Source organism: Cygnus olor, chromosome 5 (assembly GCF_009769625.2).
Source record: "Cygnus olor isolate bCygOlo1 chromosome 5, bCygOlo1.pri.v2, whole genome shotgun sequence".
In the NCBI taxonomy this organism is placed as follows: domain Eukaryota; kingdom Metazoa; phylum Chordata; class Aves; order Anseriformes; family Anatidae; genus Cygnus; species Cygnus olor.
In genome coordinates this window covers 49132139-49383204 of record NC_049173.1, presented here as the reverse complement: position 1 = coordinate 49383204, position 251066 = coordinate 49132139, and the positions used below count along the sequence as shown (strand labels likewise).

At 40.7% G+C, this 251066-nt stretch overlaps 3 protein-coding genes and 2 long non-coding RNA genes across 11 annotated transcripts; 2 read left to right on the top strand and 3 right to left on the bottom strand.

Annotated features, from left to right (window-relative positions):
- Positions 1-18642: 18642 nt before the first annotated feature.
- On the bottom strand, positions 18643-34164 carry LOC121071484. 2 transcript variants are annotated; one of them, XR_005820628.1, is made up of 3 exons: positions 34002-34164; positions 25726-25899; positions 18643-18754 (listed from the first exon to the last, which is right to left on the bottom strand). It is a non-coding gene; the product is annotated as an uncharacterized LOC121071484 (long non-coding RNA). The 2 variants fall into 2 exon arrangements; XR_005820627.1 differs by lacking the exon at positions 34002-34164 and adding an exon at positions 29397-29562.
- Positions 29403-45949, top strand: ELF5 (E74 like ETS transcription factor 5). Of its 2 annotated transcripts, XM_040559755.1 has the most exons (7): positions 29403-29547; positions 33522-33648; positions 39903-40136; positions 41772-41822; positions 43409-43555; positions 44604-44799; positions 45418-45949. In XM_040559755.1, the coding sequence occupies exons 2-7, from the start codon at positions 33525-33527 to the stop codon at positions 45512-45514; spliced, it is 849 nt and encodes a 282-aa protein (XP_040415689.1). In that variant the 5' UTR covers positions 29403-29547; positions 33522-33524; the 3' UTR covers positions 45515-45949. The 2 variants fall into 2 exon arrangements, with proteins under 2 accessions (XP_040415689.1, XP_040415690.1); XM_040559756.1 differs by lacking the exon at positions 43409-43555.
- A 14891-nt stretch (positions 45950-60840) lies between these two features.
- On the bottom strand, positions 60841-80556 carry CAT (catalase). 2 transcript variants are annotated; one of them, XM_040560377.1, is made up of 13 exons: positions 80112-80556; positions 75697-75868; positions 74648-74758; positions 73030-73160; positions 72048-72152; positions 71050-71175; positions 69411-69602; positions 68229-68381; positions 66760-66898; positions 65075-65205; positions 64347-64454; positions 63620-63706; positions 60841-63177 (listed from the first exon to the last, which is right to left on the bottom strand). In XM_040560377.1, exons 1-13 carry the CDS (start codon positions 80175-80177, stop codon positions 63112-63114), a joined length of 1587 nt encoding a protein of 528 aa, XP_040416311.1. In that variant the 5' UTR covers positions 80178-80556; the 3' UTR covers positions 60841-63111. The 2 variants fall into 2 exon arrangements, with proteins under 2 accessions (XP_040416311.1, XP_040416312.1); XM_040560378.1 differs by lacking the exon at positions 80112-80556 and adding an exon at positions 79794-79970.
- A 4091-nt stretch (positions 80557-84647) lies between these two features.
- Positions 84648-246233, top strand: ABTB2 (ankyrin repeat and BTB domain containing 2). Of its 4 annotated transcripts, XM_040560375.1 has the most exons (18): positions 84648-84744; positions 88011-88163; positions 193020-193166; positions 195865-196075; positions 221803-221955; positions 227221-227386; positions 230899-230988; positions 231479-231580; positions 233191-233287; positions 234500-234635; positions 236514-236740; positions 237464-237642; positions 238702-238807; positions 238913-239015; positions 239694-239784; positions 241589-241657; positions 242515-242628; positions 243976-246233. In XM_040560375.1, exons 4-18 carry the CDS (start codon positions 195885-195887, stop codon positions 244171-244173), a joined length of 2022 nt encoding a protein of 673 aa, XP_040416309.1. In that variant the 5' UTR covers positions 84648-84744; positions 88011-88163; positions 193020-193166; positions 195865-195884; the 3' UTR covers positions 244174-246233. The 4 variants fall into 4 exon arrangements, with proteins under 4 accessions (XP_040416309.1, XP_040416310.1, XP_040416308.1 ...); XM_040560376.1 differs by lacking the exons at positions 84648-84744; positions 88011-88163 and adding an exon at positions 100446-100479; XM_040560374.1 differs by lacking the exons at positions 84648-84744; positions 88011-88163 and adding an exon at positions 101457-101589.
- LOC121071745 lies at positions 172082-173337 on the bottom strand. The gene is made up of 2 exons (XR_005820747.1): positions 172970-173337; positions 172082-172268 (listed from the first exon to the last, which is right to left on the bottom strand). It is a non-coding gene; the product is annotated as an uncharacterized LOC121071745 (long non-coding RNA).
- Positions 246234-251066: the final 4833 nt, after the last annotated feature.

Here is a 251066-nt window from a genome sequence, read left to right as displayed (position 1 = left end):
TCATTCTTAATAGTGTATATTTTTCCAAGAAATTAAAAAAAAAAAAAAAGAGAGAGAGAAAATAATACTTTGTATTCATAGTAAAAACTGTTTCTGCTTTTTCTTTGGAACATTTATGTTTGAACCAATGACTGATCAACTGGCCATTGAGTTAAGGATGTGCTATTTACCACTACCAATAAAATACATCCAAATTCAGACAGTTTAAAGCTCGTTGGCAAATAGCAGTCCACATAATAGACTCCACAATGTGGAGCTGCATTTCCTGCAGCTTTCTTGTGCACTGAGCATTCTCCATTTCCAAGGTTCACAGGGCTTTGCCAGCAGCTAACAAGGGCTATTCCAGTCCGCGTTCACCCTTCTGAAAAGACACATTTTCTGTGAGTCCCACATTAGGCCCAGCAGCTACTCTCAGTTCTGTGGAGCTAAAGGTTTCAGTCCTGGGCTTAGCCACAGGACACCCAATGCTGAGACACCTGCCTGCACTTCATGTTTAAAAAAAAATAAATAATAGAAACCATACATGAGAAACAGAATTAGAAGAACATTATTAACATTGTGACAAGTTAAGCAGCACTGTACTTAAGACAGACAAAATGGTATTCCTTCGAAGTGAAGCTAACCAATATTATGTATTCAGGGAGTGGCCCTGAGCTGTATTTGCTGCACATGAATCAAACTTGCTCTGAAAACTTGTATTCATTTCCTCATGAGTTTTCTTACAGTGTTCATCCTCATGGTATTTGAGGTATTATAGCAACACATTTATTTATAATGTAAATAAACATTTAATACATGTACATTAGTGTATTGCATTATATTAATGCATTAGCACTAATATTACAGTATTAGCACCAAAACATTTATCTTTATGCTGCCCTAGCAAAGTGAGAAGGTAATAACTTACTATCCCTATTTTAATAGGGAATCCTAAAAAGATCAAGGTAAAGGTGTTTAATAATTCACAGTATCCATTCTGAGATGCCTAAGAACCATGTATTTATATCACTTAGTATTCTACAGCTATGTAAAGTACTGAAAGCACACTCCCATTCACTTCCATTTCAGATCTTAGCACTCAACAGTTTTGCAAATCACATTCCCTTTCTCCAAGAAGACAGACTTTTTTTTTTTTTTTCCATGAACAAACAGTGACTTCAGTCTAGAAAACAGCTCAAGCATTTTGTCTGGATTTTTCCAAACATATTCAACCTAAAGCAAAACCCATTACAGCTCCGGTGGTTACCATTTGAATAAATTATAAGTTAAGGCAGTAACAATGAGGAGCTAGGCAATGGCCACAACAGAGTATCAGCTTTCCGTACGATTCTGTGAAGGTTCAGTTTCTAAACCTATACAGCTATGTATGCTAATATTTCTTCAGCTTCCTCACAATCCCTGAGCCGTCAGACAGACCCCAACATGCTGTAAACCTGAACTGATGAACTGGAAGTAACTGAGTAACAAAGCTGTTTGGTTTTGGACGTCCTCCTGATGAGAAGTCCTGCAAATCCAAGCATGCCTCAAAAGGGGTACTGGACATCCTGATGAAAACAGGGGTAAAAATGAGGCCCCTCAAGTTCCTCTCCCAGAAAAGCCAGCTGCCAACCAAAAAGACCACATAAGCACCACTTTCCCTGCTCTTGAGGCAGAGCCCCTGTCTTGATCCTTCAGTCTCCTTTCCACTCAGGGCAGCTTCAGGCATGGACATTTTCTCAGAAACTCTACAGTGGTTCCTGTTATTTTGCCAGTCCAAAGCTAAAGAAGAGGCAAAACTGTTATTTGAAGGACTTGCAGGAAAAATATGCAAGAATCTTTGCAAGGATCACTGCAATTCTGTCCATGGTCTGAGAGAAAGATTCTGGGATAAAAAACATAGAACCTGAACTAAGCAACAGAATGGGGACGGTATAGAAACTAAAATAAATAAATAAATAGATAAAATAAATAACATGTTAAGCTTTCCTTGGAAAAGATAAGGGTAACAAAGGACTAAAATGAACCAGCAGGGCAAATAGAATGGCTTACACAAACACTGAAGGAAAAATGCAAATCCTAGAGAGAATATAGTCTTATTATTAATTATGTGTTTGTTTCGGCCTCCTCAGTGTGCAGGTCAAACCAACTCAATGTAACAGTGCAGTGGCATCCAGCCACTCCTTTGTGCAAGAGCTTCTATTGTTGCTCACACTGGTGGGAGTAAACTGGTATGAGAAATGGGGAGAGAGACATTAAAATTAATAAATGTCTGTGGCAAATAAAGATGTATAGAACTGAGGAGACCATTAAATCCAGTGCAGCATCTGTTTTGTTTTGCAACTCATTTGAAAGAACAAAGGGAACATTTTGTAAGGAGTCACCTGGACCAATTGATAAGAAAACATTTATAAGACTTAAAAGCCATGTTTTCTGCCCATGTGAACCAATGCAGTTCCATGGACCTCTGTAAGATTTTGACAATATGTATCCAACAGCATTTGTAAATATAGTCCTGTGCATTGCCTGTTCAGGAGTCAATAATCATGTCTTCTCTGTTTATTCATATAAACAGTTTCATTTTTTCAGTGGTGTTTCCTCTTATAGGAAATTATGGACATAGGTAATCATTTATTTATAACAGATGGTTATATGCATCAAAGGGGGTGAAGAACTATTGAATAAGTGTTTTATCATTAAAATTTCTGAGCCCAAATAGGAATTATTGTGAGGCTATACCAACTGTGGAATGCTTTGTCAGAGAAAAAGCTTCATAACTTTATGCAATAGTAGGTGTTAAGAAACAACAGGCAGGGCAAAATGGCCTAATGGGTCTTTTCTATCTGTTGTGGTTTCAATCCCTTAGCAAACACCTTGATGCTGCTGGGAACAAAACAAATCAAAACCTTTGATTTTAAGAACATAAAACTATCTTTCGCTGAATGCAAGCACACAGTAATGCACAAAGGAGCACAAATACGGCAAGATAAACTTTTAGTAGGGCTAAAATACTTTTCCTGTTACATTCACAACCCAGACATAGTAAAACCACAGGGGCCAGGAGAGGCACAGCCATTCCTACGTGTTGTGCCTCACTTTCCCAAAGTGTGGTGAATATAGAAGGATGTTTTTGCTAGGACAATTTGTAAATAGAAGTCACAGCGTAGTCCTACTAGAGCCACTGATTTAAGAGACATTGGAACCGGAGCACAATCAGAGAGCTCAGAAGAGCTCTTAAATCGTGTGGACACCTTGTCTCAGCTACAGAGAAGAAAAAGTGGGTATAAGCACTGTAGAATGGCTGGACAAATGTTCAAGTTCATTCCTGCATATAGATGACTATTTGACGTAGTCAAACGTAGTATTTGATGTAGGCATTTTATATACAACATATAATGTCACACCTCTTAGGAAACCTACACATGGTAAGTCCCAGCTGCAGAATTCTGATTCGAACCCTATTTCTTTTCAGTTGAAACTTTTTCTAATTTAAGAGTGTTAGATTTTGTAAGAAGCTCACTGGGGGCTTTGCAAATCTATGAGGAATCTACATGGTTTGAGTATTCCCAAACTTAAAAGCTGTTCAGAGGAGAAAATTTAATTTGAGTTGATCTCCAGCAGAGAGATACATGGAGCATGTGTGGTTTCTTTATGCTCTGGGAAAGCAGAAGATTAAAAAGTAAGGACAACAGGCTGCCAAAAAAAAAAAAAAAAAAAGTTATATGTCATAAGGACAGATCGAGGAGCCTATAAAATAACGAAAAGTGATAGCAGCAGTTATGTGAAAATTTAAATTGTTCACACTGTAATCAGCTACTTTTCAATGCAGTCACCCTTGTAAGCCACATGGGGTGACAAAATGAAACAGTGATGAGGAGTCAAGGACATCCCTAGACACAAACACCCATGTGCAGATTTAAAGCCCAAGCAGTTCAAGAACAGGGCAGCACAACAAAGGTCCTAACCTGTGGGGTGGGGGGGGAGTTTGGGGTGCAGGGTGTCTGACTGTGAGATTATGGATTTGATTAGTTACAAGGAATTTATAGCACCAATGCTGCTCCCTTGGATTGCTCAACTAGGAATACACCCAGCAGAGACCCAGTGCAGCATGAATATGTGGGTGACCAAGTTCTTCAACACGAGCTTCTCACTCTTTTTGACATTGAAGAGTAATAATATTCTGTATGAGTGCATTTTCATGCATGTCTGCATGCATGTGGTTGAGCATTACATGACTGAATGACTGAGGAGGGGATAAAGTAAGAATCTTATTATGCATATGTCTGTCTTGGTGCATAAATGTGAGCTGAGTGCATTCAGATGGGTACATTCATGTATTTGGGAAGGGCTAGTAAAAAGGCCTCCAAGATTTCAGCCTTTAGAGACAGGGAGTGTACGCATCTGCCGTAAGGCAAAGTTGGAATAGCTGAACAGAAGCGAATGAAGGGATCTAAGACCTGCATATGTACAAAGGACATCAAAAACCCAAATCTTCATGGTTCAAGTTAGCCTTAGGAATCTTACTTGAACAGATCTTTTGGGGACATTTCAAAGCAGGCAGCTTACCTGCAAGATAGCACGATGTGTGAATAGTTCATAAACTATCCTCTAATCTTTGTGATGATGACAGGATTTCCTTCCCCAGCATCAGTCAGGGAATGAGGGTTAAGCCTTGGACACAGCTATAGCAGCCAAACCTTTCCAAACCAGTTTATCCTAACTCCTGTATCTACACAATGCTCAGTGCCCGTGAGATGCAAATATCAGGTTTATGATTAACTGTGTTAAAATTCCATGGAACTGCAAGTACTTTTATTTGTTTGTATAATGAAATTGAAACAGTGCACCCTTTTCTTACTAAACTTCAGCTTTGCTAACAGATAAAAAGAAAGGTGAAACTTTCAGTAGATTTATGCGCCATATCCTTATATGCCCCCAAGAGGTTCCTTCACCTCCCGTAGCTAGACGCACCAGTATGCTACCTGAAAGGGAATATGCATGTTCAATATATGCACGACCAGGGGAAATACTATTCTATTTGACATGGAGGACTTAGTCTGAGCAGATATTTTACACCAACTTCAGATAAAATCAGCTGGTTCGCAGTACAAAATTTGCCCATGTTAAACCACAGATCAGATACTTTTTTTTTTTTTTTTTTTAAAGCAGGACATGCATAAGACTTCAGAGGCCTGAATTATTCTTCTGGGTTCTGCCACAGCCTTTGAGCAATGTCTCTCTGGGTCTATCTAGTCTGTGCTGCTAATGAGGTAACTCTTCAAGTGATGGAGGTCTATGAAGATAAACACATTCCTGTCTGTGGGACATTCCAAGGTAGAGTGATATTCACTTCATTGCCTAGCGATGAAGACTATGCAGAGGTGAGTGGCATCCCATACATGAAGGTCTTGCAAATACCAGAATAAAGTACAAGCAGTAATTACACCGATTAAGCTTGAGATGCCCAAAAATTTAGCCTTTGTCCTCAGAGTTATGCTGCATTAGTCTTTGAGATGGGCTGCCCATGTGTGAAAGCTGTATTATTCAGACACCTTTTACTCTGAGAAGATCTCACTTTTCTAATCCTTGTATTTGGCAGGTTATGACATATGGCATGAACCCAGCTGAAAGTACAAATACATTCTTTTTGCCAGGGGAAGGGGCCAATTTTATTCAGGTATGTAGTTGTTTGATCCGCAAGCACCGAAGAGCTGCATTTGCCTTTTACAAACCAGGCTGTTAAATCCTGGAAAGTGACCATGTGAACAGTATCCCAGGTACTGCAGTGAGGCGCATTGGCATGAAGCTGGTACTTCATCATCCCTGTGCAGGGTTACTATGTTACTTTGCATTACTCAGAATTAATTACTTGAATTATTTAAAAGAAAAACCTTCTCCCAGGTTTCTCCCATGCCCTTTCTGAAATGGCTTTTAGCAGCTGGCATGGTGCATCTGTGGGAGGAAAGAATGAGAAAAATTGGAGTGACTTTAGTAGGACTCATTCTCATTCTGTGGCTTGCAAACTAGACTCAGTGACCCACAGCAACACAGCCCTGAATTTCAAAGGAGTGAGTCTCTCCCCGAGCTGCTCCCTGTTCTTCTAGTAAGCCAGCGAAAGCCTTGGAGCTGGAATTGTGATCTTTAGGAAACTCCATCACTGGTCTCATGCCCTGTGGCCAATCCTTCTACTTACATGCAGTTTCAACAGGAGAACTCTACAAGCTTATCTTGTGTGAAAACAATTCTATTTAAGTGTGAGGACATATTGGCAGGTAGTGATGCCTGCTGGAATCACCCTAGTAGTGGGAGTTTGAAGGGATGCAAGACACGGACTCCTGATGGCTCTTGAACAGGAGACATTTATTGCCCTTTTTCACTACTACATATACTTTCCCCGTAGCCCCACGTGCTGTCCACGCGCCCGAATCTGTCATACAATTGGTTAGAGACCCTCAGACACGCGCCTCGAGCCAGCCAGCAATTGGCCACTGCCCAAAGCTCATCTTTAACACTGTAGCCAATTTACTTTATCTCGACCTTGCTCAAGTTTTTGGTTCTACCGCTGTTTTCCTCATTATCTCTAATTCAGGGATGTGTGAAACAGCGCAAAGCTCCCTGTGAATTCCTTTTCCACAGGAGCTGATCCCCCAAAAGAGTGAAGTGAGCCTACTGGTGATTTAGCAGGCAGGTGGCCTCACCATGCACCCACCCACATACACACATTGCAGAAATGCCTCTCAGAAGGATACCTGAAAGAAGTACCTATGGAGCAGCCACATCCAGAAGAACAGACCTAGTCTTTATGGGGATTTCTGTATTAGGAGATTGCACTTTTGCAACTAAAATGAACTGTCTGTTCTGTCATTACAGCCAATGACATATTTAGCTATTGGCCTTGATGATCTATTCAAAATGGCGACTGACAACATGCTCACCTCTGAGCACTCTTGGGTATGGTCAGAAAGCACACAACAAGCATGTTCTTGGATCACAATGCAGCTAGCACAGGAAATTTTGTTAATATGCCTAGGACTTGCAAAAGAAGAAGAGAGACAAGAGAGGAGAGAGAAGAAAGAGGGAGAAAGAAGGAAAAAGAATGTATTTTCAACTTATGGACTGTATAGGAAGTGGAACAGTTGCTTTCTATATTTCTTTTCTATCACAATACATTTGGGTGTATTTATTTCATAGGATAATTCTGGTTGGAAAGGACCTCAGTAGGTCTCTAGTCCAAGCTCCTGCTGAATACATTGTCAGCTAAGAGATCAGACCAGGCTGATACAGGCTTTAGGACTATGTTTAGCCATCTAAATGAGTTCCTTAATCAATCAGGTGTATTTCATGTATTGAAACTACTACTAAAAGTACCATTGTAACTAGTCTAGTATCTAGATTAGTTATAAGTGCCCCTTATGGTGGTATTTGTACCATTTTCTTTGCAAGACTACTAAGTGGTTTATCAAAATCTGTCAAGAAGCTTATCCTAGCCACTTCACTTTTGACCTGCTCATGTTCATCCATATGCTCCAGTTATAACCCACCGTCACATTCCTCTTGCCATGCTACTTGGAGCTACTTTCATCTCCTAAACTATACATCACATCCCTATTCTCATCTCCAATAATGTTAGATGCAAAGGCACTGAGGCTCCTTGAAACAAACTGTACATAGGGGTGCAAGTTAGAAGAAAGCAGTAGTGTCCTAGCATAAAATATTTGGTCTGCAAGTTCTAAGTCGGGAACTTAATTTTCTTATTTGCTGACACCGAATTAATTGTTATGAAGAAAATTATGAGAAAGATGGAGAGAAAGGAAGGGAAAGGCCTGCAGTCATCTATTAGGCCCCATTTAATATCTATTAGCCTTTCTTTGAGATACAAGGTGAAAACCACAATCTGTGTAAAACAAAGGACACTTTAACAACACCATTCAGATCAGATTTCATTCATTTAGAAATACAAATGAATATAAATATATGAATACCACATATATATTATTTTGACTGAAGTCTGAACAGAAGTGGCCATTTGCAACATTTGGAAGTGAATCAAAACTACACAAGTTCTTTTGTAGAGATCCTAGAGCTGATAGGAAGACTTCAGTTGATACAAAATTCTGTAAGAGGAAATTATTTGCTGTGCACTTGTGACATTGTACTCTCTAACACTTAGGCTAACAGATCTGAGAATTCAACTTCATTGCTATTTCAAATGCCCTCTTAACCCAGAACCATATTCACAGTCACGGGTTTCATGTCTTGATGTATTGGAAGCCGAGGAAGAAGTCAGAAGAGTACAGTAGTACTCTCATGAAACTCAGTTCAGCCTTGTGGTGCATTTTCCTGTTTAAAATCAGCTCCTCCTAACTAATATCCAATGGTGTCACTGCAAATAGCTACATCACCTAGCATTTTCAAATTGTTTCAACTGAAAATTTTATAGACAGATGTGTCCCTTGGACAGAGCTGTGCAAATAACAAATCTCGTATAAGAAAGGACAATAAATCATGACTCTGGTGACTCACTGCCTGTATAGAGGATGGAAAATGAAAGGGTAAGTCCTTGAATAAGAACTGCCTGAGATCTGAGTGAGACCAGTTACTGAGATAATTAGCCGATGGATGTGAGATGAAAGCCAAAGTCTTTTCATTTATACATTAATGAACCAGAAGATCAAAGACCTTGGCTAGGCCTATAACCACGACTGCAACATTGGCTTGCTATGCAATAATGAACTCATTATTACCTGCTTTCATAAATTACCTGTGGTAGACTATTTTATTTTTAATACTGTACATAAAGCACAAAAACAACTACAGTGTTATTTTAGAATATTTTAATTGCTAAGCATGCACTTTTTGTGTAATGAGAGCATTCATCCCTTCAGCTGATTCCTGCTGCCAGCTCTGTTCTTCCCTTGGAAATTTCCTGACAGGTGACAAACCTATTTTGTGGAAGAAAGGGGAATGTAGTGACCAAAATACCAATGTGAACTTAAAGTAAGAAGCATCAGTTAAGAGAAACCTGAAAATCTACCTCAGAGGGAGGAAAAACAGATCAATGTGCTAGGATTTCACAAGACCAAGAAAAGTAAATATTCTAATACTTAACTTCATGCTATCATTTTGTGCCAGTATATTTCTACCATTTATCGTATCAGGGAAAGATATGCCTGGACCCATGATTGCAGAGTTGATGTTTAGCTTGGATGATTGTGTATTTAAGGCTACGGGGTTTATCTTGGGAAATCTGGAGCGTATTTCTCTTTCCGCCATAGATTTTCTGCAAGACTATGGGCAGGTTATATGATACCTGTGTTTCAGGTCCAGACCTGTGAAATAGTATCATTTCATACAGATGCTGGGAGAATAAGTCTATGAATGTTTGCAATCTGTATTTGAGAAAAGCTTATAAATACACATCTGATTGAAACTTTTAGATAAAATCCCAGTAGTTCATGAAGGAAGTTGTGAATCAACAGTAAGACATGATATGGAGAACAGCTTTGTCACAAATGGGCAAGTTATTATGTGGGCATGTTAGTATATGCCCTCTTTTAAAGGGCATAGAAAAGAAAGGTATTTTATCTGTCGGCAAAATTTCTGATGCAAAGAAGATACCATCAAATTTATTTATGACCTGCTCAGAAGATCTGACTCTCTGGTGAGAAGTGTAAGCCCAGAAGATTGAGCCATCTGTTGCTACAGCAACACAAAGCAATTATTCACTGCTCTGGGACATAGGGTAAACCTGACATTGATTTTTTTTCCTCCCCTCTAAATTTTTTACTTAATGATTTACCTTCAAGAAGGTGACCCAGTGATTCACCACTCAGGTGAAAATAAGGGTGGATGAAGCCCCCGCATCGAACAGTTTGTTCAAATTTTTTTTTTACTTGGACATTATCCACAAGCTAACATTTTTCCCAGTGCTTCATTATTTTGAACTGGTCTGCAAACTTTGTCAACCCCCACATTTCTCACCAACTATTCACCAAAGCTTTTGTTTCCAGCATGGCTATTCATAATGTCTTATTCATTCTGTGACCTCAGTAACATGTTATGGTTGTTTTTCTCCCTAACTGGATGACTTGTGAACCCACAAAGATCTCTCAAGATGGCTGCAGGAATACTTCCACTGAAAGTACTTGTGCGTGTCAGAGCATGTCATTGCAGAGGTGCAGCTGGATGGATGTTTATGGCTGTCCTTATTTCACAAACACTATAGTAAACAAAATGTCAAGCCAAACACAAAGACCAGCAAGTACAGTCCAGGGGTGTTATTAAAACATACATTCTCAGAGCTCTTTGAATCGCTCTTCCAGGTTCCCTTGAGAAAGGCATGGAGAGAAACTCATCATTGCTTCACTAATATTCAGGACTGGTATGATACAGTTTTGTTGGCTCTTATGCCCTAGAGAGAAAAAGGGATGTGGCTGAAAGACCTTCAGCTGGATGCATTACCCCAGGAAATGCCCACAGCCTCTGAAAAGGGTGCATCAGCCACAGCAGTCTCAGGGTGCCAAGGGGCAGTGTCATTGCCAGCGCTGGCGTGGCAAAGTGCCTGAGACTCCAACTCCACCCTTGAAAATCTTTCCTCAGGACTTTAGTGGTGGACGAAACCTTGGCCTGGGCATTGAGTCCTTTTTGGTAATTAAATAGTGTTTACCATAGTGTCTATGGTTTTAAAAGAAGCACTCTCTAATACCCAGTACCCGAACCTAAATGCAGAGGACAAAGTCAGAAGGTGTGTGCTGTCATCCTCAAGAACAGCAGGTAGTGCTAGCCCGGTGATCAATACTGGTCTGATCAGCACCTCACCAGCAGCAGTGCCCATCTAAGCCACGTAGCTGGAGGCTATCTGGAAGCTCCATTCTTGTTTTGTTACTTTGGCTCTCATAAACTCTGGGTCACAGCAGTCCCTTGGTAACCTTTGGGAGGCAGAGTCCGCTCCTTGCTTTGAGGGTCCTGCTTCACCTCCACTGAGCGATAGCTTTTGGAGTTGAGATAGAACTAAGACATTAGAACAACCTACCACTCCCTTCGTCAGGGCAAGACTATCTTCGTTATATTAAATGAGTTTATGAATCAGCAAAATCAGTCTCTCTCAGTAACTTTTGGCCCATTAATCACTTGTGCTATTGCTAAAACTCAGAAGTCCAAATGGGCTGCACCAGACCAAACAACAGAGCTACCCTTCCTTCCCCTCTGCCCCTGGTATAGGGAGGAAGCAGGATCTCCAGACCCCTCCTAAAACTCAATGTTACCTTTGCTTTTTACTGCCCATGCCTGAGATCAGAAACAAGAGATACATTCTTTTCGTCTGAAAAGAAAGTACCACAATACCTTGCTATCATTTGGTGTGCCAGCATATCTGTGTCCACTTGTAATTAAGATGTCTAAGGAAGGGCAGCACAATTTCAAACTGTTGGCCTCTTGACAAGATAAAAAGCACTCTTTGCTGGATTAATTCTCCTGCACTCATACTTTATTAGCAATTTGCATTCCTGCATCATGAGCAAGCATTTCCCACAGCCCTGCTGTCCCATCCCCATCAGAATTCTGTTTCCAAATCAATTTTCACACTCTAGGGTAGTGGAGTTGGGTCACCTCCCAAACATCGTTCCCAGCCAAACAGCTCTGAATGGGAAAAAGGTATCCATTTAGCTGCAAGTACTCAGAAGTCTTTCCTCTTGGCTAGGGGATCAGATGAGAGCTTAAATTCTTGCAACAATTTTCTTTCATCTCTAAATGCATCCTACCTTCAAGGTAGCTGGAGAGTGAAGGTAAGTCCACCTTTACAGTTTGGTTCCAAAACAAAGGCAAATTTTATGTAGGAAAAGACCAAACGGAAAGTGTCTTTTCAGTCTATACTAACAAGCAGATTTTGAGCCACTGGTATGGTCATCATTTAACCTTGAAGTATTTGACACAAACATGCAATGGCTCTACCACTGTAGTTACAACTATGGGAGGATTTTTTTCTCTCTCTCTTTTTCCTTAACAGTGGATCCGTACAAGAAGATTATAGTATCTAGGCGTTTGAATAATAGTATCTCAAAACAGATAAACTGACACATCTCTAAAGCATTAGGGGATATTAAGAAGGACAGCTCTCAAGATGCATGCAGCCAGTCACCATTCATGCACATGGACAATCTGTGGAAGAGCTATTTATGGCACAATGGCTTGTCAGTGAGGAAAATAAATAGCAAAACCCATTGCAACTGAAATTTCTACAATGACAAAAAAATAATAAACAGGCTGCAAAAACTATATCATCTTAAAAACTGAAGATTGAAATCAACATTATTTGATTTTTTTTCACTAAAAGGTTGAAAGAAAAGGAAGTAGAATGGAATTTCAGTTCATCCTTCCGGCAAAAGTCCTAACTGTTTTTCAGATGGTGCTTGATCTATAGATGAAAGGAACTATGTGAATTAGCAGCACTTGACAGGAGAAGAAAGGACTTAGTTATGTGTATTTGGATTGATACAGTTGTTTGGTCTCACCATGCTTTTCTTTAAGCATTTTTTTCCCTTCTGAAGTTTAGTATTGTTACAGAACCCCAAAATAGCACTCTAAGGTCACAAGCTAAAGCCCAGGCATACCTGTTCAACATTGCCACTGACTCACAGTGTGCCTTGGGCAAGTGTCTGTCTAATTTCATGAGGAGGTGAACAGGAGAGTAATAATTCTCAATCTTATAAAATACTTTAAGAACTTCCTACAAAAAATAATAATATTAATAATAAAAAAGCTCTGCAGCTATAATTTCTGACCTGCCTCCCTCCCAGCCTAGTAACATCAGCAGAGCAAGGCATATAAACGCTATAGAAAAGTAATTCCCCCCACCCACCATCTATTTAAATGAAATGTTTGAACCTACACCCACCCCTTCCTGACACTGGGTTAATCATTGAGCCACTTAGCAGGTGCATCTCCTTAACGTCTCCAATAACACATTATTAGAGGGGGCTGGATATCAGTTAAACATATGGAGAGGGAGAAAGAAAAAGAGGAAAAACCTTACAGCAAACTACATGCTTTACTATTTCATGAGTTTTCTTAAAATGCGCTCCACAGAAAAGGAAGAAGTGAGGGCTATGGAGAGCTGTGGGCAGGCTGAGGGTGCTTGCAGTGGAAGATCAGGGCTGCAGCTGGCTCTGCAGCCCCCATCAAGCAGCCAGTGACTCTGGCACACTTGAGGGTTGTCAGGTTCGAGGGATAAGTCAGGTTCCTTGTGGATCAGTTGCTTTACTGTTTTGTGCAGTGTCACTTCATACATCTAAAGTGAGAGACCATGTCATGGGACACTGTTAACTTTGTATAGTTTTTATAGCCTTTTATAGAGATAGTGAAGCCTTTACAACTTCCTTTGCTGGCCGCCTTCCTGGCATTAGGTAAAATGGAAGCCACGAGAGCTCTCTGGTGAGCTGCTCAGGGTGAGCCACGGTGCCTTGGCTCTGGCCAACGTAAGGTCGGAGTTTGCCCTCAGCAGGTGGTGGGGCGGGCGATGGGGACAGCCCGGTGTCAAGGCGAGGGCAGCGAGTGCTCTGGAAATCGCGGGATGCAGATGCTGTAATATCAGCTTTGTTTCCTGTTTGACTCAGCCTTTGTTTTTAATTTGGCATGTCATCCACTTGTTTACAGTGATACAGACCTGGTCTGGAGAAACCAATAAGCGATTTCCAAAGAGCTAACGCATTCCATCACGGGTCACAATCCCATGCCTGATTAAATACATCGTGCCCTCTAACAGTCGTGCTGGTGTGTGGAAACACACCTGGTTTCTTGGTTTGCTTGTCTCAGGCAGTGCCGTAAAGGTGAATACATATGGCAGTAACAAAGGATTGGGATGGACTGATGCAATGTGATTGGACTTGGTTGCAATATCACAGTTTTGCAATGAAGCATAAGGTTTTGAAGAAATTCCAGACTCCAAACATCCTGTAAGGCAGTCATACACAACTGCAGCATGCACAACTGGCCAAAGGCAGTCACCCAGTGTAATGCATAGAGGGTGACAACAGTGTGGGCAGAAACGGAACAAGAGATGCAGAGGGGCTAATATGGCTAGGTATTGAATGACGGATTGAACAAAAACCACCTCAGGACAAGGGAAAGAGCACCATCTTGTGGAGAACAAGCCAAAATTGAAAGGAATGGTTCTGGTCTTCATTGTCACCTTCCCGCAAACAACGAAGGAGCTACTGTAACCTCTAACTTTGCAAATCTCTGGGAACTCCTAACTTACTCTTCACAGAAGATCGGATCTGTCTTGCTTGGTGTACGTAATCTGTGCAATTCATGACATAAGAATCATACAGATAAAAATGAGTCTGTGAGTCTGGGAAACTCGGAGTTTAAGGACGGCTTTGATTTAAGTTCCCAAGCAGAATCAGATTCAGCTATGACAAAAACATTGGCTTTAAACAACATTAGGGTTTCACTTTAAGTCCAAAAATGCAAACTGTCTGGACTCAACCTGTTGCGATTCTGTACCAGCCCATACACATTCACTGTTTGCTCTCAGAAATACATCTCTGAGTCTCTGTCTTCATATGGGTTTTAGCATTCCTCCTTTCCCCGGTCAGAGAAGTTTCCTGTCTTCATTTGTTAAGGCAACCAACTTCTTGAAAAGGGGGAAGTCAGAAAGAGAGTCTTTATAAGCAGTAAGACCAAGAAATCCTGGTTGCCTATGGATCTGGGTTTCTGTCATACTTCTCAAAACCAGTGTGGGCTGTGCCTCTGAGATTCCCACAGCAGGGAATATAGATTTGTCTCAAGTGTATTCTCTCCTACTTAGTAGCTGTTGCAACCCTTCCCGTGGGTCGTCTTTTACTGAGGGCACTGAAGGGTCTCCCACCTTTCCTCACCTGACTACTTCTATACAACCTGCGATGTTCCTGGCATGACTACTCTTCAGTCAAATTTAGTTAAAACTGGCTAATAGCTTAAACAGGCATGAGGAGACATGGAAAGATGTACATGCATTTGCACATACACTGGCTTTCTTAGGAAACAAGGCTGAAAAGAAATGCCTAATGTGCATTAGCTCATCTCATTGTTTTGCAATGAATGGATCTCAGTCCTGTGTTTGCAGAGTATTTCTGCAACAGCAACATAACAACAGAAAAATACCAAGCCTCTAAACCTATTTGCTACACAACTAATTCAGTAGAATTAAGAATAATTAAGTGCAACATTCAGCAGAATGAATCTGATGAGTTACAGTTCAGGTCAAGAGTCAATTCCAGTAACTCTGTGATTTGGAATTAAAAAATAAAAAATAAAAAAAAAATTACCAGTATTTTAAGACTTTGATATTGGGTCAGCAAACATCATTTAATGTTTTTGTAGTAGAGAAGATCCAGGGGACACCTGAAAAGAAACTCAAAAATCAGCAGCTTTGGGAATTACATTAGAGGTAGACTGTGCTGAGTCTTTAAGTTGTTTCATAAAATAGGGTCATGGGTTCCTTTCGCTCATCTGATCTGAACAGCATTTAGCTGTCTTGCACTAATGGAGCATATAAGAAGTCGAGTAGAGAATTGTGTAATTTAGTGGGAGATGACTGTCAAGTTTGTGTAAAGTGGTTTCTTCCAAGCTACTTTATTTTTGCTCACCTTGTTAAAGAAATAAGATACATGCTATCCAGGAGAGACCCGATAACAGCAACAGATCCTATACCCTCACAGAGCAGTTGAAGGGAGAGGATTAATTCTCTTTCAGGAATAATTGAATGTCACATAGAAAATATATAAGCAACTACAGAGTTTATGACGCTTGTCTTTGATAAAATGACTGCTACTGCTACCCGCTATTGAATGTGCTGATAAATGTTATATATCCTACATTGGATATACAATATCACATCTGTGTGTAAATACAGTCACCAAAATTGCATAAACAGCCATGACAAATAAATATATGTTTGGCCAAGCTGTCTATCTCACTGTCTTGCCATGTTTACCATGCTGGAAACCACTTGGTAGTGTTCACAGTTCAGACAACAGACATCTGCATTCTTTTAAAATCTGCCCTCTGATCCATTGTAGGGATGTTTCTTTTGCACTTATGTATTCTTTCATTACCAAGTCAAGACCTCTGTGGGTTTTTTTAACTGACTGAATATGAAAATCACTTCAGTGGATGGAATATTCTCCTAACTTGAGAGTCACCCAGAACATTGTTTGCTATAAGAAACTGTGTATCCATCCTGGTATTGTCACACAGTTTTGAATGAAGTAGAGCTTCTCACTGTCTGATTTGATCAAAAATGTTATTTCCAGTAATATTCTAAGGCATTGTATTTTCAAAAAATATTTCAATTTTACAGAAGGGAAATTTCTGGTGGAAAAAATGTTGCCCTGTCAGATTCCTCACCAGCATTGCATGCAAGTGCTTATCAGAAAATGCAATGACTAGTATCTAAAAAAAAGATCTCCTAACCTCTGCCTAGAAACTTGGATCTTGCTTCTCAACAAGGAGCCATAAAGAGGGGGTTTAGCCCATGAGCTACATTCCTCACTGACAGCTCCTACCTGCTTGCGAAGGCAGCGTACACCTGCCCACGTAGCCTCCACTTCGTCCCCCAGTCAGCAACTGCATATTCCAAAGAGAAATTTCCCAAAGGAGTAGTGAACTCAGACCTAGACCCACTGCTAAGGGAAGCACAGACTCACAGTGACTGCATCTGTTGTATCAGTCCAGCCTGCTCCTTGCAGCCTGGGACCCAAGCCTGCCCAAGCACCAGCCTGATAGTACAGGCTATGAAATCCATGCCTGATTGATACTCTGGACACAAACCACCCCATACCACTGATGAGTACTGACAAAAAGACTGGGGTGAGCTCAGCTGATGAACGATTCTCTGGCATGTATTCCACAAGAGAGGAAGGAACAGTTACTCAAAGTTAAAATGACTGAGAGATACATTTAATGTACCTGTCTTGCTCCTTCACGCATCACTGTGGATTCCAGACATGCATGTATCCTTCAAGAGTCTCTCTCTTATTCTTCTCCTGTATTTTGGTTGTTTTTAATGGAAGTAGACTTTAAATAAACAAACAACATTTTTCCACCCTGCAGTCACACAAAAAGACTTCATAAGTTAAAGATCAACTGTGTCTTGGTTTAAAACTACAAAGACTGAGATTTGTATGTAACCGTCTTATGGTCTATGGACTATTTCCTAATTGCATGCTTTATTGAAAATTTTCTGCTTGAAGTGAGTTTGAGGCTTCCCAGTGACCAAAGTCATATAATTCTTTCCTTGATCATGCTTTTATTCTTCTGTTTGTTCTTTGTCTTTTTGTTTTCCTAATGAGCTCTTAAGAGGGATGATTGCAAAATGACTGTATATGTCTTATGTAAGGCTACTGCAGGCAGTCAATTGATGCTATTTGTAACCAAGTGATACAGACGTGTAACCTGTTTCAGACCAGGGTTCCATTTTGTGAAGTATTTACAAACTGACATTTATATATATAAATCACAGACAGAAATTTAATGGAAGCATACTCAAACTTCAAAAAATATACAACTGTGCCTGGAATCTAGAACACCTCACAGGGGCCGGAATGAGCAGAAAAGAGTCTTTGCCATTAATAAGTCTCCTCCATCTTTATTCTTGTTTAGTAGGTAATTCTAAACAGGATTTTTTTAACCCATGGGGGCAAACTGTACTATCCAAACATGGTTTATGCTGAGGTCTTTCAACATTCTCCTCTAAAAAACATTGTATATGGGTGACTATTGTACTCACTTCAGGAATAATATTGCAATGACAGCTGAACCAGATAGATGCTACCTATCTTCCTTTAATTAACCATATGTATATCTTAAAGGTTTTAATTTATCTTAATGCAAATCACACTCTAAAATTTACCTCTTCAGGTGACTTGGTGAATGAGGACTGCAGTCAGCTTAACAATAAAGACTTCTTCCAGGCAAAATAGACGAACTAAAGGACTGTTCCTGTTTGAAAACTGAAATGCCTATTAAAAATTCTTATGATGCTGGAGATTCCTCCAAAGAAATATTGTTCACAGGTTTACATGAAAAAGAAATAGCACAAATAATAGTGTGAACTACTGATTAAGCAAGAAGGATGAATGGTCCTTCTGGCTGTATAGCTTACGTTATTGGTCATTGCAAAAGTACTACCTGATATCAACTGTATCCTCATTCTGTAAGCTGTGTCTAACCTATAGGACCACTAATGCTGTTCTAACACAGACTCTGAGATGTCCCAAAGGGGAAATTGAAGTTTTGAAAACAGCACTGCAAACCCCCTCCAGCAAAGGTGAACAAAGGCACTTTTCTCATTTTCTGTGCACACACATAGAAGAGCAATTCCCCATTGTTCCCTGCGTCTGCCCTTCCTGGGCACCTCATCTGCAGCTCCCCCCTTCCAGAAATGTACGGAGACATATTACAAGCAAATGTTCTCAAAGCATGACAACTGATTACTATCTGACTTGGCCTTGGTACAGCCTGAGCGTGTTAGGACCCGACAGTATTTCAATATTGTAAATGGAGTTGGACATGAAGTGAGGACGTGCCTTCTAAGCTTCTTCACTAGAAGTTGGCTTGGGAGAGATCTGTAAGCCGACATAATGGAAAACTAATAGGAGTGGTAATAGGAGTGGCATACCATTCCTAGCTGAGGTCCATGTAAAAAGAAAAACAGCAATGGTTGCAGAAACTAACATGAGTTTTGTTAGCTCCCAGTTCAGCTCCCCGACTTTCTGGCTGACCTCTGACTGTCATTTGTCTATCAAGAAATGTAGAGGTGAATCAGTTAAGTGCGTGAAGTCAATGTGTATATGCTAAAGCATGTTAAAGTTTCAATTCGGTGCCCTCATATAGCCCTAAATCAGTGTAACTTAATCCTGAAGATTCAGTAAGATAATGATGTTTAACTTTCCTTTTGGCAAGAACAATCTAACCTACCCTAGATTTCAGTTCATTATCCATCATATTTTTGCAGAGCTGTAGTCACATAGTCTTGAATGCTGATCCCTTCAGATCTGTTAAACAAGTCCAGGTCAAATCTAATGACTAATTGGACATGAGATAGCCAAAAGTGTGATTGCTGTTGGCAGTCAGTGGAACAGCCCTGCCCTAGTGCTAGGGCATGACAGAGGATGCTGCACTGCTCTCATTTTTCGTGTGAATGAAAAACCTTTATCGTTTGTAGTAGTTGAAGTTTGAACAACACTTTTTACAGAACTGAAGGTGTTTGGGGCGTTTTGGCCACTTTCCAGGTGTCTGAAATAGTATGGCAATGGACTATTTGGGGAAGCTGAGGGACATTCTTTGTTGGTGTTTTTTAAGAAGAGGTTGAACAAAGAATTGTCAGGAGTTATCTAGATGTTGATTCTGCCTCAAAACAGAAGAATGGACTGGACTGGAGATTCCCAGGGTTTCTAGGCGGGTCTTGCTATGTCTTCTGTCACTTTTTTCTCTGCTTCCTCATTTCTGCACTCATACGGTTCCATTCCTGTTGTTCTCCACAAACTTGCTCCCTTGCTTGTTCTCTTTCTCTCCTCTTTGATCAGAAACATAGTTCCCAGGCTCCATTTTTAGTGCTGATGTGCCTCATTAGTGAGGAATGCTTCAGTGGCTGGGATAATTTGATTTTCTGAGTTCTCCCTCAGTCCTAAAATGCTTGATTATAAACCTTCGTTTCTTGTCCTAATCTTGCGTGGAGTTCTGTGTGCTAGTAAGTATATGCTATATTTCACAGAGCATCTAAGTCTCAGCAAAGCAATCCCTTAAATACATCACTTTAAAACAGCAAAGTATTTTAACAGAAGAAACTATAATAAGAGAAAAATACATTGATCAATTTTTAAACAACTTCTTTGAAACAGTTTTACATGGAAAAAAATGGTAACGTATGTTCCTGTGTTAATGCTGTAGGATAAAGAGCAAAAGGATGAGCACTGCTGAGCTTCCAGTGAGTGTGGGATGCTTTATAAAAATATAAACTAATGGTTTTCTTGAAGAACAACAGAAATATGCTACTGATATAGAAACATCATTTTTTAAATCATGGATTTGCTTGACATCAAAATTCATTGCCCAACACCTAAGCTAAGGCAAGGACTGGCTCCCCTGATGCTTTTGCAAAATCCTGAGCAGCACCACAGTGATAATCTTTCCAGGATGTTTCCCTGCTTGCAGAAGTGGCTGAAAAGCCACTGACCTACCTGCTCATTGTAAATTGGAGCACCTAAACTCAGCATATTAACACTTCCTCTGATCCATTTCCTGTCATGCACAGAAAACTTTGCAGCATGCCCCTGCTGAAGTCATTCCTCCATCGCTCACTAACCCAACATTTACAGATTTTCCACCAAGTTCCCCTAAGTTCAGATATGAATATAGACCTCTAATGACGAAAGGAAGCCCAAATGCCCCCTCCCCAATGCCTCTTCACTGTCCATCCAGATAATGCACATATACTTCTGGGACGTGTGAAGGGTTAAAGATTATTCTTCATCCACAACAACGTGCCATTTATCCCCTAATCCTTCATGCTTAATTCCTGAAATGTCAAAAGCATTGTTTGAGCCAACAACACTGGCAGCATTAAGCTTTCTTTTCTGCGCAGAGTGCCTGAGAAACAACAGACAAAAGTTTTCATTTCTTTCTGGAAGCCGCCTAGTTAAGGGTTAGTTTCATCTGGCTGTGGCACTGATAGCTTACAAGGTCATTTGAAGGAGAAACTCAACATAGTGAAGCACTGAAACAGGCTCAAGTGATCTCTGCAAATATCGAGGGAAACACACTGCACTTCTGTACACCAGGACATACTGCTACTCCTATTTTCAGGATTAAACTGAAGCGAAAGTTCAAATGTTTGTATTTATCCAAATAAATACATGGCAAGACAAGAAGCCAAGCAGAGGTGTTCTTGTTGCTGGATGCTTTCTTTGGTCCCTGGGCTCTACTTCAAGCCCAAAGGACCTCAGTAGTCTGCTGAGCTTCCAGGCCATAGTCTGAAAGGACTCTTGAAGCAATGCTTTCTTCCAAGGAACTAGCGTGCAATATGAGTGGTATAGCAGTTTAGAAAGAATAAATTCCCCCGATTACAAGAGGCCTACCTATCTGACCCACCATCTAGAAAAGATAATTTGGCCAGGAGTAACATTGCTCTGTTGCTGTTCATAGAAGAGCCTTTGTACTTGTAAGAGTGAATTTGTCCTTCCCATACACAGAAAAGGGTTCATTTAGCTGGAACTGTGAACAGCTCTTTGGCTGAGAGATGCCCATCTTTCTGGTTGCTAAAATACGTGTGCTGCCTTTGCAGGCAGTGGCAAAGGCACGCACAGGTGTGTAGCAATTAAGAGGTTACTTTACTGTGCTTTTCAGTTTCAAGGATTAAGAAACAGGCTCAAACACTTTTTGAAGTTTCATCTTTCATTGAATCCCTTAATCCCTCCAAGCTTGGCACCATTTCTCACTCATTTGTTTATATTTTAATCTAAAGTTTCTCGCTTGAGAACTACATTGACCTTTTGTCTAAACCCGAGGCTGTGAGTGATGGTGCAGCTGGGATTTTTGTTACAGCTTTTCCAGATGCTTCTCACGACTTGGGGGGAGAGCAGGGAGCCTGCACACGAGCACTGCGTGAGGCTGGTCACATCCATGGCTGCTGATTTTAGCTTTGCAAGTTGTGTCACTGGACCTGAATGCTCATGAGCCAACAGACAAAGCAGTCATAGAAAGTGAAGGATGTGACACTGAGGGATCAATACCTGAGCAAATGTCATCAATCCTTGTGGGTTAGATAACCGTTATGTTTTAAAGAGATACTAATTAGAACTATTAAAATATGTAAACATTTATACCGGGCTAGCAAAGGGCTAGATCTCATGTTTCACCCATTCCCATTCAACAAAAGCTTATCTTTTTGGTTCACTACAGGCATGTGAGAGAGAAAACTGATTTGCACAAACAGCAAGCATGGGGAGGAGACACAGCTCAAAACACCTCTGTGATCCACAGGCAAATGGCGCTCTCAGACCAGCCTAACCCGTAAGTTACTGATGTCTTGCCTCATCAGCTCCTAAGGGAGCAGCAAAGATGTCTCTGGCCCTCTGTCACCACCACCACCCACCACCCCACCCCGAGCAGCACAGTGAAGTTGGTGGCTGGCTGTGTCCCCCACTGTGTATTTGCTGGGGATGACAGAAAGACCCTTGCACGTCCCACCAGAGGCTCTGATGCCCTGGAGTCTGCAGCATGAACCCAGAGGCTACGCGTGCAGCACAATGTGCCCTGGCAGCCTGCTGTTGGGATGGAAGCCCACTGCCACGCTGCGTCCTCATTAAGGCTGTGTCAGTGTCCACTCAGGCCCGGCTTAAAGTGTTTCATTTGGTGCATAAAGAAATAAAATATTTCATTGGTACATGAAATGTTCATTAGTACTTTACGTACATTTCATTTGGTACAAAATTCTTAGAGGCTCTGTTCCTCTCTTGACTTAGGTGAGGAGTAATGCAAAACTAGACTGAAATACACAGGGGAGGAAAAGGTTCAGCTTCCTTGCTGCTACTTTAATAGGATATTGCATTCTTCGAGATGTGTCTTAAGAATGAGGATGACCATCAGTGATCCCTAAAAGGGAACATGTTCCACAGCAGGGCTGGCTGTGGAATTTGCTGCTGCAGGAGGTTATCGTGGGGCAAATGGGGCAGCTGGGCTTCAACAACTGCAGCAGCGTGAGTAACCATGGCAGTTATGCAAAGAAGGGCAGCAATAAATGTTTTTGAACCTCATGGCTCATAGCATCAGCTGATGACTTGTGAGAGTCAAGAGGGGAATTTTTTTCCCAACTCTCAGAATTGGCTGGGTGCTTTCTGCAGGGCTTCCCCTTCCCAAGATATATTTACTGCCCTTCCCTCTGCTTTGTTCTGGCTCAGTAGATTCAGGATAAGAGATGTGATCTCTTCCAGGCTCTGCTTTGTGCCAGGGTAGTTAGCATACAACATTTCCCTGTACTTTCCCATAAAGACTAATAATAATTTGATCATATAGCACCTTTCACTCAGAAGTTTCACAAAGTGACTACCACAAAATCCCACAGTTGTCATGCCAAAATAGAACACAGACTCACAGATTTTACTCAAAAGATATCCAAAATCCTCATTTCTAACAGCTGTATTTTTCAGCCACAAAAACACCAGGTTCCACGCTCAATCCTTACCCTCACTAGGGCCCACAGGGTCACCCTTCCTCACCCACCATGCTGGAGGCACCCAAACCCACCAACATCTCCAGAACTTGCCTATCAGCCAAGCTGACCTCAGGGCAAACTGCCTTTCAGTCCTGTGGTGCTGGGACTAGGACACAAGATGCAGGATCTGCCACTGAAATTCTGCCTCTGCCTAAGGACCCTATGTCTGTTATTGCTTATGAGACAGCCATGCTGTAGCTCACTGTTCTTTTAATCAGTCTAATTGAGAGGATTTCAAACTGCATGGACTAATTCATTAATTCATTAAGCTGCAATAATTCCCTGGGCCAAAGCATGAGGAGGATTGCTTTACAGTCCTACAATTAAGGCACTGACCTTAAATAAAGAAAGGGGACAACTCAAGCTTATAAAGCTTAAGATTCTACAAGATGTGAAGACGTGCAACTTTTTACACTTACCTAAAGCACCACGTTAATGAATGTGGCCCTTCTAGGCTCTGTCAATAGGAAAGGAAATTTGTGCCTGTCTTAAAAATTATTAAATATGTTGTCTGAGGACACAGATTTTTTAAAACAAGGAATCTACTGTGTATGTGCATGCCTTCACAACAACCTTCCTTAGTGTCCCACAGTTTTCAGTCAGAGAGGTGAAAATTTTTTTCAGAGGACACAAAATGAGGAATGTATATACGTGACTGTTCCTAGATCAGAATAAATTTGAGATCCTGAGGTAGGATGGCTTTCAGATAAGTCTAGACATCTCCTGTATAGACCTCTACATGAACGTTGGCCACCTAGACCTCCAAGAGAAATAGGCACTTTTATTTCACCTTGTAGAGGTTTTATGGACCTTGTTAACAAATGAAAGGTATTTAAGAAGGATGATCATTTTTATAGCACTGAATTGAGCTCTACTACTGTTTTCCAACCCCTAAGCTGTCTCAGACTGATCTATACCATTGTTCCCTAACCCCTCCAAGTCTGTAGGGGAATTCCCATCATATTTTAAAGGTCAAAGACACACCCTTGATTTTTCTTCCCTTTAAAAAACAGCAGAAGGTTGTGTAAGTGTGTGACCCTCAATTCTGTGGACATGAGAGAAATGTCTCTCTCTCTACCTGACATTCCTTAGCAGGGATTCTGTTGTTAGATGGAGCAGCTGCCCACTTATAGCATCTAAAACTGGAAGGTGGCTAATGTATTTAGAATGGGGGCTAAAAGGAGAAATGTTTCATCATCCTGGTGAGCTGAGATCAGTCCATGGTCCTGCTTCCTTTCTGTCAAGCAAGAGGGGCCAAAGCAGAAGAGAAAGGAACAACTTCTCCCATGGTGTGGAAAATCCCATTTCTTGAGTCACGAAGTGCACAAAGACATTTCTTCATTAAAGTGAATCCAGCACAGCAGTCATTGCTACAGAGAAGTCAAAATCATGCTGCTGAACTGTCTGGAAAACCAATGTTTCTGTTCTGGCCTGTCTTCAGCTATGAACCTGTCACCAGTTCTAAACTTAAAGGCCCAGGTGCTGCCTAGTCTTCACCACCAAGTCTCTAGTCAGGCTTTGTTTTTCTCAATATTTATTTATGCCACCAGTTTTGATTCTAACGTTGAAAACATTCAACTATGGCTTCTCACAAAAAATCTTTTAGAGCAGAAAATGTGCAGAACGTGAATTTTTAACATACAGCAATCATCCCAGCTAATGCCAAGGAGATTGTTAGAGCTTCCATCATTCTCCAACCCTACCCTGTTTGGTGAAGATCTCTAGGATACAAGGGAATGGTATGTCAGAGGAAATGCTGGAAACTTGGGGTGTTCTGCAGCTTTGTTTAAAGATGTTACTAACTGTATCATCACTAATAGACTCGTCTGTCTCTAGTCAGTAGTACTGGCTCAGGGATTACATAGACAAGAACATGGAAAATTGGTACCTTTTTAGGAGACTGTGAAAACTTGCTGGAGATCAGCATATGCTATAAAACCAACCAAAACCTGGATAACTAACTGTTCATGCCTCTGGTCAATGCTGAGAACCACGGTGTTATCAGAAATGAGATAGTCTGGGCATATCTACCTATGGTCTGATCACATTTTGGTTGCAGTGCTGCAGAAGGTAAACACACTGAATCACTGTCAGGAATCAGCAGATCATGGCAGGAATACATTGAGGCTTGGAGTAGGTTTAGAAACACAGGAATGTGAAAAAATCTAAAATTCTGGGTTTTTTTGTTTGTTTGTTTGTTTTCCCCTATTGATCTGATCATCAGGCTCTAGCTCCTTAGGGAGCTGTATACTGAACTAGTGCAAGTTAGTCTCTTTTGCACGTGACTGTGCACATAATCAGTGGCTGGCTCTTTCTCTGAATTGCCCTCCCCATGGGTGGCCATGGAACAGATTCACAGAGTCATGTCAACTGTCTGAACACCACATCTGTGGCAGCCTAGGTGCCTAAGAAATTCAATACACAATCACATCACAGCAATATCCCAGTAATATTAAAATCTACTTGCATACCTAGATTCTTTGAACATTGTTACTTACCCTCACTGCAAACGTCAGGGCGGGATCCCTGACGGCGGCTCATGGTGGGGTTGCACACTTGAGGAGGCAGTGATGCAATATTTATTTAATGTATTTCATGCATGTTGCTAAACCTCCAGATGTTTGTTTCTCTTACAGTTCTTCAGAAGTATGTCAGAATCTGTGAGGGCATCTCTGTGAGAGACAAAAAGCTTTAATTAATATAGTCAGTCCATCACTGAGTTAAATAGGATTTTTTTTCCAATAAAAGTATTTCCAGATAGATATCTCAGAAACTTCTGCATATTCTTGGAAAATTGGCATGATTCTTGTTTGGAGGATCTACATATGCAGGGATAAAGATGTGATACAGTGTGTTCATAACATCCTCTGCTGTGACTGGGCAGCTGACATTGACTTGTTTGGTGTTGGTCGGTTCTGAATGGAGGAAACAAAGTTAATCATAGGGGTTTTTTTTTGCTGGTGTAGCTGGAAGAAAAAAAATTATTTTCATGTACTGTAAGTATTATCCCTTTAAAAGAGCCCTCCAAGCTGTTCCAAGAAATCTCATCCATTGTGTTAACTGTAAATGTGCATTTAATGCCTATCTTTCATTTTAGAGACTGGTTGTGTGATTTTTTTTCTAATGTACTCTCTGTTATATTGTCACTTAACCTTAATGTTGCCTCTCTTTTAAAAATGCTGATAGAAGCCTTTTCTCTTACCTTGCTCATTTTGATGTCTGCTATGGAAAAAGACACTCAGATTAGTTTTGTATCAGGATGAAAGAAACCATGAAGTCATTATGGTCTCAGATATGCTGAGTAGAGCTGATAAGGGCCTTTTCACTGATATTTGGTATCTCATTGGTACTTGGATGTTTCCGTTGACATTTTGACTGGAAGTCTGAAGGAAAAACTGATGAAGGGAAGGCTTTCTTTGCTACAGGCAATGCAGACCTCACTGGGATGGGCTGTGGTGCCTGGGAGATGTATGACCCAAGGTGCACAAAATTAGACCATGCTAACGTAGAGATGTGTTCATTGCACCCTCCGTTATGGCAGGGCAGCTGGTCCTATGTTGTTTGGTGTTCATTATTTCAGAGTGGAAGAAACAGAGTTATTCAAGGTTATGCTGCCATAGCTGAAAGAAAAAACTAGGTTAGTATTTACGGTTAGCATTATCATTCTTGTTTCACCCGCACACTTTCCAGACCATCTAATATAAGTCAAAGTCTCCGTGGAGTCACTCAGATGATTGCAAGAGATAAAAAATAATAATGGGCCATAAACTGAGGGAATATCAGGCGAACCCAGCTTAATAGACTGTGAACAAAGTTCATTGTAGCCAGTGGAAATCTAAGCTGCATTTGGATCAGAAACATCTCACTGTGGAAATCTTTAGTGTCCGTTTGCACTTGTCAGCAATACTTCTCTGATCAGTCTGCAAAGCTCTGTGAGTGGCACTTTTATTAAAAATTGTGAAAGATGGTGTCATGGACTAATCCAATAATAACTTCTTCCTGCTACTCTCAGGAGCCCAGTCAATCTTATTTAAACCTGCAAAGTCTTTGTTCATGTGCTGAGTGCCCAGGCTCAGGCAGTTCAGTGCAAGACAAAGTACACAGCACGGACCAGTGCTGCCTTGAGAATTCAGCAGTGCAGAGACAAGTATGCCTTCACAACAGCATCAAGAGAGAAGTCTTTTTCTACACCCTTGCAAACTGAGTTGATTTTAATTATTTTATTTTTGTTGAAGGGAAAGAGAAGTAAAATAATCTTTTCTTTTTTTTTGTGGCTCTTTTCTTTGGGATATACTAATCATACTGTGTTTACACAGCCTTTCAGATCTCTTTGTTATTTGACACAGTAAATATCACTCCTTCTTTATAGGGCTATTGATGTTTATAAGGTTAGCAAGAATTTCCTGTCAGGATGAACTCAAAGTCTGTATTCTGCTGTATCAATGCAAAAGCCACACTGCAGGAACCCAGACCATTGCTCTGGACAAACTGATTAGCTATGGCACAACCTCATTTATTTGGCTTTACACATGTGGTGGGCTGGGTTTCTGAAAAGATCTGCTTGTGATGGAGCTGTCACAGTACATAAGCATCTTCCCCACTGGAAGAAGCAAATTTGAGCATTTGGCCATTTTTAAAGAAATGTGGAGGAAGATGGAAGAAAGGTGAGAAGGAAATAAATTTAAAAAAAAAAATGGCGAGAGATAAATAATCTAGTCAGCTAAAAAAAAAAAAAAAAAAAAAAAAAAAGCAGGAGAAGAAAATAAGCAAGAAGAAAAGAGCAGGGCCCCATGAGAGCCCTCAGACCAAGCCCCAGTGATGTTCCTGTGTAGCTGAAGTCAAGCATGCCAGTACATCGTGCTGCCCTGACCTGGCTGGCCGGGACACTGCCTTTGGGTGGCCGCCACCAGCCCCACCAGCAGTGTGTCCTGGTATGCCATACCCCTCTGCACTGGGGAGATGCAGCGTGACGCTCTCTCTGAGTCACTTCTGCCTGCCTTCACACATGCAACAGCGCTGCCTTGCACCAGGGCCACCTCTCCGTAGGGCCACAGCGCGCAGCTCCCTTCCCTCGCAGCAAGACATGCGCAGGAGCAGCAGCATGAAGCTGGGGAGGCTCCCTGACACCACAGTAATGGGGCAAGTAAGTGCCTTTGCTTGGAGCAGGAGCATAAAAGACAAGCAGAAGACTAAACCAAAGGGATCCTGGGAGCTAATGCCACAGTATTTGTCTCATTTAATGTCTCCCCCTCTCCTCCCTGAATGAGGATTCTAGCTGAGGAGTTTCTGAAGACAGGAAAACCTTAGTCAAATGCCCACCTAAAACATAAAAGAAAAGGTATTTTCAGTATTAGAAATAGCACCTGTCAGAAGAACTGAGGTGTCATACTTGCCTAAATCTTTAACTCAAGCTGTTTACGAAGGCATCCTCAAGAGACTACTAATTAACGTGGAGCTCAGGGGCACAAAAATATTTTGATCTAGGCTGACCAAAGCTCTTCCTCATTTATATTTAAAAGAAGTGTCCTTTTATATTAGATGTGCTCATTTTATTTTCCAATTCATTCTCTCCACTGTCAGTGTCTCTGATCTGTTGCTTCTAATAATGCCAAGCATCCTCCTCATGAAAATTCAAATCACTTTGCAGTCATTTAAGACCTAAAGGTAGCTGCACCTCGGCTAGAGCCCAGTAGGTTTTCGTGGATCTCAGAGGCACTGTGAGATGTACCAGGCAGAGATGTTGCTTGGCATCAGGTGAACAACGTCCTTCCTCTAACACTGTCAATGGTTTGCTCCATGATTTTAAGCCAGCCTCTTTGCTGCATCCTGGTCCTTGTCAGAAGTAAATGGTGATGATGCCACTTCCCCAGGCTTTGAGATCTCTGAGCATAATGCAATAGTCCTTCCTACATGCTAAGGATGTAAAAGAAAGAGTGAAAGAGTCTCCTCAGTTCAAGTAGTTACACACACCAGGTTTGCTTAAGGTGGTCCAAGAGTCAGACTTACATAAATCAACACTAGAGAAGCAGAAAAAAACAATACAGAATAAAGGTAAACTTTCTGCACTTCAGAATGTTTCTTTCTCCCCCATTCTCTGGGTTGTGTTATACTATATATTATCACTGTCATCAAAAGGGGTGTGTATAAGAACTTGAAAAACCAAACAAACCTGTCTGTAAGGTGTTCCGTATATCACAGTCCTGCAGGTGGCTTTATTTCCAAAGTGCCGGGCTGTGCTGCTGTTAAAGCCTCCTGCTCCCCCTTGCTCCCAAGACCTTCTGGATTTAGCTGCTGCATCAGGAGTAAGCGCCTGCCTACAAGTAAGCTCCATTTCTTTATTGAAGTCTCTGTTTTCAAAAGGGCTGTCAGCTGCCAAGGTGGTTTTGCTGTGATGATTTATCAGGCACCCAACTGATGTACTGCCTGCCATTCCTATTTGTGTATCACCTGTTTTCTCAATGATAAACAATTGACTTTGGTTTAATGAATTAATAGAGGAGACATGCATGAACCCCAACAAATGCTTTTTAATAAATTAACGATCCAGACCTGTCTCATTAAACCAAAAGAGAATGTTTGTAATGTGACAGCTAATTAATTGCTTCTTCCAACCAGGCACCAGCTGGAGCAAAACCAATTTTGTAAAGCCCTCCTGTTGTTTAAACAGACTGCCTCTTCCCCTTTCTGTGTCCCAAAAGTGTATTTAAGCAGATACGTATGTGTGTACATAAGCAGCACCAGCTAATAGTGAAATACTATTTGACGTGACCCACACCAATATCCTGTTTGCATAAATATTTAAAAAGAGATTACCTTTGCTAATGATATTAAGAATTAACATTATTTTCTGGAACATTCATAGCTCTATATAGGAGTAACAGTACAAACTGCATATGGGTAACAGGATTTTTCCTTCCTAAATGGCTTTTGCTGCCTGTCACAGCATGTGGTCTAGCCTGTAGGTGGGACATGGCACTGACAGCTTTGCACCACACTTGTGAGTCCAGGTCCAGTCCTCAGCAGGGACTGAGGCTGCCCATCCACTTCACAAAATTAGTTTTCCAGTTTGGACAAACAGGTTTTCTTCACAGTAAAGTATGAAACCAAGCATGTGCTGAGTTCTGAACTTTCCCAGATCCAGTGGCTTTGGCTCTGTTTCAGATTCCCCTTCACTTGTAATAGTTCATCCATCTTCCCAAGTATCATTTACCTTGTGCAAATCGACTTTCCACCTCGGAAAAAATCACCATGAAAATTCACAAGCAAGGCACTAAATCTACTAAACTGTCATTACCATTTGGACAGTAATAATGCAAATACTAATAACTTCATCCTTTTCTAGCTAAATCTTACCCAGATGGAGAAATGATTATAGCCTTGCAATGTAACATATTATTTTATCTAAGCCTTCACTATTTCCAACTATTTTTTTTTCCACTAAAAGCAATAGCCTAAAAAAGTCAAAGTCAAATGAGAAATGATTTGTACCACAGAGAATGTGTTGAATTCACCTTCCTCTCACATTTTTTCACTTCAGTTTCAAGCAAAAGTAACTCTTAAACTTGGGAAACTGTCAGAAAGAAATTATTTTTTGCTGACAAGCAGTAGAAATAAACAGTGAAATTCTGTCCTTGATGAATATGAGGGGAAAACTGTCTTGAGTAGGACTGGGATTTCACTCCAGACATTTCTCTGTGTGAAACCTTATTTGTGGGCAGGCAGGTATGGAGAGTTGTGGAGATGCTTTGAACTGGTTATCTTGGCAATCATTTTTAAAACACGTCTCACCAATTATCTGCAGGGATATTCTATTCACTTCTCCAAAACTGCAGTTGGCTTTCGGGGGTTTATTTCTGCCTACTCAGTTGGTACTGGGGTATATTCACAGCCGGCTGCTCATTGTGCTGCCTGGGGGGTGACAGTTGCAGGGAAACAGGGTATGCTGGCTGCCAAGGGCATGGTTGGGAAGATCATTGTCACTACACGTGTCCTGGAGGTCTCTACCTTTTGCTGCAGTGCCAGACCGGGATCATTGACTGCACAGATGTAGGTACGTCTCTGGCAACGTCCAGAATTACAGAAGTGGGCTATCAGTCACTTGTAGTTCTCCCTCCCTTCTTCGCCGTTCTGTTTCTATCCAGCTCTTCTGCGTGTGTCTGTCCTGCCACCCCTTGGTGAGGAATGAGAGGTGAAATTCTTCTGTTGAAGTTTGTGAAAAAAATTTGCATTGATTTCAAGAGAATCAGAATTGATTTTCTGCTGTGTCAAACACTAATTTCCTTTTGCACAGGTAGTAAGCATGAATAGCTGTCAAATCCCTTGTTTTACAGAGACACTTGTGTCAATACACTGGCACCACAGTACAGAATGCTTGGCTTCTTTCTACCAGACACTGTGAATTTTGGAATTCTGGGTATCGTTAGCCAGCATCATCTCATGCCAGTAATGGAATTAAGCATAAACGCAACTGAAGAAAAAAGTTAAATAAGCACTTTGTGCTTCTTTTCTTTTGGATTATATTCTGCAGCAATTCAGAATGCCACTGTTTTGACTTTCTAAATTATTTGTGAACAGATATGACATTGGGAACCTTTCTCTGTGTGGGCCAGTAACTCAAATGAATAAAAAAAACATATCATAAACTCTAATATTAAATTCTGGCAATCCTGCTACACCTGAGACAGGACATGGTAGACTCATATGGATCGCTTTGCATGAATTCGGCAAAATTCCATATTGCTCACTGAATATATGGGGTTCATCCAAAAGCACAATTATAAATATATACATACATATATATATGTATGTGTATATATATATATGCAGGAGCTATTCCACACTAAATCCTTTGGCAGAGATGCACAGAGGAGAGACTCTTTGGATACATTCACTAAAATGATTAATGGTTTTAATCCTCATACATTCTATTCATAATGATATGATTAAGTGGAAATGTAATGTTTTTGAAATACTACTTTGCCCTACATCTAAATTCCTGTATATCAAAAGATTTCAGAAGCCTCCTAAATGTTTCCACATTCCATATCTCATCAGTACATCACATACATTATGATAGGACTTATCTTTCAATTCTGTAATTTATCTGTGAATACTTTTGAATCCTTCACATTTTCTCACTATATGCAGCTATTTGGACATCTTTGGATTTGGGGTTGATCTCTAAGACTATATTATCCTATTAACTAGCTCAGGTGTCTTACTGCTAGAAATTACCCAAGCTGGAATTAGTTATGAAAGGCAGAAGCAGCTTAGGTCTGAAGAAAAGAGCCAAACTGGCTTGAGCAGTTTTGTCTGAACTCTGAAAGGCAAGAGCCAAAATCAGGTCCATTTATGTATTCACAGCAGCTAGTCCATGGAACAATTCCTGTCTCTCCCAGAAAAGAAACTAGGACATAAAGTGCTGTGGATTTAAATTCCACTTCATTCTTTCCTTCACATCTCTCAAACGATCACCATTTCTACTAAGCTGTATATGAGGTAGTCCAGGGTTTTTGGTATCATGAGTCTCAGCCACGAAGAACAGCAAAATGCATATGTGTGTACTTGCATGTATATATGTGATACATGCATAAAGGAGGGGAGTGGACCACAAATTCTCTTCTTCTGTACCAACTTTAGTTCATGTCATAGATAATGCTTTTTTTCATCTCTTTCACTGAAATATAACCAGTTCTCTGTTACTTTACTCTGCAGTTGTCTCACTTTTGGTGCAAGAATCATCTTCCCTGAAGCGTGCAACCTCTGAAATAGTTTCCCAATTTTCCACATAAATTTTCAGTTTCTAATCTTCTTTGAAAGTGCATTTCTTTCTCAGACCTTGTTAATCTCCTCACACTCTACACTGGCTGACATTTGTGGCAGTGTCTTATGGACACAGGGAGCATCCTTACGGCTGGAATGATGTTTTTCATCATGGGGCACTGTATAGAGACTTGCTCAAATATTTTTACCACTGATCTCATTAAATCATAATGTTAATCATAATCTTATTTTATGGTTTATCCTTCACTCCCTAGGAATGTGTGATTCCAATCATCTTTACTGTAAAACTACCTATGGTGTGTTTGTCAGCTGCATTGCTCTTAAATTTCTTAGCTCCTTTAACTGCAGGTTTCAGAAGGTAATCATTAGCTTTGGTTGAAGTTTACCTGATGGTGGCCAATGGTACATCACAGATCTATATATCCACAACAAGGAAATAATGCCTGTCAACACATAAAGTAGGTTCTTAATACTATCTTTTCATCTTCAACTAATGTATTAATATCTCAAGGTGATGCTGGATTCAGTAACCCACAGCACGTTTCTGTCAAACACAATGGTTTGTGATCCCCTGATGTCTTGGACAGAGTTATTTGGGACAACTGAAGATGGCTATCCCACCTGTGATCATCAGACAGGTATGTAGACAGACTCCAGTTGAAAAGAATGTGCAATATCAAAAATTTATGGCTGGTTTGAATTTAATTTAGTTCAATTCTAATCATGTAGCAAACAGGCTGAGCCCACTATTATACCCTTTCTTTTTTCTAGTCTGACTAACCTAAAGCTTATAACTAGCCATGCAAGATAAAGGAATAACATTAACCAGTAGCAGTTTTAGTTCTACAGTGCTTTGTGTTTCAGTGATGTTTTCCCCTCTTGTGGCAAGGTGATACACATAATGCAACCAGGAACTCCCAAAGGACAGTTTGGTGCATTAACTGGGGCAGGGAAGTATGGGCTATGCATAGAGAACTATGCAGTTCTCTACCTGTGCATTTGGAAAGCCCGTTCTGCTCCAGGCCACGCATCTCACATGGGCATCCCAGCTGTCCGAAGGAACTCATTCCAAACCTTCTCCCTTTGAAACAGTTGCTTTAAACTCCTAAACAGTGCTGATACTCTTCTCTGCACTCAGGCTAAATCATTCAACAGGCTCTGGAAAGAAAGGTAGCACAACCCAGTCACGTTACTGAGCCAAACTTGTGGCTAAGGAAGATTTATGGTTTTATGCAGTATTTTTCTCTTACAAAGCTATTTTTGTCCTTTTAAATGAGAACACTGTTGGTCTTAAGGAAAAGTCCTTTCCTGCCAAGGCACAGTTGGAGTAATAAAGAAAAAACTTTCCACATGGCTTCTCCTGGTGCTAATCCATGACCATTGAGGACTTAGTGTTTTGCTTCAATATTGCTGAATTTGTCCATTCAATGTTTGTGTGACGTATGAGGTAGAACATAAATCTTGCTTCAACTAAATGTCTGTATTCAAAGCCCTGCAGAAATTGAATTTTTATTCAAATATATAGAGAGATAGAGAGTTTTAATATTAGTTTTCATTCCAATTTAGAATGCAATTCTAAAGTACATTTGAAATGACAAAAGTCACAGAAAGTATTCTGTTTAAAATTTAAATTGCATTTCAAAGTACCTCATGCAATTCAATTTACTTTTGGATCAGTCACAATAATTCTTCTTATTTTGCCTTGATTTTTACTTTAGATTTGCCTGCTATTGCATCCTCTTTCTCTTTTTCTTTTTTTTTTTTCAACAACAAAACAAAACAAAAAAAAAACTGAAATTGAAATAATCCCAAGGGGAGTTCTCATACCAGCAGATCAGCATTTGCCAAGGGCAAAGCAGCTCTTCAGAGTCATTTTGACAACTTCCAGTGTTCCTGCTGTGTGATCCCTGGTTATCAGTGCAAGCTCTGTGACTCTGCAGCTGCTCAGCTCAGCATTCACGCAGGTGAACAGCAGTGCAGTGTGCGTACCCTGCAGTTGTGTTAAACCAAGCTCCACCTGGAGCTAAGCGCAAAGCTTCCTCAGCTCTAAGATGCAGCGTCCTGTGCAGCAATCAGGTCAGGCTCCCTCTTGCTAAGCAAAGCTGAGCTGGGGAGATAATTAGCCTTTGCTGACCATGGTAAAAGCTACATTTCCTTCTCCGCATGTTTGTTATTGCTCAATTTTTGACGTTTTTAGGCTTTCCATACACTCTTGATGCTTACAATAATTTCTTTCCTGTACCAAATTTCAGCCGACCTTGTAGAACCTGTGAGCCCTCTTATGTTTTCCTTCGTTTCTTCCACAGCAGCCAGGGAGCACACTGAACATGTCTAATACACAGAAATAAAACCACTCCCGCAGTGCCACCAGCTTTGCCCAGGCAGTCCTAGGGCAGCCAGAGAAGGACGTAGGTCAGCACAACGCTCAGCCCGCACTGCCTTCTCATCACAGTAACAGGCTGAAGGACTGGGATCCATGCGTCTCTTGAAAACCTGCTTTGTACTCACTAGAAGCAAAGTATAAGGTCAAGTTTAAACACATTCCACATGGAAATATGTTATTAATGTACAGAACTATGTATAAACCACATATATATTTGGATAAAAGGGATGGCAAGTCTGCCTCGAGAGTCAGATGAAGATCACTGATTTACAGCCTATAGCTGGGCTCAGCTCCTGTGCTAAGCAGGACACTAGTATTTTTATGTACAAGCCTAAATTAATATATGTACAAGTCCAAGTAAAATATTTTCTCTGAAAATGTGAAAATGTTCCTGCAAACCCGAGCAGAGAGAGGACCCTGGCTTAGTGGGACCTTCGGTCTGGGACAGGCAGCCATCCTCATGTTCCCAGGAGGAGAACTGCAGGGTCAGTCACCCTTTACACATCCCACATTGGTCATTTTAGTGTTTTCATTTTCTGGCAAGCAGGACATATCAGGATTTGTATTTTAGGGGGCATCTTTTTTGTTTTATACAAAGTGGAGGAAGCTAAAATCTGTGACACTAAAATATTGTGTAATTTTCATTTCTTTTCTTCATTTTCCAGCACTTAAGTGCTGGAAATTAATATAGAAATATCAATATAGGGAAAATAATATATAAATAATATATAAAATGTACAGAAATTCTGTCTCCAAAAATTAAAACAAGTCTAAATGAAATATACCTTTTCCAACTGACAACAAGGTGGGCCAAAATGTATAGGAGTGATCTGTCTGCCTTATATTACAAATGGGCTATATATAAACTGGCTGTGATGCATCCACCCAGTTTTGTTATGGCTAAAAGCAGTATTTCCCCACTGTAAGCACACACATGACATCGGCTTGTATATGCCATGCAGAGATCAGTGCATCCCAGGACAACTGGGGCAGCTGTCTTTTACTTGGCCTGTGCTCCTGAACCTGCCTGAGACTTCGTGCCTTCCCCAGCTTTGCTTGTCACCACCGATAAATAGCAGGAGGCTCATTTTCGCAGTGCAGCCTCAGTGGGGCACATGAACGAAGCCCACGAACTGAAGTTGCAGCCCAGGGAGATAATGTCTGCAAATGCCATTCCCCAGAAGCTGTTACTGGCCAGCACAATGGGGTTCCAATATTCAGGTTTAAGGAGAACCATGGTAAAATAGCCAATATAATGGAATGGGCAGTGGAAATCACCTCAAAATGGTGTAAAGGGCAAGGTGTGAATCCCAGGCTCTCTTCTTCACCATCCTCCTTCCAGGTACCCTCCTTTAGGTAAGCTCCTGGCAGGCCCCTGCCACCGAGGGAGCTACCTGTCCCCTCCTCTCCTGCTGGAGGGCTTTCCCCTTGCGCTTTTGCACGGTGGTATGAAATTCTACCTGTCCCTTTCTTTTTCACTAAAAGAAAACCTGAAAATCTCTCAGAGAGGTTTTGTCTTTGGCTGACCTTTTCTTCCAGCAGGGTGTTCGAAGTGGCACGGTACCTTGGTCACGTCCATCGCCAAGCAGGGGAAGCTCCCCTGAATGCTTAGCTCAGATGTAAGAACCAAAAGGCAAGAGCACATGCAAATAGGACAGCTTGGTGTCAGCACGTTTTGAATGCTCATCATATACATTAGTGCTTCATAGAGCCCTGGAATATTCCAAAAAATATCTGAGCCTTCCCAAAGCCAAAGCAAACAAGGAAATGAGACCAGATGAGTGCTGCTCCATGAAAGAAACATGCTGTGGCATTTATATTGCCAGAAAAGCTGATGTTTATCACAGTCACGTCAAAGTTTCAAGACCAATGACCAAAATATTTCAAGATTATTCAGTCTACCTGTGGAATGGCACAATAAACAGTCGTGCTTTTCTGTCATGATATGATTCTATGAAAAGAAGAGCCATCAAACACTTGCAGACAGACAGACAGTGCCGTCACCTTGTCATTCGGCTGCTTATTGCAGACAAATGCAGCAAAAGGGTCTGGGATCGCTCGCTGCCGCAGCTCACGGCTCAGCCTGGGAAACCCAGGGCTGGATTCACGCCCATTCCCACAGCGAGGCCCCTCCGCAGCCCGCTCTGCCTAGCTGGGGACCTGGTGGTGCTCCAGGTTTCCTAAGGGGGCTGGAGGCTGTTGGCACAGGATTAAAAAAAAAAAAAAAAAAAAAAGTCTACCTGGTCCAGAAAGGGATCGATTCAGCCTTCTGCTTCTCTTGAGCAGCCTCTACAGTTGGGATTCTTGTAGAGCTCAAGCTTGATTTTGAAGTGATTTTTTTTTTTTTTTTTTTTTTTGCTGGCAGAAGCCCTGTGAGCCTGGTGTTTCCAGCACTCCCATTCTCCCCCAAGGAAGCCTCCAGCCTCTGACACAGCCAGGTGTGTGCACTCCGCAGGGCTCGGAGGAGCTGATCCAATGTCAAGCTCACCAGATTTCCCTTTTAAATAAGGAGCTGAATAAAATCTCAGATTCAAATATCCTCGAGCGATGGGGCCCAAAAGCCAGACCCAGATCTTCTGCCCACCTCTTTGCTTTACCGGGATGTCACAGTAGCATCTCAGGGTTTAAAACACAGCACTCAGGATTACATTAATTCTGTATGTGCATACAGATGAAGATATTTATAGCATGGGAATGATTCATGAAAGCAACCACAAATTCCCCTATAAACTTTTAGGACTTATAATTAGAAGTATTAATTATTTTACAGAAGCCCACGTAGGATGCAAGATCCATATTTCAGTTATTCTGTCACAATTTCAAACCCTTTGAATTAATTTCACTGTGGAAACTCTTCCAGCCTATTTGCATCACTTTGCACTCTGAACTGGTTGTCTAGACAAATGACAGGTACAATCCACCTTGCTTGCAGTGCTATCATAACCTAATTTGAATTACGATGTCATACAAGCAGTGCCTAGAATCAAAAGTTCAGGATTCATTTGAAAATGAATTAATGAAAAAAGGATGGCTAGACTAAGAAATCGTGAAATATAAGTCCAGAATAAGATGCTATGAGAGGTAAAAATAAACTAAACTATTTCTGCTTCCATTGTACTACTTTCATTCACATGATATTTGATTGCTCTCCTGCTGTTATTTACTGTTCTGTAACAAGGCTACTTCAAGAGCATATGAAATAATACAGATAATATATTCAAAATCAATTTAGAGCCCCTAAATTGATAGGCTCTGAAATCAATAATCTCTCAAAGCTGGTGTTCCTGCAACTGATTAAGAATCTCACCTGAGAGAAATTGCTAGCCATCCTTAAAAGCTTTAAAATAAGAGAAGCAAACAGAATAATGAATGAATGAAAATAAAGACTCCAAGATGTGCACCTGAAATCTGTTCTCCCAAACTTTATCTCAGTGGATACAGAACGGACACAGTCTTGCCCTTGCCTATATTTCTAGTCACCTGAAAAAGGTAGAAGCATCTGACAGGAGGAAATTGTAAGCTCAGACCTTTGCATGTAATAGTCTAGCTCCCAGAGAGAAAAAAAAAATGTTTTTTACAGACTGCCCATCACTACATGCCCAGCTACTTCAATAATACAAGCCTGTGTTTTTATTTGTAGAGAAAAAAGTGTGAGTCACAGATTATGCTTGTTAGCTGCAGCATAGGGGTTTATCACACCAGACCAAGATTTTACATCAGGAATACTTAAGATAAGTTGTTCTAGAAAAAAAAAAAAAAAAGTGTATCGTAAATACATACATATTTCTACACGTTCGCCTGGTACCTGCATTGCTGAGGAGAGATACCTGCTAATTTAATTGGCAAAGTAGCTGCAGGTTTCAATTCCCTGGCAATTTTACTGAGAAGCTCTTTCACGCTTCCCCTTACCTGTCAGAAACGTTTCTCCAGTGGAAGGCGTGTTAAGAGTAATGCATTTTTCAGTTTCTAACCTAACAAAAAGTATTCCCTACTGCAACATTAACAACATCATTTTAGATTAAAGGAGTGAAGGAACTTGCTGGAATTATGAGAAAAGCAAGCAACAAATGAATGGCATTTACCTATCTGCCATGGAGCACAGTCGGTTGTCATCGAAGGAGAGTACCTCAACACCTGAGACAAAAGGTTAGCTCAGTCTAGGAATGCATCACTCATTTTTATCACACACTGCCAAGTTCTCACAAATTCTGTACTCTGACCTTTTCATACTTTTAATTGCTTTTTTAAAAGGTGTGTTATCTTTCTTTGTACGTGTAAACAGTTTCTCTCAATATGCCTGACAATTAATAACAATATTTGTGTGACAACAGGAGACAGTAAAATGCACAAGGCAGGTCCTGATGTTTTCTGAAGGAATAGGGAAGGAAGTCTGCAGTCAGAAGACAAGAAGGAAGAGGGATCAGTTTTGCCTGAAACATGCTTACTAAAATGAAGTGCACAATGAGCTTTGCATTGCAATGTTCCCCTTTCTTGCCAAATATGTTGCAGATTCTGATTCTTTCTGGACATCCATCCACCCGGAGTACTGGAGTAAGCACAACGTCTGTGAGTGGTTGCAGTTTTGCTGTGACCAGTACAAACTAGATGCCAACTGCATTTCCTTTTCCCATTTTAATATCAACGGCTTACAGCTGTGCAACATGACCCAGGAAGAGTTCCTGGATGCTGCAGGCATTTGTGGCGAATACTTGTATTTCATCTTACAGAATATCAGGACACACGGTTAGTGTTCCAGAAACCAAATGCAAAAGAAAAAGCATTGTATTTTTGTGTGAGTTTCATGCTAGCAGAAAATGTGGGATTCATAGCCTCCAGAACTGAAGGGTGGCAAAACAAAGGGCTGCTTAGGCGCCGTGCTGAGCTCAACCTGCACTGTCCTGGGAGGGGTTACATCCACACTGCATATAGAAAGACACAGTGCATATTTATTCCTGCAACCCAAAATACTGAAGGTTGCTCTGCTTCTCAGAAAGTAAGCAAGATTTGGCTTCTTGGGGTTATTTTGCCCAGAGAAGTTGTGGATCCTTGGAAATGTTCAAGGCCAGGCTGGATGGGGCTTTGAGCAGCCTGCTTTAGTGGGAGGTATCCCTGCCTGTGGCAGGGGGGTGGAACTGGGTGATCCTTGAGGTCCCTTCCAGCCCAAACCATTCTAAGATTTTATGCACTGCAAACCCACCTAGTTACTACTAGGCTCCACGATGCTCTTGAATACAAACAATTTTGCTGTTTTCAACCTTATCTTGGAAGATTTATCACTGCTTAAATGAATTTAAGTTCAAAAACTGTCTAAGCTATGGATGGTTTTGTCTAAGTGAAATAGAATTAAAACCTCTGCTGCAGGTACCCTTCCTCTACATACATTATTTTCCACAGGTTAATAAGTGGACGTGTCATGCCAGGGTACTTCTACCAGGGTTCAAGGAAGGAAATTCAGGAAGGAAATCTGCCCTGGCAGATGAGGCATTGAGGGGCATTTGCACAGCTTGGAGCCCTCAGGGGCTCAAGCCTGAGGCTGGGCAGAAGAAGATTATTAAATGCAGGAGATAAGGATGTCGTTAGAGGAATTAAAGAATACAGAGCTGGGAAGAAAAGCTCATTAAGAAAATTAACATTTTGTATTCAGTGCTGAGATTGAACAGTTGAGTGTAAATGAAGTACAACAGACTCTGCATTGCACGGGCACAAACGCCTGTGAGGAAAGGCACTACATGGCCCAGTAATGGGACTCTGCCGCAACATACTCTGGCCATGGAGCAAACTACACCTGCACAAGCAGGCTTAACTCTATCATCTTCCCAGTTTTGTGTGCCAGACTCCTCAACACAGATTAAGTTCCTTGAATGCAGATTTGTACGTGCTATGCACTTATTTATGGGCTGTGAATGTAATGACCCATTTACAAAGGCGACAGTGTCCTGCTAATGCAGACAAGTGCCAGCCCTGTAAAGATCTGATCGCCAGCAACAGAGATGATCTTTACTGAGGGGAAGGATGCAGGGAAGACTGCAGGAGAAGTTTTAAATGGACAAGGGGCTGAATGAGGAAGAACTGATCCAAGTGCAAGGAAGCTGCAAGTGAGCTTTGGAGATACGAGCAGAGACAGAGATGTGATGCAAATAGTATGAAAAAAAAAAAAAAGATGATAAAAATAGGCATAGGAAGACCAGTGGGAAAGACAAATCATTTTAGCAGCAGAGAAACTGAAAAATTATTTCATGGTTTTATAGTCTGTACTTTCTATAATTTTACTCTGAGCTATAATCACAAGCAATGGTGCAACTTGGCTTTAAATTTCAGTTCAGTCATTGATCTTCTGCAGAAAAGAACTGAGCACTGGATTATGTTTTTCCCTCACAGGCATATCCTTTTTCACTGATGTAGAAGAAACAAAGCCAACCAACAAGGACTGTAAGTAAACTTGCTTGTACACACTAAGCTCCATTCAACCGGAAACACGCGGTGTATTCAAAGATTAGCAATATTCAGCAGTTCAAGAGATTTCTAAAACTGAGAAAATCCAGGCCATTTATTCCTACTCAATGCCTTTCCTGAAACACTTGCAGCATGCAGAGAAGTAAATGGTAACAGATCCCAACATTTCTGAACTGGTATTTTCAAGGGAAGTAGGATCCCAGGAGCCTTTGATATTTCACTGAGGCTGCAAGCCATGCACCGAGCAGAGCAAAGCTGTTCTTCCGTGCACAGATTCCCAAAGGGCAGAAGCAAGGCTCCATTCGCATGAGAATACTGTGAATTTCTGAGGGAAGTGGCACAGTTGGCACAGTAACACACAGTCATAATTATGGATCCCGCTGGATCCTAACCACAGCCAAGCTGGCTGTCCATCTGCTGAGAAGGCAAACAGGTATGCTAGTAAGAAAATCAGGTGTCTGACTACCTCTAAGCACAGTCAGAATATTTTGTGATCACTCAGTTCTGACCATGACCTGCTTTAATAATTCCCAGTCAGCTCTGGGGAATTAGTGTTTCTGGCTGGATTTACTAGTGTTTCCCACTAGGATTTAGGCAACGTTGGATGCTCCATCAGCGAAACCCTTGAGCCAGTAAAAGAATACTGAGCATGCTCACTGACACGAAAGACTCCAGTGAAAAGCAGCAGTCAGAAAAAATATACTCCAGGAAAACTTCTTACAAATTCTAGCTGATGCTCTTTTGGGTCACCAGCAGATTCTGAATAAGCTATGAAACCTTCATAGCTAAAAGCATAACTCTTTCAGTTTCAGATAGTCTCGCATGTACTTAGATGGTTTGCTTCCACCTTTCAATGCATACTATTGTTGGACATGCAGCAAAATGGACTCCAGGTAGACAGCTCTTAGAAACATAAGAAGATAGTAACAACATAAAACTGTGTTTCTTCTTCACAAAAGTTCCCCTATTTTGGTACTTTTAGCCCACTACTATTTATCCAGTGAAATAAATTTGTGAACTTTCATAGGGTTTCACTGATCACCCTTCTCACTAGATGTGTACTCAACAGACAGATATTTTTACAGCCATAGTCTGCATATTACTGTTCTTAGCAGACTTTGATAATCCTTCCAGTTCGGGTCAATCAATATCCTCTTCTAGTTGTTCTCTCATCACTACAGTGTTGAGACAGACACTTCTGAAGTGTTGATTCAAGTGCTGATCACCTGTGCAAGTATATTGGCAAATATCATAATCCTCTACTAAGTGGTTTTGACCTCTCAGAACCATCACACGGCACGAAGCCATGAAATCTTCAGACTGCACATCACAGGGAACAGCCTTCATCCGTGCACACCAGGCACCCAATTCCATAAGCCTACAGAATCCAAGCATTTTGAATATAGCACTGACAAAAATTTCATGTGTGTTGTTGTGCTGCAAGCCATCCGGTTGCATTAATTATTCACCTGGATTTACCCTTGTGCTAGAGCTTTATTAAAGAGATAAAGTTAATAGCTCCCATACCCACTTTGACTTAATGTTGCGTGACATTTGAATAGGTGACCTTTTGACCAAGTTGCCACCAGACTCAGGAGTTCCTTCTTCACTTCTCACGTTATTCTGCAGTTCAGTCCCAGCGCGTGATAAGGCATGCGTGAGGGCAGGTGGCATCAACGGCCAGGAATGTCACAGTCATGGTAGAACAAGTAAGTACATATCAGAAAGTCAAAACAGGAATTAAGATTGCACAGGCCACATTGCTCTAAATCTCCAGCTCCATGTGGTTATCAAAAGAAACTTTAATGATACCACAAATAAATAGAATTTCACTGAGGTTTGGCTTTCAAGTACTGCCAGCTCTCATGATTTTATCATGAGGCTTGAGGTACTTGGCATTTTTCTTAAAGCCACATCTCTTTTTCTGTTTGTATTTCTAGCCATCTCAGTTGCAGAATGACTGGAGAACGTAAACTGAAAATAACCTAAAGGTTCTAAACACAGAAAACCAAATAAGAGACCTCAGATATTATTATAACTTCCATTATTCTTCTATTACTCCCAGGACTTTGGAGGGGCAGACTCATGGTTTTTAAAAGCTCAGGGTCTGTGTTGGGATTCGGCGTTCATTTAACTCCCGGTACCTTGATTAGCTACCACCCAACCAATCTGAAGTTAAGGCAATAGTTACATATAACAGCTATGCCTACTGATTTAGTAGAGTCCCTTTATTTATGGTATATCTGATGCCCAAAGAAGCCTCTGAATCGAGTTGAAGCAATATAGAGAAGAATCCATCAACGCTGGGAAACGCTGCAACTCCTCATACTATCATCTCATTTTTAGTCAACCCAATGTTTTTTACTATCTTTCATTTCAAACACTTCACATTAACTTGAAAAGTGCTTTAAAAGCATCAAGTTAAATACTGTGTTGAAGCTGTCAATGATGAGTGGAACAGAACCAATGAATGACAACTTAAACTGTGCAAGACAATAAAATTCCTGGAGTAGAAGACAGATACTAGCACAATAGGCATTTGAAAAGCCCTGATTTATTTTTACCTGGAGCAAGTAATGTGAATCCACTGACAGAGAGGCAATGCACTAAAATTTCCAAAGTTATATTCTGGTAAATGCAACCAGACAATGAGATTGACTACCTGGTGACAGAGTGTACTGTAAATATAATTCTGTCTTAGTACTTTGGCATGAGTAAGAAAAAATCTACTAAATAGCTGTCTTCTTCCTGTTCCAGACCTGCAGAGTTCTCATTTGTGGGAATTTGTAAGAGACCTTCTCCTTTCTCCTGAAGAAAATGGAGGCATTCTGGAATGGGAGGACAGGGGACAAGGCATTTTTCGGGTTGTTAAATCAGAAGCTCTTGCAAAGATGTGGGGACAAAGGAAGAAAAATGATAGAATGACATATGAAAAATTGAGCCGAGCTCTCCGGTGAGTTAACAGGTGGAAGGGCCCCTCACTTCAGTTGACTTCTACCTCGGCATCCATTTCTCATAACTATCCTGAAAACTCTGGTTGGGCGAATGGGGGTTGGTTACTTTCTTCCTGGTTATTCTATACGTCAGAGATAGCACCCAGTTTCCTTTATTTCTAAATAGGATCACAGGGCTAAATTTAAACTAGTACAGAGTTGTAACTCTGTCGATAGCAGTGAAGCTATCACACTTTAACTCAGCTGAGAATTTAGATTACATTTGCAAAATGACCCCACAAAATGACATTACAAAATGACCCATCTTGCTCTACCAGTAACATCAGCTGTTTCTTCCGAACTGTGGTAATCTTAGGTAAAAATACAGCCAACCAACCAAAGAAAACACTTCTTTGTATTCCTTCTATTTTTCAAAGAGTGGAAGGTATAATCCAAAGCACCTGGGAAAGCTATTGCCCTCTAAAGTCACAAAATAGCCATTTAACAGAAATAAAGACTGGAAAGAACACATTGACTCCTGTGCTGTTCTCTGACTATGAAGCCCACATAAAGAACTCCTGTAATCTGAGTTCTACTACTTTCTCCATTGCTTTTGTTTGCTTGTTTTTCCCCTGCAGATACTATTATAAAACGGGCATTTTAGAACGAGTGGACAGAAGGCTGGTATACAAGTTTGGGAAGAATGCCCATGGATGGCAGGAGAACAAGATATGAACTGCCCCGTGCTTCCACCTCAGCACAAGACATCACAGCCTGAATAGTCCAGCTGCAATGGACACCTGAGAGAGAAGTTGTCCTCTCCCTCTCTCCCCTCTGCCTGTCTGACGAATTCATTGCAGTCTGCTTCAAGAGACAGGCTACAGCAACATAAAGAGCACTTGAATTTTGGAGTCGACCTCCCCTCCGTGCTTTCTGCCAAGCACTGTCTCCTAGTAAGCCTTTAGGAATATCTTTACTGCTGCTCAAGTGACCTGCCTGTCTCCCTGTCTCAACCAGTATGATCACTGACCAGTATGAAATTCCTTGCCATCCTGCTAACATTTAAAGGAGACTCTTTATGGATATCTCCCAGTTAGTTTACTACATTTCTGAAGAATATAAAAAAGTTTCTCTTTCATTTGATAAAAATACTCTTCTAATCCATTCCACTCTGAACCACTGCATTTCTCAGATATGCTAGAAATCAATATGTTGTCCAAAATGAACAATTCAATCCCCTCTATACGCCTGGATTTAATATGCCCAGTCAACCTAGTTAACAAAGAAACACAACTCAAATCTGAAATATTTATCAAGCAGTTACCTGCTTTAGCTACTAACTCCATCTGTGCTAAGATATATAATCAATGTATACTTGGTGTATTTCTTTTTAATCTAAAAAGAGTTCACTGCAGTTGTTTATCGTTGTTCTATATTGGTGAGTTGCAACTGATCACAGTATCGGTTCTGCTATTTGGCAGAACAAATATGATTTTTATAATAAAGAATGCTGAAGGCAAATATTCACTTCTGTATAATACAAGTTCACTATCTACAAACTCTCATGCAGGGAAGCTTGAATTTTCCTGCTATGAACCTTCATGAAGGTGAATTCAAGTCACTGCTGTATTTGGAAGACGCAGTTCTGGAAAGGGTACGAGCAGGTTAGTTTTGAAATGCAAATGAATATTTGTGGAGAGATTTCTATGGAGCTTTTGCCCACATCTGTACAGAAATAGGATGAATTCTTCAAAGCATCCCATGACATACAGTTGTACATACACCAACAAAATTAATGTGCGGTGCATGCCCTCAGCTGCTCCATAGATCAACCCTACAATAAGTAAATTGGTTAGAAAGGAAGGCGGTAGGTATATGAGAATTCAATTGCGGTTTTTGAACATATCACAACTATTCAGTAGTTTTACAGGGATTGTTTCTTCCACATAATGAATTTAAGCAACAACTGTAAATCTATCAACCATTCTAGGCTTACCACAGGTGGCATTCAAGGAATTTCAATGGGGCTTTGGCCTTGCTTTCCAATGGACAGCTCTGTAGCACATTACTCTGCATAATCGCTGTTCACTGTTGAGCTCCTTTGTTCATTAACCGTAAGAGTCTTTTTCTTGCAACTCAGAAAACTATGTTATTGTTTGCAATATTAATTAGGTTTTGTGGCAAGTGTTTAAGGACTCAGATTAACAAATTAAGTACTGCTGCTGCAACCCCATTTTAGGTTGGTACCACACTACACAGGATAAGTGGGCAACAGTTGGGATAGAGGGTGGTGATTACTGACTTTAGAACCTAGATCGTGTCCCGGCTACATCTCTACCCATCAAAGGCTGCAAAATTCAGATTAGAGATGGCTATCACTGAAGTTTCTTTCAGAAGTTATCTGTTTGGAAAGACTCCTCTTCAGTTTTCCAGCCATTTGTTTATTTTTATCTCTGTAACAGCAACAGACATTCATGTTGGGAAATAACTCCCATAGGAATACAAACATGGTTTCAAGGGCATACTGTGAAAAATGCTCCAAGTTTATTGCAGCTTCCTATTTCGTAATATGGGAGATTGACTTTGCTGAAAGAAAAGTCATCAGTCACAAAGAAAACAAAGGCGCAAAACCCCACATAGAAATATTTCTCAGTCTATGACAAGGCAGAACCGGGAGATGCACATTTTTAAATATATTTTACTGCCTAAATTACACCATTGTTAGAGAACAAATATTCAGTTTAGGCTGCTAATAAAAGTCAAATATTCAGATTTTTGAAAACTAGCAGGAATTACCCGCTGTTTCCTAGTTCTGTGATGTTCTGCCACCAACACTGACAAAAACCAGCCAGGTGGCCCTCACTTTTACCACACCTGTGCCACATCAAAAGGGACATCAGCAAACCACAAGGCCCCAACATAGTTATGCAGATTTACTGAAAATATGTTCTTAAAATGTGAACGACTGTAAAATATCTACTTCTGGATTTGTATAGCTTTCTGCCAACTGCAATTTGTTAACAATGTGAATGAAATATTTAATATGCAAGACCCATGGCTTTCTTCCATTCGTGTTTCCCTAACTCATATCAGGGATACACAGAACACCTTTGGATGTTTATAAACAAATATTTATGAGCCAATAACAGAAACACTTCTACAGCCCTTCTTTTGGTGCTTTTATGTTTCAAGTAACTGCTTGATTTAAAGAGAAAAGCCACACTCACAGATGATGTCATTCACGACCCGTGCAGGCTCTAAAGCATATGCACAAAACAGCCTCTTCACACCATATGCTGGAGGCTAACACACACCTCCGGGTTAACAGTACTATAAGCCTACAAGAAGGATGCCAGAGGGAACCAAAGTCAACCTTTAAGCCAGGACACAGCAAGGCTCAGGGCTGAAGGCTCCAGTGGCTCCACATGGCAGCAGGGCCTGGCAGCCTAGGCCTGTCCCACCTCTCCCACCTGTCTGGGCCCGGGCAGCCCCAGCCCTGGGCACCTGGCATCTCCCTGGGGCCAGTCCAGGGGTCAGACACAGCCCCAGATGGCTAGGCAGCGCTGTCCGGGCAGCGCGATGGGGACAGGGACAACCAAGACTGGGTTATCACTGGGGCCCTGGACACTGCCAGTGTGAAGGGAGGCGGGGCAGGGTCAGTCAGCCTGGAGTACCCTCAGGGCCCTCATGCTACAACACTGTTCAAAAACTTTATTATGACTGACTCTCCTTTCACAGTAAGAATGAAAGTACAGAGGACATGATAACACTAATCAGAACAGTTCTCACAAAATTTAAGCCCTCATCTCAATCTCTTCCCCAAATGCCCAATCTGGGCGGTGCAGCCCAGAATGCTTTCCCCCGGCCATGAGGGAAACATGGCCGCAGAGCTTCCCTCCTGCTTGCCCTCAGTCACCCCACAGACATGGCCAACAGCGCAGAAGGCTATTTCAGATACTGTTAGCCATAAGGCTGAGCACACAGCCTAGAACTCTTTTTTTAATTTATTTTGTAAAAGGAAAAAAAAAAAAAGCCACTCCCTGAGGCCTGTTTAAGCATGGTTCAGAAAGAATGTATTAAAAAGTCTGAAAGTCTTAAAAAGACTACTGCAAATTGTCAGTGTTGTGACCAATGGTGTTGACGTAATTTATTCCAACCAAGTCTGTGTGTAATTTCAGCCAGGAACAAAAGTTGTTCAGCTGTTCCCCCACGCTCCTAAATGCAGTGTATAATCAACCACCAAAGCAACTTAATACAATCCTCCTGAAACATATAAGGCATTTGTTTCTAAGACCAAAGTAGTGTAAAAAAGATACAGCTTTATTTCTCATATGCTGCCTTCTTGTGCCACTGAAGCATCTATGCATGACACAATAAAGATCCTTAATGTCTCTAAGAGTAGAAACTGTTCAGCTATTGACATTAAAGTGCCAAGTCAAGTGTCAATTTTTTAAATCTCAAAACAGATTTCAAAACCTATTTTATTCAGAAAGAAAAGGCTGTTGATGTAGCCTACCTAGACTTCAGCAGGGCCTTTGACACAGTTTCCCATAGTATTCTCCTGGAGAAGCTGGCAGCCCACGGCCTAGACAGTCACACTCTTTGCTGAGTTAAAATTGGCTGGACGGCCAGGCCCAGAGAGTGGTGGCGAAGGGAGTGAAATCCAGCTGGTGACCCATCACCGGTGATCTTCCCTAGGGTCAGTGTTGGGGCCCATCTTCTTTAATATCTTTATTGATGATTTGGATGAGGGAATTGAGTGCACCCTCAGTAGGTTTGCAGACGATACCAAGTTGGCCAAGTTGGAGGGAAGTGTCGATCTGCCGGACAGCATAAGGGCCCTGCAGAAGGACCTCAGTTTTGGGACCCTCAGTAAAAGAAGGACATCAAGGCCATGGAGCACGCCAAGAGAAGGGCTACCAAGCTGCTGAAGGGCCTGGAACACAAGTCCTATGAGGAGCGGCTGAGGGAACTGGGGTTGTTTAGTCTAGAGAAGAGGAGGCCTAGGGGAGACCTTATTGCTCTCTACAGCTACCTGAAAGGAAGTTGTGGGGAGCAGGGCATCAGCCTCTTCTCGCAGATAACTCGTGATAGGTCTAGAGGGAATGGCCTCAAGTTGCTCCAGTGGAGGTTCAAGTTGGAAATTAGGAGACATTTCTTCTCAGAAAGAGTAATCAGGCATTGGAACAGGTTTCCCAAGGAAGTCATGGAGTCACGATCCCTGGGAGCGTTCAAGGAATAGTCGGACCTGGTGCTTAGGGACATGCTTTAGTGGGTGACATTGGTAGTAGGGTGATGGTTGGACCAGATGATCTTGGAGGTCTTTTCCAACCTTAATGATTCTATGATCATAATTAAGGCTCTCAGCCAAAAAAAATACACCAACTTTTACATCCTGATTCCCACCTAGTACTATCCTAAGCTGTCAAAAATCACAGATCTGTAAGGGAGGCACAAGCGCTGCACAGGCTTATGGTGTCTTCAGAAGCATGTAATTTTGCAGCACAGTGTCTTTGCCATTTGGAATTCTCTCTTGCAAAGCATCATCTAAGCTGAATCACAGCTTTTCAAGAAAAATCCTGCCCCCCAATTACCACTCTTAGTGACATCTGTGTTCAACCTGCATTTTGCCAGGTTGAAGCAAAAATTGAACCCATATGTCAGCCCTTCCACATGCCAGAAAAATGCCTTAGCCTATTTCAGCAGTAAATGATAAACATTTTACTAATTGAAGCACGGATTTCAAGCTGATTATGCCTCTAGACAACACATAAATAAGAGTGCAATTCTATCATTCAGGCATGATGATACCCATCACTACTTGCCTCTAACACAGTGGAAATATGGAGGCCAAGGACTTTGTTATGAACTGCAGCACCAACCAGCACTAATTGGAAGAACCTCAGCTCTCAGAGCCTGTTCTGTAAAATCCTGCCAAGTCTTAACAAATAGAGACCTGGTTCTTACTCAGCAACTTTCTGTCACAAATGGAAATACATGTATTGCATATTACTGCTTCAAGCTTGAAAAAGAATTATACTACTGCTCCATGCAGTAATGTCTTTGAAGATTCACTCTATAAGCTCGGCATATAACAAGTTTGAGCAGCCTGATCTTGAACAACGTTCTTTGAAAGGTTTAACCTTTCTCCTGGAGGCGCAAGGTGCAAAACATGCGCATGCGCTAATTGCATCACAAGTTCCAGTGAAATCCTCTCCAAAATGAGCTACAGAAGAATTAGAAAGGATTTTGTAGAACATTTCTTAATACATTTTCCACACTACATAAGTTCTCATTAAATACAAAGTAAAAATTTAACTACAATATTATTCCCTTTCTTTCTTTTGTTCTATTTTTAGTAAGCAGGCATATAACCTAATTACAGTGTTCTGCATATGTGCTGTCACTTCCCAGAATACAAAACTGGGAAAAATACTTTTTTTTTTTTTAAACCGAGATTTAATTTGGACTGAATATCAAAGTTGGAGTGACATTCTCACACTGACAATTTGCCAAATAATACGTTCTTCTTATTTAAAGAAAACATTAAAATCACTAAAAAAAAGTCTCAGAACAAAGTAGGTTGTTTATCCAGTGAAAATCCTGCAAGGGAGAATTTTCCTTCACCCTTGAGTTGACCTTTTCAGCGCTATTTATAGCGAAGAGCTTGCATACAGGTGCTGTCGCCAGTCAAATATTAGAAGAATTTTTATCTGAAATGGTAAGACAAATTAGTAGGGGAACAGACAGGAATTTATCAGCTCCAGACACACACTTGGTTGTTCTCACATCCCAAACCCTCCAAGCTATACAGTAGATCCAATAAAAGAGAAGGGTGATGAGCTTCATGCTGGTCCAGCTAACCAGATTATCAGATCAAAAGTAGGTTCGAGCCTTGACTTTCTTTGCATCTTTGAAGCAAGAGAAGTTGACATTTGCACAAATATTTGCATGGCAAGGAGAAGGAGAAAATAAAGATCTGCCTATATTTTTTCTCAGCAGTGCTCTCCCACTGAGCTTCATATTGCTGACATTATATGTCTCCAGGACTAAATTCATTCATCCCTCCCCATTACCCTCTCTCATTACCCATGTCTGCTTTTGAAATGGCACTAGTAATCACAGCTTCCATGCTCTTCACCCCAGTGGGCTTTTTTAAGACATCGTTCATACAGGGTCCTGAAGCCCAGCCAATTATTCTCTCTCATCCATGGGAAGGCAGGAACACAAAACAAGAGCAGCAAGTCTTAGTAGTACAGAAGAGCATCCACATCTTGTCTTCAAACATGCAGCATCTACAGATTCCTTTGGAGGTCTCCAGGCCACTCAAGGCATTTCCAGATCTGTGAAGAAGCTATTTCCATCTATACACATTAAAAAAAAAAGTCACCAAGTGTTTACCTCTATTACATTCTACAGCACAAAGTGCAGCTCCTGGGTTACATGCATGAGCAAGGCACAGTGCAACAGCCATCATGACATCAGAAATGAAGAACTCTTTACATAAAGCCAATCTGTGACTGTAAAACTGAAACTGGGCAATACAACCATATTCTGAGTTGTTTTGCATCACACTGAACATTCCTTACATTAAAAGGATGCATAAATCCATTTTATTTTCAGTTTATTCTTGTATTCCAGTAGAACCACTTTGTCATAAATGTGCAATTCCTCTTTTCAAGTTTCTACTAGGTATTAAAAAAATAGCCGATTTGCAATATCAGGATATTCCAGCAGAGGCCACAATTGAGCTAAAACAGCCATGTGCTAGGCAAAACTTTGGTCTCAACCAAAACTCCAGTATCTTGAACACTCGTAAATTTTTCACACGTTCCCCTACTATTTAGCTTGGAATTATTTCCTCCTTCAGTTTGAAAGACCGTTATGTGCTATGAATAAAATATAATAAATGAAAATAAAGTAATTCTTGTTAAATTTTACCATTAGGAAAACTTTTTCATATGTCATTCTCAGAACAGTTTTTTTTTTCTTATAAATAAAGCTTCACAAATTATTTAGTGTGTTTTGCTTTTAATCCAAAGCTCTTCTGAACAACTGTAAATTGCAGGAGCACTGGATGAATTTTTTTTCCAGCAGTTGCACTTTTCACCCATAGCACAAGAGAGTACTCTCCACACCAGCTTTGTGAAGACAACTTATGTGCAACCAGTGCTTACATAATAGCTGTACCAGCATGTAAAAAATGCCCTGTAATGCCTGTCACAACCAGGTTCAAGTCCACGGTGACTTGTATCTCACCTTCTCTATAGCTGTAACATCAATGAGGAAAAATTATAACTAAGGCTAAGACAAGTCTTTGCATTTCATAGGTTCAAAAATCTTATGACTAGCAGTAGGCCGCACATTGCTGTTTATCTTTAATCACCTAGACACCTATGTGAAAAGTCTTCCACTGTTGGTACTTAATCTTGAAGAAAGCAGGTAAAAGTGCAAAGTTATAGAGTTGTTTATGCAAGTTTGATTTGCAGGAATAGCAGTCGTGAGGCAGAGCTCTTGCTCCAGAATACAGCCTAGCTACTTTTTAAATTGGATTCAAGCAAGGTTGAGGCAGCCGTTTGGTCTCAAGCACTGGACATATAGAGTGCAAGAGGGCAGGATCCAAACTCAAGGTTTTAAGTGAGCAACGGACTTGCATGTCAACGTCAAGCGTAAGGCAGCTTTGAGAGTGCAATAGTGAACGTTATTGCCTGAGCAGATGTGGATTGTGGCTTTACCAGTCAGAAGGTGAAGGCAGAGAAAGAGACTAATCTAGGTACTTTGAGGCCACTCTTAAGAGGAGCCAGTGTCTTCTCAAGAGTCAGTAAGAGCATGTCCATTGCAAGTACATCCTCAGACACTGAAATATAAGACTAATTTTTGGAAGAGGGACCTTGTGAATAAAATATACATTTGAATATTGGCCATTAAAGCCACTTGCTCACAACAATGTAATTTAAGAGGTTAATAAAGGAAAATCTCATCTGATAAAAAGAAAGATACAAGAATACAAGAAGGCCACTGATTAGATAATGAATGGACTTTGTACTGTTTGTATAATGATTGCCTGAATTATATACTTCAGACTAAGCAATATTCAGCACTGACTTTTACTTGAAAACCTTCAACCCAGTACAGCCAGCCAGAACCTAAGAGATTTGTTATTAAACTATTTTCTGTTCTGGAAAGTGTGCAATCATGTTTAGAGGTCAACAGCACAAAGTGCAATTCCAGAACCATGGGAGTAAAAGTGATTTCTGAAAACTGGGATGGAAAAAAAAGAGCGAAACAGGACTCAGAATGCCACCACTTTTCTATCTTTCACAAACCATTATTCATAGAAACACACCTTAAGAAGATACAGTTAGTAGTCCTCTGTAAGTCACCACTATTGTTTCGAATAGCCTTTTAAAATTACTTGAAGTAATCTTTTAAAATATCTTCTTTAGGTAGATAAGAACATCTGATTTTGTAGAATGGCATTTGGTTTTGTACCCTGCAATAGCGCTTGGTTCTAGCGCATTAACAGTCAGCACCCCAGTAAAGTTACAATAAGAAAAAAGAGCTGCAAGTGCTTCCATTAGGTGAAGACCATTTGCACAGAACAGTATGCAAGATTGAGCAAGACTGGTATGGAGGGTTGTGGATAAGCATAGAATAAAGCCTAAGCAGTATGGATCAATGCCAGAGCAAACACGAGGAGCTGCCAAACTGTTCTGCAGCTATCTTTTATCAATCTTATCGGTACTTTTAAATAGCATATAACATAGGTTTGGATGAAAGGCTGTCTGTATTACCTCAGCAAAATATTTAATAGCTTGGTGAGATTTTACACAAGATAATCACTGTGAGGGCCAAAGAAGAAAAATGAAATGTACAAATTACAGTTATGCAACCCAACAGAAAATCATAAAGATGACAAGTAAAAGAAGTTATGGTACATGAAAAAACAGAATGAAAGTGAAATCAGCACCACCACTAGACTATCTCCTCTAAATGTCTGAAGAACAATGGAAATACAATATAGTCAATGGACATTCTAGAATATAGCCTTTATTCCAGCTACTTTGAAATTCAAGTTTTATTATTTTCCAGCAGTCATATCTTAAAATAGGAAGTCCAGGACAGAATTCCCACTGGAAGTGATATTGAAAAATTTGAATTTAAAGTGAAGTATTTTTTTCCTATAAGTTTTCTCTGAAAAATTGTATGTTTTAAGAAATGCCAGTGTTAGTGGCAAACTTCATTTTATATATAGCACCTCAGATCAATAGCTAGAAATTAGTGAAATAAGTAAATTCAGTGTCTTGAGTTGTAACACTGAATAGTAGATAGTAAGCCTTAACCTGAGAGCAAAAAGCTGAATCTATTAAAATACTGACAGATCTTAGTCAAAGTTAAGGAAGTTTTAACACCTGTGTGATGGTACTTTCATCCTGCATTCTTTATAAACTTGAACATATACACCAGTCAGATGTATAACCACTAAAAATAGCTTATAATTTATTTTAGACCTCAAGAAAGAAAGAAGCATTTAAGAAAAAAAACACTGTCAAAAGCACCTTTGACCACACAATAATATGCAATAAGTAAAGCATGGAAAAACGGCTATACATTTCTTCATTCTCTTTTCCAACTTCCCTCCACAAAGTTTGGAACATTGACAAAAACCTGTGTACAGTGTGAGAGCTATGATTAGGTAGAGCTACGTGCCTATGTGGTTTAAGTTTAATATGTGCCAATTTTGATTTTTCCTTCATCTCAGGCTACATAAATAGGAACACCAGACTTACCACCTTATTTAACTGTGTTTAACAAAGATCACAAGAAAAATGCAAGTAAGGCAAAATATGTTAGACTTCTGTTAAAGGTTACACCTTTAGGCAGAGCAACAATTGTGCAATTTAGAGCAGCACTGGTTTGGCCAGCTCACTTGCTGGAGTCTAGCACCTGCTACTTCAGCAGAGACAGTAGGGAACAGGTCATACAGACCTCTGCCCAGACAGAGGGTTAGTCATGCTGCATTTGGGCAGACATCCACTAAAGCAGTCAAAAGAAGGTGTTTGATCAAACAGCCAACTACTGTGCTTCATTTCCTTTGATCTATTATGTAAAGACAGTGTTAAGGTGAAGAAACAAAATGTTTGAGTTTTTACTTTACTGAGGAACCAAGGCTGGATATGATGTAGGAGGATGAAGTAACTGCTGTGGACTGAATAAGACAAGCTGAGGGGAAGTGAGAGACTAGCATTTGGTTTCAGGTCTTCTGGTGTTTTTTCCTCTAGACACCCTCACACAGTCTTGCACAACAGTACAGTCCAAATAAATACAAGGTTATGTCAGCTTCCACAAGAACTCAGTTACTCTCATTCACACATTTTCAATGGCCATTCCTGACAGCCACTACTCTATCAGAACCTGCAGCTGAGACACAGATAGACATCAACATCAAGCTGAGAACATGCACAGCTCCCACCTCTAGCACAGAGCCACGGAAATGCCTTAAGGCACATTACATTTCCATTCTATTTGGTAGCATTGCAACTTAGCCTGTAAACACTGCCTTCCATCACTCTTATTCCTCAGTGACTCTCACAATATACATGCACAAGGTCAAATAGATTCCTGAGACCTAAGTGCAGAAAACAGAAAAGGAACAATTCTTCCCCAGCCATTTGTTTGTAGAAGAGCATATCCACCTGTGTCGATACTGTTGACTCAGAATTGTCTAACAATGAGATTGTTACTGTCAAGGTTTATTGCACTAAAAATCAAAAGAATTCCCAGTATGGGAAAAATCTGTTTGAAATTTAAGATGTTGACATTTGAGAGGTTCCATTATAGTTTTACAGTATTTGAATTGAAACCTTGGATCCAATTTTGACTCCAGTAATTAGGTAAGATACATTCCATAATCTTGTAATGATTTAAATGAGATTGAATAAGATTAAAGTGAACATTTCAGGGTTTAAGAAATTATCAAAATAATGTCTACAAGTTCCTCTGAGAAAAGTGTAAAGTGTGTGAAGTAACCTGTGCCTTATGCTTTGTTACACAGTAATGCACTGTCACTTAAAACATGTCAGGCTGAAATTTCTAAGCTAAAATACAGCTATTTTGCTCTGGCAAGCGGGACGTAAAAGAATACTTAGCTGTATTTTTTTCATAAGGGGAAGAAAAAGTTTACCAAGCCTCTGTAGGTGACTGAAAATAAGCTTCACCACAGCTCCTGAAGGCCTGTTACTCAGAAGGCCTCTCAGAATACAACACAGATAGATTTCCAACTGTACTAGAGTTGAAGCTCGACTGGGTGGAACTTCACCATGACAAAGTTCAAGCTTTTATCTTACTAAGTCACATGGACTCTACACAGCAAGCCAGGCTGTAAAAGTGTCATCGCCAGCGAGTTAAGTATCAAGCTCCTTCACTTGCTATTTTTACACCAGTGCTTCATAGTCTGAAAGCTAACCAAAGCTAAACAATGCAAATATACAACCCTTTGCACACGCAGCGCTTTTTTTTTTTTTTTTAAGTAATCTTTAGTCTACACAGAATCAATACATGATCCACCCCTACAACTGAAATCATCCTGAGCCACGCAAGAGGAGGACGTCAGAACTTCTCACACAAGAAGTTTTCAGAGGAAAAGTACATTGGTATTTTCCTAATTGGACAAAAGAGAAAGGGAATGTGACACATGCTTTACCAGTACCTTTAGCAGCTATTTGGAAGATCATGGTAAAGCACAGATTATAAAGGTCTACCTCCGATTCTGGATCAAAGAGCTAAGTGGGAATCTACCAATTACTGAGACAAACCATGTATTTGGCAAAGTTGTTTTAGTTTTGTTTATCATCATTTAAATGGAGCTCCGCATCTTTTCCCAGTTCCGTCCAAAATGGCTGTAAGCAATTGCTTAAGTTACATCCTCCATGCCAGTTGAGTCAAGCTATGCTTGAGTACAGCTTTGTGTGTCATGACCTGTGTCATCACCACACAACTGTGAGCTTAAACCTCAGTTCCAGCTGGATTCTGGAATACTGTCAAGGAAGAAAGGTCAAGCTTTACCATAGACTGCATGTCTTCACGTAGTCTAGCATCAACAAGGGATAAGAACATGCAGCATATCACTATTGATCCCACTACTGATCCACTGCTGCAGTATTGGTTTGACATCCCCAACCCTACAGCAAACAAAACTAAGCGCAGAAAGTTTGACTTGAGGTGAAGGTATAAGTGCCTTTAAAACTTCCAGAATTAAGGTACAATAAGACTTAAATATGAGTTTTCCTTACTTGCACTGGTGTTCTGTGACAGACCATATAGTACACGTGCATCCAAGTCAGCCTCCTTTGAGTAGCTAGAACTGGGAAATAGTCACAGGGAACACATCTGTCTTCTCCCCAGACACAAGCCAGCCCACAGACAGAATGAAGACCAAATAATTAGGAGAAATGAGGGAAGTTTAAGTGAAACTCTTTTGCATTTCAAATGTGTATTACAATAAAACATTGAGAACATTGCTTTTCTTTTCACGATGGTGGTTACTGTTGATATTTCAGTTAAAAGCTTATTATCAGTGGAAAAAAAATCTATGGCACCTTCCCCCTTCCCCAGCAACCAAGTAAAGTAGGCTATAAAGGCCTGGTTGTAACACAATGAATGCATTTTTCATGACTAAGCGTTCATTGTCTGAAATTCCTATCTGTGTTGTTAAGAAAGTAGCTCTTAACACACCTGAAAATACATCATGTAAGAATGCCAAGCCTGCTAGTGAATTCCCATGCTATGTGCATCTTTGAAGTTTTCCTCACAGCAAACTTCCAAATTAAGCTATTTAAGGTCTCAAAACTAGTATTATTATTACAACCTGTTACTTTGAACCAATGCAAACGGTAAAACAGTTAAGTACCTGGAGATTCATCTCTAGCCTAGATCTATTACGTTGTTTGCAGTCAAAATATTTTCTTGACATCATGAACTGAGGCCCATAGCAACTTGTAAGAGGTAGATGTTCCTTTACATTCCTTCTCACCCAGCAATTACTTGCAGATAACAATAAAACAGTTTAAAAAGAAAGATTAATGGAACCCAAACTCAGAATATACTCAGGCACTCACAGGTAAATTGTGGTGGTTCAAGTGTTCAAACAGCCTTTTTCTCCAAGATGAGTACACATATAGCATTATTTGGCACAACACAATTGATTTCATGGATGCTAAGTCATGGTTACCTACACACTGCTTAGTAGACAGTTTCCATGAATGGCTTTCACCAGACAATGAGCTAGCTGGTTCAAGAAACGAATTCAGGTCTTAATTTTTGCAGTGTACTTGAGGCAATAACTATCTGATGCAAACCTACCTTACACTTTTGCCCAGAAAAGATGTAGTAATTCCATATACTCACTCATCTCTTGCTACAGCCTACTTCAAACACACACTGTAATTGTGGAATCTGCTATGTTCTTTGACAAGTCCTAACACTTCAAAAAACAGTCTAGGAATAAAGGGAAATGAGAAGAGGTACTCCTGAAGAAGCTTTAGTTTTCAAAACATTTCAAATTCCTTGTACTATTACAGATGTACATCTAAAAAAAATAATTGGAAGAGGTTGAGCAATTCTCTAACACGTAATTGTAAATTTTATTGCAACAACCTACTGAACAAGTATTTGATTTTACTAGAGCAGAACACAAAGTTAAAACACAAGTGAGATTGTGTTAAGTCACGTAAACACTCTTAATTCTCATAATACATAGTCATAAATGGATTTTATTACCTTGTTTACTTGAAAAATAGCATTTTATCCTTCCAGTGTTGCCTAAGCCCCCTTTAAAAAAAGATTTTACTTTATAATACCTGTCATGATCAGCTTATAATCACAAAGTGGTCAATCTTAAGTGCAACTACACCATTTGAATTAAAACAAAAGGCAGCCGCAGAGGATACATACTAACTGCCTAACCCATTCTACATCATTTCAATATTACTGCAGAAGATGTTTCCTCATTCTTCATCTTCACCTAGAGCATAGTGTTACTCTGACTTGACAGCATTCAAGTTTCTCCAGCCTAGCCTCTACTCTAAACTAGTAGAATTTACAGTAGAATTAGTGATATTGTCCAGATAACCTTTATCTGCCCATATCAGTAAAATTAAAAATACCATTTGTGTTAAACATTCTATTAAAAACTCTGCAAACCCTGTGTCACAATGCCCTTTCTACCACATGGTCAGTATGTGTATTTAGCCATTATTTTGTAAATATTACCTTACAGCATGCAATGAGGCATGAGGCACACTTTTCCTTGCCTGTGAAGCAAAAAGTAGAGCTTGGGGTGGGGTGGGGGGGGGTAAGAAAGCAACTGCAATAAAAACATTGCAAAACTGAACTTTTGGGTAATATACATATGGAAGAACAAAAAGCTGTCAGTACAGATATTTAAAAGGCTACATGGAATCCTTGAGGCACATTTTAAGTGCTTTATTTCAATGCTGCATACTTTACTGAACTATTAATAACTCTCCTTCAATAGAATTTGTGAACTGTGAAAGACTGGATGAACTTATGACAATTCTGTAAATTGCAATTGAAGATTTTAAGTGAAAAATAACAGAAGATTAATTAGCAATTAGAAGTTTAAAAAAGGCATCATGAACAAAACTCACAATATAGTAGGAAAGTAGCTTTTTCCCATTCATATGGTAATGGTCCCAGGCACTGCTTTATCAGAGATTTGAGCAGCACTCTTCTGAATACTTAGCAAGTTTTAAATTAAGTTCTGAACAGGAGTTTTGCCATGCTAAAGCTGAACAGAAGAACTTAAGTCACTGCCACTCCCTCTCCTCCCCCACTAATTCCCAGTGTCAGCCTTGAGCCCAAGGCCTTTGTGTGCAGTCAGGGTCTGTGCAGTCCAAATAGCTTGTGTTCTGAAATAAAGACCAGTTCCCCAAAACTTCAGCAGCTTCCGCACAAAGAAACCACACAAATGAAGGCATGAACTTGCTAGATTAAAATAAATTGAACACATGCTCACAAAAAAGACAATATGTAGCCCAGAGTTGTTTAAATTGTTTTATTTCAGAAATAAGACAGTATTATCCATTCAGCAGAGACCACCAAAATTAAAGATTAAGTCTTGCTTACTCTTTTCCAAGACTCATTAGGATTCCATCTGCCAGAGAAATACTCCCACCAATTCACACAGCTCTTCCAGCTCCCACCAGCCTGATCAGGCAAATAGGGCAAAATAAACTGACATTTTATTTTATTTTACTGCATCACAGATTTTTCACAATTGATCAGTAGATAGCATTCTAGCAGCTTTCTATGTTTCTATTTAGAGAAAGCACTAACAACTTTTTAATAAAAATCTGCCATCAGTTCTCATAATGCCAACCCATACTTGAAAGTCAAATCAAGAAGTATACCTATTCAAAATACAACTCAAGATAGATCCTCAAAACAATCAAATATTGATTTTTATAAATTGAAGTTGGTATACTTGCTTAAGATCTATTAGCTGGGCTCTAAAATCCTTTGTATCATCATCCTCCTTCCAATCTGAATGCTAGTGAAGCAATGTTAGCAGACAAACAAGGAAAGGAAAAGGAAGTAATGCTGTATAACTAGAATCTGGACCAGTTACACATGTGCCCTGATCTTTCTCTTTGGCAAAGGAAGAGGGAGAAGTAACAGGCAAAGTAGTTATTAAAACTTGCCAGGATTTTAGATGCATGGCAGATTGCCTGATCCTACTGAGCACAGTTCAGAAACATTTCTTGGACTGTTCGGACTAACTTCAACATATAATGGGTAGGACGGATTTTTGTCCTAGACTGCAACAGTTAGCTTGAACACTAGTTATCATCCCATAACTGGGAAACACTTTCCAAATAATTAGAGAAAAAACTGAGTGGGATTTCACCCCTTATAAAACAATAGCGTAAGCCTTGGCTTTGTTCTATGCACAAATGGTAAAGCATTCAGATGCCGACAGTGTACTTCCTTAGGCTAACACCGTACATATTCAAGTGAGATAAGACCAGAAATTACATAATTATCATTTAACTGCACTCTGAACTCTAAGTTCCAATATAAACGTTAATTTTGCTCTGGTTCATAAGACATTATTAAAAATTATACTCCAAGATCGTAGCCAAAAAATATCACTAAGCTAAAGAAACACCTTTGGATCTAAGGAGTGATTACTTTATAGTTGAAAGGTTTCCAAATTTTTTTGTACCAATTAACTAATTTAAAAGCAGTAGACAATTTTGATACATCTAAAATCAGGTTTTATACCTATATCTATCCATAGATACACGCACATTCATACAAACATAAAATTTCAATTAACGTTTAACTCTGAAAACCAACCCTGGGGCTTGACAAATAGCAACATCAGATTATAGTAGTAATAATTTCAGAAGCTAGTAGGAATAGTTTTTAAAGGTTTCTTAGCCGGAATTTGGCCAAAATAAAGATGCCCATGTATTTCAAGGTTCATTTTCCCAGACACTTTGGAAATTAGTCTTTTCCTATTTAAATTTTTGTAAACTAGAAAGGACACTTCCCCATCCCCCCCACCCCAAGGACTTGTAAGATGTAATCAGTTTTGTTGTAAAATGTATACAATTAGATCACTTGGGGCAGATATTTTTCTAAAGGGAGATGGTGATCTCTGACCCAGCACTAATATGCATGGATTTATTACCTTAAAGTATTATTAGGAATAAAACTTACATATGTTGAGATTAACTTCAGTTAAGATTAACTTCCTATTCAGCTTCATTTTTGTCATAATGAATGAGAAAGAACTGGTTTTAGTAAAATTATTGCATATGTACTTTCCTTCTGGAAGGCAAAAATTAAACTCAAAGGAAGTGTCTACAAATACCTACAGGTAACTATTTTATTAGCAATACTAAGCAATATCAGCTTTTTAATGTGAACAAGTTCATCCACAAGGATAATCACAGTATCATTAGACAAGTTCCATTGTGCGATTTAGCCAGAGTAGTTATAAAATTAAGAAAACACTTTGATTAAACTTATGTTTCTTTCTAGAAAGACTTTTTAATCAGTTTCCTTGAAGACACTGTATATTGTTAGCAAGCAGTAAAGCACTAGTGTTGAAAGGCACTAGGATTGTTAGCTAGTGTAACTTACTGTTTCCAGTACAGATACAGGCACTTAAAAGCTTAATAAATCAAGCCTGTAAAACACTGCTGTATTTGTGCAGAAGTCTGCTACATTCATTAACATCTTCAACAAGTTGTCCTGCAGTTACGTGGATACAAGATTCATAGGGTAAATCTCTGTAGCACACTTTACAAGTTGGATCTTTCTTTGGCAGACACACGAGAAGTGGCTTGTGTGTACGTCTTAATTACATCCTAAAAATGATGAGAAATATTCAGAACAAATTCCACAGAAAGTAGTCGCAGAAACTTCAGAAAGAATTGCATACTTTTAGCAACAATTTTGTTATTCTATGTAGCAAGCACAGAATCTAGGCGAGTCTCAACTTTTTTTTTTTTAAGAGTACAGAAAGTAGACGATTTGGTCTAAGGATCAACCTGAACAGCCTGCATTGCATTTACAGTTATCTTCCAGTACCTTTAAGAAACAACTAAAACAAGATCATCTTACATCACTGGTTAATCTATGTTTAATGTAGTTAGGAGTGATGCTTCCACATTTTTAGATACCACATGCATTAATTCCTCCCATTTAAATCAAATGTAGATCAAGACTGATCTCTCACTTTGGTGGATTTATGAAAGAAATGAAAAAATCCAACCCATCAAAACTCAACAACGCAAGTCATTAACATACCTTTTTCCCTGTTTCAGCATTGTATTTGTCCAGCAATGATTGAATACGGGCACCATAGTCAGGATGAACATCAGTGAAGTTTTTCACCTTAACAGGAAGAAAACGAGACAAGAACTTGATTTCTCTCCATGAGATATTCTTCAATATTTTTCATATTCCATGGCCTATAACCAGTACATATAAGGAATAGAAGGAGGAAAACACTTTTCCAAAAAAAACGTTTGAATCTGACCAGCCAGAAAGGACCAGCGAGTACAATGACTCACTGTTTCTATAGTGCCAAATAAAGAGGTCTTTCCCAGTGGAATTTTGTTTAAGTCAGGAAAGTTCCAGTTCCTCCCTGACACTCACTTTCTCTTCCTTCTCTGTAGACAAACATTATCACAGAATCATCTAGGTTGAAAGAGACCTCCAAGATCATCTAGTCCAACCTCTGACCTAACTATTGGCAGTCATCTGATTTTTGAAATACTAAGGTAAACATGACATCCCTGATGTTCAGCAATCTTATTATTTCCAGCAGCAAAAAGTCATTTTAACATGTTCTACATTTATTCCTGTAACTATGCACACATTTAAGCGTTCTGTATTCATAACTCCCGCACAAGAAAATCTAGAAGAATTCCTGATCTTCTCCATAAGCATGTTGAGATTTTGATGAAAAGTTGCTGCACTGCATGGAAGCCTGGAATGAAAAGCAACGACGAAAAATAGCTAGGCCACTTACGGCTCTCTTCTGAATGAAGAGTTGAGCGTCTTTAAGATGATCAGCAATATTTTTACACAGCCTTTGACGTTCATCCTCCTTCAGCACTTTGATATAGAAATCTCGCACCTTACAAACAGAAGCAGTTTTTAAATAGAAACAGTTTTATTTTGAAAATTCAACAGTAAGCCATTCTATGAGCAGCAGTCCATAGTACTTGGAATTCATTATTGCTGAAAAAATAGCTTTCACTTACTAGTCAGGCAACACTTAAATACAACTCCAAAGGCAGCCAATTTGCAAGTTGTTTTATCTTTTTTCTCTGGAAGCAAACCTGCTAACAACCCATTTCAAGCTTGAAATCACTGATTATCTGATTAGTTAAAAGTGTGCTGTTGGGCTCCAATTCAGGAATTGATGATCATGACGTTACATGCATATTCTAGGTTTAGTATCTGCATTCACCAGTTGCAGGAAGATTGAATGTCACTACCTCTAAATATTAACGCTCAAACATAGATGGCAGAGGTCTGTAAGAATTCGTTAACTGTCCTGTTAGCAAAAGCTCAGTTATTCATCATTATTAAACTATACAGAGATCTTTCAAACCTCTATGGTATCTGAACTTCAGGTTAGACCAAATGCTTCAGCAAAGAGATTCGTGATTGAATGCTCCTTGTTAATATTCTTTAAACAGCCTATACACTCATCTTCTGTAATAAGCAGCATAAAAGCCTCATACATCATACCTGAGACACATTATCTTCATTTGCACTATTGAAACGCTGCACATCTCCTGAAACACACGTGCGGCTCTCCTTCACAACAGGCTGATCTTCTGGACCAGTAAAACTGTTTGGATAATAGTTTGGGGCACCACCTGAGAAGTGAACACACACACGGTTGGAAGGGGGAAAAAAAGAAATCAGATGTCAGGTCTCAGGTTCATTTAGAAGACTGTGTGCTTTGCCTAAAAGAACCTAAAAATCAATTACAATTCACCTTATTAAAAACAGTTGTCAACTTTATTTCTGGTCAACATATAGCTCAAGATCAGCTGTCTTTTTTTAGCCAGTGCTTAAAAAAGCACTTACTACAAACAGAATTTACCTAAGTCTTTGGGTAAAAAACAGGCTTCATTTCAGAAATAAGGAGGTCTGGCCGTTTTCAAAACACCATTGCTGAGAATTTTAATGAAATTGTGGAGGTCATTCAAGTTTTAGTCCAAAGGCAACATAAAAGTATACTTCCATCTGCTTATTTGAAATAGTGTTAAATTGAACTACATAAGGGTCTATATTTTAAACACAATGAACTTACAAGACTTTAAAATTTTTTTTTTTTGAATCTGCTCTTGGACCAGAGTAGTCATTTTCAAGTTCCTGTTTTTAAAGTATTTCCGCCTCCTCCTTCAAGAAGTGTTAGAACCCATAGCCCCGAGGAATACATGTTTGCAGCATGAGGCATAGCTTAAGCGTATACTTGCTTATGCTTAGGTATAAATCAGTCACTATTGAACAAACACTGACAGAACACATCATGTAATAGAGGTAAAGTTAAAATTCTATTCTTGACATTTATAGTCTTGGCTTTCAGTTTCTTGGAAGTCACAAAGCAAAGCAGTTCTACTTTTTAATGAGTCTATATTTGCCTTTTTAAAAGATTTAGTCTCTTGTATGTCAGAACAGATTTTTGCCTATAAGTAAAAACGAAATAGCAATGAAGTTCCGTGAAATCAGTTATCAGGCATATTTCTTAAGTTTAAACAATTAATATTTTAGAACTTTTGAAATAAATCTCTTAACAAGTATGTTCCTAGACATAATTAAATGAACAAGCTAGGTACATAACTGAATTCATTTGACTTGGGGTATTCTGCAAGTTCCCTGACGATGACCTACCTGTAAGTTTTCAAAACACATTTTAAGCTTCACTTTGTTTAAAACTGAGTAAAACTCCATTCTTACAGGAGCTTCTTGTGTGGAGTTTACTCCACACAAATATCCAAACTGTGTTTTTCTGAAGTAATGCAAGAGATAGAGCCTTTATATATTTACATAATTGGTATGCATATACATATGTATATATACACACAAATTGCAAACAAGTATTTGTCACAAGTGACAGTTATATACATCAAATTGAAAGCCCAGTTAGGAACTATCAATTATTTGATACAAGGCAGAAGTAAGAATGAACATCCACATCCTTTTGAAACATTAAAAATGCATACAGAACGCATTCTGGAACACATTCTGTAATCCACATACATATGCTTACATAATGTTTCTCACCATGTGAAAATAAATTTTTGGCTATTAATATCTATTTAGCAAATATCTTAAATCCCCTATGAACAGAAGAAACCATACATGCTTAAGTATCATTGTATTTAAATTTAAAAAACTTAAATTTAAAGGATTTTCATTAATACCTTGATTGTCAGTCACACACATTGGTCCATCCCTCTGATAATTGGCCACACGAGCTCTGAAGGGGCAATTCACAGGAATTTGTAGATAGTTAGGTCCCAGACGATGTCTATGTGTATCAGCATACGCAAAAAGACGACCCTTTAAAAAGGCATAACAAACATTAATAGATCTCTTTCAACCTTAGACTTAAAAATTTATGAAATATGAACATCTGAAACATGGTCTAGTGGAAAGCGTCCTTGCCCATGACAGTTTGGACTTGCGCAAAGCATTTGACACTGTCCTGCATGACATCCTTGTCTATAACTGGGAGAGACACGGATTTAACAGATAGACCACTCGGTAGATAAGGAATGCCTCAAACAGTTGCAGTCAACAGCTCAACATTCAAGTGGAGACCAGTGACAAGTGGCATTTCTCAGGGATTGATATTGGGACCAGTGCTGTTTAACATCTTTGCCAGCAACACGGACAGTGGGATTGAGTGTACCCTCAGCAAATTTGCGAATGACACCACGCCAAGTTGTGTGATGCAGTCAACACACTGGAGGGAAGGGATGCCACCCAGAGGGACCTGAGACAGGCTTGAGAGGTGGGCTCGTGTAAGCAGCATGAAGTTCAACAAAACCAAGTGCAAGGTTGTGCACCTGAATCAGGGCAATCTCAAGAACATATACAGACTGGGCTGTGAATGGATTAAGAGCAGCCCTAAGGAGAAGGACTTGAGGGTGTTGATTGATGCTGGCTCACATTGAACTTCTCAACGTGTGCTTACAGTCCAGAAAGCCAACCATAACCTGGGCTGCATCAAAAGACTGGCCAACAGTTTGAGGGAGGTGATTCTCCCCTTCCACTCTACTCTCATGAGACCCCACCTGGAATACTGCAGCCTGCACTTTGGCACTCAACACAAGAAAGTCATGGACCCATTGGAGTGAGTCCAGAGGAGGGCCACAAAACTGGAATGGAGTGCTGGAGCACCTCTCCTGTGAAGACAGGCTGAGGGAGTTGGGGTTGTTTGGCCTGGAAAAAAGAAGGCTGCAAGGAGACCTTATAGTGGGCCTTCCAGTACCTAAAGGGGACCTATAAGAAAGCTGGAGAGGAACTTTTTACAAGGGTATGCAGCAAGAGGACAAGTGGTAATGGCTTTAAAGTAAAATAGGGTAGATTCAGATTAAAGGAAGAAATTCTTTCACTAGGAAGGTGATGAGGCACTGGAAGAGGCTGCCCAGAGCAGCTGTGGATACCCCATCCCTGGAAGCATTTAAGGCCAGGTTGGATGGGGCTTTGAGCAACCTGGTCTAGTGGAAGGCGTCCCTGCCCATGGCAGGGGGCTGTAATGAGATGGTTTTTAAGGTCCCTTCCAACCCAAACCATTCTATGATTCTACAAAACAGTGATAGCGATACTTTCATAAACAAGGAAATATGAGATTTTGCCTGAAAAGCATACATTGACTGTAGTTTACCTGCAGCATCTTATCAGGGCTAGGTTCAATACCAGGTGGCATGTTGTTAGGATCATATGCCATCTGTTCTACCTCTGCAAAGTAATTTACAGGATTCCTGTTCAAGACAAGCTTTCCCACAGGAATGAGAGGGTAGTCACCATGTGGCCAGATCTATAAGACATAAAGCACATGCATTAAAATAAATGTTGTATTATGTAGCTTAAATAATAAAACAGGCAAGAGCTACCTAATAGTCTCAATTGAGAGAATACATTACTGACGTCATTTCTATTTTGCTTACAAACAGCAAACATTGAGGAATGTCCAAGTCTTTTGCAATTCAGAGTATTCATGCAACTTATTTCATCACAGCATAATCTCAGCACTTGACTACTTAAATAAAATACCCACAGGCACTTGAAGAGATGCCTAGGAATGCAATATTGTAGGTGGAACTGGTAGCATGATTATTTTCGGCTACTACAAAATATAACCAGCTTAACTAGCCTTTTCTTTCTCCTCTTGGCCTAAACTTTCAAGGTCAAAATTATTTAGCCATTTCTGGGGAGCAATATTAGAAGGAAAAAATACAAGTCTGTTAGTCTTTCAACATGCCATTCTTTGGAATAGCAAATAGAAGTCTGACAAAAGACAAGACCAGCATCAGAAACTACATGATCAACAACATTCAAAACTAGCTAGCTCAGGGTGTGACTATGATCTGAGATCAGACTTTTGAAACGCAGTACAGTTGTAATCCACAAGCCCGAATCAAGCCCTAACCATATTTCACCAAGGAAGAACAACATCAGATTTTACACTATACCACAGGAATTGGATCTTATTTCCAGCTTTCTGGATTAAATACCCGAGGGAAGAACACTCAAAATTCCAGTAACTGGACATATTCCCCCCCAACCCATGCCCCAATATGTTTTACAGGTATTGGATTTCATCTCTGGAATTTCTGACTCATCCTGACCATGTAATAAACAGCACACTTAAAAAAAGCAAAGTGATAGGAATAAAAGGGACAGACCAACCGTAGTGATAGGAACTGGACCTTAAGCAGTGCTACTCTGTGGAACCTGTTTGTTTTATTTGTTTATGGATAAGCTTGTTTCTGGCATTTCCTAAATTTTGACCTCATGACCTCTTAAACAAGCTGAAATAGAATATTCACAGTTGTAGCAGCTATACCTTAGTTAAATCAAAAGGATTAAATGGAAACTTCTCTGCTTCTTCAAATGTCATAACTTGAATGTAGAAAGACCAGGATGGGTAGTTGCCATGGGCTATGGCATTGTAAAGATCACGTATTCCATAATCAGGATCAGTAGAAGCCAGCCTTCCTGCTTCCTCTACAGAAAGATTTTTGATGCCCTGATCAGTCTAAAAGCAATGAAAGAAATAGAACCAGTTATAAATGCAGAAATTACAAAAAAACATTTAAGAATGTGTTTTTAACAAGACTCAAGATCTAAGAGCATGATTGTCCATCTCCTAATCTCCAGTAATTTAAGTTCAGAGTACATTCAGTAGTACATAGTACATTCAACAGCTGCCTTCCAAATGAAAATTAGTTCTATGAAAAAATAGAAATTAGAAAGAGTCCAGATGAGGGCCACAAAGATGATCAAGAGGCTGGAGCACCTCTGTTATGAGGACAGAGAGTTGGGGTTGTTCAGCCTAGAAAAGAGAAGGCTGCAAGTAGATCATATAACGGCCTCTCAGTACCTAAAGGAGATCCTACAAGAAAGCTGGGGACATAAACTAAAAGAGGGTAGACTTCGTTTAGATAAGAAAAATTCTTTACTATGAAGGGTGATAAGGCACTGGAACAGGTTGCCCAGATAAGTTGGAAATGTTTAAGGCCAGGCTGGATGGGGCTTTGAGCAACCTGGTCTAGTGGAAGGTGTCCCTGTCCACGGCGGAGGGAGGGGGTGGAATTAGGTGATCTTTAAGGTCCCTTCCAACCCAAACCATTCCGATTCTGTGAAATAAATGTAATGCTATACCACAGAACAAGAACACGATACAGCACATCAAATAAAGATGTTTCCCCTTACAGGTGGAGTATTCCCATCTCTTCCTACAGACCACATGCCAACACAAACTGATAAAAGGGTGGCAGCTTTCAATGCTGAACACCCTACATGAACTGTATTTTTTTAAAACTTTTTTCTCCTTCCCCTTAATTTCTGACACTTTTAGCACTGAAGTCTCATTTTTATAAGTTTCTGGCACCTCAAAAGCTAAGAGCTGCTATGCAGTCCTTCTTGGTTTAACACAATGGTTTCTCAAGTCTTGCTCCAAAGGTGTGTCCAGCCTCTACAAACATCTAACAAAGTAAGAAGCTGCGTTGTCTTTAAAACTGATGGGAATTTGTTTCCAAGCAGGATGTGCTACCAAGTACTTTCTGACAAAGCCATGAAAGTTCTGTAAGCTTCAGCCACAGAGCTCTTAAGAAGTGAGGATTATACTGCGTGACTCACATACACCTTAGAAATACTGTATCAGCGTAACTCTTATACAGAAGACTAACAGGAACAATAATCAGAGCCAGAGAACTTTTACCTGAAGAAACAGCTGTTGAATCTGAACTACTCTGTAGCCATGAACATATCACACACATTAAAACATTTCTAAACAGGAACATCCTTCAGTTTGTTAGATGTATGCAACTGATGAAAAACATACACCATTTACATTTAGTCTATGCATGAAAAAAATATTTTCTGAATTAAACTAAAAATTAAATACAGAACATTCAGACAATCTTCAGGTTTTAAATTCAATAGGACGTATCTTTCCAATAGATAACTGGAGAAGAACGTACCTTCACATGAAATTTGCAGTAGACTGCCTTCCCACTAGCATTAATCAGTTTAAAAGTATGTGATCCATATCCATTCATATGACGATATCCATCAGGAATACCACGGTCACTAAACAAGAAAGACACCTAAAGAGAAGAACCCAACAATATTTGCTCATTCACCAGTTCAAATAAAGGACCATTTGAGACAAAGGTCACTTATATTCATCTGCATCACTGGAAGTCATCTTAACATGAGAAAATCCTCTAGCATGTTATAGTTTAGGTTTCTAAGACTTAATAAACAAAGACTGCTTAGGCTTTCCACACACAAGGATGTGAACTGAACTTGTGTGAAGAAGTATGGCCACATGAAACATTCATTATCGTTAACATTAATGTACAACATTAACCTATCATTCTCCTAAAAGCACAGGGCAGATAAGCATGGATAATTTAAATATACAATTTTCACCAGGTTTTAAGAAAATATCTAAAATGCAAAGTTCTGAGTAACTAATTTCTCAAGCGATAAACGTACCACCACACAAAGCTATTCAAAATGCAGCTTCCTTTAGGCTTATTACCACAAACAATGCTTGTGATACCACTTCCCAAATAGTAGTAACTAAAACGCTTCCATATGAACCCATTTTCCTTTGGAAAAGGATACAAAAGTTTAATTTTGTATTTGCCTTTTTTTTTTTTATAACATTCTTCTCTATACGCTAATATTAATATGCAGTTTGCTGTTAATCGGTATTCTCACTACTTTAATACTATGAAAGTCTACTAACTTCCCCTTCATCTCTATGTAAAATATGATTATGAAAACAAAAATCCTGCCTATTTCATAGTCTATAAAAGAAAAGGCAAAACTAGAAAAACATGCCAAGAGCATTAAAAGCTATAGAAGGCCTTTGACCTTTAGTGCTCTTAAAAGATTATGTGGAATCCAGATAAAGCAGTTTCAGTTAAAAACTTACATTGCCACAACATGATATTCAAGAGAACCTTACCTGATGCAAAGACTCGGGGCGAAGACTCCAGAAGTCCCATACCATATCTGCATCCTTCAAATGAGTCTGAGGGTTCCTCTTTTGGCTATGGATGAAGGATGGAAACTAATTTGTCAGGGGGAAGGGAGGGAAAAAAAGTTTAACTTCATTTTCCAAGTTATACAGGATATGCTAAGCAACTGCTGGTACTGAATAAGATGTACATTTTTTTTTCCCCAATACATTTTTATCTATGAAAGGAACAAGACACTGAAAGATGAGAAAGTTTTTCAATTACCATAACCTTACTGATTTGCCTCTAAAAGCAAAATATTTACAGTTACGATAAACAGGATGCTCAAAGCCAGACAATGCTTTCAACTTCTGCCTAATAAAATAAGGCAAGCACTCAGATTTCATATAAACTATTGGATATTTAAATTCAAAATGAATACAGAGATATAAAATATCATATTATAAAATATGAATTTAAGTCGTACAGAACAACTCTACTCTCATGAAAATCCCTTCTTCTTAAAGATACAAAGTACAGTTAAACTTATACTAATAATCAGATTTAATACAAAAGAATTTATAATACAGAAGAATTTATAAGCAGCTTTTCAACTTTCCTTCAAATAGCCTTGAAATTTAGAAGACATCTACAGAGTAAAATAGCTATTTCTAACACCAGTGAAGCTGAAATGACCTGAAGGTTAAAATCACAATTATTTACCTGATAGCTATTATGCAGTGACATGTGCAATAGCAAACAACTAAGCATGTGTGGTATCAAAGTACCAACATAAGTAATCAAGCATTAGCTCTTATTAAAGTTTGTTTTAAATACTACCTTATCAAATCAAAAGCCATTGGAACATCCAATGGATAGAGTTTAAGCATGTCAAAACACAAAATTTTGCTTCTCAGTGAAGCAAGAATATGATGTGAACAAACTTTTGGACTCTTTCACGAAGTACCATTGTCTTTGGTGCTTACTTACCAACATCGCATCCCGAATAAAGAAGATAGGAGTATTGTTTCCCACAAGATCCCAGTTACCCTCTTCTGTATAGAATTTCATTGCAAAGCCTCGAGGGTCACGAACTGTATCAGCTGACCCAGATTCTCCAGCTTGAAGAAACAGAAGAACACATAGAAGCGTTACAATATGAAACAAATTCTAAGCATAAAACTATGGAACTTTAGAATATGCCATAAAATCCTAGAAGAGTGTTTGGTTTTGATTTTTTTTTTTTTTAAGTCTCTTCTTTACCATGGAATTTATTATATTTGCAATAATACTTCAGGCAGTGCCTGAAGCTTCCAAAGTGTAAACAGACACCCACCCAAGCATTCGGGCCATAGTTAAAGCAAACAAGTACATCCACTCAAACCAATAAAGAGTAGAATTTGCATCATCACTAACAGACATCAGATAAGGCTGAATTGGCAAAAAGCATATTAGTTTATGTGCGTCGAATCCCATTGTGAAAGCTCTTGTTTGGAAGGTAGCAATCTAAGTAGCGTATGCAACTTATAGAAGAGTTGCAATGCTTCTAATTTTCCCCCTGCTTTACCCAAAACAATCCTTTCAGTGGGTAGATCTACACCACATCAAAAGTATCCACCATGGTACCTGATCAAAAGCATTCTAGATGTATTCAGAAACAGTTAATGCTAGCCAGCATGATGAAATAATTAAGACACTCAATCTCTTTGAAAATCATTGTTTACTACAAAATAACTAGGAAGAAACACATTCAAACATAGCAGGGAAAGGAAAGGTAACAATGCAACACCTCACTTTAGCACAGTCTGCTCATCAAGCTCAGCTGCATGCTTTTTGCCCCAACCCCCAGAGGACATTCCATGAGCACCTGAGTTTTGGTGACAGTAAAAGGCTAGTAGGCCAAAAACTGTGTCTACGTCAGCCTTGTCATCTTCCTCCCCTTCCCTTTTCTCCAAGGCTATTTCCAGAACTAAATCCTCATTAGAATTTTTTAAAACAGAATAGTAACATTCCTTTTTAAAGGTCATTTTTCTATCAGGTATAAGGTATTTCTTATAATGCATGTTTTACCTAATATCTTTTAAGATTGTCAATTCATTCATTCAGCTCTTTAGAAAAAGAAAGAAGAGTTTGTTTAGAGAAGATTGTTATTTGCCTAGAGCTTATTTTCCACACCATTCATCTCAAAGTCATTAATACAGCATAAGAGATTTCTAGTCTTCAAATTTCAAGCATAAAACTGCAGTATGCAAGTGTTGTGTTTTTTTTTTTTTTTTAAACGATCCATCCAGAAACAAAAGTAAGCTTTCCATCAGAATCAAAAATAGACTACCATTTCTTTCTTCCACATTCTAAAGGAGAAAGTACCAACAGAAGTACCTACCAACAGAAGTACCTACAGTGGGTTCTTGCCACAAGGCACAGACCCTGCTTATCATTGCTTAAGGTCTTAAAAAATTAAATGAAATTGACAGAAGAGGAATTAGGTGCCATAACATTTCAAAATATCTGAAGTACAATTTAAATGCTCTGTAATGCAAACGTATCAATATCAGTGTTAACTATTAGTACCCATGTAAAAAGATACACAATAACTTTAGAGCCTTACCAACAGTTGAGAACCGTATAGCAATTGGTGTTCTTTTTCCAATGTGTTCAAACACTTTTGCCTTACAGTACTTTGTAATATCATGAGTCACTTCAAAATAGCCAAAAGCACCTGAAAAAAGTATTCAGAAATATCAGATTATCAAGATACTTTCCTACCACTCGCAGAGCACATTATTCAGTGGTGCACGTTTGACCATAATAAAATCAAAAGAAATCGTGGAAATACACCAGTTTAAATCTATGTGCTAAATCATCCAAGAACAAAGTTCATATCACACACAACATACTACTTGCACAGCATTTCCCCCTCCCTATCCTGAACATGTTAACAGATCCTGGCAGCAATACAGGCCTTACTTCTTCTCTACAAAATAACAAACAATAACTCTGAGTGCTTTTCTGCCAAGAGTTTACATATCTCTCTCATGCATTTCTTCAATCCTGGCATGTGTTGCAGCACTGTCAGTCCATCTTTAAACCAGATGAAGCAACACAGTTATTCTTACTCCCACAGAGGAATTTTTCTGTATACGCTCACATTACAATAAGATTCAGTCCCATATTTTATGAGCTATATGTAACAAAACAGAGATGCCAGTTCCACAACTATGAAGGAACAGACAGATGAAGCAGAGAGCGCAGCAGATAGTGTAGTATTAAGAAAACCTAGTGGCTATAATTACACTTCTAGACTTTTTAAAGTGGTTTCATTGCTTTGAGCTTTGGCTTTGACCATTGGCATAAAGATTAAATTTTTCATCAAGAACAGCAAATCCATAGCATGTTAACTGCTTATTAAAACTGAATTAAAAAAAACCTTTAAAAGTCACTTTAAGCTTCACATGCTTGATCCATCTACCTTTGGGTCAAAGATACTACAGGTAGTTCTAAACTAGGCTTTACTTCCTGTTCTCACTGTTATTAGTATAACTATATTATAGATTATATTGTAATGCAATGCATCTATAACAATTGGCTATCTCTCAAAGATTTTTAAAGCCTAGTGCTGCATGAAGAAAAACACAAATAAGTATTAATGAAACATACCTGCTCCTTTTGCATGCACAACTCTTTCAGGAATCCTCTCTCTGTCAAAATGAGCCATCTCATCAGTGAAAACAACATCTTGAACCAGAAGAGGACCACGGGGCCCTACTGTCATAAGATTAAGCTTATCGCCAATTGGGTTCCCAGCACCAGTGGTCAAGACATCTGGCTTCTGAAAGTGATAAAGTCAGTATCAACACCAGAAACCGAAAATCCTCTAAGCCACGTAACACGCATATCTGGTCAACAGTTGTATCACCGGACATATGAAAGTACATTAGAAAACAGCATAAGATTCTGGAACTTGTTACAGAAATCAGAGGCACAGCTGCATCAGCACAGCCCTATGTCTGAGGCTACTTAAGAACAGCAGTTAATGCCATATATAACCATGGAATGTTTTCAATGGTTCAGAAGTTTTACTTACTAAGACTTTACCTTGCTTCAAGAAAAATATGAAGTCACAGCAATGACTAGAAGGCACACATTACTACCATCATTAGTCTGAAAGAGCCGTGATAATGACATAAGCAGGAACACCCAGGGAATCACTCCAGATTCAAACCATTGAAGGAAGAGGATTATCAGAAGCCCTACTGTAAGTAAATATCTGTCAACAGGACAGGAAACCAGAACTGTCTTTTTAAAGAAATTGCCTGAAACAGCCCACATTCATTCTTTCCCCACCCTTCCATACCATGTCTAAGTTAACCATTCTTGTAGGCTACTTAACAGCGCAGCACCTTTGTGCAGTAGGAGTGACCCTGTACTCAAAGACGACAGACACCCCAAGATAACTTCAGGAAACAACTGCTAGAATTCTGTAGCATTATTTAACTAGCGTACTCCCACTTCCTTTAAAAAAATCCAGCAGAAAAGAATTTATCTGCATCACATCTACATTCATACTCTCCCATAAGGTGACAGATCCATTTTGCTGAGTACTGCATAAAACATAGCAAGCAAAAGTACATCAGTGCTAGAGACCTGATGGCGGCAGACATCAATTTTTTCCCTGGGGCACATATATTAACTGTTAGGAGCAGGGGCAGCGTTGGTCAAGGATATTGAACAGAATTCAAGTTGGCAAGAAAAGAATAAGCAAAGAACTTGCAACAGATATTTGAGCTCAAATATTTGAGTCATACTACGGGTATTCAACACTAAATCCACATTTATACATTGCACTAAAGTGACATATATCCACATGGGATACTAGTACCGTCCCACCCTTTTCTGCCAGAAGCATCCACATAACTGAACCATGGGAAATGCACCAGGACAAACTCACTCATCCCCTCCCTTTTACAGTTTCATTAATGGAAAGGGATGGGATGGACAAAGTAACCCTTGATGAGGCATTTACTACTATCAGTGACTTCATGGGGTTCCAACTTTAATCCTGACAATCCACATTTTTCCTCAAGGGTTTTAATCCTATCACTGAACAGGCAAAATTCCAACCTGTACCTTGTGGAAGAGTATGCTGCACCCAGCTAGCCTCCAGATACTTTCCAAGAGACAACTCAGAGACAGGGGAAGAACAATTACTCACATCTACACCCAAAGCTCCGGGTGAGGTAAAGCACGCAGGAGGAGTCGTATGCCTTTGCTTAACACTGGTACATGAATAACCACATAAAAGACATTTGACAGGATAACTGCATTTCCAACGTGTTCTTACTAATATGCAGCATGTGCTAACTGACTTGAAATCACAAAATAACTAGGTCCTTTATTCTTCATTCACTAATTCATTAGCTATAAGCATATATTCAACTCCTAGACTACTTCAGGATATTTGAAATGCTAACCTACATTGGAGTTCACACAAACTTTAAAGAATGTACCCAGTTACAAACAAGAACATTACAGATGTTCAGAAATTTACAAAGTTGCCACTTAAGCTGTATTTACTGTCAAGTCGAAGAAACTTTTACTTCACTGAAAATACTATCTGTAGTTTGGCAATGGAAATAAAAGTGGAAGCTGTTCTCAATATTCTTTCCCCTACTTCTGTTCTTCCTACCTTATATTATGCTCAGTTTTAAATTGGCCAAAGAAAATGATTTCACTGCTCACTTTGAGCAGTCACCAGGGCAGATGGCACAGAAAGTTCTCTCATCCTTAGTTATGCTAAAGGTTTAACATCTCAAAATAGTATTCTAATAAACACATGTCCACAGATGAGACTAAAACAATTGTCATGATACATGAGGATTTTATACTCACATTTAAAACTCAAGTTTTAAACTTTTTGGTCAAGAAAATTTTGCTTAGGTAAACACTTAAAAAAAATCCTGCACTCTTTTTCTTTGATTTTCATTACTTTTGCCGATTAAAAGTTTCACATTTCTCAAAGACAAAAACAATATTCATTTTACCAAGAATAAATTCATCAATTTTTGGTATTGATGACCGTCATACTCATTTAAGACGAGCAAGCTCTTTGTAATGTGAGAAAAACAGATCCCACCGATGGCATCCTAAGCTTCTGCATCTTCCTCTCCACATTTCTTGTACTACCATTCATTAGACATTTCCATCCTTCCTACATGTTCTGCACATACAGAAACTTCCGCTGCATCCTCACTCCACAGCAGCCTGTGGCACTGCAACATGAAAACCCTGTGCACGGCTCAAACACCATTTATAAATTCTGCATGCTACAATTCAAAGAGAAGCAAACTTGGTGACCGGATTCTGGCACATTTTCCTAACACGACAGAGCTCTTAAGACACCCCCCCGCAGTCCACAGAGTGACATTATAAAGTCACTGATATTTATGTCCTTGTGGAGCAGCTACCTAGCTCCACCCAGTCCACTGAGGCACAGAGAAGTCACAGTGAGCTACCCTGCTCATCTGGAATTGTTTACAAATTCTGAGAAGCCCAGTAGGTTTAACTATACAGTGGTAGGGCTATAACGCATATACCTACTCCCATGACCTGCTGCTCAGCAAAGCCCTTGGTAAGGGACAGACAGCAGGAAAAAATCCACCATGTATCTTTAGTCTTAAAAAGGAGTTTTTGACTTACATATAGTTTTATAATACCTTCAGCATAATTATCCGAAGGAAAAAACCTCTGCATGTTAGTTAAAAGCTACATATGCAGCGAAGGACGAAGGCTGGTAAATACAGCCCTTCTCAAATGAACAAGCTATACTGTTGCCCAAAAACCTATTTCTTCCACAACATTAGCATATAAAACTACTAGAAATAGTAGCTAAAAATACATCTTTCTGAAACAAAGCATATCAAAAACATTTTTGTGACGAGTTTTGTAGCTGTAAAGTCTCTTGTATAGGAAAACTTTCTAAGATGTTCTTTCTAATGTTGGCATGAGAAGTACAAACACTTTTTCAACCAGTATGATATATTCCCCTTAGTTTCAGGATAATAGCATGCAGGGCACACAAAACAAGTCCATCCATGTGAGGAAGGAGAAGGAAACACATTAGTTCCAAGAACTCTCAGACTACTTCTGGATCTGAGTTTGGTGCCTGTATTTTCATATGGTTGGGAACCGCATACAGTCAAAACTTTAAGAGATGAACATGTAGATTTGAACACACTGTCACAGGAATCAAAGCCAGAAGAATTTTAGTCACAGCTGTTGTAAACACCAATACATCAAAGTGCATACTTCCAGGCATTACTGATACTTCGCACCTTATACAAGTCACTTTAAAATTCTAATAAACCGTCCCTACTTTCTATCTTTTCTATCATAAGGTCCCATGACTCCTTATGAAATACAGGCTCTGAGCTACCTCCCAATCTCCAAATTAACCTTGGCCTATATTTAAATACTGTTTCACTACAGAAAAGCTGACATCTATATAAATAATATTATCCGCTGTACAAGAAAATACTATGAAATATGGCAGAATATGACGAAGTCACAATTCACCACTAGAATAGTCTTCATACAGTACTTTTTTGGTGAAAACAAGAAAAATAAATTCGACTACAAACAAGGGGAACTGTTCTCTTAAGTAACCCTTAAGCAAACTCTTAAGTAAAGCAGCCCATTGTGTTTTATGAGATGGCTGGTCAGTATGAGCAGCACAGGGAGTATTTAAAGCCCCATACGTGTTCCTGTCAACATACGTAGTGGAAACTGACACGGCGACTTGCTGAAGAGGCACGACACCAGGCATCGCAGCGCTTACACGTTTAAGCAAGTATTTTGGTGGGCATTTACTTGGGCAGGAGGGCTCTGCTGCCGATTACACGTTCCTACGCTTTGCACCAACCTCTCGTCCCGGTGCTACTCGTAAACAAACCCCGCTGCTATTACCCCTCACTGCCTTCCCCCCAGCCCCAGCTCAATGCTGCGGGTGCCCCCCCGAGGCACCCCCCTCTCCCCTCAGGGCGCCCCGCGACCGTTACCGCCCCGCCGCCGCGCACCTGCGAGCCCCGCTGGCTCTGCCACTGCTTCAGCTGCTCCGCGGCGACGTCGCGGCCGTCAGCCATCTTGCGAGCTGCGGAGCCCCCCGAGCGGGCGGTCGAGGCGGCAGGGAATGGCGGGCGGGCGGGGCGGGGCCGGGCTCGCTCCCAGGCAGGAGGCAGCGGCAGCAACGAGGTGACCCCGCACAGCAACCCCCGCCGCACCGCGCCCCGCAGCGCCTGCGAGTAGCGGCAGCTACCGCGCCCACGCCTCTCCCCCGGCGCTGCGCCCACCCACCCCCGCCGCTCCGCCCAATAGCCCCGCGCCCGGGAGACAGCGCCAGCTCTGAGTGGCTCAGAGGGGTGTCAGTCAGAGAAGTGGGACCCCCACCCCCGCCCCCCACCCACCCCAGAGGGGGCGGGCGGATCGTGGTGCGCGAGGCGGCGACCGTTGGTGCTCTGAGGGGAGGCGGGCGGCTGCTGAGGGCTCGCTCCTTAGTCAGGCTCTAACGCGTGTAATTAGTCGCGTAGGGGTGTGTAAGCTTGATTTCTGTCACGTGTTTTTAAGGAGTCCGAGCTTTCCAAAGCTGTTGGCTGGGCAGAAGTTATTCAGCAGTGTAGAAAGTAACTGGATGAGGGCACGGAAAAACAGCGCGCTCGGGGAGTTTGTGAGGCAAGGGTTTCAGCAGGAGAAAGGCTTCTGTTGCACAATGCAAGTGCCCAGGTGCATAGTTAAATGTTCATTCTTGTATCTGTACTTCAAAGGAGGTGTAGGTGATAGTTAACATTACTCATAACTCACGTGTGCCCAATTGTAAACAGTATTTCTTCGGAGGCCTCAAGTTATAACCTAAAAAAAAACCCACTTTCACCGCTGTTACAAACAAGAAAACACCCTGGGTTATATTTACAAATGAGGTAAATACAGCCCTCCTCTCAGGCACTTGCAGTTCTGCTCCTACAGCCCTTGCGTGCTGAGCTTTCTAAACCACAGCACACAGTTGTGTCCCTTCTACTGCAACTTTAATAGCACAGGGCTCTGCCTTCATGCCTTATGGATGAACTACAGAGGATAAACGTGGTTAGCAAGGGGTTATTTTTCCTATTTGTGAGGTAAAACCTTTCAGCAAGAAGAATAATCTGTCTTCAACTACTACATTACATGACATTGGGCACTCAGAAGATGGATGAAGATCTCAGTCTAGCAATTGTTCTGTGGTCTTGCTCTTTGTGGTGCAGAGTTCTGGACGGGGCTTCAGGACCTGGACAAGTGGATGAGACTATGTAGGCACTCTAGAATCGTAAAATGTGTATCTACCTTTCCTCTTATTAGCCCTTCTCTAATGGCAATGACTGAGGGTAATCATAGTACATAGAAGAGTTGTCTAAACAAACAGAAATTACACAATTGGGGTTGCAGGAGGACTGCTTTATAAAATCAACCAAGTCAGCAAGATTTGAGTGTTTTGGTTGTTGTTTCTTCTCCCCCACCATTCTTGATAAGAATGCTGGTACAGCTCTTTTCAGAATACATATTGCAACAATGAAGCAGAGATGCTTTGTTTACCCACAGCCTGTCAGAAAGAAATGGAATGAGGAAAATGCTTATTTGCAAGATTATTTCTGTATTTTTGTCTCTTAAAAGATACATAAAAATAGTCTAGTTCATTATTTCAATCAGACAATTCTTTATCTAGTATCTACAGTTATGTGTAAGTACGTAGGGAATAGCACTAATGGTACTCCTTTTTCTCAGTGTTAAGCTCAGCAAAATCCGTTTCCTTCTTCAGCCTCACTTTGGATGTTTGTTTTTGTCTGTTTGTTTGTTTCCGTCTCTGAATCTTGCCATCTTTTCTTCTTTGACACAATACCCAACATCATAAAGAAGAGCAAGAAAGGTCACCTACGTTTCTACTATTTTTATACTAAATATACATCAAGCTACTGCATGTTCTGTGCAACTACTGATGAACTCCATGTATCAGACTTCCACTGTATTCAGAAAATCTTTGGTAAAGCTAAACCAGGAGTAAATCTACAAAGATTTCAGAAGTCTTGGTACAGTGCAGGTACATACCCTATAATATCAGCTAAAGTTTAACAACAACAACAAAGTATTCATGCTTCATTACAGGGTCTTATAGCAAACTTTATTTTCAATGCAGTAGGTCCCATTCTGCAAGTAAGATTGTAGGCCTCAGCATCAGACATTTCTGAGAACATTTAACGACCATTTCAGGTACTAATTTGGACTTAAATGGTCTTTTTCTGTAGAGTTTTTATGTTTTTAAAATTACTGTTATATTAAAAAGGTCTTTTCATAAGGACTTGATATTATGTGTTAAAATCAAGCAGTCGATATATGAGTTTGCTTAACCAGCAAAATGAGGGAAATGTGAACGTTCATGAAAATCTTCTGTTTACTTTTCACTTAAACTTTAACACCACCTGTCAACAAATCTGCGTAGATAAAGTTGTCTGATACAAACCTAGTTCAAAATAAGAGTAACTTAGAGGAAGTGCTTTTCTTTCATTCCCCATAACCCTTCTTTTTTAACTGTAATGCTAGTGTAATACATGTACTTGTATATACATACATGTGTGTATAAAGAACAAGAAGAGTTAGCTTTATTAAAATTTTATTAAAACACCTTAGCTTTATTAAAACTGAAAAACTGCATATGATATGAAAAGCCACATCCAAGGCTAACTTAAGTGTGAAAAAAGCACAACTTTTTTCTCTCATTTCATCTTATAAAAAATAATCTTCTGCCTTTTCAGTAAAGCAGTGAATATTGGTTTAAATTCCACTGGTACCTTGCTGTGGGTATGTTAATAGGTTTCCCCAACCACTGCCACCATCTGTTTTGATATTTGATTCCTGAGGCATTTTATTTGCCTGAGTAAGCCTCCTGTTATATATGCATTAAGTAAACAAACTTCAAACAATTTCAAATTAATCATCTCTATTTACCTGGGGAGACTGGTTCTCTGTTGCTGCGTGTCTTTCTGAGGCATAATCCAAACCACACTTCACCCTTAATTAAGATTTTGTGAGTTTAAAAGTCACAGTACTTAGCATTTGTATTTTGTTTTCTGTATTTAAAGTGAGTTTAAATGCAAACTGCAAGGCCAATTTCACACAGGTACACACACACAATCGTACTGTACATAAACTTCACTCCTAGTTCAGTCCTTTACACCAAAGGGAATGATCTAGAGTTAGCTGAGTAAAGGTCAGTAGTATCTGTTGATTTGCTAATTAAGTTACATAAGCACCTAAAGCTTTCATGCTACAAATATCAGCCATCTTGGATGACTGACTTGGTGCCTACCTCCAGCTTATGATTAAGGCAGAGTCGCAAATGTTCCCATGTTCTCTACAACATTTGTTGAGTAGATGTACTTGGAGTACCTCTGCTACATAGCCAGAGCATTTAACTTCAACACAGAGCATGGAGACCACTCAGACTTTTATTCTAAAGGATTAGAAAAGAGCAGCACAAGATTGTTCTTTTTAATGCTCATTTTTAATGAAGCAGATTAGTGTCTAGAATACTTATCACAGGATTGGGAGACTTAATTTCTCCCTCCTTCTACTAATGATATTCAAACTTAAATCTTTCAGAGTATCCAAACCATCTATCTAGAGAGGAGGCCTGGATATGTTCTTCACCTGTGCCATAAAGAACGAGGTCAGAAAAAAATAAAAAAAGACTGTGTTTTAGGTTTACATAATAAAAATATAGTTGATATTCTGAATGTATTTTCAATCATGAAACAAATTCATGTAGTGCATATACTCCAATTGTGAGGTAAACTATTTTAGACTCTTTAGAGTCTAACTATTTAGACTATTTGATTTTATTATTTATACTCCAATTGTAAAGTGTTAAACTATTTTAGACACTTGAAATAATAATGGGCCCTGTTCTAAATAGACAGCCTAGGGATATTTACAGTACCTTGGGAACATCTACAAATAAGTTTTCCACCAATCCTTTTCTTGTCACAACTGAGGTAAGCATCAGGGCAAGGAAAGAGCAGTGAAAGAGGAGCATATGCTGTAAGCGAATTAACTGTTTACTTACAGTACAGTGGACTGGGGAGTAGATATGGCATATACCATTATTGAAGAAAATGATTGCTATTATATTTTAGAAAACAGAGAAAATTTAGTAAAAATAACAGATCAATATCCACTGTAATATAGCAGACAGAACTCATGGGATAATATTGTCAGTCTTGATTACAAAGTCACAATACACACCCAAAACAATTTTACATGTCAAACTTGCAATTAGACATGAAGTCCATGCTATTAAAGGCCAACCACATCTGGGTGACAGGTGCTAAGATATTAGACGTAGTATATGGGGAGAAGAAGAGTCGGAATATGAGATAGGGAATAACAAACTGTCAATTTGTGTTTATACTATTAAAGTTATGTTTGAAAACATTTTACTACTTAAACTATCATGATGATAAGTTTATCATTCAGTAACTTGCATTGTATGCTGCCTTTTTTAGTTCATATTTTCAGCCATCCAATCTAATGGAAAACACTAAAGTGATCACTCACTGTGAAAGATGTAACATCTTTAGTAGAGGTGGACTTAAAGGGATGACCGAGAGAACAATATCAGTGTAAAAGGTAAGCACCTAGGAAGTAAAAGCTGGCCTATATGGGAAACACATATATTGGCCTGTCAGTTGACAGAATGAGATACTGAGATGTATAGTGGAGAGAAAATGTGGACTTCTAGAAAAACACATGTAGAAGAAAGCCAGGAAAAGGAAAATAGGAACCCCCTTTTTTTGTTTGTAATTTTCAGCCATAAGGTCTTCATTTAAACCACTAGAGAAAGAGACTAACCTCAGAGATAGAAAAGTGTGTTAGATTAGTAATAGTTTACAAGTTTCAAACTACAGGGTTTTCCTTTTTCCTCTGCTTCATAATTCTTCATAGACTGTAAAAACTTCATGATTCTGGAGCAGGCATGTCTTCAAACTTTAATACTGTATGCGGTTGGTAAAAGACAATGGACATACCAGCCCTAGAATAAAGTATTTTTTTCAACATTTTTCCAAAAAAAAAACTTTATTCATTTATATTTGTGTTTTGCAATTTCTTAATTTGCATAAGCAGTATTCCTGACCATCATTATCAAGAAGCCATGTTTCGTATTTAGTGCTGAAATGGGAGTCGCAATATACTTCTTGAGATAACTGAAATAAAGACAATTATAGGATGAGAAATGCAGCCTTTTTCACATGGTGAGACATTCAAACACATATTTATCATTTTGGATATCTCGGTTTTATATTTTTATTCCTAAAGGCTGCATTAATAAAATTATTTCACATCATATAACTACAGTTTTATTTTGTTAATGCATTTTCTTTTATTTGATTTTCTTTCAAGTTAGAACACCAATAAGTAAGCTTATGAATGTTTTCCTGCAGTTGTTCTCTGTAATGTTAGCAGCACTATATGAACCATTTACCTAACAGTAGTTGTTAAAATATATGTTTTGAAACTTGATTTTGCCCATTAATGCTTCATTCTGAAAAAGAAAAGACTTAAAGCTAGACAATGTAATGCTTTTTTCTGTTGTTAAAATCAGAAGCCCTTAAGCTTTAAAATGGGTCACCCATCCAGTGTGACAGTCACATGTATTTTGAATTAGTCAAGTACTAATTGGCTTGCTGGATGTTTGCATGTACAATACAGAGTCTTGATCTAAAAGATCTTTGATATAATAGATATAATTTTATCTGATGTCCTAATTCTGTAGAAATAAGATGATTTTTTTGTACAATGAGTAATACTATACCTGTTGGTAAGAGAGAATAAAGAGTAGGCCAAAAATCCAAGAATGTCATCATTTTACGTTAAGAATAAAATCAATGATGTCATGGAAGTTTTGAAAAACTCTGATAGTTGGATATATTTACCAATAGGACTTATAAAATTGAATTATTCTTGTTAAGATATTAAAATTGAAAAATTGTTATACAAGTATAGTTATTTACTACAGAAAATAGTTATAATATTCTATAAGCCTTAGTTGCCTACCCTTATTATACATCTGAGAGTATTGCCATGCTAAAATACATTTACATGTATACTATTGCTTAATTAAATTCATCATATTTGTTATTTAACTAGTGAGCTCTCCTGAGTTCATAATAATGTCATACCATTCAGCTGACTATAGTTAGTAGTTACCAACAAATAAGTTCTAGATGAGCTAATAACATATAATTTAAATTCACAAAACAGTATTGAGACCATGTAAGTGGCACCATCCAAATCTTGGCTTCAGGAGATAAAAATGAAATATTATCATTTCAATTAGCATCATCAATAAAATTGAAATATTATCATTAAATTCCACAGGACAATATTACCAGTTGACATGTGAAGATATATAACTACTATCATACAGTTAGTACACCATACCTTTTTTCAAAGCTACCTATCGTTTTCAAACCCCTGGACTAAAATTGCATTACAAAATCTTGGTGATATTAAGCTAAGATTTTGAAGACAGAAGGAAAAGAAAGGAGTGATTGTCTCTTTAAGAGACTGGACTAACAATGAAGAACTTATTTTCAGATTTCTGTATATACTTCTGCAGGTTAGCTCAATGTTATTCGTACTAATCTGAGGACTGATGATGATCCAATGATGTTTAACAGAACATCAAAAGTGGTCTGTACAATGACCGCAAAAAGCAAAGTAACAAAACACACTTTTATATTCCTATACATGTAAGTAAGCAAATAACATGGAGGAAGTAAAAGTAGACCTTGAATCTTTGGCCTCATTTGGTTGCTACATTGCGTAAAATGGTCTGATGTGCTTTTTCCTGCCAAAATTGTGTTTTCTTATATAAGAAAGGTTCAGAAAACATAGGTTAACTTCTCTGTACCTATATTTGTCATTTTCTTGTTTTTCTTTTTGGTTTTAGCCCTAAGATCTTCAGGATAGGTGCCAACTAATAAGGTGTACTTATAGATCATGGTTCCATAAAAAGTTGATCAGCTGATACACCTAGGTATATCTAGCGGTAGTCAACTTGGAGCTCCTGGGACTTGTGCTGCTCCTAAAGTTTAGAAACTTACTATCTGCATTGCTATAATACAGAAAGACCATACTTTAGAATACTAAATGAACTGTTTTTTCAAACCAATTGCATTTTCAGGAACTTAAAAGCAATTTAAAATGTTGGTTGCCGAGCAGCACTCAAAAATCAAGCAATTTCACTGCCAGTGAAAATTAGACGCATGATTTTGAAAATATTGGTTATATGTCCATAGCTAAATGCATCGGTATGTCTCTAGACTGGTATACAGAGATTATTTGTACAATTCATTAATGTGCCAACAACAACAACAACAAACCACCACCAACAACACCACCAACAAAACACAAATTGAAGCTGCTACTTGGATGTATGAACAGAGTTTTTGTGCCATTATATGTTACATTCTATGATACACAAGCAGAAGAAAGAACGGTTGGATGCTGGGTGAAAAATATCAGTGTAATATTTCAGATTAAATTTTAGAATTGCACGCTGCAAGTGGGAAGGTGTACCTCATAAATGCTTTGTTAAAGGGCTACAGAATGTGTACTGAATGAAAGAGGCTGCATATAAGCTTGATACTCTCAACACTGCTTTATCATCTGAGCACTCAATTTTGAAAAAAAAAAGAATCCACATTGGTGGCATTTTGAGTGCATGACTGACATTTAGGTTGTGAGGTGAACAACACCAGTAATGATGGCTGTAGGTGTAGTTCATACCTCAACTTTCAATTAATTTGGGTACTAAAACAATGTTAAGATTTGTCATCTGGTCACATATAATTCTTGATAGTGATGATTTCTGAATTTTCCTCTGAATATAGTATCATGGCTATGACTGGAACAGACAATGATATGATCATGTGAAGCTTAAGGGGGGAAAAAAATAACCAAACCAGACAGTGGAATGGCAACAAGAAAGTCAGATTTGCTGTGATCATGTGGACACTGGAAAACAGGGAGGGATGAAGAGGAAGGTATGTAGCATTTATAAAATGTGAAGTGAGAAAATGTGTCTGTCTTTGAAACCAAGAAGCAAGTAGTGAGAAATTCTCTATACATGATCTAGTCACCAAGCCAAAAATTTTTAAACCTGAGGGACTTACGTTAGACATCTGAATAACATTTAGGTGTTTGAATAAAAGTTGGACTGGTTTCTTTTTTAAGTAAATTGTGAAAATGTGAGTCTGTACAAGCGGGGATATATCAAAAGACTTACCTCGCATGTGACAAATGTACATGTGATTATTTTTTTTGTGCCAGAGTATCAGTAAGCATTTTACATATGTAATAATATAATGTGCTGACTTGATGGGTCAGTCTCCCACGGAATCACCTGGAGGTAATTGTTGCAAATTCGTAGTGAAGAGACTGCCTGCCAGGACACCATTACAGATAATATTTTCTGAGTTTAATATGCATACAGTTCACTTGTACTTTAATATGTTTTCTCTTTCTTTTTTTGACCTAAAAATACAAATACACTTTAGCATATTTTATGGAAGCTAGCTTTTCTGTTTTTTCTATCTTTTTACTGTTTCATTTTCATTGCCTTTAACCTAGCTCAGATGCTGAGTATAACTCAGATTTTTTAAGATAATTTCAATGAATTGGGGGAGAAATGCAGTTTTAAAAATCTGTTTTATTATAGGAAAATAATTGTGTCTGTCTCTTTAGTTGTCCTATTTAAGGAGTATAACAGCAATATATGTAAGATATGAGGTTTGCCCCTTGAGATGGTTGCACGTAAGAACGAAGGGAGTAATTAAGCCTAAGGTAGTAACATGCTAATTAGTATTGTTTGAACTGATAGGAGTTGTAGGCTTTCAGTTCCTTTGAAAATCTGCTTCTATTTTGGTGTGAATATTTTAACCTTTTTTTTTTTCCATTTTAAGTGGCTGTCATTCTCAGTATATTTTGCATCATAATAAGAGGAAGCTAGGGTGGAATACTAAGAACAAGTCTGTATACCATCTGCTTACATATCTTAATTTTGACAATAAGAAAGTACACAAAAAATTGCACAGTTCTTATGAGATTCACTGAAGCAAAGGGCATGGCCAGAGTGAAATGCAGCAGTGTTAGTAGCATATTAAATAAAAAATAGCTCTTCTAGCCTAGAATAATTGGTCCATCACAGTGTCTGCCATATGGCCAGCAGCTTGCTGATACCCTTTGCTCCAGCTGTCTTGTGTAATGGCAACATTTGAGTCGTTCTGATAAAAGCAGCTTTTCACATTGACTAGTTATGTATCATTATGGGTTGCAAAAATGGCTTTTTGTTGTTGTTGTTGTTGCTGTTTGAGATTTAAACAATTGCCAGGGGCTACTTCTGATTTCTGCTGAAGTAGAATAAAAAAGGCTTTGGACAAGCCCTGGACTGTTGTGACTACACATAGATGGATGAAAAATAGAGGAGTTTTTGTTTGTTTGTTTGTTTTCCTCTAAGTTTAGTTCTCTTCAGTAAAATTGACCTGTTTTCCGAGGTTTTCTATAATTTTCTATAAAGAAAATTCATTGCCTTAAATAAATTATGGAGGCATCTAATACAGTAAAAAAGCAAAATACTTCCATAACTGTAGTATTCTTTAGAGCATTCATTTAGAGATTGGGATCAATTTTTTGCATCCTAAAAATTCTCAGTTTTTGAAGGGTATGGAGAGTTATGTTTTTAAAATGTGTTCTTGTTTTATAGAAGTTGCTAGAAGGGATAATAATTATTTTGACTTATCAGTATAGAACTGGGTTGTTTCATGACATATAAGAAGTGGTGAAAGGTGTCTTGAAATTGTAATAAATTATTAGGGTGTTCTTTCTGTTTGTTTGTTTTTTTGTTTTTGTTTCCTTGGAGGTTGACTCTGAGTTACCAGCTTAATTATATTGGTATGTTTATTTCTAGCTACTAATTCTCCCTTGCACCCTGGCTAGCCCTGTAGAAGATATTTATAAGAGGTTTGCAAGCCATTTACATTGCCAGGAAATTTACAATGTAGGAAAAAAAAATATAGATAGATAGATTAACTGTTGTTACAAGCTGTTTTGTCACAAGAATGACTAGGGAAAGATTTTGGTTTTAAAAGGCTGAAATAGAAACTTAGATTGTGGTACCTAAATTAATTTTTATATTCAAAGGAAGGTATCATAACAAACAGCAGATCTCCAGCTCAGCTAAATAAGTTTATATCTAGTTATAGCAAAAGGGATAGATTATCTCCAAAATAAACACTCAACAGTTAGAAATATAACAATATTGGGAATGCACATGCAATGTCTATTCAGTGCTTTGTATGTTTTATAGTAGTCATTATATGTGTATTATTATACATGCACGTTATATTCATATGTATATGTACACATACATTATGTATGTCTTGCACTCATTATTAATTTCCTGGTCACATCTCTTTCTCCTGTTATACTGAAAACTTGGGAGAGAAATCCTCCCCCTCTTAGTTCTGATGTCTGTTGCTGGAGCAGTGTCTGCTGGTGAAGTTGCAAGTGAAGCTCTGTTTACCTATAGCATCCCTCAGATTATATATATTCTGATGAGCCAACCTTTCATTACTGAATTTCCCCAGTATTGGCTTCTAGACCCAACCTGGAAACCAAGAGATTTCTAGGGAACTTGTTTCAAGGAAGACAAAGGAGCAATAATAAATAAACTTTGCTAAAAGGATTAACTACTTAATATAGCAAATGAATTACAATAATGTAGCACAAAAAAAATAAAAATGTATATGCAATATCCTATTTATGATTTTAACAGAAAGAAGGATATCTTAGTACTGTGAATGGGTAAGATCTAAAATAACCAACACCAATGGATGACTAGCCCACTAATAATATATCTCACCCAAATTTCAGATTACAAATTGTAAAGGAACTGATATTTTCTGTCAGTAAGGGCAGTGGCACAATGTCATGAATATTAGCGCAGTATCAGAGAGACACAACATCGGGAAGATCTCTTTGTTACCTAATTTATAATGTTGGATGTATTGATAGTATTATAACAAATGGAGGTAGATAATTTTCCATACTGTCTCTGGACAGCCTACATTTTATTTCTATTTTAATTTTCTTGTACTGTGTTTTTTGAACCTGATTGGTGTTCTGTCTGTGACTGGTGAATTTCACTATTTCTACAGAATTATAGCTACTACCACCTCTTTTTTTTTTTTTTTTTTTTCCTCTTGACATTTCCTTTTGGCTTAACTTAAGCTAAACATAACTTACAAACCGTCAAACTTATAAACACCCTAAAACCATCTAAAAAGACCTGCAGTGATCTACCAGAATTCCTATGTGCTGTGTTTATGCCCATTTCCTGTTTATATTTGGGCTAAGAGCAGTTTTTATTTTGTGTTTGAACAGCACAATGGAATACGCATTTTCTCAGAATGTGTTGCCTTCATTTATTTCAAGATTTATAATCTAAAAGTGTTTGAAAAAAAAAAAAAGCTTGAAAGATATGATAACAACTGTGTAAATTAAGCCAAGTTTTCACCACCGACTACTTCCAATTCACTAACTGCGAAAACAACTATCTTTCAATAGTCCTCTGATTATCATGTTATTTGGCTGAAGAGGTTAACATTTTTTTTATTTGTTGATAATTTGATAGGGAATGGGGATTCTTTTTGTTTGTTTGTTTGTTTGTTTTTACTGTGTGCTAATATCTCTTCTGCTTGGCATTGCTTTTCATATATTTTTCTGAAAACTGGAAATAGGTTTCAAGATAAAGATGGCTGATATATCTTAATTTTCTGCCTGCACAGCAGATTCTAGAGACTTTTTACCATCTTCTTCTATATTGATTTTTTGCTCCTTTTTCTGCTTACCTGTCACAGGGATTCTAACCAATATATTGTAGTCATAAAAGGCTACATTCTACTTGGAAGTCAAGTGCAAAACATTCTCCTAAGGATAGGAAATAGACTTGTGTCTATCCCCCTGTATTTTAATACATTTGAACAAGGAGGTTTTTGTTGTGATCCAATTCTAATGGCTTATCCTATGACATCCACCCACCATTCATCATTAAATTTCATTGTTTTGTCAACATCTGATACATCTGTGATTCATCCTTTCATTGAGTGCTGATGGATCCCATACTTCATAATCCTGGCAGCAGCCCCACTCTTACTGAATCATACAGACTATTCTCCAGGTTTTTTTTCAGGAGCAGTTATTGAGATGTGCTATGCATATAGACATCATGCAGCACTGTGATACTTCCATTACGGACGATGTGTCACAGGTATGCCCTCCCCGTGACGCAGGTGGAAAAAAGGGAGTTGGTAATTATCTACCCATTGCCTACAGTGCATGTTTCATCCTGAGTGGCAATAACAAATTGGCCTGTGTCAGTGGTCTCCTTGCTGGAAAAATTTTCGTGGGTTATATGATAATAAGCCACCCTGTGTCATAACTGGAACTAGGTATATAAGGAGTTGGCCAGTGTTGTTTATTAAGGCTATGTGTTGACGAGGCAGTTCTTGAGCCAATGGTGCCAATTAGCAACTAAGTTACATGTGCATGTACTAAATGGACAGTGGGTTTTGGAATTCTATTATGTGGTTGTTTCCCTACTGTTTTTTTCACATGATTTTACATTTTGGATTAGAAGTACACATAGTCTTCTGCTGAAGCAAAACCATGGTGGTGTACACATTCAGCATCATCACAGCTATAGTAATGAGATTGTGAGATATTGTCCATTCACACAGAAACTAGGAAACAGCATACTGAAAAAGTATGAATTATGCCTTATGTAAAGTACTTTTTGGCATATAAATTCAGAAAGTTTTTGTTAGTACACTCATTAGAGCAAAAATTGTCAAAATACAAATGCCTCCTTTGATATACAGACATTAAACCTTCTCATTGAAAATGGTTTCTTAATGTTAATAGTGGGCAGTTACAATTTGGTGGCAATTTTTCACAAAATACTGGTTACTGTGCTATTATGAAGTTATTTATATAAGAAGATTTTCTGAAACTGTTACAGAATCTTTAAGAGAGGAACATGAAGATGTTACCTCTATCTGACACTTTCATGTTTCAATGGCTTACTAAAATCACAATGTTTTGTTTTCTGTTTTATTTTTCATAAAAATGCCGTTCTCAATGATTATGCTATGTGAGTTGCATTTTCACATGTGCCTTATAGATTTTAGATACAATTTTACTCACATTTTGGCTTAACTTTGGGTAATCAGTCATTCATGTACTAAACAGGCATTATGTGACATTCCCTCTGGAGTGCTTAAACTATATGACGTATATCTAAAACTGAAGAATTTACAAGATTCTGTTCTAGATTTATGCACATGTAGGCAAGATTTTCTACTGAATACTGGAAATGGCTATCATCTCCTGAGTTTATCAGAGAAAAGAAAATTAAGGATTGCAAAGGCAAAAGAGGAAGTTCTTAGCGAGGAGAGAATTCTGTAAATGAATATGTTTTGTTGTTGATTTTTTGTTTTTGTTTTCTGTTTTTCCTAATTCTAGACATTCTTAAGGTAATTATTTTGGAAATGCTGACTATGTAGTACTGATAATTATTTAGTAATTATATTGAAATCTAGATCTATTTTTTTTTCCAGAAACATGTTTGAACTTTTCTCTCCTATCTTTCAGATGATGATTATAGTGACAATACTACAACAGTCTGTCTCTTGCTTGCCCTTTGCTGCTATGCTAGCACAATGTCTTATTGACTTACCACCAAACCAAAACAGTAAATAGTTGATGGCTAGAACAGTTCCATGGAATATGGGAGAAATCAAGTTCAAATGCAAAATTTAGACAAGACTTAAACTGAGTCACGTGCCAGATGACTACCTTAGCTACTAGGTCCTTTGTGATGAGGAGGATTTCCTGGATACATCTGCACTGTCCCTTTGAATAGCTCTCTCTCACTCCTTGTCTGGGCTTCCATGGTCTAAGCTGTACAGTTCACTCCTGAGGTCTATTTGGACTCGAGGTCTCTCTGGACTTGGGTCCTCTCTGGACTAGGTGCCTTGCTGACAAAGCCCTGATATGCCTGATAGAATAGTTCAGAGACAACCACATAGACAATGTGGAGGGCGCTGCGCAAAGAGTGGCTACCTCTGCCTGACTACCCTCCAATGCCATCCCAGAAGACATCATACTTTTGTATGCCTCATACCCTGCCTTATTCCCTGCTAAAGAGAACACCACACCTAGCCTAAGTAATATGGCTCAGTTAGCAAATCTAGCTCGGAAGGGTTGCCAAGCCACCTTCTCAATTACAGCAGACAGGCTTGCATTCATGGGAAGACTCAGGCATAGCTCTGGTATGCCTGGAGATGGTCTAGAATGGGGGTGTTGCTTCCAGCACCATCAGCCTAATAATCTGTTCACAGGCTGTACAGAAGCTGACACTTCCGAATGCTGTCAGTAGTGGTAAGCAGTGCCATTTTAAATTTAAGAAAGTGAAAGCAGCATATATGTAAATTTCTGCAACATGAGTTAAAGAGCTTGTGTGATTTAGTATATATGAGTACTATATGCCCTCTTTTCAAGATCATCAGTTGCAAGGTGGCTGCGCAGCACCTCATGAACTGGCATTGGAGGGCTGGACAACTATATTCTCTTTTCCTGGCTAGCTTGGAATAAAGAAGCAGAAAAAGAATGATTTGTGGGAAGAAATGTAATGAAGGAAATTTGTCAGCTTCTCTTCCTCATAACCATTTTAGAAGATCCTAGAAGATGCTGACCACTCTTTCATGCACAGGTTAGCTAGTCTTGGGGCCTAGGCAGTGCAACAGTAAGGTGGCTAATGCCAAAGAGGAGACAAGAAGCACAGAAAGGAATGAGAGATCTAAACTTTACAGCTTCCTGGGCTCTGTTTAGTGACATTACAGTTTTGATCACTTCCAGCTAAAAGGAGAGAATGTGACTGCACTAGACACAGTAGGATGCACCTTCTGGCAAGAAGTGGCTCTGACAAGTGCACATACATTTCCATGCATGTATATGCCTGCTTGGAAACTTTTCTGTACGGATCAGAAAACACAGTGCTCCCTGGGTACAACCCCCATTCCACCCATATACATCCTACGGAATCAACATCGCAACTTACTGGAATGCAATTTATATAAACTATGTAGCAAATCTTTGCAGTGAAGTGATAATCATTGTTCCTTCTCTCTGTTCCCATTGATGCTTTCACGTGTGTTTCCTATCCACCCCCATTTCCAAGCTTCCTAATTGCAGAAGACAACTTTCCATGGTCCTGTCACTCTGACAGCCTCCCTAGGCCACACATTGCATGTTAGCAAGGGTGGGAGAGAGAAAACTCCAGGCATTGGAGAGTGTCTGGTGTAAGACAGGGTAGGCGCTATTGACCATTCAGTGTAGGGCAACCTCAAAACGTGGACAGAAACAGAGCAACTTTTAACACAAATGTATCTTCTCTCATTAACCTTCAGCCTTAACCTTTCTGTTTCTGACTGGAATACTATGATCTGTACATGATCTATAAGTAAGTTTTAAATCTCCTATTCTCATTTGAAATCACAGACTTTATCTTTGTGAAACAGATGTCTGCAGAAAGATGGGCAACAGGGAACTATGCTGTGTCTGTTTTGTCACTGTATTGTGAACAGAAAGAGGTGCTACCTCACCCAGAGGCTTGATGCTAGGGATAGGGAAAGAAACAAGATCTGTTTCTAGTTTTATAAATAGAAAGTCAGAGGCTTCACTACCATGCAATTCAGATGTTATGCTGGGCAATCCTGCAACTATTCTAAGCAGTTGCATACGCAAGGCATTGCGCACTTGTTGACTACTCCGTGAGGCAAGGCACCTTGTGCTTCTAGTGCCATATCATAGGACTTGATCTGTTTGAAACTCTGCCACAGGCAGTGCCTCATCAGTGTTCACGTGCACCCCCATTATATGGGATGTGCCAAACAGCAATTTTTCATGGAGCAATGGGAAAGCTGGTATTCATCTTTTCCTTAAGCATTCTTCATTTTGCAATGAACTGAATTAATAGACATTTGATAGACATCCTGGAGCAGTTTAAGTACAGCGTTGTGGTATTTCCATACAACCAGCCTCAAGGCGGGGCGAGTGGGTTACTGTGACACAATGAAGCCTTCCGATCCTCTAGAGTTTGGTATTCCCTAGGAAAATAAAGCTCTACATCCAACTTGAGGCAGAAGAATTTGTGCAGATGGCCTGTGCAGACTGAGATGGGTAACCCTTGTGAAGGTTTGTAAGAACCTTGTGGAATGTGATCCTGTATCAGCTAGGAAGCTGTTGCTAGACTCATATACGCCAGTACATCAATAAATACTGTAGCTGTTGTCCTAAGGTTATGAGTCATTCCAGATGAGGTAGAAGACAGTCTTAAGTTTTAGGTTTTGCCTTTGCATTTCACCTTCATTTTTCTTTAATGCTTTCAGCGTTGTTTGCCATTGTATCTAAACACTATTCTCAGCATGGTCTGATATAGTCTAGGGCATCCATTTTATAGCAGTCTTAGACGATGATACATTATTTGGTTTCCTGACTGACAAGGATTATGACAAATACAACCTTTAACTCTATCTATATGGCTTTTCTTTCTATTGACACGGTGATCATAGTGATTGACTCTTGATAAATGTTATTGTCAATACTATATTATTGACTAGTAAAAGAGAGTTGAAAATGTGAACAACGTTTCAGTACACATGTGCCAGGAAGTGTGACGCACATCCGTTACCATCTTTATATGATTTGTTCTATCAGGTGTCTAATTAGACATTAATATTACAGCCAGTGAATGGCTAAAGTAATTACTGTAATTCTAACATCCAAAGTTCATCCAAATATGTGAGTACTCTGGCATGTGGGGCCATAGCAGCCTTCTACCTATATAGGATGTGGTAGTGGAAACATGATACATGACCCTGTGGCCAGGTAACTGAGATTATTGCAACTCTCCAGGGAGTTATTTTATACTGGCAGCTAATCATGTATAGACTTGTGAGACCTGTTGTTATAGCAGAGCTTGGTATGTAGGTAATTATAAAAGTTTATCCTGGTATAAGTCTATAGCTGGATGTTAAAAAATAATAGCTGATAGAATCTGGAGAATAGCATCATTATTTGCAGCTATTTTGGTGAAGCACATAGTGTTCCATCCCTTTCACTTGATATGATTTCAGATGGTATAACACTATTCACTCCATGAACTGGTAAAAGAATGTGACTCCAATACTCCTTTTATTCTTAAAAAGTGTTTCTTTTGAAGATACCTTCATCTTTAAAATATGTGCCAATGTAAGCCAGACTGAAAGTTAAATTAACTAGAGGTATTTAAAGATGAGAGGATTCAGTGACAGTGCTAGAAATGTTAGTGAAGAGAGGAATTCTAAATGTAGACAGGAGGGCATGGCTTTGGAAAGGGGAAGTTGTGCTGAGAAGGGTTCATCTAGGTGTTCTTCACAATGTGAAAAGCAGGATTCATAGAATCACAGAATTGTTGAGGTTTTGAAGCACCTCTTGAGATCATCCAGCCTGACCCTCAAAGCAGAATCAGGTACAGTAGGTTGCCTAGGACCACATCCAGTTGAGTTTTGAATATCTCCAAGGATGAAGACTCCACAACCTCCCTGAGCTACCTGTTCCAGTGTCTGACTACCCTCACAGAAAAAAAAAAAAAAAAAAAAAAAAAAAAAAAAAAAAAAAAAAAAACCACTTTTTAATATGTTTAAGTAGATTTTTTTTTCATATTTTGGTTTGTGCCTATTGCTAATTGTTATTTTCACCAGGCACCACTGAGACAAGCTTAGTTCTGTCTCTTTTATTCTGCCTCCTTTGAGGTATCTGTGAACAAAGACCCACCCCTACCTCCTTAAGGCTAACCGGGCCCAGCTCCCTCAGCCTCTCCTCATATGACAGAAATTCCACTCCCTTAATCATCTTTGTATCCCATCATTGGACTACCTCCAGTGTGTCCATCTGTTTCTTGCACTGGGGAACCCAGAACTGGACCCAGCACTCCGGGTGTGTCTCATCAGTGCTGAGTAGAGGTGAAAGATACCCTCTCTCCACCTGCTGGCAAATCTCTTCCTAACAGGGTGCTGTTGGCGTTCATTGCCACAAGGACGCACTGCTGACTCACGTTCACTATGCTGTCCACCAGGACCCCATGCTTCTTCTATGCAAAGTTTTTTCCCAGCTGGCCAGCTACATACTGGGGCCTGGAGTTGTTCATCCCTCGATGCAGTACTTGGCACCTACCATTGATGAACTTCAAGAGATTCCTGTATGACCATTTCTTCAGTCTGTGAAGGACCCCCTGAACAGCAGCACAACCACTTGTTGTATCAATCAGTCCTTCCAGTTTTTTATCACCTGCAGACTTGCAGTACACCGCTAGTAACTGACCTCCAGCTGGAGCTTTTGATGCTGATCCCAACCCTTTAAGTCCAGCAGTTCAGTCAGTTTTCAGTCTACCTCTCTGACCACTTATCTAGGCCATACTTCATCAGTTTGCCAATGAGGATGTCATGGGAAGAAGTGTCAAAAGCTTTGGTAAAGTGAAGATGAACAACATTAGCTTCTCTTCTCTCATTCATCATGTTAGTCATTTCATCATAGAAGGCTGTCAGGTTAGTCAGGCATCATTTCCCCTTCGTAAGTCAAAGCTGGCTACTCTAAATCATTTTCTTTTCCTTATGTGTTTGCAAATGGTTTCCAGGACTGTTTGTTCCATCCACTTTCTGAGAATAAAGGTGAGGCAGACCAGTTTGTATATCTTTCAATCTTTCTTCTTGCCCTTTTTGAAGATATGAATGACATTTGTTTTCTTCCAGTCCTCAGGAACCTTCCCCCAGCCACTGTGACCTTTCACAGATAATGGAGAGTGGTCTTGCAGTGACACCAGCCAGCTCCTTCAGCACTCATGCACACACACCATCAGATCCCAAAGACCTGTGTGTGTCCAATCTATTAGATGTCCCTAACCTCATTCTCCTCTAGCTAGAGTAAGTCTTCATTACTGCAGACTTTCTCACTGGTCTCAGGGGGCTGTGATTTCTGAAGGCTGGACTTACCAGTAAAGGCATGGTTTGTGCTATAAGGTGCTGGTGTATTGAAAGTGTCCTCTGCAGACCTGATACATATGCTGGGCTCATGATTAAAACAGTATACCTGAGGAGAAAAAAAATGGAGAAGGGAACCTTTAAAGATTAATCTTTGGAATTTACTTCTTTTCATCTTTCGCTACTTTGCTTTGATACAGCTAGTCTCTCCTCTGCGTCTACATGCTTTCTAAGCTTTCACTGATAACTTTTTCACAGTATTATTAGTTGAGGATTCTTGTCTGGATATGTTTCCTTCTTATAAAATTTCCCATAACATTAAATAAACCTAAGGAAAACACTGTTGTGTGATACTTAAATTACTTGACAATCTGAATTACCAATATTAAAGAGAATATTAAATAGCATACACAGACTTGTATGGCAACATCTACTGATACATGTTACTTGTTTTTAATGTCTTCTGGAGCAGCAAAACCAAAGCTGGCCAGGTAACCTGTCTAGACAGCAGCAGCAAAACAATATTTTGTTCATATCAGGAATCTCTTCTCCTAATGCCTGTCTCTTCTCCTAATATACATATGCACAGAGATTTCACGCAAGGTTCCTTCCCCCTCTAGTTGTATTTACTACAAAGTGCAGCTTTTGAAAGTAAAAATTATTATGGGGGGATGTTCTAAATGTTTCTTATGCTTTTCATATCTGAAAATGTGTTAAAAACAGACCATATAAGATCTTAACCAATTCAGTTTTTTAAAATTGTCTTGCTTAATATTCACTATTGGTTGTAATGACTTGACTCCTTATTTCTACACAGTTAGTAATCATTTTGAATAATAGTAACTTTTCTTTCATTACAAATGATAGTAAAGCTAATCAATGCTGATTTCCTATGCTAAGCAAGCATTTCTTAAAGAAAAAATGAAGAGTGATCTTTTGGAAAGGGAAGTTCTGTTTTGACTGAGAGTCTTAAGGATATCAGTGAGGCAAGATCTGGGAGAACATGTAACATCTTTTATTAGTTTAACTGGTGCACGAGAAAAAAATAGGTAGAATTTTTTAGGCAAGAACATTTCTGTGGAATTGTTAATAGCAATTAACAATGATAATTGTTAATAGTTTTATTCTAAGCTAAATCACAGATAAAATTGTGATAGGAAGTAGGTAAGATTTGTTACCAACAAGCCTGAAGATTTCTTCAGTACAGTCTCTGTAGAAAATTTCAGTAAGTTCTAACTATCTGAAGAGTTTACACAAGAGATAGTATTATTTCTGAGAATTTTGAAGAGCAGAGGATTGGCATAAGAGTCTATGTTCTTGTAAAAAAAATATCTTTTATTCTATTATTTTGTAAATATTCTTTTTAAAATTTAAGTATTACTACCTAGTAAATTTACCTATGAATTATCAGCTACTATACTCTGAGGTTTTCACATTGTAAGCTTTGAAAAGGTGCTCTGCATCAAAATGGATGGGGAAGAACATTATTTCTTTACTTAAGAAAAAGACTCCAGTTGGGAAGGTGCACTTGATACCTCCATTATTACTTGCTAATAAAGGAGGCTGGTGAGATCAGCAGCTAACATTTAGTAATTTGCTGGAAGGGGCTCTCAGCTGCTGTTAGGCAATAAATTGAGGACCTTTGCTAGATAGAGATTTTGCTACATATAGAAAATGCACCAGATGCATGTTAGCTCTTCATCAAAGTTGCTTCGAAAATATGCAGAACATATTCCCTTACCTGCAGTAGACATTTTGGCATTTGATTTAGACCTGACATGTAATTCACCAGCCCTAGTCACGCTTCATCTGTTCTTTCTCCTCAAATGTTCTGTTGTATGGGCTCAGTCTGATCTTCAGGTATTGGGAAGCATCTTTTATCAGAGCTAGTTTATTAAAAATATTTTTTTAATCATTGCATATAAAACATAGTTAAATAGCTACATAAGGAAAATACTATCTTTTTACAGTGGAGAAAACAGAATTAGCACTTTCTTGAATAGCAATAGTAGTGTAAAAATGAAATTTCTAGCAATAACCATCAAAGTAGTTAATGTCCCGAAGAGAAGCCCAGCTGGCTGTTGGGCCTCTTGGCTAATTAACAGTCACCACCATACACAGCTGCAATAAATAAGGCTTGGAAATGGCTCCCCTGCCAGGTACTTTGGAGGTACTACTTCAGGTTTTGGTTACACCATGTTAACAGCTTTTCCGAGTGCTGTGTTGAGGATAATTGTAATGCTATTTTATGTTTTTTTCATTTTTCCCCACCGGTGGAACACTTGAGTCTTCTTTACTTCAGAGTGATTGAAATTAGGTCACATGGGACGTGCTGGTAAGGGATGGTTTTGCTGCTTGCTAGCGTGTGCATGAATGTTTTGTACCAGAACGTTGAATTTTGTTCCTGGAAAAGTAACAGATTAATATAGCTATTTTCTACTTTAAAAAGTATTGATTTGGAGTCTTTGGTACAGGTTAAATTTATTGGGACTTTACACTTACTTCGTGTTATGTTTCTTTAAATAAAATAAAGCTATTTTAAAATGATTTTGATGATATTTGCCTAGTTGCTATCTCTGTATCAGAGAAGGATGATGTTTTTTAATTCTAATTAATTCTGATGCACTTCATTATCTGAGTTCTTTAAATGAAAGAATGATGAAGAGTGTGGTGGTGTTTTTTTTGTTTGTCACGGGATTTCCACAGTTAGACATTCTAAGCCTATATTTCTAAAAGTCTTTTGATAGTTTCTCTATTCTTAACACTTCAATTTTAGAGAGATGTGATTATAAGAAAATCTGTAGAAAGCTGACTTCTACTGTCTGGAAAAAATGTAATTCCTAATGGCTGCAGTTGAAAAATATGCAAAAAGAATACAGTACTTGTCGTGTCTTATAAATCAAGATGTGCTAACTTGTTCTTATTAGTGCTTTGAGTATGTCATTTTCATTTTTTGGTATTGACTATTTGAGTTAGCCAGTATAGTAATTGTTTTCTGGAAATATAACTTAGTTTTCATAACAGTTTACAGTTCAGTTATAAACACTGTTACAGTGTTCAATTATAAACACTGAAAGCAAACTATTTCCTTTTCCTTCAGATTAAGAAAATAACTTGATTACTTCCTTCAGCTCTGTTCTTCTTTTAGCTGTTCTTGGAAGCCTATTGCAAAATTGTCTGTTTCTAATTTTATGATAGATAATTAATTAACATTGGAGAACATAGAACCTATGATGAACTTGTTCTGTCAGGGATAAATAATACATGTGAAACTGAGAAGTGCTAGTAGAGAACCCGTATTTGTCTAGTCCTCTTTTTTATTTACATATTTTTTTAAACTTCTATTCCAGAAAGTTTTGTTTTGATTGTGTTGGGAATCTTGGATTTTGAAGCTCTTACATCTCCAGTAAGGAATATCCCTTGTACCCTCGGGGGGCTTCTGTTCCATGGTTTGTCTGCTTTGGGTAAAGGTTCACGATAGCTTTGCAGTGAAGGGAGAAAAAGATTTATCAGGCAAAGTATTATTGTATAAGGAAATACTGGATATGAAATTCTAAAAGTGGCCAGTAGTGTAACTCCTAAAAAAAAAAAAAATAAAAAAATAAAAAAACCTCCCCTAATTCATGAGGGAATAAAGAAAGCAGAAGTTGCTGTGAAGTTGGATGAATTTTGTGTTTTTAAATTACTTGGACTGGTAGGAGTAACAAATTGTGTGGGAGTATTGGAGAAGTGTGATAAGGAGAAGAATAGAAGTGATTTGTAGAAATATGTCAAGCTGTACAAAACTGCACAACTGCATTTTTCTCAAATAAAAATCAAGTTCGTATTGGCCAACTGTGTAGCAGTCTTCCATGGCAATTCATGCTTGTGTTTATGATAAAAATAAGTCATAGAAAGTATATGGAACAGTAGGAATTTTAGTTTTTTTTTTTTTTTTTTTTTTTTGCAAGTGGGTATCATGGAATAAAGCACCAAGGCCTTTTAGTGTGAAAGAGATTACAGAGATGGTTCTCTCTGCCTGCTTCCTGCTCACATAGAGTTCAGCGTGAAGACAGGTGGAGGTGAAAGGGAGATGTCTATCTGACCCTAAGGGTTTGAACAAGGAATTCCCCTTGGTTTGGGGACGTGGTGGAAAGATGTAGGGGGACAGGACATGAGTGCATTGTGTGGCAAGTGAGCAATGCAACCTTAGCAGCAATGGTCTGAATGGGCCCAGACATGAGTGGGAACCTACCAAAAGTCAAGGTTAAGTTTACAGTAGTCCACGGTACATAACATACAGGGTGAAATACAGATGTGAAAGTGGAAAGAAAATGTTTTAGAAAAAGTATAGTGATTGAATGCACTGAAGGCATGAGACTTAAAACTGTGTACTTTGAATCAGTACTGCCTGGCTGTGTTGTCTTTACTGGGCTCGAAACTCTTTTATACAGTGCTTGAGCCTGAAAAATATGGCAAAAATAGTAGAGTTAGCTTTGATTTGTAAAATAACAGAGTATTAGAACCATGTCAAAAAAAATACATATTTTTGAACTATCAGTGGAGCACAAATGAAGTGTTGAAGCATTCTGATTTTGTGCTAAGTTGGAATGACTTTAAGTAGAGAATTATGTACGGCATTTTTCAGACAACATATGCTTCACGTGGATTCGTTTTTTTACAGAGAAGCCCTGAATAAACAGAGCTCACTTATAGTTGGGCTTAGATCTAAGAAAGATAAAAGAAGATGCAATGTGGAGAAAGCAGTTTGGGGGATGAACTGGTTGGAATTTCATATGCCTTTTTAATCACTTTAGCTTCTAACATGAATGGAAGCTGCTTACCCAGCAGATGGGGGGGAAAAGAAAAAAAAAAAGATTAAGTGTCTTCAAAAATTTCATTTATGTATAACAGATGTTCTGATGTATTTTTATTGACACTAAGCATATATACTGCAGTACAAAGATTCAAAACAAGATCCCACCAAAGTAAGGTGTTAAGATTTTAAGCTAGGAAATCTCTTGTATCCTAAATAGGAGCCAAGTCTGTGGACCAGTACAGTGCCAACTGGGGATGCAAATAGGTGGTCAGCAGCAGTGTCTGCTCAAAGTATCGGTCAGCTACCTCTGATGTACAAAAGCATTGGGCTTTAGGTCGGCTTGCTTACCCAGGTGTACGCAAATACGATCTTTTTCCTTCATCTATTGCAAATTCTCATTAAGTGAAAGTGTCTCTCGCTGTGAGAAGGGATTGCTGTTTCATCTGCTCCATGAGTGTGTCTGTAAGATATTTATTTCAGAGTTTTAAATGCACGTGGGCCGGGGGTGCCCGAGAAGACGCGACTCGAGCTGCCCGGCAGGGAGCGGAGCGCCTGCCCGAGCCGTGCCGCGAGGCTGCTGCCGGCGGGCGGCGCCCTCGCCCCGCGCAGCCGCTCCGCGGGGAGCCGAGCAGTGCCCGCCGGCAGCGGGCGGTCCCAGGCCGGGGCCCTGCAGACGCCGCCCAACGGCAGCGCTGGGGCCCGGCGCGCCGCCTCCAGCCCCCTCGGGCCGCCACACGGCGCGGGGACCAGCAGCAGGAGCGGGGCGAGCCCGCAGCCGCTGTCCTCGCGTCCCCTCGCCGCCCCGCCCGCCCGGCGCCATTTGCATAGCGGCCGCCCAGCTCGGCTTTGACTGGCGGAGACGCGCTCCGCCGGCGCCGCCGATTGGCGCGTCTCGGCGCAGCTCATTTGCATGCGGCGGGGCGGGGCGCCCGGCGGAGCGGCGGCGGAGAAGTTGAGCCCGAGCCGCCGCGAGTGTCCCGCCGAGCGCCCCGCGCCCCGCCGCCGCGGGCAGAAGATGGCCGGGCGCGGCCCCCCCGCGGCATGGAGGTAGCTGCCCGCACCGCTCCCGCCCGCCCTGCTGCTCGGCCGCCCGGGGGGCAGGCGGCTCCGGCTCGCTAGGGATCTGCTCCAGCCTCACCTTGTCGCGCTGCCGGCGGTTGGCTCGCCCGCCTTTCCTATGGCTGGGATATACAGCTCTACTCTGAAGACCCTGGAGGATCTGACTCTGGACTCTGGTTATGGGGCAGGGGATTCCTGCAGGTCCCTTAGTCTCTCCTCGTCCAAGTCCAACTCCCAAGCCTTCACCTCTTCTCAGCACCGAGGCAACTGGTGGTACTACTCGGGCTCCATGAACAGTAGGAATAACAGCTGGGATACAGTGAACACGGTTCTGCCGGAGGACCCGGAGGTTGCAGATATCTTTTCTAAGTGTCCTAAGCTGCCGGATCTAGAGGAGTACCCCTGGACCGATGAAGACATCGGAAAAATACTCCGAAAAGCAAAGGGAGATGGAAAGAGCAGGCCCTTTTCTCAGGAAGCTGTCAGGCGGCTCTCCCAGTTACTGAGGCGCGCCCTGATCCGCATCGCCCGGGAAGCTCAGCGCCTCAGTGTGATGCACTCCAAGTGCACCAGGTTCGAGGTGCAGAGTGCCATCAAGCTCATCCAGAGCTGGTCGCTGTCGGAAAGCTGCGTTCTGGCCACGGTCAAGGCTCTCTCCCTCTACAGCATGAGTGCTGGAGATGGACTGAGGAAGGGCAAATCGGCTAGATGTGGCCTCACCCTCTCCGTGGGGAGGTTCTTCAGGTGGATGGTGGACACTAGGATCTCGGTCAGGATTCACGAATACGCAGCCATCTCTTTAACCGCTTGCATGGAAAACCTTGTGGAAGAGATTAAGGCTAGAGTTTTGGCAAGTCAGAGCCCTGACGGAGGAGGGGAGATCTCAGCTGAAATCCTGGAGATGGTTATCAACAATGATGCTGAACTTTGGGGAGTGCTGCAACCCTACGAGCATCTCATCTGTGGGAAAAATGCTAATGGTAAGATCCAGCCCTTATGATTGCTCTTCTTCACACCAGCAAGCTTTGTAGTAAAGTAGCTGGTGTTTATGGATTTGGTTCTTCTGTTTGTTTGTCTGTCTTTTCCCCTGAATTGCGTCTTGGTAGTGGTTTGTGTGTGCATAAAGCAGATGTCTTCACCAGACAGGAATGATACTGCTTTCTTCTTAAGGTGTATCAGTTTCTAAAAGGTGCCGAGGTGATGGGAAACCAAAGCCCTAGCCCTGTTGACTTAACAGATGTCTCCTGACTTTCTACCAGCTGCTGTTTTGAGTGTTTCTTCTATAACTGGCATGTGAACAACTCCGCTGTGCTCAGAAGAAGAAATATGCGTTACAAACCACTCTCCAGAAAAACACAGTGGTTGTTTTTAAACAAAATTTACTTGGGCCTCCAACCAGTGCATAGTAAGTTATACTGACAATTTTGCAGTTTCCTCTTGAAGATGTTATTCCCACGTACAGCCTGGAGAGGGAAAACAACATTGAGATCTTTTTTTCCTTTGCGGTAGTGAAATTGAGTTTCTGAGCAAAAACTTAAAACTCCATGTTACTTAGACTTCCTTCTAGTTTAGCAGAAACCTGTGTTGTAATTACACTTGTGTAATAAATGAGAGCTTGTGCTTGGCCTGCCAAAGTGAGCATGTAGAATGGTGCCTCAGTAATGAGAATAACATAGTATTAAGATACTTACCTCTGTAATTTGTTTAGAAAGCAGACTTTTTGAGCAGTTAAGCAAATAAGCAGATAGAGGAATGTTGGCCTCTTCCAAAGAGACTGAGGAGCAATTTGAAATGCTGAAGTCTTGCTGTTTCTGCTAAGAAGCTGCACAGTTTATTTTTCATCATCACACTGAGGAGCACCATATCTTTTTTTTTTTTTCCTGGAAAATTTAGAGGAATGTGATTTCTGAAAACTACCCTGTGTACCACACAGTTTCATGGCTTTTGCTGGCCTTAGAGCTGGAATCAGGTGTTCCGTGCAGAGTACCTTCCTGGCTTAACTGTGTGCAAAACCAAGTGTCCTCTTCAAAAGATGATCTCACAGTGAGAGACAGGTAAAGGAGCAGGGTTTCTCTAAGCAGGAATGATACCTTTAGTGAATGCTGCTAATGAAACACTTAATCAGACGAGGGTTGACTCCCTTGACTTCTGCTTGCCAGGTGCATTGACTTCCTGCAGTTCCCCCCATCCGGACAATCCCGCAGCAGTTCCCATCACTAGCGGGTAGGTGCAGCGACTCTCCTCAGTGCTGTAGTGTCTCCGCAGTGAGTCAGCCTGGTTCATTGGTTACTGCGTAAGAGGATGGCTGCTTGTAAACCCTCTCTTATGTGCTCTGCCTGCACTCTGTCCCCTTGATGATATCACCAAATGTATGTGAAATAAATGCAAAGAGCCTGCGATGGGCTCTTGGTGCTGGTACAAGATGTAACAGCAGAAGTCAAACCCAGAGATCTACTTTTTGAACTACAAACTCTTTGATGCAAGACTATAAAGGAATGCCTTCTGCCAATACACTTGTCATAATCCTTTGTGTACCATTGGACTATTTGTCACCAGGTGCAAAAGTAGGACTCTGTTCCCTCTCTTGTTCCTCATCCATGGAAGCTGGAGTAAAATATTGTGGCTCTATAAAGTGAAGCATGCACTCAAGCTGTTGGCTGCTTAGTGCTTCTGCCACACAGTTTCTGTGTGTAAAATGGAGAGGAAGAGTCAGTCCCTCACAGAGCTGCTGATTTTTTTTTATTTTTATTTTTTTATTAAGAGAGATCTTTCTTGGAAAAAGTGCAATGAATGAATGGAAGCTGTTGTTCAATGGAAACACGAGTGACTGTGCAGGGAAATGCTTATAAATATTCAAAACACCAAATGGTCAGTTATGATAACGCTTGTGTGGTGTAATACCAAGCAGTCATTGGCCACAGAAGGGGTTGGCTTCTGTTGCCTCTTTTATTGTTCCTGTCTCTCAGATCAATTCTGTCAATAATTGAGTGCATTTTTTAAAGTCTGAAAATCGAATAAAGTGCACATGAAGGTATACTATGATTTCCTGTGACAGTCTGTCACTACTACTTTACCTGACAAAAGTCAGTGAATCTTCTAAATGGCTTTCCTTGTGATTGTAAGACCACAATATGGGCTCAAAAAGCTTGAAAAAACTTTATTCTTTCTTCCCATAGGAATTGTAAATTAGTAGTATTCACGTTCTCCACAGTGCTCTCAAATGATTTTGTCCTTCACATTAATTTAAATCTGAGTTAGATCTAGTGGTAAAATAACTGGTTTTGTTCCAGTAAAAGGAACAGTCTTTATTGCTTTACTGTCATCTTTGTTTCTTTTTATAGTAAGAACATTTTAGTGGAGTACTTGTAAATTCTGAACTTGGCGCGTGTTTGTTGGGTTTTGTTTTATAGTACTGAGTTTGATGCTAGAGATAAAAAGCTCTTAGAGGTTAAGTTTCAACTCCGGTCAAGCACTGCAGTCTCTGGATGAAATCCTTGGCAGTGTACTGCGCAGAAGATTGTGTTGGATTATTATAATGGACCTTTCTGGCATTAAGATCTATCAAATACAATTTTCATTATTAGATCAGGGTAGCATGCTTCCTTGGAGTCTAAGAAATAGTAAGTAAATAGATAAATCTTTGTAAATTCCCAGGAGACTGAGATTTAGACCTGGATTCCTTCTGTGATTAATCTCCCATCAAATAAAGTAGTCCAGTCACTATTCTTAACGACTTTGGAGGCTGAAAGCTTAATATTTATTATAACAAACATGTTCCAATTAACACCTGGTGTGTCAAGAGTAAAGCTTAAAACTCTGTAAATGCTTAAGGGGGATTTTATTTTTATTTTTAGACAAATAATCTGTGGTTTGTTTATTTATTTTACTCTTTCTATGAAGCTGTTCTTTAATCGACTATTTGTAGCGCCTCTGAGGTACTTTCTGCTGTTGATATGAGTTTTGACTTCATGCCTGAGACTCAATCTCTGCCTGGGAAGGAGGAATGCCATCTGAGCCTGTGGCCATAAGGAGGTCTGCGAGGCTCTCTGGGTATATGGACACCTCCAAGGGCTAAGTCTTTTTAGACAGAGTCTGGGTGACATGTTGCAAAAATAATGCAATGGAAGTTGAAAAGAAAATGAAACATCTTTAAAAGCAACAAAAATGATAAGCAGCTACTGAACAACATAGCAACTGGAATATTAAAAAAAAAAGCCATGTAACTTGGAATATATATTTTATTTTCTATTTTAAATTAGGTGGGGATGTATGACATGCCTTGGTAAAGCAAAAGTAGAGAATGCAACCAGTAGTTTCACAGGGATTTTGACATGTTTTAATTTGGAGTATCAGATTTTACTCATTTAAAACGTTTGTTGCGAGATGAGGAGAAATATGAACTTACCTAGGAAATGTGATTCTTCGATGTGATGTTCCTATATTTGACTGATGCACAGTTCATTAGAACCTGAACTGTCAACACTTCAAATGCATTTTGATATTACTGCCCTATTAACTACAGCACTTAAGTTGTACTGAACTCTCTGGTTATTGCCGAACACTACTGTGACAGCCAATACACCTGCTGTGCTATTTAATGCATCAACACATCCCGATGTTCTGTGGATATAAGTGTTGACAGATGTTGCTTGGAAAAAAAAAGGGGGGGGGATTTAACTCAATAATGCTGTTTCTTCACATACCTCTTAGCTGAAACACTTGTAAGTCTCTGTGGATAAACTAATCAACAAATTAGGCTGTTGATTGCTCAGCCAATGAGCAGTAGAAACTGAGTCTGAAATAAGCTCTATGTGTGTCTTGAGACATTTTTCTTAGAAAGGGGGCAGAGGGGTGAAAATGTATAACCTTTCCTCACAGGAAGAAAACTGATTTGGACATGTTAGAATTAGTCCAGGGATGAGTCCTCTACTCTCTGTGATACTCAACACCATGGAACAGTCTACCAAGTATCAAGTGTGGGGGTTGACTTTGGGCTTGGTATCTGACTAACATGATTTTCTTTTATATTTCTCACTGCACTAATATATCTTAAAAATTATAGCTGATTTTAACTTTGGAGGTGGGTGGGGGTTATGCCATTCTTAGCAATTACTTAGAGTGATCTAACTGGTCTGAAATAACTTTTATTTCAGTGTACTCATGGTACTGTACCAAAATCCAGCACTGAAAAAATAAATAAATCATTGACTTTTCAATAAATGTCCCTTTTGTTATCTGAACTGAACAAAGTGATGTGCTCATAAAGAGCCTCATCAATTTTAATAAGGTATCAGCTTCACAATTACTCAGAAAAACTGCATGTTGGGAAGGTGCATTTTGGGGGTGGAGAGCTGCAAATGCAATCAATAAGCTAAGCTGAGTAGAAATACAAGGTTACTATAGCTGTACCTCAGGTTGTGTGCTAATCGTTTAAAAAATCACCTCTTCTGTGTCATATCAGGGTCCAACAGAAATGCATACATCTTAAGCAGTGGTTTGAAGCTGCTTGGTTATAGCTGTGAATCACACAGCTGTGTCTAATCTCTGCTCTGGCCTCCCCTAATACCTGCTCAGTGCGCTTAGTAGATTGGGGACGGGAACTCATTTGCACCTACTGGCAGGCTAAGCAATTTTCTGTTAACGGTGCACTGGATGAAAGCTTCCAGTGGGCTGGGGACCTTTCCTGCCCGTGTTACCATGAATAAATTAAATGGCTTTGGACTGGGATGCTCTCCTGTAGCCCCCCTGATTGCATGGGGGTGAGCTCAGGTGCAGGGGGGATAAAAAGCCTTCAATCTCTCCTCTGGTACAGACAGGAAAGCGTCCTTTAGGTTTCTGGCCATCTGGCAGACCTGACAGCACAGTGGCTGAAAATCTAGAAGCCTAGAGAAAAGGTGACAAGTAATAGGATGAGAGGAAACAGTCTCAAGTTATGCTGGGGCGGTTTAGATGGGATATCAGGAAGAATTTCTTCACAGAGAGGATGATCAAGCATTGGAACGGGCTGCCCAGGGAAGTGGTGGGGTCCCCATCCGTGGAGGTATTTAAGAGACATGTGGAGGTGGCACTAAGGGGCATGGTTTAGTGATGGGTCTTGGTAGGTGGGGCTGATGGTTGGACTTGGTGATCTTGAAGGTCTTTTCCAACCTAGCTGGTTCTACAATTCTGAAATGGCTGCTCACTCTTTAGCCTGCATGTAGCACGTCTGATGCGCTGTCCCCACTGTCTCGCTTTTGCTTACTGGGTCTGGCTGAGTGCGCCGCGCTCTGCTCGCCTCGTGCATGTTGCTCACTGGGGTCCTGGGGCAGGAACATGAGAGACCTATGTGCGTGTTTCTGTGCAGATGAGCTGGTTGTAGCTACAATCTTATTTGAATTGCAGTGTCATTCGCCTCTGTACAAATGTACCTCCAGCATACCTCGTGTGCTTCTACTCCTGCATATTCAAGAGCCTGGGTTTGGATCCACAAACCCACAGGGACAAATTCTCTAAGCCTGACTGTTGGTACTTGTATATGCATGCTCTCATCTCCTACAAATGCAAACTACTGGATGCACAATTAAAAATACAAACATCTGCAGATACACATCTTGCTTATGTTGAGGGGGAGATAAAGTAGAGCTAAAATGCCTGTTATTTCTTTCTTTATAGTGGGTTTATATATATGTATGTATTTTTCATTTAGTGAAACAGACAATGTAGTAATGCTGCCTCAAATTAATCCTTCAAATTGCTGATACTACACCATGGCAATAAGATTTGGGTCCTTTCGATTCAGTTGGTTGAAGACCAAGTGTTGAAACTCCCTCAGTGTGTTACTACTACTAGCAAATGCAGATGTTTAGATTTCAAGTGGAATCAGTGTTGGTGCCAGCATATCCCTGTGAAACTGGGTAGCCAGGTCTGTGCAGAAGAAACCTCTGGAGAAAAAAGTCTGTTCCCTGCAGTGTTCAGGCTGAAGTCTGTTGCTGTTTGAGTTGCCGCAAAAGCCAGGAGTTTGAACTGCCTTTGAGACTAAGACTGATTTTTTTCCCTTGGTATGTGAAACCTGAAGTTACAACAGGGTTTTGGTTTTTCATTTCAAATGAAAAACCAAACTGCTTTAACTCAAGGTTTAGCAGTGAATGCCTGTGCAATATTTAGTGTGCTCTTGCATTTTTCTGTCTGCAGAAATGAGGAATGAGCTTTGAGTGCTCATTTTCTCAATTGTAAAATATTGTGTAGTTGATCTACATATCTTCTGTTATTGGAATAATTTAATTTAAGTTAAATTGTCTTGTCTCCTGTCTAGAAAGTCTCACAGCATAGTCTGCTATGCTTCCTCAACCATGCCACTAGAATGATCTTTTGTTTTGCTGTTGTTGTTTTGTTTTATTTTTATTTTATATATATATATACATACACGCAATATGATTTCTCATGCAATCTGAAGCCTAAGCTCAGCTAATCCAGAGAGAGCTGATGATTGTCTGTGAACTTCCCTAATTGACTTTCATCATTACAAATTTCTTCCTCTTTCTTGAGGAGATAAGCACTCGCCCAGTGTATAGTTGTTATATATATTATTCAGAAATCTTAATCCTACCTAGTTTGGGGTTTTACCAAACTTAATTTCAGTTGTAGCACAGGGAGAGAGTGAGTTTTTAATAAATCGTATTAATGGTCTTGAGGTGAGCAATCTTTTTACACTGAAAAATGTTGTTTGGGTATTAATGTTGCTGTAACACTTTTGTGTTCTGATAACTTATTTCTGCTCCTGTGCCTACTATGATTCAGTTAGTCTAGGTGGTCATCCATTTAGAGCTTCCCGCCTCATCTGTTTCATTTTTCTGTCCCTTTCACTAAACTAGCGTTACCCGTGCAGTGCATGGGTATACAACACTGAAAGGCAGATGTTTAAGCTCATAAAGCCTTGAGTTATACAAAATGCAAAAAGTAAAGTTCTGAAAATACTTGCCTAGCTGCCTACAATAGATTGTGATGTTCACTTATGCAATTACCAGGTTGCAGGGGGGCATGTGCTTAGGACTGAAGGAACTTCAGAAAGAAAGGAAGCTCAGAAGTGCTTGTTTGCACTTGGAAGCTTAAACCCAAGATCTTAATGTTGAACTTTAAGTTCATTTTTAAAAGTAATTCATCTTACTGCAATGTAAGAAAATGGAAAAATAAGGCCAAAGGAAATATTAATGTTCACTGAGTTGCTGTGTTGTCCTTAATGTAAAATATAAAATCAACAGGTGTTTATCTTGAGCAATTTGTCTGTTGTGCCGGCAGAATTTAAAAGGGAAAAAGAGGTTTTTAAATACAATGAATCCACTAGCTACACTGTGTCCAGCAAATCCCTCAGCAACCTTTATTCTCTTGAATGTTTGGAAACAAGGTCAAAGTAGTTCTTTCTTTTGCTTACATTTTAGCTCTCATTTAGTAAATGCTAAGCGTTTCAAGTCAATATATGTGGTTGTTATTTATTTATAAACATCTTTGCATCGTTACAGGCTCAGGAGTCTCTAGCTTTGCAATCTTACCCTCTGGACATTGAGGGTAAAATACCTCATGTAGTAAGGTCAACTCCACAAGTAGTCCACATAAGAAAATGTTCATTTGCTCTCTCTGAGCCATGAGAACACAGGGTGATAGATGAAATCAAAGCAATCATTTCTGATGCTCCTGTTTTAATGGGATTAACTTCCAAGTTGTTTTGAACACGTAAATATCCAACATGACATCGACATGTAAATATCCAACATGACAGAAAACCAGTACTATGGTGACTTCATAATTTCTTAATTTATAAATTGGGACAAATATTTCAACAGAACTCTGATTCCTTCCCTTAGAGAACAAGAGCTTAAAAAAAAAATACTGCTAGACGTTGTTTGGAGCATCTCTGTCAATTTAAGGACTAAGTAGTGCATTTGTGAGTGAGGGAAGCCTCTTAAATGAAGTCTTGTTGTTGCTAGTGCAGGCCTTATCAAGAGAAAGCACCAATAGAGAGAGGAAAAGACACACAAATGCTGATAGACAAAGTTAAGGTTTGTTCCTTTCACCCAGACGCATCCAGACTTGCCTTCTGTCTTAGGTCACAAATAAAGCTGGGATTGTGATCTCATTCGAGTGCTCAGGAAGTGTTTGGCTTCAGCGGGTATGGTTTGGTATGCTTGGCAACTGGAGAGAGGAGAGACCAGCACTGGGACAGGCCAGCTACGGGCAGGGCACGGCTGAGGGGTGTCACCATGTAATTAAAGTGTCTGCCTGCATTATACCTGGCTGCAGCCTGCTAGGGTGGTTGTTGCAGCTTCTGTGAGCATGGAATACGTGGGATGGAATTAGTAGTTTGAAAGTAGCTTCTGAGGGAAGGATGTGCTGTAACTGCTGTTGTCTTTAGGACTGGAAACTAAGGATCAGTCCTTTAAATACAAGTTAAGTGGAACTGTGAGCTATTAAGTCCTTGTCTATTAAAAGCTGCTTGCTTATATGTTACTTGCAAATGAAAGTCCCTCAGAATTGTAAACTTCCTTCCTCATTTGCTTGAAACCTATTATTTAATTAAGTGATTTCATGAACTGTAGTCTGGCTGATGGCTTTTCTGGTGGTCCTCTAGGAGGCACTTGTTTGGGTTGGTCATTGTTACAGTTTTAACATGAAACGTTTCTCTGAAGTGGATGCTCAGCAAAGCCCAGGTTGTGGGCTGTGACCCACAAGAATAATTACATCAGGTCATGTGGATTGTTGTGAATGTATTTAACTTGCCATTGAGTAAACGAATACTGTCTGGTGTTCTGTGTATGCATTTAACCCAGACAACTCATAGATTAGTTGTAAGCCTGAGTGCTTGTCCATCTTGTTCTGGTTGTCCTAATAGTACACCTAAACCATTTCTTAAAACTTGTTTGATGTTCACCAGCTTACTTAACCTGCTTCATGTCTGAATTGAGTGAAACACCAGTTTCTGGAGAATGCGGCAAGATTTTTCGTTCATTTGTATAATGACGTGTCAGGTCGTGGAATGATAGGGACAGTAAAAAGGAAAGCAACTGAATCATCTTGGGTCAGTGTACGTCAGTCAGAGATTTTGTGGCAGGTTTTCCTTTCTGCAAACTATGCTTTCTTACCCTGAGACTGTGTAGCTCAACTTCTTTGCACATCTTACGCACAAGTAACAAATCAGCTATTTGCCAGGCTTTCTTGGGGGGGGGGAGGGTCCTGAAAGTGAAATTGATGGCTAAGCCCTGTTGGTGGTGGTGGTTTGTTTGTTTGTTTTAGGGGGCAGCTAGAGATGTTTTGAAGGGATACTTTTTGTAACATTGTAGTGTCACAGCCTATCAGGAGGCTGCATTTGTCTCTCCTGTCCAAAAAAAATGAAAATTCTTGACATAAGCTAATTTTCCCCGTTTTTTCCATGGTTTTGCTTAAGTCATTGCTGTAGGTCTCCTGTAGTGCTACCAAAATGCTTGAGATGATTAAGAGTGTCTGTGATATAATAATGGGCTAGAAAGTAAGGACTGGAGCCAACTAAACATTTTAGACCAGCTTTTCATTTCATGCATGTAGACTTGTAACAACTGGTGAGTTTGCTAGGGGGTTATGTAAGATCAAAGTAAATGTTGTTTATGATATTTCAGGGATGAGAGGGAAGGAACACTATGGAAGACATAATCTGCTTGTCCCTTTCTTCAGTGTTTATAATACTGCAGCCCACGTTGGATACTTGTGTTACTTTCATTTCTAGCCCAATCTGCAGACTGTTGACTGGGACCTGAAAAATAAAGAAAATATGACTGGGTGTTTATGCTGGAACTTTTTCTACATTAAAAAACTAAACAGAGACCTAATTATTATTTTCTTGGCCCTCTATAAGTTCTTTTTTTTGTGGCTTTTTCTTTTTTTTTCTGTTCAAGTCCAAGATGACAGTGAATAGATTTTCTTCTAATATTTACATTTTATTGTTGTTGAATAAAGCACATTACTCTTTCAGCTGACAGCCAAGAACTGAATATTGTGAAACTGCTAAAGCAGGGAAGGTGGCCAGTTTTCTCTCTTATTCTTTCTTCAAACTATTTTGCTTTTTGTTGTTGTTCTAATAGAATTTATTATAAATTGATTTCTTGTTTGTTTTAGTTAGATGACTATCCAATATGCCATGCAGTTCAGACTGATGTCAAAACTAGTAGATTAAAGCAAAATAACAGTTTTCTAGTTGCTTTTGAACAGGTCACTCATCTTTAGCCTTGATTCCACTTGCATGATCTGCTGACAGTCCTGCAGCATTTATTGACCTCTCTCTTCCACTTGAAATAGTGCCTGTTTCAGCCATCCCTGCTGGGCGAGGAGGTGGTGTTGGGAAGTGGCACGCTTCTGAGGCTTGTGAGGAGGTGTGGTGTTTCTGCCTATGTATGCACGCAGGCGGGCAGGCAGAGAGCACCTGCCTGTGTGCCATTACATCGGAGTGCTGTCTTCAGAGGTGTCTTTTTGTTACACGTGAGCCTGACTTTCACTGAAATCAATTTGGAACTCCTTAATGCTTTCTCAAAATGTTATTCCAGTCTAAGTAACTTGCTCTTGATACTATGCGGAAGCCTGTATGGTGTATTGCTGCCATAGTTACTCCAGATTTCGGAAAATTGTGTGAGTAATACATGTGTTACCACATGCAATACCCCAGGTCTAAGCAAAACATTAAGGATGTGTGTTTATGTTGTAATAATATAAGAGATGCTATGTAACAAAATGTATTTCCTTTTTGGGGGTGGATATAATGTCTGGTTAATTGCGTACAAAATTTTGGCTTTTTAGTTTTGAATGTTATCTTTCCCCTTTTTTCCACACACACACACACACACCATTTTTGTGCTCAGCTTAGACTAAACAAAGCTGTCAGCATAAGGATCATAAAAATCTCTCCAGAGTTGAATGGATACAGTTTTGCTCTGCTCTTAGTATGCATTCTAATACTTTTATGTTTTTATTTCAAATTGATAAGGTGGCTTTGGATACTTTCACTAAAGTGATTGTTCAGTTTAGCGTGGGGGGAAGAAGATGGAAAGCTATAATAGTAAGCAACTGACACATTTTTATTAGTTGTTTTTAATAAACCATTTCCTTCTACTGTCAGTATATGAAGACATCTAAAGCTCGTCTATGTGTTTATGGATTTTATTTTTTCAAGAAGTGTTATGCAAAGTTCTCTTATACTCTGACAGTACACGTGGAAACTTCGGCTTTAGTGAGTATTGCTTTATCAGTTTTGTCTGAACTGATATGATACTTGAGAGTGATGAAAGTAAGATCAGCAAGTAGGAAAATTGTCAGAATTGCTCACGAAGAACTGCTACTGAAAGCAAGCTCAGCATCTCTATGAGAAATGCTGCTTACCTTCAAGTTTAATCTTGCAGGAGGGAAAGGAATTGTTTTGGTTAGCTTTAATGAGTCTTTGATCAGTATCTAGAATAGCAAACACTACTCATTTTCCCCCACTATTATTGGGGTTTTTCTTCTCTTGAGGCAGTAGCAGTACATCTGCAATAAGGGAAAAAAAAGTTTAAAACGTGTTATTCATCAAGAAGTTTCATGCTTCTTTTGACTTCAGTAGTGAATACTCAATACGTGATAAATCAAATTCGTGTTACTCGTGATAATGAATTGAGATGTTCAGAAAAAAATGAGCTAGATTTCTCTTAAAGCCCCATAAATTCACATTTGATTGATAATTTAGGTTTATCTATTTGATCTTGCTATGACTTTCACTGTGTAGAAAATGCAGGGAATTTCCAGTCTGAGCATTTGGCACAGACATAGTTACCTTGTTCATTGCACAACTGACTCAAAAACAGGACTCCAAACATACTCTCCTAAATCTCTTGTCAGTGTGCATAGTCACACTTTTGGCTATAACCATGTTATGACAAAGTGAGCTGTTTGTTTCCTGGGCTGTAAGTGCATGAGTAGAAGGAAAAAGGAAGGACGATTGATTTGGTTGCTGTTCTGTGTTTGCTCAGTGAAGTTACTGTGGGGGATGTTGGGAAGCTGAAAATGTTGTGTTCCTCTGAGCTTCCACAGGTCAGCTGAGAGAACGTAATGTGGACGTGAAGGGTGTCGAGCTCGGCAGTGCTGAGCACTGTGCCGCATGGTGGAAGTTCTGGAGCATCTACTCTTTATTCTTCTTTACAAGTTGTGTTTATCTCTCTGTCTTTTTGAAAAAATAAATCCAACTTCTACTGAGGAAAAACATACATTTGGAAAGATGCTGAGGACCTTGCATTTTCTCCCAGAAGGCAGTTTTGTGAATGACTTGCTTCTCCTATTGTGGCATAAGTAGAAGAAGAGAAAGGCAAGATGTCAAGGAAATGGGTAAGAGGCTTGACGGAAGGATGCAGTGTAAAGGCTGAATCACAGTACTGTGTTTGTTTACCAGTGCTGTGAAACCAGATACTTTCATTATGGAATGTGGAAGTGGCCCAGTGATTTTAGTCTGTGATTTATTACAATAGCTAAGGTATGATTTTGTGCATCACAAAAGAGTGGATTGTTTCCTAGGTGTTTGCCTGGGATCTTCCGCTGAAATCACTTGGATTCAGGCCACGTGTCTGTCTGAGGTAGTTTTGTTTTAGTGAAAACTGCAGGGCTTTACACCTCAAAGTGAGAGCAGCTTTGATGGTCGTCATGGGTAATACTTCGTTCCATGCCGGGGGCCAGTGGGATTTAAAGCATCTGTATGCTGAAGTAGTTCTGTGGATGCACCAGTGAGCAGGTGACTGCAGTGGTGTGTGCTTGTTTAATACTACGCCTTGAAAAGCATGTGTGGTTTTCCATGCCCCCCTGCAACCCATTCTGTCAGGGCAAGGCAATGCCTGATGCAGTCTTTTATGAAAGCCACTCACGGAAGATTCATGTTAACGCTGGATTTCCTGATGGAAAGCAACTCTGGAGTTGTTTCTGGCACCTTTTCCCTGTGCATATAATCTTGGCTCTCATAGTTCTGTTGCCGACGTGGAATTGCGGTTCTCGTCATAGGTTATTCTGTGGGATGGTGTGTGTGCTGCACATCAGTAGATCTGGGGAGGGGACTACTATTCTTTGGTTTTAAACAGTCCCAGTGACCTGTCACCTGCTGGAATGGAGTCATAAAACCAAGGATTTTATTATTCCTTGACAGCAGTTCAGAATATCATTTTCCTTTTATAGTATGATGATGTATACATAAGGCTGTGTGATTGTGGCATTTTTTGTTTTTCTTTTTTTTATGCGCACTGCAAGAGACCAGAACTTCCCTAAAGCAAGCAGAATTTATAAATCAAAATAAATATAATTCATTAGCCGGAAGGTAACCCTTCCCTATAGCCAAGACTTAGATAACACATATGTTATGGAAGAAGATACTAAATTGGCACAGGGCGTTTGGCCTACCACCATCTGCAAAGCCTGTACTCCAATTTTCTGCTGTTGCCATGGGCTGCAGACTCAGACAGGAAATCATGGTAGGATGGGAAAGGGTCCAAAATATACACAGCCAGTATAAGGTTTGCAGTTAAGAGAGTCAGAGAACAGGCTATCTGTTCTACTGAACAGGCAGTGCAAAGTAAAACTGGCTTGTGTGTGTGCGCGCGTGCGTACTTCAAATGTCTTTTTATGTTTTATATGCTTATTTTTGAAAGCTTGAATTTTTTCCATGTAAAGTAATGTGTATAATTTCAAATGATCCATTTATATGAGAGGCCTGATTCAAGCCGCACTTAATGGGCCACATTGGCCTGAAAGTGTAAAGCAGTGGAGAATCAGGCCCCCAACGTATGTGAAGTAGCCACACAGAGTTTTGTCTCTGCACATCAGACAAAAGAGCAGCCCCCCACATGTGGTTTGTGAAGAGACGGGGGCACAGGAGGTGTTAGGTTAGCAGAGCTGAATCACTCTTTAATGCTGTCTGTCTCACTACTGACTCCCCAAGCAGCCCAGGTTTCCTCGTCTAGTGGTTATACAAATCTAGTCCTCCGCCTTGATGCTGTGAGCTGCTGCAGTGTGCAGCAAAAAGCTTTTGCATGAGTGCTGCCAGAGACTGCCTGCATGGAGCTGTGGTCAGGCCTTTGGCCACACCAAGTGTGGAGCACATGATGGAGGAACCTCGGAGCCCTCCTGGCCAGGAAGCGCAGGACAACATAGATGAGGAGTAGCACAGAGCATCGCTGTATCTCTGAAGTATCCAGGGTCTTACTTAAGTATTGTTCTTATGTGAATCTCATTTTTTTAAAAACTTTTTAGCCATGTAGCAGCATTTCAAATATATAGCAAATCTCATTTCTCCTGATCAGTTTGTCATGCTGCATGCTTAGCATGAACAACTGTATGAGGCAAGATTCAGTGGACGATGTTGGTTTTATTTATATTATCAGATAGTTCTTCTGTATGTGCAGTACATGTGGAGGGAAGAGAAAGAAAACTCCTTAATGTCCTAAAAGTACAGCAGTCTTCAATGTAAGATATTTGGGAACATACGGCCAGTTTTCCAAAAATTACCAGTCATAATCATACCTTTTTATCTTGTTAGATAAAAGTGGAACCAAAGGAGATAGTGGATGATGCTTATGTTCAACAGCTGTAGTTGTAGAAGTAGTCAAACAAGACTCTCCTGTGTGAGTAGTTTCTAATACATGATACTGACGTGATTTTATTAATCTTGCTTCATAAATTCTTCAGTACTCTTGTCTATCATTACAGACTGCGTTTGAACAAAAGCTTTCTAGTACCTAAGGTGGCATTGTAAGGTCACATTTCATGATGGTGTACTTGAGAAGCAGTTTAGCGTGAATTTGAGGCTGTGGACCTAACATTTCAATTCGTAAAAAAAAAAAAAAAAAAAAAAAAAAAAAGAGGTTGGATTAAAGCTCCCTACATAGCTTCAGATGGAAATATACGAGTGTTTCGTGCTGGAGTCTGGGTAATACACACTTCAGTATATTTTCACAAAGTGGACACTAGGTCAGGAAAATGTTTTGGCTGCTAAGTTCTCCTGTGTCTCAGGCTTGCCTTGGAGAAATGCTGTTTTGGAGAGAAGGGGAGGATGTTATAATAATATACAATGTGACCATTTTAGAGCTTGTTTAATGTTTCTGGTACAATTCTGACAATGTTGGGGTCTGAGTAGTCACTTGGTATTATTCTGAAACATTTCTTCTACGTTATAAACCGCTAAAGGAGAAGAAAAGAGCTTTTCATCTGAAACTACTTTTTTTAATGGCAATTTCATATTCTTGGAAAAAAGAACACAGGAAAATCAGTTAGTAGGAGAATAGTGTGTAATGTCTGCCAATAAAACAAGGATGTTACAGCCTCTATGTGAAACTTGATTATGAGTAAAGATTTGAGGTAGTTGCCAGATGAAGGTAAGAGTAGACGCTTCAAAGGAAAACAATGTTTAATCCGCTTTTCATCATTTAGTATTCAGAGGTGTTGATGAATTCTTTGTGTGCAGCTTTCTGCACAAAAAGTGGATAGTGAAATTTTATTACTGGTGTTTTGAAAAGATTGGTCAACATGAATTTATCTAGAGTCCAAACAGATCATGAAAGGAGATACAGGACCTCATTTGCAAAAGAAAGTTTATTACGTTGTTTATTCTAGAGTCTTCCAAATTTGTCTGAGTTGTTATATTCCGTGAGTGACATGACATTTCTCTTTAGCAGGCTGTATGTCTCTGACCTCTGATTGGCATGAATCTAGCCTAATTCCACTATTGCCTTCTTACAACCCTGAACAGTCAGTGTCCCAGTTACTCTTAATTCTGTGTGACCACTTCGTTGGCATTTACTGTAGAGGAAAAAGAGAGTTCTGGAACACAGCCCTGATGGTCTGCTATTTCAGATAGCTACAGCTGTAGTTTAAATTTTGGCCTGCTAAAATAAAGCAGGATTGATGATAATAGCTGAGTTTGGCTGAATTGAATCCCAAGTAAGGCATCTGGATAGATCATAGAGTCAGAATTATGAATGCATTTTCTTTGAACTGTAGGTTGAAACAGGGAGTACTGGGGTGACTTGCTTTGGACAACAAACAGTTTTCTTATCTGTGATTGAGACATTAAACACAATAACTTACAGGTAATTAACTGTACTGTTTGCAACGCTTCTGGTACGCCTAAAGATTAGCGTACAACTCTTCAACTTAAGCTGCCTTGACAGATGATGGGAGAGATTCACTTCTCCATCAGTTTTTAATTTAATCTTTGTAGAGAAAATGTTCCTTAACTAAAAAATAACAATAACACTGAGTGTCATGCTAGTAGCACATTCTGGATTGACAGAATAGGATCTTAGCAAACTTTTTTTGTGGTAAAAACCTGAACTAAATCATCTTCTCACAGAGCCATCTGTGTTTTTAATTCTGACTGAAGGGAACTATGTGAGAGGCTGGTTCATTCTCCAGGCTCTTTCCGACCATAGCTCTTCTTTGGCTGTAAGAACCAATTTCTGCGTGCCTTAGTTGTGTATGTAGTCCCCTTTCAGCTGCATGGAAGAGCGAAACTATGAGCAGGAGCAAGGTGAGGTCTGCATGGTAGTATCAGACGTTGCTGGATGCAGTGGTGATGTATCTGTCAAGAATCAGACTAGACCTACCAATTAATCCCATTTAGAAATTAAATAACCTAGGAAGTGTATAACCCTGGGGAAGGGATCAATGAATATGGCAGTTTGTTTCATGACCCTGTATCTTCCTCTAGCTGATGCCTTTTTTTTTTTTTGGTGTAATATAATCTGGAAATGATTTGCTGGCCTTTTTTTTTTTTAAATAAAATCTGACTGGAGACAATTTTCAAATTGCAAACTGTCTCAGCCAAGCCATCTGCCTGAGTCTTCAGCAGTGCATTGTATTTCTGAAAAGCGTTCTAGCGAAGCCTCGTAATTCTAAAAAGTTTGAACTGATTCTACATTAAAAGAGGTGATCCAAAAAGCTGATGATGATTTACATGTGAACACTGCCAAGCATTTCTCTGATGAGAGTACATAACAAAGAAGTGCTCGAGTGATTGAGTAAGGCTGATTTGAACAATCTGTTGTGGATTATACATCTCTCTGATATTCCACAATTGTGAGAAGCTACTGTCACTTGTATTTTCAGTCTGTGTTTTGCTTAGAGGGGCAAAATCTTTTGTTGTCAAGTCCCTTAGGCCAGTGCGGGGGGGGGGGGCATACAATACTTATTGCTCAAAAATATTCATGAAGCTTTCATGGCCTAGATTTGTCTGACTTAGTCACCTACAGTAATTGTTACAAGAAAATTGTGAAGTTGTATTTGATGTTTGTCTTAATTGGGGATTGCAGGACAAATTCCATTTCGGATTTTGGGTAAGAGTGTGTATGTGAATTAATAATCAGTTGCTTTCCTAACCCGGCTGTTTTCATACCTGTTTGTAAGGAAATGACTCAGTGAACATCTGTAAAAATGTACAGTATTTGTTGTATAGGTCTGGTTCATCTGAGGACACTTTTCTCTTGTTCAGGGACAACAGGTTACTTTTCTGCGCTTGTTAAGTGATGAACAGCATGAGCCTTAAAGGACTCGTGTGGGAGTGATTTCTTTTACTTCTTGTGATTTGCTGTCGAAGAGAAATGAAGCAGTTTATATAAAGCAGCTGCTTACTTTGGAACAAAATCAGCATAACACATTAAGGAACCCATTAATCACTTAGTTTGACCTTAATTCATTATTTAAAATACTTTTTGCATCTATTGTTTGGTTGAGAATGCCAGAGATGCTAAGAAATATATTGTGTATTCAGATCTGCAGGTTAAGAGCATCAAATTAAGTTGTAATAGGGAGCAAAACCAAAGTGAATTCCTGTTGAAGTATTAGTTCTCCCTTTACTCATTTTTAGGAGTAAAAGAAGGCTGTGTAAATACCTGCACAAATAGAGCTGCTGTGAATTCTCATCTTGTCCTGTAGTTGTCATGTATAAATTTTTGTCCAGGGATAGCGGCTTCTCTTCGTTCAGTCTCTGCCAACACAAAAGCTCTCTCTTTCCAGCAAGTTTTTCGGGGGGGGGGAAGAAATAAAGCAACATCTACCTCCCCCCTCTCCTCAAAAATCCCACCTTTCTATTTACAAGATAATTTGCTCTGTATTCCGAAGTTTCATGGGGCCAAATGCTAGATGATCAACTATTAAAGCTGATTAGGTTTGAGAGGGAGGAAGGGGTCAGTAGACAATTTTTGAGAAGATTGATTTGTTCAGAGACCTGCTCTGTGATTACATAGGAGCATAACACAATCTGCTATTCCTGGAAACCAAAACGTAGTCAGAAGCACAGGATCAAGCTTTCATTCAGCTTTTAAGAAAGGTATTCAACCATCATTTTCATTTTATTGGGAGGGTACCGTCAGGTTTGTGGTGTTCCTTAATACACAGTAGTTCATAAAACTGGCAGCCTTAATTGGATGTAACAGTTAGTAGAAGCATATGGGGTGAACCAGAATGAGATCTCTTGGGTCTGAATTGCCTCTTCTCTTAAAATACGCATGGCTTGTCACAGTTAGTAGCTGAAGTCAAGAGCAATGTAGTAATAATTTTGTTTGAATAATGGCATTCATGTAGCCCTGCTAATGAGCTGTAGTTTGCTGTCTATGCTACATACAGATTGTGGACTGGACTCGGAGTTTGTTTTACATCTAGAATGACTTCTGTCTGCCATAGAGCTCATCTCAATTTACAGTGATGTAGTAGATCAGAATCTGACCTTGTAGCACGGCTTTCCCACAACTGTTGTGCAGCAATATCACAGCTGTTCGCAGACCTCTTCCAATTGGCTGCTTTGGGAGACATTATTCTTTGGCCTCAACTTCCTAATCAGCCACTCTTTGGTAACAACATTCAGACAGAGCAGGCTGTGATGTTGAAGGCATTAAGCGTTGCTTCTGCTCAAAATGTTCAGGCCTTTAATGAATAGTAGGTTTATTTTTATGGGCAGTGAATTATGAACTTCCTCCCCATCTTTTTCTCAGCTTATAACAAGTTAAGACAAAAGCGGCACTTAAGAAAGGAATGAAGTGTTTCATACCAATATATTTTGTTTTTTTGTGTGTGTGTGTGTCTTGGATACATGCTCCGTCGCATCCAGCATCCCCACTGACATCGGGGAAGTTGCACGGGCAAGCAGTTCTCAGCAAAAAAAAAAAAAAAAAATATCTTAAGTACCTTTTGCTTCATTCATCGTGAAAGTACTGCGAGCCTCTGAATTAGACCCAGGAAGGGGCGGAAGGAGGAGGAATATAAATGAATATATTGGAGCTGGTGATTGTGACTGCTCTGCATAACTACTTGGTCACATTAGAATCACTGAAATGCTGGTTAGAAGGAACTCCTGGAGGTCATCTTGTCCAACTCCCCACCCCGAGCTGGACTCCTGCCAGAGGTAGATTGAGAAATCAATGGCTTTGCCTTGCTGAACCTTGAAAGTGTCCTTACGGTAGATTCCACAGCCTCCCTGAGCAACCTGCTCACTCTTTAACAAAGAATTTTCTCCTAACGTCCGTCCTGAGCCTCCCAAGCCACAGACTGTGACCGGTGCCCTTGGGTGCACCGTTTGATACTCCTGAGAATTTGATTCCATAATTCTTATAGTTACTCTTCCGGTAGTTGTGGGCTGCCTTTAAGTTGCCTCTTAGTGTCATCATAGCCAGCATATACGAGCCCAGCTCCATCAACTTCCTCTTGCAAGCTTCTTTCTCTAGGTCCCTGACTGTCTTCAGGGAGAGATCCTCTGCTGGTCTCTGTGCAGTTTATCTGCATCCTTCTTGAGGCTGGGAGCCTAAACCAGTCACTTACAGAATGCCTTACATCATGTGTTAGTGCCACATCACCATAGATAATTTGGTATGCTGTTGTTTGTACCGGAGAAACACCCAGAAACCCTGACTTCAGAGCATGCTTGCCCTGACTTGGATGCCAGCCCTTTATTAGGCATCGTCTTCGGGCCGGAGAGCTTCCAGTGCAGCCAGACAGAAAGAAGCGTGGGAGGATTGGGGTGTTGTGGGATGTCCCTATGGCAAAGCGAGAGTGAGCCCTGGCTGCTCGGGTCTGGCTTACTGCTCCCAGCCGCTGCTGGGGCTGGGGAGTGACGTGTGCAGTGCTGCTGAGCTCCTTGGCTTGATGGACCGCAGTGGGCTAGTCTGCAACTTTATGCGTAGTGTATGGCAAAAAAGGCAGAACTTTCGGTCCGCCGGAGCACAATACTGAGACATCGCTTGCTCTAGGGAGTCTCCAAGGAGAAATGAAATCATCACTAGAGCATGAGCTTACTGCTACTGTGAGCAGTGTTTGAATTTCCTTATAGCCATTCACCCAGTTAAAACTATTTCTCATATTTTAAAGTTAAAAAAATAAAAAAGAGCTGAAGTCTCCTGAGTCACAGTCAAATACTACTACGCACTTCTTGCAGACTCCTTTAACTCTCTCAGCTGAGTTCAGCTGTAGTGTCAATATTATTTCAGTGTGTGAAAACACCAGTGTTTTCACTGTCCAGATACCTCTGCAAAATCAAGACTTTGAAGTCTGGCCATGAGGTCTCCTCCTGCCTGAGATCTAGTCTTGTGTTTTGGTGGTGGTGACTCCTTCCCCACCCCAACCGGTGTTGAAGGCACAAGCTGCCTTATCATTTTAAACTTAGGAGATGGGAAAGTGTGATCTGTTGGTTACGGCAGACTGCAGACTTAAATATGTCATCGTTCTTTCTCACTGACCTTTTTAAAGTTGCCATCACTTACGTGAGCCGTGCTTGTATGAAAACATATATAAGAATCACTGTATTCTATGCAAGTGAAGTACTGAGAAGCAAATAACTTATTTTCACTACCTACTGCTTTATGATGTGGAACATTCATGAACCAGAGACCTGTTCAATATTTCTTGTGAAAATGGGGCTTTAAACACTAGCTGCCCCTTCCTCCTTACACCACTTGCCCAGGAAAACAGGCACTGGCTCATGTCATAACCTTACATAACCCTGAAAAATAGAATGTCACCCATAAAAATGAAATTATTATTCATATATAGATTGAAGGGAGTTTTGCACCAATTAAAATAGCAATGCCACTGTGATTGTGCAAGTTTCAGTGTACCCATGCCTCTCTTTTTCCATCTTTTCAGTTTTGTTTTTGGATTATGAACTTTCAGAGAGAGAATGAGGTGGAGACCAGGACACTGAAAGTTACTCTGTATTAAGTTTGTTTTGTTCCCATGTACCCTGTGCTCTTCAATAATTAGTAAAAATAACTGATCAGACTTGTCACTTTCTCTTCCTTGAAAATGTTGAGGATTTCCTGAAACACGTTATTAAAAGAGGTTGAATGGCATTAGCCAGCAGTATTGGTTCTGGGTTTGGGTCCCCTCTGAGGCTGGCAGTATGGGACGGGAAAAAAGAATAAAGACACCTTTTCCACATGCTTACAAACTTAGAAATGTCAGCAGAGATAATTCTGACTAATAGGCTTTATTTGCCAAAGAGCTACAGACTGCAAACATGGGTATACCTGAGAAAATGGCGCGCTCTTGTCTCGAGTGGTGCAACTAAATTGAGTTTGCTAGTAGCAAGAGGAAACTTGCTCCCTACTTACAAATTCATGTCCGTCTTTCTCTAATTGAAGTAAAGCCTCTGTGAAACTGCTACCCAGAAATGACCTCACTAAGGTTGTTTGCTCAAGCTCTTGGCAATTCGTTTTGAATACTGAATGCAGTAGCCAGAGAGCAGCAAAAAACCCTATAAGCTAGAGAATAAATGAGGTGGTGTTGTCCATTATACCAAAATGTTGTCTAGCTTTTCTCTGCTTTTGATTCAATAAATTATTAAAATAGTATTTTAATGTTGCATTTATTAGTTACACCCTGCCATGTGGAGTCCGAAGAAATGGCTCCGCGTAGAATATTAAAATGCTAAGAGGTTAACTCTGTTTCAGTATTTCATGTTAACTCGAGTAACCGTAGTGGGCTACTTAAGTACAGACATTAGGGAAGAAATCCTGCACTATTCTAAGTCTGCTGCCAGAGAGTCTTTGAATTTAGGTAATTTCATGAATGCAGAGGTAGACTTTATTTTTCCTTCATCAGCTAAAATAACAATGAAGCTGAACTTGGTGTATTTATTTAATGAAACACAGGATCCTTGCCCTGATGGTTTTAATCAGTTCCCTTGCTATGTGGTAATTAGGGGGTTCTCTCACATGGTTCTGTTTTTACTTAACTCTCAGAATGTGTAGCCAGTTTAAGTTCCCAGAGATGCTTGCAACTAATGTTGCCTCATTTACATGCAGATTATCCAGAGGGGACTCTTAAATACACACTCACATAACAGAAATGCAGACTTTTTCAGCACTTTCTTATTCAGAGAACAGTGTTCTTGAGTAAAATGCTATCTTTTGTGAGCAGCTAATTCATTCCACTCTGTGGATGTGACCAGCTCTTTCATTTCTTGCACACAAGGATTCAGAAGCTGAAGAGGGCTGAGAGCCAGGATTGGCTGTTCTTTGGTGTCCCACTGGATACAGCTTTGCTAATTTAAAAGTACGTACCTAAAATCGGATTCAGACTGTAAATTGGCTATGGAGAGGTTTATTTGTAAGACAGGTCAAGAAATGGGCAGTTGCTTTCTCTGGCTACAAAGAGCACATCAGTGGAGACGAGGTTACAGCAGGCTTGTCATCTTTATGTTTAATAGGTAACTCTCTGAAAGTGACCTGAGAAATGTTCGTACGTGGGTACGGCTGCGTGCCACTTGGTCCTGGTGCTTAGGGAATCACTGGAGACCTGAGGAAGCAGAACAAATACATAGCATTTAAAGCTCTCTAAAACAGTTTCCCTGCGTAATATGTGATGTTAAAATACTAGGTGGTAGTTTGGTCTGATATAAAAGTTTTATTGGTATAAGTTTAGGCTCGCCACATTACTCAGGAAGCCACTACTGAGTTTTCAAGTCATCCAAAATGTGCGCTAGTAAAAACCTTTTATAAAGCAACACAGCATCGCACAGGCTCCATGTATGACTAGTCATCTGTGTCCTGGGATTTAGCTAGTGGAATGTTTGTGATTTGAGAGTCTCAGTTGCTGGTTTATACAGGTATACTGCTTGTAAAACCAGACAGGAGGAGGAAGCTTGTCCCAGACTTAAGCAAAGGAATTGCAGAGAAACTGCCTTTATATTATGCTGAAACCTACTAATTAAACCTTTCTCATTGCAGAACTGAGGTTTGCTGCTAATTCTTATCCCTTCACCAACATTAAGAGGGAACTTGTCAGGGTTTATCCAGCACATCGTGCTCTTAGAACTGCTGTGAAACCAGAAACACATCACATTATGGGTTTCTGGTGCCTCTTACTTTTCTTTGAATGGAAAAACCAAAATGCCTTCCCCAGAACATGACCACTGAAATGATGAAACTGAGATAGGGTAGGGCTTGAGTGTAACCATAAGAGCTTTTGGATTATGAAGAAAAAAAAATATATTTTATTGTGCCCTGTGTACATCTCAGAGTAAATTATCTGAGAGATTTAAACATTTTTGGTGTGAACAGACACAAGTCAGTATCCAGAGTGAATTGGGGTCAGGAGAGGACATGGCTAGCCTGGGCAACTGGCACATGAGCTTTGATTCCTAAATGTGAGCTTACTCCTAAACAGTTTTAAAAGTTTCTGAAACCATAATTGTGGCTAGAATTTTTTTTATTTTTATTTTTTGTTCTTCTTTAGGAATACTGCTAAATGTGCAAATGCCATCATTATAGAAATACAGTGTTAGGATGAAGGTGTGTTGTGTTCTGATTGTAGTGGTATCTCTTCTTATTTGTCTGAGAAGCTGTTTAGATTCCTACTTAACTAGGTCTCTTTCCAGGCTTGTTCCCCCACTTCTTTGATCTTGCTTGGCACTTTTTGCTTTTATTCTGTTGTCATTTTTTCTCTGTAGCTCAACTGTTCTAAAGCATAACAGCTTACAAATTTGGATACTTAAATTAGCTGCGACTTTAAAACTGAGGGGTTTCATCTTTACAGTTTTACCATAAATAACAAAATTTAAGAAATAAAAATGTGCTTTAAACAGATTTAATGGGAAAGCATATTACAATGCATTGTAAGAAACCTGTTTAACTGGTACCAATAACAGTCTACTAACAGCAGCTTAACTCTAAGCCTGCGCTTACTCTAGACACAAAACCATCACGTACACTTATAACAGATTCAGCTTTCTTTTGTGAATAAAATATGGATACATAAGTTCTTTTAAAAATGCATTTTGCTTCTAAATGCTGTAGGAGAGCTGCTGTGTGAATAGAGACTGTAGGTTGGAAGCCCATAAGGAGTTAGAGATTACAAAAAACAAACAAAAAAAACCAAAACCACAAAAACTCAGAATTCTTCTCTGCCTTCATGCCTCTCACCAAAAGAAGGGAAGGATGAGTGAGAATGAGAATTATTACCATCATACAGTAGGCAAGCACCCACTGAAAGGACTTGCTGTTCCAGTGCAGCGCTCTACCTGTGGTATGCTGTACTCTCTGTAGTGAGTTCTGTACTAGCATCCCATGAAGAGCACAGAACTGAGAAAGAAGACATGGGGCATTTCTTGCCTTCCACACAAAGGATCAGGTATTATTCCCACTTCTATGTTGTCTGAAGGGCCTGTGGGTAATCTTTGGACGCAGTCAAAATATTGGCAGATCTCTCCAGGTTTGGCCACATTGTTCGCATGCTAATGTAATGGTACATGGAGAGCTGTGTGCAGCAATAAATGTAACAAGCTATAGGCAAGTCTTGAAAATGTGGGACCTGTACTCACTGATAGGACTGTCCTGTCGGAAGAAGGAAAAAGAAAGCAGATCCCTTTGAGAGGCTGATAGAAGCTCACTAAAAGAGAAAGGGAAGTGAAAATAAGAACACTAAATGGCATAGCTTTGCTTGTTGTCAGTTTTTTCTAATGAGTGTTGCTGCTCATAGTAGAACATCATACCTGTTGTATTGATGTGACACACAAAATTTCCAAGGCCATCTTTTGAGTCAGTGTTAGAGTTGGGATTGAATTCTAGGTGTCCTGACTGTTTTAAAAGCTTTGAGCTTTTGTGCTCCTGCTGTGTCCTTTGCTGCCCAGCTGTAATTTTAGAGCTTGTGATTGCAGAGGGTAAGATGCACTCCGCACAGCACCAGTTGATGACGAGTTTCTTCAACAGTGATGTTATAACAGGATCTCCAAGCCTTCAATGATTCTACAAGACTTATCTGCTGTAAAAAATAAATAAAATAAATAAATCCTTGGTGTTTAGAATACTTTCCTCAAGTTCTTTTAACTGCTGGTTTGTTGGATGTTTTTTCTCTAGCCTTTAGGTTGGGACAGTTATCGAGGGGAGCAGTGAAAGCACAAGTAGCCGATAAACTCGAAGGATTTCTGTTCTACTCAGCAGTGGCATTTCGTCAGAAATGAATTTAGTGGATCATGATGAAATGATTTTAAGGAATACTTTTCACTGTGCTGTCACCCACATTGAGTAACATTCCCATGTTGTAGGAAGGCAAACCACTGTGCGTACTCATTACAGAAACGTGTTTGTGCAGCTCACCATAGATCATATCCAGCAACAACCTACACATTCCCGTCTGGTGACAAATGATTGCTCAGCCCTGCAGCAGTCTGACTTCTGTTTTATGATAAACTAAGGTGGCTTCCTTGTAGCAAATTATGGGAAGGTCTCTTTCTGTTTCTTTCTGAAGCACATAGTCATCTATTTTTGGATTTGGTTTGTATCACATTCAGGATGATTCTTGCTGGTTACGTCAGAAGGCGTGTCATCATGCTTTTTTTAAATATTGTACAGCTGAGTAGAATTAGGGCATACCATACACATGAGCAAAGCCTCTCTCTTTTCCCTTTCAGCTATGCTGAAAAACTGTATTAGTTCACTGTGTATTTGTACAGGTCACCAAGCATTGCAGGTAGTGTAATATGAGATGGAGAAGTTCTTGTGAAGAAGATGACACATGAGTTTCGGTATGCTGCTTCTACTTCACACCCTGCTTACAAAATATTGCAAGGACTCAAGCCAGGAGCTATAAAGTTTATTGTCATTGTAATAAGTAACTTGAGATTTTTATAAAATATCATTTGTTAGTATCTTACGAGTACTAAGTAAGCCTTGTAGCGCATTACAAAGGTAGAAAAATATTATGAAGTCAGAATAAAAAAAGGAGAACTTGAAACCTAGCAGGAGAAGTGATTTGTTTGAAGTGGCATAAAACAAAACAAAATCCTAAAACTTGTCTCTGTTGATATTGTGGTGTACCTAATGGACAGGTGTGTTGTTGGCTTAGAGCTTCTGCCAGGCTTCCTCACAAGCTCATCATGAGTTGAAATAGCTGTGACCTGCTTGTGTCACACGCTGCGCTCTCTGAGCAGTGTGGCAGCCAGTCTGAGATTGCAGCAAATGGAGGAGTTCCCAGAGCAGCCCCAGGGTTGCTTGAACTTGCAGCCCAGTGAATGAAGGCTGGGGGGGTCAGCGAAGCATCTTCAGCATTTTGTGACACTGCCAAGGAAGAAATGGGGTGCTGTCTTCCTGAAATGCGCTCTGATATCAAGTAGCTTATTAACAGATAGTCTGCTTGAGACCTGTGGACAAGTTGTGCTATGTCTAGTCCACAGAGCGTGCACAACATGTTTTAAGGAATTAGTATGATTAGAGGTCTCGCAGTAAATTGTGCTGGAGAGACAGACATGCTCTTGCAGCTGAGTTGAGAATGGGGGCCATCTTTTCAGATCAAACAAATTCCTAGTGTATCACACACACCACACGTTGGTTACAAAACTCCTTTCTATGTTGAAAATGGCAATCTCTGTTTCTTTTCAGTTCTTCCCGGAAGAAAAACTTTCATTTTGTACTGCCCAATGGTAGATGTTGAAGATGGAGGGATGTATTTGCTAGTGCATTTTGTCTTTTTATGCCTACTGCATGAGTGGGACTGTAGGCAGAGCTCTCTTTTATTTCATTAAAAAAAATACCAAAAAAAAAGGCATGAAATGGATCCTTTGTTGTGTTTATGGCTCCTTTTAGGACCAGAATGCAATTAGTGTTATGTTAAATGACAACTGTTTGAGCTTAGGTAAAAACAGGTTCTGTCATTTATCTGTTAGGAATTATATTTCTTTTAACTACAAATAGAAAAATCTGAAGACTTGAGGAAGTTCACTAGCATAACTTAAACATAAAACAAAAAAGCTACAATTTATGACTTCCAAATTGTCTCTAACTTCAGAAAATGGATCTGATGTTCATCTTAGTTACAGTAATGTATCTAAAATGAGCATCTGGACTCACATCTCTTATCTGCAATGAAACGTGTTTTAAGCAATGGCCCTTGAGACCAATAAACATCAGCTACTTAGTAAACTCAGTTATTTAAGGTAAAGGCCAAGTTCTTTATGGAAACTGAGCAACAGCAGTGTGGCAGAAAACGATTTTAGCTACCACAGTTCATTATGAAGAAATACCCATTTTAAAGTGTTTGAAAAGTAATGAAAAAGACGAAGAGAAGTGACCATCTTCATGGAGAATGTGGGGTGAGTCCTGTTAGGAAATAAGAGAATTTAGGCTGATTCCAAGGTATGGGACCATAAATTTACCTGGTTTAGTAAATTTGTTGCAACAGTCTTAAATTAGACATGCTAGAGAACAGATTTGAAATAAAATGTTTTAAGGCTCTGGAAATGTCATTGATTTATGAGTGGCTGAATTTCCTTGTTGCTAAATTTGCTCTCTTGAGAAAAATGATTCTGTGTCATTTGAAATTGTTGGTCCTGCTAGTTATGTATAAGCTGTGGGGTGGATTTATTCTCCAGTGTGCCTTGCAGATCTGGTCTAACACCTTACTGATGTTCCTACCACAAGGCAGGACAAGACTTGAGCATGCATCTCACCTCCTCCTCCCAAGTCTGCCTGGGTACCTGAGTTTTCTGCTAGGGGAAACAGGAGTTTCCAGTAGCTTTGTGGCTGTGTAATTGGGGAAATAAGACTCCAGGAGTCCCTGGAGTGGACCTGTTTTGTAGGCTAGGCATGATTTTTAAGGACCAAATTGGGCCACACTCCAATAGGGTAGTGGTTACACCAGACAGGTGAAAAACTTTCCCTATCTTTGGAATAGGTATTTGACATTCAGATTCATAGTTTCATTTTAGTTCTGCAAGGAAATGAGACAATTGTTTATAAAAGGTGGTGTTTTTCAAGCAGATGCCAATAAATAATATGGAGAGCTTAAGGAAAGGTAATTGCCTGTTATGGGGCAAAAAGTTTCATTTTCATCACTGCAAATTGAAACTGTGGTGTAGGTGGCTGCTTGCAACAGAGTCCACACTTGGCTCTGGATCTTGGCTCTAAGAACTGAGCTGGGTTCATTCTTTCCCGAGACAGGTTCTTGAGTGCAAACGATGCCCTTCTCATGTGGGCAGCAACTGCATCGTGTTGTGTTTTTGCTGTTGTTGATGTGTTTGTAGACCTAACGCAAGCAACACCTGTGTTTAGGTGGTATGTGATAGAACTTGGTAAATACAGTCTCATCCTACTCACGCATCAATCATCTAGAGTATTGCTGTCTCTTTGTGACTTGTGGTCTGTATCTGGTGGAGTGCCTTTCCTAGTGAAAATTTCTGGCGTGATTTCTTTCACTGGATATAAGTTGACTGACTAAAAACCCGGGTGAAGTTGATAAGGGGATAAAGATTGCACAGGTACTACTATTCCTCCTCTGTATCGGAGGAGTTTTTCTAAAGTAACGTACCATGATGTTAGTATACAAGGGCTTGCAGTGTTTGTCGGGAGAGTTGACAGTGTATAAAGTACGGTTAGCATAAGCACACGGTCAGTTGGGTTGATCTGTGAACTGCTAACAGCACAGAAAAGCAAGAAAGGCTTGATCTGTGACTTAAGAACTGATGGTCTGGCTCTGTACATAGTATGAGAAGGAACAGAGCTGTTGACTGGGAGCTTGTAATTTCTTTGTAATAATTTTTTCAGAGTGGAAACACTCTTCAAACTGAAACTTGAAGAGTCAGATACTAGTGGAACCAAAACTAAATGAAACACTTGCAAACAAACAAGCTAACTGCACCAGGAAGTTGAGCCTTGCTTTGAAATTAACGAATACTTTGTTTTGTTCTTGTAACTCAAATTGGGTACCAGTACTGGAGAAATATTTATTGAAGCAAGCATTGTTGTTCAGAGTTCTTTCCATATGGGGACTTGGATGCTAAGCAAGCAGTGGTAAGACTTTGGATCCCATTAGGCTATCTTAAAGCAGTGTAAGCAGAGCTGCCCTGCATTTGGTAGGGCTATCCCAAGACAGAAAGTTGCATGCATTTATGGCGTGGCTTGATGACGAATACTACCGCTCACACGGTGTAAGCCCTGAACATAACTGAATTCTGATGTGGCTGTGAAAAAAAGATTATCTTTCAGAATATTCTTAATACCACTGAACAAAGAGAAAAGATCAAAGCCAACCAATCAACCCTATTTTTTTTTGTTTTATTCAATTGATTTCTAAAGGCCCCTGTTACTATAGTAACTCCAGTAGGTCTTTTAATTACAAAATTTGTAAAACACATCAATTATTCAGAACTGCTGGGGGGAAAAACAGTGGCACAAATCCTGTGTGATTTTTTGTTGTTGTTGTTTATTTGTCTTATTTTAAAAAACACCCCTGCTACTATTGCAAATGAAGCTTGACGGACTTCCCATTAAGCATGACAGGGAATACCATGCCATCAGCGTAAACACGTTGGGTTCAAGTTCTCAGAAAGCAGTCCCCTAGTAGAGGGTTCCCCCTTTGTCTAAAGAGAATAAAAATCCCCACTGCTATCCAAATAAAACACTTCCCTCTCCACAAACGCAGATGCTAAAGCTTATTCTTCATATACCCTAAATGTAATTACAGTGTCTCTGAGTGGGGCAGTTGGGTTATCACATTAATTAGCAGTTTAGAGAACTGTTCACTACTGGAAGTGTTGAATACCAGTGTGTGTTGCAGGTACGAGCTCTATCAAAGAGGGATCAGCGGTAATGAGCACCTTTCAAGTAATAATTGCGTTCAGAATAGATGCTGTCATCTTTTATAATCAGGTGTGTTTCCAGAATGGATTTATACTCCAAACAGATATATTACTAGTACCAGAGTAGAAGAATTAGAGGCATATCGTGTGAGCAGTTTCTAAATGCTGTCTCTTGACTTGAGAGTATGTGCTGAGTTGGTGTGTTTGGCAGACTCGATGTATCAGTGTGCGAGGCTTTGTGTTCTGACAACACAGGGAAATGCAGCAGTGAAATTTTGGTTATGAATCTTTCATTCGTGAAAAATTGGATGCTCCTAATGAATTTGGAATCTATGCATCTTCATTTTTCCCTCTGCAAGGAAGAGCCACTATTGTCATCTGTGACATTCGTTACTCCAGTATGTCACACGTCTCAAACATGATTTTATCTTCTGACAAAGATTTTAATTGTATATCCAAGTGGCAAGCTTGCCTCTAATATAACTTGAGTTTTAGCCCAACCTAGATGTCTTTGCCTGTGCTAAACAATATGCTCAGTGCTTTGAACCCTCGTGCTTTCTTGGCTGTGTTGTGCGCAGAGATTGCTGCTTATGGAAAGTTCTCGTTTTCCAGATTTCCGTCTTCTGATTTTTATTTTTTTTTTCTCTACATGCTCCCTTCTTGCCCCCTGTATACCAAAACCTGTTTGTTTATACAGTGTGGTCAGGGTTTAATCTTGCCTTTTGCCCTGCCTGTTCTGTTTCTGCAGGACTCGGATTCTCTCAAGTGATAGGAAATGTAACTATGTGGACTGAGGAGTCTAGCTTCTGTTTTACCTACTGTGCAAATGCGTGGGGGGGGAAAAGTGATTTTAAAGAAGCATCTGAAAACTCAATTTTTCTTGACCAAAGCAGTTATCATCCTGTGCAAAAAGTGATTGCCAATGCTGTGTAAAATAATAATGGGTGTGGATGCTGTTCTGACAGTGCTGGCTGGCACTTATCGACCTCTTGGTTAACCCCTGACAGTTCTGCTGCCACCCCTTTGTCATGGTTAGCACTGTGGCTTAAAGTGTTTGTGTGGTTGTAAAACATGATCAGCTTGTAAGCAGGTTTGGTGAGGTTAGTTCTTTATCTTTGGAAGCTTAGCCCTAATCTCTGCTGTGTGCAAAGATGCAGGCTTTGGATAGCCTCTTCACAGGAGCTCTGGTATGAGTGGGAGATGAAGATGAATATTTCCTCTGTCATACAGAAAACCCTTTGAAGATCTCAGAACAACTGTCTGTGTTCCTTCATCCCATTATATCAGTGAAAATAAAATACTTTGTAGGCCTTCCAGAATCTCAGTTACATCCAATTCATCAGGTTGATCCTTGCTTATCTAAATTCTGCTTGTTGTTTTATTGTTACTGCTGTGGGACTATTACCAAGTTTTATTCTTTTCCTGCTATTATAATTCCTACAGCTAGAAGGAACACTCTACTATTAACTGAACACGTTTTTACATAAAACAGAACAATACGGGGTGTTTCTGTAACCCTCCCCACCCTCGATGTTTCTGTGTGTGGTGTATTACTTGGCCAGAGGAAAAACACACCAAAAGTGTGGGGGTTTTCAGTTATTGTTTTGTTTTGTTTTGAATTTTATTTTAAAAAGTACCCAATATCTATGCAGTCTATCTATGCAGTTCAGCAGTTTGCAAAATTATTCCTTTGAGAGGCTTCCATAGACATCATCCTGATAGTCTGTGCTTTTTCACGTTTTTCAGTCTGTGATTGTATAGGTTCAAGGAGTTAACCTTCACGAGTGGTGAATTCCTGGGAACAAATCTGTCCCTCCTTAAACATCTTACATTATGATGTAAGTTGGGCGCTATATACAGTTGTGTAAGTACTGAGCAGAAGATAACTTTTTTTTCGCCTGATACATAATCCGTGGCAATATTCGAAGGAATCATAAACACTCCAGTCAGTCTATTACTGTACACGGTAACAACAGTTTCATGAATACATCTGCTTTTCAGGTAGTTGTGTCTGCTGTAAATATGTTGAGAATATTAATGCATGTGCCATCGTGAGCTGCTTTGCAATCTTCAGCTGCACATGCAAATTTTAACTGTGCAGACCTGTACCATAAATGAGGCCAGCAGGTGGACTGAACTTATTTATCAACTGCATTACCCTGCAAACAAGCCAAATCTAATCTTGCAGTAATGCTGCTCATCTTTCGTGATCAGAGGTGATCAACACCTAGGTTAGAAGCTTCATCTGAGAACCTTTTGTTGTCTTTGAGGTGCACCTGCTGGGGCCTCCTAAGTGACAAGCATTACAGCTCTATAGCAGTATTGCTCTGAGGAAAGCAACCTTACAGCAGCAGAGCTGCTGTGACCCCTGGGCTCACAAGCTGGAGGCTGTGGGGCCATGTTTCCTTGCAAGGCACTGCTGCCATGTCCAGGATGCTGGCTGTGGCTGCCTGCAGTGACATGCTGTCTGTGAGCTGCATGCTCAGGTTTCACAGGACAGCCTGATTCCTCACATCACAAAGCAGAATTTAGTGGTTAATCCTTCCAGTTGAAGGACAGAGTTGTAACCTGCGGGACTGAAAAAGAAATTGGAGTAAAATAGACGTTGCTGTTGAATACAGATTTTTTTAAAGAAAGGAAAATGTACTGTCTCTTGAGTTTTCAACATGTCCACGTGCATGCACACACAGAAGAGAATTGCTATCTAAGCTCTCTTCTGTCATTAGCCACTCAAGATCTTACTGCACTGAATTTCAGTTGACAAACTGGTGTCTGCTTTGTGAAGGCTCCCAAGCGCATGGATGCACAGAGACACTCCTAGTCAGTCACAGGGGGGTGTATGAAGCAAGGCACATTGCAGAAGACTCCCTCTTTCCACAATCTGCAGCTTGGACAACCACAGAAGATCCCCATTGCTAATGGTGGGGAAGCAGTGTGCCCTTGCAAAGCAGTGAGGTGGTAATTCAGGATGATCCTATGTTATGGACTTGTGAAAAGTTTTGTCTGTTTGTTTGGTTTGAAAAACACTGTACTTTTCCTGCCCTGCTTATTCTTTTTGCTGGGTGAGAGGAAAGATCTGCTGTTTTTCTTTATTAAACATAGTAATTAAACAAAACAGAGCCTCTGGGAGTGGAGGGAAAGGGTGGCTACTGCTGGTAGTAGTTCCAAGAAATATCCTTCTGTAGTGCAGGAAATATCCTTCTGCTTTTGTAGGCTTATTTTAGGTCTAGAACTATGTAGTTGTATGTTGGCTTGGAAGATGCTGGAATAATTACTATCAATTATTTATTACTTTAAATCCTGTGTTTTCCTTTATGTCAGTAAAACTCCCTCTGAAAGCATTATTTCATGTGTTCCTCATGAAGTTCAGTGAAGGGAAGTGCACAGACCTGCACCTGCAGAGGAATAACCCTGTGCCCCAGCACACGCTGGAGGCTGACCAGCTGGAAAGCAGCTTTGCAGAAAAGGACCTGGGCGTCCTGTGGGTGAGAAGTTGACTGTGAGTCAGTAACGTGCCCTTGAAACAAAGGAGGCTGAAGGCATCCTGGGCTGCATTAGGAGGAATGGTGTGTGTGTGTGTGGAGGTAGTTCTACCCCTCTGCTCATGATGGGTTGGACCTGGCACCTTCAGAGGTCCCTTCCTGCCTCAACCCTTCCGTGTTTCTGCGATGCTTTTACACCAGCACAGCAGGGAGAAGAGAGGCCCCGTAAACCTGTGCTCATGTGTTAGATAGGTGCTTTTATATTTGATCTGAATTAAGAATGTATCAAACACCATAAAGTTAAGCTAGGAATTTTAGTGAGTGGTTCAGTTTAGCAGAATTCTAGACTTTCATCTGGAAAGTTTAGTTAATTTTCATGCCTGAAGGGTTTGTATGACTGATAACCTATTTGGATTGCTGGGGGAAGGAAGGCAGGGGGAGGAGAGAGACTTTTGCTTCATGTTGCTCACCTGCAAAACTGAAATTTAATTTATTAGCACGTAGCAGTTTTAAGCTGATTCAAAGTGAAAAATAATTTATTATTAGGCAATATTTCGTAATGGGTAGACAGCATTGACCTGGGGCTTAAAAGTAATATTCACAAAAGTTAATTTTAACTTGGAGAGAGAGTTTTCCGTCAGGTCCATGATCTGAACCGTTCTCTGGAGATGCTTCTATTTTAGATTTAGTTCTTTATTGGCTTGCAGATCATTATTTCTCAGTGTGTGAAGTGGAGCTAATGGTGGAGCTAACGGGTCTTTCAGGACCCGTTGCTGGAAATTCCTTGTTTTCCCTTTGTCTTTAAAAATGGCATTTTTCACTAAAAAGTTTCGGTATGAGGGCTCTGCTTGGTTGTTCTTGTGATGAAAGGAATGGGCAAGAAAAGAACAAACATCTTCTGTAACATCACAATATATCAAGACCCATGGAAACAGCTGGTGGAATTGTAGCTTTTTACAGTTAAAAGGAGCATGTCTGTTGTGTCTAATAGCACAGCCTCCTTAGGTTCAAAACTGCCATTAATGATGAGGTTTCCGTTAAAGGATAATCAAGTCTCGATGTCAATGTGACAAAAGAACTCTCTTATCTCTCTGGAGTAAGAATCCTCTTTGAAGAGCTTCATAAAGGACTGCAGTATGAAATAAGTCTAGTCTCTGGTTATTTTGAAATTCTGTAAAGTATGTCAACTAAAAGGCAAAAGGGATTACCTGTGAAGTAAAAACAATAAAAATAATAAAAGAATGCTTTCCTTCGGTGTAGGGAATGACATCTCTTTAGAAAGCACAGGTACAAGTTGTTCCTCCCTAGCAGTGGTTCAAATTGAGCATCATTCCTTAAAATTAGTGAAGCTTTTCAGATCTAAAGGATATATCTACAGTTGAAGGCTAAGAGATATCAAGTGTAAATAGGTAATCCTGATTCAGCGTATGGCTATCCACCTCTGGAATTGGAACAGCTTTCTCTTAGCTCTGTCAGTACTTCAGATGAATTGAACTGACCAAGAACAAAGACTAGATGAGAATAACCATATCCACACGTGAATTTACTTAAGGATTGCTCTCCCTAAACTAACTCAGTGTTTGCAAGCCTAAAATCAGAAGTAGGTTGGATCTGAATATTTAAATTACTCATAGTCATACCAGTACTTACTGTTTATGGATTACTTGTTATTCGTGAATTAGCTAACTAACAAGCTCTTACTCAGAGGCACAGATTCCAATGATCTCTGAATCACTTTGTAGTGAGGCTGAGGAGAGACTACACTTTTGCTCACTGTCAGCCATATGCACAAACTGAGCAGATATCTCACTGAAAATGAGAAATTAGTTTATTGCTTTTAGTGCATTAACCGTTTGATGACTAGGGACATGGTTTTTTTCTTTTTCTTAAGATTAGTTGTGGGGTATTACTATTTTAGTTTTTGTTGTTCTTGTTGCTTTTATTAAACAAGGGAAAATCTGTTTCCTTTTCATAATACCAGTTGTGCACCAGAAGTCCTTTTAAGAGCGAGCAGTTTGGCCAGAGAGCAGTATTAAGAAGAACTGGTGAATGGCCAAGTTGTGTGCCGGTTAGGAACTGGCCAACACTAAAAAGGTCTTTATCTGAGAAGCAGCATATTATATATAAGGAAAATTTTTACCCTGCACATAGAATGGCAAGAGAAACAAAAAACAAGCTTTGGAAGTAATTGACAAATGCTGTGCTTTTATGGAGTATGTTTCCACTGAAATCAAAAGGAATGTAAAACTTTCCTCAGGCTAAATGGCTTCTGTCATCTCTGCTGAGACCTTCTGTATCTTTGCTGACAACTCTGGAGCTCCCTAATCTTCTGATCGCCTTAGCAAAAAGTAGGCTTGCTTTAGTGAATGAGTATCTGTAGAGTAGAGGCTTAAACACTGAATACTGTGGCCTCTGGAAATGAGCAGAAAGGGAACGGAGATGGGTGGCACTGGTGTATTGCCAAAGCTCAAAGTATTAGAATATTTGGATGCTTTTGGTGCTATTTCATTCATTAAATGCCAGCACTCTGGGGGAAAAAATAAAAGAGCGTGGGTGAAAGCTACTGGAACTCACATTTACAAGCCTCCATCATTCCCAATTATGTTTGGCAAATGGCAGAATAAAATTAATGATGCCAAATTATCCTTCTATGCAGTGTGTGATGGCTTAACTATTTTAGCTGTTTCAGTGTTGTAAATTATGAAACCGATAGCACACTAATGTGATCCTTTCAGGCTTCTCGTTTATATTAATGAGTTTTAGTCATCTAAGGCAAACTGATAACTACTGATTAATAGCTCAGCAACTTTCAGACTAACATCAAAGGCTGATCTTTTTTTTTCTTTTTTAACTCATTGATGTCTTATGAGTTAAGACAGTTAACAATTAACTCCAAGCTTAATTGAAATCCAGATGTTAAGTTCTTGATGGAAGTTAATTTAATTCTGATCATAGCTTTAGCTGATTTCAGTCTGATTTTTTAAAGTAGCTTTGAACTTGAAAAACAAGACCATGATTTGTTTCACAATTTATTTTTTTTAGCCTTAGCAGTCTGTTAAGGATGAGGGCTTGCTAGACTAATATTGGACAAAGATAAATTATCAGAGGAGCATCAAATAGCTACTAGCAAAAGCAATTAAAACCCCTCAGAAAAAATCTCAGTGATCAAGAAAAGGCAAATTGCTTTTCTTAAGTCTTTAAGCTGTTTTCAAATTCTATATATTTGTATGAAGAACAGATACGAAATTTTCAGGCAGCATATAACAATAGAAACCATATTAAGAGTTACAGATATATGAATGTGAGAAGATGAATAATGTTTTCTTGTTTATTAAAATAGGTTTTCTTTTTTCTTTCTTTTTTTCTTTTTTTCTTTTTTCTTTTTTCTTTTTTCTTTTTTTCTTTTCTTTTTTTCTTTTTTTTTCTTTTTTTTCTCCTTTCTCCTTTCTCCTTTCTCCTTTTTCTAATGTAGACAGCTGTTTACGGGTGAAATCTTTGAAAGCTTGATTGTACAGTATTCAGTCTATAGGTTTTATGTCATTCACTGTAGTGAATGCAGGATTCTCCTAAATTGTTACAATAGTTAGTGCAAATAAGACACCATATTAATATGGGATAGACCACACAAAGATGGACATTAGGCTTCAAAACGTCCCAGTTTTGAAGCAGAAGTTTTCAAAGACCAAGCAGACAACAACTTAGCACAGTGTTTGTGCAATTATTATTACAAACTCTCTGCATTTACTTTGCACTGCTTGCTAAAAATTACATCAAGCAGCTGAAGTTCTTGTTCTGACACTCAGATAGCCCAGGTCAGTTTCTGCTTTTCAAACAACTGCCTTCGTTGTTTTCCAGGAGGAATATTGCTCCAGTTTTCTAAATAAGCCATTGCTCCAAATAAGGAAACCTGATATGCTGAGAAATCTTGGCTTAGAGATCAGAAGGACTGCTCACTAATCACTGTTGTTTTTGAATATACAGTAGTATTGATGCTTCCTCTTGGCCATCTGAGCTTTAAGGCTGTCCCACAAATGGCTTCGCACATTTGATGTGCATTACAATTGGAACTAGATTTGTGAAAAAACAGTCTCACTGGGGAAAGAAAGAAAGGAGGGGAAAAAAAAAAAAGGTTGTTGGTACATGTTTAATTTTAATTTTAGGTTGGTACATTTTGCAGTCTCCAGATATTCCAAACAGCATCTGCTAGAAAGATAAATCCATTGTAGTGGAAATTAAATGCATATTTTAAATTGACAGTTTTGTATTGTCAGTGTTGGGTAGAGGAAAATAAATGTGAAAGCCATTTAAAAAGCTTGCATAAAACTTGCAAGTTTGTTAAAAGATGTTGTCCTTCAGAATTAGATGCCAAATCAGACTTTCTTATTAGATTGACTGGTTTGTTTCTAATCTTGAGAGTTCTTTTCAGCTTTAGAAACTGAGTTTAAAAAGGAACTTCAGTATTCTGCAACAGAATGATACATCTAAACAATGAGCATCTGCTACAGTTTGGGATTCCTCCTTCACTGCAAGAGTGTGCTGAAATTGGCCTGGTTGACAAATGCTGCTCAGACTGTAGCCATCAGACTAGCAGTTTATGTCATTTGAAATACTTGCTGCAACATCCCTACCAAATTTCTAGCCCAGCTTTCAATAACAGTGCAAAACTGCAATTTTAATTCCATTTTCTACCAATTTATCTTTTGCTCAATTTTGAAGATGCCAACCCAAGTTTATTCTATCACTTAGCTCAAGCTCAACATGTTTTGATTTACCGGAAGTCAGGTGGGTTAGTTCACAAAAATGTTAATTGAAGATCTGCCTGGCAGAAGTAAAGGAACTACAGAATGAATTCTTAAATTCCAAACTTTCTTCACAGAACTTGCATAAGATGCAGAAATCAAACCAAAAAGAAATAAATAGACAATATAAAATAGTTTTCATGTCTTTAGTTGGGCTCATCCTAATATTAAAGTTATTAACCACAGAAGAAAGAAGCACTGATCTCAGGAGCTTGATGTAAATCACTGAAGGATTTCAAACCCAATTATTTTAGAAGGGCTTTTGTAGTGGAAAATACATTATATATAGTTTTGATATTGAACATAGTCCTGGAATATTCTAATTCACGTGGTCTAATGTGTTGGAGCAAGGACTCTTCTTTCTAGCACCTCTTTTCTTGGTTGGTTGCTTGTGGGTGATTTTTTTCTTTTTTTTTTATTTTTTTAACCAATTTGGGTTAGGTTTGCTTTGTGGTATTTTTAGCTTACAATGTGTAAGTTATTCTTCTCAACTGTAAAGAATGGAAGGATGTTTAGTTTTCTATTTTGTTTTGTTTTAAGGGACATTCTTCTGATTTAATAAAAAAAGCTCTGGGAGATGTACTTGAGAAAATCAAAAAACTTCCTGATTTGCAATAGAATGACAAGAATTGACAAAACAATTGTACTGAGTCTTGACTTTACTTTAGAGGATGTTAAGACCTAGTAATAATAATAATGAGTAACTTGGGTAATTTATTTATTTATTTATTAGTGATCGTTTGCTTACACGAGAAAGTAAATTGCTATTTTTACAGTATGTGGACCATTTTTTAAATTTTTTTTTTTGGGGGGGTATGTTACTGCTTACATACCAAAACTGCTCTGGCAAAATAGTTCCCATATATTTGTTTTTTTCAGATAGGAAGGAAGATCAGCACCATACAAACAGGTACTTCCTCATAGTAGTGTTGAGATACAGTTCAGTATTCCGTGAGTCACAGAACACAGCTAGGAAACGGTGTCACAGAAAGCTCAAGGTGCAGGTTTATGTTACACTGAATTCAGTCTAAGGCTAGGCTGCCAGTGAAACGGGATCCCGCTCTCCCCAGACGGCCGTGTGCCACTGTTTGGGTTTGCTCTGGCAGTTGTGTGACTGGGGGCCAGTTGGAGCAGTTTGCTGACCTAATGGAAAACTTGCTTTCAGTCATAAAAGCAAGTTTTCTATTGGGTTGGATTGTAGACCTGACTGAGATGTAAGGCTGCATAACCCTGTGCAGGACTTGGGGGTAAGAATATGTACCTCAGGGAAAAAGAAAATAGGACTTCACCTTTCAACAGCAGCCAGTGTAGTGTGAAACGGTGTCCTTAGATTATACTTAAACTGATTCCATCTAGTTTAAATATACAGAGTACTGAGGATCTTTTTAAAACATCGGTTGGCATCTACAGGGTGCAATCCTGACCCTGCATTACTGGGTGTGAACTATACCCTGTGTGGTTACAGCACTGTGTGTCAAAACACTGAAATGAGCAAAATGCAGATGGCCAAAAGTAACATCCTTGGTGTCACTGACTCATTGCCGAGGCATTACTGGCAGCGCTGTGCATCTGTTACGCTGTGGGTATTTCCTAGAGAAAAAGGAGATAAACGTGGAACTTCCCGATGGTGTAACCTCTTATCAGAGGGTGTGGAACAAAACTTTAAACACCTCTGACTCAGACAAGAGGAAGAAGCCTTCTTCCTAATTCTTTCTATCTATTCCAAATTCTTATGAACTAAAGAACCTGACCCAAGTTTTCTATTCAGAGCAGTGACAACAGTTTTCATCTTGACTATTTTCTTTCTTTACCTTTCCCTTAAACTTCATCCCAAGAGGCTGAAATGCAGGATTTCAGAATTTAAGAAAGCACTGTGTTGTTGTTGTTGTTTGCTTGTTTGTTTTTTAACTTTTCACTCAGCTTTTTCTGCACAGGAATTTGAAAGCCAACCTTTTTCCTTACCAGGTTTGATCATGCCAAATCAGCACGATCCATAAAAAGGCACTTGCCAGAAATTTCCCAGTGATGTTTGCTCCATTTGTACAGAGCTAAAACATGTTAATAGAAAGTGATGATGCACTTTTGTTTTTCTAGCTGTTTGCTTTTCTGAAGCACAGAAGGGTCTGCATGCTTGTGAACTAGAGACAATGTCTTTACATAGCTACCTTGGTGGATGTGGCAATATAGCTACATGTAGCTATAGGATACATTACAGACTTATCCAACTAATAATAAATTTAGCATGTATTCTTGTTTTACTACCTTAGGAACAGATTTGCCTCCACTTCTCACTACAGTAACTGGTGTGTGCAGTATATTTATTAGTTTAATCAGTCTAAAGTTTAAGGTCAGCCAACAGCAGGAAGAGCTAGTCGGTGGGTAAGAACATCAAAGGATCTTCTGAGCTTGTATGGAAATGAAACTCTTCTCATCTTAAGACGCTAGGTTATCTAGGTATCGTATATATCAGAACTGCTTCTACTGGGATGTGTCTGAAGTTGACTTCGATTTGAAATTCACTGATATACAAGTCATAATGAGGAATCCTTCTGAGTATGGGAAGTACAGAAACGTTGTCAAAAGGAACATCTGATCTTCAGAATCGGTTTTCACGGATCACACAGTTGTAAATAGCACTTTCCTATGCAGATGCTTTAAAAGGGATCTTCTGACTAGCAAATGATGCAGGTGCTTTAACAGCACAGTTTATGCCTTTTTTTCCAGTTAGAGTTCTCCAGGGAAGAAATATGGTTGATTCTTGTATGAGAACTTCAGTTGCTAGGTCTGTTACCTCATGCTGTGTTGCATCAGGTCTGCCTTGGAACGAGGCTGCAGCAACCGATCTCAGTGTAGCTGCTTGCTGCCTTGCCCAGTCTAACTCCTACCTTCTAGCTACCCCTTCTACCATCTCATAGCATCCAGCATTCTCTGCTTAGTCCGAGTTTTATACATTTGCAGATCGTTGCATTTGCTGCGGTAGTGACTGCTGATAGAGTGGTTTCCAACACAGTAGTTTTTTAGCATCCCATATTATTGTTCTCTTTAAACTACTGGTCTGCTTTATTCTCTGATTTTATTCCACAAACAGAAGTTGTACACTGGAGAAAAATATGAGTAACCTGGGTCTGTGTGGTGACTAAAAGGTACCGGTGTCTTTTAGCTGTTTGCAAATTCTCATTTCTGAAAGACAGGAATTATATATATATATATATTTAAGTCTACTAGTGAGAGCACGTTTGTATAGACTTTGTCAGTCTTTGTGCCGAGGTGTCCCATCATAACCGTTTATTTCACTGGTAAGCTGAGTTTAATGGTAATGTTGGGACTGACCAAGAAAGAAAACTCTGTTGCCAGTTTTTACACCAAATATTTGGTTTTACTGCCTCTTGACTCCTAAACTCTTACGTGCCCATCCTCTGGCAGCCTGGAGTGCTGTGTTTTTGAGACTGTTGCACGTCTTCCCTTGACTATTTGTGCTGGTCTCTGCAGTTAGGGAATGTAAGCCTGGTGCTCTTTGGGGGGTGGGGGGAGCAGAGAACACAGGACTTTGTATGGGCTTTTGCATGGTTTATTATCCTTTAGCTTTATTCATGGAACTAGTCCCTGCAGGTAAGCTGGTGGGACACGCTGCAGAATCAAACCTGAAGTCAGTGAAAGCTGTGGTTTGTTGGACCAAGCTGTATTTCTGCTTGGCGTAGATACTGCAGAAATAGTATGCAGCAGCAACCGTGTTATAGTACTTAAAATTGTTGCCTGTCATAAATACTGTCTGCATCACTGTCCTGCCCCTTGAGAGTGGAAAACAGAGAAATTCATTTTCCACGTTCAAGAGAGGAATGGCCCTGCTACCATTGCTGACCTGTTTGCAGCGCCAGTCTGGCACGGCTCTCCAGGGAAATTGTTATCACTGTGAGGAGTAAAGCCACGCTTACCAGACCTAATGTGTTTAGGAGGACTGTTACAGATATTCACTCTGCTTTGTGCATTCAAGAGCTGCAGCTCTGCAGATCAATGTTCTTTTTTACAGTAGCTAATAAAAAGAGCTTTATCAGGTTACCTTGCTTTGTGGCTGGTTCTTACATCTGTCTCTGTTAAGCATTTCCCCATTTTCTGCAAGGGCAATCCAGTCATGTGGCTATGAGGGCAGCTGTGGAGCAACAGAAGCGTAGAGTATCATACAAACAAGGGCTTGCATTGAACAACGTTGTGAGAGCTCGCCAGTAAATCCTCTCAAAATCATGATATCAAATATGAGCTGACTGTGCGCTGAAAATCAGAATGTGCAGTCATGCCTTGGTGTAAAAAGTGTGTCTTTGCAAAAGTATGTTATGGTGGTGCTTTAAAACAAATAAAACAGCTACAACAACCAAAACCAAACCACAGCCTTGTACTTGTCCACGTACTTCACTCATAGAATTAGGGGATAACAATAATAAACTGCCTCTAGTGGCTTTATTAAAGTACACAGGCACATTTTTCAGGCTGTGTTTTAATGTTAGGATGCAGTATAGTTCATTGTTACTACACAAGGAGCAAATATAATTAGGAAGGCCCAACTCCAGGCGTTTTTATGAAAGTAGTAAACAGAAAGAAATCAGTCACAACAGTGTAAGCAGGAACAGATCGTGGACTTTGACTCTTGAATGAGAATAGGAAATTCATATGGATAATATTTTTTTTGGTCCTCTGCATGCCAGAAGATTGGGAGTGTTGCTTACCAGTACTGAATTTTACTGTAACATTTGGAAAATCTAATTATTTTATAAAACTGCGATTTTCCCTGGTGAGTCTATTCCATAAGTTTATTTCCTTACAGTTACCAGATTTCTTAATTTTCAATTTTCCATCAATGAAAAGAGTAGAACATGTAAAAGTTGTTCTGGTTTCTTTCAGTATAACGTGAGAAATGCATGATGTTGCGAAACAGGAAGAAAAAAAATGAGAGAAATGTGAAAGCTATTGGTGTTCTGTGTGGAAGCCCTGCTCCCTGAAGGATAGAGCAATTTCATGTTCCCCTTTTCAAATGGAGCATTACAGCATATAATGCAGCAATTATTTTGTTGGGTAGGTGTTTCATTACCAACCTGGACGTTGGAGGTGATGGGAGAAAATTTGTCTTGACCTTCCAGGGAAGCTATAAAAGAGAAATGATGTCTAAATAATAAATGTTTAAGAGAAACATGAAATGCCTAATGGTGTTGCACTTGCATTTCATGACGTGTGCGTTGTAGTATAAAGACCTGGTATATGGATCATTTCAAAAGCAGAAACATTTTCTATTTTTTCTTTGCATTTTGACCTTCCCCTTCTTCCTGGTTCAGTCTGTCTCAAATATGGTTTTATTTTTTTTCTGCAGGATGTGTGTTTTCCCAGTTTTCCCTTAGGATTGGAGCAAACCACTCAAAGCAGGTTTGGAAACAACATGGATTCCAAACTGAGGGTGATAGGGTCAGGGTGGGTTTTTTTGTTTGTTTGGTTGTTTTTTTTTTTTTATTCCTTGTTATATGTGCAGTATTTGGTATTGGTAGCCACACAAGAACAAATCTTGCCTTCTCTCTTTGATGCTCCTGTGACAATAGGACTGATAATAGTCTGAATAGTCGAGATGGGAACATGCAAGAATAGCTGCTACATCACAGGGCACTGCTTTGTGGCGCTGCTCGGGGTTTGGGGGTACGAGTGTAGGTTGTGGTTTGTTGTGGTGGTGGTTGTTGTGTCCCTCCCCCCTCCCCCTTCATTTTCCAAATTTAGATTTAAAGTTCTGAGGACGAGTGATTGAGGCTGCTGTCATTCCTGAGTTCGGAAACTTCTCATTCTGTACTTGTGCTGTTAATTCTCTTGCTGAGTAATTGTAATGCTTTCTGTTGCTTTGGGAAAAGCTGATTTTTCCTTTCTGAATAATCTACAATAAAACTGATTTTAATGGAAAAATAAATTGCTCTAGAATAAATAGTCCATTAAGTGATCTCATTTTAAATCTTTCATCCTAAACAAACATGAGCGTTGCCATGTGTTGTTCTTATTTTATATTCCTCTAGATCTGGTGGAGATTCCCTTTTGCCAAGCGAATGCAGTGCCCCCAAATAATTGCTGATCTGGACAGATAAATGATCATTATGTTGAGCTTTATTAATGTTCTGAGCAACCCTAGTGTAACATTATCTGTCATGCCAGAGCGTAGGAGTAACTTCTGATTGTATTTTGCTTGAGTGATCTGCCTCGTTCACTGTGATGTTTTACATCCTCAACAATTTCAGATACCAGTTGATCAGCTGTTTGTGTGTGCTTGACAGTCTCTATTTTACTCCTAACTGAAGTGTTCCTGTTCTTGCATAGAAGCAATCCTGCACAGAAGTAAACGCTGAACAACTTAGCTACCGCTTTAACATACCCTTACTTGTATCAGCTAGGTCTCTTGGACTTTGCAAGGTTTGGAGTAATGCCTTTCTTCACAAAAGGTTTGCAGTGATTAGAAGAGGTGCAAAGGAGAGCATGTAGGCAGCTCTTTGATGCATAAAACAAAGCTCTTGACAGCCGGGAGCTTAGGCTGTAGCATCTGAAGAGAGGTATCTGTGACAGGCAGGGCTCCTAGCCGCTGAGCACAGATTGTAGCTCCACTTGAGAGCCGCTCCCTCTCACAAAGACAAAGAACCATTGATAAGGAAATGAGCAGAATCTTGCTTCTTTTTGAAGTCAGTTTTTACCTTTATGCTTTCTTTGGGAAACAAAAGTCTAATCTGACACATTGGTCCACCTGCACTTACTCTAACTGGGAGTCTGAGGAAGCACAAGCAGTGCTAAACACTGTCCAAAAGCCTCTCTTTGACATAGAAGCTAGCCACTAATCCTTTTGTGCTACCGAGGTGCCCCTCCTGCAAATGTAGGTGTTACCCCCCTTTCCTTCCATTATCAATCTTACTTTTCCATAGCTAGGAGTCTTCAGTGGCTTTCTTCTCAGCACAATCACAAACCCTTTGCATTTGGGCCATGTTTCAAACTGTGTGCCCTTAGTCTGAACTGACCTCAGTGACCTTCCCGACGTCCTCCTCCTGTCCTTCAAACTTGCTCAGATGCTATTTTCCTTCCCTTGTAGGCCTCCTTTCTTCACTGACTTCTTTCTTTTTCATAGATCCTTTCCTCATATTTGCAAATATTAGCGTACCGGGTTCTTGCTGCTTTGTTTTGTTCTTTGTCTCTTCCCTAGTGTGGTCTCTTGCCAATAAAGAGCCCCTGGTGATCATTTATGTGAAACATGCTTATTGTAGAAACAACTTCTGGTAGGTGTCATGTGCCTGTGCATGAGAGAGAGTGATGTGCTTCTGTGATTGCACCCATAGTTGGCAGTGCTCAGTTTTGGACTGTTGGTCCAGTGGCATGCTATTTGAATCATGTCCTCTTTTAATTGAGAAAGTAGATATCTAAGAGAGAGAAAATAGATATCCAATGAGAATTGGTTTGTTGGAGGGTTCAGATGACTCGGTGTAACCTGCAGGTCTGTGGTAAGGTATTGTTCGCAAAAGCAGAAACTTGATGAGTTGGGAGGACAGAAAGCACGATTCGTGTCTCAGTTTATGTCACTGTCATAAACCTAGGAAAATACCCAAGAAGTAGCTGTAGCTTTAACTGATCCTGCCTGAGAATTGGTTTTGTTCATTGGGAAACATACTAGTAGTTCTTGGGGCTTCTAGAGGGACTTGGTACCATTTCGACATCATGGGTGACTGTATACAAGTGCTTAACAAGATTGCTGGTACAGCCGCGTGGTTTCCTTTGTTTCCTAAAATATAAGTCCTTGTTTCATGAGGCCAGTCGATAGTGGGTGTATATAACTTGTACACATCTTGATCACGAAAATGTTTAAGACACAAATATGTTACTCAATTTTAATACTGACTTACACAGAGGTTTGGAAGAACTTGTTAAATGAGTCACTCCCTCAGAATTATCTGTAGATGGTTAGGAAAAAACGCCTTAATAGCTGGGAACATGTTCTCTCTAATCTTCTAAATAGGTAATATGAAAGTTAACATGGGGAGCCAGACAGTCAAATACACTATAAATAGTTAAAAGCTATCTCTGTCTCATGATAAGAGTCAGCAAAGCTCAGCTGGGCTGACAACCTCGTTAAGCTGAACTTCCTGAAGAAATTGAAACTGTCTTGGAGTATGTTTTCTGTCCTTTTTTTCAAAATGCTTTACTGCTACAGTTGAATGTTAAAGAGATGTCTTGTCACTTTATTCACTGACAGTCGTGGAGTCAGGTGCTGAGCAAGTTTGACTCTTCTTAGATGAATGTTGTGGAGTGTATGTGAGCTGTAGTCTCTGTTCTGATACAAGAATGGCAGAATTTCACCCAGGAAGAAAGAAATGCATGGAGTCCATCCACCTATACCTGAGAGAGATGCAGGAAGCCAGTGGGAGTAAAAATGCAATTGCAAGGAAGAACAAAGGGAAGATGAGACAAGCAGTTCTCATCTCCGGGGCCTGGCTACTTCACTAGTAAAGATTTGGGATTTGCAGGACTTTCCCAATTTCATCTTCTCAGAAATGCAGCAGTAACTGTGGAGCCCCATGTAGTCCTGAGGAAAGTCCCGCCCCCTGCAGAGACCTTCAAATGCCATCTTGTTGCAGACTGTGATCCAAGATTCGTTCTTAACGCCTACAAGTAAGTGCTGGTCCCATGCAGGATTGCTTTTAAGTGTTTGTCCCACCTGTAAGTCTAATCAGCACTGTACTGGATTTAAGCATCTGTTGTGAATTAAGCTAGTTTGTGCAGACTGTCCCCCTGCCTTTTACTTCTACTGTTGTTATTCTTCTGGGTTCTGGGCCATGCATGCGTTTTTGTTTGTTGATGGTAAGTGCCCTGCATGGTATGTCTGCTGAAACATGGTGTCAGCACAAAAACCACCCTGAAGGGTAAGATAAAAAATAAAAAAAAATAAAAATAAAAAAAATCCTTTGTAGGCAACTGTATAGGAAGTATCTTCAAAGGAGCTCTATGAAGAGCATCCCTTGAGACTTAACTCCACTGATAAGCCAAACAAACATGGGATCAGTTAATTTTTCTAGACAGAGTTCACGTCTTTCAGAAGTTTCTGTCTGAGAGCAAGTAGGGATCTTTGAAAGAAGTGTTAGATGTAGCCTACCTACGATGTTTACTGTTAGTTTGTGGTTAAAACTTAAGTCGATTGTACAGCAAAAAGAATTTCTGCTTTAGGCGAGGAGCTGACAGTAGCAGAAGCTTGGCTTCTGTTTGTAGGTGTGTGATGGCCTGATAAGGCCAGCCCACCTGGGGGGTGCCAGCCAGCGTAACTTCTGCATTTGTGTTGTATTGCCAGACACCCCTCTAGCAAGCTGATCTGTCAGGGCCAGCGCTGCTCCTTCGGAGGGGTTAATTTTGTCTCACTTTCTGAACACAAGGGAGTAAAACTTAGCCTCTGTTCTTTTGTTCCCCCATCATTGCCCATGTTAATTTAATTTGACAGCCTGGCGAATAGGATTTGTCAAATACTGTAACCTTAAGCAATGCAGATATTGAAAACTGTGCTTTAAATTTATATAATCCAGATGTGAGAACCAATAAAAAGGTCTGATGAAATGAAATGTCAGGCTTTGTGGGGAGAGAAAGGGAGAAATACTCTTTGCTGATTATTTTTCCACATGGCATAAAATGCAGAGCAGGGCTCAATCAATGATATTAGCCTCTAAGAATAGAAGTCATTTCTGTCATTGCAGTGCTGGTAGGTAATGGTGAGTTTCAGCGTTTTGATATGAGTCATATTTACAAGACTTGTTAAGTAAAAACAATTTATGTTTGGGCAGTGAAAAGGCTAGTCTCGATAAGTATTTACTGCTAAGTTGCTGAAATGATCTTCAGCTCGGAATTGTAAAGTCTAATTATGCAAACCCTGCAGTTTAGTGTGTGAAATGTTGATTACCTCACTCTTCCCATCAACATAAGGCACCACTCAAATAGAAAATGTTTCTCTCTTAGTAGTCCTAATAAAAAAGCCACTGATGTAATGATTTTACATCTGCTGGAGTTACCCAGTTGGTGTAAGGCGAAGAACCCCTAAAGAGTGGGTGGTAGAAAGCGTGTAAGCAGCTGCTGCGTGTGTTCTGAATCAGTGAGCTCCAGCATCCTCTTTGGGAATTTCACTTGTTCTCCAAAATATGCTCACAAGTTATGCGTATGAAACTAGCTCTGTTACTGCAGTATTTATTCTCTTTATTGGAAGAGCCTAAAAGATAATAGTTAAACTAATTTTCAGCTAAATCTCTTCACTCTCTCTGGGGACCTTTCTTTGGCAGAGGCGGAAGAAATACTGAGTAACACTAGGCAGTATTTGTCAAACAATTTATTCCCCCAAAGTGCAATTTCAGTTTAGCTAAAAATGGGCATCAAAATAATTTGAATGGGTATTCATCAAATTCAGAGCATAGTCCTAAGAGGAGAAAAAGTTAGAAAATTTGAGATATTTTGAGCTGATATTTAAAAGGTAAATTTTAGTGTCAAAAATTGCCTACATTTAATATAAAAGCTAAAGAAACTTTCAAAAAAACCCACAATTTTTTACCCTTTAAAAATAATCAGGCAGTAATCCAGAAGAGTTATGTGTAGCTCAAACAATAGGTGGTCTCCACACCAATATTTACTAACTTGATTTATCTGTAATGTAGTGTTGTGATATGATAAGATGAAGCAGGACTCTCTTCTTAGACTTATTTCATTTCTCCACCATTTGAACCAGGTGTCCAGAACTACATCAGAAATTGAATTGTATTTAAACCATCACCCTCAGTTCCATAGTGAGAAAAAGCACCTTTCAGTTTTTGACTAAAGTTAGACCTGAATCCAGACCATCTCAGTCTTTGATTACACAAAATCAAAACGTATATGGTATGATAACATTTTGCAAATCCAACCCGACCACTGGCTTTGTGCGTCTCGGGTGGGTTGCTGAAAAAACCTCAAGTTATACTGGGGGGAAAAACAAAGTACTTTGAGAAAATGCATGCGTCAGAATTTTTCCTACTTCTGAGATATCAAATTGTAACAGCTGTGGGATGCAGCCCCTGATGTCACCTCGTTTAATAAAATAATTGCTCAAGACAGAGCCTTGTATATTATAAACTGAGTCATGTGAAGTTAGGCAGTTAGTTAAGAGGCTGAGACACAGCAAGTCTCAGCTAAGTTGCACCTCTTTTTAATGACACTCTGCTTTGTCTTACTACAGGACTACCTATTATTCTCTGTCTGTAACATAAGGCTACTGTTACTCCTTACATCTGAAGGGAGAGTTTTTATCATTATTATTTATCTCTTTTTAAGCTCACGAACCTAATAAGTGTGTTTGTGAAAGAGCTTCTTCAGGCTGTTGTTATGAGAAAGAAGTTTTTATCAAAGTCAGTGCAGTTGTCAGAACTCGAATTTGAGGCAAACCCTGCCGTTTCTGCTGGAATATCCAGGTATCCCACCCTTTCTAGGCCACATTTGCAGTACACTTTGTATGCAACCAGCTTAGAAGTTCAGCGTGATGTTGTTACTAAAAGGGCAAAATTCAAGCAGATGAAATTTTACGGCTTTGAATGTTTTCCAGGAGAAGTATCCTCTTGCAAGTGCAAGGTACAATAGCTATATTTGAGAAAGAAAATGCTCCCTAAGTTGGTCTGTCCACAGTTTTGTGTATGCTGTCACGGAGAAGTTTCTGCATCAGTTGCAGCTAATTCAGATGGAGACAACCCTGCTGAAAGATGTCATTGAAGGCAGATCCACGTTGAGAAATCCCATGTTTTTTAAACAATGCAGTATCTGTCTGGATTGTGGCTCTTTGAAACCTTAGTATAACCAAGCGCAAAGACAAAAGTAGCAGAAGTGCCATTTAACAAACTCAGCCCCATTCAGCTGATCATATGATCTAGCCTCTTGGGTTTGTTTGATTAATTCATTAGCTGTGTAATCCATTCGTTTCTGCTGTGGTTCCATAAATCACGTGCTTGCCAGAGTGGAGAGAGTTGTTTGAGAGGATGGAAGAACCATTAAATAGAAATGAGGGTATGTATAAAATGTTCGCCCTGCATAGCTGGCGGGGATGAGCACTGGCTCTGTACAGTATGGGGCGGAAAGACCAGCTAAACCTCAGCTGCTTCCCCTGTTTCTGGTTAACGTACTAAACATGGTACAAGGCTATTCCCAGGAGGGACATAGTGCAGCTTCCAAAACTGGGGATAGCTTTCTTCTGTCATGCTCAGCCACGGCTTTGTATGTTTTTACTCCAAATTACAACATGGTTTTAATCTAAACAGACGTCGGTTCTGTACACCAAGCACATCAAGTATATATTGCAAGGATAACAGAATGGAAGAAAGTAACGTGGCTCACAGAGTGGCTGTGTGATAGTCCAGGGCAGAGGAGGGGGATGCGGAGGAAAGGACTGAGCAGAGAATTGACCCCCTAAAGCAAAGCAACTAATGGAAAAAGTGGTGAATGAATAGAGGTATTGTATTCAACTTGGCGGAACAGATTCCCCAAGGAAAGGTTAGGTTCCAGGATAAATGAAATATCCCTTCAAATAGCATTCTACCCTGTCCAGATATAGGCATGATGATTACCTGTAAAGAAACAGAAGTCGGAGTATTTATCACTTCCATTCTAATTTATGTGGTTCTGAAAGTGTTCTATTTTACCTTGATTGGAGCGGCTGCATTACCAGGAGATTCTGTCTTCCTGGAAAATATTTTCTTCTAGGATCTCTCAAGCATTTCCTCTATTATTTATTATTATCGTTATTTTAATTTCAGCTTTTTATACTTGATATTGGTGGAAGGTGTAGGCTTTTTCCACAGTCACTGCAGAAGTCTATCTAGAGAACAGGGTCAACACTGTGCAAGTCTCCACAGCTTGGTATTTCTCCATGGTCTGGGGGTACCAGATGGCAACCAATGCAGGATGAAAGGTTCACCACTTTTGGGCCTTTTTCTTGGGTCTCTTGCAAACCTCAGAACAATCAGGAGTGAGGCCTCCCACAGGCAGGTGAAGAGACTGAGTGATCTCTCTACTGTTAGGTCGTTGCATGGGAAGTCCCAAAGCAATGGTGTGGAAAGAAGAAGCTGGTTTGGAAAGGGGGTGTAAATGGAGAAGTGCTGGTTTTGGAAGCCTTGGAATGATTTGTCTTGTTGGTACAGGTAGAGGATATACAAATGCTTAAGAAGGTTGCCATGAAAAGTAGATGGGACTGAGGAGGGAAGAAACAGATGGGACCCCTCTTAAAACCTGCTCCAAGGCCGGAAGGCTGTAGGGTGTTATGATGGCATTCTCTTGACTTCATGGTAAGCTAGGCTTTTCTGAGTGTTGTGTTTTTAAGTGATTGCTGTTGTGATTAGTAAGTTGCAGGACAATTTCAGTTTTCACTGCAAAAACATGTTGGGTTTTAGCTCTTGTGATAGTGATTAAAAAAAAATAAAATACATGAAGTGTAGTCTAAAAATGCAGAAACCTGGATGGACCTGAATCTTATTTATAATAATACCTCAAGATAATTTTTTTTTCTTTTTTTAAACTCCTGACTGTGAACAATATTTGCAGTAATGAAATATATGTTAGGCTGGTGGGAGTAGGTCAGATACTTATTTGCTTATTTTAACTGTCTGCTTCAGCATTGGTGTTTTCATTGCCATAGTTTGTCAGAAACTCATGTAAGTGCTGCACAAAATGCTCTTGTGGCTTATGGAGTGCTTCTGGTTATTCAAATTCTATCTAATTATCAAGCATATAGATATGATCATCCACTTAGTAGGTCTGCAGTTGTCACTAATATGGCGATAGAAAAGAACTGTGGTATTTGTATTGTATTTTAGAAAGTTTTGTTAAACTTTTTGGAAAAAGACACTTTACAGAAGTAGTCATATGGGAAACAGGCACCAAAAATTGTCATTCTTGGAGTATGAATGAGAGTGCAAAGGAAAGAAACAGTGTAGAAAGTAGAAATGGCTTAAAAAAAAAAAAAAGTCAACCTGAGACGTGTTCTCTTTAGTGTATATAGTGGTGTAGTCCTGTACAGTCACACTCTACAGCTGCTACTTCTCCAGCCAGGCATGCAACAGTTTCACTGGAGCACTCTCTGAGGACGTGGCATTGCTTAGGCTGTCAAGACCAACAACAACACAGCGTTGCTGAAACACATGAAGCACGACTTGAATAGCGCCAACACTTTATAATGTTACAGTTTTTACCAAAGTAGAAGGACCTTGCATTGAACTGCTTTGCGTTCAGTTCTTTTTACAAAGCTACACCTCTAACTTCAGTTTTTGAGAAATATTTTTCTTTTGTACTCTAGCTTTTCAGGGACATTGCGTATTCTTGGTCTTATGCTTTGATGTACTATATTTTGACAGTTGCTTCAAAGCTTAAGTGGATTGGGCTCCAGAGGGTTGTAGATTCAGAGTACATTTTCAGATGGTTGGGGATGAGGGAGGGAAGTCAAGTGTCATAACAGCATCTGAACCCTGGGAAGCAAAATGGTATTCGGTAGCAGAGCCAATATGATAATATGAGAGCAGAATTACAGGACAATTGGGACTAAGTCAGTACTCTCTGAAAATTTTCTCTCTGAAGCTGCTTGGGTTTATTTTATAGAGCAATGGAAATGGCCTAAACTCAAGAGTAAAGGAAAATGCGGAATTTCAGACATCGTTCTCACACTGGCTGTCTCCCCTTGTGGCCATAGGTAGAACAGTTTGTTTCCAATCTGTAAAACGTGTTACACGCTTGCTGTCGTTCCTCAGAGACATGGTATTGGAATTAGCTGTCCATTTATTTATTATGTCATTATTGTATTTATTTACAGTTTCTTAATGTGCTGTAATTCATTATGGTTCAGAATGGGCTTTAGCCATGGAGATTTTCTGTGGCTCAGAGAAGACCACGCCTGCTGTACTGCTCTGTCTTATTCATTTGAATTGCCAGAAAAAAAGCTAACAAATTGGCATGAGCTTAGAGGAGAGTAATACAAATGACTCAGGGACTGGCTGGAGGTGTTAAATTAATGATGTGAGATTAAAAAAGATAAATATGTGTAGCTTGGTGAAAGCTGTTTCCCTGGAGTTAATTATGCCATATTATTTTAAAGATGTAAATGTTGATGGATTTGCTTAGTGTGCTCCAGAGAGGTAATTGGCAGAGCATAGAGGAAGCAAAAAGGAATTTCAAGTTGAATACCAGGGGAGAAGGATTTCCTGACAGTAGATGTGTTCTGTCACGCAGACTTGCAGGGAAGTGCTGAAAACCCCACTGCTTGGAACATGGAAGTCTCCTGCATGAGGAAGAACTCCTGAACTGTGATAAAGATGTAACCCACTGAGTCTTGTCTGGTTCAATTACTGTAATTAGAGACTTAGATACTACTACTGATACAGCAGTAACTCAAATCAGAGATGAGCACTGTAGAAACACACAAACAAACTTTCTGTATCTGTTATAAAATCGGTAAAGCCACTGGGAAGCTCTAGGCCAGCTCAGAATTGAGTACTGGTGAAGGGCCACAGCCAACACTGGTGTAGTCAGTCTGCCCTTTTCTGTTCCCCACCCAGCGGAGATCCAAAGGCACCCATCTGGGGAGGACGGCACGTCCATCACAGCAGAGCTGTCCTTGGAGTACCTAAGAAAGCAGCTGCAACAGCTCCTACTTGAGTCATCCTCCATGCACAGGATTGCAGTACCGTGTGCCTTTTGAGTTCACAAACACAAAAATGCTGCCTGAGGCTGTCAAGGTCCTCCTGATCTGTAATTGTAAAAACTACTATTGGAAGGTTCGGTGACTATAGAGAAAACTTCAGTTCTTCACTCAAGGGAAAAAAGTTCAACTTAGCAGTTAATTAGGAATATCTTTTTCCTTTCTTAAATGAGTTTTGTTTTCCTTAGATTCCAGGTGTTCCTGTGCTGGAACCAGGGCTGACCTGAATATTTAAGGCAGGATAGCTGTGGCACCCTGGAGTTTCTTGCAGGCAAATTTGTCCTGGTAGTCCTAGCAGCATATATTAACCCATGCTTATTGCTGTGCTCTTGTAATTACTGTGCTTCCAGTGATCAAGGCTAACTTGTTCAGACTTACCACAAGCATCTCCACAATGCTCACCAGACAGCTAAGCATTTTGCCTAGAAAATAGCAACAGCAAAAAAAAAAAAAAAAAAAAAAAGGTATTTCTGCCAGTTAAATAAGACTGAAAGCTAAAATCAAAATGTGTTGATTGTGCAGCTTATTTAGACCAGACAGTTCCTGAACTCTGGTCTGTAGAGTTAAGGAAGAAGCCAGCCTTGATCGTGACTTTTAACTTGCCAGGCACTGGGTTTGATCAGAGAACTGGATCAAATGTCTTTTGTAAACAAACCAGTGCATTCAGAAACCACATGTGAGAAATTATAGTTATGAAGCCCTAATCATATTGAATGGGAAATACCTACATTATTCCCTTAACTAGGAGCACTTATTTTTCTGAAGAATGACTGAAGCTGGGACTTGAAGGCAAAATCCTGTGAAGCGTGTGTGTTGTTTAGCTTGTTGACAAGCTGCTGCTTTGCTAAACCAGCAGGCCTCTTACACACTCCTGAATGAAGTGGAGAGAAAGTTTGCTGCCTGTTTGTCGTCTGTCAGTCCCATGGGTGCCCACCCTGCATGGGTGGCCCCCAGCCATGTGCTTAAAGCCTCCCTGCTCTTCAGAAGAAATCTCTAAAATACTTAGGCAAAGATGACTTCTGAAGTACAGTGTTCCTCTTCAGTTGTCGTCACACATAGGAGTTCGTGGACTCTTCTTGTTACATCTGTGATTATAGGCATATGTGAGGTCACATAAATAATGCTTCTGCCAAGCTTCATTACCTACCTTGGTGAACCCTGCAGGATTTTGTTCGTCACCTGTAATACAGTGATAGCAAGAAAGTCCAGTTCCATTCCCTTCCCCTGTCATCGTTTCATTGCTTGTCTACAGTGTTTTGCTGTGCCAAGCTTCGGCCATAGCAGAGCAACTCTTAACCTCTAAGTCCATGATTTCTGTTTAGCAGCACGTTTTTTTTTATGACATGCGCGAAGCCCATCCCATAGAGCTTTAGGGCATCTCAGAAGTAGGGTCTACAGAGGGGGCTGAAATCCTGAGCAAAGACGGTGTGAAGCGTTGACATTTTCATGTCATCTTTTTTTCAAGATGCTTCTGTTTTGGGACATTAAATTGGAGATAACTAGATTTTATGAAACAATCCCAGTGGAATTAAAACAGTGAAATTGTTAGAGTTGCTGAAAATCAAAGAATCCCTGCTGTTCCTGTGCTGGGCAATTCCAGTACTTGAACACTTGCCACCCTCACACAGGCAGCGTTTTTATTGAGATGTGTGCTGCCACGCAACCAAATATGAAAAATGATGTGAGAATTTGAAATGCTGTAATATTTTGCTTTTATTGAGCTCTCCACTTAAAACTTGCTTCTTACAAGGAGAAGTGTGGTGTAGATGCTGTGTAAATTAAAGCCACCATGAAAACTCTATTTCCAGGAACAGCTCCGGCAATCGGGAAGGTAGCTGACTTGTCAGGCTGTTCTAGCTTTCCTTATCCCCTCGCTGCCAGTCACACATCAGAATGCACTCTCTGCATCCCATCAGTAACACTGCTCCAAAGAGAAACGCTGTGATAAGAAGTAGTAATGTGTCTGCTCCATTCATTAGATGTATTGTGACTTAATGATAACACTAACTGAATTGGCTGAATAAGTGCTCTTTGGGCATTATGCCAGTGTTTCTGGGAGTTTGTGTAACAGACATGCTTCTGAGGAAGTGAATGCGATATGAGTCCGTCTTACAGTAGGCACCGATTTGGTGTCTGTTCTTGTGGTCCTCACCATCTTACAGCTCTGAAGTCGTACATACCAAATTATATGGTTGCCTGTTTGATGCTAGCAAGCACTGTTTTTTGTCATGGTGATGATGACTGGAATTAGCACTCTGCAGATGGTATTCCCTGCCCTGTTGGCATATTCACCACCAGCCAAGCTCTTCTCGTTTGGTTCTTGATCACTGCACGCCTGGTCTTGGCCCAGAGAGGTCAGTGTCTCTTTCCTTTACCTCTTTCTTTACCTTCCACACTCTTCATTTCTCTGACATAAGAGAAATCAGAAAGCAGAAAAACTTCTTTGTTTTCTTTCAGGGATTCCTGACAGCAGGTGCTACGGATCTTACTTCCCACTTATTAGTCCTGCACATTGTCCCCTGCTCCTTCTCTGAACTTCTGTAAGGGAGAACCACACAGCTTCACGGGCAGGGCTCAGCCTTTCTGTGAGGCTCCCCCTATGGCAGTAAGGGCAGGAAATGCTAAAATAATTAATGGTGGTGATACCATCATCATTAAAGCTGAGAGCTCTTTCTCATCCTTATAAGTGCACTCTGTGTGTCTGTCCTTCAGCAAAATCTGAGTTCTTTCATTATTTAACCGTTATTTTTACTCAAGCACAGGTGCATATATAGTAGGAGACATTTCAATTATTTACTGCTTTAGTTGGTTAGAGATCCCCTGGCCTCAACTAGAAACCTTATGTAGAGGCAGCAAGTAGGCAGAGAGAAGAGGCAGGGGTGGTAGTGGTGGTGTCTTTTTAGGAATTCTGCTGTGTTTTGAATGCAGATTTTTCTTGTTTTCCCCTTCAGTCAAACTTTAAGCTTCAGCAAGCTGCTTCTAACTACTAACATATGTCAGGGCGTGGGGAAAGAGATGCAGGAGGGAATACTCCAAGGAGTACGGTAGCATTTCTACATTCTCTAAGCTAGTCATCAGCTACTTCAGTTGTAAGGCAAAAAAATTAAAATGAATGGTCTGAGGCAGCAAGATCGTGTCATCCATATAGTGATTGTATAGCAGATCATAGTAACTGTAGTTTTCCTAGTGTTTTCATTATGAGGGAGGATCTCAAAGCATTTCAATGCTTTGTAGTAGTAAGGTGTTTATTGCCCCTACTTTACAAATGAAATCATGAAGGGACAGACAAAGTTAGATCTTGAATTTCTTGATTCGTAACAGCCATTTACTGCTTTCAGTGTGAGATGCTGTACGTAAGAAGTTCTGAAAATTCAGCAATTAGTGATAGGGTGGGAGTTAAAACCGTGTCTGAGGTGATGGAGAAGGCATGTGACAGAACTAAAACCAGGACCAAGGTCTTTTTCCTTTTTAATTCTTTTTTTTTTTCTTTTAGCTCCAATATCATCATCACTTTTGTCTTCAGAGTCAAACTACTACTGTCTATCAACAACCAGCACTTGCCTGCTGTAACCAGACAAGGGCTATTCTTGCTTGTACTTTTTGAAATGCATTCATTGAACTGTCCCTGATGGTGATCTCAGTCAACTGTTTTATTTTAGTGCTTCAGTCTTCTACTGTGCAAACCACTACCTGGGGTCCACCTCACCATTTCATTTTCCCGCCTCTGCCTTTGAACATCTGAGAATATTCTTTCTATCCCCACCCCTCCCAAAATAGGTATTTCTTTTTTTTCTGTCTTAAATATGGCATACATGTGACTATTTCAACTCCTTAAGAAGCATAAAGTTGTGATTTAAGTGCTGTCTTCTGTCTGCTTCATGGGAAGATGGGTTGGTGTGGAAGTAAGAGTTGTAATGTAGTCTTTTAAATCAAATTACTTTAATGTACAGTATGTGCCAAGGCAGTATCCCCATTATTTTTTGGCAACTCAAATATGAGACCTATAACAGCTCTATGACTATCATTGGCAGTGAGAGATGAAAAACAACGGCTATAAGGAGCAGAAAAATATATCTTTCAGATAATTGCAATCAAAATTGAGGTCCACTGGTACTGCAGTATTTAGCTTTCTGTTTCTGTGCATTCCTTCATTACCTGTTGTTATCACCTGGGTTTCAGTACTACACAGGAGCTGGCTGAGGCTTTGGTTCAAGTTTTGTTTTGAACATATGCTCTGTCCTTTTTCTTTTTTTTTTTCTTTCCTTACTTTTGGCTAAAAAAAAAGAGAAGAAAACTTTGATTACAAATCTCGGTGAGTGAGTTCTTTGAGCTACACCAATTGTTTCTGGAAGCCAATTATCTTGTGTTAGTAAATGAACCAGTTAGAAAGAATGTTAAATATAGACTTGCAGCAACAAGTCTTCTGTCAAAAGGGAACCTCTCCCTAGTTCCAGATGAGATAGCAGTAACAGCCACCAGCTGGTAGGAAGGTGAGAAACAGAGTAAACCAGGAACAGGAATAGAATTGTAAGTATTATACAATGAGCTTCTTCATGTGTGCGTGCGTGGGGGGGAAGTTTGTGAAAAGCAGAGAACCAAGACTGTTTCCCATACCACACACGTGGTTGTGTGCTGCTGGTACTGTAAGGAAAGCCTCTTTCCCTCTCGCTTGCCCCTTCCCGCCACCCCCCCCCCCCCATTCCAGACTTGGTAAATGTTGAAATGAAATAGGAATTTGAATGCTGACTCAGAGGTATCAGCACGTATTCTCTCTGGGTTGCTTTAATTCCTGCTTTTCCAGCTATAGCAGGATTTCTGCAAATGAAGTTTCAGGCTCTCAAATGCATCGACTTGCCCAGAGGGGAGTAATGAAATCCAGAACATAGCAATTCAAAACATTCCTGATTCCAAACCAATCCCCTGAGTCACTCGGTGCAAAGGACACAACTGAAGAGTGAGCTCAATTCAAAACAAACCTGGAGTTCATTATCAATTTGGGTTGATTTAATCTCGTAGCCCTTTCATTATTCCTTTCTTGGACTCTGTGAGGTGAAAGTTTTATCTTCCACTGAAGAGAGAAAGTGTGTTTTGTCAGTGACATGCAGCATAGCCTATTCACATTGATCTGACAAACTCCAGCACTTTGTAGTCCAAAAAGGAAGCTCATGTTGAGAGTAGAGCACGGTAAATGGTTTACCAAGAGTCAGTGAGCTTCTTGTGCCCCGTTGTATTTATGCATAAAATGGATGTGATAAGATATGAAGTTCATGCCTTTGACAATAAGTATACCACCACTGCCGCCCCATTTATTTTCTGCATCTGTAACTTGCCATGTGAGGTTGTTGCTATGTTAAGCAGATACTATGCCAAGGTAGCAGATGTTGAGACAGTGTCAGATATCCACAAAATTCTCTCTTCTCAAAGAGTCTGGTCTTGTAAGAGTATAGCTGATATTGAATAGATCTCAGGTGTCAATGGCTGTACTGCATAATTAATTACAACTTTATATGGCAGAGAGAGAGTAATGTTGTCTGCGTGCGTTAATGGTAATGAATGGATCTATTTACTAGGGATCTAGTTCAAATGGTTTTAATCTTTCCACTGGTTTATCATTTCATCCAGACTCTTCCATTAATTAATTATGTGGTAATTAATCCTTGTTGCTGTTCATATATCTGTTCCATCTGAATAAATTTGTCTTACCTAGCTGACTAAGGAACAAAGGCATTTATGAACTCGTCTGTGCAAAACATGACCCCAACTAAACTATACATGTAATCCTAAGCTTAGGCAGTCAGTCGCTTCTGCTACTGTGAAGTACATTTACCTCTGTTTCACAATAATATGTCTTTACGCATATAGTGCACATTTATTTTCAGTGCATGCTTAGTACAGCCTGGCTGAGGTAATCTTGGTGTCAGCAAGAAGTGGATGCTGCAGATGTGGCATGCCACCTGTCCTTTGGCTGGAGTGATGGCAGGGAGTTAGGGGCTCCTCTGCAGATTCACCCTAGGTGTATAGACTGTGGAAAAGCAGGGGACAGTGCTCTTATTCCTGCTGGCACTGGATGTTCCTCTCAGCTACAAGTCCATGCCAGGTTCCCGTGCATGTAGCTGGTGGTGAGACACAGTCTGCTGGTGCGGTGTGGTTCCTGCACATGAGCAGCAAGTGACATACCTTCTACGTGTGAGCTTTGTCCCTAAACTGTGAATTTGGAGCCTGGGGGCTATCGTGATGTTTGAATTAGGTTGGCTCTCAAGAGTGTGATCTCTCCTTGCTTTGACCTGTCCCTGCACAGACAGTGAATGTCTTCTAGATACAACCCAAGCTTTTCTTGAATTGGGAAACAGCTAAAATATAAAACTTTTACTCATGAGCTACAAAACCGTGCGTGTTTCCCAGTTGTAACCTAAGGATGTCATTTAATCTCGAGACTCTCTGGATGCACAGTAACCATGAAAGCTCAAGTGAGAGTTTTATTTTCAATACAGAGGGGAGGTGTATGTATCATTCATGATGCAAAATGTAATGCACCAAGCAGGTATTTGTGCTTTCATTCAGGTTAGTTATTTGCCTCTCAAAAAACCTAGCAAGTAATAGGTTGGGTTTTTCCCCCTCTGCTGATCACACTTTATCCTCTTTCCTTGTGCCCTTCTTATCTATTCTTGATTCTCTGCAGAAATGCTTCGCTGAACGTCAGTCAGATGTGTAGTATTCTGGTGTTCTCTGCATGGGCTCAGACGTTTTAAGCAGTTTCTTTGGAAGGCCTATAAATTGATTTAGTAAATAGGAGTAATCTTACCTTAAACTGCTCTCCTCTATGAAAATAAAGACAGGAATTGTAAAGAAAAGTTCTTGGTTAATGTTTGAGTATGAATCATAAGTTGCTTCTAAGGATATCTTAGTTTTGATTGGTTCTAGTGCATATGCTGCATAGTCAAATTTTGATCTGATTTAAAACCCTGGCAAGCCTTTGATGTCACCGAGGTTATGCAAGGCTTACTTTGCAAGCCTCTCACCATTTCCTCCTGCCAATACAACCCAGACTCTCAGTCTCTTCAAGAGAAGCAAATGGTTTACTGGGAAATTTGCTTGGTTCACCAGGGTTTTCCTGTGTTGTGACATGTAAGTAAGGCAGAAAGGAATATAAGCTATCAAAAGCAAGTCTGGTGTGTTAATCTGCCACTGGCTGGCCTGCAAGTGTGGTGCTGGCTGAATGCCGAATGCATGAGAGATGGGTAGGTGTACCTGTATGCCTTCCCCTGCCCCATTTAACAACAACTTGGGGGGATTGTCTGGTTTTTAGGGTCAAGAAAAGTGCATCTTCAGTTTAGCCTTATTTTTCTGCCCAGAGTCAATTACCAAACTGCACTGTTCATTAGTATTCTTCCTTCTTTAAGGTAAGATGTCTGGAGGCTGCTAAAGCACGCTTGCAGATAGTGGAAGGTATACTGCAGAACGTAACTTCTGCCTGTGCTTTTCTGCAAAGCCTTTCAAGTGCCAGAATAGTCTCTCATAGTCTCTTTTTGCGCATCCTGATGTTGGTACACAAGTTGTATAAAGCAGAGGCATCACGGCACCCTAGTGTATGGAAGACGAGAAACAGGTCTTTCATTCCGGTGTTAAATATGAGTCGTCTTTTCTTGGGATTGCTATCAGGGTAGTCCTGTTGTTGCAGCGGGCTGTCTTAAATATGCCGATTCCATGCAACTAATACACTGCTTAACTATGTCCGTGGTTCCATTTTGGATAGTTCAGGCAGAAAGTTTAATAGTGCAGTGTGCTCTGTTGTCACAGTGGAGAAGATGCTATTCGTGGCTTAGCTAAGCCTGGCAGCACGTGGCTAAAACATGAACTGGGACGCGTAGAATGTAGGACCAGCCCAGCACAAGCTCTCCACCAAACCCAAAGCTCACTTCAGGACACTTGCTATATATCAAGACCTGCAGTGCAAGGCACTGTGTTTTCTCTTCCAAACAGCTTTCAGTGTCAGATGAGCTCTGGCACTCAGCTGCGACAACCACAGAAGAGGAAACGATTAAAGAAGGAGGATGGAGATGGCTAAAGGAGAGGAGAAGGGGGAGCTGCATACACAGAAAAGCAGAATTCCAGCTGCTTGTTTGGATAAAACAACTCAACTAATTGTTGTTAGTAGAAATTAGTCTTGCTTTTTCTCCAGGTGTGCCCCTGGCAGGTGTGTATCCCTTGATTTTCCCAGTGTTTGTACTGCAGAATTGTGGTAGCTTGTGCTGCAACATCTCATAAGACTGCTGTAAAGAGCATAACAATTTGGGATTTGTTTGCTTTTGTAGCTTCTGGACATGGCCTTTCCTGCAGGTCTCTCATGACTCCTGAATGCTCAAATAAGAGAGCCCCAGGGGCTGCTGATCACACTAGCCTTATAGTATGGGCTAACAGTGGTGGAGTATGTATGTGGTTTTGCTTGTGAAAAGAAGTGGAGCATGTTTTTAAGGAGCGTATTTCCTTTCTGCCTCCCCTCAGTGCCTACAGATGTTATTTGAGAGAGGACTGCAACTATGCTGGTTTGTAGAAATCATAGACTGTGTTGTTTCCTAAAATCCCCTTCAGTCTCTCATGCATCTGTGCATGTATACATTCCTGTAACTCAGGACTGTTCTTATAGGTTTCACAATGAGATATATTTTTCTGGGACTTACTGGAAACATTATCAGAGAAAAATAAACGCTGTAGAGAAAACTCATAGCTGGTGACCCAGCTATGTTGTGTTTTTTCTGTCTGTTTTTTATTATAGTTGTGGTTTTCACTAGATTTGCTTCAGCTGTGATTTATTTTAATCTTCTGCTCTGGCATTTGCTGTTTAAGTTTGCATATTCCTTGCATTTTGTTGAGTGTTACTACCTTTCTGTTCCCTGAGTTGTGGGATTGTTTTGAGGTGACATCCAGGCCTTTGTCTTGCTCCTGACTTGCTCATGGTTGGCCAGATCTTGGTTGGAGCTGGATTCCCAGGTAGGGCGTTTGGGGTTTTACTTAACATAATAAATAACTCTTTGGTGGCACTCGAAAGTGTCTAGGAAGATCTTTAAATCTTTTTGATTTATTATGTGTAAGTTCTGGGGCCAGTTTTCAGCAGAGAGGTTGTGGGGTGAAACAGGAGCAAAAGATTTCTCTGTAGATTTGAGGTTCTTCTGGTTCTCAGGGTTAGATAAAATGCAACCACTGCAGAGCCCAGGGTGTCCTTCATATTCTGTTGTTAAATGTGGCTGTTAGGGGCTTCCGTTCTGCCAGAACTGCGGGCTTTTTCTAGTTCTCGATCTGTGAGCTCAGAGCTCTTGCCTGCAAGACCTGCAGTCTCACACTGCGTGTATTGTTTGGGCAGGAACTTCTCATTTGGTTACCAGATGATTCACAGGCTTGCTGTGATACTGGCTGATGTTATGTGTCCTGCTCCCACGCCCACAGAGCTCACACAAATCCTCTACTTTGCTTATATTTATTTTGTTTCTTTTGTAGTGAAAAGAGTGGCTGCAAACCTCAGTTGTGGAAAGCAAGTGTGGTCAACTACGACAAGGTTTTCTGGCTTTCCTTCCCCTCGTCCTTCGTGTGCGTACACACACAGAGTACAGCCTTGTCTTTCCTGCCTAAGCTGGGATCTGATTACTCTGTATCCCCCTTCTGCTCCCTCTCTCCCTCAGCTGATAACGCGAACCCTGTTATTAATACAAGCTTTGAGAGCGTTCTCTACCTCAGTGCAATCTTGTCTATGAAACTTGTGCAAAAGATGCTGTCCCTGCTGCCCATGCTGCAAAAGCAAACACGCGGCCGTTTGGCTGGCATGGCAGTGCTAAGCAGGCTGATGGGGAGCTGGTGATACAGTCTGTCTGTCTAAACAGCCCATGCTGCTCTTTTGTCCCCAGTCATTCCTGTGCAGCAGGGAAGTGTGGTGTCTCATAGAAATCAAATATTGCCTGCCATGTCCTGTTATCTTGGGGCTTGAGTTTGTGTATATTGCCCACTTGCCAGACGGGATCCTGCTCCTTATCTTCAGTGAGCCAGCTGGCTGTCATTTAGGATGACGTTAAGCTGTAGCCGTAGCCCTGGGAGAATGGAGTTGGTGCCACGGGCACGAGTCACCTGGCCACGGACTGCGAGTCTGTTACTGGAGGGACTCTGGGTACAGCCGGTGTCGTTTGTCAAATGTCCGAGAGTCTTGCAGCTGCTGGCCAACCTCCACATCTGATTTTTGTATTGAGTGTCAAATGTAAAGAAGCCAAACCAAACCCTCGGTGAGCAGAAGGATGCCTCGCAGGAGTGAGCAGCATGCACTCAGAGATCCAGACCTAGAGCTCTGGCAATGGACTGCAGGGCAGGACTCAAGTACCGATACACTGCCCTTGCTATTGGCCTAATGTGAACTCCCATTGAAATGTTACGGCTTTATTATTCAAAATGAAACTCTGTGTAACCATTTAGGCCATTTTACTGTTTGCAAGGCTCTGTCTCCAAGCAGAAGAGCAGAGAAGCTAAGTGTTTAGCAGAAAAATGTAACTGGTAAACCACAAGAACTGGAAAAGAAGAGTGTGAAATAACACTTTCCCTCCCCTTTCCATGAGGCTTCAGCTTGATAGAATCTATGTAGCGAAACAAAGCAAGCATTTTTTCAATAGGATGCTGTTTTTTCTTTCTTTTTTTTTCCAATTCTGTAACTGTATCACTTTATTTTAACCCTCTAATTTGATATTAACAACAGACTTCCAGGTAGGCTTTTGTTGCCTTAAGGAACTTGAAGAGAACCATTTTCTTCTTGACATTTGTTTTTCAGAAGATGTAGCGAGATCTCCAAGACACTTTTCACTTCCAGTTTCTGTATAAGTAGGTCTGAGGCAGCCCCATACAGCTTAGTTGGTGACAAACTGTGAGAACACGATTTGGCTTTCTTTGGCCAGTAGGTAGCAGGAGATGGTCCAGTGAACCTAGATGTAAAATTGCTTTGAGTTGAGAGTGGTATCAAGTGGAATATATTGCTGTGACACTTGCACTGCCTCTGTATGACATCTTGAGAAAGTGACAGGTTAAAAGCAAAGCCTCCAAAGTCAAGCATCAGGAAAGAGAGACTGGCATTCCTTGTGCCAAACAGAGGAAGTTTAACATCTCTTCTATTCTCCTAAATGTTTGCTATGACAGAGTAACCAGTAATTGTGTGAAGCTGCAGAAGGTCAGTGTTACAACTTCGTAAATGGCTCTGTTTTTTTTTTTTTCAAAATTTGACAGAGCACCCAATCTTTAAAATGTTACTATTATTTTGGAGCACTGCAAATGTGAAAATGACAGCAAGGACTGTCTCCTTGCCATTCCCTCACCCCCTGCTTCCAGTGGTATGTGCTACAGCTAGTTCATGTTCATGTTTTTTTCTTTCTCTTTCTTTTTTTTATTCTTTTACAGATAGCAATCCAGCCTTTATACGTGGCATGCTAAGCTGGTTGCAATGATATGCTGTAAAACAAATTAATAATAAGAAAAATTTATTTCAGGCTATTTTATGTGGTGTGATTTATGGGCATTCCAAAATCACTCTGCTTCCATCATGCAGGATCAAACAGAAGATGTTGAATAACAAAATGAACAAGGAATTATTATTTTTTTTTTAAAGGCTATGCAACAGCAGCATGTGCTTTCTAGCTGGATGGGAGAATGTATAAATGTTGAAAAGAGATTAGAGGCGTTAGGGTGAGCCAAGATATTGTGCTTTTTAAAAGAGCAGGGAGGGGAAATTCATCCATTTCACAGTCTGGCTGCGAGCCTGCCAGCCCTTAGTCATGGCCTTGTGAAAGGCAGCAGAGAGGCTGAACTGACCATTTACTTGCCTTTTATTTTTGGAAGGAATGGGTTTGGAATAAAAATAAAATAAAAATCTGACTCTCTTACATGACGAAACAATCCAATATATTTTGGCTATTATTTGAGAAAGGACGGCTCTGCCTGTCACAAACTTGGATGCGGTTCAGGCTCGCTGTGCCAGAGACCCCCACGGGGCCGGATCCCCGGGTCCCAGCTGGGGTGATGTCATTGCCAGTGGCTGAAGTTGCTCAGGACCAAGCAGGGAATGTGGAGAGCTGCAAGGAAAGAAACAACTTTCATCTAAAGATGACAACCTAGGTCAAGAACAGGTAGAATGATAAGTGAGTGGCACTGTGCAGTTTCGGTATGGATGGGCTCCATACAGGAGGGGACAGTGGAGCACCTGCGCGTGGCTCAGCCGTCTGAGTATCTGTTGGTGCAGTCCCATCAGGCTGTGGTGGGGAAAGGCCTTTTCCTCTGCTAAGAAGCTAAATGGATCACATGCTCCCGGCTGGAAGCCACGTGGATTCATTACTCACTGCAGAATTGTGGTAAACGATCCTCTCTGGGGCCTCTGCCGTCTGCGTACCCGCAGGAACCTGCTCTCCTGCGGGATGCTCTGGGACTCTTACTTAATCCACTGTGGCCCTCCTTTCAGGGTACTCGTTTTCCTTTCCCTTTTTAACCTGACTCATCCGCTGTTCAAAAGCAGTATAAATATGAAACAGGAAAAGTCCTTGGTCGGAAGTTGTGCTGCAGAAAAGTACAGTATATCCTTCCATACTAGATGCCTTTAAAAATCTGAACATTTAATAAAAATGTCCATATTATTCCCCTGTTCATAGGTGGGGAAAGGAGGCAAGGAGTAAAATGTCTCCTTCAAAATCCCTCTGAACAGAAGACCCCACTGAGGATATAATCAGGGAAGTCTAGCGTCCCGTTCCCATGTCTGGAACAACATCCTTCTGTAGCTTACCTGTGGCAAACCCAGCCCCGTGCTCATCTGCTGATGATCTGCAAGGCTCAAAGCTTCAAACTAAGGGAGGCTTTGCATAAAGCGCCAAGTGAAGATGGCTGGCGAAGCTGTGTCTTTTAGTCTAACCACAACTGATTTATTGCCCTCTAGTCGCACTCTGGCAATGAGGAGAACTTCCGATGTGTGGATCTGGTGACGTTAGGAGTGGTTTGCTGCTCCACTGCATGCCCAGGCTTGCCTTTCATCTCCTGGCAGCCTTCTAAAGGCTGGAGAGCACAGAGAGGTTTTGGCCTTATCTTGTAACTCATCGCAAAACGGCTTCTTTGTCAAATAATTGGTTTTGGAAATGTTTTCTATCAGTATGAAAAGCTTGCACTTTCATCAGGACATAAAAGGTACCACGAGTGCAGAGGTCCAGCCCCTGTACCACACGTGGGTTTGGACAGAAGGCCTCTGGGCTGTTCCCCTACTCGTCCCCATGGTCCCCTGGGCTGGCAGTTCGGGTCCCAGTTGTGAACACCAGAAATCTGCAATTCCAGCCATATCCACCTTGCAGTGAAGAGACAATAAACTGATTGCTTTTCAGTCTAATGCTTCCATCGAGAAAGCTGCTAACTGTATCTGTTTGCTGAAGCTCTTCTTGCTGTTTGGGTTGTTTTTTCTAAGAAGGCTTTTGGGGGGAAAAACAGAGTTATGAAATAGCCTTGCTCTGAGGCTGATGTATAGTACTGTGCTTTATATAAAGCAGTGAACTAGCACTTGGCCTTTCGTCTCAGTGGGTCATGCATTCACTGCTCACAACAATAGGATCTCGCCTCTGTGAAGACTGATCTGAGAGCTTTTGTCTGCCATACTGCTTCCTTCCTCTGCCTCTCAGAGCGTTTTCCAGGCATCTCTGAGGCCTCATAAGTGGGAAGCAGTATTGTTAACTGTTTAACAGATGAGAAAACTGAGGGAAATGCCTTAGTCACATGATTTAGTGGCAGACTGGACTAAATTCAGTATTTCTGCTGCTGTGTCCCATGAGCTATGTACTAAGTCTACTGTTGCCTTTACAGCCTACTAAGTCTTTTCCCACTATAACCCCTGGTTCAGCACAGCCGTATGGTTTATAATGCTACTTCAAAATAGTTTCCCTTTTCTTTTGAGAATAGAGAAGTTTTTCTTCAAAATATCTACCCTCCCCCAGATTTTTATTTTTAATCGTCCCCTGCTGAAAAACTCGACATCAATCTGATCTCAGCTTGCCCTTCCAGCGGGAGAGAGGGGTTTGCATAGGCCCCATCGAGAGCAGGGAATGTCAGCGCCTCTCTGGGTTATTTAAGATATATCTACGATCTAATAAATCTCATGTTGTCATTCTAATGGTACAGTAACTTGGAAATGAAAGAAGTCAGCTGGGGGAATGTGTGCGCACTGGAAAAAGCATCCAGAGTACTGTGCTGGGTTTGGATTCTCGTGCGGAAAAATCTTGGAAGCTGTTAGTCTGGTGCACAGAAGCAATGAAGCAAAACAGTGATGCTGCTCTAATAAAGGGAGAGAATAGGAGAAATGGTATACTTCATGTTTCAGTTCCTTCTGGACTCTTGCATTCTTTTTTTTGTAGTGATGCAAGTTGTGGTGGCACTATCCCCTAGGAGAAAGCAAACATAAAGAAAGTAAGCCAGGGGGTGACCAAAAGAATACTCAAGTAGACTTGGGTGTCAAATGATGGTGGTGGTGGTGGTGGTGTTGTTTTTGTTTTTTTTTTTGTGCCTCCCAGCTCTATATACTGAATAAACTACATCCACGTAGAAATACCTTGCTCTTTTAAGCTGTAACTCAGGTACAGTGCAGTATGTTGCATAAGACTGCTCTGTGGAGAAGTATTTTACCTGAAGACTGCATAGGTGGCCTGTCTAATCACTCCAGTAACTAATACTCCAAAACAGGAAGAGAATGGTTGGGTAACCACTCCTGTTTTCCCACCCTCTTCTGTGCAGCATGTCTGACTTCCAGAGCTCTGGATTTCCTGCTCTGCCACAGTCCTGAGGAGCGATGCAGGGCAAGGTCTTTGATGCCTGTGCCTCCATTTCTCCAGCTGCAAAACAAAGATCCAGTTCTCAGGTTTCAGGCAGCATGCAGGTGTAGGCAAAAATGCATTTTCTTTCCTTGTGCTTGGCGGGGAGAAGGAAAATACTAATATATCTAAAGTGCACTTCCTTTCATTGTAAGATACAATAGGAAAAATTGGGAATAAAACTTGATGCAACAAATATACTTGACTTTTATTTGTGGAAAAGGCATTTCGCAGCAAAAATCGAAAAGCTATATAAAAAACATATATAGCCTCTTTGAGATAGATGACCTGTGTTTGGCCGGTAGAATTTCCTGCGTTCTGCTTTTCACTTGCTCTGTGCTTATAAGATTTATATACTGTATGGATTAAACACATACAGTATGACCTATGGTATGGTTTAGACTTAACGTAGACTTCAGGGATGATATGATTAGGCTTATAAGAGACGCTCTTTCTGAGTTGATGAAACTATTCTTACTCAAATCAGTGCCTGAGATCACTTTACAGAAATCAATGAAGGCCCAACATCTTCTGTGAGTCTGGATGAAACGCTCTGCCATGCATACTTAGGGACTGTATTTTTCCATCTGGAGATGCTGTAGGTGTTCATGGAGGTATCTGATGGAGAGGAAACTTGCTGATAACTTGGAAGGGGAGCCTCTTTATCCTGGGCAGATTTCTTATGATTTAATGAAAACTTAAGCTCAGATATTAAATGTTTTTGTTTCAGCGTTGTACCCTGGAACTTCCCCCAGCCCAAAAGGATTAAGAAGTGATTATATTTTTTTCCAGAATGTCAGCTCTGGTGGCAGATTAATGGGAGATTACTGGGGCTGTTTAAGAAGATTCACCATTGTAAGAATTGAGTTTTTAGAAGCTGAACCTTCTTCTTTCATCAGACCACTCCAGTCTGTATGGGTCTGGGAGAGGTGGAAAAGGTAGAAAAAGTCTATCAAAAAAAAAACCTTTTACATTTGCCTGAAGATCTTTCTGAAAAGGTAACATTACTAAATAGTATTTCTGTATAGACAGAAATCTTGAGGAAGGAAAACTTGCACAGAGGGTGTCAGTAAGTTTCATGGCAACTGGTATTCCTGTGTTCTGACACTTGCCACTGTACTAGGGAACAAAAAATACATGTTTTGTGAGCAGAGAATTTCCTACCTCTGTTTCCTCGACTGCAGATTTTTTTTCTATGATATAACAGTAATGTTTGTACTTCTGCAGCTTTTACCCAAGTATTGCACCACATATTAAGATGACCAATACATCTATGTGAGTACTGTGGAAGGTTTCCCTAACTGGCCTATAGTAGCAGCCTTCGGGGCTGAATATGGCAGCTGTTAAGAAGCACACAGGAGCAACTTTACACAACAGTTTAGGCCGGGAAATGAAGAAAACTGTGAACTACATGTGTCACAAGTGAGTTAAAACAATTGGAAAGACGCTGTTCATGTTAAACTTTATCAGGATGCTTCATTAAAATTTCAGCTTTCGGAAAACAAGTGACGTGAGCCGAATAGTTGGACCTCTGAGAATGCGGCATGCAAATTCACTACATTTGTAAAATAAATTAATCATTCGAAGTTATGAAAAAGTAGCCTGTGGGTTATGTTAAAATCTGTATCATTTGTCTCCTCAGCAGACACGGCCGGACTGAGTCACAAGCATGAAAGCTTGCTTGTAAATCCTGCGTCTGCACAACTACGTGAAAGTTTTCACTTTCATTTGAAAATGATGTTACAAGAATATGCTTTAAATTGTGTCCTCGGTGACTGAAGGACTATAGGAATATCTGCTTAACTGAAGAGAGTCTAAAATGATAGCCCTGTCCTGAGTGTTTTAGGCCATGGTAAGACCCTCAGAGAATCAGCAACACACAGCCAAGCCTGTCTTGGCAGTATGTCCCTTGGCTGGCCCAGCACAAGCAGTGTGGCCATTGAGCATAGACTCTTCCATGCTCCCCATCTACCTCTGACCATCTTTGCGGGGAAGGAGAGAGGAGGGGTCCTGAACAGAGCTAGGGCTTTAATGAGCTGTGGCACTGCAGTATGCTTTGAACTTGCCAAATGCATTAGTCCAGCCCTGATTTCTCATAATTCCCCAGATCAGTCTTAAGAATGGCAGAACAGTTTGTATGCCCACAGGACGGCAGTTTTCATTTCTTAATTGGTAGGAGATCGTTGCTGTGTGTGGGCAGCTACTGTTTTTTTTTTTTTTTTTCTCCTTTCACTTCAGCAGTGGCTGTATTTCCTTTTTCCAGGAAGCACTGCCTATGAACCGCCTTGTTTGATGTGTAAGAAAGTTTTTAGATGCTTCAAGGTAAAAGGCATCTGTAAAGGTGCTTTAGAATTAATGATGTCATGCCAGCACCATCAGAGAGTTTATGATTCTTGGCAGCTTAGACTCTCATAAAATGTGTAATTTGTCAATTTTGCTAAATGAGAGAAATCACCCTCCAGCTGAAGTCAGGAACATACATGCTTTAATTGCATTGGTGGAGGAAGGACATTATTAGATGAGCTGTCATACTGTAACTAGTTCAGCACAGTATTTTGTTTTGGAATGAGATTGAACATTGAGGAAGTATTCTTTAATTATGATCCTTAAACTATTCAAACATCAGCTGGCCTTTTTGCACATTATGTTGTATTTTCCTTTTTCAAGAACAGCACTACATGTAGAATTCCTTGGCATGCTGGCACTACTCGAGTCTAACTTGTCAGCAGCACCATGCTAAAATGGCTGTATGGCTTTTGGGTTGGAACTACCTTGCATTCATCCATCTTCAAGTGTGAACCAAGAAATCCCACCTCTGATTGCATGTTTATTACACAGCACATAGTGGGGTAACAAGTAGTGGCTGCAGGTTCAACTGGGGACCCTGACCTGGGGTAAGCACTGCAAATTCTGGAAGTGGTAGCAAGATATGCTAACAGTCCTGAGTATTTTAAGACTTTTTAAAAAAAAGTAAAATAAACAACTGTGAGGAGTAAAGAGAAAAAATGTCTTTTTTTTTTTTTATCAGTTATGGGTAATAAGTTTAGAAGCAGACTTGCCCATGGTATCTAGCAGAGCTAGAGAGAGAACCCAGACCTCCTGCAAAACCATTTCTCCCTGCCTGTTGTACCAAGCAACTTGCTAATTTGAGAGTAATATTGTTCCAGTTCTCAGGCTATCTGGGCTGATGTAATATTTTGGCTACAGTCAGGTGGATCATAATAAATTTTCTGGAACCATTTCCAGTTCTCTGTTTCTTTTCTTATAAACAACTTCTTGCACTTGGCAAATTCAATTTGTCTCAGAATGCCAAAACTACGGATAAGTTTTCTACTAATTTCTAAAAGTAAATCTTTTTACTTTTTTTTGTTTAATAAAAGCAAAAGAGATCCATTTAAAGGTTCCTACTTAATTTATGATTCTCCATATTTCTGCAGCTTATATTACATCTGCAAGATGTGGTGGCAATATAAGGGTGTGGTTTCATGGCAGCTTAAGACAAACTAAATTGACATTGCTGCAGTCTTGCCCATCCCCTCTTGCCCCCAAACGTGCTCCCGCTGCCTCTGTCATGCCCACACTGGCATTTGTGTGTTTAAGCAGTGCTTACGCTGATTCAGGGAATTGATGTGACTGCTGAGAGAGGGGATAACAAAAAAGAGAGACATCCCTGTGTTTCCTGAAGCATCTTGTGATACAACTGCACAAATGCCAATTCTGACAAAAGCAGGCGCCAGGAACACAAAGCTCAGGGTCAAGAGAGAGGCAGGAGCGTAGCAGCTCCATTACTGGTGGTAGTTAAATGAAAGTTTAAAGCTTGGTAATGAGAGTACCAAGCCCCCAGCCCATTTTTAATGCCCTAGGTGTCTTTGAGATGCTACCTCTTAGCTGGGTGAGTCCGCATGGAATGGGTAATGCAGAGACATATGGGTGCGATCTGGCCTGAAGCATGTTATAATGACAATCTTTCATCAGGTCAGCTCATTAAATAGGGTGAAAGGTGATTCAGTCTCCGGACAAAGACAGCAGGTTATACAAGTGCCAGTCACCTCTGGGGTAGGATAATGTGAGAGCTGTGACTTGAGTATCCCATGCTGTTTGTTTGCACTGCAGATCCTGAGCTAGCTGTGAGATCAGCTGGGGTGGTAAAAAGCTTGTTTTTACTGACTCAAGTGTCCAGGCACCTCATCTAAGACATAACACAGAGGCTCATGTTGCGAACACAAACACAGAAGAGACACTGCTCTTTCTTCTCTTGACAATTTTGCACAAGTAATCCACAACTCTTGCATCTTGGAAATGAGAATAGTAGAGGCTACAATAGCTGCAGGACTTTGATGTATTTCCTGCTCTCAAAAGCTGTAGCATTTACTACCTGTCAATGCAATAATGCTTTTTAAACACTATGTAATACAGTTCTAGATACTGTATATAGCCAAAACCAAGAGGTTTGAACTTGACTCCTGATGAATTTTTCTCTGTGTCTACCAATTTTTGCTCAATCTTCTCTTCTTTGTAAAATTGCAGTTGCCAGATTTGATCAAAACATCTACTTTTTGCTGCTGGCTTTGTGTAGTTTTATACAACGTCCCCAGGTGCTAAACAGACCCTTTCTGTCCAGTCCTTAGCCAGGTAAATACTAGGAGCTACCTGCTGATTTACTGGTAAAGGCAGGATTATGGCAAGAAACTCCAAGGGGAGATGAAAGAAACCTTTCTCTTGTACTCTGCAGACAGTTTGGTGGACACTGTAATGACATTCCTCAAGGTGAGATGAAGGAGACTACATGCTTACACCTGAGTGAGACACACAGCAAAATACAAATAGAAAATAGAGTAGCAGTGAGCAGGAGATCAGAATTCCTCCTGGCTTTACGGAGCACAGATATTTCCACATTAGTTGCTGTCAGCACAGAGACCTCTTGACTTTATTAGGTCAAAGAAAGGTGCTAATCCATCACAGAAAATGGTTCAGGACTTGATTTATATTCATTTATCTTTGCTCTGCACAAATGCTTTGTTCCTTATCCTTCTTTGAATCTGGGCAGCCTAATATATTGGCATCTCAATCATCATTTGGCTCCCACTGAGATGAAGCAGCAGTGGTCAGGCCTGGAGGGCCATAACAGTAAATCAGTGATTTATTAATAAGAATAGGCAGTGAAGAGGATGTTGAAGAAAATAGGTAGTAAGGAGATTGTAGCATTTTTCTCTTAGTGTTTGGCTGATTGTTTTGCCCTGAAAAACTGTAAAACAGCAAAACCAAAACAAAACCAAGTATCTTCAGTGTTCAAAGCAGAGTATCAAAAATGGATTCCTTTATCTTCGTGTCATATTAAGGTGATCTTTGAAATTATCCCACAAGAGGTGCGCATGGAAACTGAATAACTTTGTCCAGATAGCTACCATGGATATCAGATTCCATCAATATTAAGAGGCAGCATGTCCAAACTCTGCTGGATCACCCTTTGTTTATCATGTCACTTTTCAGGGAATGAGGTGAAGGAAGGAAGTCAAATGATATCGGTGGCTAAAGGATATGGAGCATTATAAGTTGTGTGAGACCCCAAAAATTTTTAGGAAAAATATAGATGTATGTTAAGAAAGCAGTGTCTGTTCCTTGTTGAAATGTTTTCCAGTGCTCTCCCAATCTTTCACTGATTCCTCCATCAAGGAGTGGTTTGTTTGTTTTTTCTCAGTTCCCTTCCTGCTGCCCTTCTTCTTGGCATCTGTTTCCAGCCTCTTTGAGTCTTCTTTGTTCTCCTGTTTTTTACCCGTTACTGTTGTATTTCTTTTGGGAATAAGATGGGTCTAAAGTAAAATGTCAACTGCACATATGCTGTGGAGCACCTGGGATTCAGATCCACGTGATGTGTCCTTTCTCCTATTCCAACCTTTACTTATTTCACATCTGCATTTTGAAATTTCCTAAATTGTATGGCAGTGGAGTCTAGTTGTAGCTTTTACCAGCTTGTCCTGTTTTAACATTCAAATCTTATTCAAATTACTGCTTTACTAATTTGGTGAAAGGAACAGAGTGCCATTGGAGGAAAATATATTCTTAAGTAGTTGAGCCTGCTCAAATCTGCATCTGCCATGGTTCTAGCTTTTGCTTTCCTCCACAACAAATTTAAAAAGTCTGCTAAGACATTTTTTCTTGGCAATAGTCAAAGCTATTAATGTTACTAGGATATAGTGGTTGCATACAAACAGCTGGATCCAAAAAGTGCTTACTTATGTGGTACGGGATTATTTATGTGGTATGGACCTTTGCTTTTCAAGTACTTCCATGCTGTGCATCTCGGCTGCACAGCAGTAGAGATGCTGCGTGTTGCCATGTGAGAGAGAAATGCGGTGCAGAGCAACGTAGCCTGGCTTCAGCAGAGAACCAGCAAAATAAAAAATATGAATTTTATCTTATAGCCTGACGACTACAGAACTTTTATAGGCAGAGTTAATGGTATGGTAGTTTATTTAAAAAAAAAAAGTTCCATGTAATCTGTGCGCAAGATCCAGCCATAGGAATGTCTCCACAGGAATTTAGGAGCATGCTTCCTCATTGTTGGAGATGGGTGCTAATTGAAAAGGGAGAGAGCTATGGAGAACAGTAACAGCTGCCTGCTTTTTTGGTTGCAGCCACTTTGTGTCCTTCCTCGGGTCATCTCTAGTAAGTACATTGTGGTTTTGCTGTTTGAATGATCACTGTGACTATGGATAAGTTATTTTATCACAGCATAATTCAAGATTACCTGGAAGATAGTTGGGTTTTCCTGATTTCGAAAGGTATTTAGAACAGGCCTCACAGTCTCAGGTAAGTGTGTAGGCACGCCAGGGGCTGTTTCCTACGCTGCTGGTCCCTCAGAATTTGCCAGTGGGGATGGGGATGAGCTGTTCTTGTGGCAAAAGTACAAGAAATGCCACTTCATAGCTAGCAGCCAGGATTCCACAATGTTTAAAGAAAATGATCTTGGTTTTCTCTCTTGTAGAAATTGGAGGTACAAAATCATGATATTATTTTTGCATATTGTCTGTGAGAACTTCTGTATTTAGAGTGCTGACTGTGCTCTTGCTGTTCTGGCACATGCATGCTCGCTTTGAGAGCTATGTGGTGGTATTCCTTCTAGGGACACTGTCAGTGTCCCTCTGTGAACCAAGTACTGTTAAGTAACAAGAACCTGCCTTGTTCTTAAAAAAAAAATGCTTTCCCTTTTACTTCTTCCAAAAAGCAATTTTTCCATCATCTTACCTGGAGGAGTTCACTTCAGCAAATAGTTAGATTCCAAGGGTCAAGAAAAGAATTGCTGGCAGTGGCCTGATTCTCTCTGTTACTGAGTTTGGTTTTTGGGGATATTGTGTGCTATAAAATGGTATAATTGGAATTCTGGTGCAAGAAAGATTTAGGAAGATAGTCCACCAGGAAAATCAGTTTCTGGATGGCTGAATCTGTTACAGATATGGTGCATGTGCACAATAAGGATATCAAAATGTGTTTCCCCTGTTTAAAAACATAAGAACATTGAGATTCTAATTTTCAACCTCTACACAGATGCCATATTAAAACAATAACAACAACCCCCCCCCCCCAAAACAGCCATGTGGTAGCGTTTCGAGATTCTTCAAAGAACCACGCCCATTCAGTCTGAGAGCTGTAAACAGTGCTGCTATTTATGCTTATGCAAAAAAGATGTTGTATAATAAAAATATAGGCAACCTGTTTTTCTTCAGAGCTATTTAGAGTTTTAAAACAATGCTGGGGATCCATTAATCTGAGTGGTTTCCTAACCAAGTATTTAGATCTTAACGTAAATGTCTATAAATAATATAATGGCAACAACATTCTTTTGAAAACAAAATTCAAAGAGGTACTGTTTGAAAAGTGAATACTTGCTTGGGGCAGTTATATTTAGGGCTGTAATGGAAGTGTACAAGTTATGCTTTTTATACAAACTATAAATGGCTACAACCAAGAGACTTAGACCGACTTTGAAATGCATTTGGCATTTATGCAATGTGAGATACAGGACAGAGCCTTGTAGTGGATATTTTTTTCCTTCCCTGCAGGCTTTAAAAATATTGCCAAATTCTTATGGTGTTGCTACCCCCAAAGGGTACATTCAAAAATAGGGATTGTATCTACTTCTGTTAGTAATTGGCACCGAGCCTTGAAAAACTGCATCCTGGGGAAACTACAAACATGGTGATGATGGAGGGGCAAGAAAGAAGACTGCAGGTGTCAAAGTAGAGAGTAACATAGGTGCTAGAAGCCAGAGCAAGTGAGATACGGCATGGAAGAAAGCCAGGCGTGAATGTAGATGGTATGAGTTGGTCCTTTAGTACTGTAGATGATGTGAGAAATAGTCTAAGTTATTGCAAAGATAGAGGACAAAATTCAGCACTTGGTGAATAAGTGGAATTCCTCAACTCCACTTCTGAGTCGCTCAAAACAATTGGTCATTGTTGAAAAGATCTCCAGGGTGCTTTGATGTGAGGAAACGGAGAATTGCAAAATGTTAATAATAGTAAGAGAATGATTTGCTGTACTGTGGGGAAAAAACTGCCAAATACGTCCGAGTGTTTACTTGAGGGAATTCAAATTAAAAGAGCAATAGCTTCTATGCTGAGGCAGAATTGTGGCTTGTCTCTAGTGCTATCAGAAATTTAGTGCTATCAAAACACTCCTAGAAAATAAACCCCGTCTAACATGTCAAACACAAACATTGTTATCTGTGTGGTGGAGGTTTTTCTTCGTATTTGTCTAAAAATTCATGCTGGCCAAAACTAATGTTAGGCAAGAATGGGTAAAAATCTGGGGGTAAAGATGACAAAGCTCATGCCGGTTAATAGCAGTGTGACCAGTAGTTTATTGTAGTAGCGTTGATGACAACGTCGGAGATTAGCTGTAGGTATGAAATCTGCACTTTATTGCCATTTTTATTGCAAACTGCCCAGGATGCACCCGCCCTAAGTTTTGTGTTGTCTGCTCAGTGACTAAAACCTGAATCATTATCACCCACAAGCACAGCATGCATGTGATCATCTTAGCGAGACTCCAAACCCTTGCCCTCCTGAGGTCAGACTTTATGGTCTCAGAACCGGGCTGTGTTTCACTCAGATAAAATTTCAATCTTATGCTGAGTGACAGATGCATATTTCACCCTGGCAAAAATCAAAACTGCTCAGCCGTGCATCAGAGGGCCTGTGTTGCTGGCAGCTAATGGAGACAACCCTTGACTCATGTAAAGAGAGACCTTTCCTTTAGGAGCAGTCGTTCGCTTACTGTTGAGTTCTTATTTCCTCATGGCTTTTTAAAAATGCACATGTAATAAGCAGCTCTGATATTTCAAGTCATTAACTGATGTAATTGTAGTCTTCATGTTTATTAAGTGACCACAGTTTCTAAAATTTTACTTTAATGGCATGTTTACTACAGCCAGGAGAGGCTAAGGAGGCCAGATTTTATCTGGCCAAAGGCTCACCTGTTTGAAGATGTTCACGGGCAGGGGTCACGTAGAGTAAGCTCTTGCAAGAGATTTCTCTGGAAGAGCCGTGGGGTGCAACGTGGGCCGACACCTGCAGCCTGGCCGAGCATCGTAGCCTGCCCGGTCACCAGCCCTGGCCAGGGAGGCACACTTGAGCCCTTGCTGCATGCCCTGCTCACACTGCACAACGCTCAGTTGCCAGTTCTACAGCAGCCACATCTGCCCTGCACTGTGCTCAGGAGAAAAAGCCCTTCTCGTCCAGAGAAACTGCTTGATAGTGGAAGCGAGTTATTCTGGAGCGCTGTCCTGGGCAGATTCTCTTTCTAGATATTCCCCAAGAAAAGGAACTGGGAGTGACAGTGGATATAAATTTACTATCCTCTTTGTGTTTGGCAAGCATACAGATCACGGGATGTATAAATAGAAGAATTGAACGCAAATAAAGAGAGGTCATTATGGCATGTACAAAGAGCTTAGTCAGACCACATCTGGAGAACTGGGCATGATATAAAGACCATATTTCAGGAAGGACAGTGAACAATAAGGAATGGTTTAGAAGAGGGTATTGTAGAGGGTATTGGGGCTCTGGCTAGTGCCTGCAGTTTTGTTAGACCTAAGCTGCCCTCCCACTGGTTACTCCAAGTGAAGCTGTTTTACTGAAGAAGTATCTAAGTTGGGGACATGGAAGGAATTCCAAGGTGGTAGAGAAAATGATAGTAAACTCTTCCTCCTAAGCTTTCTAATCCCCGTAGTAATGGTACTAAAGGATTTAGTGTTTCTGGAGTTGCCGTTGTTTACCTGGCACGTATATTTGTTTATTGTTTTGGTTTTTGTATATTGTCTCTTTTATTATTATTTTGAACTGCATTTTCACTACATTTGCCAGAATAACCCTCCCACCATTATATCCACACCAGAATCTGTATTTAGGTTAAAATCTATTTTACATTTCTTAACCCTCTCACTTGGTTAAAGCTTCTCTTCTTGTATCATAAGTCACACTGAGGTGGAACTGCACGTTGCCGCAGTACTGTGTTCTTTCATCTCAATCCCTCAGAGCTGTGGGATTGCTGAAGGTAAAAGGGGCTATGTAAATGAAAGATGTGCTGTTGCTAGGGGACAAAAGGCATACTATTGACACACAGATGAAGTGGGGACACTGCTGAAGTGTTGAGTAGCACGAAGGAGTAAAATGAGAGAGAGAAATGAAGCAATTAAGCTGGTTATGTCACACTGCCCTTAGCAGGGCTAAAGCAATATCCCCATTTTACAGATAAGTGAACTGAGACACCAAGATGGACTAAATTGGTTGGTCAGGGTTTACACAACTAGTTAATGGTAAGTCTCCTCTGCCTGTTGGACTGTGCTCATTTTTTTGGCACAGGATTCTAGTTTTGTATTTCATCTTTGGCTCGGTGTTGGCCAATTTCATGCAGGAAAAGTCTAATGCCACAGCGTTTCTGAACTGGGCCATTTGGACCTCGCAAAGCCCTGGTTCTGATGCATGAGTTTGGAAAGTTGTTTCTCCTTCTTTTGTCTCTGTTTCCCTAGTGAAGAAATGGAAATGAGGATAATCACCAGCTCATAAAAGCACCGATACCTTTTATCTTCCAAAGTATGCTGCTGCTGCTAAAGATAAAATTTGCTATGTTTTTTTGGCAGTCATTAAAATATAAGCCTAGGATATGTTCCCTTGAGCTCGTGTTCAATTAAGCGCTTGGGTCCAGGCCAGGTTAGTGGTTGTCCAGAAGACCACAGGGTTATGGAAGTGGGATTAATGACTCAATAAATACTGACTCAGTACTAAACCCAGGCCTTTCTCCTACATTTATAGTCATTTGCAGTCCTGTCTGTCACAGCTGAATTCAAATGTAGTAGTTCATGTAGATACTTCCTACTTTCTCTCCTCCAACTTTCAGCCCAATTCCATAATTTTCATGGCAAAAGTGAGGCAAAGTATGTAGCATGTTTGAAAGGGCCTTATGAATACACAGTTAGTAACTTAGGAGTAAGGAAACATTTAAAGATCGGTACTAGTGGTACTTTTGATACTTAAGTAATGCCTGCTGACATCGAGGAACAGCAAGGACCAGACTGCATGCTTTAAGAACACATCTCTGCTAACATTCCTGCAGTACAGGCAAGCAATGGTTATGCTTGAGTTTCAAGCCCAAGATGCCGTATGCAGGTGTTGTCCAAGTTTCTCCATGCAGCCCTGCCCAGTACCTCATCTTTTGTTTTCACCTCTCCCTGCTGTGCAGCCTTGCAGCTGTTCTTGGTGCCAGGTGGGCTGCTGCTCTGTACCTAGGCATAACTGACAGCTGGGTGACTTTGCATGCCACTGTGCACCCGAAGTATGCTGGTTCTGGCCCTCACAGGCGGCATCAGATCTCCTGCCGGGTCAGCTCTGAAGTTTCCTTCAAGTTAAACTGATAATTGTGTCTACTTGTATGTGTCAACAGGGACACGAAAAAGTTGATTTGAAGGGGATTTTGTTCCTACAGGCAGTTAGACCAAGGACGGGGAGCTCATGTGAACGCTTTGTGAAGCAATCAGAGCTGTCCAGAACTATGCCATTAGGACAGCAGCACTTCAGTGGAGAGACTCAGCTGAGCACTTGCAGAAGATTTAAAGATCTTTTCTCTCTATGCTGAAGCTCGCCCCTCTTCTGCTTTTCCTCCTGTTTTCAATTACAGTATTGCTGTTTAATGTGGATGCAGATACAAGCAACTGTGTTTGATTTTTCATACTGCCGACAGACAAACTGAAAGAGATGCGTGCCTGCTTTATAGCAGTGTATTATTTTCCTATATGTTAGCAATTATATGTATTGTTTCCTGATCACAAGTCTTTCTCATCATCTATTGCTAGCCTGATGTGTTTAGATTTGGGTATGTGATATCAGAAACACTTTGGTTGCCTGTTATTTCATATGTTGTTGTTGTTGTTTGTTTGTTTATATTCTGCCAGGATAAGCCTGTCTTATTTCATAAAATAAGGGAGGGTTGAGCTTTCTTAGCAGTTGAATGGTGGTTCGGCAAGGAGAAAATAGAGAGCTCCAGGAATTGGCATTAATTCTAGGTGGTGCTCTGTACTCTGGGTCTGTACTGAGTTGATTGGCAAGAGGGAACTGCACAACATTGTGTTGCTTGGTAGAATGGGAGACAAAAAAAAATGAGGAAAGCCTTGAATGCTCCTTGCCATGAAGAATTATAGGACTTTGTGCAAGGTGACAGCCAGCCTGTTGTCACAGCCAAATTCCAATGTGGGAAACTGCAATTGCAGTTGGATGAGGTTTTTACCAGGTCCATTGAAACAAGTGGGATTTGGCTGTTCAGTATAGTCAGGTCATTGCCGTCTGCCTTCAAAATTTTGGTCTTCTAAATCACAGCTCAGTTCATTGGGAGCAGCTATCAATCTCACCTCTGAGAAAATTTCTTATGGCATTTATCACAAGCCAAACATTGCAGACGTATGTTGATGCTGGAGACTGGAGACTTAGACTTTTTTTTTTCCCTTACACTTGGTTTCCTTAGACATTTCTGTAGCATATTTGCAGTAGTTCTGATTTCACATACGTGGCTTTTTGCATTAGGAGCCTTTAGAAGCAATCTATAATGTTAAAGACGAACCTTAATGTTCTGAGGGCTTTCATTTCTTGTTTTGTCAAATAGATACATGTCTCCCATTCCAATTTGTATTGTGGTAGCAATCAGTAATGATTCCCGCTGTTAGGTGCAATGCAAACACAATACACAAAGAGAATGCTTGCCCATAGAATTTGTTTTTATTCTGGCCAAAGGGAAAAATCAATGCACATTGTATTGTCTCATAGACTCTATTATGTTTATCTTAGGGAAGAAAAAAGTGCACTTTTTCTGGCTTGGTAGTTTGCAGTGTATGCCCCTGTCCTAATTATATTTCTAATTCATTACCTAACCTATTGTGAATACAGGCAGCTCTTGAGATTTTAAGTTGCACATTTCTGAAATAACAGAGTTAGTACCCTGGGCAGCTTCCGTGAGGAATCCCAGACAGCAGAATTGGAGTACTTTCCAGACAAGCCTCCTTGGCCCTTTGCCACTTTTGAGTGGCCCCATCTTAACCTCCAGACATCATGTAAGTGTTTGAAAGACCTCAAACGGCTGATGTGTTAATCGTTAGGAAGTTGTGTCCCAGCACGAAGGATTTAGATTAAAGTAGAGAGGGCATAGAGAAAATGATTACGGCAGGGTAAAAATGATGGTTAGTCCTTTTTCACGAACATAATGTGCAAACAGCATAAAGGGTGAAGATAACGTGGAAAACCTTACTTGAATTAATTTTTAAACATCCAAATTTTAAAATAAAACTCTGGTAAAAGTCTTTGCATTTCCTTGTGGTTTGGTATCCAAAGAGCAGAAGCTGATGCCAGCTTCTGTATTATCAGAGGACATTGAGCTGGACCAGGGCTCCTTACAGAAAGTTCCTTGCTCGAGGGCTGGACCGATTGCCCAGCTTAGGGAGAGCAAGCAGCATGTTGCACAGCCCTGCTCGTGGGCAATCACCTTGTAGGCAAAGCTCGCAGCAGAACTGCTGCACCTCTTAAAGCACAAAGGTGTCCAAGAGTGTGAAGGGACTTCTTCCTTGGACCCAGGTCAGACTTTGGAAATATTTTCTGTTGCTGTTTTCTAATAGCTTGTTAGCATCAAATTACAGACAACAATTTCAAAATCTTTGGGCAAGCCAAATGATTTCAGTTTAAAGAACACTTAACTGGAATTTTACCCAGTTGTGAAGCCTTTTAAGATCATTGGCAGCAAGTGCCCATGAACAGGTTTCATATATTAACTGAGGTAGAATAAATAAGCGTTTATTTCCAGCTGCTATTTCAAAGGCTATGGAAATATCAGAAACAAATTGTTAGCCAGCTGTGCCTTAATCACGGCACTACAAACGTGCTTTCAATCGGGCTGCTGCAGGGTATTGCCTCACGCCATTCTAGAGAGGTGACTTCTTAGCTTGTGCTCTTGAGGCTTGATCTAAGGCCCACTAAAATTAATAGGCTCTCACGAACTTCACCTGGACTTGGATCCATACTGAAAATCCTGGGTAATTAAAAAAAAAATGTGACCGGAATGCCAGGATACAGCCTGAGATATAACACAGCGTAACCCACATCAGAGAAAATGCTCTAATAACGGTGGTGTGCATGCCTGAATGGCTCATTCCTGCACAGTAATTAGGTGCTGGTTCACATTGTTGTTTTGTGGGGAAAACATTTTCTTGAGCTTCGGAAAGTAAATCAGCAGTTCTAACGTGATTTCAAACAGAAAGAGAGTGTTTAGACATGAATTGATTTATTTCAATTATAGTTTTGCTTATTTAGTTAGCCATGATTAAAACCAGTGGTGCCACAAATATAAAAATACAGAAATGTGAATGCCAGATAGAAGTAGAAGTTGCCTATACAGTTTATACCTTTGTAACACCTTTTATTTACAAATTGCATGGTTTGGGTGGGAGCAGAGCTGATACCACCAAGTAGTCATCACAATGCAGTTGTTTTTACTGTCAAAGTTTTTTTTTTAATTGGTATTAAAATTTAAGTCCTGTTCCTAATTATAATACCAATAGTCAAAGCTTGACTGCAGATGTCCTTGTGCCTGAATTTCTGATCTGAAGAGCAAGCATAATGCTTTTCCAACTCTGCAGTTACTGGAAATGTATTGGAAGAGAAATCACGGCCAGCGTGCTGCGAGATGAGGGCCATAAAGCTCTTCAGTAATAATTTGTGGGGTATGGTTCTGCTTTGCTGCCCGCCCAGGGACTGCTCTCAGTCTGCCTCCAGCACAGCAGGGAGCGGTGTGGCTTCCCCTTCGTAGGCTTGCTCATACCTACCAAGACCCGCCCGACCTGGAGAGCCTTTGCAAGGCCTTAGGTAAGCAGGGCCTGATTCGTCCCCCACTGTGGTCCCCGGGAAAATCCCCAGTGACATCACTGGGCTTTGGCACGGGGCCGGAGTCTCAGTAACTTCCTCGCTGCTCCCCGGTACGCTGGGGATACTCCTCAGCCGTACCACGGCAGGTGAGAACATAAATCTCACCCGTGACTGTCTCGTATGAGCAATTTTTCCAAAAGCAAATAAATCATCTCTCTTTCGTCTTATCCACAGCACCTGGCAAACAATTAACTGAAAAACTGAGAAGGTGTTGTTTCCTACATGAGCCAATTTAAGTCAGTCTGCAAGTCTTGATTTTTAATTCCTCTTTAGAAAATGGAACCAAGTGAAGCAGGCTGGCACAGGAAATGTGTGCCATTTTTTAGCTCTGCATGGTTTAATAATGTAACTGCCAGTTTCTGTTTTCGCCTCTGTAGAATTATATGCCTCTATTTGAAACTTTTGACAAATCAGTCTATTTTTGTTCTCCCTCTGCCATAAATTCAATCCATATGTCTTAAAACATCCTTTCATAGCTTTAACGTGGAAAAGGAAGTGGCTTAGGCTCTGTACAGGAGGCTACAGTGTAGTTAGCAAGCTCTTCTAGTTTGCATGCATCGCTTCTGTTAGCTTTTAAAGCCTCGACTTCCTAATTATTCAGGTTACAGAGGGCATTGGCAGAGTTTTCTCCATTAACTAACAGTGAAGTACAGTGAAGAAGCACAACAGGATAAATCATTCCCTTATCCTCAAAATGTCCAGGAAGTTTTTGATGCAGTCCTTGGCTTTGCCACCGAGCAGGATGTGAAGAGGATGTGAAAAGGGTAGGGGAGATCAATTCAGCATATAATTTTCAAAGAAAACATAAAGACAAAGAAACAAAGGTCTTGCCCAATACACTGCAGTTCAACTGGCAAGGGTTTTGTTTGACGAGACTGCAGAGCACCTACGTGACAGGAGGTCGCTGCAATATGAGCAGAGTATCTCCACATCCAACACTGAGCCGGGGTCAGAAGGTGAGGGTGGGAAGGAAATGCAGGTCGAACCTGAAAAGCTGTTGGTATGGCTGTGTGCGGATCAAAGTGGAAAAATCAAAAATACAGGATGCAGCAGGGTAAGAGCACAGGCAGAAATGGCTGTAAGCATCCTTGTCTAACAGCACAGAAAATCTAGTCCAAGGATATGTTGCTGGAATTGTGGGATCAATTGTAATGAATGATATGGCAGCAGCCTGAACATCAGGATACAGGAACTCTGGGTGAGTGGACTGCAAAAAGCTTTTCAGAGTCCACCTGCACTGTGGATGTGGTGTCACGCTGTGGCTCATCGGGTCTCACTGCAGGGTGCCAGCAGAGGAAGCAGGTCCCCTCTCCCACCCTCCCCGTGGTCACGTATCCCTGCTCCCTGCCTCCCAGTGGCCATAGAGGTCACAGCCCCCCCCTCCCTTCCGTGCCACTCAGAGCAGTCCTGTGGCCACAGGGCAAAACCATTCAGCACACTAATTTGAAGAAAAGCTGATCAACTAATGAGTTTCTGGGAGGAAAGTAGGGGAGGCAAAATTATATTTTTGGGATCTGAGTGGCACTGACTTGCAATGCGGCTGCAGATTTGCTGTACTCAATCAAAGTTACGGGGTGAAAAGTGTGACTGGGGAGAAGTAAATGACTGCCTCTTTTAGAGACAGCTTGCACATTAACATGAAACTGTATCTCAGGGGTTTTTTGTACTCTCCCTAGTTGTCACTACCATTCCCAGCCTGTTCACACAAATAGCCTTTAATTTGTCACCAATGCAAATGAGTTGTAAGGACAGGCACAAAGTATGATGAGGTCCCAATAACGACAGAAAACTGTTTGCAAATCCTTAGTTCTGTTTGGTTGCTGTGCATTAATGCTCATGTATGCAAAATAAAATCCTTCAGAATGGAAGGAGTGTGTGTGCAGCGACTGTGTGTGTGAAATGTTACTATCCTTCTAATCTATCCCTCTAATAAAGGGGTCATTTATAGAGATGAAAATATAGTCAACCTCAAAACTTGTAGGCGTAGTTTGGCAAAGCCAGAGGTTCACGCATATAGAAACCACAGTCTGCGCATTTGAAGCTGCATGCAGGTTCAAAGAACTGGCATAGCCCCTGGCTTTATTTTCAGAGTTGCAAAGATTGCAGCTACCATTTACCCTAGATGGACTTGAGGTTATCTTCCACACCTCTGAAAATCAGGCCCTTATATCTAGTAATCTACATACAGCTGTTCAAAGGCAACCTGTGTGCACAGCTGAGTTGTTGTATAAACAATATTAGAGACTTCACTAACGCTTTTCATGTAGCTTTATCTCAACTGCAATTTGTTTCTAGTTTTTACGGGCTGTGGAAACACCCATCTGTGCTACCTGGAGCCCAGTTGCCCTGTTCTATTCATTCCAATGGTATTTACAGCACTACTTGATTTCGTTTGAACTGTTCAAAAAACCTCGAGTCCCCTGACTAAGGCACAAACGTGTTTCAGCTCCATATCACTACTATCAGTACGGAGACTTGCTTTTCCGCTCTTGTAACTTCTCTTGTAACAGGTCTGTTCCTTGCTCTTCCCCAGGTGTGCTGTCTCTGCCTGCCTACTTCAGCCCATACAATGACGGCTCTGTGTGCAGCGATGGACGGGCTGATGCTTACGCCCAGCTGGAGCTCCGAACTTTAGAGCAGTCTCTGCTGGCAACTTGCGTTGGAAGCATCTCTGAACTGAGTAAGTTTCAGTTGTAATTGAATGTGGGTTTCTTTCAATGAAGCAGGAGAGCCGGTCCCTCTGCTATTGAGGTCAGTGGGAGCGTTGCCATTGTTGACAGTGTGAGGAGTATGTGGCCAGTGTTGTGTAACATTTAATTGTCTCATGGTGCCGTTTATGAAAATGAAGTTGGTTCATTAGACTACTTTATACTTAATTAATGTATAAGATGCGGTTTTTCTAGCCTTTTGGTAGTTAGTGGTGCTAGTGCCAATAGAAAATGGATGCTTTTGCCTAGATGCTTCTGGAGGCTTTCTTGGACTTCTGTGGAACACAGCAGTGGCACCTCCCTCAGATGGCTGAGAGGGTTCCTTTTTTAGTGTTTATGCAGTGGAAATGTCAAGGGTGCAGGATACTCAAGGAAAAGCTTTTTGGTTACTTAAAAAACAAAAAGTGGAGGGAAAAAAAAGTCTGAGAGCACTTCAGTAACAAAAACTTGTTCAAAACTTTTTTTTAATGGTAACCAAATGAAATGTTCCATTCCTAGACTACTCACAAAGCCCCTTTAAAGTAAACAAAAATGATTTGTGTTTTCCCGGTCTACTTTTCCCTTGCAACGTTTCTGCTGGCATCACTTTCTTAGTCTCTACCACGTGAATGCTAATGAATGTCAGGGGCCAGCAAGGAGTTTGTGGGTTTCACCATTTATTTTGCAACCTGCCTTAATTTGAGGTTTTCAAATTCCTGTAACACACCTCTGTTTATCCTGGAACACAAGAGAACATTTGTAGCATGGGCCTATGATTGAATACAGCTTCCCCTCTCTCTCTTCCCCCAGCCCTGCTTTGGCCAACTTGGTCATTACATCTAGTGAATAGATCTCCTGATACAGTTGCCTACTGATTTTTTTTTCAATGTTACTGCACGTTGCCAAAAAAATAAAGAGAGTGAGTGTGCAAAGGAGAAGGAACGTTATTCTGTGCTGAAAATTTGAATTCTAGATGCATTTCTTCTATAATTGTGCAGGCTTCTGTGTTAGTACCAATGCTAGAGGATTCACAACATTCTTGTAAAATTTTTAGATTGTAGAGAGTCAGAAGCTCCTGAAGTGGAAAGGCGGAGGCATTGGAAGGTTTTTGCATTCTGAAGTGGGTCCTTAAACTTGAACCTACTATGCACCAAACAAGTGGCACAACTTTACACTGCAAACAGAGATTTTTAGTACTTCATTGATCTGAACCACTAATAATGTTGTATAGACATACGGGAGCTTTGTCAGGGTTTCTCCCTTGCCTGTGCAACACTAGGACCTCAGGGTTTCAGCTGGAGGTTGTTTGGCAAATTTAGAGTCTTGCTGTGATATAAAAGAACAAAAAGCTTCCTAAGAATCTCAGAGGGAGATGCAAGTATTTCATATTGTCATGGGTAAGTTCAAGGTGCTTTCTTAGGATCTAGCTTTGAGATGGGGTGACTATTTCAGTTCCATCCTTTCCCAGTATTGTAGCTGTGGGACACAATGGACTAATGTTTCCTGTGAGAGTTTTAGGGGACTGTAAAGCATAAAGCAACAGAAGAGTCTCCCAAGGAAAAAATAGACCCTAGCTATGTATAGTAATCATTCAGACCTGTGGTATGGTAGTCACACCACTCAAAGATGTAATGTCTGGAGCCTTTATTGCAAAGCTCTTGTAGTTTGTAGTGCACCACAATAAAAGGAGAGTAAACAGGGTGTGCCTGAAGCAAGCATATTACACAAATGTCAGCTTTATGTGACTAAAGACTCCCTGCATAGCTGCTGTCTTGGGGTCATTGCTCTGTGAACTTTTTATAAATCTGCAGCCTTAAAGTCCTTTACTCATAGAAATGGTGTAACATTGGTCGCCTTTTTCAAGGCCTTGTCAAGTCCACCCATACTCTGAAACAGAGGCAGGTTGGCTCAAATCCAAAGACCAAGAGGACTGAGCAGCTCTGAAAGCTCCTGGATTGCACTTATTACAAGGCTCAGGGGTAAATTCCTGGAGCAGCTTGTGACAGCCAACATGACAAAGATTGGCTTTTTAATAAGAGAGTCAGGTCTTGTTATTCTGGAGAAACCTGCAGGTAGAGTGAGAAGGAGAGAATCAGACCCCTCAAAGAAGGGGTTTCTGTACTGAACATATCATTAATTAATTAGTCACAGGTGCCTGAACCTCAGAACCCAGTTGAAAGTACTGGGAGTAATCTCATAACCTAAAATAGTGATGCTGGAGATGAGAACAAAGTATTTGTATTTGTGGTACTGGCTTTGCCTTGTGTAAGCTATGCTCCCATCTCAGGCAATTGATTGTAAAATCACGATGATACCATGATGGTATCATCAGTTTTTGTAGGCAGGTAAGAAACATTAATATCTGGTTTGAAACAGGAGAAAAACATCATTAAAACAGGATGGAAAAATCACTGTAAAGCTCTTGTTCTGAATGTATGGTGACTGAGAGGAGTTTAAATCTCTATTTCTAAGTGATAACTGGACACTTGAAAGAATAAAATTTCCCTTACAACAAACTGCAAAAAGTGGCAGCTTGAGGGCAGCTTTTGGCTTAGTTAAAGAAAAAGAGTATTTGTACACAAAGGGCATTTCTCTTAGCTGTGAGAGATTTTATTTAGCTGAAAGAGTGTACGAAAGAGAACTGTGGATGAATAGTAAAGAGACGCTTTTGCATTCTTTCTCCTTGTGCAGGTGATTTGGTATCACGAGCAATGCACCACATGCAGTGCTTGAACACCATCCGCCCAGGCATGAGCCCTATTCGGCAAACGCGGCAGCAGCAACCCATCTCCTGGTCCCCTGATGCTCTCCATACCCTCTACTACTTCCTACGCTGTCCTCAGATGGAGTCCATGGAGAACCCCAACCTTGATCCTCCAAGAATGACCCTGAACAATGAACGGTATGTAGGCTGGTGAGCTCAGTGGTCAGGGAGTTAGGCTAAGGTCTCCTTTTGTAGAGGTGCGGTGTTTGTATGAGCAGCGCTGGCGGTTTTGCAGGATGCTACCTATCAGGCATCAGTTATTCCTGCAGTCAGGCCAGATTATGCTGTCAGCCTTGCCAAGTTTACGAAGCCTTGGAATTTGAACTGGAAAGTGAGCTGTTTTTTCATGCAATCTTTCCGAGCGAGGCATATACTGTACGCTGCCAACGAGGCTTGTCTGGAGACACTGCCAAAAGTACATGTGGTTGCCTAAAGCAGTAGAGACCTTACCAAAGAAAATCTTACCTTCTGAATAGCACCAATTAACAATTGTCATCGTTCTCAGGAACAGGAATGTCCTTTGCTGTGCAGAGTTTTGAAGGGATTTATGACCAACTGTGGTAACGATTACTTCAGTTGATGCTGTGTGTATGGTACACAAATTCATATAGGAAGCCAATAACTGAACAGAAAATGTAGTGGGTTGCCCTGCCTTCTGCCAGCATCATACCTGACTCTGAAAGTAGGCTCATTATTAGAGTGGGTCAGAAATTTTCCAGTGGGATATTTTTTCTGTTAGAAACCTCTCTGATTTCCTTCCTGCCCAGCAACTTGGCAGCCTGCCTGACAGGCGGGTGGCAGCGGAGAGCCTAGGAGCCCTCAGAGCCCTGGCCACAAGTTGAGTTCTTTGACAGGTCAGGGAGATCCTGCTCTTGAGCTCCTCAGCTCAAAGGCAGACCGATAACTGGCTGCCTTGCAGTTGCATCCTGCAGAGAGACCCAGGCCTCTCAGGACTTAGGTTTCCCCAGTTTGAAATGCATGTATTGAACTGTGTATTTATTTCAGAGATCTTACCTAAATGGAAAATTTTGGTTTCTGAGTAACACTAGCCAGTACTTACGCTAGCTTACCTTTAGATTTCTTTTAGGCTGCTGGACATCAGGCAGATGGCTGTATCCTGGCCCTTCCCAAAAACAGCCCATGGTTGTGAAGTTTCATAGGATAGCAAGGTGTTGAAGCCTGGGGTAGAGGCCACATACACAAAACAAAAAAGTGGGGTGCTTGTTGGATGGGTGAGCGGGTAGAGGAGAAATCTCTGCAGATTTACGAATACTGCGGTTTCTTTGTCCTACCTTGCGCTTTACCATACTCAGCCTCTGGTTCTAAAGTAGGTATGAAATCATGGTAACATATAAGTCATCCTTAAAATTCATTCTAAAAAACTGCAAAATTTAACCATATTTTTCTTCTTTCTGTCATCTTCTGTGTATGTGGGGATTATGGTGTTTTTTCCTCTGCCCCTTGCTGGGTAGTCTATTTGTTGTTGAGGCACTTCCTTATTGCCGTCAAACTGCACAGTCTTCAGTCTCTCTGTTTCTGATGCTGCAAGTCAGCCCCAAATCTCATGCAGCCCTACATTGGCCTGCACCAAGCCTGCCTCCTGTAGCAGTGTTCACCACCACCAAACCTGTGGCTGATGGCTTTGTGGCCAGAGCCTGGCAAGTCAGGACTGAGATGACCTCCTGAGAATAGCAGTAGACTGAACTGTCTTCTTTTAAGGCTCTGAATTTTCAGGCTGAAGAGCAGAAAAGCATGCTGGACAAAAGGCAGCCTTTATAACTGCAGGCTCAGTAAGTTACTTTAAGGAAAACCTCAAATAAGGAGAAAAGTGTAAAGCTGTCACCCCTAAGTTTTCCGTTCTGCCGAAATATTTTACACGTGGCTGGTCTGTGTAGCTACCTCCACTGGTTGCCTATTTTCATTTTCTCTTGGTTGCTTAACTGTCTTTCTGTAAAGTACAGTAGTTTGTACTAGAGTGACTTCTTTGAGGTCTCAGTCTGGGAGCAAAACTGTTTTGCAGAGTAAAAAAGGTTTTATTTCTGCTTATGTCTGATCTTCCCCCAGTAGAAACAGCAATATGGTAGCTAATCTTAATCAAACGCCCTCCCTAGTGTAAGACAATTTATTTTGCAATTTATGTTTGCAGGCTGTGCAAAAAATGAGTTTTCACAGTGCCAAATTCTGTAAAGTTGTACCATTAGTTTCCACAGCTGTGCAGCTGAAGCTGATAAGGAGCTTGTATCAGAAATATAATTAAACTTTCTATTTTGTGTTGTGCTCTTTTCAATATTCGCAGTATGATGATGTTACTGCAGCTCCTTGTTTTGTACACTGAGGGTAATAAACGAGTTAACAGGAGTGCAGTCATCTCTCCAACTGCTCCCAAACAATGCTCTTCACATGGTTTACCGGAGTTTGTTTGGAATGCAGGCTGCAACTCTATTCTATTTTAAAATCTGCACTAGATCCTATAACAGCTGGTGTAAGGGAAATTTCTGCCATTTTTTTCAGACCAGTATTTAGCTGTAAAGGAAATGAAAGAGGATATATTAAAATGGAGCAAAAACTGGCATTAGGGAAGAAAAAACAGAATTTGAGGACTATCAGGTTAAACAATTGGCTTTGAAAAGTTTATGAAACCTGAAAATGAACTTAATACTGCCCAATATGCTAGAGAAGAACATCTAATCTTACCTTTCACTTGCTCCAAATGTGCATGTGTCTTAATGCATTGACCTCTGTGCACATTATTTAGTACAGCCAGTGGGATAAATACTGCTGGCAGTACTTTATACAGGAGACAGTTTACTGTTTCCTAGCTAAAGAGGAAAGATCGTTGATGCTGCATGTGAGATGCCAGACTCATGGCTAGATAGATGAGAGTACTGATCCACCTAATGTGTGTTGGCAAAGCTGTGCAGCCCAGTTTTTATTCTTTACTGAGCTGTGCTAAATCAGCTGCAGACTCTGCAAACTCTTTTGTGCATTTATGCTCCCTCTCTGGAATATACTTGTGATGTACACTGCAATCCTAGTTTGTTTTCTACTGAAAAACATCTCAGTCACAAACAAGAACAGTAATGCTGACCTATTCTATATTTGCTTGTGCTTTGGTTCATAGCCTGCTGTATAAATCTATCATTGTTGAATACCAGTCTGAAGTTTAGCAAAGAGAGGGACGGCTGTTTGAGCTGCAGGCTTGGTAAAGCCCTGTCTTGATCTTGGGTAGAGCTATGAGCTGTAAGGATTCAGAGCCGTGTAGTAGGAACTGCAGTTGTGCAGTACACCGATGGACAGGACAGCCCACTATCCATCCTGCTTGACTGTTGTCTGTGAGCTTTCTGTGTGTCACGCTGTGATGCAAAGTGCTATGAAAATCATGAGTCTGTGGGGCTGGAAGGTCTTTACTGTGCTTCCCTGCAACGTGAAGGGAAGTGTAGATTTCAAATTCTGAAACCATGCCTAATGGAGGCTGTCATGCCTGGGCTGCCATAAAGGGTTTTTAAAAACCTAGCCGAGCTTCTGAACATACCCTGAAGCAAACTATACAAAGTATGAAAACGTATGTATTGCAGTTAGGTATGCAAGGCACCCCAACGAACAGAGCCAGTTTAAACTCATAGAGGTTATGTACCTTATCCACGCTAAATACCTTGGTAACTAACGAACTGAGGATAATAATCCGTAGAGTCCTGCAGGAATGGGGTGGATGTAGCTGTCTCCCTAGAGCTTGGCAGATAGAGGATCTTTCTGGTTTGGCCTCCAGTGGGTGAATGATTTGGGGTATCAGTAGACTGAAACTCTGGGAATTTTGTTGGTTTTGTGTGGTTCTTATACTTACCTCCAGGCGAAGACACCAAAGTGGAAGAATGAGCACAGGCAGAATTAGACAGGAAGCAACCAGCTATCTTTAGCAAAACATTTGATATGTTTCCACAATGAGTGTGTAGCTGCTGACTCTATGACCAAACCGTGACCCACCTGGAACCCCAAACTGAATTTGCTGCGTGGGCAGTAAACTATCTGCCGTTTGGTGTCAGACGAGCCACCTGAGGAAGTGTTTTGCAAGTAGAGTGCCACTTGTGCAATACTTTGGCAAATGAATTAGACCCTAAAGCAAGACCAAGCAGCTTTATTCAGTAGCCTGGCTGCCTGAAGGCTAAGAACCTGTCCATGCCATGAGAGAGCACATCTGTCTTTGCTGCTGCAAGAAGTCTCTCTGATGGGCAATAAAATATTTTTTTTAGTTTCTCAGGAATCGTAGAGTATATTGTGTCAGATATCAGACAATGTGCTTTTGGACCATGGAGAGCGAGCAGACGTGTGGCACTCCCTCTCTCTGCTCTGTTTCTGCTGTTTTTTTTCCCATTGCTTGTGTCAGGCTAGCTGAGCTTTGGAGCACTCTGTGGTGTGAGATCATGTCCCAGAGCAGCAGAGCATGTTTGCTGGCATTGTTTGGGATACTGTGACTTGAGAAGGGCCGTCCAAAGGTAAACTAGGTTTCTTTCTCCCTTCATTTTTTCCCCGAGTGGAATATAAAGCTTTTGTCTTATTTTTAATGGTGTGTCCAGGCAAGATTGCTCTCTCAGTGATACTTACCATAGGGAGTATTTGTCTTCTCCCTGTAAAGCACAAATTGAGGTCAATATTCTAGTCTCATTTTACAGCTGGGTGGACTAGTCTACCTAAAATTAATTGACAGCCAGGGCAGCAGACCAGCCTTAAAGCTAGAAATAGAGGCCATTGACTGCCCTCATCCTCTCTATTTTTGAATGCAAGATCTAAAAAGTACAGATTATTGTGTGGGCACAGCATTTATTGTAGGAACCTTAGTATGACCCTAATACCTAAGAAAACGGAGAAAAAAAAGGTGGATCCTGCTTCCTGTTGTGTAGCTTATTATCCGTGTGTGTTTGGTGAGTAGGCTAGTCTTCTTCCTGTTCCAGCTACCCTAGTTAAAAGTCAATAAATTGTTTTCGTATTGCTGATATTGTTGGTCTGTAGAATGTTCTAAAAGTAATACTAGGCTTGCTCATCAGTGCTCGTGGATCCAGTCACACCAAAGCTTTCTGAGCTACCTGACTTGCAGACATGCCAAGTTTTACATGTGTAAGTTTGCTGGTGCATTATTTTATTCCAAATATCAGTGAGTATAAAACAATTTATATCAGCAGAAGCGCGCTGACTGTACCCATCTGACTGTCGGTGAAAATCCAGTAAAACACTAGCGAAATTCCAGGGCTGATGTAGAATTTGTCAGCTGCCAACAGTAAAATTCAGGGCGTGCCAATTTGATGGAAATTCACAGCTCTTCAGCTGGAAAAGCTGTGGACACTGCAAGGAGCCAACTGCAATCACGCAGGGGGCCACCTCATAAGAAAAGAGAAAGCTTCATTCTCATTTCCCTGTGGAGAGGTCTAGAATACTTGCCTCAGATTTTATTACTTCTCTAGAGAGGACTCTGTTTTGTGAAGCGATTGTAAACAAGTCTGGCATCACTCAAACAATTGCTTCCTTGCTGCATGAAATCCTTCAGAAAGCCTACTGCACATTCTGCTTTTAGCTGGATGGCTGTTTTTATTGACACGGTTCAAAAGTGACCAAAAAATTTTCTACTTCAACAAGAGTTCTCCCATTATATCTTGCTACCTCATGTGATTAAGGCCCCATGAATAAGCATGCAAACTGTATCTTTCAATAGGCTCAAGCAGGAGAAATGGGCTAGTGCCTACTCTCCTGTGGCACGTTAGCTGGGCGGAAAGAAGGAGCTGAGTTATCTACTTGTGTTTTATCTGTGCAGTATTTCCAGCAACACCTGCTCTAAAACATTATCTGTTGGGAAAGGATATGTATCTGAAGCTGCCGGGAGGAAGACTGTAGCTCTTTCATGCCATTTTTGAGCACTGTTTGCTCAAATGCTATATTTGTCCAATATTTGACCTATTGGTTTAAATCATCATTAGCTAAAACGTTTGATATTTGTCTTGTGACATATAATCCAAATTTACTCTGGCTAACATGGAAACCAGAGATAGGTCTATGTAAATAGTTCCTGATACAGTCTCAAGATCCTATCCTTTAAATTGATGGTGACCTGAGCCTATTATGCTCTCAGATTCAAATACTCGTGCTTAAACCAGACTGAGTGGAGCACTGGCTTTATGGCCCTATTTTATTTTTCATACTTTGCAAAATTCAGTCTGTTCTCAGATACATCAGGGAAACGCCACTCAGTTTTACTGGGGAAAAAAATAAGCTCAAAGTAGCTTGTGCCTGTGCTTTCCTAGAGCACTGCTTTCAAGGGTCTTCTCACTTAGTTTCCTTATCAAGTGTTGCAGTGTTTGATGCAAATAGATAAATCTTGTGCTATGGCTTTTCCTAAATCCCCAGCGAGTATCTGGTGAAGATGTTCTCCTCTCTCTCTCTCTCTCTTTTTTTTTTTTTATTATTTTGAAAAAGCATTACTTTGATCTTAACTTAGTACCATTTTTTTTCTTGATGATCTCTAGGTGCTTCATTAGAAATAATTAAAGCCCTCAATTCTTTCCCTCTTGATTAGCTGCATTCTTCCCCTCTGCTCAGAAAATGCCTGGAACACTAAATGTTTATTCTGGAATGGCTTGAGACAGGAGTGATTCAATCACACGGATCACCTTATACAGCAGTATTGATCCATATTAAAGAGAATACTAACAACCCAGTTGCTAATGAGAACTATCTCCAGAAAGTCCTGCTTGGTGTTGCATGGGCATCCAACTGGCAGAGAAGGAAGGAAAATCAGGAATAACCTGCAGAGCCTGCTGCTGAGACCTGTGATTGCTTGAGCTGTGTTCTCCACATCACTGGGGAAGTATCACTGCTTTCAGTGCTTCAGCTAAGGCTTTTCAGGACAAATCTTTTCTCCAGATGGATGTTTCCAGACTCTCACTGATCTGTCATGAGGCTTTTTTCCCCGTACTCTTTTAAACTGCAGGTTTATGGAATTTTATTAAGTGCAATAGCTACATCATTGTCTGTCTTTCAGATTTTTCTGTGGCCTAGCCTTTCCTAATTCAGATTTTATATATTTATGTCTGAATTCTTGTCTCTTACAGCCATACTCTATTGTTACGATGATTCATCAGGAAGAGAACTTGATACACTTGGTTCAATGAGCTGTGTTTTTGCAAAGGTCTGCAAGAAAATAAGTGCTGGGGTCTCTTCTCTGGGAGATCATAGTATCTTTCTGCTCTCTCTACAGCTGCCTCACTAAACACGTGAAAGACTTACTGCCATTCCCCTGTAAAAGGAGTTTTCTGATAAATGTCCCTTTAGCTTGTTTTGAAGTCTGCTATCCTCCGTAAAGACTGAGGGCAGCATCCTGCTCTACAGTGCACACCGCTGGGTCCAAGTCTGACCTCGGCTCAGGGACTGTCACGGCTGCAGGGTGTTAGCTCTGACATAGGCATGCAGCCCTGTGCGGATATGTCTTGTAAAGGTTATTGTCTGTAGTTCAACTTGTTTGTTTTTCTGTTTGTTTAGAGACACACAGAAGTAGGCTTTTGAGCCAGGGCATTTGCCTTTTTTTTGCCTTTTTTTCTCTTCTCTTTTTCTCCTCTCTCTCTCCTCAGGTCCGAAAAGCTGATGGATTTTGACAGAATCTTGAAATTTGTGATCCAGACTCTCACTATATCCAGGTTATCGCTATATAGTGTATGGACGTGCTTACTTCCATTGTGTACATTCAGACTGATTGGAACTGATTACAGTTAAGTCTAGGTATAAAGAATTAATTTAAAGTAGACCCTGATTCAGGCATTTGTCTTGAGAGCATGATGCTATAATCATACACTCACGTTTAACAGTATTTAAATCCCTGAAGTCAACAGGTTGACGTGTCTTTCTAAAATCAGTGAGTGTATTCCAGTTGCATTTTTTTATATTTTCTTTTTCCCCCAGAGCTATTTAGATATAAATATACTGATTAAAATATAGGGAAACAGAAGTAACTCTTAAATTGAATTGTGCCATTATAGCGTTGCTTGTTTAGAGTAGATGTAAAAATATGTTCTTTGTTTTAAAGATGGGGGAAAAGAGCAAATTTGCTGTTGATGAAAGATGAGTTTGGTAGGTTTAATAGAAGAATAAGAAGGCTCTAAATGGATAAGATCAGCTTCCTTCACTATCACTCTGGAGAGAGGCTGTTACCATGTACTTTTGCCTGTTTGAGTCATAGACCATTTAACTTCAGTCTTGATTGTGATTTTGAGATATTCATTCACAAGCAAGATTGAGTGAATGGCCTTGTTTCAGAGGCCAGTAAGCTACAAACAACATGCATCTGTTGACTAAAATTAACTGTTTGTTGGCAGCACTGTTCCTGACCTTAGGCAGGATAAAACGTGCTATGCCCATACTAAGAAGTTACACAATATATTTTAACGTCTTCCACAATTTTGAGAATTGAATTTATATCGTTTATCAGGAGGAGTCAGTAACTTTGTCATGCTTGTGGTGAACAGCTTTCACCTTTCTGCTTTTTATGGTGACAGCACATATTACAGCAGTAACATCTAGCCAGAACAAAACACAGAAACACTTAGAAACTACTGACTTTGAACAGTCACATCTCATGCTAGTGGGACACCTACGTAGGAGCTCGTGATATCCTAACTGAAAGACTGAAGAGGGATCTAAAATAAATGCTTGTCATGTTTCTTACTCCATGTGTTATGTATGCTCACATACATACACATGTATGCTCATGCCCTGAGCACCATAGCACTGGTACATGAAGTGAATTAAAAACAAGTCATATTAGTTAAAAGTCAATAGGAACAGACAGTACTTATGTTTGGCTTTCAGGGAATATTCCTTTGTCTGTCATTGAAGTATTTTTAAGTCTCTCTCTCTCTCTCTCTCTCTCTTTTTTTTTTTATTGTTCATTTCTTTATAGTTCAAAGATTGTAAAATTGGAAAGTGAGGTGACCTTGCCAGTAGTGAAGGGAATTAATTGCTAACCCTGAAGATCAGATTCATCCAAGTGTAACTGCTGAAACTGGCAATACAGTCTACTCTGAATTAGATTCTTTTTCGGTCTTTTATGTTGTCTGTGTAAACAAACACTGCTTTTTGTTGTTGTTTTTTTTAGCTCTGTATCTCACACCTGGGTAGACTAGCCTTTCTCCCATGTTACTGGCTGTAAGCAATTTGTAGTGTTACTACAGTGTTTCCAAAGTAGCCTGTATCCTCTGATCTTCTGTATCGGAGTCGGGGTGTGGTACAAACATAGGTTATTTAAATTCTCTGCAAAATCGCAAGAAGAATCTCACTGTTATACCAAATTGAACAGCACACAGCAGACTTCATGAAGAGTAAAGAGACTGCTTCCCTATGCCAGCCTTGGCACAGAGGAAAAGCATCACAGGTAAACAAAAGCATCTATGGTGAAACAAATATTTGGCTCTAATAGTTGTATCTGAAGCTGTGTGCCAAAAAGTCAGGCTCTTAGCCCGTCTTGAAACCTTGCTGCTGAGCGTGCATTGGTTTCCATAGACAATCATTAAGGAAGGATCTGCGAAGTCTCAGATGTCGCAGATACAAACATACAGGGGGATGGGTCACCTAAAAGATTACCAGGTGCAAATGTGTGACTTGATATTTAGAAAAAACCACCTGTAAGCAGATAAGCTGGCAGTACAATCTAGAACAGATGCACTCGCCTGATTCCCCAACTGGAAGGGCCACTGTGCTTCTGAGGCCTGGATGGGTGGACGCTGGGCCAGGGAACTGGAAGTATAGATAGATACTGCGGCAACATGTGGTGCTGCTTCCATGCCAGCCAAATGTTCATATTTCTTGTCATTGCTAATCCACCCTATCTCTGAGCTTGTTTCAACAATTTGCAATTGTGTTCTTTTGATCCTGAAAGGCTTCAGCTCATCTGACACAATAGGGATGCAGGAGGTAAATGAAGTGCACTCCAGTAGGACTTACTGACAGAGTCTATGGGAGTCGCATGAACTACATTTGCTGATCGTATCTGAAGATTGTCGGTAAATTCTCAAGGTGGCTACTTTATTAAAATGTAACTAAAAAAATCTGATATGTTTTGTGCAGATGCAAGTGATTTTTAAATACTGTATTAGTATGTAAACTGAATGAACGTCAGAGCTGTGAATATCCAGGGTTGGACTGGGATGATCTCCAGAGGTCTCTTTCAAGCTAAGTGGTTCCCTCAGGTAAGACACAAGGAAGATTTATCAGAAGAGATGTGCTTACTGAGTGCTGTAGAACTATCAGAGATGAGGGATTTGTAAGAAGCAGTTGTTTCTTGCATGAAGAACTAGCATCCCTGGGAGCTCTTCCTGGAGTTCATTGCCTTCACCAATATAACTTTTTACACTGAAATGCAAATCCTGCCCATCAATTTGCTGATCTGTAATAATGAAAAAGTTGGAGAAAGCAGTAGAGGAAAAACATGTATGTTAAAAGATAATGGGCAAATAAAGGGAAAGTAAAATGGAAGAATCTTCATGTCCCTTTTTCTCCTGTGAGACCGTGTTGTTTGGCTTGGTAGAATACCAGTGAGAGTTACACTGTGTTTTGTTATGTGATTTACAGTGAGGAAAAGGACTTCAATTAGCTTCATATCAGACCCTGGGAAGGAGCAAAAAACCATGGAACCCATTTCAAAATATACTGATGTTGTGTATCACTCTAGATAGTGAGTGGGAGTAGTCAGTATGGATTATGAAGGGGAAATCATGTTTAACCAACCTGGTAACCTTTCATGATGAGATGCCTGCCTTGCTAAATGATAGGGGAGCACTGGACGATGTGCATCTTGACCTTAGCAAGGCTTTCAGTGCCGTCTCCCAAAACATCCTTATCGACAAATTTGATAAGGTATGGGCTAGACAAGTGGTCAGGGAGGTACACTTGGGAGCTGGCTGAGCTGCTGGGCTCAAGGGTTTGTAATCAGCATCGTGAAGTCCAGCTGGAGGTCAGTCACTAGTGACACACCCCAGGGGTCGATAGTGGGATCAATACTGTTTAATAACTTCATTAATGACCTGGATGACGAGACAGGGCATACCCTCAGCAGATTTGCAGATGATACGAAACTGGGAGAAGCGTTGATACAGCTGATGGCTGTGCTACTGTTCATAGGGACCTCAGCAGTTAGAGAACTGGTCGAACAGGAATCTTGGTTAAGTTATGCAAAGGGAAATGGCACGTCCTGTATCTGGGCAGGAATAAGCCCAGTACATGCTGGGGGCTGACAAGCCGGAAAGCAGCTTTGTAGAAAAGGAACTGGAGGTCCTTGCTGCAAAGACAGTCAACAGCATCCTGGGCTGCATTAGAGAGAAAATTGACAGCAGGAGGAGAGGGGATCCTTCCTTTCTGCTCAGCACTGGTGAGACACACCTGGAGTGCTGGGTCCAGTGCTGGGCTGCCCACTACAAGAGAGAGATGGATGTACTGGAGACAGTCCAGCAAAGGGCCACAAAGATAATGAAGGGAGTGGAGTTTCTTTCATTTGAGGCATGCCTGAGACAGCTGGGGTTGCTTAGTCTGGGGAAGAGATGGCTCAGAGAGATCTTATCAGTGTCTATAAATACCTGGTAGGAGGGGAATAAAGGCAAAGCCAGACTGTTCCCATTGGTGCCTAGTGGAAGAACAAGGGCACAAACTGGAATACAGAAAGTTTTTTTTTTTTTTTTTTTTTTTTTCCATGATAAAACCATTGTAACAGGTTACCCACATGGGCTGTGTAGTCTCCATTCTTGGAAGTAATCAAAATCCAACTGGACACGGACCTGGGCAGCCTGCTCTACTGGACTTTGGTTTGATCAGGGGTTTTGGGTGAAACAATCTCTACAGGTACCTTCCATCCTCAGCTGTTCTGTGGTTCCAGTTGCAGTATTTGTCCCTTAAAGTTGTTTTGTGTGTGTCAGCCTGCTAACTTCACAGTCATTGATGGGCATCAAGAAATAGTTTCTGAGAACTGGCTATTCAGTTAGAAAGCAGGCAGTTACCACCTATCTAGGGAAGTAATAAGGCATTTGACAGTCTTTGTCCTGCCAGTTACAAAAGATTCTTCTGAAAAGTGCTTTTTTCTGCTTTCATAGGCATTTTACAGTAGATTGCAGTGCTTGCAGAAAATCCCTGGAAAGACCATCTTTGACCTAAGCCATTTCTGGCAAATGTCCCCCATTTGCAAAAATATTTGAAAACTAGGTAGACAATCTTTGGCTCTCTTCTTTAGTAACAAAGAGATGATAGTGTGTGTGTGTGTGTATGCTACCACCCTGCAATTACTATAACTACAGCTACAGTAATTACTGTAACTGCTGTAAAGATTTCAATGTTAAGTTCTTGGCTTCTGTGCTTCGGTTTCCATCTGTTCAGATAAAAAAGAAGGTGTAAGAAAATAAGAGCCTGGCAACTTCGCTGCTTGTATTCTCAGGGCTGGCACAAACAGAAATCTTTAGTGCCTGTGGGCACCCTGTGTCGTGCATTGTTTATTGTTTGCTATTTCATGATCAGAAGACTAAGCAGCAAATGAGCACGAAAAAGGAGGGAGCAATAATGCAGGAAACTTAGAACAGAACTGTTACAGCATGTTTTACTAAAAAGGCATTTTAGAAATATAGAGATGAATAACGCGAGGCTGGCTTCTTTTTCCAGCTTTGGGAAAGTGGCTGCCCATTAAAGTGGTAGAGGACTGACTGAGTCTAAATTTCTCTACTTGATCCTTGCTGGTTTGCCATCATTTAATATCAGCCTGTCTCCGTTTTTACTAGACATGGCTCTTTAAAGACAGTATCTTGATACCACTGCAGTGCTTTTGTAACTCATATAAATAAAGAGCAGTAACTCTGTGGATGAAAGGTTCTGAACATGTTGCAAAGGATGATGGTAAAAAGCCAACAAGTTTCTTCTTTTTCAGTAATTGCTGTTTCCAATTGAAGTTAATATTATTTCCTATTGGACTAAATTACAGATGTGCAGAACTTGCCTGTTTCCTGAGGAAGGAGTTAGCTGGTGCTTTAACAAGGGCCATGCTAAATAAAGATGTAATTCTGAGCTTTGGCTGTCCAGCAGCCATGGTTGGCAGGTTGTAGGGGTTTTCTCTCTTATTGTTGCTGACATCTTTGTAACACAGACCTAAGAGCTAAGTTCTTCTGAAGAGTAAATGTTTCTGGGTATAATTTATGATAATAGCAACAATCATTCTTCTCTTTGACCATGTGGAGATTAGAAACTAAGCTTTCCCCGGGGTAATCCTAGATTGAACGTCTCTGCCTTGTTTCCTTCTTAAAGGAGACCCTGGCAGTTTGTTCTTCCTGGTCCCATAGCTACAAGTGCATGTACTGGCATGACCTGATGGTCACTTATGATGCTAGGCTGTACTGTTTTCATCAATTGTTTTTACAGTAAATGCTGAACCGACTGTTTTTAAAAGCATGTCTGCTCTGCAAGACAAATCCCATTTAAATGAGTTACATGTCTGAGCGGATTCTCTCATGTTTGTGGATTCTTCTGGGGCTAAACAACTATGTGCTGATACAATGCATGCTGGCCTAACGTGTTTGCTCAGAAAGGAAAGAGGCTGAACGATGTTTTGCTCTCACTGCTTATCAGCATAAATCTGGAGTGACTGCTGAAAGGGGTACTTTCTGTCTGGAGTCAAACTGCTGGGGCCTTCAGTTCCACTGAAGTCTTTACCTAAAGTTCTTTAATGCATGGATTAGAAAGTAAATCATAAAGGCTAGAGAACAAGTAAGAGAGGCAGAAACTGTATGTTTTTATTCCCAGGCTTGCTGAAAAACTCTTCTACTGTAAGCAGTTCGCTTAGCCACTCTTCACCTCTTCAGCTCCCTTCAGAAATGCAAGACATCCTTCCAGAGAAATACGGGGTCTTCTGACACAGGTGCTTTAGAATCACTAGTATTTTTCAGTAGGAAAGGATGAGTTGCCTATGAGACAATACTAGAAGATAGGCAAGCTATTTGAGAGGAGTATAAGCACATTAGCATGAAATTATAACAGGACTCACATAACCTGCTCAGGACACATCTTGTTGCAATTATATTGCTTCCAGCATCCAGACTGTGTGATTAAGAGTTACCTCTGTTCAGCACTGCACTGTGCCAGGTAGTCAGTGCTAAGTTCCCTGTTGTGACTGCCAAATTCTTCAGGAAGGATCTCTCTGAAGAGTTAATGCATTAGAACATCACAGAAACATATGTTCCTTAAATGACTTTCCATCTGGGCATTCTTCCTTATACAAGAGAAGTTACAATAGTTTAATTAACTGACTTTGGAACCTCTTTTTGTCTACTAAAATCTCTATGTTGAGACACTCAGTAGGCTTAATCTTTGCTCAAAGGTAAGTGACCAAGCTAACTTAAATTGACCACATGTAGAAAGGTTCGTTCACCCTGGTATAGTGATGCATTATATTTTTGGCTAAGTACAGCTTTATCCATATAGTCAGGGCTCAGAAGTACCTGATGTGAAGAAAAGGCAAGTGAAAACTAGTTTATTTCTCAAAGATTTTTTTTCCTTCAAGGTAAAAAAAAAGTCTGGGAAGAAAGACTTCTGTTTCCCATCTTGCACATACATTTTATTTTTCCATTGTACTTGGGATGCAGAGCACTGGGTGTTGACAGAAGGGTTTATTCAAGCAACAGGTAATGAAGTGTAGAGTAGACAAAGATTTTGAATGATAATTTGTTTTTCAACAAGTTGAAGAAAAATAATTGTGTGCATTGTACTTGGCATTAGAATTGATGTATGTTTAACTTTGTTATTTTAAACATATTCTTTGATGTTTGTGTTTCTAGATCTGCTTTCTGACAGTAGAGTTTTAAAAGTGCTCAAAATAAAAAAATAGGCTTGTAACATGGTATTAAAAACAAGAACATGACGTTTTGTTATGTCCTATTAGCTGAGTGGCTAGCTGGAGCTCGGAATCCCTCTGTTCCTGCAGTAGCTGCAGTGCTGCACCCTTCGCAGTGGTCAAAATGAAGCAGGGTGAACCTGTTACAAGAGCGAGTTTTAGGTGTGTATAGGAAAACTTCATTCTCCTACCCTCCATTAGAATGTTTATCTGATCTGTTTATATACGACTGTGGAAGTGTGCCTTTATAGAGAGAGAGAGATGGGATAAAAGATAGCCTTGATATGGAGAGCTGGATGACAGTTGGGCTTTGTAACCTACCTCCAAGCCTGTACCACACTGCTGTACTTAGTCATCTGCAAGCTCAGCATAAAATCTGCAACTCTGGAGTTCAGAGTACATGAGCTACAAAGCTTTGGTAGTATGACAGGTTGCTCTGTGGGAAGTATTGCTTATGCCACAGTGCACGCTTCTGGCTGCCTGTCTGTGCTACTATTTGTGCCGGCAACTGCATGTATGATTGTGTCAAGATTGGAGGGTAAGCGCCTTTACATCTCTCTTGTTCGCAAGATTGTAATTTGTGAAGATTCCCCCAGTTTGTGGTAAAGAAATGCGTGTGTTTTGAGGAATAGACGCAAGTTACCTGCTAGATTCTGCAAAGCGCATGTGGACAACGTTGTCCTGGAAAAACTGAGAGAGCAGTTGAGTGAGTTATCTTTATAAGCTGGCAGTGTTTGAACGACTAGAGAACAGGCTTGTCAAAGTTCATATTTTGTCAACTATGGCTAGTGTGTAGCACATAAATTCATTATAGTGGGAAGTCTACAACATCTGACTTTAGATCTATGGACCTCTTTCTGAGAGAAAGGAACGCTGATTTGAACAGTGATTCAGTATTCATTGAAACGAACAATGATCCAGTAGAGATGGCAGGAGGCTAGCAATACCCAAGGTGGCAAAATCCTCTTAGTTTAACTTTAGATATGTCCTGTCTACGTTGTTCTTGATTAGAGCAAACTGTTTTCTGCTGAAAAATCTCCCTCAGGTATATGTTGAGGTACTGAAACACGAAATTAGTATTTGACATTTACTGAGAGTTCACACGCTACAACAGTCAAAACAAGAGACTGCTCAGCTGCAGTTCTAAGCATATCTAAGTAACCATGCTGAAAGCAAACTTTATAGCTGGAATTTATGGCATCTGCTGAGAAACACTGCAATTCCAAATGTTGAAATTTAATGCATGAATGCTTTAAATTTAGGATATTTGGAAACCAAAAGACTTTGAGCTCTACCTGTTATGTTCACCTATCAGAATCCCATAATTAAGCAGTTATGTCCTCCATTTTTAGTGCCACTTGGGTTCATTGATATCCATTGATATGACCATAAAATCATGGTTATATAAGCAGAAAGAGTTTGAAACTTGGAGATTTCACAATATTGAACACATAATGGAAGTGTTTATGCCACAAGTCTGGCATAGAATGACTGTACCTTCATCAACTAAGAAATTAGTTGTTTTCTTTAAATTCAAGACTCTTCCATTGCTATTATTATACTTACCATATCTATAAACTGATGTGGTGCCATTTATGTAATTATCTAAGGCAAAATGAAAAACATATAACTCATTATGCTTTCTAGTACACATAGAAACACATTCATTCACCAGTAGTAACACACATCTTTGGGTGACACAGGACTCTTCATTTCTGCATAGCAGCAGCTCTTTTCAGTATTTTAAGACGACCTGAGGCACAAAATTGAAGCTCTTTGAAGATACAAGTGGAATATGTTCATTGAACAGCTTGCCAGTAAGACGAAATGGTGTTCTATTGCAAAATAATAATTAAAAAATGCCACAATGGCATCTATTTCATCTATGATGTTATTCCTCCTTATAATATTTCATTAATGACCTATCTCATGCATCTTACCTGGCACTGACTTTGAGAGATGAGTACTGCCTATTCATTCACAAATGCTACTCCCTGTGGGCTTGATTGCCTTTTATTCAAGAAAATGGATTCTGAAATTCTGGCTATTTAGTGAGACCCTCTGTGATTGTAGTACAGATGGAACCTGAGTTACATACTTACACTACTGGGTGGAGTGGATACCTGGTTTTAGTGTGTACTTAAGAGAGCTCCAAAATCAGTACTAGTGTGTTCCTCATGCCAAATTAGTTTCTGGAACTTCTCAGATTGCAGGAATGTGAAAAGCCATTTCATTAGGAAAACACTGACGTCAGCATCAGGTGAGCTTCATTTACAAGAAGGCTATGCTCACAGTAGCGTGACGTGGCATGGAAGTGTAACATCAGTCAGGCAACTAGAAAATAAAAACTTCATCAATCTTTCCATTGTTCTGAAAATGAGAGAGTCATCTTTTAGTCTTGAAACGTTTAGCCTCTATATAACGTGATTTTGTGTTTGAAAATTTGTCTTTTGAAATATTAATTAGGTTTTGGCTTGTGCTGTAAGGTAAATGGAAATGTTTCCCTATTTATTATGAAAACCCTTTGATTTGGTCAGGATTGTCTTTGTTTAGCAGAGCAAACTTTTGCAGTTGTAATTAATTAAACAGTTTTGAGTATTCCAGAACTGCACAAAAATATTTCTCTTCCTGGCTTTTTGTTCACACAGTTGCAACTCGGGAGCTTCAGGCAATTTTCATAAGCATGGCAATGCTCTGCATTCAGGATTTTACAACTGGGCCCTGAAAATTAGTTCTGTGATTGAATCTGGCAGATTGGTTTTGGCTTGAGAATCAGCATATGTTTTTAACATATGCATGTTGGCAAATCAGATTGAAGTCATAACTAACAGGCCTGTTATCTCAATCCTACTAGTGCTTGTGGGAATTAACTATAATGGGCAAAAAAATGATGAAGGAGGAGTCGCAGCACTGGATAGTGAAGAGCCACAGTGACCCTAGATAAATCTGCTTGCAGGTAGCACAGTATTTTATTATTTTTTTTTTTTTTTAATTTGCCAGCCCAGCTCCTGGAACGAGCCATAGGAGTTACCTCTTGGTTTTTCTGGCCACAAGATCAAGGCTAATCCAAGAATAACAGACAACCCATTCTGGCTTGCTGCCTGTGTTTATCTCTGCCTATCACATAGCATGCTGTTACAGGCTCTTTTCTTTAATGCATGTAGTTTGTATGCGTGCTGCGCTCCAAACTGGATCAGTGTTTTCTTTTGCAGCAGGAATTGTGCTCATACCACATGGCAGGGTCTCCTCAGCCAGTCCATTTGGGGTGAGTCCCAGTGTGGGGCCCCAAATGGCAAACCGGTTCGGGGTGGAACAATATGTGTCGGCCGTTCTGCAAACTCCCTGGGGCCCTTTTGAGGGAATAGCCCAGAAAATCCACAAGAATGGCCCTTCTCCTTTCTTACTTTTGAGTAGTCAATGCTGATGACTTAAAAAAAAAAAAAAAAAAAAAAAAAAAAAAAAAAAACAGGGGCACAAAGGGAATTTTTAAGATTTTCCACATGAAGTGATTTTTAAGGACAGTTTGAGGCAGTTTGTGACCTGCTGTGTAACTAAGCACAGGCCACATGGGCTTGTAGGAAGCTGAACTGTAACACCAAAACCAACAAGCAGCACGTGTGAGAGGCAGGCAGATGTGAAGCATCCTTGCTGCTGGCCACAGAGGGCCCGAGGGGCAGCGGAGGTGTGCCCGTGCCCATGCCCTGCCTGCTCGGGTAAGCGCTGCTTCCTTCCCAGCAGCAGCTCTGAAAGGGCCAGGCCGTGGTTAGGTCTTCTCCTGGCAAAATGGGTGGCTTAGAGACCGGGGTGGCCACCTTTTTTTTATGACCTGGGAAAGGCTTAACAGGCACGATGCAAAGGAGCAGTTCATCCAGAAGACCTGATCTGACCAGAGCCACTGCTCTGTTGTGCGAAGAGCCCGTGTCTCAATGCCAGTGTGAGGAAGCTCGCTGCTGGTCAGAGACCGGATTTTAGAGCCAGGTCCTTGGGAGGAGATGTGTAGAATTGACCTCTGCTTGGGTGGTGGTAAGCTTACAAGCACAGGTCATTGGCAAGTGCCATTTTCAGTGAGTAGCATGAGATTCAGCAGGTGTAACAGCAAGTCTGTCCTCATAGTTACATCTGATCTTCATGTAAGTAATTTAAGCATACAGCTGTCTTTTAATTGGAGGTTAAGAGACTGCAATTAGGTCCAGAGTCATGCAAGAATTCACCTCTTAGTTTATCTGCCTGATTGTTAGCAGTAGTGCCTTTCTGCTTATGGAGAATTTCAGGATGTTGAAGACACAGGAGGAGCCAGAAGAGAAAAAGCAGTGGTACTCTGTTCCCCCGCATCTCCTCTGCTGAGGTGGTTACTGGCAGTGACAGTCAGGTATCAGACAGCTCTGTGTGCACTTGGAGGGGGCAGATGGAAGTAAGTCACATCCTTGACCACATCACTATGGCCATACTGTTGTACTTAAAGCTATCATGTATATCTGTCTGACTCGTATCATCACCTACGTACGACTTAAGTTGGTTTTAATTATTTTACATCTGTCTGTAAACCAAGAATTCCTTCTGTTGGAACTCGCAGATGTTACAAATGTGTTTTTCTAGAGTGCACATTGCTCATTCTAGAGCAGCAGAAGTATTTGTTTTCAGACTGAAAAGTGATTCCTCTCCCTGTTGTTAAAGTTTATAAAATACAATTACAATAAATAATAAACCACAGACTTGAGGATCTTTTAAGATTCATAGTGAGTTCCTAATGATTTTGTCACAGTTTTTTGTTGTTGAGCTTGAATTTAGTTTTTACTTTGATTTCCAGCTAACGTGGAGTAAAACTTGTCTGCTGCACTTCATTTGTAAGTGCAGTTTGCAGACAAGGGCAGAAAAAGTGGTATCCATGGTTGGTAGGATTGCTAAGAAAGATTAGAGCTGCCATTTCTAGATTTAAACTATTCTTGTACTGTTTTATGGTCTAAAAGCAGAGGAAATTGTGAAGGCAGATTCAGTGGAGAAAGGATCCCAATAAATGTAATATTATCCAGATGTTATTCATTCTGTTTGTGTCTGAAGGCTGAAGGTTAACTCACTAAACTCTAGAAGTTAGTGTCATGGCATATCCAAGCCAAGGCCTTAGCAGCTTGATAACGATCCACTAAAATTTGAGAACTCTTTATCTTCTAAGACCTGGGCCAATCATTGTTTCAAGGGAATTGAGAAGAAAACTTTCTCTTTGGGCCAGTTGGCTGTGATAAGATTTTTTTCCTTTTCTGTGACTATCTGGGACTGTTTGCTTTGAAAGACGTGGCATTAGTTGAGATGATCAGAACCAGCATAGTAATTCCTATCTTTTCTCTGTAAATGTGGTAGCTTTTTGCAAATTCAGTAAATATTTTGAATCTGAAAGGAATGGCTCCAGACTTAAGCTGTTTGTGTTTTGGAGCACAGATTTTGTGTTTATCTTGTTATTTTATTCACATATAATTACATACCCAGAGAATTTTCTTTTCTGCAACTTGAAGAGGGGTTTAATGTTGGAGAATCCAAGCTGTAAATATGTCACCGTTTTCCACATCGACATTACATGGTTTGGTTTTGGATACTCTGTCTTGCCTCAGAATCTTTTCCTTCTCCAATTAATCAGCCCTTGCTCTGTTTTCTTTTGGACTCTGTTGCTATACTTGGGGTTTTTCCATCTTGGTGTAAAGTTCAAACAGAGCATCTTCTAGCCGCCCTCCTACATGAGTCACCATTTAATTGCAGATCGGTCTAATTCCCACCTTTTTTCCCCTAGACAGTTCTGCTCATTGTACGTCTGTCTCCCAGGATCCCTACCTAGGAGCCCTGAAAAGCCACGAAAAGCCTGCTTGGCCTTCCCTTAACTCAGTCACTCCCAGTGTTCCTGCTGGTCTCAGTACTCCCTTCTCTTTGTACGCACATGCAAAGTGACTTTTCAGTTTGTTCCTTTACAAAAAGAGAGAGAACAGGTGAGACTGAGGTAGAGCTTTTTATGGCTGTTCTTAAATCAGTTTGTGTTGGTGACCTTGAGGTTATCATTTTAGAGTAAAATGGGGCTGAACCATAGAGTTTGGTTCTAGCATTAAACTTAAACATTAGTTCATTGCGCTGCACAGAAGCCCCTGTTCCTTTCTCAGTTCCTTGCAAAAAATAATGATCCAAAGCTTTGGGATTCCTCTGTACCTGTAGCCTGGGTGTAGTTTCAGTAAATCAGATGAGGAAGAGTTGTTACAGCCTACCCTACCCTGGCCATATGTAGCCTGATACTTATACGTGCTTTGCAATGCTGGAGTTTGTATGTGTTTAAAATGTTAACAGGGGCTTATAGAGCAGATGTTGCGGATGAGGGAAGAAAAAGCTGTTCTGTCAAACCGTTCAGAACAACATGATGGGAGGCTATTGCATGAATGCCTCAGGAACAGCTCTGGCTGCCAAGAGAGACAAATTTTGTCATTCTCACCTGCTGCCATTAGGATAGTATTTTCTTTCATATGTTAGAAGACAATTTTTCTGTATTGCTTTTGCTGTCAGTGTTGGCCCCCTCTTTGTCTTGCTGCAGCTAAACTGGAGGCTGGGAACTAGCACAGGAGGAAAAGAGAGGTGGCAACAGGCAAAATGTCTCCTCCTTCCCCCACTCCCCCTGCCTTCAGCAGTCTTGTCGCTGGAACCTCCAGGGAGGAGGCAGGAACTGGACGAGGTGGCTGTTCCCTGTGGGACTGCTCACTGTTTCCATCTGAGGAGGCAGGTGTGCCTCGCCTCTGAAAGTCGAGCTCCCACTGCATTTTCTTAGCATTCAGTGGGGAGAAAAGATGGCATAATCTTCTAACTCCTGTAGAGGTCTTGCCTCTTTTGCATACAATTAACTTCCTTCTGCCAAAAATGCCTTGGCCCTAGGGCTCTTAAAAATCCTCCAAAGAGCTCACTTTGGGGACTAGTTTCTTTGTGATGGATGACCTAGCACTGCAAGTCTGTGATCCCACAGCATATCCTCAAGGACTGCCACACATGATCTCTCCACATGCCAATTGTTTCCTAGGCAATTTCTAATCAAATGACTGCAGTGCATTTTCCAGGAAAAAGCTACAACCACTTTCAACAAATGAACTCGCTGTAAATTCTCTGCCAAGTGCTGCTGCCACCATCCTTCTTGATTATGTCTACATAAAAGAATGCATTTTTGTTCAAATGAGGGGAAAAAACCAACAACAATAGATTCCATTCTTTGTCACAGCACATCACGCCCATCTCCAACCTGATCCCCTTGGGAATGGAGTGGCTGTCCAGTTCTGAGTGGAGAAAATTTCAGAGAACCTACAGATAAAATATTGATAGCTCATGATGGTATCAGACATTAATGTGCTTCTATACAAAGCATATAGTAAGTGAGGAGTGTCCATTTTACTTTCTGCTGCTGTGTACTTTCCCAGTTTACATGTGGCATTATTCTCTTATAAGACAACTTAATGACAAGAAACTGAACAAAGCAATGGCGGCATTCTTCACAGAAAACAGTGTGTGAGAAAACAGAGTGAACTACCACTGGGACTACGACAGATTCCCAGGGCCAGATCACTTCATGTGCAGAATTTAATGTGCTGCCAAATGCTTCTAAATGTCAGAAAATCATGGGGAAAATGCACAGTACAGAACATGGCACAGACAGAAATGCATAGATAGAAATTAATTTTTTAGCTTGCAGCATCTCCCGGTTAATTTTCTATGAAGGTTTCTCCCCTTCCTCCTCCTCCAGTGCTTCTCAGACTGTGAAATGATCAGGGTTTCCCTAGAGGCAGATGGAAGCCCAGGTAAAGGGCCACAAGGATGATAATGGCATGTATTTTCTAGAAAAAGAGTAATTGCGTTTATTTTCTTAGTGCAGTGCAACCCAGTGTTGGCATTTCCTTCAGCTGACCTGCATCCTTCTCTCTCTGCTCACATCATGCAATAATACAGCTCGTTGGATGTACTGGCAGTGAGCAAGGTAACACAGAGGTGTTCCTGCTGGCAGGCCGACCAGCACAGCATGAAGAAAGGGAATGGCTGGATAAAAGGAGGGGGAGGAAGAGTAGAAAGTCCATCCTCAAGCTCAAAATTTTCTGGAGAAGTAAAGCCTTTGCAGCAAGGTAGAAATTGATGTCATTATAAGTCACTCCTGATAGAATAATGATTTATCCAACTTGCACAGTAACATGAGTGCTGGGACAGGGACAGATTAGGATAGCAGCAAGAGAAATGCATCCTTGCTGACTCTTCTTATTACACTCTAAAATCTGCTCTCCTTTGGGCACAGAATAGGTAAGCAGTCTGTTGAGATGTGAATTCTAAAGCCTTTGGAAAAAAAAAAAAGTAAAAAAAAAAAGTTGTGATTTAAAAAAACAAGGGAAAAAAATAAAAAAACACCATTCACCTTTTTCCTTCCCTTTCCTCTCCAGCCAGGTTTTTCATGTTGAAGGTCTGCTTGTGCATGCAAGCCACTTATAACCCTGGCACATGCTAATTTTTACAGAAAGGATATTTCTTCGTGGTATGTGTTATTTCTGGTGCAGACACAAAGGTATTTTCTGTTGGCTGAGCACAGTCTCTTGCTGCAGGTCACCAGGTTGCTCATTACCTGATGAGATGATCAGGACTGTGCTGGATCGACACGGTTCAGTCTGGCTAAGTTCCTGACACGAAAGTGTCAGAGACACTGTGATGTGGCCTTAAAGGCAAAAGTGAGCATGGCCACAAAACATGGTAGATATGGTCACTTGTAAGGTGAGTTTTTCATTGCTCCTGAGTATTTTGTTCTGGTGCTTTTAGCCTTTCTTTCTGTCCTGACCATGCAGGGAGCTTTGAATCCTCTACTAGAAGCTCTGCTGAGTACAGAGAAAGTTCAGATTCTGAATTTAGGCTCCCCCCTTCAGTGCTTGATGTTACGTTGGCTCTGCTGCAGGCCAGATAGAGGTTGAAGTTCTTGGAGCTGACTGCTGAATACATCTCCCAACCACGAGTTGTTTGGGATTGCTGCTCTTCCCTTAGGGGAGTCAGTCAACTCTGAACTGGCTGTGCTACATAGTGGCTGGAGTGATTCATCTGCGTATCTGGGGCAGTTACAAAGCCTAAATGGGTTGGGGAATCAAAGCTGAGCTCCAAGGTCTTTCAGCTGATGAGCTACTGGGTAGCTTTCAAAGTGAAGAATGTAGGAGCCCGAGTAGTTTGGTTGCTTGACATAGAAGCAAACTATGACGCAGAAGGATCAAGCCCTGTTAAGAACACCCTTGCATTGGCAATCCAGGATTGATCAGATGTTTAAATGGACCTGTGGTTTTGTAGATGCTTCTTTGCTACTCATGAGAGGGGAAAAAGCAGAGGGAAAAACAGCACACTTGTCTGTGTGAGAGAAGAGAAAATGGCACCTTATTAGTGTGCTTTGCAACTGGCAAAATGGAAGCAGCACGTATTTTATGGGGTAGAGTTATTCCAGCCTGAAGGTTGTTCAAAGCCATACAAAGGCAGTTCTGCCTACAAATCCCATTATTGATGAAATGGTTTCTAATGGGATCGGCACCGCTTACTCTTACTGTGCTCACATATGTGCGCACACATACATGCACAGCTTTGAAAATGCCTTTCATAGATTCAGCTGCTTTCATTAATATCAAAATCATTTTATATTTTCTGGTATGCATCTTTTTTCTATGAACTTTCTAAAGGAACTGGTATCTTCTACCCTCGCTTATTTTCTTTTGAATGCTTAAATGAAAAGGGCTTTTTTCAGCATTAATAAATTCATAACTAGGAATGGGAAATGTGTTTTCAATTACAGCTGGGACTTCGGAGCCTTGCATCATGGTGGCAGGTATCCTTGGGGAAAAAAAATCAAGCAAGTAGTAGGTCACTCTGGCTGTGTATTAAGAGTACAGATGATATATATTGTGTATGAGACTATTACGATACCCACATATTATTGTGCAATTTCAGTGTGGTGTTCATTCATACAGGAGTAAAGGGGGACTCTTCATAAACTAGCCCAAAATGACTCTGCCTGCTATTGTTATTACTTTATTTATATTGCTTTATTTTACATTTATTTATATTGCTTTATTTATATTGCTTGCAATCTGTCATACAGAGTAAAACCTCAGTGTACTGGGTGCTGTACAAATTAGGGGTAGCTAGATTGCTTTTCTGCAAGTTGCTTACAATTTGTTGTGATGGTATACAGGTATTCTTCCCCAGCAATGCCTCCATTTTAGTTATCTCTTTGATTCTACTCATTCATCCCTAAGTCCAAAGTATGTCAACTGTTTTTGCTGGCATAAAAACAAAGCTGCAACAATTCTGCAGTGGTCTCAAAGGGTCAGTTGTGCAAAACTGGAGGCTGGAGCTCTGCATGGAAGAAATGCAGAATGTGAAAAGCCACCAGATAGTGACAATATAACAAAGATCAAGGGAGGGAGCATTGAAATAGACTGGTTCAATTGAAGTGTCAAATAATCAACAGTATTTTTTTAAAATCGAGGATATCAGGTGAGGGGTGGAGCAGCCTGTACATTTGGATTATGTGGAACGACAGGCACAAATACTATACAGGGTACACAGGTGAGATGACAGCACTTCTGATCCAAAATAATGCACCAGGCCACTCGGGCTGGGGGAACTGAGCCCAGCTACTAGCAGAAGCAGGCTGCTTACGTTCGGTATGGGCCTGCTTCCCACAGGGCACAGCATACTGCACAAAGCTGGCGTGTCCTGACACGACCCCATTTTGGATAAGAAGCAGTTCAGATAACCAGGGCTGAGCAGTTCCAGTTCTTTCACCTGCTGCAACCTGCCGAGCAGAGGGACAGAGTCTGCCTCTGCAGGATGGGTTTTACCTGCTTCTGCCTCCCCTGAGCAGGCCCAGGAAGCGATGAAGTGTGCCGTTGAATCTCAGTAGCAGATATCAGACCGATGTTAATTACGATGCCTTTTTTCCTTGTTTACACAGCCCCTTCATGCTTCTGCCACCGCTGATGGAGTGGATGCGAGTAGCTATCACCTACGCTGAGCACCGGCGCAGTCTAACAGTGGACAGTGACGACATCAGGCAGACAGCCAGACTGCTCCTACCTGGGCTGGACTGCGAGCCCCGGCAGCTAAAGTATGTGAACTGAGCTTTATAAGCAGCTGAAGTAATTGTAACCTTTACAATGTTTTTCTTTCTGTATTTCATGAGAGCAGGATCTCAAAATACTATATGGGCAACACACGCTCACCTTCTTAGTGCTCCAGAGATAAAGGAGCTTTAGCCAAACGCTGCAGCCAGGATAGAAAGCTTTTGTCATGCCAAAAGATGTGTAGGAAGAATGAGATAGAGACAGATTGAAATACAAGTGTCTGTTCGTTTATGCCTTGGTCTTAATTACAAGATAATTCTTTGCTTTCTGAGATACCTTGATGAAAAGTATAAGTACTTTTTTAAAATCCTCCTCCTCTCACAAGGATTGAACAGGGATTTATAATTAGCTTGGTTCATTACCACATCATAGATATTTTATTCAGTGTTTGTAGTCTCTTTAAGTTGCTCTCATTAACACTGCTTTTGATATCAGAGTTATATCTTGAACATTAGCGCAAGGTAAATTCTTGCTTCTCAAATGAATTTTGCACCCCATATTAACTGTGGGTTAAATGAGTGGGCTGGACACATTAATAACAATGAATACTACTTTTATCATGCTCTTAAGTGATGAAATGATTAGCTGAACAGATATATGATATATATTATTACTATTAGAATTCTTTTTCATGAACAAGAGAAGCAACGAGAGGCTTTTAATCAGGAGTCCTCCATCTGTTTTTGCTGCTTTTTACTTTACCTTTGGCAGCCAAGAAGGCTCTTGCTTTTTGCTACGTCTCTGTCTCCCCATTTGTGAAATGAGGGATACTACTTAGTAGCCACAAAATCTAATGCAAAGCTAAATTAGTTGGCAAGTATGCTGGTGCAATTAGATGACTGAACTCTGCTCCAAGCTCATTCGTGGCATGTCTGCTATTTCTGACTCTGCCAGATATGATAACACAGGCTAAGACTGTTCCATATAGCTGCACTTTAAAGGGACAAAGCGACATAGCTATGGAAGCTACGAGGTGGCACCCTTTGAAGCTACGTCTGCCCTGTAGCTGCCCGCGCTGCTCCTGTCAGGTCAGCCAGGCGGGTGAGCTCAAACTACTGCGGACCCGCTGGGTTTCTGCTGGGAGCTGGTACCTCAGGGCTGCGTGGCAGGAAGGAGCAGCTTTCTGAATGTTTCCTCAGCTGCAGCCAACTCCTGGTCCTGTTCTCAGCTGCCACTTGCTGCCGTTCTCCTCAGGTGTGGTACCTGACTGACAGAGTGCTGCCAGTCTTTTTAAAAGCCAACTTAAACAGATGATCCATGGGAATTGTGTAAACTGAAGGGAAGCAGCTGGGCTTCGTGTCCACAAAGCGGGAATTGTGTGCTTAGTCCAGGAGCCTGTAGCACGTTTCTTTTCCTTTTGCTCGGCCAGTATACGTGTGCTCAGTGTCAATTAAAGCACAAGCTGCTCAGGTTTATGAGTGGATGGTAGGTGCTAGTTAATGTGAACTAAGCTAATGTTACATGCGTGCCTAATTCTTGCCAAAACCTTTGAAATTCTCTGTTGAACAGTACCATAGAAGACTAAACTAATTACAAGCACCTCCAATCAGTTCATAATTTTTCTTTTGATCTCACCTTTATAAAGACGCTTGCTTTCAAAACTGAATCCACACCTTCCACTCTCTCTCTGCACTTTTTTTTTTTGTGTGCGCACGTTAGCATACAAAACACAGGTGGTCCCTTACTTTATAGATCATACACCTTAAAAGGTGGGGGGGAGGAGAAAAAAGAAGGCAGGGATTTGGGTGTTTGTTTTTTGCTTCTGATATGAGCTAAAAGGGAAGACTTAGCCTTGCTTAACTTGGTTGATCAAGTTAAACTTGATCAGATCTTTGTTCTGAACTGTCTTGCCTGAGTATTATTTTCAGAGGCCTAAGGATGTTCTGTGATGTGTGGCATGAGATAAAGAACACTGTCTTTTTGCTGCATGAAAGAATTAAACTAACAGAAAAAATATGAGGAGAGAGATGTGCCTCATTTGCAAATGCCTGTTATATCATCCTGTAAAGCAGTCACCTGTATCTAGCAATTACAATGCATTTAAGGGAAAGGAAATCTTGGAATGGAAGCCAAATTTATCCCTGGCTAGCTGTGTGACAACAGGCGAATTGCAAATAGCTTTTCCGTATGACACACAGACTAAAAGTCCTATAGTGATAGTTCCTTGCAGCAGTGATGCATCAGATAGGGTATGCTGAAATCCGTGAAAGAGAAGTTGTGCAGAAGAACAAAGTGCAGTTAGGATAACCTGAAATTTCGACCTCTAATATCTCTTCTCTGACACAGACTGCTTGGGCAGCATAGTTATCCAGAGGTACTGTTTGTGTCTTAGTGGATAAAGCCTTCAAATACGATGCTCTCGATTTGTTTGCCACATGATTTATAAACATCTTCTGTACTCACCTATTACTGGTTAAATGACAATGTAAGTGGGGAAATGCTAGATTGCAGAGCGCTTTGTTTCTTTTCCACCTACTTAAATATAATTTTAATATTGCTTTTATCGTACGCTATTTTTTGTATTGTTCCCTCTCTGCAGGCCAAATTTAAATCACTCACTACCAATAGCCTCCCTGCATGGAACAACTTGTTTGTGAAGTCTGAGGAGCACACCAGGCTCCTTGTTCCTAGCTCTTCAAGCCATGCTGTCCCAAACTGAGACCTCAGCCCCCTTCCCTTCCCTGCAATCTGGGCTCTGCGCCCCCAGGTTCCTCAGTCCAGCTTCAGTTCTCCAGTTATCCCCAGGCACAGCTCAGAGCACGTGGGAGCTGCCATCTGGGCAGCTGCTTGAGCACAGGCTTTACCCTAGGAAGCATGCAAGGGTTTGCCTCTCTCCTCCACAGGATAACAACTCACGCATGGAAAACCTGCTGTGGGTACAGCTGCTGCACAGCAGTTGTGCATCTGTGAGCTCTTTCCCGCTGGCTCTCAGAGGATGCTCTAACTTTTATCACACTCTAAAAGAAAAAGCGATTTTGCCTCTATCGTAGGCAAGCACGCTGTCAAGCAACTACTGCAGAACAGCAAATGTGTAGTCAACTTGCGCTGGGAAGTTGTGCATAGGCTGTGCCCCAGGAGTAAAGCCCACAGAACTTCACATTCCTGCACCTGAACTTGCCTGCCTGCAGCTGCCTGCTGGCAGCTCCAGGCCACGCACTACAGCCCACCTTTTTGCCCCCGTCTCTCTGATAGCTCCATGCAACTGCTTTGTTTTGCTGCTCGCTCCGCAGGGCTCATCAGTGAACTGTCCCCCTGCTCCACCAGTGCGTGTAAATAGCACTGAGTGGAATCGCACCTGTTAGCAAAACAGAAACAATGTGCAAAGACAGGTACCAACTCTTTAAGAAGTTCATTTATTTTCTGAGGTTCAACGGCTTTCAAGTTTATGTCTTTCTATTTCACTTGTTTGCATTAGGATGATGATTATTATAACATAGCTATGGTATCATAATTATAAAATACTGTAGTATCATGATACTGTACCAATTACCTTGAGAGAACAAGACTATTAATTGGCTAGTTTAGCTTGAGGACTTGTGTATGTCTAACAGTAAGCCTTACCTTACTGTCATCTTGTGCTTTGTTCTGCATGTGTCCTAATCTAGTATCTGGATGCTTCAGAGATCTTGTCTTCCCGTCAAATACTTGCACTCAGCTGCCTGGGAGCTACATTTATTCACAGATGTATCTCCAAAGAGCTGGTGACTCCAGGGCTGTCACTTTGCTTCCCTGCTGACTGTTCCCCAAATTGCACCCTGGTGTAGTTCCTCTCTGAGAGCAGCTGCGGTGAGATGCTGGTTTCCCATGTGCAGTGTGACCGGTCACCAGGCTGGGGAGTGAGTTTTGTTAACTCAGCATATTGTTCGTTGCATATGGTCACCATTTGTCATCAATGCAAGTTCAGAAGCATACAAAATGACCAGCTGAATTAATACTTGCATAAGATTCATCCTGAGTCTTCTAAGTGAAGTGATGAGTGTTTTACTTATCTGGCAGGCCATACAAAGTTTCCAGAAGAGGTTAGCCCCGTTGAAAGAGTCTCATTTTTCAAAGGAACTTGGCAGGCTAGCATTGCACTTACTGAGAGTTCGCACTAGAGCCTGTGCTGAAAACCAGACAACGAGTAGAGGAGGCACTCACCCTGAAATAACATCAAAGGGCTGACCATATCAGTGCTCAGCTGAGATAGAAAGCGCCTCCAATTTGGGAATGCTTCTTCAGCAAAAGAGATAGACCTCCAGGTTTGGAATTTAGAAGTCTCTCAGCAGATAACCAGATGATTTACAGTAATCTCTGAACTCCTTCCAAATGAGATAAAGGTTGTTTGATAGTCAGCTAGAGGATAAGGATTTAATAGAAACTCATAGAAATGTTAGCACACTTCCTTTGAGGCATTGGAAGAGAGTTGAGAATGATTTTGATTTGACTTTTTGGTTGTTTGGTTTGTTTTTGATTTTGAATTTGATTTTTTTTTCTCCAGAAAAGAATCTGAGGAATAAGAATCATTATCTTATCTTAGAATTATCTTTTATTTCAAAATAATAGTCTGGTGGTCAGACAACATAATTGTTTCATCCTAGTACTATCACCTGACTGGTATTTTATGTATATGTACACCTTCTTTCCACCTTTTTCCTCCTTAGAATATGTTTTTGTATATGTTTGATGGGCTACCATACGATGCAATATCACAAATGATATATAGCTAATTATTTAAAGAAAATTTTATTTATTTATCACAAGAAGCAGAATTAATGAAATCTGGTTGCTGCAGGTGTGCATCCTGTGACCCTTCTCCCACCACAACAACCTCACTGCTGTAGAAGCCGAAGGTGTTCAGTGCCCATTTCAGAACGGGCATATCCTGGCATCCCTTTGCTGTTCTGCTGGTGAAGGTGTAGCACAACCAGTGCCTGGTCCAGAGATACCCTTATAGTGACGGGCTGAGTGGCAAGGAATAAGGATTTCTTTCTGCCTTTCTCTCAGAGGAGGGCACCAGTGAACTTCCTCTGCTTGGGCTCGTCTCCTCTCAGTATTTATATGAATTTACTATCTCTAAGAACAAAAACTTCCATCTCCAATATGATTGAAGATAGCCAGATTTTTCAGAAATGATTACACAGTGCGGAAAGTATGCACTAGGTAAAACTGTGACATTAAATAAGCCTGATTTCTGAGACAGGGAGAGAGATGTGGAAAAAAAAAATTAAAAAAAGACCAAAATCCAGAAATTATTTTATCCTTTACAGACCTGAATGCTGCTTTAGTTCCTTCCGGAGACTGGATGCTAAGGCTGCTACCGAAAAATTCCAGCAGGATTTGGGTTTCCGAATGTTAAACTGCGGAAGGACAGATCTGATCAATCAAGCAATAGATGCACTAGGACCCGATGGAGTTAACACCATGGATGATCAGGTATGCGCACACAAAAAATTCTTTGCATGACCAAATTGTGTGTTCCTTTCTGTGTAGCAAATCAATGTGTGAATTTGCAGGCAAGCGTTAGTTGCCTCTCAGTGTCTTTTCTAAGTCCATCTGGTGTTTTATTCTGAGAATGTCTCTCTTAAATAAAAAAAAAAGTAAGTCCCCCCTCATGCCACCTCCTGAAAAGCCAGTCAAAGCCTAGAGTGAATTGTTTCTTTATCAGCTGGAATGCAGGGCTGTTCCTTGGATGGCCTGTCTCAGACACTGATGGAAGACAGGTTAATATGCCGGCTGCAGATGGAAAGTCTGATGTTGTCTTAATGCTGAGACAATGTCAAAACAAAGTGGTTTTTGCCAGTGACACTCTCTTCTGGTTCAACAGCCGAAATCCTGTCTGGGTCAGTGATGAGCGACCAAAAGGTGTTGCTGTCTGATGGCTTTCAGGTTGCCCGTGTGAAGTGAATTGTGTGTTCTCGGTACAGTCTGGTATAACAAACAGCACAGAGAACCCCAGTGGCATTGGTATCCGTTGGTATTAGCTTTGCTGAAAGCTCACTGTGTTGATGTGTCTTTTTTTGTTTGTTTGTTTTTACCTGTTCCCTGCTCAGCTAGATTTAAGTATGGGGACTTGGTAGTCTGGTAAGTCTTTGGCTGCTTCTGCTGTCAGTCCCATCAAGTAACAGCAGAGTCTGTTCTCTGGGGCATAATTCAATGCATTGAATTAGCTTTTAATTTAAAAAAAAAAAACACCACCACCTCCCCCAAATAAACACTCATTATAGCTGTCACAGCAATGAGAATGAGCTGTCATGTCTCAGAAACAATAGGATATTTATCAGTAGGAAGGATTTACGTTCAAGTAGAGAGGTTTTCTCATAGGCTGTGTGATACTGTGTTTTAGTGCTGTGGCATTTCAGACCAAATTCTGAAATTGGCACATGTTCCATGGTTCTTTCCACCATCCTGCAATTTAAAAGAAGGTAGGAATATGTATGCAAATATGATCAGAATTGCTCCTGCACAAGTCTCCATTTAAGTATGTAGTTGCCTTATTTACATACCCCATATAATGAGTTTTGTGGTCACAGAGGTACGGTATCATTTCACAGGTGCCCTTGACATTCACTTTATTAAAGTGACAGTGGTGGCAGATTTATTTTATGAACAAAGTAAGTCTGCCACTTTCTTCCTTTATTTTTTTTCTTAAGTTTTTGCAGTTTTGGCTTATGTAGCCCTAAGGACTTTTGTTCTTCCAAAGCAGAACTGCTGTATTCTTGCTCTGGTATTTTGCACTGTGAACCTTAGTATCCTGGCACTGGTGCCAAGCCAATCACTTCTCACTGAGGGACATTTTTTACCTGTCTACAACAAGCCAGCTGTTTCGCTTTTTTTATACATAAGGACCCTGCATTGTAGGCAACTCGCTGGAAAGGTTGAGGACTGTATTTATCACTTATATGTCACTTATTTATGGTCTTATCATCCTGCTGCTGTCTTCCTCTAGCCAGTCCTACTGTGAACAGGGAGATCATACAGCACTGGCAGCTCTGTTGTCTTTGCAGAGTGCTGCTCCCATGTTTCAAAACAGTGTTTTGGTAGTGACCAAGGAGGGCAACACATCTCTCTTTGGAGACAGAGCTGCTCTGAAATTCTCCACGTCAGTGATTCTGGAGCAACTCATCATTTCAACTCAGCAAGCAACCTCCATCACACTACCAACCACAGAGAGAATTAAATCCAAACACTTAGCAGTGAACTCTGACGTAACTGGAATATGAAACCCAATCTGAACTTTGCAACTAGCTTTTGTTTTCCCCCTCCTGTAATGCCAGTATGCCTGATTCGGGGATAACTGATGTAGGCACAGCAATAGAAAGCAGGTCTGAATGTCCTGTCGTAGGATAGAATGTTGGACACTGGCACCTCGTAAACTAAGTTGATGTATTTTGATTTCCTTTGGTAACGATGAGTCTTTTTAAAACAGTGCACAGTAGGCAGGCACCACTGAGTCACTGCAAACAGGTGTGACTGCCTCTTGTGTGGCAAGTACAGCAAAAGGTTTTTTGCAAATCCTACCACTGGAATTGGACTAATTTAGCATATAGCCTTTAGATCCAGGTTCAGGTTTTGACCACTCCCAGAATGTGAGCACATCCAGCATTAAGGTCTGTGTTCAGACCAACTTCTACACATCCGTGTGCACAGATAAATTTAGAGAGAGAGAGAGAGAGAGAGAGAGAGAGAGAGAGCGAGCTCAGAATAGCTTCAGAAACCTCAACTTGGAGCAGGACCTTCCTTGTATTCACTTCTAGCCGGTACGAAGCAGCTCTCTGGTTTCATGCAATCTGAAGGGTTAGGAAAACAATCTCTTCTTCCCTATGAATACTGACTAGCAAGCAGGGAATGCAAAGCTGATATTGGAGGAGGGAAAAAAAAATGCATCTATGCATTTAGCTATACTATCTATATAAATGCATCTATATAAATTCATCTATGCATTTAGCTATATAAGGTAGCTTAACAGAACCCTGACCGTGTACAGGCTTGTGCCTGCCAACCCAAGTTTAGAATTCTCATGTTACCTGTCTATATTAGAGCTGGTCTCCCTCTCAAAGCCCCAGAAAACCAAACTCACCCATCCTCCTACCCCTGAAACACCTTTGCAAGTGCGTACGGCTGTCTCACGTGCAGGAGGATGGGAATTGTGGCTGTTTTGAAAAGATGCCTTTGCAGATACAGGACCAGAACTCCTCTGTGTGAACTTTACTTCTATTTTACGATACATCTGTCTAAAGACAAAGCTGTATTATTCATTCAGTTCATGCAGTTATATTATACACAATGAACTGCAGAAATGCTACCTGTGGAAAATTCAAACAAAGTAATTAAGCAGGGGGAAACGCTGTAGGACGTGAGCAGGAATGAATTTTACTAGGCCGTTTCCTTTCTGTCCTTGGCTACTGCTGAAATTAGCTCTGTAAGTACGGCTCATTTCTCTCATAATTCATCTCTGAGCCGTCACAGTTTGTTGGTTAAGTAAAAAGAGAGAAGCAGATTTATGGGATTGAAATGCTGAAATATTGTGGCAAATAGGATTTTAGCAATGGGGATATGTTGCCAAATAAATTCATCTGCATACTTTTGTGTTGTTTTCTGCTTTCAGTTCATCTGGCTACAAATGATCCAAGAAATGCTATTTCTTTTTTGGCAGCCTCAGGAAAGCTCAAGAATTGTGGACAATACATGGCTGCGATTTTCAGCGATCCCTTTTGTATTCTTGCAGTCTTGTCCCCTGATTTTTTGTCCACATTGCTTTCCCATATTAACACATGGTGCCAGCTCCACACAGAAACCAGAATGTTTTCAACATGTGCGTGTGCTGTCCCGACACATGCATGTGCGCACACATACACACTCTGTGTGAGATTCAAACTCGGTGTCCATGACAGATTCACTATTGCAAGGTATAGAAAGGTAACCATTTATTTTTTTCTTTCCTGAAGGGTATGACCCCACTAATGTACGCCTGTGCTGCTGGAGATGAAGCTATGGTCCAAATGCTTATAGATGCCGGAGCAAATTTAGATATCCCAGTAAGTAATGGAGGAAACTCTCCCCAAAATTATTCATTCTTGATCTATAAATTAACAAGAGCAGCTAAGAAATCACTATGAAATCTCTTGTAGCAACTGAAGTCTTCCCTTCTGGAAGCTTTTACATTGGACTCAGAGCAAGGCATTTCTTTCAGAAATCACTGCTTCAGGGATTTGGGAGGGGGAGAAAAAACAACAAAATCTCTTGGAGCACTCAGTGGCTGCAATTATGATTGGCAATGACAAGCCTAATAATAGGCACAGTGCGGGTAAAGGGGCTTCCTTCCTGAAAGAGCTGCCACTAGGAGAAACCAGCAAGCCCATTAAAAAGGCCCAGGGGACTGGACGGAGTGAGCAGTGCTGGCAGCATTTTCTAAATGACAATAGTTACCATTCCCTGGGGCTGTCACTTACAAAGGGAAAAGCCAGTTACGTAGATATCTTAAGATACGCTGCAATGGTTAATAACTACCTGGTTTCTTTTGCCCAGGTTCCCAGCACCTCTCCACGCTACCCTTCGGTCCATCCTGACAGCCGGCACTGGACTGCTCTCACCTTTGCTGTATTACATGGGCACATATCTGTTGTGCAGGTAAGCTGCGGAGATCCTCCGGTCGGGAACCATTAAAGCAGACACTGAGGGACTGGCATGCAGCACTGAGCTGAGTGCTGGGCAGCACCCTCACTGTCAGGTGGCTCGAGTATCTGCCCACTCCCTTTTCTATGGAATTAATGCAGGGAGTAGCAGAATAGTATGGAATACCAGAAATCCTACTAGAACTTCAAGGGGAACTCTAAACTAATCACAGCAGGTAGTCAGCGGCTGCTGAATTTAATTTGCCTTCTGCTTAAAGGGAAAAAAAAGATGTAAGCAAATGGAGGTTGCATACAGTCATTATTTGTTTGTATACGTTTGTAAATAATTATAAAGATTAGATCCCACCTGGCAAATTGCCAGTACAGCCTTTGGTATTACAAAGGTTGGACAGCCTTAATTTACAGGTGTGGTAGGAGTGTGATTCTCCCAGGAGATGTAGCCAGGTATATCAAAGTTCCTGCTGGACTGCATACCCACAATGTTTGTTTCTCTTATTTTGTTTAAAACTTCTAAAGATTACAAAAAATCTCCTTCGGCAACCATTCCTTAAAGGGTAGATGATAGCTTTCTGGAATCTGTGTATGAAATCACCTTTGCAGTTAAGGCCTACCATGTGGTCATTGCATGGAATAGTTGGCATCTCAAAAGAAACAAACCAGCCCATGGGCAGCTGTCATGCTCTACAAACAGGTTTAAAATAAAAATGTGAATGTACGTGCTGTTAGTGCCAAGGCCAGTGTCAACTGGGGATGGCTGAAGCTGTTCAGTTGTGACAGTGTTACACAATACAGCCATCTGGACTCCCACCCGCAGCGGAAGAACCTCCCCTGCAGGCAGGAGCCCAGCGCTCATCTTTGCTGCCAGGGGAGAGGGAAGGCACCCATGGGGCTGCAGCGGGAAGCGGTGCTGTCTGGGTGCCCTGCTGCTGACTGCCCGCACTATTCGGCCGTAAGAGATCTCACTGCCGTGTAGCCTTCTCCCCTGCATCTGGGAAATGCATAATTGCCCCTGTGAGTAGCTCGTTGTGTTCAGAGAAAGCCGGTTCTGTGTGTGGCAACTCACTGAGGCTGCCAGGGTCTCCTTATGCAGGCTCCACGGGGCCTGAGAGACCAAGGGGGATGTTTGGCCTCCAGGGCTAACTCCCTGAAGGTGTGTGCTGTTTCCTGCGCACAGCATGAAGCTAAATGACGGACTCCGTGTGCCCAAGAGAAGCTCTGATTGCAGAGTTCTTTGGAGTTGGGAAATTACAATAGCAAATCCAGATTCATAAATGAGATTTGAAAACAGATATTCCTCGAGCTGCCAGATGAGATTTTTTTTTTTCAGCATAAACTCTCAATTCAAAGTACAGTAAAACAACAGAAAATAAGAAGTCTCTAAACTGACATTCAAGCAGAGGCTTTAGCCCTAGGCTGATTAAAGAAATGCATGAGAAACTTGCCTTGCAATCCACACTTTGCTTCAGCCTTTGAGACGTTCCTTTTGTGTGCATGCACTCTTCATTATGAATCTACTGGTTTTCTTTTCTAACACACAGCCTCTTCTGTTAAGTCTTCCTAAATTTTTCTTTTCTCAACTCCTTGTCTTTAACATGTCTGTTGCAGCTGCTCTTGGATGCTGGTGCCCATGTTGAGGGCTCTGCTGTTAACAGTGGAGAAGACAACTATGCTGAGACCCCGCTCCAACTGGCTTCAGCAGCAGGTAAGTTATGCATAACCTCAGCACGCTCCATCTTCTGCTACCACAGGACCACAACCGACTGATGCATGGGTCAGGTATCTGTAAAACATGTTAGGATTCACTGCATTTTGAAGGTACTGTGGATACAGTAAAGATATCAAGTTCAGGATCCATGAGCTGGATACTAAAGAGCCAGCACTTTTTTCATTTCTAAACCACTAGCAGAAACCCAGCCTGGGTTGGCAGTGACTAACAGCAGTCATCACGTGCAAGAGCTGATGGGCACTAAACGACTGTCCACTTTTGCCAGTAGTACCAACACCCATCTCCTGCCAGTGGCCTCCACAGTAAAGCTAAAACAACTCCTTTGCATAGGGCACTGTCAAGAAACATAAAACAGCTACTGTCTAGCCTAGGCATGTCTTGGAACTAAATAACTTCCAGATGCAAAAATTAACAAGTTTAAATTCAGCCTAGGGAAAGAATAGCTTTTATATAAATTTGTTTTATTAATTTATTAAACAAATGTAAAATTCTGCATTTCTTCTACTTTGCTGTCATAACAGAAGTTTAGCATTTTATGAACAAGCCTGTGCTAGCCTAAAAGTACCTGTTTTTTTTCAACACTTCTAGCCATTTTTGATTTTTTTTTTCTGCTTCATTTTTGTGTCTTCATGAAGATGAGTCTCTGCTTTACTCTGCTCCAAGTTTTACTGAAGGGATAAAAAAAATGGCCTCTTCCCTTCCCAGTGACAGATACACATTGTGCTAGGTCTCTTGCCACCACTCACTACTATAACTAATGAAAACGGTGGAAAAGAGGCCCAGCTGAATGTGAACTGCACCAATACACTTGTCTGCAAGGTGATTTTATAGAAGCTGTGGTCAGCAAGAGCAGCATACAGCAGCTCCCTTCTGACCTTCTCTGTTAACCTCACCCACCAACAGCTGAATAGCTGAGACTCTGCTTGTGTGTACTGGAAGTGCCAGACCAATTTCTCTTTCTACCTGTAGCTAGTTGTGCACTCTTACATAGTTTGGCTGCTTTGTGACTCTGTTCCTCCCTCTCAGAGATGCTATGAAGCCTAGCGCATGCTTGCAGGATGCTCTGAAAGCACTAGTTGTCAGCACAAAAGCTGCTAGTACAGCCTGCCTGCTAACAGTCCTATGTTATGCTTTCAAAGGGGTAACAGGCACAGAGTCACCACTGTATTTGTGTCAATTGTTTCCTAGGGAACTACGAGTTGGTCAGCTTATTACTAAGCAGGGGTGCTGATCCCCTCCTGAGCATGCTGGAAGTCAACAGTATGTCTTCATCACTTCACGAAGATATGAATTGTTTCAGTCATTCAGCTGCGCATGGGCACAGGTAAAGCTCCATTCGTGTTCAAAAGAGTGGTTTTGCCTAAGGCTAACGCACTGTAGGTATTCCTATGTGACTTTGTATTGGGTGTCTTATACACAAATCCCTGGGTGTGCAGCTCAGAAGATGGTATTAAGGCTCTGCTGATAGCAACCATTTTTTTTCTAGGGCAGCTCAGTATCTCAGGTTACTCTGATTCTGATGTAGATAGTGCTGGTTGTGAGCATTTGGGGGAACTGAATGAATCTTTAAACCAGTAGATGCTTTCTGTTACATCCCTTTGAGGAAAAAAATTATGCCAGATTTTCATTATTCAGTAACGGTAACTTTGAAAAAAGGAATTATATCTTAGTCAAAAGCACAAAATGCAAAAGAAAGGTTTTTGTTTGCTTTTTCACTCATTTGCTGGACTACCTCCGTGGCACTGAGGGCTAACGGAGCTGGTTCTAGGCTATACGTGAGTTCCACTTATGGGCTGGTTATAGAAATAGCAGTTCACATGCTAACACAGACCCTACTCACACCAAGGAGGTGGGAAAAATAAACTGCTATAGATTTCAGTTGGCTGCATCTCTGGTTTCTGGATAACCAACCAAGAGATCAGTCATTTAAAACACAGAAAAACTAGACTGGGCTTTCAACCCCTGCTTTACAGGGTAGTTGTTTAGAAATAAGACATTACTTACAAACTCATCGAGAAATCCTTTTGTTCCCGGAAAAAATGTCAGCACAATGAGCCAATTAAAACAGGCCCAAACCACCCATGTAGCTGGGGTACGTGATATCCAGAGGGTCTCGCAGCATTACAGCCTGCCTTTCTTGCAACAGGCTAAATAGCAGCTATCTTGCTTGTGCATAGATGTGCTTTACAGTAGTGCCAAAACTGCACCTCCAGGTACAGCACACATCTGGCTACACTAGCAAAAACATCCCCAGTTCAAATGAGGCCCAAACTCAGCGGAGCTGGAACAGCCTAATGCTGTTATTTACAGTGGAGAACAACACAAACACCGCTCTGTTCCCAGCTCTGTTCCGCTCCCCCAATCTGCTGTGACTTCCAACCACGCAAACTGAAAGCCAAGGCTTATTCTCCTGTCAGGTAGGGGAAGGTGATGTAAAGCACAAAATTACCCAGTTTTAGCCCTACGGAGTAACGTGGGTGCAAAGAGAGCACCAGCTAGCGGCAATTCAGTGTCACAGCCGAGTATTTCGGGTGGACTCCCTGGGATGGGAAATGTCTGTTGCAGATGGCTCCAGCTGTCTGCAGGGAGACCAATGATGCAAGCTTTCTAAAGTGACTGTTTGGACACAAGAAAGCCTCCTTCTTGCAACTGCTGTGTGAAATTCCAAACCAGAAAATTCTCCCTGGATTTAGCGATGCAGAACTATCATTTTTTATGGTTTCTATTTACTGATACAGGAAACAAGTCTGACCAAAACAACAGTGCTTGAAGATGGTCATTTGGGGAAACAGCAAGGGTTCTAACAGACGGTCTTTGGTAATTCTTACTTCAGACCTTAAGATGTTACCCCACTTAGAGCTGGCAGAAGGAAGTGCACTTCTTCTATACGTGTTCCAAAGTATAGACTGCAATAAAAATCAGTTTGCCCCCAACGATCTGAAACATGCCCTGTTTCTGCTAAGGTACAAGAGCATATTGCATTATTTTGTCCTTGCTTCCAGGGCATCAATTTCTAGCTGGAGGGGTGAAGAAGGATAAGCACCTTAAAGCATCTCCGTATCTGCCAGATGTCTGTCAAACCCTGACTCTTTGGGAAGGAAATTATTTGCTAAGCTAGACCTCTAAACTTAAATCACCACAGTCCCGCCTGAATTATTGCCATTTCATTTATCCATAAATGATACATCTTTTTCTTCCTCAGGAACGTTCTGCGCAAGCTCCTGACCCAGCCCCAGCAACTGAAGGGAGATGTCCTCTCACTGGAGGAGATTTTAGCTGAGGGAGTGGAGAGTGACACCTCCAGCCAGGGCAGCTCCAACGAGGGACAAGTCAGGCTATGCAAAACCAGAATGAAGGCCCTGCAGGAGGCCATGTACTACAGTGCTGAGCACGGCTACGTAGACATCACCATGGAGCTCAGGGCGCTTGGTAAGGGGTTTTCTTTATTATTTTTTTTTTTTTTTTTAAGAGTCATTCTCACATTTAGGGAATGAAAAGCTTTTTCCTTTGTCCATTTCATTTAGAGTCTGTAACCCCGACTGCAGAGCTACCCTAAGTTTATGGGAAACAGCTATACGTAATTTAAATTTTAAAAGTGTTTTGTCCGTCACTTTTGGCTGGGCCCTCAGTTTCCAATAACCAAAAGCAAGAGGCACATCTCTTCATCAGGTAGTCTGTGTTAGAGAGGCCAGTCTTAAAAACAAAGATAACATCAGAGATTAAGTGGTTTACGGTGGAAGAGCAGATTTGATCTAAAGGTAGGAAAGAGAAGCTTTGAAGTTCGTGTGTCTAGACTGTTACAGGCAACTAGGAGGAGTGACCTCGCACTTTGTGTAGGGTTAGGTATTCATACAAGTTCCGTTCAAATTGACTTGTGGCTCTGACTGCTGATGAAGCTGAATACACAACAGGGAGTCTCTGGCCCTTAACAATCAGCAGCAAGTTCTAGCTCGTGGTCCTGGTACCAGTCCTCTGCTGTTGTAGACAAGTCACTTAACCTGTCAGTGACCCAGCTCAGTCACCTTTAATGCATCTACTGTAAAGAAATATGTAAAGATCTACTTCAGTGCTGCTAGGTGCTAGTATCTACTAACAGAGGTGTCTGCTCACTTATTTCTGCATTCATCATCTTTCTTTTCGTTATGGCTGCAGGAGTCCCATGGAAGCTCCACGTGTGGATCGAGTCCCTACGGACAACCTTCTACCAGTCTCGCTACTCTGTTGTACAGACCCTCTTACGGGAATTTGTCACCATTAAAGAAGAAGACTACAATGAAGAACTGGTTAATGAAGGGTTGCAGCTCATGTTTGATATCCTCAAAACCAGCAAAGTAATCATAACTTTGGTAACAGTATCAAAACCAAGCGGTCCAGCCACGTCTTTTGCTATTGTATAAGCCAGGGCACACCAAAAACAAGTGAATGTGTGTGCAAAGTCCCCGTGAGCTATGGTATGATGTCCCCGACAGCATCCATCTAAATTCACATACAGCCCAGTGAGAGAGAATCATGAAAGCAGTCCTCAGAATATAGATATTAATTTCAATAGAAGTGAACCCTATTCTGTTCAAGTCTAGTTCAGCAACTGGTTTTTGAAACAATGTGACTATAACAAGAATCATTATCAATGCAGTACTGGACAAGTCAGGTTATTTCAATAGTATCTTCTAGGAGCTTTCTGAACAATGCTTTTGTTCAGCAACATTTTCCTTCTACTTTTCTCTTATTTAAAGGTTGCCTAGGACTGTTTTTTCATTGCTTTTCAAGGCATACGTTGGATGTATTTATCCATAGTCTGTAGTTTAGCTGTCCCGTGTTCCAGATAAGTTCATCCTGTTTCTACCACGTTCTTTTCCAAGAGGCTGTTGCCCTTTGTGTTACAAGAAGGGGGGTGCCTGCTTTCTGACTGCAAAGGACACGTTAGAAATGCACAGAGAGGGGGGTGCTGAGGGGTTTATACTGCCCTGACATCTCCATAATTGGTCATTACAACATACATTGTAACTATTCTTTAAATTAAAAGCAAGAGGTATAACTGGCTAACGAAAAACAATTGCAAACTAGGAACCAGAACTCAGTATCTGACAATGAACTGGTACCATAAATCAAATGTTGCTGAGAACGTGCTTCTGGGCTTATCTGTTACAGAGCACTGGAAAGACGAGCTTTTGCTGACAGGGCCTCTTCTTCTCAACAGTGGGTTGGCCTGTAAACTGTTACTGCAGTGTCTGTCAGAGCATACTTGTGTTAGATTGTGCTAGTCCCTCTGTTTTGAGGTTGTTCTTGTTAGGGTACTGTTGTTATAAACCTCAAGTGAACTGTTACAGTATGTTTGAAACCTGCTCAGTACAAAGTGCCAATTGATGATACCTGTTCTATCCTCCTTACAGAACGATTCCATCAATCAGCAGCTTGCGTCCATCTTCACCCATTGCTATGGTAGCAGTCCTATACCCAGTATTCCTGAAATCCGAAAGACCCTGCCAGCTCGCCTTGGTAAGATGCTCACCTAAACAGCAAAGCTTTTGTGATTTTTTTTTTTTTAAAGCATCCATAATTTCAAAAACTAATCACCCTCATTTTCTTTTCTTACCTTAACAGATCCTCACTTTCTCAACAATAAAGAAATGTCTGATGTAACTTTCTTAGTAGAAGGAAAGCTGTTTTATGCACACAAAGTCCTGCTGGTTACCGCATCTAACAGGTGAGTCACTTTCCACAGCTCAGTACATTTTGGTAGAGGAAGGTTTGGCCCTTTACTCCCTTATTTGTGTGACTAGCTCTGAATCACACACTGTAGCAAAGCAGCTGCTAACGCGAGGGACTACGTACGGACTGTAATTCAGGTCTGCAGGATCAAGCCAAACCATCTTTGCTAATCTTAAGAGCAGAGAGTACAGATGAGTTTTTCGAGCCACTCTTAGTATCTGTTAAAGATACCCAGGGCTTTATTGACATAAACTGACCAGCAATTGTCCCTAAAAACCTGGGCAGTAGCTGGAGCGCACATACCCAGCTATTCAATGCCTTTTCCATTCCCCTGGTCAGTTTGCTAGCTAGAGCTGTAATTGCTCCCCGTTTCCTGGAGGTTTCACCCCTGACCTGGTACATGTGTAGTTATTTACTTTCTTTCTCTGTTACTGGTAAAGTAACTGTGTTTTCAACAATTATAACATGGGATTGAAACAGACCCAGGCAATTTCCAGGTTAATTTGCCCCTGAAGTTCCAAAGTAATTGTCATTAGATGGAAAGAAAGGTTTCAGTTGTCAGTTTACAAACAATAACAGAGAAGGATCTTTATTTTCACCTTACTTAGGGTTTTGGCAATAGGCAATGAGTTTGCAAAGTACTAATACAGAATTCTGTTAAAACTATTCTCAGGTTTAAGACCCTAATGACCAATAAAACGGAACACGACAGCCATGGTAGCAAGACTGTTGAAATTAGCGATATGAAATACAACATTTTCAAGGTATGTAGCTTACCCTGCCTTTTCTTTACTCTTTATCTTCTTACTTAATTTGAAGCTGAGAGGACCAAGGCTTAATATCAGAGGTAATTTACAGCTAGAGATGGGTTTAATTTCTACCTGCCTGTAGTTCAGGAGTCTTCTGATCTCTGTCAAAGCTTTTCAGCTAGGACCAACCTTCCACCCTATGTCTTTTTATCATCTTACTAGGCAATTGACTCTTACATAAAGCAAGAGAAGCAAATCTTCTACTTAATTTTGTACTTTTAAGATGTTCCCAGGTGCAACTTCACACTCTGTTAACCAAGAAGTAAACTTACTTAAACAGGTGGACTGCCAGGCTTCATACTAATTCAAATCAGATTATCAGAAGTCAGTGGTGTCCCTTTCAAGAAAGGCTCAAGATTGAGAATTTCACTTTGCTTTTATGACATTTCTGTATTTAACAGACCTAAGGAAGTTTCATTCATGATGAAGAGATGGTAGGTTACTTAGCACCCACCCAGGGAAAAAAACAAGTTTGTGAAACATGACAGTTAAGTTATTCCAGCTTTCCAGGTCTGCGTTTCAAATTTGGAAGAAAGGTACAGAACGGGGAAATCCAAAGTGCAGAACAGGTTGTGTAACTGTTTCACTGTAGGGCTGAGGATTTTCCTTTTTCTCTGTGATGCGTACAAAGCTCTTGGTCAGCAGTAGTGGCATCTCAGAGGGAATAGAAGTGGTCTGGTAGAGTATCTTTGTCATACTTGGAAGGGGCTATGCAAGTTTTGTGTTGGATGAGACACCCCCAAACTCTGCAGCTCAGGCCATGACAAAAAGAAAGAAAATATAACTAAACAAGCCTCCTTAATTTTTTTTTTATATCAAAAGGTTTTTGAAGATAAACTTTTGCTTCACTGGACAGTACAACAAATTAGAAAAGTAAAACAGTGGAATACTTCATGGAGTTAGACAATTTGATGGTAAATAAAAGCAGGCAAGTTAAGGAGGTTATGGCATTCTACAGCAACCTCAGTTACGGCACACAGAGAAGGAGGCAGTGAACAGAGCCACTGGAGACCTAGGTTCTGCTCGGGGCTCTGCTGGAAAGCAGCTTTCCTTCCCTGTACTTCCGTTACGCAAGTAAGAAAGTTTTAGAAGTACAAGCTTAATTTTGTTACCACTGCTGGTACAAGCGCACAGCACGCAGTCTCCATACCTGTTCTCCACTATACCCAGGACACTGGAGTGGCTCCACTTTCCAATACCAAATCAAGCCGTTCCCCAGATAAGACAGTACTGGTTTAGCTGGGGGTGCGCACATGTAGATCAAAGAGCCAAAACTGACTCTCGCTCTCCCTGCAAACAATTAGTCTTTTTCCTCTGGCCCTGATGGGGAGAGGGGGAGGCCTGGAAGCTGATTACAAGCACAGCAGGGGAGGCAAGTGGCTGGGAGGTCCCTGACACACATGCTCATGGCATGGCAGTCTGAGTGCTCCAGCTAGCTGGCAGCTCTGCGTGTGACCAGCCTGCAAGGCTTTACAAGCCAGGATCCAAAGAACGTTTTTGCAAGGACGTTCGTGTTGCTCAGAGACACACTGTCACCCTCTCAGCCTAAAATCCTCACCAGGGCCCTTTCCAAAGACCAAGGAAGAAAAGGGTATTAGAAAGCAGCAGAGATTTGCAACACTAGAAAAAAGCCCAAAGTGGAGGCAAGAGCTAGCAAACCATGCGATTCCTGTCTGCGCAGGAAGGGGAGTGCAGTCATTCACAGCCCCTTGTGACTTCAGCGATAACTGCCTCATGCCTGGCCTTCTTCCCATTTCAGATGCTGATGCAGTATTTATACTATGGAGGAACAGAATCTATGGAAATTCCCACCACTGATATCTTAGAGGTGAGTGTTTTCTTCTCAGTCTTGCTAAGTGCACTGGAGCGTAAATGGTTTGAAAGGAAAAATCTGGGAGCTAACAACACACTTTCAATCCAGGAGTATACTTAACACTTTAAAAAGAGTTCAAAGTTCCAAAACACAGTTGCTTGGAACTAAAAACTACTGATTATATTATGTCCATGATATGCTGGAAAAAAAAAAAAAAAAAAAAAAACACATCACTTACAGTGCTTTTGGTACTCAGAGCTGGGTGGAAGCTTCTGTTGTATGTCCTCTCTGTTCTGGGAGAAGGGAGCCATAAGGTGGTGCAGTATTTTTGGGGGGGGGGCACAGAGAAAGTGCAGCTGATCTGACAGCCCTGGTGCCCACAGCAGACCAAACACCAAGAGGCTAGAGATCACGGACAGACAACTGATTTCAAGCTGCACTTCTGCACAGCTGACAATGGTACAGCAAAGACTAGGCTAGGAGCACCTTCGCATTACAGATAAATCCCCTTGCAGTACTGCTGTTCAGTCAGAAGCAGTCTGGTGGGATTAAAGCTTGCCGCTAAAGACTATGCATAACTTTTGTTTGTTTGTTTTTGTTTTCTTTTGAGGAAAGCATGCTTTTAGCAGTCTAGGTCTCATATGTCATAGGGACAAAAGGTAGCACAGATGCACTCCTACAGGAGAAGCACGCCTTTGCTCAGAGTGGAGTTCTGCCCATTGCTTTAGCTGGCCTTTCTGCTCCTTCACAAGGACTTAGCTGTTGAACCAGGGAGTCACAGACCACTCAGAGAGGAAATCATCAGTTCTGTCTGCCTTCCCTAAACCTTTCAAGGCTCATGATCTCAAATAGCTTCTCTCTTGTCCTAATAGCTGCTGTCGGCTGCCAGCCTGTTTCAACTGGATGGCCTCCAGAGACACTGTGAAATCCTCTGTGCCCAGACGATCAGCATGGAGAACTCTGTTAACATCTATAAATATGCAAAGGTATGTGCCAAACCATCTCATTTAAGAATCACAATGAAGCAGCATGCATGCTTCTGCAGTCTCGTTTTGGTAACCAAACACAATGGGCGTAGAGCGCATCCCTGCTATGCTGGTAACTGTGCCCTAACCACAGCAAGGAGTGAGATGATCTACTAGGTTCCAGCCTCTGAAGTCCTACACAGCACCAGTATGTTCTTCTGTCTAAAGCAGTCATGCATTAAATTGATGAGAGAACCCTACAGAGCAGCTAGAGAGGTCTTAGCTGGCTGACACAGCATCATCATCATCCAGCGAACCCCAAGAGACTGAAATCCTCAGAGCAGTAGGGGCGCTTGATCACAGTACAGCAATTAAGTAGCAAACCCTTTCCCAGCACTCCTAGTGCTAAAGCATAAATTTTACAGCTCCAGAACTAACAGCAGCTGTGTTCTGACACAGATATTCACCTCTACATCAAATAACCTAACCCAAATTATTAATAAAAACTTAAAGGAAATAGTCTGCCATTCCTGGAAGTTTGATAGATGCAGGGTCACATGCCTTAAAAGGTGAGCAGAAAGATGACCTCATAGCAATGTGCATATTTACTCTGCACGTAGTGGTGCACTGATCTTTTTTGATTCCTGACTCTCACGCTGGGCCATGTTTTCTGGGGAACTCAGGCTGGTCTGTTTGAGGACCTAAAACATAACTGTATGCAATAGGTGGAAAGGAGCATTCTCACCCGGTCCTCAGTACTTTTCATTAAATTACTATTTGCACAAAGCTCCCAGAACCTGTGTGTGCGCACAGCACTCCTAAATACTGAACCTAAGTTTCATCTTTCTCCTATTACTGAGCTTCCCCCAGTGGTTCTGAAGCAAAGGGAACCGGTTCACTGCCAAATCCCCCCCAGCATGTTTACCCCCGCTCTCCTGCATTCAGCTCCTTTTTGTAGCAGTCAGACTCGCATCCTAGGAGCCATATTCCTGTTGCCGTGAGTTGTGTGCGCCATCTGGCAGTACATAATTTTATGTTGCAGCACGAGCTCCCTGCCTGCACAGCAAAACAGGTATCTTGGCCACTTCATCAGCCAGCTGCTCTCTTCCTTTAAGAGGAAGAGACTGGACTGCAGGCGAGCGGCTCTGCCAACAGCAGGCCATCAGGGGAAGAAATTAAAAAAGCTTGAATGCCTCTGTGCTCACACCTGTGCCTGCAAAAAGCATCAAAAGAAATTACCAGCCATCACCAGTGCTACCCTCGTGCTTTTCCACAGTTATTACTGTCCTTTTTCTGTCTGAGGCCCAGGCATGTCCTTTAGGTCGGTGCCAGACAGAAAAAGCTAATTGATGTTACTCTCTTCTGCAGATTCACAACGCACCTGAGCTAGCCTCTTTTTGTGAAGGCTTCTTCCTCAAACACATGAGCTCTCTTCTAGAACAGGACTCATTCAAACAGCTGATCTACAGCAGGAACAGCAAAGTGCAAGGCTTGGACCCTTTGCGGGACTTGCAGACAGCCCTGGCTGGCCGCCTGCACTCAGTGTACGTCACCTCGAGGGTGTGAGGCAAGAACAAGGCAGTGGCAGAAGCATTGGTTCAAACCACACTGGGGTGCGCCATCAGGCAAAGCCGTGGCTTTCCTGTTTGCCTTCTGGAGTCATCAGTTCTTGCTGGAAGTCCCCTACAACAGATATCCCGCCAGCAAGGGTACTGCACCTCGTCCCACTGACGGCGGGGAGCTGGCTTCTCTGTGCTACTACTGTCGGAGAAACACTGTCACAGTGTGAACAAGAACGGAGGATGCAAGCGAAGACCCGAACCGAAGAGATCAACACTGCCATTCACACAAAGCACAACGTGGGGCTGTAGAGAAGTGAGGCAATTTACCTAGAGCTAACACCTAATATGTAGTCTTAAGTGTCTGTCTGCACACCATAATGGCCACCTAGTTCATACGCGTAGATGTTTTACTTGTAAAAAGGCTGCATAGAAGGAGTGTGCTGATCCTATGGACCACTGCCCATTCAACAAGTCATCCGTCTGAACACAGAAGCTGGTGTACACAGACTACTTCACTGCAGTAATAAACACCAGTTTCCACTCATGGCAAGAGACTCCAGCATAAATTTTCCCCTAAACTGTTTGCACCTTGAGAGAGAGATTTTGTAGATGTATGAGGCTGCGTAGAAACTAATACTAACTCTGGAATTACTCGCTCTTTATGCCTAGTATGAAGAACTGAGCTGGGGCAGGGTGGGGAAAAAACTATTTTTTTTTAATATGGTTTCACTGTGCTAGTTGTTTAATCTGGATCCACTTTGACGAAAGAAAAATACTGCCTACCCTTTCACTATAAAGGTTTGATAGTCCAAGTCACTTTTTACCTTAAAAAAAAAAAAAGAAGAAAAAAAGATTGTGAACATTATCTGTGAGACCTGACATCTTAAGAGATGCTTGCTAAAAGACTCAGGTGTAGTAGGAGCTATCGCTATGCTGAAAAACTGTCCAATTGCATAAAAAGCAATAAAAGTCTCCCTAAGACCATGATAAACATACCAGCTTGCTACTTTGTTCGCTCTGGAGCTAGTTGGGAGCACAAGCCCTGACCTCTAGTCTCTCTCCATGCAGTGATGTTTCTACAGATAGACTACCTCGGGGGAGACTGTGCATACAGCCACCTGCTGCCTAGAGGTAGGCTGCAGCACCAAAACAAGATGCCTCAACTTGAACATTCAAGATTCACATTGTTCCTTTGCTCGCAGCAGACATGTTTCTGCTCAGTAAGGACTCTTTCTAGGCCTTCTCCTAGCTGACTTAGAGATCTAAAAGCAGACAGTTCAAGATACAGTTTTGTCTGAGGCAACTTATTTTTTTTTCCTTTTCTTAAAAAACCCCAACCTTAGGAAGCTAGTTAGTTATTTTATACATTTACCACACACCTTGCTCTCACTGATAGCTTTAAAAACAGTCAGCCATTCCCATCAATCTTTGTAAGCACCCCCCCCAAAAGCATGTGCTGAAATGCCTTCATTGGTTACACATGGGTAAAGGAGAAGAGGAAGCAAGTTTTCACTTAGGAAACTACTGCTTCTTAGTAATTCAACCATTGGTATTGTAACTAAACACACTGGAAGAAGTAGGCTCAGCTGGGCACAATCTTCAAGGCAAGGCATAGAGGTGGTTTAAGTAGATGAAGGGAAGAAAAATGAACTACAGAGTCCCCCCAACAAAGTCATCAAAATGTGACATCGCTGCTTTGTGTCAGAGGCAAACTGCATGCAAAGCAAAGAATGACTCCTCTAGGATCAGTAATCTGACAGACACGTTGGTCAGAGCACACTCCAATGTGTGCTTTAGGTACGTATCCACTTTTGAAGATCACCAGCTTCAATAACCCTATTTATTATCAGAAAGCCATAGAGATGTTTCAGGATTATCACTGGTCTGCCTGAGAAATACCACAAAAGGCTCTATTATCTTGGAAGGTATTTTCAAGTAGCTGCTCCAGCTATCTGTACAAAAATGTAGGTCCTCCCTTGTTGCTGTAATATTACAATGCTTTGTTAATTGTACATTAATGTTGTCATTTATGTAAATGTACCAGGATTTTATTAACAATGTAATTTTAAAAAACATAGCTGCTGTTATTTATTCCGCTTCTCTAACAATGAGAAAACCACATTTAAAAACTTCTGTGGAAAAGGTACTTGCAGTTTTACCATCCTATATTGCTTTGGTATATGTACCTCATATTATGCTTTAAAGCAAGGGATAAAGAGGCATTTATTTCCCTTTCCTGGACTCAAGCATTTTTTGAAGTAATAAGCTTAACTTACTACACTTCAGCTATGGAAAACACAAGTTTACCTGGCTTTCACCAAAAAGCAGCAGAGAAAAACCCCAATTCTAGGATTCTTCTCCTATTCAGCACAGACACGGTAAGGCTAAGATGACTGTTAGTTAGCATGGAGGTATCCACACAGTCCTCAGAACAAACACCTAAGGCTCAGTCCCTTGCTCATGCAGACGCCCTCTCTAGCACTTCCTGTTTGTCCACCACAGACCCGAGAGGGCTGAAATGGCAGTGGCTGGAGCACCCTGCCTGCTGCTTCCCAAAGGGTGTTTAAGAGCACACTGGCAACCACATGCAGTCAGGCGTGCAACGTCATAGGAAGCCCTTCTGAACTCGTGGTGACCATCGCGCACCCGAGGCACACAGCTCTCCCCAAGAGGAGGGTACGGAGGCAGCCACAGCTGCATGTGTTTCACCCCTATCCTTAGTTAATAAAGCCAGTGACTTAAGTAATGCCAGGACATCAGAAAACTGAACAGAAAACTGCTAGACCCATTTATGGTCTCGTCTCTTCCTTGTTACCGTGCTTATCAGAAAGAGTGGCCTGCTCAAATCAGGCTGTAAAGAGCAAGGGCATTTACTTATCTATGAGGTCAGACAAAGAGACATTTCTTTTTGCTGACAGGGCAAGAATTTGACCCAGAAATAACTAAGTATTTTTTTTCCCCTCTTAAGTTTACCCCATAAATCTTGCAGACCCCTACAGAGTTTGGGAATAATGCCTGAACTGTAACTCTGGATTTAGCGCTTCTCTACAGGAGGACTCAAATACTTGGTTTCTTAGGATGCTAATTCTGACGACTTCAGAGGAAGCCATTAATACAGCCAGAACCTGTACCTGGCTGCTCAGAGTCTATTCATGGTTGTTTCTTTCCTTCACTTTCCCACCATACATGGGAACAAAGGGAACTGTGCGGCATACCTCCCTGGTGCAGCGAGACTTGAAATCCAGCTCTACAATAAATTAGCTTCATGAGCACTTCTTAGCATTTGATTTACATGACCTGAAAGAAGTCTGCTGGGACTGATACATGAGGGGTGCTTTCCTCTTGTGTTGTACCATTACACCAGCATGCTTGGAAACCAACCAGTACAAACACTGACTTGTTCTCAAGAATCATGGAACACAAACAAAGACCTAAGATTCCCTTTGGAGCACTTTCACTCTAAAAAGTAGATTAAATAGAAATTTATCATGAAACTAGTTGCACACCACCTCTGTTTTATGCAGGACTGCCCTTCCCTTGCAGTCCTAGAAAGTAACGTAGCAGAGTTTGCTTTGGGAAGCACAGAACTGCTGCTCATTATTATATAACTTCATGGAGCTCAGGAAGCAGAGCTTACACATCTGCCTGAACATGTTCAACGACTTTCAGACTAAAATAAAACCTTATTGCTTTACAATAAGCCTTTGCACAGCAGGCGAGCACCAGCTAAAGTAGCGCTGCTACCAACTGGCCCTTTGCCCTTACCAAATGCTGCCCAAGCAGCCAGACAGTGCTTCCTGCACCTGCCATAACAGAGACTGCCAGGGAGACGAGGAAAAAGAGGAGCGAGGCGACTCCCTCGAGGAAGCGGGGCAGCAAGCTGCTGTCACCGCTGCTTTTGGTGGAGAAAGAGGACTCAAAAGCTAGACTCGGCTCCCCAGGAGGTTTTGGCTGTAAGGGATCCATTAGTGCACAGCAAAGAAAATAGAAATTGTCCTCACAGCACTATTTGCCCAAGCAAAAGAGGGGGGCAGAAAAAAAGCTGCTGTTGTATGATGAAAATTGCAGCACGGCAGGGAAAAAGGCCTTAACCACAGCAACACAGATTGGCCCAGTCCCAGAGCTAGTCAGTGCCAGTGCTGTCTGTTTTCCTACTGGTCGTAGGAAAACTTGCTTGAAAACAAGCAAGCCACTTCAAAACTGTTCAGCAGGAGTGCAGAGTAGTCAAAGCTCATTGCTTCCCATATGCCCACTGGATGGGCAGCTCACTAGCCAGGACTTCACACAGCACTCCACTTTCAGCTCAGCCATGAGAAAGCTATCGGTGCCTCTCACCGCCTCTCTCCCTCCTCAGCCTTTGCATACCCAGCACACAAACTAAAGGCTGTTTTTTCAACCTCTCCGGACAGCCCCACTGCACCTCACCACAGCTGTGGGAGGCAAACCTCCCCCTGCATGCAGAGCCTGCTACATCAGTAGAGATCTTCAGCACCACTGGTTCTCTTCCTCCCAGGTACCTCTCGGAGGTCAGCTCCCTCCAGCTGTCAAAACAGCTCACGGGTCTCCGAGCAAGCAGGATGATTCCACTGACAACTAGGTCACATCTACCCACCACCTGCAGGGAGCTGCTCAGCTAGCCGCAGCTTTCTGATTTGCCTCCAATTAGCCGCAGCACTTGGTCACTGCAGGCAAACAAGCTCACTGGGCACAGGAGAGGAGAGTGAACGCGCAGCAATGTGACAGGCACTAGATCAGCAACCCAGTAGCACTGAAAAAGGCTGTAAGCTGACTTGGTGGGTTTGAAACAGGCCTGAAACACTACTGCATCTGGTTACTGGGTTGGTCAAAGAACTGTCCCGCTGAATAGGAAGTGAGGAGAGAAGGAAGCCGAGCTGGCTTTGGATGAACACACGCACTGCGATCAGCAGTACACCAGACTTCAAGTATACACAGCCCCCTATGTATTGTGTACACAGGATCCCCTAAACAAGAACCAGCTCACCATAGGGAAACTCACATCAAGTAACAAAAAAAGACCCTAAAATCCAAAGATGCAGAACCCACTCTCTTCTCAGCTCTGGCATTGCGACACTCTTAGTGCGCTGCTGGCTATAGACAGATACGTGTTCCTGCCTTGTGGTTGGACTGCATTCAACTAGCCCTTACTCTAGCTGGAATTTTAACCCAGCCTGAGTGATCTAAAGCACAGACATATTGAAAATAAATAAATAAATATATATATATATATATATATATATATATCCACCTCCCTCACTTATTTTAGTATTTGAGGGCTTTTTTCCATTTTGCTCTTCAAAGAGCAATCGACAGACAGAGGAATCCAAAAAGCTGCCAGGAATCGTAAAATGTACACGGAAAACTTGACAAAGAATGGTTCAACTCTGAATACATACATTTTCTGTAGAAGTAGCAAAATTCTGTTTAAATAAACTCCCACTCTGGAATGGAGGGGCACAGTCATTAATAAGTGCATTAATAAGTCACTAAGAAGTGCAAGTATAAACATGAAGCTCAAATCCTTCAAGAATTTTATTACAACTAAAGGACACTGAGTTCACAGATAAAGCAGAAATTGCTAGCCTTATAGACAGAAAGCAGCAGAGGCAGCTCGATGAAGATGTCAGCTAAATAGTAAAATCCTGATTTGCTTGAAGAATCCAGTTTAGTTTTGCCCGCTACCTTCCATATTGATTTACAGATAATTTACAAGAAGTTTTGCCAGACTACATAATTATGTTCATTGATCACCTCCTACATAACACAAATGCTTCCAAACTGAGTGGGGAAGATGCCAGCTTCCTATTTTACTTCACACTACTTAGTAGCAATGGTTTGCAGAATTTGGCGTGTAAGAAGGAAAAAGCACACAAACAGATGTGACGATACCACTGTTCTTACCCTGCCTTTATTTCTCAAGGTATCCCACACCTTTCTCCCCAGTATCTGAGCACCCACAGACTCTGCCAAGCTCTAACAACATGCTGAATGCTGCTCATGTTGCCCCGCTGCCAGTTTGGCTCCTGTATAAGTAAATGTACTTTCCCCGGGACGGTGCCAGTAGGACAGGCGTCAAGGTTTTCATGACTGCTGCCTACTAGCATGAGGCCGTATTTCCTGGAACAGCCAGCCACCTCATCTGGCTTGAGGTGCATGTAACAGCTTCACATCACAACCCCAGGTAAAGGGGGTCCCCAGGGCCACACAGGTCACAGCAGACACAGAGGACAGTCAATTCATACACTGATTAATAGCTATTTAGCATAGCCTTTTAAACAAACAGAAGCTTCCCAATATTTTTCAGTTAAGAAAAAAAAAAAAACACACAAAACGTTTTTGAACTTCCTTGCCATTTGATCCCCCGTTTAGCCATTAGAAACACAAACCAATTTCTGAGCTTTAACAACACATGGTTATTCTATAATACAAGTTCTCTTAAACCTTACTTTCGAGCCCATTATTAGAACTAGAGTTTAGCAGCACTCTTAGACATGCATTGTAATTTGCATCTTAAGGAATTAACATTTTCTTATCACAAGAAGTAAAGTGCAATTAAAAAAAAGCCTTCAGATACTGTCAGCTACTAGATAGCAATACCCAGAGCAAGTAAAACACTACCACGTGGGCGAACAAACCCAACAACCCACACAGAACCTGAAATAACTGCTGGTACTGTATCAGTGCTAAGTTTCAACACACTTTGAAGAGACTCTACAAGTGTTGAAAGCTTTGACTTGCAGCCTGGTAGACCACAGCTGAATCCCTGAGTGTTGAGCATAATAAAGTAGGCAAGCCAACGTTATCCAGACACCACACAGTAAACATTTGATACCAATTCCTTACTTGACCACCATGTCAAGCACATCTTTATAAACCCTC

Coding starts and splice junctions, on each gene's coding strand:
- CAT (XM_040560377.1), bottom strand. CDS start 80,177: ATGGCTGACGGCCGCGACGTCGCCGCGGAGCAGCTGAAGCAGTGGCAG. Junction 71,176..72,047: donor GCCCCGAGTCTTTGCATCAG/GTAAGGTTCTCT, acceptor TCTTCTCTTTAG/GTGTCTTTCTTGTTTAGTGA. Junction 63,178..63,619: donor ATGCTGAAACAGGGAAAAAG/GTATGTTAATGA, acceptor CATCATTTTTAG/GATGTAATTAAGACGTACAC.
- ELF5 (XM_040559755.1), top strand. CDS start 33,525: ATGCTGGATTCAGTAACCCACAGCACGTTTCTGTCAAACACAATGGTT. Junction 41,823..43,408: donor AAAGCCAACCAACAAGGACT/GTAAGTAAACTT, acceptor ACATTTGAATAG/GTGACCTTTTGACCAAGTTG. Junction 43,556..44,603: donor TCACAGTCATGGTAGAACAA/GTAAGTACATAT, acceptor TTCCTGTTCCAG/ACCTGCAGAGTTCTCATTTG.
- ABTB2 (XM_040560373.1), top strand. CDS start 105,230: ATGGCTGGGATATACAGCTCTACTCTGAAGACCCTGGAGGATCTGACT. Junction 221,956..227,220: donor TGCGAGCCCCGGCAGCTAAA/GTATGTGAACTG, acceptor TATCCTTTACAG/ACCTGAATGCTGCTTTAGTT. Junction 238,808..238,912: donor GACCCTGCCAGCTCGCCTTG/GTAAGATGCTCA, acceptor TTACCTTAACAG/ATCCTCACTTTCTCAACAAT.